This window comes from Ambystoma mexicanum, chromosome 12 (assembly GCF_040938575.1).
Source record: "Ambystoma mexicanum isolate Mex_15411 chromosome 12, UKY_AmexF1_1, whole genome shotgun sequence".
Taxonomy (NCBI): domain Eukaryota; kingdom Metazoa; phylum Chordata; class Amphibia; order Caudata; family Ambystomatidae; genus Ambystoma; species Ambystoma mexicanum.
In genome coordinates, this window is record NC_090936.1 from 1,171,850,277 (window position 1) to 1,172,138,634 (window position 288,358).

The following is a 288,358-nucleotide window of genomic DNA, read 5'->3' on the forward strand; positions in this document are numbered from 1 at the left end:
GGAGCACTCTGAGCATCATCGCACTGCTATCGGAGTGCTCTGAGCATCATCGCCTGCTCTACAGCATCTGTTGCAGCACACTGCTATCGGACCACTCTGAGCATCATCACCTGTGCTACAGCATCTGTTGCAGCACACTACTATCGGACCGCTCCGAGCATCATTACCTGCTCTACAGCATCTGTTGCAGCACACTGCTATCGGACCGCTCTGAGCATCATTACCTGCTCTACAGCATCTGTTGCAGCACTCGCTATAGGACCACTCTGAACATCATTACCTGCTCTACAGCATCTGTTGCAGCACACCGCTATAGGACCACTCTGAGCATCATTACCTGCTCTACAGCATCTATTGCAGCACACTGCTATCGGACCGCTCTGAGCATCATTACCTGCTCTACAGCATCTGTTGCAGCACACCGCTATAGGACCACTCTGAGCATCATTACCTGCTCTACAGCATCTGTTGCAGCACACTGCTATCAGAGTGCTCTGAACATCATTACCTGCTCTACAGCATCTGTTGCAGCACACTGCTATCTACAGCATCTATTGCAGCACACTGCTATCTACAGCATCTATTGCAGCACACTGCTATCTACAGCATCTGTTGCAGCACACCGCTATAGGACCGCTCTGAGCATCATCACCTGCTCTACAGCATCTGTTGCAGCACACTGCTATCTACAGCATCTATTGCAGCACACTGCTATCTACAGCATCTATTGCAGCACACTGCTATCTACAGCATCTGTTGCAGCACACCGCTATAGGACCGCTCTGAGCATCATCACCTGCTCTACAGCATCTGTTGCAGCACACTGCTATCTACAGCATCTATTGCAGCACACTGCTATCGAACCACTGAGGATCATCACCTGCTCACAGTACAGGGTCACTAAGCGGACAGTGGCAGCTGTCCTGCTGCCTTTCGTTCTCTAATCTGCCTGTAACAAAAACAATTAAGAAATGCCTGAACAATCTCTCGCATGGGAAGAGGGTGCTGGCTCAGATACATGGGCAATACTGGTATATGCACTGTACAGTAGTTGTGCTTTTGTAATGTGTAAAGAGGTGCAGGGATGTATGCATTACAGTGTGCATTAAAATGTCAGCATTACCACAGTACTGTTGCCCACCCTGCCAGAGTCTGGCTCCAACACAGAAGCAAGCACGCTGACTACATGTATACATTCTAACTGCACAGCAGCGAGTCCCCATGAGGCGGAGGCCCGCTGTGTGAATTATCCATAAAAGTATGTACAAATAACAGAAAATAAATAAAAAAGGGGTAGAGGTGGGGGCATCGAGTACTGCGATCAATTGACCTGCTTCACCCAATTATGAGGCACTTGCCCAACTGACTGGCAAGCAGCAGCCTCAGATCCTGGCTCGCAAGTGTGTTGCAGGGAGGTAGGCAGCCGCAATCCAGAGCCACCACCATCACGCAGAGCGCCGGGCATCTGAATGGTGATGTGCTGGATGGACAGCTACACCACACTCTCAAACCCCTTGCACCCCCCCCCGCCCCCGGCCAGCACATGAAGACACGGTGGCAATGAGACACCCAGTGGTGAAATGAGGAACAGCATCACAAAAGGCTGTGTACGGCCTGTGTCGCCAAAGCCTCGCCGAAAGAGGCGTCGCGTTTCAGCTGATAAAATCAGTGATGTGTTAAGATTTCCATGACATGTAGCTTAGGTACATGCAAATCAGCCTGCCGCAAATGCTGCGTTTCTCCTCTTTCCAAAGCGCTATGCTATACCAGCACATACCCAAGGAACATCTTTATCAAAGACAGCGGCTAATTAGGATGCAGTCCATATTGTGCATTCAAAATGAATCCCAGCGTGCTTAACAACGCGCGGCCATTGTGCCATGAGTGCTCATCACGCATTCCTGCTCTCGGGGAGGAGCATCCGATTTGCTGACTTTCAAACTCTTGTCCCCCGAGTCTCGTTGAAGGTTATCGCTGACAGGGAGCTCCCAGAAGATGCTTGTATCAGCAAACGGGTGTCAGCTCAGAGGTCGGACGAAGAACGTGCCGGCTCGTGAGGCATTTACACATTAAACCGTGTTCTGCAAGCATCATCTTAACCCTTTGACCTCTGGGAGCTTCAATGCCTCCCTATGGAAACCAATGGGGGAAGGAGAATTAGGCAAATAATGTTATTCAAATGGGCAGGAACATCCTTCAGTCCCTTGAAAAAGCTTAAGACTAATGTCCCAATAGAAATGACGTCCATACATTGCTGTAACAGGAAGTGTTCAACTTAAAATACCTTGCGATCCATGTGCATTCATTGGACAATATCGGTCTCGGCATTGTGACGAATACTCAATAGAACACACAGAAGTATTAATTGGGCAATATTGGTCTCGGCATTGTGACGAACAATCAGCAGAACACGCAGATGAACAATCAGAACACACAGAAGTATTAATTGGGCAATAATGGTCTCTGCATTGTGACGAACAATCAACAGAACACACAGAAGTATTAATTGGGCAATATCGGTCTCTGCATTGTGACGAATACTCAATAGAACACACGGAAGTATTAATTGGGCAATACTGGTCTCTGCATTGTGACGGAGAATCATTAGAACAGACAGAAGTATTCATTGGGCAATATCGGTCTCTGCATTGTGACGAACAATCAGCAGAACACGCAGAAGTATTGGGTAATATTGCTCTCGGCATTGTGACGAACAATCAACAGAACACAAGTATTAATTGGGCAATAATGGTCTCTGCATTGTGACGAACAATCAACAGAACACACAGAAGTATTAATTGGGCAATATCGGTCTCTGCATTGTGACGAATACTCAATAGAACACACGGAAGTATTAATTGGGCAATACTGGTCTCTGCATTGTGACGGAGAATCATTAGAACAGACAGAAGTATTCATTGGGCAATATCGGTCTCTGCATTGTGACGAACAATCAGCAGAACACGCAGAAGTATTGGGTAATATTGCTCTCGGCATTGTGACGAACAATCAACAGAACACAAGTATTAATTGGGCAATAATGGTCTCTGCATTGTGACGAACAATCAACAGAACACACAGAAGTATTAATTGGGCAATATCGGTCTCTGCATTGTGACGAATACTCAATAGAACACACGGAAGTATTAATTGGGCAATACTGGTCTCTGCATTGTGACGGAGAATCATTAGAACAGACAGAAGTATTCATTGGGCAATATCGGTCTCTGCATTGTGACGAACAATCAGCAGAACACGCAGAAGTATTGGGTAATATTGCTCTCGGCATTGTGACGAACAATCAACAGAACACAAGTATTAATTGGGCAATAATGGTCTCTGCATTGTGACGAACAATCAACAGAACACACAGAAGTATTAATTGGGCAATAATGGTCTCCGCATTGTGACGAAGAATCAATACAACACAGAAGTATTAATTGGGCAATATCGGTCTCTGCATTGTGACGAATACTCAATAGAACACACGGAAGTATTAATTGGGCAATACTGGTCTCTGCATTGTGACGGAGAATCATTAGAACAGACAGAAGTATTGGGTAATATTGCTCTCGGCATTGTGACGAACAATCAACAGAACACAAGTATTAATTGGGCAATATTGGTCTCGGCATTGTGACGAACAATCAACAGAACACACAGAAGTATTAATTGGGCAATACTGGTCTCTGCATTGTGACGGAGAATCATTAGAACAGACAGAAGTATTCATTGGGCAATATCGGTCTCTGCATTGTGACGAACAATCAGCAGAACACACAGAAGTATTGGGTAATATTGCTCTCGGCATTGTGACGAACAATCAACAGAACACAAGTTTTAATTGGGCAATACTGGTCTCTGCATTGTGACGGAGAATCATTAGAACAGACAGAAGTATTCATTGGGCAATATCGGTCTCTGCATTGTGACGGAGAATCATTAGAACAGACAGAAGTATTCATTGGGCAATATCGGTCTCGGCATTGTGACGAATACTCAATAGAACACACAGACGTATTAATTGGGCAATACTGGTCTCTGCATTGTGACGAACAATCAGCAGAACACGCAGAAGTATTAATTGGGCAATATTGGTCTCGGCATTGTGACGAACAATCAACAGAACACAGAAGTATTAATTGGGCAATATTGGTCTCGGCATTGTGACGAACAATCAACAGAACACACAGAAGTATTAATTGGGCAATAATGGTCTCCGCATTGTGACAAAGAATCAATACAACACAGAAGTATTAATTGGGCACTATTGGTCTCGGCATTGTGACGAAGAATCAGTACACACACAGGAGTCGGCAGTGAAGTTTAACACATTCTTACAGTAAATTAGCTGGCTAGGCGGAGTATGGCGGTGATTAGTGTTAGTAATGAGTGAGTATGATGGGAGAAGTCTACCTCCTGCCATGGAATGCAGGCATTCCCCATTGCAGTGTTTGGAGCCGAATTGTGGGGGTGCTCGGAAATACATAATCTGGTGTTAGAGGAAAGATATTTAAGCACCTCCTCAATCTACCGAATAACGTTCCTAATCTCCTGGAGTTGGGTTGGTATGGGTTGGAATACCTGATAAAACAGTGCCTAGGGTTTTATTGGTTAAGATTATGGAATATGAACGAACTTGTCCTTTTTAATGAGGGAATGAATGATCTTGTATGCCACGTTACTATGGTGGAGGATGTTAGACACTATTTGTACCTCTCCTTCATATATTTCCTTAGCCGGTCAGATAGCACAGTGAGCTAAGCACTCGCCCCCAATATATCTGCATGCAGCCTGTTGTGGCAGGTTCGAATTCCAGCAGGATCAACTCAGCCTTTCATCCTTCCAAGGTCGATAAATTGAGTACCACTCTGTTGGATAGTAATGTCTTGTGTTATTTCAGCGCTGTGAGACCCATGGATGTGTAGCGCTATGTAAGTAATAAAGCATTATTATTATTATTAAGGAGACGCATCTTAAAACGGTTCTTTATATCAGATCTGCTGAGGCGGCTCATATGTGGGATGGAAATTGTGTATCCGGCTTAATGAGCCATTTAGACTCGGCTTCAGCAGTCCCAGCAAAACTTTTAAAATCTTAGGTATGAATTTGATATTATTTGTATTTTACATGTTTTCATTGATCTTATCATGTATTTTTTATAATTGGTGTTTTATGAATTTGTACATTTATGGCTAAACGCGGAATCAAGTTATTTCAAACACATTGATTCAAGAGGAAGGGGGTGGGTGAGATGATCTCCTGGAGGGTCGCAGCGGTCAAACTGCAAGCAATAAAGGAGACTAGTAAAGTGGTCAGGATGCAGTGACTTAATACGCTGCAAGGGCCCGTCTCCACGAAGGCTGGAGTTCTGTTCCCCGCCTTTCCCTAACCATCACAGCCGCAGGGATTCAGCGCCAGTATGCGTCCCGCCTCATGCGCTTCGTCTCAGGGATTTAGCACAAGATCAGGTCTTGGCTACCCAGTCTCAGGGATATATAGCGCCCAGATCACTCCTCGTCTTCCCCCATCACCAAGCACTTCGCCCTCCCTTGCTATAGGCCAAAGAGATGGCTCGGATATTACCTTTCAGCCACGCGTCCCCCTCCTGGGCTGAAGATGAGGGTGCCTCTTGCCAGACTCCTACTAGCAAGCATAGCTTGCCCCCTTGCTTAGGGGACATATTCTGGAATAGATATTCTCACCCCTCTGGGATGATCATGTTAACACCACTTCCATACTCCTACTAGCAAGCATATCTTGCCCCCTTGCTTAGGGGACATATTCTGGAATATATATTCTCACCCCTCAGCTTTGAGGCACCCCTCTGGGATGATCATGTTAACACCACTTCCATACTCCTGCCAGCAAGCATATCTTGCCCCCTTGCTTAGGGGACATATTCTGGAATAGATATTCTCACCCCTCAGCTTTGAGGCACCCCTCTGGGATGATCATGGTAACACCACTTCCATACTCCTGGCAGCAAGCATATCCTTCCCCCCCCTTGCTTAGGGGACCTATTCTGGAATAGATATTCTCGCCCCTCAGCTTTGAGGCACCCCTCTGGGATGATCATGGTAACACCACTTCCATACTCCTGCCAGCAAGCATATCCTTCCCCCCTTGCTTAGGGGACATATTCTGGAATAGATATTCTCACCCCTCAGCTTTGAGGCACCCCTCTGGGATGATCATGGTAACACCACTTCCATACTCCTGGCAGCAAGCATATCTTGCCCCCTTGCTTAGGGGACATATTCTGGAATAGATATTCTCACCCCTCTGGGATGATCATGGGAACACCACTTACATACTCCTGGCAGGAAGCATATCCTTCCCCCCCTTGCTTAGGGGACATATTCTGGAATAGATATTCTCAACCCTCAGCTTTGAGGCACCCCTCTGGGATGATCATGTTAACACCACTTCCATACTCCTACTAGCAAGCATATCTTGCCCCCTTGCTTAGGGGACATATTCTGGAATAGATATTCTCACCCCTCAGCTTTGAGGCACCCTCCTCGGATAATCATGGGAACACCACTTCCATACTCCTGGCAGCAAGCATATCCTTCCCCCTTGCTTAGGGGACATATTCTGAAATAGATATTCTCACCCTCAGCTTTGAGGCACCCCTCTGGGATGATCATGGGAACACCACTTCCATACTCCTGGCAGCAAGCATATCCTTCCCCCCTTGCTTAGGGGACATATTCTGAAATAGATATTCTCACCCCTCAGCTTTGAGGCACTCCTCTGGGATGATCATGGTAACACCACTTCCATACTCCTGCCAGCAAGCATATCTTGCCCCCTTGCTTAGGGGACATATTCTGAAATAGATATTCTCACCCCTCAGCTTTGAGGCACTCCTCTGGGATGATCATGGTAACACCACTTCCATACTCCTGGCAGCAACTAGTTTGAATCCTTTTCTCCCATGCTTAGAGCACAATATTTGGGATAGCCTCACCATCCAAACCTGCTTCCTGGGCTGAAAATTACAATACCACTTCCAAATGCTTACCAGCAAATATTGCCAAGTATTTCTACTCCTTACGTAGGGTTTTTGTGAGGTTGTGTTTTTGTAACCCACCTGCTATTGGCTCTCCTCTGCACCTGGCCTCTTTCTAGCCTCTAGGAAATAGCCCTCAGCGGGCACTTGTGTTTCTCGCCTTCTTGGCCTCTCGTCTCACCCAGTGGCTGAGACATGGCCCTCAGCAGGCCCTACCCTTTCTTTCTTTCCTTCTCTGCCTCTGGTCTCTTCCGGGTCTGTGATGTAACCCTCAGCAGACCTTATGCTTTCTCTCCTCCGTTTCTGGTATATATAGCCCACCACATGCTTTTCATTCTCTCCTTCCCTGGAGCTAGTCTCTTCAAGGGGTCTGTGATGTAACCCTCAGCAGGCTGGGGGCGTGGCTAGGAAGCCATGTGAAAAGACGCGTCTGTACGGGGGCTCCCGCAGATCCGTACATTATCCGACTGAAAACCGTGCAAGGACCGATGCAACTCGGTTGATATGGAGATGACTGCATACATGAAGCTTGGGTGCACGTGTGGATACATTTTTACACGGGTCCGCACCGCGAATGCGTAATTAGAAGCCAAGTGAGGATTTGGAGGCGAGAGCTCGACGGATGATAAAATGGCCGCCGCCGCTTAACGAAGGGACAAAGGAGTGGCAGATCTGAGCGCCTGACGATCGCAGCGGAGCATGGTGGCAGTGGTTGGGAGTGGTGGGCACGCAGCAGAAGACACGCGAGGTGAAGGCCAGGCTTCAGTGGTAACAGGAGCCTAAGATATGGTGTCGGAGCGCGGGACAGCGGAAGGGCGTAAGGCCTAGAGCGCGGAACGGGACCCCAGTGGTGGGTTACAAAATACACGGGCGCTCTTGGGGCGTTACGAACGGTGTAGCACAACCCGGCCCGCCTTGGGACTGCGGTGGAAGGAAACAGGAGCTAAGACGGTCGGAGTCGTGGTGATAGCCTGAGGACACCCGAAGAGTGCGTTGTGACTCCCGGCCTCGGACCCGAGCGTGGCCAGAAGGACGCTTCTGACGGGAGACATGTCGAATAAGCTCCTGAGAGGGAAGAATAAACAGGCCACGCTCGACGAATACGCCAAGACGCCGCCCGGCCCGGACGAAGCCAGGAGCAAAGAGAAAGCGCAGGCCAAGGAGATGGCCGCCGGGGGTGCGACCCAGGAGGTCCTCGCTGCCATAGCGGACCTAAAACGGACGTGGGAGACCAAGCTCCAGCTCGCTGTGGCTGAACTGAAGACCGCGATGGAACTACAGGTTGGGGCGGTGCAGGAGGACGTGAACCTCTTAAGGCAGGACGTGCGAGCCCTGGCGGAGCGCACGGAGACCTTGGAAAAGGAAATGGGCCCTACCGCGACGGACTGCGCCGCGCACAAGAGTGAACTCCATGCTTTGGTGCAACGTGTAGGCAACTTGGAGAGTAGGGCGGAGGAGGCGGAAGGACGCGCCCGGAGAAACAACGTCCGCATTGTAGGCCTGCCGGAGGGGACTGAAGGCCATAGTCCCACGGAGTTTATTGAAAACTTGTTACTGCAGGAGATCACAGGAGGTGCCCTGTCGCAGGGGTTTGCGGTTGAGAGAGCGCACAGGGCCTTAACTAGGAAGCCACCACCGGGAAACCCGCCCAGGCCTGTGATCGCCAAGATCCTCAATTATCGGGACCGGGAAAGGATCCTTGAATACTTCCGTAAGGGAGGCACTATACGAAGGGGAGAGGCGGCCATAACTGCTTACCCCGATTATACCCTACAGGTACAGCGCAGTCGCATGAACTTTGGATCGGTTAAGAGACGATTGCGGGAAGCTGGGTATAAATACACGTTATTCTACCCGGCCAAACTGAAGGTTTTCTTTAAGAGCAAGATGTTGTTTTTTGATACCCCGGAGGATGCCATGGAATGGCTGGACGCGCAAAACTGCCTTCAGGAGCCAGATGTTCGGACGGCTGATGAAACGGGACGAGATAAGTGAAGCTGCGGGCCTGGCTGGGCTAAGAATATTGGGACTGGAATATAGTCATTGAATGTGTATTAGAATGTGTACGCGTTAATAGTTGAGCAACATGGTCCGTGAGCACGGAAACGGATGCGAGGGAGAGGAGCCTCCAGGGGCCGTTCTTTATACCCCAGTTCGAGTTTAGGTTAGTCACTGTTAGTGGGGTGACACCCCGTCGGGTTCTCTGCTCGGGTTTCCGGAGAGAACCGAACACGGGGATGCCTGAGATCCAGGGATGGAGCTGGGCAGTGGGGGGGGTTAGGGGTGTGGGGTGTGTTAGTTTTTATATGAGCCTGGGGGTGAAACTGGAATTGGGGGTCTGTGAGGTGGGGGGGAGGCGTGTTGCCCTGGGAGGGAGGTGGAAGCTACTGATAGACCATGGGGGACCTTAGGATATTAACATGGAACGTTAGAGGGCTTAACAGTTACCTGAAGCGAAACAAGGTCATGTTGTACATGAAAAGACAAAAGATAGACGTAGCCTTGCTACAGGAGACGCATCTGACACGGGAGAAAATGGAGCTGGTAGGGAGGAAGTGGAAGGGGACAGTAGTAGGATCCACGTATTCTGCCTATGCTAGAGGTGTTCTGGTTTGGGTGGCGCCGCATGTCCCATTCAAGCTAATTGGGGAGGTTGTGGAGGCAGATGGGAGGCTGGTCATGGTAAGGGGGCTTGTGGAGAACAGAGTAGTGTGTATTGTAAACACTTATGCTCCCAACCAGGACACGGCGACATACTTGAGGATGCTGTGCACGAGACTTAGTGTCGGGATGGGGGGTACGGTGATGTAGGGCGGCGACTTCAACTGTGTACTGAACCCCAGGGAGGATAGGTCCGATGACAAGCCCAGCCCGGCGGCCAAAGTACTGCAGACGTTGCTGGCGGACTTCGGTCTGGTAGATGTGTGGAGAGAGAGGCACCCTGGCGTGAGGCAATACTCGCATTATTCGGCCCGCATCAATTGCATACGAGGCTTGATTACTTTTTCGTCACTCCGGACGTCGTCGCGGAGTGCGACCATATAGACTACAGGGCGAGAGTCCTCTCAGACCACTCGCCCCTGGTCTTGCGATGGCAGCTTTACCCCCCACGAGCGCGTATACCAACATGGCGCCTTAGGGCGGAGGCGCTCAGGGACCCAGTCTTCAGAGAGGATATGAGGGAGGAGATAACTGCTTACTTTGAGGTGAATACAGGGAGTGTTAAGTCGGCTGGTACTTTATGGGAGGCCTTTAAGGTTGTAATGCGGGGCATCGCCATTGCGAAGTCCAGGGGATTGATGGGGGGGGTCCTGGCCGATCTGCATAAGGCTGAGACTGAGTTGGAAAGAGAGCTGGAAGAAGGTGGGATCGATACGGAGGCGGTCTCTAACCTGCAACAGAGGTGTGCGGAACACTGGGACAGGCTCTGTAATCTGAACTACAGAAAGTATATAGAGAGACTACATGCGGGGGGGACAAAACGGGTAGGCTTCTGGCTTGGCTGTATAAGAGCGAGACCCCGAGAGCCCCGATCCAATCGGTGATCACTGAAAAGGGCGAGGAGGCGGACACTCAAGAAGGCGTAAATAGGGCATTCGCAGAATATTATATGGAATTATACGAAGACTGAGGGGGGGAGCCGGGAGGAGATAGACGAAGTGCTGGAAGACATGGGCCTGCCCAGGGTCAGTGATGAAGAGCGAGAGGCGTTGGATGCTCCGATCACTCTGGAAGAGTTGAAAGAGATTGTGAGGCAGTTACCCACTTGCAAGGCCCCAGGGGCGGATGGGTTCCCCAGTGAATTTTATAAAGCGTATGGAGAGGAGGTGCTCCCGCCCATGCTGGAGATGCTTAATGAAGCGTTCGAGGTGGGGCGGCTTCCGGAATCACTCAGGGAAGCGATTATAATACCGCTCCCCAAACCCAATCAACCAGGACACGGTTGTGGCTCCTACAGGCCCCTGTCGATGCTGAACCAAGACAGCAAGATCCTAACAGCTGTCCTGGCCGCCAGAATGCGGAGAGTGATCGGCAAGTTGATACATCCTGACCAGACGGGCTATGTCCCGAACAGGAACATCACTCACAATCACAGACGCCTTCACAGGGTGGTGGAATGGGGATGTAGTGACGACAGCGAAATGGCGATAGTAGCATTGGACGCGGTTAAAGCGTTCGACTCTGTTCGGTGGCCGTGGTTGCTGGCGGTTCTGGGACGGTTTGGAATGGGACCAGGCTACATTAGGTGGGCAGAGATGTTATATAGTGCGCCTTTGGCCAGGGTCCGTACGGGTGCAGTGGTGTCAGACAGATGGCAGTTGGGCAGAGGCACTAGGCAGGGGTGTCCTTGGTCCCCAATGTTGTATATATTGGCCCTCGAACCTTTAGCAATTTACCTTCGGCAGCAGTATGACCCGGTGGGTATTGAGGTAGGAGGGGAGTGTCATCTTATATCCCTGTATGCAGATGATATGCTGCTGTATCTGAAGTACCCAGAAGAGAACTTGCAGTATGTCTTGGAGGTAATGGGGAGGTACGCCTGGCTGTCCGGCATAGCAGTAAACCCCCAGAAATCCACACTATTTCCGCTGGGCGGTTATGTGGGGACTCCCGTGGAGAGGTTGCCAGTGCTGCAGATCCCGTGGGCGGCGAGCTCTTTCCGGTACCTGGGAATTGCTGTGTATCACACGACAGAGGAGGAACATAAGCATAATACCGAATTAGCCGTGGGGAAGATTGAGAAATGCATGAGGTTCTGGGAAAGATTGCCTCTAGCGATGATGGGCCGGGGAGCTATGCTCTAGATGGTGGTGCTGCCCAGGCTGTTGCATTATTTTAATAACATCCCTTATATGATACCTAAGAAGTTTTTTGTGAGGTTACATAGTGTATGCAGGGATTTCCTATGGCACGGCACACGTAATAGAGTAGCATTGTGGAAACTGCAGCGAGAAAGGCGGCGTTAAACTGCCAAACTTTGAGGCCTATTATGTGGCTGCGCAATTGCAATATGTGGCCAGGTGGCTCTCGGATGACGAGACCCCTGAGCACAGACTGCTGGGGGGGGATTGCTCCCCTTTTTATTTGCGGGAGGTGATCTGGGTGACCAATGCATGTATGAGAAAACGTCCCAGAATGCTGGCCTTGGGTAGGAACATGTGGCGACGAGCCTGCCAGATGATGGGTGACCCCTCGCCGTGCGTGCCGCAGTTACCACTGGTCGCTTTGGCGAAGGAAGACAGGCAGCTTAGAGCAATCCTTCGGACATACTGGGAATCAGTGGGGTTGGTCACCATGGGAGACATCTGGCATGATGGGACCATAACGGAGTTCGAAGAACTAGAGGCGGTGTCAGGACTGCATAGGGGTCAATATGTAACATATCATAGGGTGGTGCAGGAGATCCGGAGTTGGTGGCCTGAAACTACTTTGGCCGATGAACCAGATGCTACGTTAGAAATAATATACGACGCATCGGAGGGTGGGCATGAGGTCTCCAGGTTGTATGAGATGTTAATGACAAAGTTGGGGAAGGATTTGGGGCACTTGAGACTGGAATGGGAAGCAGAGAGGGGGGCCCAGATGGCGGATGGGGTGTGGGAACGCGCCTTGGGGTACCACAAAAAAGTATCGAGGAATGCCAGGTTTAAGCAGATACAGTTCTACATTACGCACAGGGCATATATGACCCCCCTGAGAATATCTAGATTTCGGGACACAGGGCGCCAGGAGTGCCCCAAGTGTAACGAAGAGAATGCGGATATGATACACATGTTCTGGGCGTGCCCAGTGATCGCAAGCTACTGGGGTGAAGTGGCGCAGAGGCTGGCGGGAAAGGGTATCACGCTTAAAGTGGATTCAGCCTGGGCCTGCTTGCTGGGGGGATATCCCAGAGCGCGTAAGTTCCGACATGTCGAGAAACTTAAAGATCTGGCCTATGTGCTTGCTAAACGTAGGATCGCCATGGGGTGGAAGACATGTCATAAGCCACGAGTGGAGGTCTGGTGGAGAGATCTCCAAAAATGGGCTGATGCCGAGACAGCGGTGTGGCGGGATGCCAATATGGCAGGGGAGGAGGAAGAAACGGGCTCCCTCACGGCATGGAAGTTGTTGATAGCCGAGCTGTTTGGAACAGTATCAGCTTCGGCTGAATCTGAAGGCGATGATGCCCCACCGCACGGAGCGGATACCGATGGTGGAAACCACACAGGCTCATAGGGGGGAGGGATGGGGATTGCAGTGTTGTTTGTTGTTTGATGTGTTTTATTTCTGGTTTGTTGTATTGTTGTTTGGTTTACATAAAATAAAAATATATTTAAAAAAAAAAAAAACCCTCAGCAGGCTCTTCACCTTCCCACCATCTCTGCATAGGAGCATCTCCAGCATCTGAGATACACCCAGCAAGTTTATAGGTTTCTTTTTCCATCTGGCTCTGATCGCTACCAGCTTCTGCGGTCGAGCCCTTAGGTGGCTCTCTGCTTTATCAGCGTCCATGTTACTGCCCTCAGCAGGCTATTCCCTTTCCAGTCAGTCTTGCCCATCGTCTCACTCTGCCCCTTAGTCGCCCTTTCTCATCTCCCCAGTTCCTCAAAGGTGATCCAGTCTGTGGCACCCTCTGCAGGGCCCAGAGCCCTTATACATTTACGTATTTGTATTTTGTATATTTATATAGCGCGCCAGGCCCGAGGGCATCTGGGCACATATCACACGAGGCAAAGTTACGATTACATACATAATCGTGTTTCCTTTCTTGCTGGAATCTCTGTTCCGAATTGGTTATCCCCTTGTATGCGATTTCCTGCCTCCTGCACTTAATGTCGGATGCCAGGCTATGCAGAAGCGACCAAAAATTGAAATGATTGTGCTGCCATTTTGCAGCCCAGGAGCGGCCACCATGACCGGAGCTGGAGTCGAGCAACTGTGTTCGAGTGGCGTGTGGGCTATCCCTTGCGCTAGGCCTGGATGAACATTTACAAAACAAACCCACATTAATTTGGCTGGAGCTCCCATTCATACTCGGGTAGCTTTCAGAGAGGCAGTAGGTTTTTGCCAGAGGCAGGCTTAGGATATTAGGGTAATTGTAGGGAGAAGGGTAATGAGAGGTAGTGAGTGACTGGGACCCAGTCAGAGAGTGAGATGTAGGGTTGGATATGTTTATGCAGCACTGTGACACTGATATTTGGGAGGCTGGTGACACCAGTCAGTGTTCATCTCTTGAAGTAAGTGGACAAGACATGTGCCATTGGGTGACACCTGGAAGGAGGAGTGGGAGGAGTCGGGAATCCCTGTGGGCAGCTTGTGGAAGAGTCACACTTGCCCCATTTTGCACGCAGGAGCAGCAGATATTGAGGGCGAGGGTAACATATAGAAAGAAATGTTTGCATCCAAACAAGCTACAGGCTGAATAGGAGGTCCTTAAGAAAACATGCTCTCGACATCTACGATTATCCTATCCATCATGACTTGGCCTCCTTGCGTCTAACAGAAGCAAGCGGCCCTATGATGGCTATGGCAATCCCAGACAGATACTTCATCAATTGTAAAAACCGCGCTTCGAGCCATGGGAGTGGAGGTGCGGCCATTGTCAAAAATTGATGTCAGTTTTTTGAGAGCCTAAGTGCCTGTGATAATTGTGAGATATTATATCTGAAACTCACTAGACCACCAGTAGCGGTCTCAACCTCATTGTGGTTTACCACCCACCACGTGACATGGTTCATTTTAATGAGGATTTGATTAATTTACTAATAACCACCAATGGCCCGAACTGCTCGACCTTAGTAGTAGGGGATTTTAACAGATGGCTTCATGACCCTACGGATGAGGAAGCAGGTATTTTGGAAGAGGTACTCCTGGCTATCAACTTTAAAGTCGAGAACATTGAACCTACGGCTAAATCAGGCAATATTCTGGACTGGGCAATATCGAGAAACCCAATCGTGTGAATAAAGAACACCTCCCCATGCATTATGGTCCGCCCATTGCGTACTTCATTTCAGAGGACATTCCTAAAAAAAAACACCTAATCCTATCAAAGTGGTGTATAATGGTAATCTTCAGAGCTGCCTCCATGACATTATGTCTATCACGGATAGTTCGGACTCTCCTGAATTTCTTGTGGAGACATAACAATGCTCTGATTAAAATGCGGGGCAAAATCACTCCCATTAAGAATAAATTGGTGAAGGAAAATACCAGTCATAACAAAATGGCTCACTGCTGTCATTACCTCTGAGAAGCAGGACATTAAGCAAGCCCTGAGGAGCCCCACAGTGCTGCCTCAGCCATCTATATAGCATCTCTTGCCCATGCTCACCTGTCCGCAAGGTGAGGGGGCTTATGATCCCCTTTCCACAGGAGGTTAACCACCCCATGTCGCCCTGTGTGGCGATGCTGCTGCGCCAGCCCCTCAGGGGCCAGAGTTCCAGCTGCTGTTTGGGTCCTCCTTGATGTAAACCCATTTCCTCTCTAGCAGACGGTAACTTCCCACTGGTGTCTAGGCCACTACAGCAAACCGGAGAGGTCAGTAGCCGCAAATCCTCACCCTCCCTCCCTAGCAGGGTATAATAAAGTACAGGCGGTAAGGGCGTGTCTCGCCTCATTGCGGGTCCGATGGGGTCACTTCCCAGATCCAGAAACAGCCATGTTACTGCAAGGCTCCTCCATCCAAGCCATCCAACACCATTGCCCCTCACCTTCCACTCGTCATAGGGTGATGCGCTTCATTTTCCCCCATTGCTAATGCTGGAAGGCTGGTAACTGTCGAGTGGCTGTAGGGTGTGTGGGGGGGGGCCGAGATCCAGTCGCTTTGCCAGGTGCGGAGGCATTGGGTCACTAAACGGTGGGAGGAGCGCCATCCTTAGACCAGAAGCAGGGGTCTAAGCCCTAGAATAGGGCCAGCTAGTTCGGTGGGCTCCAGGGGCTCTAACCAATCTTGTCCCAAGGGATGCATGCAGATCCTATCCACCCAAGTTCCAAAGAGAGAATACTTGAGCCACAGAAGGAGAATGAAAATCCAAGGTCTCCATCTCTGCTGCCCCACCCAGTGGGTCAGACAGTAATGATGATGATGATGACATGGGTGATGATGAAGACGAAGAGTATGCTCCATCAGTGTCCAGGCGGGAGCACGCATTGCTGTTAGAAAGCAGTGATAGGGCGGAGGAGAATGACACTGCAGACTCGGAGGCTGTAGTCTTAATAGAAGCATGCCCGCACCTGTATTGAGGCTCTTTGAGAAACAGCCTTCCCGTTGCAGATCACATCTCCACGTGGAATCCAGGACATCACCAGCACCTTCCCCGCCTTCCCGTTGCAGATCACATCGTTACATGGAATCCAGGACATCACCAGCACCTTCACCGCCTTCCCGTTGCAGATCACATCTCCACGTGGAATCCAGGACATCACCAGCACCTTCACCGCCTTCCCGTTGCAGATCACATCACTACATGGAATCCAGGACATCACCAGCACCTTCACCGCCTTCCCGTTGCAGATCACACCTCCACGTGGAATCCAGGACATCACCAGCACCTTCACCGCCTTCCCGTTGCAGATCACATCTCTACATGGAATCCAGGACATCACCAGACCCTTCACCGCCTTCCCGTTGCAGATCACATCTCCACGTGGAATCCAGGACATCACCAGCACCTTCACCGCCTTCCCGTTGCAGATCACATCTCCACATGGAATCCAGGACATCACCAGCATCTTCACCGCCTTCCCGTTGCAGATCACATCTCCACATGGAATCCAGGACATCACCAGCACCTTCACCACCTTCCCGTTGCAGATCACATCTCCACATGGAATCCAGGACATCACCAGCATCTTCACCGCCTTCCCGTTGCAGATCACATCTCCACGTGGAATCCAGGACATCACCAGCACCTCCACCGCCTTCCCGTTGCAGATCACATCTCTACGTGGAATCCAGGACATCACCAGCACCTTCACCGCCTTCCCGTTGCAGATCACATCTCCACATGGAATCCAGGACATCACCACCTTCCCGTTGCAGATCCCATCTCTACGTGGAATCCAGGACATCACCAGCACCTTCACCGCCTTCCCTTAGCAGATCACATCTCCACGTGGAATCCAGGACATCGCCAGCACCTTCACCGCCTTCCCGTTGCAGATCACATCTCCACATGGAATCCAGGACATCACCACCTTCCCGTTGCAGATCACATCTCCACGTGAAATCCAGGACATCACCAGCACCTTCACCACTTTCCCGTTGCAGATCACATCACAACGTGGAATCCAGGACATCACCAGCACCTTCACCGCCTTCCCGTTGCAGATCACATCTCCGCATGGAATCCAGGACATCACCGCCTTCCCGTTGCAGATCACATCTCCACGTGGAATCCAGGACATCACCAGCACCTTCACCGCCTTCCCATTGCAGATCACATCTCCACGTGGAATCCAGGACATCACCAGCATCTTCACCCCCTTCCCGTTGCAGATCACATCACAACGTGGAATCCAGGACATAACCAGCACCTTCACCGCCTTCCCGTTGCAGATCACATCACAACGTGGAATCCAGGACATCACCAGCACCTTCACCGCCTTCCCGTTGCAGATCACATCACAACATGGAATCCAGGACATCACCAGCACATTCACCGCCTTCCCGTTGCAGATCACAGCTCCACATGGAATCCAGGACATCACCAGCACCGCCTTCCCATTGCAGATCACATCACAACATGGAATCCAGGACATCACCAGCACCTCCACCGCCTTCCCGTTGCAGATCACATCTCTACGTGGAATCCAGGACATCACCAGCACCTTCACCGCCTTCCCGTTGCAGATCACATCTCCACATGGAATCCAGGACATCACCACCTTCCCGTTGCAGATCCCATCTCTATGCGGAATCCAGGACATCACCAGCACCGTCACCACCTTCCCGTTGCAGATCACATCACAACGTGGAATCCAGGACATCACCAGCACCTTCACCGCCTTCCCGTTGCAGATCACATCTCCACGTGGAATCCAGGACATCACCAGCACCTCCACCGCCTTCCCGTTGCAGATCACATCTCTACGTGGAATCCAGGACATCACCAGCACCCTCATCGCCTTCCCGTTGCAGATCACATCTCCACATGGAATCCAGGACATCACCAGCACCTTCACCGCCTTCCCGTTGCAGATCACATCTCCACATGGAATCCAGGACATCACCACCTTCCCGTTGCAGATCACATCTCCACGTGGAATCCAGGACATCACCAGCACCTTCCCGTTGCAGATCACATCACAACGTGGAATCCAGGACATCACCAGCACCTTCACCGCCTTCCCGTTGCAGATCACATCTCCACATGGAATCCAGGATATCACCATCTTACCGTTGCAGATCACATCTCCACATGGAATCCAGGACATCGCCAGCACCTTCACCGCCTTCCCGTTGCAGATCACATCTCCACATGGAATCCAGGACATCACCACCTTCCCGTTGCAGATCACATCTCCACGTGGAATCCCCGACATCACCAGCACCTCCACCGCCTTACCGTTGCAGATCACATCTCCACGTGGAATCCAGGACATCACCAGCACCTCCACCGCCTTCCCGTTGCAGATCACATCTCCACGTGGAATCCAGGACATCACCAGCACCTTCACCGCAAGTGAAAAGTGTGCAGTACTTCACAGGGAATAAACAGCAATCAAAAGCGGGCAATTATACACTTTGCCAGAAAACGGTACGCCGGGGGAAGGCAGGAACCAACTTGTGTATCACATCTATGCGATCCCATATGCAGCTTCACTACGCACAGACATGGGAAGAAGTCAATCGATCTGAGGTGCATCACAATAGCGCGAAAAACACTTCCACTGCATCATCGGTCGGGTAGTAGACAAGGTTATGCCCTCTGCATCCCAATGGCATGGATCCCCCATTGCATCAGGGCAGTGTTATGGAAAAGTTTCAGCGTGGCTACAAATATCACAAAGAACATGAAAGTGCTTGCTTGGTGCTAACTTGGCTATGGTGTTGGCAACATCGCTTACTCTACTCCTTCATCGGAAACCCTGGATTTCAGCACCTTATGAGAAAAGACGATCACCAATGGAAGGTTCCTGGCTGACATTTTTTCTCACACAAAGTGGTACTGGAATTTTGCAATTACCTTATGGCTACAGTAGAGTGCGTAGTGCAGCAGCCAGTGGGCACTGTGATAGGGCCTGCTTTCGGGCCCTGCCAAAAGGAGCAGGGAGCCCGCACCACCCCAAAACCCTGCCCAGTGTCTGAGTGAGGGCAGGCACCTCTCAACCTTTCTTACCTGAAGAATGTAGGCGGCATGGCCAGAAGGGACCCCGCTGCAGCTGGATCAGCGCCGAAAAGCAAGGAGATGCCAAAGATCGCGTGGCAGCAGTCTACATCAATACAAGAGGAGCTGCCAAAACTGCAACACCGGCTACTGGAGGACGTAGCAATGTGGTAAGCAGCAACAAATGGTGCCACAACAAGCACACCACCAGCCCGGCTCCAGAAGACCTCTAGGCCACCAGGAAATTTGTATTTATTGAAAAAAGGTCTCCAGAAAGGCCTGCCCCATCACTCACTATGCCAGCACGTTCATATTACTATAAAAAGGCTCACAAAGGCCTGGACCCCATCAGGGTCCATGTTGGCGGCAGGTTCATGGAAGGGTGTATGGCTTATAAGCTCTCATGAAGCCTCCTAAAACCCCTCCCCTGTCGCCCGACAAATAAGGTAAGTCATTGGCTACGGTAAGTGGCCAATCCGGGGAGGGCTATACAAGGAAGTGTGTGAATGTTTGGGTTAGTTGGGTGAGGACAGGAGGTGGAGGAGGATGTCTGAGAGACCAGAGGAGGCTAGAGAAAAAGGCATGCAGAGGCCATTATAAGGAGGGGGGGGTCTGTGGAGTGTTTGTGTTGTTTTATGTTGATTTATACCATGCATCGCTGCCATTTGCATGGTCGCCAGGTCCTCATGTGGCTCTGTAGGAAAAGTGGGTGGAATTGGTTAGCGAGGGAGAGAAACATAGGATAGAATAGAATGTATGCTCACGTGTGATGCATGCAGAACCAGGAGGAAATGGCGCCTGTGCGTGTAAGCTTTCTACGTGTGCTTTGTTATGTGCATTGGGCTTGTTGTGTCCAGAAAATGGCATCCACTGTCTTATTTGGTGTCTGCGAGTATTCCATTTTGTAGCATGATTAGGGAGCGATGTGTCGTTAGCATTTTTTTTTTGGTCAGTTGTTTCACTAGCCCTCTGGGCATGTGTAGTATGTGAGAGGTGTGAGGGTGTGGCAAAAAGGAGGGGCTGGTTAGTTGGTTGGTCTCCGGTGGACTTTGGGTGTGGAGTAGGTTTATTGTCGGTTCTTCATTCTGTATTGTCCCTTGTTCTCTTTGGTCCCGGTTGGTGGTTTTTCTTGGTGAGTTGAATAGCCAGGTTTTTAGTGGTTCCCTGAAGGTTAGATGGTATTCCGTCGTTCTTATTTCCTTGGGTATCGAGTGCTGTAGTCTGGTTATCAGATAGGAAAAGGCAGTTCCTCCTAATTTCCTTTTCTCATAATGTCTTGTTTCTATTTGGAGGTCGCTGCTCGGTCTCAAGTTCCTTCTTGGTTGGTAACGGGTGATTTTAGCTTGGAGGAATTCAACTCCTTGTGTGTTTAAGGATTTGTGTGCGATGCAGAGGTCTTTCAAGTTAATGCGTTTCTTTACAAGTAGCCAGTGCAGACTTCTCAGGGCCAGTGCAATGTGGTCTCTTCTATTTAGTCTCAGGAGTAGTCTCGGTGTGGTATTTTGAATGCATTGTAGGTTTTTTTGTAAGGTGTTTGGGTCTTCCATGGTAGAGACTATCTAATCTTGATAAAACCAAGGAGACTTTCGTGAGGGTTCTGTGTGGAAAATAGAGGTAAGGGAGGATCCCTCTTATTAATCGCAGTAGGTAGAAATATTTTATTGCTATTGTGTGGACTTGTAGGCAGAGGCTGTTGTTCATGAGGGTTCCCAGATTTGTTATCATTGTCGAGGTCTCCAGTTGGGTTCCCATGCTTGGTGTCCAGCTCAGTGTTAGGACTCACCACCGATGCAATGGCTGCTGTGGCAGGAGCGGAAGTCGCTGAAGAACTCTTCCTACAATTGTACCTCTCTGCTGTGAAACACCAACTGACAGAAAGATTCAATAGCTGGAAGACGAGACACACGCACCACGAGGCGCCAACTGGAGAAACAAGAAAAAAAGCTAATCAATACCACTGATGATTAGAGACAACCACACCGCGAGATGAAGAATGAACATCAACCTGAGGTGTTCAATTGGCAGTGTTGATTCAGGTAGGTGGGTATGGATGGTAGCGGTCCCCAAGGAGTCTGAAGACAAGTCACCTAATTAACCAAATACAAGAGGACCTTAATGTCAGGTGGGACAAGATCTAGACGCTAAACAGAGAAAGACAGAAAAAGGGCTTAGCGACAAGAAGTAATGTCAATAGCAGCTGAAGTCCAAGTTCCAACAGTTCAAACTCCTGACCCGACGGCACGCGGCTGCCTGACAGTTCTCTGAAGCACAATCCAAGCATCCAGGAAACCTACCCCGATGGCACGAGGACGCCTATGTAGTTATCAGTAGGCACAGCAAGTATCTCTAGTCGCTTGGTTGTTCCAGTAAGCAGTAGAATGATGAATTCCGCCTTTAGGAGAGGGTGGTAAGTATGGAGTGATTACCAAGCAGTCTGTGTTTCAATGAACTGGCAACATGGAACCACAGCAGTATTCCCAAAGGTGAGGAAAATGAAATCCTGGTGATAGAATTGGATTGAGCGATGTGCAGGCAGCAGCAGTAACACAGTGTTGGGCAAAAGGCAGTCCCTGTGCAGAAATAGGTCAGAGCAACATGCCGGCAGCAGCAATATCAATCACAACATTGGGCAAAAGGCAGTCGGTGTGTTGAAATGGGTGGCAGCAACATGCAGCGATGACAGTCCGAGGACTCAGTAGCGGTGTAACCTACACGGAGCGGGCCAAGGAAAACAGGACAAAGGACTAAGACACTGCAAAGAACCAGGGACGTAGCAGAAGTTTAGACACAAATCCGAAACAGCATAAAAGTATGCGAAGTCCAAGTATTTCAATCGGAAGCACCGGGCTACTCTCTGTGGGCAGGCTTTATGCACCTAACGTTACATGTACTGGTATCACGTGACATCCTGCCGACAGTGTAACGTATTGGTAGCTTCCCTCGTCACCAGAGCAACAGCTAAAGGGCTAGGAACGGTGCTCTCTGCCTTAGCGAAACGTTGAGGCGGTGTAGTGGAACCTGGCTGCAGTTGTGCAACAGGTGGTATGTTTCTGGTAGTAAAGTTGCCCAGAGCCCACATGCGAATAAGGTTCCCGACACTCAGGTGTGCCTGCGTTGCATTGTCTTCTGGTGGGGAGATCATTATTTCTGGTTTTGTCGGGTTTAGATTGAGATTGTTATCGTTTGTCGTCCAGGTGTTTATGTTGGTGAGGCATTTGTTGAGGGTGTTGTCCAGGTCTTGATCTGAAGTTATCGTGAAGATGAGTTCGGTGCAGTCTTCTTAGTGGTAAGCTGTCAGTCCATGGGTCTCAATGAGTTTTATTAGAGAGGACATATGGATGTTGAAAAGAAGCGGGGAGAGGCTTGATCCTTGTGGTACACCACAGGCGTTTTTTAGTGTTCGATGTAAATGGTGGCAGTAGTGTGTGCTTTCAGTTCGGTGGTGGGAAAGATTTCAGCCATTTTAGTAGAGATTCTTATGCTACATTCCTCCAGTCTCTTTGTTGGCATTGTGTTTGATCGTGTAAAAGGGTGCTGTTGTCCAAGTTTATTTTTAGGTTTTCCTATATGGAGAAAAGTGCCGATTCAGTTCCTCTCATGGGTCTGAAGCAGACTTGGGATTGGTGAAGTATTCCATTGCTTTCTACAGATTGCATAGTTGTTTCTAGACGTGGTTCTCGTGGAGAGTATGAAGAGTAGAGGTATTATATGTGCAGCGGAGTGCTAGTGGTAATGGCGGCAAATGTAGTAGTTGTAAGTAGCGATAGTAGCAGAGTAGCGAGTGAAAGAAACAGGGACTTGGGTGGTAGTAGGTAGTAGAGGGTGATAGTACGCTACTACTAGGGAGTAGAAAGATAAGTAGATTGACAGTATTAGGCGGTAAAGGAATCGTGTTAGTAACGGAGTAAGAACAGTAGTAGGGGAAGAGTAGTAGGAGCGAAAGGGAGTGGGAGAATAGGAGTAGCTAGTTATAAGAGTAGAGAGAGAAAATAAAAGAATAGCAAGAGGCAAGGAAATAGAGTGGGAGCAAAGGAACAACAAAGGTAGCGGGAGGGAGCGACAGTAAGAAGTGAGAGTTGGGAACTGAGAGGAGAAGTCAGATCAAAGGGTGGTGGTGGAAAGGCGAGTGAGAGATCGAAGGGACTGTAATACAGTGGGAGAACATCTGTAGAGACTAATATAAGTGAAGGGTCAGGCACAAGTCGGCGTGAGGGAACTGTGACATCGGGTGAACGAAGGCACCATCCATAACTCTCTTACTACTGAACGGGATAAGTCCTAGAAAGCTAGACGATCTCAAGGGGGATATTTAGCCCACCTCTTAGGAAAGTCATCCTCAGCCCCAGAAAGAGCAAAACACAAGTGGCACCAATATGTAGTACCAAAACCAGTTAAGGGAGCCCGAGTTAGGGAGGAGTATAACAGCCAGTGTAGATGAGAAACAGAGGGACGGCCCTAGCGCCAATCCCCAACAAGCCCAGAGAATTACCCAAGAACCCTTGGCCAAATCTATTTGGAAAGTCCCAATAAAGTCCCTTGGACTTTGATTGATTGATTTATAGAGCGCTTTACACCAAGGTGCTGTACAATGGAACAACAGAGTCAGCGTGGTTATTTGTGGAAGGCCTACCCAGTCACAATATGGGGCCTGTGGTCAGTGTGTTGCCTAAATGGCTGTCACAGCACAGCATGAGCATTTCCTTCCTCCAAAAACCAAGAGGGATCCCTGGATGATTCCAGGGGACAGCAGGTGTGTGTAATTCGACACCAAGCAATGGAATGTACACAAGGGTTTCAGGACAGAAGCCACAGGGGAGTTGGCATCTGAAAGAGCGGTGAGAAGGTGAAAGCACAGAGGAGAAGGCCTCATATGGTGCATTTGGAATCTTGTCACAGTAGGCAATTAATCGAATGCCCTTACGAATTGGCAAGACAACGCACATCCCTGGGCAGTACCTCACTGACACGGTTTAAAAGCTTTGCGAGCAGTGCGGGCGCAGCCTGCAGGGCGCGGAATTCTTGCAACATCCTCCTCTGCGATTTTAACATCTTGAATACAGACAGGTCATCAACAGCAACAGACAACAGCCCATTGACCACACAGATGCGTTACTGCCTATCCATTGGGCACTTCAACAATGGGAAAGGATGATCCATCACAGTATTGGTACAAGTGGTCTGTCTAGCCAGCAGCACCCGTCTGAGTTGCATAGGTTTTAGTGCAGCCTGGGTTATTGGCGATAATCAAAAGGAGAAAACTTGCAGTAGCAAAGGTTGAACAATTGACATTTATAAAAATGAACAAGGGCTTCATTGTGGAAGACCATAGAACACCGTCTACCCATAGCCAACTCACCTGGTCAGTCAATCGTGATGACGGTGATTTGTTAACCAGCTCTGGTCAGACAGTGAAAAGTGGAGTGTATGGTTGGGAAATGGATGGCTGTAGTAGTAGTGCCTGTGACTGAGCAGCCATGGCCAGTTGCTATGTTGCACATCCCGTTGCATTGACAATAGAGCAAGTCACGTTTTTGAATCGAGGTCACACACTTGGAAAAGGTTTCATGTTCTTCTACAGGACGCAGCTACCCATTAATGTTCCCAGGCTCTTTCTCAGTGTGTAGCTGCACACTAAGATTCTTGTGCGCTTTCATAGACCCTAGCCCCCTCTTGAGGTTCTCGCGTTTGCCCACAGGTACAGCCATAGCTTAAACATCTGTAAGCCTGTATTTACAGCTGCTTCCCAACATCCTTCTTTTTCTGCGGTTCTCTTTATGTCCAGTGGTGTGGACAGCTTTTGATGCTGCGGGAGGTGGCTCTAGAGGTGGGCACCAGCATTGTAAGTAATTTAAGATCAGTGGCAAGTGAATATTAACAGAGGAGAGGCACGAACATCTCCTGTGAATTTGCCCACAATCTGGTTTTACACCAAAGCACGGGACAGAAACAGCTCTCTTAGACCTTAAGACTCTAAAGGATCTAAAAGACAACGGCAAACTAGTCCTCCTACTCTTACTGGACTTATCCACAGCCTTCGATCTGGTCAATCACCAAATTCTCTGTCAGCATCTGAAATCTGCTGCCTACTTCTCTGACAACGCCACGAATTGGATGAGTCATTCCTAGACAATAGGCATATGAGAGTATTTTCACCTACCTCCTCTGCCGATCCTGCCTCAGTCCCCTGTGGAGTCCCTCAGGGGTCCTGTGTCTCCCCTACACTTTACAATGTATTCACCAAACCTATGTTTGATGTGCTTGACTATCTGGGCGTCACCTACACTAACTATGCGGATGACACCGAGATACTCATTCCCATTACTGGTGACTACAAAGCTCTGAATGACATTTACCAAGTCATCCAAGCTTGGATGGCCCAACACGAGTTGTGTCTTAATGATGATAATACAGAGCTACTCATCTTTGGTACACAACAAAGACTCAACAAACTGAAACCTTTTGTTCAGCTCTTTCAATATTGACAGCAACCCCATCAAAGTATCTAAAGATACCAAAACCTTAGGAATCTACCTCAATTCCACTCTCCCTTGCCCGACAAACCAATGCAGTTGTAGCCGCCTCGGCCTACACCTGCAAGCTGATCACAGCCTGCCAACCTTTCCTCGCCACACAAAATTGCATCACCCAGGCCAGGACACTGGTTATGTCCAAATTGGACTATTGTAATTCTATATACCATGGCACCAATCAACGCAACCTCAACAAACTCCAGATCACCCAAAACAGTGCCATTAACCGGCCCTCAGCATCCCCAGATCAGCCCACATCTCAGAAACTAGGAAGAACTGTCACTGGCTCTCAGTCTCCCAAAGGATTTCCCTGAAAGCATTGGCCCTCACCTACAAATGTGTAAACAACCAGGCCTCTATCTAGCTTCCCGCTTCACCCAGTACATTCCAACGCGGTCTCCAAGATCTGCCCAAACTCAAGGTCTCACGATCCCCAGATTTAAGCTTCAAACAGCCAGAGGTGTTAGCTTCCCAGTCGAGGCGGCTAAACTCTGGAACACCTTGCCACTTACCATCAGAAATCTACCATCTTTTAACTTATTCAAACACAAAGCCAAGCTCTGGTTAGCTACCACACATGAATAAATGTGCACAACTTGACCCTCAGTATGACCGCTGGGACTATTTACTGCCTCGCTCGATACTGCTCCATTGCATATGATGTTTTTGTAACGTTAACTGTAATTCTGCCATGATTGTAACCACTTGGCTGATTATAGGTAATTCTTGTAATTAATGTTGAAGACATGCGCCCGGTTGCCCTCGGGCCTGGCTGCGCTAAACAAATAAAACAAATACAAATGCATGAACGATCAAGTGCAGCGCAGGAGCTCCAAGTAATGTTGGCAGTTTCTCCCTCGAGACCATTTATTAAACATCAGTTCGGAATAGTGCATTTTACGGCGCATTTGTGCCATCAAAGGTTCTACAATTGACAATTAGTTTTCTAGGGAAACACATGGAAAAAAAATCCAATAGATCAGGTTACCATTGTACACGGGAACATTTTACAACATGTTCCTAATGTTGGCATTCACAATATGCACCAGCATTCTTACGGTTAATCATTTTTTCATGTCTCACACAATATATGGAAGCATTTCCATTGTGTACCATTTTATGATGCTGCACCCGTAATATATGCTGGCATTGCCACTGAAAATCACTTGATGTCAACCAAACAATATAGGACGGCATGCCTACTGTATTAGCACAGATGTTTCACCAGTACATGCCAGTATTGACACTGTAAATCACTCTCATGTAGGTACACCCACAATATATGCCAGCATTGTCGCTGTAAATCCTTTTTCATTAAGCTACATCCACAATATATATCAGCATTGTCACATCACTTTTATGATGATGCACCCACAATATATTGCAACTGTATAGAACTTTTATGATGGGGCCCACAATATATGACTGCATTGCTGCTGTAAAACACTTTAAGATGCCATGTAGACAATAGATGTCGGAACGTCACTATAAATAACCTTCATGGTGCCCTCCATTCAAAACACACATGCATGCTTCTGCGCGCACAAACGCACACCAAGATGTTCACATTGGCGCACACACTCGTACAAGAAACTGGTGCAGGTAGGCTTCCTCGTTGCTTGCAGCCTTTGAGGCAAAGTCCAGAATGTGCATACAGCACTTAATACTGGCGTCTAGCCTGCTTCAAAGCACTATGAATTTTGTCAAATAAGTTAACCAAGGCAAAACTGAAGGGTGATGGCTAGAATATTTTGACTCAATCATAACCAATTGAATTGCTCTGGGTAACCCTCTAGACCATTGTTTTATAGCCTGCCATGCTATTATTGAAGCGGGACAACCAGATGCAAATTAGGCTTGATCCCACTCCAGAATTGATAGGCAAGCACAAACTGCTAGGTCTCTAGGGCCAATGGGTTCTGGAACCATGCCACAGTTTTGGTAAAGTCATGGAGAGTGGCATATGGATGCCCATACGTGTGTCGCGACCTGGCTTTGCCTATAGACCCAAGCTCCGCCTCACTGACGGCGCCCAATGAGACCAATACATGTCTAGTCTTGCTTGGAGTTTCTTGTAGAACGGATGTGACCTAACAGTTCAGTCTGGCCTGCCCCTAATGGCAGGGCAAGCTGAACATCAATGGCCTAGAGAGTTGCAAAGAGCTTATGATTTATTTCAACTTTACAGCCATCACCCTTCAGTTTTGCTAAAATACATAAACGGGGCCACAGGGAGTAGTTATATTTGCCCAGCATCACGCCATTTGCGTCAAGTGAGTGAATCCGGATTAGCAGTCATACTTCTTGGGTTAACAGTCGACCAATCAGCCAACAGAGAAAGGACCCATACCATCTTGTGTAGCAAAGTAACATGTTCAGGGCCGAGTTACAGGTCTGGAAGGCCCATGAGGGCCAGGCGCCACCACCTGCTAAATGATGTAGGGCCCAGAAGAGGAAAAGGGCGGGGCCCCAGGCTTGCCAGCCCGCCACCAGGCCAGGGCATGATACATATTTATTTATTTTTAAAGCGCCGGCCCAGCCCACAGGCATCGATGTGCTGTTACAGGATTTTTCTGTTGTTGAATTGCTTTTTTTGTTTTAGTTGCATATTTATAACGTGCTTAAATACGCAGAGGTTTCTAAGCGTGGACACAGGGATAGAACCTGTGTTGCTTCGTGTCGTCCTGCTTCCAAGGCGAGCACGTTGCCGCTGAGCTATCCTCCCGGGACATACCTACATAGGTTTATGAAATCCCAAGACTGGGGAGATATGGACCCCAGTGATGGGGGGAAATCAGTAAAGAGAAATTGCTTATTGACTAAAGAACAGGGAAATAGCCTGTGAGGGAGGGGACCTTTGAAACAACCCCTAGGTTATCCCGTGCCCATGGTCGGGGCCTCATCAACAAACCCCCCCACTGCCAAGTCCCACGGCGGTAGGTTTTTGCTCGTCATTCATCTACCAGCTTAAAGTTCCTATATGCCTGAAGCCTCGTCGTCCACCAGGGACCACAAGGGACACCATGGCCCCAAAAGGCGGGAGTCTGAACCTGCATCTAAAGCACAGAGGCACAATCACTACCGGCAGGGGTGGACTGACCAATAGGGAACTCTGGAGATTTCCCACTAGGCCTCTGCACCATGGGGAGGGGTGGACTGGCCAATAGGGAACTCTGGAGTAGCAAAAGCTGCAGGGTCCCACTGTCCCCCATCAGGGAGTATTAAAACCTGGTTCCATGTTAATTTGCTGAAAGAAATTATTTGGATGTAATTTACTTCAAAGACCTTATTCGAAATTTTACTTCATTTTTTTCATTTGGTTTTATTTGGCGGGGTTCCCCTCCCATGCCTCCTTTCCCCACTCCTACCCCAAACCCCTACCAACCCCATTTTTACCCCTTAACCCATAAGTAAATATACATAATTCGAGGTCATTTTATGCGTTTAGACAAAAGGATACCATTTAAAATGAGACAAAACCAAAGCTCCCTCCCTTCTGTGAGCAGCGGGGCTGGTGGGAGTCCACGTACGGCTCAGGAAGTACGCTGCAGTGGCGGGCTGCTTACCACAGACAGCGAAACCACTGCAGTGGATGCCAGAGAGGAATGGAAAGCAAGATGGCGGATGACCCCTTTGACAGCACTCTCCGCAGATCTGCTATGACCATCATGGAGCGACAGGAGGTAGCGGGGAAAACCAAATACAATTTCAGGTAACCAATCCCTGAACAGGACAGACTTCATGTAGTAGCGGAGGAGAGTTTGGCAGTCGGGCGAGTACAAGAACCTCCTTTAGCAGAAGCCGGGTGTTGTGGAAGGAAGGCGCACTAATGGCAGATTTAAGGTGCAGAGAGCGTGAGATATCAGGGCCTAGGGAGCTGAATAAGCAGAAGGAAGATGGCAAGGGAGCAGCAGCGATGGGGAGAATAAGAGTGGAGGAGTAAGAGATGGGACATATCTGGAGAGGAACGTGAAGACCGAGAGAGGTGGAAAAGCCCAGGACATGGCTGAAAGGTTGACGAGACAAGTAGAGGTGCGGAGTGGTGGACTAGACGTGGAGAGCGGGTAATACAGCCTGGGGAGACCTGCAGAGGGGAGCAAAGTGAACGACGAACAAAAAAAACAGTAGCGAGAACATGTGAAGAGAAAGGAGAGAAAGCGAAGGAGAAGAACCAGGTGGGAGAAGAACCAGTCCTATTCACCCATGGGCAAGGAGAGGCAGAGGGCCTAATCAATACAGTGCATCAACAAAGAGAAAAAGAGTACTATAGACAGTGAGTTAGACCAGGAAAGGGAAAAGGGAGTTGCGGGGGTAGGAGCCTGTGTGCAATCAGGCACCAGTATCCCGGGGGAACACACCAAGTGTTCCCTGGACCAAATGAGATCTGGGTAAGTGCTTCCCTGGTGTGGCAACGCCAGACCCCTCGGAGAGTATCCTCAACATCAAGAGTACTACAACAACAGTGCAAGATTCAACCTCGTCAATAAGGAAGTGCCAACAACACTTGAAACCCCATTGGGTGAGTGACTTTCATTGCCAGGCAGTGCAAGCCAGGGAAATGAGGGATGGACCGATTGACCATGGTCCTCCAGCAAGCTGGAATTGCACCATTTTGATTTCTTTGACAAACCTACATTAATGTATCTGTCCAGCCCAAACTTGGAGCCCATTTACCTCGTGGAAATAGATCTGCATAAACCTCATTTCTTGAGTCCTGAATCATCTGTTGGACCCTCAGCCATGATACTTGCCAGATGAAGAGACCGATCTGGCGAGTCTCTCAACAAACCTGGTCTTCAGTGTTTCAAACACCTAGAGTAGGTTTTCTGTTCTACATAACCAGCAAAGGGCCATTAACAGATTGGCTGCATACCACTTTTGGCCTATATTTCTCTGAATTATTGGGTGCGGATAGTTGGCTCCTCTTCTTGGAGCAGATATAGATTATGGGGCTGGACAGATGCAGAATACAGACAGCTTTGACCCAGAGTGACTAATCTCCCCTCTCAAGATCGGCGCCGCAGCATGGGGGGGGGGTCATTACACGTTTTGCGGTTGATCTGCTAAATTACTGCCAAAATCCTATGCCATTTTCAGCCATGGTATTTCCAATGATTTTGGGGGGTAAATTAAAGGATCCACCTCAGTTGAAGATAGATCCTCCAATTTGCCACCAAATCTCATAGTACGGCAGTGCGGTAATGCAGCATTAAAGGGGCCAGTAACCGGATTGCTACCATTATCCTGCCGCTTTTACCACCCCACTATACTTGCAATGAGGCCCATGGTTGTTTGTTGAATTGCTTACATCTGAAAGGTAAACCACACACTGCTTGAATACCATATACGCTATTAAATAGTTTCTGCCATGAAGCTTGGGGTTAATGGTTGTAGGCATTACAGGACGACACATGGTCCAAATTTTGCCAGAATATTTGAATGACATCACGGGCCTGGCGGGTAAGTTCTTCGCAGATCAAAATCCTAAACAAGTTTAATTGTGCTCTGGTAAGAATGTATAAAAGTGGCATGTGGGAGCCACCTTTTTGGTTGGAGAGGTGTACGTCAGGTTGGCACAGAGGATCGCATGTTGTGGCAATGTAACATAGGTCGTGGAGGCCAGGCAGACTCACAAACAAGGAATGAGGTTTAGAATCTTTATTACGGAACACAAAGGATCAACTCAAACGTCAAACAGCCAAAGGGAAGGTCCAGGAGTAATCGCGTAAAGTCTCTCACCCTGGCGTGCCCAGACCGCTAGTCCTTCGGGTGGTTTCATCTCATTCTTGACTAGTTGTGGGATTTCCTGCATCCCAGACTATCTAGCACAAAATGCTCTGGTCTGCATTGGTTTTCCAGTTGTCCTGCACTGAGGTACATCTGTGTCTGCTTCACCGGCTGGAGATAGAAGTCAAGCTTCTCCATCTGCAGAGATGTATACATGGAACCTCTCTCTACTAGGCTCCTCTATACTCCTGCTCTATTCTCTCTTCCAGCGTCTTGTACCCTCTCCCTCTTTCTTGACCTGCCTTGTCCTCCTCATGTCTTACTGCTCGTAATGGCTTTCACATCACCACCTCCAGTAGTTGCCACCTCTTCCAATACTTTTTGACCTCCTACAGTTGCCACTTACTCCTGAGGTTTACGGCAGTCCCAAACTACCATCTCCTATAGATCTGTACAACCTGCTCCAGGCCTTCTTCACCATCTGCTATTACCCCATGCCAAATCTTCAATTCGTTCCTCTACTACCCTTTCCTCCTCATCTTCTCCTAAAAACTTCTACTGGATCCTCCAACAGCCTCCAGCCCATCAGTCTTTTGTGCTGTACATCCATTTCCTCCAAACAGCGTCTACAGCATTCTCCAACAACTCATATACAGCAACTAGCACTTATACTGTCCTCCCCCCTCCTCCTCCTCCTCAGAGCTTTTTATGGTGAGTCAACACCTGTGAGGGAATTGTGATTGGCGCTTGCTTTTGGTCATGCCTGGGCCAGATTGAGTCTTGGGACTGGACCAAAATGATATGTGTCTAAGGCGCCATTTTGGCATGTCTTTCACTTGCTTCCATGATCCCTGTGGCTGCTCAGACTGGGTTGAAGCCTGGAGAATTATCACCAGCTGAAGCCCAGGCCCAAAGTGTATCCTGCAATAGTTGGACATGTGCTCAGTTAGTAGGGTGTTACCATTGCTGTGAGTTCCCAACTTAGGGAAAGGGGCATCTGTGTGTCCTGGGGAAGCTGTCCTGTGGAATGGGAAGGTCTGATCCCCAGTGGGGGTCTCGCAGACTATGAAACAGCAAAGTCCCGGGGTGTGCGTTGGTTTTGAAAGGAATAGGAGCAGGCGAACGTGAGATAACCTTGGCCCAGAAGAACTGGTTTTAGCTTTCAGCTCATCCATGGCTCCCGCCTGCTTTCTGTTTGTGCGTCTTGTCACTGTTTTTCTGTGCGCTCTGAGGCCTGCGGGCATGTGGCGCGTAATAAAAATTTAAATAAATAACTCATCCGAGAGATTGTGGCATTTACCATGGTGATCTGTATCATTTATATATGCGGCACTTTTGTGTTGGCATGCGACCCTTAACACTCCCGGGCATAGAGTACGGTCACTAGAACTCAAAGAAACCTAAGAGGCCAGGCTGTGGCTTCACAGACAGAGCTGCAAAACTCCTGATTAACTGCTGCAGACTCCACTATTGGGGACTCTGGCCGCTGTGCTGCAGTTAGTGTGACTGACCCCTGCCAAGTGGCTAGGACCAAAGGAATGCATCCAGGGGATCCTACCCATGCTGCCCCAGCCTATCACCCAGTGTCTCAGAGAGGCGCCCAATTCCCCGGCCCACTCTCCTGATGGTCCCTAGTGCCAGGTAGGGGGCGCAGTCACACAAAGCAATTCTCTTTCAGAATAGGATGGTGGAGACTGAACATGGTCCTTAAACAGGAAATCCCAACATCATTGTAAATCTTTCCATTGGCAGATGACATGGTTTGGGATTGTCTATCACTGCCTGAAAAGACCTGGCTATTTAGGGGTGCAACGGCAGTGTAGACAACAATTAGAGAATTCTTCCAAGATTGAGACCTGACTAGTTAGTCTCCTCTGCACTTCCATATTTAAGGGACATGTGGTCTAGATTCCATGCAATGCATTGCTTACCTCTTTCACACTATATAGTTTCAGCTTATGAATCAAACCCAAGTATAGGAATCCTAAAATTGGTTTAAAAATTGTGTAGGTCACCTCTGTCATAGAGAGAAATTGGCAACTCCGTAGGACAGGGGATGATGCCTGCTATGTGAGATGACCCCTGGAAGTGGGATAGAGTGACACACCCAAAGCCCATCCAGTCTCCCATCCCAGCCCCCACAGCCACCCTACCAAGATAATGGACCTGTTGTGACACAGTATAGAATGCGTTATGTGGGCGGCAGGGAGTGTTCCCCCTTCAGCGATACCCAGTCAGGAGGACCAGAAACCCATGCCAATAAAACCACTCAAAGAAGATATGATACTCATGTGGTGGTGCGTGCCTGTTCGAGGTTTGCTGCTCACTATGGATGGAAAGCTGCTCGCTTTTCATCCAAAGAATCAGGAGCAAACCTCTCGCACACATGCAGCACCACGACAATACCAGCGTGGGAATGCAGAAATTCACAGGGCAGGTAGCTGGAGTGCAGGACCACCGGGCGGTCATGTTGAAACTTCCTGGTTCAAAGAGAATGGGTCATGCCTTTGAGTATTTGCACAGAGTCCAGATTACTTACGCAAAAAGCAAATTAACAAATACGAGAAGCAAAACAGGGAGGTTGGTTCACAGAGCTTAAATTGCTCCAGACACCAATTTAGTGGTAGATATTTTTAGCGTAATCTGTAAACTCCACTAGCGCGCGAACAATTAAATGACTGATCTTAACTGACAACCCACTAGTGCAGTAATGGATTCCACACGAGGTAACAAACCATAGATTCCAAATGAGTAACGCTGGTATTCCACACATCTCAGTTGTAGGGTAGGCGAGGATGGAAAAACAATACAAATTAAAAGGAAACCGGTTAGTCATCATCCAAGACAGATATTGGACATTTGAACACCTGTGAGGAAAAGAGGGGGGGCTGTCCGTTATTCTACATAGTGTCTCGGGTAGCTTGGCCTCACAGTGCTCCTCCTGGCACCCCATTTGAGATTTGGCTGAACACTGCTGGTTTTTTGGGGTCGTACACTAGAGCCAACATAAGGACTTCTCTCCTTTGCCTCTGGTTTCTCCATGGGGCTAGCCCTGGTATTATCAGGGGGGTCACACTAAAAGGGCGCATACACTTGTAGACTCTCACAGGGTTCCATACTCTACCGTCCTTGACCTAATCGCCCCCTGTAAAACCTCCAATAACCAGACAGGTTTGGACCATGAATTGCATCATGAGCATTCACATAAGGATGGAGAGAACTCAATCTTTACCCAGTTGCTTATGCACACATCAGGGCTCCTAAAAGAGTGGCGTCGATCATAGGCTACATTATTGCTAGCTTGCCTTGCTTTTGTTCTACCCTCAATAGTTTTATGATTGCATACCACTTTGGTTTCCCTTTTTAGAAATGGGAGCATACATGGGGTTCCATCCTCTTGGGATCACTAACATTAACACCCCCATGGCCGACTAAAGGGGAAAACCTGCTACACATCCTTAACAGCTTGCTTCCAAGTCCTTCCCCCATCAGGATCCCTGCAAACTTTCCTTGATCACTCGATTTTACCTTTCCACCATCCTATTGGTTTGGAGGTGGTATAAAGAACTGGTGTGGTCCTTCACTCCGTTGTCACACAGAAATGTACAGATTTTTGGTCAGAAAATTGTGTGAAAGATAGGCTCCCTTTCTGAAAACCTCTTCTAAAAATGTAAGGACATCTCTGGTACAGATGCGGATTGTGTAATAAACCTCTACCCAACGTCTAAGCAAATCAACAGGTACCCATTCCACTGCCTCAACTGGCTCTATGATGCCATGCATTTCACAATGTTCCAGTTCGGTCTTGGCCTCTTCATGCATTGTTAAGGGAACGTGGAGTACCTTATGTACCACTGGTATTGCCCTTGGCTTTAACTTGTTGGTGCGAAGTGAAAATCCTTTGAGACAGTCTACACCTTCTCTGAAGACATCGCCCTTGGTTTCCAGTCTGTCTTTGCATGCCGGGACTACTTGCTTTGAATTGGGACCAAGCGTCAAGCACAGTTTCTTTTGGTGTTCAGTTGGGTAGGGGTGTCCTGCCTTTGTACGTCACATAATTTGCTGTTTGCAAATCTGTCCTTGAAACCCAGTTCTGTGGGTAACCACCCAACTGACGCAATGCGTTTCCCACTGTATGCTGATGGGTAGATATCAATTTCTCTAAATGTTAGTTTCCAAATGCCTTTCAAAAGCACTGTGTACGTCACCCGTGAATCTACCATCCTTTCTACTTTTCCTTCCACTAAGTTTTTAGCTATGACTTCTCTATCCCCTTCTTCAATGATGAACACCATTTCCTCCAGGTGTTTGCATAATTATTTAACTAGGTTGGTGTTACTGCCCATTTGTTGCCCACTTACCAACACCTACAAATGGGGCCCCTAGGTATATACCTTGTATTGTATGGCGATTTGTAAAGCATGAAACCAAGGCCCTAAGACATCTGGGTGCTCCTACACACCCAAACCACTAGTAAGAAAAGGAGCCCCTAACCAAACCTAAACAAAGAGGAATGTCTTTAAAGCTCTATGAATAGAGAGGTGGTCAGACAGCACGTCGAGGTGAGAAGGAAGAGTGTTCCATAGCTCTGGAGCCAGAACTGAGAAAGAAGGCCCACCCTTGCAGGCCCGGAGAATTCTACAAACAGTAAACAAGATCTAAGAACCACAGTGCAGGGCTCTTGATGGAAAGTATCGAGTGTGTCTGTTCGAGGAAAGGAGGGCCCAAATGCTGAGTTGGTCGGTGGACGATACAACGGATCTTAAACTCCTTGCGCTGCTTGACAAGAAGCCAGTGAAGCTGAAGGAGCAGATTGAGGGCAAGACGAGCTGCAGAGTTCTGCAGTGTCTGGAAGCGATGCAATAAGAACTCTGGCTGTCCTAGGTAGATCCGATTGCAATAATCGAGTGATCCCATAATGGAAGCTGTGACCACTTGAGAGCAAAGAGGTAAGGGGATAAAAGACAGTACTTCTCTTTGGAGATTGACTTTTAGAAAGCCTGCACTACTTATCGAGGCAATCTGTACCTCTCTAGAACCAGACTATTCTAGTTTAATGCCCAGGCTTTTGACTGATGCACAGGCCTTTGGACAATGGGCCAACAAATTAAGCCAAAAGTCTGGGTTCTACAGGTTACTATCAGCCTGGGGCCGACCGTCAAGATCTCAGTCTTTTCTGCATTTAACCTCAGTCAGTTTTTCAACATCCACTCCCCAATATCAGCCAGGCATGATCTTAATTGGCCAGGCGCAATCAGATTCAGGGGCATTTAGGGCAAAAAAAAAAAAAAAACAGTTGGGCGTCATCGTCGTAGGTATAAAACCATAAACCATGAGGCATGATCAAATCCGCAAGAGGTCAGAAATATATGTTAAAGAAAATGGGCGATCGGGAAGATCCCTGGGGAACGTTGCATGTAACCGGTGTGGGTTCCGACTTAAACGGGAACAAGGAACTTGTTTGGGTGCGATCTGACATTTAGGAATGGAACCAGGCAAGAGTAAGTCACAGTAACCTCTTTCTTCCATAAAATGAAACCTGACCTGGCGTGCAGCGTTCTCTTCTATGATCAATGAAATTGTCTGCGACTTGCTACAACATGCTATTGTACATTTACATCTAGTTAAATCTATTTATCCCACCAAATACCTGTGGTACTAGTTGCTTTCCTTACTATAAACAACTGCTGTGCAGTAAACAGAAAAACATGGCATGGAAACTCCAAGCAGGCAATAACACAGGGCGACACGTATTACCCGTCCAATCAAGGTCAGATTACCCATCCAATTACCCAGCTCATCAATGCCACATTTATTACCCATCAAAACCCAAACAAAATGCTTTTCAAACGTGTTTTCTGAAAGTATTTTAGGTTTATTTCCACTGAGAATTGGGATGTTTCATTTACAAGTCGATTGCCATCCTGGTCAACGTGTGCTTTTAGGGTTACACCGCCTCTCAGCGTTACTTGGTAGACGTCTGCGGTGGGACCCATTCGTGTATCTTCTTGCGTGTAGTGGAGTAGGGTACATACTGTCCAGGAGTGGAGCTCAGGTTGAATTTGTGGTTTTCCCAAATAAATTTGCGAGGAACTGGCGGGTGGGTTGTTGGGGGCTCATCAGCAATGCAGTGTATCCAGCGGTGCCTACAGTTAGGAAGAAATGAAAAATATTAGTCAGCAAAATCTTATAGCCACTGGCTTTTAGCCTATGACTAATATTATGGACAGTACTTGCTTCAAAGGAACAGTTTTAAAAAAAAGAAAATGTAAAAAAGATTTCTTCAAAAAACATAACATTGCAAGATTAAAACATATTTTTCCTACAGCCAGGCCCCCCGATAAGGGTCATACCAGGCCTTTATATGCATTAAAATCTTTTAAATACAGCCACTGTATTATTTTCATGCATACATTTACACACAGGTTTAGACCAGATGGCAGTGCAAAAATGCTTCTTTTGCTTTTTATCTACATGGATGTAATTGCAAGCCATGGAGAAAAACTTTGTTTTCTCTGAAGCCTTTCAAAAAAAGAAACTGCACACTGATAGGAATGGTTTCTTTCAGTTCAACTTCTGCTGTTTTAGGTGTAGTTGCTCATGGAGCAAACAGAAACACTGCTAATTAAAAACTAATTGGAGTATGCACTGTCTAGTTTACATCCATTCAATCTTGCAGTCAATGGGGGTACATTTCTCTAAATGGTCAGTGGCAGCAGAGTCTTTGCTCAAAGGTGAGGGCTTGTCAATACACCAATCACAGGTGTTATAGCCTTTCAAATATTCAAGGCTACAACTAAAACCTGACTCTCCAGGAAGTGAAAGCAAGCGCTGTTCAAAAACCAACAAATGAAAGTTACATGTGTAAATGAAATAGAAACTCAGCAAAACCTGTCTGTGATCCAGATAGGTATTTAACTTTATGTAGCGCTTTGTGCATGGTCCGTCCAACATCTAGGCACTGTAATTATTATACCCGAGTCGATACTCGGTTTACTGACCTTTAAAGGATGTTAGCAAAAAGACAGCTCAGCCGGTTGAGTGTTCATGCACAGATCGCAGCAACTATCTGTATCTCAGTAAGGCCAATTCAGCCTTTCATCCATTCGAGGTTGATAAAGGAGTAACAACTTCAGAGTGGTGAAAATGATAAAGATGTTCCATGTACAGCGCTTTGCCAAAAGCGCTATACAAATAACAATTTGACCATGAGAATAGGTATAGAATTTAGCATGGAGTCCTTGCCTCTTTGCACTGTTGTATCATAACATCGGGATACCATTGGGTAGTACTAGTTCCAGGAAATTAGGACTTTCATTAAACATCAAAAGACAATTCTGCATCGAACCTCAAAACACACAATACAATTCAGGTTTGCTGAACTATGTAATTGCTGGGTTTTTTGTCTTTTCAACAAAAAAAATATACACAAGACAGATCAAATGGCCAGACCCTCGAGAAATAGGGTAAGGTGTATTCTGTCACAATGCAGAAAGCTGCCGCATGGTAATGATTTCCATACAGTTTTTGCACACGTTTGCTGAATGTCACATACATGTTACCCTCATGCAGAGAACTAATTTTTACTCTTTTGAAATCACATTTATGCTCAAAGTTCAAAAATATGGCGTAAAATACTCCCACCTCTAAATCTTATCTGGAGCACAGCCTACAGCTGTGGATAGATTTTGAGATTTAATTTGTTACAATATCCATGTGATACATATGTCATCAATAAAAAGCAAAGGCAACTGGGCAATGTTTAATTGCAACAAAGAAACATGGTTAACATTGGATGAGGTCAAGCTGGCATGGTGCTTCTGTTGCCGCCGCCTGATTGGCCATACTAATGTTTTATGTAAGCCAAAAACCTTGTAAGGAAACTTTACCAAGCACAACTTTAAAAATGATTACTAGACCAGGAGGGTAAAGTGCATCAGTGCAGCGCTGTGTCCAGAGCAGAGGGCAAACAAGAAGCAAAGGGCAGGAGTCAAAGGCTTTGCCCATCCGGAGCACACTCATGCAGATACCGATTGGGGAGCGCTGCCGTTGCATGCCTCTTCCCGGCCCTTCTGCCAGAGATCCACCGGGGGTGTCGCCTACCAGAGTATTAAAAACAAAGAGTAGCAAGAGTCAGGGATAATCCAAGGTCAGTCCTGATTGGCCCTTCAATCCTGCACTTGCCCTGTGAGACAACCAATCAAGACTACAACAGGGCTCCAGGCATCCTATATACACGCCACAGCTTAATGTGTAAGCAGAGGCTATACAGTACCTCTTCCTTAGCATCCTATGAACACATGTACTGTGTCAATTGCACTGGAGTTAATGGATGATGTCTCACAAATCAATTAGAGATATAGATGTAATGTATGCCAAAGTAGAATTACTGATTACAAACACAGATCTTATTCTTGTAATGAAAGTTGGCTCACTGAGACGCTTCCCATCTGGTGATGGGGGTTATCGTCATGATCCACAACGTTCCTTCCAGGTAGCACATGTTGATCTTCTAGGGGACAAATTATACTAGACCCTCCAAATTCAGATAAACCATACTGATCACCTGCTATCACCCTCTTGACCCCTCTAAGGTAGTCACGGAGACCGGTCCACTCTTCCAACCAATCTCCTCCAAAGAACCACCAATCCAACAGTGGTATTTCAACTTCTGGCTCTAAGATGGTTGCATCCTCTCACCCCAAACAATCCTTGACCTATGCAAGGGTATCAAGATCGAAGGCATGCCAAGGAAATCCTTGCACAATAAGGGCCACGGACGTAACACCATGCTGCAATCAGATATGGGATGAAGGCCCTCTGGGTGACCTGGTCAGATCCGGTAATGATGCCCTTTCTACATTGATCTCCCGATTTATCCAGCAATGCCTTCCCGAGGCAAACGCCAAGCTATACCCCCAAATAGAACCAGAAAGCTAGCCCGTCATGGCCATTCCAAGTCAAGGTCACACAAGGAACAACTCAAGCCATGCTTGACATTGGAAGGGAGTCAAGGAGAATTCCATCCCACCGAGACATGGAATCTGCATTTCTCACATCCTCTGACAAACTGGTCATCTAGTTTACTAGGGTTCACTTCTGGGCATGACTAACACTTGGCATCGTACACCCGGGCATGCTCCGCGATGGTCTGTAAAAAGGAACCAGCCTTCACTCACTGCTCTACAAAGGATTCCCGATGGTGAGACTGGAGCACTTAATCGCGCCGCCCAGTACAGGATCGTTTGGCAACCCAAAGGGCTCATCCTAACACCTCGCTCAGAAACCAGAGAGGAGCAAGAAGGTCAAAATTCTACTCCACCGCAGACTATGCAGAAATCTACCTGCATCATGGGCTGAAGGATTACTTCTCCACATTGTTTAAAGGCCTGAATGGGGCCACACAGCCTTAAATTTAACAACTTAAATGGCAAAATACTTCAGTCCCAAACACCTCTTGCATAAAACAGGTACGTCATGGTAGACAGTTCATATAAAAAGGAAGGGATACCAGTAGGAGTCCTCTAGGAAGCTGGTTTCACACGGCTATGGTCACTTGGTCTACTTTCCACTTAAGCTCTTTGAAGCAATCCAGTCTTGTGTGCCCACTAAAAGGCATAGCATAATAGAGCCTACCTCCAGAATAGACCATGCCAATGCCCTTTATGCAAGAGGTCCAGTGAACACAAATCGCTAGGCCGCAGAATGGTAAATGTGTATCAGATGTCTGATCTATGGTCGAAAAAAAATATATCCATTTCCAAACCTTCATCTGGTTCCCAATATATGCCACAGTGGCCTTTAAGATACTGAACCTGGCACCCAAGGGCAATCAATGGATCCCCAATAGCTTCCAAACAAGATCCACAGATGCTGCGCCGTTTATGCCCTTTGCTTGGCTGGCGCCAACCTGCTGGCGATTCCAAAAAGCAAATGGAGAAAAAAAAAAGAAAGTATGTCGAGGGTTCTCATTCACCGCCACTCCACTAGAGGGTTCTCATTCACCGCCACTCCACTAGAGGGTTCTCATTCAGCGCCACTCCACTAGAGGGTTCTCATTCACCGCCACTCCACTAGAGGGTTCTCATTCACCGCCACTCCACTAGAGGGTTCTCATTCAGCGCCACTCCACTAGAGGGTTCTCATTCACCGCCACTCCACTAGAGGGTTCTCATTCACCGCCACTCCACTAGAGGGTTCTCATTCACCGGCACTCCACTAGAGGGTTTTCATTCACCGCCACTCAACAACGGAGCAACCTGCAAGTGGAACCATACAACTTTATCAGACTTTTGCTATTAACAACACCTCCCAAAACATACCATCATCATTCTAGTTTATTTCGACGTATGTCATAAAAACATACAAACTACATAAACACCACAATTCATACAAATACAGTGTTACACATGAAATTAAAAAAAACACAATCAAGCCATATTACATACATGTAGTAAACAGTTTAGGAGAGGCACGGCTTAAGTGTGCAAAGTTGCTAATAAATTAGATTATTTATATAGAAACTTCAAATCTGAAATCTATAACTAAAGTGCATAATGCTTAATAACTTGAAATGCAAGTGGCCCTATGCAGCAGAGCTTTGGAACTAAAGTGCAGGCACTAGTTGTTTTGCATGTTGATAATCTATAAATAAGGAGTCAATAGATTCTGGCCTAGCAAGCCAGGCCATAGGAGGACATTTCGCAACTGCAAAGAATGACAATGCATTACTTACCGTAAAAGCATTTCTGATGCATTGTCTTCTGATGTTTGTTAATCTGCTTAGAATCACATGCTGTGCATAGACTAGCGAGCAGTACCCGGAGTTGGAGGTGCGTTGTGAGAAGGAACAGTAGTGAAAAGATGTCTTAGTACTGCCTGACCCACCTGGGAGTTAGATCTCGAGTGTGCATCTCGACAGTAGTGTTTTGTAAAGGTGTGCACAGAACTCCAGGTAGCCGCTTTGCAGATAGACTCAAGGGGAACATTTGCAATGAATGCTATGGACGCCCCCGTGCCTCGAGTAGAGTGTGCTCTTGGCCTAAAGGGCAGTTCTCTCTTAGCAAGAGTATAGCAGAGAGTGATGCATTGAACAATCCATCTAGAAATAGTGGACTTTGAAACTGCATCCCCTTCTCTTCCTGCTGCCACCGAGACGAAGAACTGATTAGTCTTCCTCAGTGGTCTGGTTCTTTCCATGTAGAACATGACAGCTCTGCGCACATCAAGTGTGTGCAGAGTCCTTTCTCCCAAGTTGGAAGGATTTTGAAAGAACGCTGGTAGTTCTATTGACTGGTTTACATGGAATTTTGAGATGAATTTCGGTGCAAACCTTGGGTGAGTGCGTAGAACCACTTTATCTTTGTGAACTGCTACAAAGGGGTCTAGAATAGAAAGAGCCTGTAGTTCACTTACTCTCCTAATGGAGGTGATGGCTATTAGGAAAGCGGCCTTAAGAGTGAGGTCCTTAAAAGTTGCTTTGTGCATGGGTTCAAATGGTGAGCCCATGAGTCTGGTAAGTACCACATTCAGGCCGGGAGCTGGGTTTGCTATCGGAGGGTGTATTCTCTTTACTCCCTCCATGAAGGCTTTGATAACTGGGACTTTCCACCACGACACTTTAAGCTGGGAAGTGGTGTATGCAGAAAGTGCCGCTAGGTGGACTTTAATGGAATTGAACACTAGACCCGAGTCCAGTAAATGGGTCAGGTACAGGACAATATGCGTGGGGGAGCAGTCAACTGGGACGATGCTTCTTCCTCTACACCAGGTGACAAATCTCTTCCATTTGCTAGAATAACAGTGACGAGTGTTAGGCTTTCTAGCCTCCCTGAGGATGTCCATGCATCTCTGTGGGAGTTTTAAGTGTCCAAATTCTATGATCTCAGGAGCCAGGCTGCTAAATTCATGGCCTGAGGGCATGGATGCAGTGTCCTGCCCTTGTCCTGCGACAGCATGTTGTGCGGGCAGGGAAGTTTCACTGGGGGAGATAGAGACATCTCCATCAAGTGAGCGAACCATGGCTGCCGGGCCCACATAGGGGCCACTAGTATCATGGTAACTTGTTCCTGGTGCATCTTGTGCACAATCTTGTTGAGAAGGGGAGTCGGGGGAAAGGCGTAAGCAAATTTCCCCGACCATGGAATCGATAGACCGTTCCCCTTGGATTGGTTCTGGGGGTACCTGGAGGCGTAATCTTGGCATTGTGAGTTCTCCAGAGTTGCGAACAGGTCTATTTCTGGGAATCCCCATTGTGTGAAGACGATGTCTTCGTGCAGCTGCCATTCGTACTCCAAGGGCAGAGGGAAGTCTCTGCTGAGTTCGTCTGCTAGCAGATTGAGTTCCTCTGGTACATGTTGTGACAGTAGGAACATGTTGTGTTTGAGAGCCCACTTCCAGATATTCTGGGACAGCTTGAACCGTCCTGGAGAGTGGGTGCCCCCTTGCTTGTTGAAGTAGTACATGGCTGTGGTGCTGTCCGTAAGGACCATCACTGTCTTCTCTTGTAGGTGTTCCTGGAAGGCTTTTAGAGCCTTGAACACGGCCAGTAGGTTTATGTGCTTGGATGCTACGCTCGGAGTCCACACTCCGTGAGCAGTCTGATGGGATAGGTGAGCCCCCCCCCATCCTGTGAGGGATGCGTCTGTGGTTAGAGTGGCTTCCACTGCGGGTGTGGCAAAGGGTTTCCCTCTTACCAGGTTTTCCTTTGTCCACCACCATAGCGAGAGAACCAAGGCCTGCGAGACCACCACTAGATCGTCCCATTGCCCGCTGGCCTGACACCTCTGGCTGTTGAGCCACTCTTGCATTGGGAGCATGCGCAGGTGCGCGTGAGGTACCAAATAAATACATGACGCCATCATTCCTAGCAAGCGCATCGCTTTGCGCACCGTCACCTCTCGACCTGCCACATATTGGGGGATCTGAAACAGCATGTTTTGGACCCTGTCGTTGGAGCGGAAGACGAGGCCGTCCTTTGTTTGAATTAAAGCCCCTAGGAATTGTTTGACTTGGCTGGGGTCTAAGCTGGACTTCTTCTCGTTGATGGAGAAGCCCAGTTGGAACAAAAGGTCTACAGTCTTTTGGGTGTTTGAGAAGCATGTCTCGTAAGAATCCCCTGTTATGAGCCAGTCATCGAGGTAAGGGTATACTGGGATGGATAACCTGCGCAGGTGGGCCGCTGCCACTGCCAGTACTTTCGTGAATACCCTTGGTGCAGATGCTATACCGAAGGGTAGCACTCTGAACTGGTAGTGTTTGCCCTCTATCATGAACCTGAGGTATTTTCTGTGCGCTGGCAACATTAAAATATGAAAGTATGCATCTTTCATGTCCAGTGTTGTCATGTAATCTCCCTGTGATAGCAGTGGGATCCCTTCCTGTAAGGTCACCATACGAAACTTTTGGGATTTGACAAACTTGTTCGCTGAGCGCAGATCTAATACAGGGCGCATTGAGTGGCCCTTAATATATAGTGGGTCTGATTGAGAGGGTGAGAACAATTTTTCGATTCTTGGATTAACCCCTTTTACTAGTGCAGGGGTGGCCAGTGAAGGGTTGATTCGTCTCTTAACAGAGGCGAGTATTGGAATTGTTTGGCTGGTGGGGGGGGTTTTCTTTGATAATCCTTTCCACGAAGTCAGTGTCTGGGGTGACCTCCCCAGTTTCGACCTCAAAATGTGCTGCTGCCTTCCTTAGCAGCGCATTAAAGGTGGGCTGATCGTCAATAGGCGAAGGGTTCCTGACTGGTGTGGTCTGAGGAGACCTGATGTCTATAATGTCTGGCTCTGTAGACCCTGATGGTGACTGCCAGGGATTTGGGTCACCCTCACCTGGGTCTTCCTCGTACCCTTCCTCACCTATGTTAGAGTCCTCATGGAAGCCTTCTCCCTCTTGTTGGTTTTCATCATTAATGAACTCCTCTCCTTCCTGGAAGTGAGTGTCCTCTTCGGTGAGGTCGTAAGAGTTCATATCCTCCTGAAAGGGGTTATAGAACAGCTCCGGGTATTTAGCCCTTGGACTTTCTAGGAGTACCTCCCTAGGTCTTTTGGGTGTCCTATTTTCTGGAATGGCCATGAATCTGTCTAACTTGTCCTTACAGGACTGGAACTTCTCTAAGGTCCACTGAGGTAGGCCAGAGCGGTCTGGGAGTGAAAAAGGAGTTTCTTCTCCTTGTATTTGCCTAGATCTGTCGCACAGCGTCGAAGATAAGGTGCCTTTGCCTTCTGAGAAGTGTTCTGGCAGGCTAGGGCTTTCCGTCGACGGTGGGAGCTGTCCCAGCCTACTTTCCGGCGCCTTCGGCGTTTCTTTGGCCTTGTGCACGGTTTTCGGCGTGTCACTTGTCGCCCGTCTCTGGCCGTCCCTAGAAGATATACGTGCGAGGCTTTCGGCGATCATTCTCTCTGCCGAGGGATCGCTCGCCGTTGCGCTAGGTAACGTCGAGTCTTTACTGGCAACGTGCACACCCTTACGAGGCGCGTCGCCGCCTGAGGGTTTGGGGGTAGCGCCTTTATTTCTAGAGTGCCCGGTCGCCTGTCGCGGAAGCGGTGGCAGGGAGGGCTGGGCGGAATACACCGGTGGGCCCGGCGCCTCCGTTGGCGCTATGGCTGCCTTCGTCTTCGACGAATGCGTGCCGTGGGGTATGTGCTTATGAGATTTCTTGTGTGCGTCCTTGTCGCTGGGGTGTTCATCCCCATAAACTGGGCGTGAGCCGGGCTTGTCGGAGACGGATGAAGAGGAGCGAGAACGCTCCCTCGAGAGGTCTACAACCTCCGTTACGGGGGCCGTGTAATCACTGTCCTCGTCACATTCGGCGGCGGCAGTGGGCGAGGAATCTGACCTAGACATGGCGTAGGCCGCCCACCTTTTGACCCTGCGGTCCTTTATCGTTTTGGGCTTAAGTAACTTACAGGCCGCACAGCCGTCCTCCTTGTGATCGATGGGCAAGCAACGGTTGCACCGTTTGTGCTTGTCCTTCCAGGTATATTTGCCTTTGCAAACTGGGCAAAACCTAAAGGGCAAAAAGTGTGATTACGACCTCGAAAGAGAGGGAGGGGAAAGAGAAAGGCATTCTCGGCGTGAGAAAGAAAAGATCACACAACCCCACTCTCCCTACTGTGTAAGGCCGGCGAGGCCAGGCCACGTGTTCGGCGACGCCGAAGGATCTCCTCCGCTCGTCCTTCCGTCGAAGATCTTGCTCGGCAGAGAAACAGCTTGCAGCTTCGTCGAGGGAGGGATCTGTGTGTTAGATATTAATAATAATAAACGACCAAGGGTCGAAGAAATGATTTCGCAATGTCTCTCGAGGAGCTCCGCATAGAGCGACCAATAACTGGGCGGAAAAAAACAATCTGAGAGACCTTGACGCGTGAGGGATTGTGGGTACAACGCACGTCACTATAGGGATGGTGTTACAGACACGCCTTGTCGACGTCCCCTTTTCGACTACGAAAAAAAAATGCAATACTCCGCAGTGACCACTGGATGTCGGACTATGCACAGCATGTGATTCTAAGCAGATTAACAAACATCAGAAACATACCTTTCGTTGGAGATTCTTTTTTTAAACTGCTTCTTGGACTCGTCCCACAAAAAACACTCAGCATTGGCTTTAAATAAGCAGATCGCAGATCGGTGTATTTTGGGCATAAAAAAAAGAAAATGTTCAACTGATTCCCTCTCCAAGAAGCACACTGAGCAAAGATCAGTAACGTGTGCTTTCCACACCGGTTCAGTATATGCGAACGGTAGGGTGCTAAACCGCAATTTCTACTATAATATGCACTGACATACAGGAGCCCTCTCACGGTAAACAGTCTCTGAATACGGAATTCAGTTTGCAGCAGAGATGGGGACTGGCGAGAGTAGGATTACTGTAGTGCACAATGTTAGGATATGATAGGTTATTTCTAGCGCGTTTAATACCCAGATGTTTCTAAGCGCAGACCCAGGGATCGAACCTGCACATTGCCCCAGAGCTATCCTCCCGAGACAAACAATGTCGTTTTCATGCAAAAAGAAAGCACAATATGCAGAATTAGGAGTAGCCCTCAATATTATGGGGAGTATGCCACATGTGATTTTTGTCATGCATGCAATGAGACAAATCCCAACCTCATCCTGTCGTCGCATATAGCATCCCTTTACTTTCCTCGGGTAAGCGAGGACCACATTCTTACCCAATATGGCCGAAAGGAAATCCTGTCCCTTATTGGGCTCTGGTCTAAGCCAAGCCGTAAAATAGCATTGGCCACGCTAGGTAGAAGACAGAAGAGCTTTTCTAGCAATATCTTTGCTCTGGTCTCCATTTGTGTACACTTGGTAAAGCCCCAGAGCGCTGAGCTGTAGACTGACACAGCTTTGGCTTTAATGCTGGTGTAATGCCCCATTACAATGCCAATTACACTATTTAAGGATCACATTATTCCTTCCATGAGTGAGGTTTGCCTTCTCTACCTGCTCAGACGGTTTGGTGTTTCCTGTAAAGCGAACGCCAAATTACCTGCTCTATACTACCACCAGCTAAGATCAAGACCTGCGCTGTGGTTTTTGGGGAGGAGGATTAAAGACCACAGTTTTACCCTTGCCCATATTAATAGGTAGGCCACTGCATTTGCATAAATTATCAAAGGCAATTAGTTGTTATTGATACCAATTGGAGTCAAAGATATCAGGATGGCGATGTCCGCAAAAAGTAAAAGCGGGAGAAAAGGGGAGGGGCACAGCTCCACCATGGAAAAGATCTAAAAATCATGTCCTGGGATGTGGCCGGGGGCAAAAGGTGTTTGCCAGACTCTGACTGGGTCAGATTTATTCACCAGCATGACATCTGCTTACAGGAAACCTGGGCAACAGATCATGTTGAACTGCTGGGATACAGTTCGTATTGCCTGAATCCGACTGAAGGCCCTAGGGGAAGACCAAAGGAAGGGCTGGCAAGATTGGTCAGCCCTTCCTTGGACCTCGCCGTAAAAGAAATCCCCACAAGTTCTGTTGATCTTATGCATTTAGAATTGACCAGCGGAAAGGGTGAGACCATTCTGCTATTTAATATGTACAACAGAGTCAGCAGGGATTCACCACCAGGAAGCGGAAGGGTAATGTGTCAATTAATCAAGGTCTTTCAGACATTTAACAGCAAACAACCAATGCTTATGGCAATGGGGGACGTGAACGTCCAATATGAGCCCGTAGAAGCACTGGTTGCACTGCGGGATGATCAAGACATAGAGTTCGGGATTCCCATGTAGGAAACCGAGAACGCATCCTGCAGCCGTAGAGGTTGCAAGATGAACATACGATGTGGGACTACCATTATGCAATGGGAGGGTTCCACAAGATAAACCAGCAGGAGTCGCCTTTGCAGGGCAACAGGGCACCTCGCGGATAGACTAGATCCTAATTAGTATGGTGGATTGGGAAAAAGTCAAAAGCATGGACGTGACCATGCGTAGTTATGGCGACCACTACCCATTGAGCTGTGTTATAAGCCTTGAATGGGGGTGGAGGGAAGGGCGGGATTGGGCTGCTGTTTTCTGGGCATTCCAAAAAGGTGGTAAAATGGACATCAATAGAATTGATCGAGACCAAGCCATGTATTTACGCTAGTATTGGCCTACACATTGCAGATATTTGTATGGGCGATAATGTCTCTGTTAATATTGGCGACCTGTGTGTGGATATGATGCTGACGTTACTTGATTTCTTTGGTAAACATGTGGGGAAAATAATAAACATCGCTTTGGGTAACAAGGTCTGGTTTGATGAAGAATGCCAGCAGGCCAAAAACGATCTTTTAATGTACCTTAAAACACAGCAGTGGTTAACAAAGGCCAACTAAGAAACCTCAGGGCCAAATATAAATTACTGACCGCATCAAAAATAATCCCAGCATTCAGCAGATAGGTGGGGTGAATTGTCGTCATGTAGTGCCATGGGTGATCACATTAAGTTTCAGAAAATTGTGGGTGGCGGTGAGTCTAAGCTAAGGGGGCCTGTCTCAAGTAATATCTCCCAGAGTGTGTGGTACCAACACTGCAGTAAACTCTATATAAACGAGGATGGTGACCAGCAAGATATTACTCAAAAAACAATGGGCAATGTGAGGGGAGACTCATGGGGAAGTGGAAAATGCCATTAAGGGACTTGGTTATGGGAAGGCCCCTGGGCCTGATGGCGTCTCAATTGATTTATTGAAGGATGGGCTTTGTGTTTGGGTTCCTCTGTTGAAACGCAGGTTTCATTTTGTAGCGAGAACAGGGGAGGTGCCACAACCGTGGCGTGATGCAATCATCATCCCACTGTACAAGAACGGGCACAATAAGACCCTGGGCAATTACAGACCCATTTCATGGTTGGACGCAGTGGGTAAGGTATATGCCAAGGTTCTGTTAACACGCTTATCACACTGGGTAGCTGAGAACAACATTAGCCACCTTCAAGCCGGGTTCTCAACCGGCGCAAGTATGGCGGACCAATGTTTCAGGCTAAATGTCATTCTGGCCAAATAGGTATCACTACAGCATGTCAGAGTCTATGATCTGATATGGTATATGTCATTTGTAACGCACCTACACACAAGTGTTTTAAGGCGCGACGAGGCAGGGGGAGGGAACAAGGGAAGACAGACAACGATCCTACTAGGCCAAGTGTCATTCAGATCGCGCAAGTGCAAGGGTAGAGGGGAAGGGGAAAAGTGCAAGGGAAAGGGAGAGGGGAAAGTGCAGTGCAGGGGAAGTAGAACTTGTTGCCCTTCGCACAGCCTTTGACAGTGTTTCACACCGGAAGCTATGGGCAGCGACGAGGGAGTTCCCGGGTCCCTTTTGGCTTTAATTAAATCTCTTTATACGGACAATATGGCGTCCGTGAGATGGGGCTGGACGGGGAAAGAACAGATTCCTTTGCTGTTGAGGGGAGGGGGTTGGTCTGGGGTGTGTGCTGGCCCCCCTCCTCTTTTGTATGTATAGTAACATCATAATAGAGGAACTGTTGGCTTCTGGCCTCGATGTCCCAAAGCTGGGTAAGGACAGGTTGCCAGCACTGTTCTGTGCAGATGATACTGTGCTGCTATCCACTACTCCAAAGGGACTGAGGCACAATTTGAATATACTCATTAAGAAATGCGAAGAAATATCCATAGCACTCAATCTAGGAAAAACTAAAGTGATGGTCTTTAGTAGAAAAGGCTGCAAGAAAACCAAACTTAAGGTCCTAGTGTATAATTACACCCTGGAGCAAGTGAGCCACTACTAATTCGGTTTGAGGGCTATCTTACATGTTCGGCACACATTTGAAAAGCCACAGCGACCCGAGAAGAATATATTGGTAGAGTACAGAGCTTTAACAGTCATGGCAGGGGCGCCATTTCCTCCTCATTACAGCTGTATACAGCGCAGGGCTGGGCTGCCTCATTTTATGGGGGTGAGCTCTGGGTTCACTGTAATATTAGAGACCTAAAGGTGGTGGATAACAATTTCCTGCGATGCTTACTTATGCAGCCTAAGGGGGCCCCAGCGAACAAATTACTCATGTTCTTTTGGAAGAATTATTCTTAATTTTTTGGGAATGTGATCTTAAGCTCATTAGTGAGGTACTAATAAAGAAGCCATTGATTTAGTGGGTCAGGCTGTGGAGTAGCCCAGACCTTGCAAAGTACAGAGACGCTGATCAGTCTGCAGAGACTTCCTGGATACTGCACCCTTAAATGGTCCAGGTTCATTAGTAAAGGTTTTGACGCATTGGGCATGGACAGCATACGGGCTAACCCAGTGGGTTACTGCCTGGTAACAAGATAGTGGTTAAGAGAAAATGCCAGGAAACTACCATCGTAAAGATGAAAGGGAGTGCATTGCAATGCCGACGGGTGTAACTAATATGATGTTCCAGCAGCTGGAGGGCTTGGAGCCATACTTGGACTGCGCGACACCTGCATATGTCCATGCACTATTTTTCCAACTGCGTTCTGGCACCCTCAACCTCGCAGCCTTCACCGCTAGGTGGTCTATTCCTCCGGATGCCCACTGCAAAGCTTGTTTTCTGGATTCCATTTGGTCCTTGCACTTCTGGTTGTTCTGTGGAGGGTATACTAGATTGAGGAGACAGGATTTGTTGCTACTGTTCCATAAGATCAACTGAACCAGCGGTCATATGTTGTAAGAGTACTACCAATGTGAATCCGATTCATTTTATTACGTTTCTTCACAGGGCCTGGCTTCAAAGGGTGAAAAGTATAAAGCAACTGTAAAAAAAAGGTCTTCGTAATGATCAATCGCCAATGAACTATAGTACGCAATGGGATGAACTCGCGTTTTAAATAGGAAAGTAGTGGGTTTTTAATGTGTGTAAATGAGGCTCATGTATTGCTGTTATTAATTTATTTGTTTTTAGATGCAACCGTGCTTTTATACTTGAATAAAGTTACGTGATGTAAAAAAACAAAAAAACGGGATCTTGGCTCCTCCTAATTTTGGGGCGTAAGTTTCTAAGGTTGTAATACAATCAATCAGTTCATTAATATAAACGCAAAACTATGTCGGTGCTAACACGCATCCCTGCCGAGCACCAGTTTCAATATCAAAGTGAGCAGTAATATCACCAGAAGAACTCCAACCTACAGCGGCAGTATTATTAGAGTAGAGCATCCGAAATGCCCCGAGAATGCCAGATGGAAGTCCTGCTCTACTAAGCCAAGCGATGCTTCTTAATCTCACATCCATATATAAAATGTAGAATTATGATAATTACAAGTAGTAGTAAGGGTTTTCACATTTTATGTTCAAGAGAGGTTTGGGAGGGACAACAAACCATTAGATATTCAGGTATTAAGAGTACTGTCACCACGCTCAAAAGATGATGAATATTGTGTCTCCCCTGACCGAGTCCTCACATTTCGATGGCCTTTTCCTCCCAGGTGATCCTCCCGGCTAATACCACCCCCAGGGTCAGGATCAGGTAGCGACTTCCTTCCCCTGGTCACATGGGATTCTGTGAGGAGTCTGCAGGATTCATTGCAGTGAACTCCTGTAAAATAACTGAGGTTGTGGGACACGGGGACTGTGACCAGAACAAAATGGAGCACCACCAGTGTTTTTAAAAATGCAAATTGGAAATTTAAGAGGTTAGATAAAAAAAAAAAAAAAAAAAAAAGTACAATTCAAAACTACAGACAAGAAATAGGCAATTTCCTTACTTAACATCTGATAATCCCACGCTGCTTTTGGAGGCTAATTCCATCATTTAGATGTAGAATTGTGTTTGCTACATTTGTAGAGTCATGACTGAAACACAAAGTGCCATGATTGATTTGGTAATTTCAATATAACCGCTTGTCATCCAAGAAAACCCTTCCACCCCCAAAGTAAGGTTCTTGCAGTAGTTAAGACCGTAAAATATATGACATGTTACTATTGCAGAATTATTCTCATGTAGAGTGCTGTGGCTGAAGCGCTGGGAAGTCTGTTGTGAAGCGCTAGATCTAATCCCAAGTGCAGGGAAAATCGAAATTAACAGAAGAACTAAAGAAAGGTTGAAACAACCACCTCATCTGAAGAGCACAACCCCCTTTATACAAGATTGCGGCAGATCTGCATGAGTGAGACGAGACAGCCAGCGAGAGCTGTGTCGCAGGAAGTTAGAAGCACAGGCCAAGGTGAACATAACCCGACATTTCAGAAAATGTTAGAAATTAAAGGGTTTAATTATGCAGGGCAGTCCGTCGATATCAGACAAGAGTGGACAATAGGATCTTCCCACTTCCAAAAGCAGGAGAAACCTGGAGCCGCTTTAAGGAGGTCACTTGAGCCATCGTCTATAGCAGGGGTCTCGGCCTGTTGCTTACCAGATCTTGGTCTCCCACCATGTATTTTGGGGGATAGGGCCGAGTTAAGGGGTAGCCTCCAAGCATGTGCCTTACTTGTGTCTGAATCAAAGGTTACCATATTCTGGAGGACTCTCCTAGAGGCCCCCTCCACCTAAAGGTCCGTCGGAAGTCTGCCTTGATGAATGATGTGGTAACTGGGCGATGGGCAGGAAGGCGTGGTCCTAAAGAGAGGACTACACTGGCACACAATGAGTGCGAATGGACGTAGGCTACAGATGGACTGAATCCCAGCCACTTAATCCCTAAACACAGGAACCCCTTCCTCCCCCACCCTCCGGCCCCAATAAAAAAAAATATGGTGTAAAAATGCTCCCAACACATAGCCAACAATGGGCCTGCCTCTACGTCACTGAAATTGCCACCCCTTTGAGTAAAAATAATGGAGGACCCCCAAAATGCCCTTACAGCTGAGATTTCCTATTGAAAACAGATCGCCTCCTCCTTTGGCCAACAGCCGCACCCCCTCCTTGGATATGATCCGGGCCCACGGTTTGATCACCACCGCTCTATGTCCTCCCACACAGCTTCACAGGGGAGTTCAGATGAGGGAGGGGGGGCAACTGCAGTGTCCATACAGGATGGAGCTCAAATATCATTGCTGCCTCACTGGAGGAGACCTTGATAGGTGAAAAGAAGTATAGAATAACATCAGTTTTACAGTTGAAATATATTTTTCATAGCCTAAACATAACCCCTTTGGAAATGGGAATTGCTTTTTTTCACCCTGTGAAGGAGCCGGAGGTCTTTAGTCTCCAAGCTCAAGGTGCCTTCACGTGCCCTATCCCCTCGCTAGATCACTCCTACGCACTCTCCATCACACTGCTTCTACCCAGCTTGCCCTGCACACATCCTTTGAAGTGCCTTCCATCATCACAGCCCTAACAGGTGCTGGTCAATAAGTGTCGCACAGATCAAGCTAGAGTAGACGATCCTTTGAAGCCATAAAGGCGAAAGCACTCTCCAGAGCGCCATTTGTGATCATGGAGTAATTAACATGCACATAAAAGCAAGGTGTGCACAATGACATGTTACCAGGTTCCACAAAAGAAGAGAGATCGCCTAAACGGCTTGAAAGCATTTAATAAAGTGAAGAATGGTGTGGAGGGCGCGCGGGTCGTCGCGGGAGTCGCTATAATAGGCTGTGTTACAGCTCAGTGAAGTGGGCAACTCCAAGTCCAGCGAATTGGAGAATTTCATTGTCGCAAGGGCTCCAGGGTTCCTTTTGGAAAAGGCCCACCCAGAATCACATTGCGGTACTGTCACGGGGGCCCCACGCAGTAAGGGCCCCAGAGAACACTACATATAAATGCCAAACAGTGCAGAAGGGGGCGGGGGGGAGGGGCACTCAGAATGCATTGCAGTTTCCTTGGCGACGTATGCTTATGAAATGAGATGTACTCCTTTGTTTTAATTTTTCTGCGCTTCTGAAAGGGGCCTGACTGACCGCGCGGGAAGCGGAAAACTACCGCTTAAACATTCACGTAGAGAGGCTGGAATATTAACATGTTCTCAGTCCTACATACAATGGGTTGTAGCGGACACTTACTCTCTAAAAATTGGCAAATACTCCCACAAAATAAAAATAGGGAGGAAAAAAAATACTCCCAACAAAAATAGGAAAAAGAAAAGTGGAATCTTGCGCCCATGCGGTCACCCGCATAGCTCCAGGGATATGTTTGAACCAGTAGCGTGCGTAGTAACACAGGAAGAAACTACCATTACTACCGCCTGAAAGTAAACATGCATCTTTTAATGTTCATGAATAACTAGGTGCAAAGTAATTTTTTTACTGGTTTATGAAAACCTTTAAAAACATTTACAAACCACATCACACATAACTATTACTAAAACACTCCCGTATTGCAATTAAAACATTTTTACTCACTTGTAAAAATACTCTCATTGGGAATTGAAATTTTACCCCTAAAAAAAATAATTTTACTCTCAACTTATTTAAAAAAAAACGGTAGTAAAATACTGCCACTTCCCAATCTTATCTGGAGCACTGCGTGTACTCCAGCATTTCACGTTTTCCTCAGAATCCACCGCCTCTATCATGGAGTCCGTCCACCAGAGAAGATTCCAATGGACCAGTTACAAAGATTCAACTGGATCCATTTGAGGCATGTACCAAACTCCTACTAACAACCCGGCTGCCTCCAGTTACACCCCCCCACTGGCCACTGGGGTCACATTCGATTGCTTTATTTAACCATTCGTATTTCCCCGCTGTACACATTTAGTACCATGTCCAAAAGCCGCTATGCTGTGAATCAGTGGAAAACCTGCGAGATGCAACTTCCAACAGCTTTGCCAGATGGCTCTGTGTTGATGGAGACGCCATCTTGCCCGAGTCTGGCCTCCCTTGAAGAATCCAGACTACCCTAGCTCTACAGTCCATTGGAAGAAGCCAAAGATGGCACCTCCCAGAATAGAAAGGCAGAGAGTGGAAATCGCATTGCCCAGTAGCATAGAGTCATCTTGTAACCTAATCGTAATGCGTCACCATAGACTCATTACACCTCCAAAGCCTGTCCTCCATCACTGACCAGGCTGCGGAGCGCTTCTTCGGTGCCACCCGTGGCTCTATATCCAAGGTTTGTCCTAAATGGACAGATATATCGACTCCCGTCACCCAGGTGATCATCCTGCTGTGCATCTATAGTTTTGGATAGAAATGTGCTTCCTTCCTCCGTCCCTTCCTTTCCTTCTATCCTCCCTGCCCTTTTTCCTTCATTCCATTTCCTTTCTTCTGTTCCGTCTTCCTTACTTTCCTGCTCACTGCTAGGGGGTTGACATTTGCATTTTCATCTCCCCTCCCCCAACCCCAGTATTCCGCCACATCCTCAGACAAGTTAACCGCTTGAGTGGGCTGCAACCTCGCCCCCACTCTTTCTGGTCTTCCCTGCACTCCGAACCTCTCTACTCCCCTGACCTCAGAATTGCACCACCCTACGCCCTGTCCCACCTCGCCCCCATATGAACCTTCCTCCTTTATCCCCACTCCCCCAACCCACATGGGCTAAAGATTCGAGTCCATGGGCAGAGCCATAGTTATTGGATAAGCGTCTACCCCACAGGTGTAGACAAAGATGCAATCATCATAAATTGGCCAATAGGCTAGGCTGGTCCACCACCTTAATTGGTCGACCGCCTAGCCTATTGGCCAGTTTATGATGAGCAGATTGACCCAACTATCAAGTGGGAGTCGAGAACCGATATCCCGCCGGCAGAGGAAACGTGCACCGTCCGATGGCATCCTCCCTAAATGTCATGTCATTTCGTTGTAGATCGTGAATGTGGGCAGCATGTTTGCCAGCATTGCCCAAGACACAGGAGGTTCAATGGCATAAGAAGACACCCTGCCTTCGCCCGCTGCTGTGCCCTCGCACTCATGGACAGTAGACTCCTGCATCCTAGTGCCATCATTTCACAGCCGAGGGGACAATGTTCGAATCAGGGCAAAAGCCGCAGCATCTCTCTGGGGTTCCACCTCGACAGGGTGCAGCCAGAACTGGCAAGACTATACTGGAGTTTAGGGGGAATAGTCCATTGGTTAGGAGCAGATGAGCAGCTGTGCCCGCAGCTGGTGCCTTAGGAATCACCAATAGCAAGCAGTCGCCCCGCTGCTAGAAGAGAAGCAGGATGAGGATGGCCATGGAGGGCAAGGTGCCACCAGAATGCCCAATGTGATAATAGGCATCTATCTACACTGTGCCCGCCACCACCGCAGTGTCCCCCCGGTGAGGAAGATTGTCATAATGGATAGGCACTATAGTGCCTAGGGATGTAACCGTATACCGGTATTCCATTAAAGATACCGTGAACAGCTTAATTGAACAATAATAACCGTCACATTGTTTATAACGGTATACCGTTTATACCGTTAAGTGAGCTTTTCAATCTGATTTGGAAAGGCTGCATTAAGCAAGTGCTGCACAGCCTTGGTCTTGCACTGTTGGATGTGCCATCTGCCTTGTTTGGCAGACAATAGCATAGGGAAAGTGACGCCGCATTAGTAAATGCAGTTTTGCTGCTGTGACCGCTCTTTCTCTGATCAGTAGAGTCGGGTCAAAGAGCAGCCAACTTTGCGCAAATTGTGTTGAAAGCTGCCCAGTGCCTGAACCTTTGTGTTCCCCATGCAAAGCTGGTAACGATGACCTGACGGACTGACTCTATACGCACACCTGAGACTCCAGTTCATATACTCCACAAGAACTGGATTTCATGGGCAAACTAGAACAAAGTTTTTTTGTTTCAGACATTATTTTAAAGGCATCATACAGATTTTAAACGTTTTCACACAGTCATGCTGCTCCGTGCTACAGGTCAGATCTTCAATGGCGATTGTCCCGATTTTCAATTTGCAATTAGCAAGACCACAGGGACATCACAAGGGTGAGCTGAGGGCCTAAACTGAAAGTGATCATTTTATATTTTATTTTTCCTTTTGTTCGTATATAAACAAATGTAATAAAACGTTCAGTGACTTGCAAAACAGTGGAGCCAGGAGCACTTTGCTTAGCAACCACTCAGCCAGCAGGAGCAGAAATGTATCGATTCAGCCTGGCCCGGAATCATGAGACATTAGTTCAGTAAATTAAGGTCCTACTGCACTGAGCAAACACATATTGGAACAGCTCTTGCTCTGGCTGTGCAAATTGTAAAAAAAAATAAAAAAAAAAAAAAAAGGACGCCCAGTGAAGTCATGCATATCGAATTACTCTCCGCAAGGTTTAGATTCAAGGAACTTTTCTCATGGTCACGGATCGGATAGCCACCCAGTTCTGTTTCAGCTCAGAATTCTGAGATTTGTAGTTTTCCCACCAATTTGAAAGATGTGGAACTACACATCCTAGAATTCAAAGGGGGAATGAACTGGATGCCCTTCTGATGCATGTCCACAAACAACTTTAGCTCTGTAGACCAGGCATGGACTGGCCTTTAGGGCAACAGGCCCATGGCCGAACCAAAAACGTGAAATGCTTGTGTGGGCCAGTTTTTTGGGTCAAAGTGGGGAACGTTTTTGGCCAGAGTGGGCCAGTTTGATGAGTGACTTCACTTTGCGGCTAATAGTTTTGACCAGTGTTGCTGAATAAATATTCTTTTAAAAGTACAATTTGCATCACTTTTTATCAAAAATCTCCCCCTTCCCTACTATTTTATCAAAAATCTCCCCCTTCCCTACTATTCAAACAGTGTTCCAAAAGGAATAAATTCCCATTTGCAACTGTGGGCCACTTTTATGTTGGTGCCAGAGACAATTGTATGCCCCAGTCCGACCCTGCTGTAGACTGTGTGAACACTGGGCCTATCAGTGCTTTCTGCTAGTAAATAAACTGCCCCCCCACCCTCTGTGTAGATTTGCACATTGACACTAGAGTTGTTGCTTTTCTTGATCCTTCACTCGCCTTCTGCATATGGCACCGGACTCAAGCAGGCAGGACAGATTCTACATTCAATTTGAAGTATCCAGAGCAATGGGGGTGACATTTCTTAGGTCTATTCTCAATTTGTGACACCACCCATGAAAGCATTCCTCCCTCTGAACTCACATCACAAGGGTCCTAATGCACTCAGACCTGGGGAAAATGGTAATGATGGGGCTCTGGTGATGTGGTGGTCTAGGCCATATTTGTGCCGATATTTATTTTAAACTTTGTCATTTAAAGTTTTTTTTTTTTTTACCACCATCTTTAAGAAGGTGAATGAACATGTATTGCAAGAATCAAGAAAGAAATCAACAGCGCCAACTGAACGCTTTCCTGTTAGGATTACATGGTCAGTGGTGACTCCAACATCAGACCGTTATAATACACCAGGCAGATGGTAAACAAGCTATAGTGATTAGATCACTATGCAACCTTTCGGTGTGCCGGTGTTGGTGTGTCTGTGTTGGCTATGACATTTTGACAAAAGAAACACAATGACATGGGCTTTCAGATCGCACATAAGTGACTTTTCTCCCTTTAATGGGATAATGAGTTGTCAAAACAAACTTTATCGCAGCGAGGGGTCATGATGCCCATGCCATTTGGTTCCAAAAAAATGCAAGTCGAGGCCAATTTTCAAAGCGATGACCTGTGACTGAGCAGCAAGCTCATTGCTCAAAATGTGCATTATAACACTTCCACTAGTCACTCTTTCATTCAAGGCGATCAGCGAGTGAGCGCCATGAAAGACAAATTCTGCAGCCGCCTTAGATTCCTGGAGGATCAGCTAAATATGTGCAGAGACAAGTTTAAAAAATGCTACCTTGCTACAGCTGGAAACTCCTGCCTGCATATTCGTAAGTTAACTTAAAAGCGTTGATTTTATGGTAAGTTAAAGAACTTCAAATGCAAAAAGGCAATGTAAAAAAAAAAAGTTCTTGGAACAAGTAGTTTGTTAGAGCAGTTTTTAATGCCATTCCGTAAACCACACGTGTCTGACACAAAATCAATATGTTAACAATAGGAAGAATAAATACAGTGCCAAGAAGGAAAAGTATTTACTTTGGGTTGGCGGCTTTGGGGTTTCTATATTTATAATGGATAATGTTTTCTAAACATATGACAATGGGGGATTTCCCTGGTTCTATCATTGAATTTACATATATTAAATCACACTGCAAAATTCACTCATCTCTGCGGGTATTCCCTGCTGCCATACCAAAGGGTAACATGTCCGTGATTACTGAACACCTTTTGGCCCGCAAGTAAACTAAAGGCTGTAATGTAAAGAGAGAGTGTGTGTGTGTGTGTGTGTGTGTGTGTATGCACACAAGCGCATACTACAATCAGCCTCCATTGATCTGTGGAATGCAGATTATCAAGATGGCAACATCTTCATCTTCACCAGTAGCCAGTGGGGGAGCTAAAAGCCTGAATTGCCACTTAAGAAAAGCTATTACGTTTGCTTTGCTAGTCGCAGCAGGGCTCACCCACCTCCTCCTCCTCTTCTTCTTCTTCTTCTCCACACGTGCGTTTGTGTTGTTTGGTGAAGCAAGGGGTGGCATTTCAGTGGAAATATGTTGAAAAGCCCAATTCTGGCCCTGGGTGCCTGTTTTTTTGTGATGATATATCTGACAATTTATGACCTTTTTAATAAAATATTTGTTAAGATTAGTTAACTCCACCTGCTATACCGCGTTAACCATGATATATCGTAATTTGGCAAGAAGGTTATCGTACCGTCATAAAACTAATACCGTGATACCCCTAATAGTGCACAGATCTGGGTTCCCAAAACTTGGTCTGCGATGAGAAGGAGTTGAAGAAGACAGGGGCAGGAACCACAGAGTGGTAGGATCGTAAGGAGGGTCAGTGGTGGTGATGGGTGTTTGTTTAAGGCTGGGCTCTTCACCATCGAAGGAAGTGGTGAAATGAGTGGTGTAGAGTCAAGATGCCGATAACTTTAGAGGAGTAGCGGGTACCGGTTTAGAGCCCTGGTAACTTGCCAACCATTGGCTAGCTACGGAGAGTAGTGTCCAGGCTAGGGGCACGGGGACGGATGCAAATCCTCTAGGGAAGATTAATGCCAGGCTTTACTACTAAGGATCTGGAGTGCCAGATTGACAGTGTATAGGGAAGGTTAATGCCAGGCTTTACTACTAAAGATTTGGAGTGCCAGATTGACAGTGTACAGAGGCCGGCTCCCCATGATACAACCTCCTGCAACCGTCAACTGCCATCTTGGCAGCAAGGACTGGCAGAAGACCCCCACCCCTCCAATTGCAAGACCCGTTTAAATAAACCACAGTCATAATTTCAAGAAATAAGGCTGCAGTGTCATATGACATCACATAGCACTGCTTCTGGCGCTCGGGTTTCTTTTGTCCAAGTTTCTTGGGAGTGTGTTATCATTTGGGGCATGGTCCTCGGCCTGGCGATACCCACCATTCCCCCACGTCAATGCTTTCAACAAAAACAACCATTGTCAAAGCCAACAATTTCGGCCTTTGTGTGGACACAAGATGCACACTTTCCAGGGACTGCCGTTAACGGTCCATAAGATGCAATAGCTGGCAAATGGCGTTAGTCTCTTAGACGATTACGGCAGTGACTGGCAAATGCTTGTGCAAGAGCCAAAACTGCACGGTCCGCCAATGCGTGTTTAACAAGTATTCAGTGCAGGGAAGAGATGCAAGTTTCTTGCAAATCAAGCGATTGAAGGCACACTTGGTTAAGGCACTTTTATAAAATCAGTAGCCGGTTTATAGCTACAGTTAAGCCATTACAAGGTTGATGAGAAAGCGCAGAACTAGACTCTGAGATCAAAGGCGGGGGTGCTTTGGTCAGGGAGGGGCAGGTAGGGGGTGGGAATGGTCATAGGGACTAGCAGGGCCATGGGCAGTCAATGGGGTAGCATCTGCAACGCATAGCATGTCGCCAGAGTGTGCTCAGGATAAGAGCCGGAACACTGCCCGCCAAGTCGATGAACACCCCCATCAGCGATTAAGGCTGCGCGTGCAGTCATCTGTCACACCACAGCAGCGCACAGGGACGCTTTGAGGGTGCATTGTAATCAAAACCTTTCTTCTAAACAGCTGCGATTCAAGTGTAACTAGAGCTGAGCAATGGCAGCAAGTCTACTTCAATTCTGTGCTCTGGAGCCAGCAACAAATGCGCCCAAACCAGAGCCAACAGAGCCTGGGAAGCCACAGCTGCAGAGGTACCCTCTTAAAGAGTTTATGGTCATTGCATTGAATTCCTTGCATCGACATGCATTTGCATCAAATTTTTTCCATCTAAAAAATTTGCAGCAAAGCATTTTTATTTCTTTTTGGGGGGGGGGGTCCCCGGAACCCCTGTTTTTTTACCCTTTATAATGCACCTAAACAAGAATTAACCCTTTACCCCCCCAAAAAATATGCATTCGATTGACATTTTTTAGATGGAAACATTTCGATGGAATGCCATTAGGCGCAATGGAATTAGATGCAATGACCAAATACCCTCTTAAAGAGCCAGTACTTTGACACAGGTCTCAAAGCCGCCCGCACTTAATTCTGGAAGTGTGCTTGGAACTAGAAATAAACGATGGACTGCCTTGTGCCAGTAGTCCTCTTCAATGCTTAGTCCGTAATGTTCTGACTGGACCCGAGATCACGCAGGCCAGTAGGTCCATTGCTGCGGGCACCCAGCACACACATGGACCTGACCAGTTGCGGGCTTGCTCAGAGGCCAGCCCGAGGACTTGCTGGGGGGGCACCCAGATGACAAAGGACAGGGGGCTCCCTGTCCGCCATTGGTAACATGGGCGCCTTAGTGGCCTGGGGCACCCTCGCCATCATGTCCACACAGCCGGTGTTGCCCAGCGGGGCACAGGACCACACACGCAGAGTTGCCCAGCAGGGGCTCTGCTGCCATAGGGTAACATGGAGACAGGGTTGTCCAGCAGGGGTACCGTCCTCGTGCAGGGCCATGCAGGGTAGGTGCCATGCGCTGCGAAGAATGACACAGCAGGTAAGAGCAAGTTGGTCCAACACCGACGAGCAGGAAGCCGCTCATTACTTTTATTAATTCAGTCACATGGTCACTCACAAGTGACATGAGTGAGCCCTGGGAGATACCATGCTCCCAGGAAGGGTGCTACACTACACTCCTTTTCCATAACGCACAAATAGGAAGCACCACTGCACATTAAATCAATTAACAGTCACAAACAGCAATATTTGGACTCACTGGTGCAAACACTAATCAGATACATGTATGCTCTGACAGTTACACACATAAAACATACTTCTAGCATGTACACATATTTGAGGGTGACAGTCAGGGGGGAGGCATTTTGGGGGTTTCACCACAGTATAAAAGGACCCTTTATTGTCCTGGTTAGTGGAACTAAGGCCACTGAAGGACAGCAACGTTAGCTCCTGGCACTATATAAAGCGCGCCGACAATGTGCAGGGGCACATTTGATCTCGGACCACTTGAGCATATACATGACATGCAGGCACCTAGCATTACCAATGCATGCTAAGGAGTGCACTTTAAGCACTTGAGGAGTTGCGGGAGACCAGTTCACGCTTTCACCAGCATCAGTTCAGGACATGTCAGGCACCGATGGGCCCCCATCTTCAGAGGGCCATACACTTGGTTCCTATAGCATAAAGTACTGCGCCGGGACGGAGCCCTCATCTCCTTGAAACGCGGGCAGCCGCGCCGCTTTGCTTCTCCCCAGGCAAACACAGTGATGTGGCGGGGAGGGCAGCGTTGCCATTGGCAGCTCTTCCCCCAGTCAGGAGGCGGACCAACAAATGCGGCAATGGCCACCCTTTCCTTTTCCATTTTTCTTTGAATACAAATTCACCCCTTGCAGGGTCGGAGACTACCCCTTTACTTCAGCTCCGATCGCAGAGCACAGAACACTCACCGCCAGTGGGCCAGGGAACATTCTGGGCCTACCTTCGCAGCGAACTTGATGGCTGGCTGCGCACCCACTTTCAGCCTCGGTCCTGTCTGGAGCGCAACAGCGGGGTCACTCGGGCAGCGCCGCTTGCATAGCCCTCTCTCTACACGTGGCAGAGGCTGCTTGGCGTCTTTTTTTCTTCCTGGCAGTCGACGCTGCGTCCAAACAGTACGGGGCAAAGGGGCACAGGGGCCCATGCCATCCTCGTCGCCATTGTTATGACTGGACCTGCGGTCACACAGGCCACTCGGTCCATCGCCGGGGGCACCCAGCACACATTGACCTGACCAATTTGCAGGCTGGCTCATGGGCCAGCCTGAGGACTTGCTGGGGGGCAGCCAGCTGACATCAAAGGACAGGGGGCTCCCTGACCGTCCATGGTTACACGGGTGCCTCAGTGGCCTGGGGGGCCCAGGTCATCGTGTACTGTAAGCGATATTTAATCAACACTACAGCCAAGTCAATGCCTAGTCTTGGATGCTGAGGAAAACCCTTATTGATGTATTTTTATGCCAGTTCAGTACTCTGGATGACAATACTTGTATAACACCCCCCTCTTAGAATCCCTGGGACCCCACTGAGCCAAGAAGTAGGTTTGTTTTGCAAATTAAAAGGTTTATTTGGACAATTGAACAATATATATCTATCACACTTTTATAATATATTAATATCTGATAGCACACAGGCATATGATGTGGATCCACAATGGGTAATGTTACAGTGGTACACTCGATTACTTAGGAGTAGTATAGAGGATGAGGTAGCTGAAAATGCTTTATGGTTTCAAGGAAATGCAATGAGGAATAAAATGCAGTATAAAAATACTTGATATGATTTTAGCAAAAGATAAGATAATCACTTTTTCTCTGGCAATTCACCCCCCTCCCCTATGCAATGTAAGAAATGGAAGGAGATGGAAAGAGGAGCACACAGTTCTCAGGAATGCAATAAAATACAATACGAAATTCAGTTCCCCCCCCAGCAAGCTTAGAGGAAACAGGTAGGAGTTTGAAACACAGGCCCAAAATGCTTTTTAAATGTGATGGCAATGGATGGGAAAATGTGCCAACTGATTTTAATTCCCTCTATAGATTCAGGGTCAGTGGGAGATGCGTGTTGGTATTAGTTCAGGCTCACTTTAGCAATGCTCTATGAGTTATTACCAAGTTGCAAACGGATTTTAACAAAAGAAAGAATGGAGCTGCTGTTTTGACAAGTGGAGAAATTGAGCCAAAATCGCAAATCGTGGTAAATTTCGCGAGTGCGTAAATCGTGATTGCGGAAAAAGTAGAAGGAGTCGGTTCTAGGTTCGTTGGAAAGCCTAGAATCACAGCTTTAAAATGAAAGTTAAACCACGTTCCTAGCCCAAACGGTTCCAGAGATACGGACGATTTAATAAAGGTAGATTTTCGGATTTAAAGTAAACTCAAAATGACAGATGACAGCTTGCAGCTGCAGAATTGACAGGTGACAGTTGTGCAGCTTTAAAAATGACAGATGACACGATTTCTAGGAGGCTGTTCTACTCAGGTTAAAATAGTTTGGATTAGATTATTTTAACTAAGATTGGTTCTGCACGGTTCTGCTAGGTACTCACAATTTCAATTTGAACTAGGCCTCGTCACGGTCTGGTCAGGTTGGACGGGACTTCCGGCGGGTGGTTCTGAAGTCCCGGCTATCTGGGTCAGCTCTGCTCTTGGTCTGTCAAGCACCGGATCTGCTCACAACGGTCTGGTTTGTGGTTCTCTCTGGTTCCAGATACAGCACTGCTTTCTGGATACTGCTACAGGTTCTTGCAAACATTCTTGGCAAAAATTCAAACAGCTCGCCTGGCTGTTGAATAGTTTGGTTGGTTTGGAGGCCTGCTGAAGAGGATTCAGCTGGTGGATTCAGGCCTCTCTGCTACAAATTCTGGAGTTAATTTCTGCTACAGGTTCTGGAGATTGATGGATTTGAAGTCTGGATCTCTGGATGTGAAGTCGTCGGTCAGCATGCTCCGCAGCAAATGGAATTGAATGCCTCTACCTGTCCCAGCAGTCTCTTTTTATGTGTTTTGAAAATGGGTGTGTGCCTGGGCCTAGCTAAGCCTGCCCCTCTCTACTTGTCATTGGCCCAATTCTCCCCTCTCCCATGATTGGGGGAAGGAAATGGATTGTCATCATGATGAGGTCTGTTTATGGGTCAGAGGATCCTCCCCTAGTCAATTTGCACACAAATCTATTTCTGACCCAAATACATATTTCCCAGGTACACAAGTGGTTGACATTACATACACACATCATATATTACTAAAGATAGTCCCTGTCCCGACTCTGGCGTTTCTAGGAGCTTGCATTCAAAAATGGCAACTTATTTTCGATTTTAGTGGGTTTTGCAATTTTCATCACAAATTATACAAAGGTACATTTCCCTTCCACATATATCCCAGTAACTTTCCATGTCTCTAATTAGCGGGGTTTTGCCCCAGAACATGGTACAAATTGGAGTTTGGACTCAAATCGTGAGGGCATTTTTCAAACTAAGACTCTCAAAGTTGTACATTCCTGTCATTTGGTTACAATAAATTATCACTGTTTCTATAAACTATATATTTGTTGCAATTCAATTCCCCCAAGTGTTTGGGTCCGCCTCCAGGAGTCTGGGTGGGTCAGTGATCACATGTCTCTCCTTGCTGGCAGAGGGCTGTTGACAGGAAACACTCAAAATTAACATACCCCATTCAACAGAAAGAGCCTTTTGTGTGGGCTCCAGCAGGCTGCCTGGAAGTCTCTCCTCAATCAATCAACAGGGTCATGTGATATCCTGCCTCCTAGTGTGGGAATCTCTGAGGTGTTAAGGTTTCCCAGTCTCTTGGCCTCTGGGAACAGCAGGTGGCTAGATTTTCAATTAACCCACAAGCTTTGAAGTCCCTGCCCCTCTTGCAACTCCTAAATACAGTTTCCCTGTCAGAGTTTAGACCGCTAGCGCCACCTTGGGGAGTTTGTCGGTACTGCATCCATTTTTGAGTTGTCTTGAATTACTGCATTTCAATAGAGTGGTCTTTTGCTTGATAGTATAGGACCCTTGCTTAACATTGTTTTGAGGGCATCCTTACAGTAGAGTGGTGATGTGGAACCCCCCACAAGAAGGTTGCATCTTTGGAGTGGCCTCGTGCCAACTGCGCAGTTCTCCTTTTCTGGCGTGAATGTGGGCGGCGATAGCTCATCCCCATATCCACCCAGTCTATTGATTTAGTTTGTTCTGGGATAGAATAATGGGCGGCGACAGCTCATCCCCACATCTACCCAGTCTATTGATTCAACATGGGTCAAAACCCTTGACAGTACACGCGGCCGGGTTTGCCCAGCAGGGGGCACCGGACACAGACGCAGAGTTACCCAGCAGGGGCTCTTCTGCCACTGGGTAACATGGAGACAGCGTTGCCCAGCAGGGGTACCGTCCTCGTGCAGGGCCTTGCAGGGTAGGCCCTCCGCCTGCTACACAGCGCCACGCGCTGCAAAGAACGACACAGCAGGCAGGAGTCAGTTAGTCAAACACTGACGAGTGGAAAATCGCTCCTTCAGTCACATGGTCAGTCACATGTGGCATGAGCACGAGCCCTGTAAGATACCATGCTCCCAGGAGGGGTGCTACACCACACCCAAGTGATTATCAAAGTCCAATATCACATCAGGCATGGTATGGAAACCTATGGTCTTCCCAGAATTCCCACGACAGTCTGTTATCCACTACAATGTGATGGCTTGAAGTTTATAATTGAAACATACCCTCTCGAATTGCTCGGGGCAGCCTTACACACTAATTTCCAGCTGGTGTCCCCGCCCCCTCCGTAAATGACGAGCTAAATAATGATGGCACGGAAGGCTGCCTAGAGGAAGGATAATGGGATCATTTCCCAGCGTTCCACAGGTCTGAAGGCTGGAAATCGTGTGCTCCTTCTGACACCCACACGACGAGTACCATGGACCTGGCACGCGCCCTCCTGTCTGGGAAGGGACAGGCAAGAGCAAACAGAGCTGCTAGCGGGCTTTCCCCTAGCCCCCCAGCAGACGGCGCCCACATGTCCAGGATGACGGGAGAGAGGGAACGGGAAAGCGCTCTGTGAAAGGTAGGAAGCCTTAGGTTCATGCTAGCAGCCCCCATGCCTAAAAGGAGTTTCTTCTCCACCACCACCCCACTTTCATCAAACAGATGGAGAACCAATGCCCCTAGGATGGGGGTCAGAGCTGGCATACTGCTTACACAGTCAAAGCGCAAGAAAGCCTTGCCTCGCCCAGGCCAACCAAACATGCAGTACTTCATGTACTGATTTAGCACAAAATGTGCACTATGCAATTGTTAATTATCAAAAAGAAACTGTGGTTGTTTTTACCACCATTCCAGTTCGATTGTCAGATCACTTTATTCTCCCATTCATAAATCGATGTCACGGTTATTGCCCCCCCTCAGCGTTTTCCAAAAATCTCTTCACAGAAGAGCGACTGGGGCACAGTGAACCCAGGCTCTGTAGCAAATGTCTTGGTAACCAGCACAAACCAGCTAAAGTCCAAGGATAATCAAGACGCCTGTAATGCTCTTCTTAAGGCCATGAGATTTGGCAGATCCATGCGCTTTCTCTCAGAGCGGAGGAAGGCGGGGCGCATGTGAATCTAAGCAGATACAAGCATCAGAAATACAATTACGGTGAGTAATGTATCCCTTCTGAGGCTTGAGGAATCTGCTACGATCACATGCTGTGCATAGATTAGCGAGCAGTGTTAGAAGAAGGTGGTGGGATGTGAGAAGGGTCATGAGCGAACAGATGTCTTAGAACCGCTTGTCCCACTTGAGTATGTGTGTCAATGCAGCAGCGCTGAGTAAAAGTGTGAATAGAGCTCCATGTAGCTGCTTTGCAAATGGTGACAAGGGGTACATTTGCAATGAAAGCCAAAGTGGCCCCAGTGCCTCTTGTAGAGTGGGCTCTTGGTTTAAAAGGCAGTGTTTTTTTCTGAAAGGGAGTAACACAGCTGGATACATTTGACTATCCATTTCGAGATGGCACCTTTAGAGACGCGATCTCCCTCTCTACCTGTAGCTACGGAGATGAACAGTTGGTTTGTCTTTCTTAGCGGTCTGGTCTTGTCTACGTAGTAGAGGACCGCTCTTCGCACATCTAGTGTGTGTAGTTTCACCTCAGAAGAGCTTTTGGGTTCTTGGAAGAAGGCCGGTAGCTCAATGGACTGGTTAATGTGGAATTTTGAAATGAATTTAGGTGAGAACGCTGGCAGATCTTATCCAGGAACATGAGGTGTGGTACTATACATATGCCAAGGACACCCAGTTGCTGTTCTGCTTGGACTCCCCAGAATTTGAATCCCCTCTTAAAATTCGGAACTGCCTGACAGTAGTAGGGGAATGGATGACAGAAAGTGGCTTAAACTCAAGGGTGATAAAACAGTTCATGGTTATCGGTTCCGCAACAGCTAAGGCAGCCTGGACCAAATATTTCTGGCCTGAATCTCTCAGACTTTGCCCCAAACCTAGTAAATCGTTCAAATGTTTGGGGTACACACCTTATACGGCTCCCGAGAGCTTCAAGTTTTGGCGGTTTGTAATTCAGGTTTTCTGACACTAAACATTTTGAAAAAAAACTGCTACCTTTTCTCCCACTGGAATATCAGGCTAAAGTTTTGGCAGCTTCCACACTAGAGTCCATTGATAACTGCAACAGCATTTATTTAGACCAACAAGCCTTTTTAATGCAGAGATTGCAGCTATTGCAAAATTCTGCAGCTAGGCTGGCTGCGGGAGCTAACTGCTTTGCTCATTCTCATGACCTTCTTCGACAGCTTCACTGGCTTCAAGTGAACAGTCGCATCAAGTAAGATTTTGTGCGTCGGGCACCTGGGCACTCGGACCGGGGCAGAGTATCTTCAGGCGAAATTGATCGGTCCCCTATGTGCCAACTAGGGCCTTGTGGTCATCTTCGCAGAAACGTCTGACAGTTGCCAGATTTCATAGAGCAGGCCCAGGGGGACGAGCGTTCTCAACCCGTGCACCCGCTATGTGGCACTCTCTCCCGGGTCAGTTATGAGAGGAGAACGTGCATCTGACCTTCGCAAAGCCTTAAAAACCTTTGTTTTTTAAATATGGTTCTTACTGAGGACAGTGACTATTCTCATTTACTTTCTCAGCGCCTAGATGCCTCTGGGTCGTAGCTTGCGCTCTATAAATTCAAATACATTACATGAATATTATTATTACACAGGCCAAACAGCACATTCTTCTAAACCATGTACGAGAGAGGATTGTGTAGTTCACTCTTCACAGAATCAATTCTAGGTGGATCCCAATTTTGGAAGCCAAAGAAAATAAGATCCATTTAGGGAGTGATTTGCCCAGGATCACAGAATGGTCAAGTGAGGAAGCCCAGCTGTGAGCCAAGGTTTTCTGGTTGCACCCTTTGCAAATGGGTGCACGCCACAATTCACACTTTCAAGTTGCATCTTTGGTTGTTCTGGGTAATGGATCGATGCTTGGCATGACTTTTTATATCACATCATTATATATTCTTGTACAATATTAGTTTTATTTTGCCAGTATATATAAAAAAAAAAACTAAAAAAAAACAAATAAAAGGACGCGCATACCAGAATGCAATCCAATAATAGCCAGGACTCGCAGGGTATCTCACATGGGCCAACCTGAGAAGTCTTAACGTGCATGTGTAACAAAACCATCTACTATTGGTCAGTATTTCAAATAGCAATGAGTCTTATCAAAATGGATGATGTGAATACAAGTTGTGTTCCCACAAAAAACTAAACTTACAGTGTCATCCACTGGTGGTTTTAAAGTTTAAATTTCTCGAAAGAAGTTGGAATGCCAACAAAACAGAAGCCACAATAAAATAAAACCGGGTCTTTGGCAATTTCCTTATTCACTTGGCCGGCTTGAGGTAACCTTGTGTGACAGCAGGCGGGAGCATCCACACGGATATGTTAATGGTCCACATAAAAGAGATGATGGCCCTACTTTGGTCTACTCTCAGCCGATGGGCCAGAGAAATCAAGGACTGGTTAACTTAAGTGTTCCCGGCTGGGGGTCTCTGAAGGGGGCTTACCCTCCACCTCCAGAACTTTCCAGCAAAGAGTAAATGGCTGCAGCACCTGTGCACAGTTGACACCAAAGATCTATGGCAGGTACTAGCCAAGCCCCATAACGGGTTTATAGTCACAATCCATCCAAGTGTGTCTAGAACCAGTTTCCACGGTTACAAATGTCAGCAGAATCCTCAGTGACGAGCTAAACGTACACCCCCAAACTCAAGCAGTGACTCCGAACAGTATTTCAGCGCACGCGGTTAACGCGCATGTTACATCATCTAACATTTCCACAATACATCCCATCAGTCAATGCTTCCATCTAATCTCCTTTAAATGAATGGGACAGCAGCTACTTAGGTTTCCCAAAGACATGCCAGCTTCACTGCCAGCAGAGTATACAAAAGATAGTATCCTTACCTGGCAAAGGAAATTACGTGGGCACCCCTATACCTCAATCCTTGCGTTCCATACACTGGAGAACAGCTACCAAGGAGAGGTTTCTACAGGCCCCGTGTGAGGGATGTGAAATAACCAAATGGCAAGACCGGGACAAATTCTCCAATGGGTAGCTATGGCAGAGCGGTGAGGATCAACTCAAGGGAGGAGGTAAGCTGGCAGTGAAGGACAGCTGGATCCAATAACCCCAGAGACTACTCCACAGGGGTGTACCAACAAATAAACAATTATACTTTCACAAAGTACTTTGTGAAATTGTATAATTAAGTTTTTATCAACAACCATCTTTGGTGGAGTTCAAAAACTTGTAAAGGTTACGTAGAGATTCTTGTTGAAAAGTGGCAATCAATACTCCACTAAATTTCAAACGTGCACTCATGGGAGGAGCACGAGCATTTTCATGGGTGTGTACATGGACCTTTGAGTGAGGAGCACGGACGTAAGAAAAAGTGGTTGGTGCAAGGCTCCCCTCCTCACACAGCCCTTGAAAGGATTGTGTGCACCAAAACATGTACCAGAGATATGAAGGGCCCGACATCATTTTACCACACTGGTGATTAGGAGGTTTTCTATAATATGTGCCTGAAGTACAGGCATAAAAGATTGCATTTCAGCATAGATGGCATGGAGGCCAGAACAAGGCTGACTGTATTTGCTCACAATGGGCAAATTGGTACGGAAAAAGTTAGAAGTGCAGGTACTTTCAGCATGCTTCGTTACACCTTGGCGTTTGCAAAAAGAAAAAACAATAGGTGGCAAAGCAATTATTAAAGTAGATGGAATTTGACTTTGCGAAAGATCTGGTGTTGACTGTGCAGGCCATGCAAACGCACGTACTGGCAACAGAAAATGTTTCCAGTGGCCAGTCTATGCCACAGAACAATGCTAATGTGGTTCATCCTCCAAATGTTTAACTTGTTGAAAAGTTGACTTCAATATTCAAATGAAGTGTTCTGGTCTTTATTTCATCCAAAGCAAGTTTCAATCATTTGTTATATATTTTTTTTAATGTATTGATTAAAAAGAACAAGTTACTTACCCGTGGTAACGTTCTTTCGACTGGATGTTCCTCCCACATATTCCCCATCTTATGATATCTCCATATACAGCTTCAGCTGCTTCGGAAAAGATGTTCAGCAGGGGGTGCTGCGCGTCGATGCCCGTCGACTCGAGGGCCTCTGTCTCGACATCATCGATGGTATATAGCACATCCAACGACCGTTGGCTTCAGTTTCGATTTTTACGTGTATAGGTTTATCCTATACATCTTGAGCCATGTCTCCATAGATTCCGGAAACTCCTCAATAGTTTGCTCTTCGCCTCCTCCTGCTCTCTCCCCCCTCCCCTGCTAAGCACCTCTTTCTGCTCTTTCGTTCCCTCTCCTCTACTTCTGCTCAGTTTCGCTGCCTGGTGTACCTTCAGAGCCTCACAGGTCCCAAGCTTTCCTCGCCAGTCTCCTGCACTTGCCCCCGGGCCTTTCACTTGCCGCAGCATTACTGCACTTCGGTTACGACCCATGAGAGAGGTATTTCTCTGCACTTAACCCATGTTCTCACAGGACTGGGCGCACTTGTACCTATTGCCCACCACGCACTTCCTGGTCTGTTCACCTGCATAATCTGGATGTACCATGCCTAGTAAGATCGTTTGTCTTGTCTTCCCTTTGTCTTCTCCTCCCATGCATGGTTGTGCTTTGAAACACTGGTTTATAAGCACAAAGTAAGTAAACAATCAATCTACGTCCGACAGCTACTCACCCTGAAGGAGCGTAAACTGCAACAACAAGGAAATTCTACTGCGAGGTAGGCTGGGAGGGGCGATGGAATACTTGGGAGGAACATCCAGTCGAAAGAACATTGCCACAGGTAAGTAACTTGTTCTTCGAATGGATTGTGTCCTCGTATTCCTTATCTTATGATAGACTCCCAAAGCAGTGCTTGTATTTCTGGAGGAGGGAGTCAGAATTTTCCAATCTTTAATGATAATTTAGGAGTTCCTTATTGGTCTGTGTGTACAGAATGTAACACTGCCTTCCCAAAAACACCTTTCCAGCCTGAGGAAGAGTGCAGACTATAATGCTTGGTGAACGTGTGGACTGAGGACCGTGCTGCTGCTGCACACATCTTTAATTGGGACTCCCCTCTAAGGCAGAGGAAGTAACCATGCCTATGGTCGAATGTGCTCCGAGACCCCCAGGAGGATATTTTTCCAGCTAATCTCTAACATTCAGAGATCCCTAGGATGATCCACCTAGATAAGGTTTATTTTGAGACCGCCGTACCAAATTTATGGCCTGTGTAACCAACAGAAAGTTCCTCATCTTAGCTTCTACATTTCTAAGATGTCTCAATTAAGACAAGTGCACGTTTTGGGGCAAGCCTGTGTAGCCTCTCCTCTTCCTTTCCAGGAGGAGGTGGAGGATAAAAAGAAGGTAGAATGATTTTTCGAGTTAAATGAAACTCAAACAATGCTTGGTAGAAAGGCAGGTTTAACCTTAAGCACCACTCTATCCTTAAAGAAGACTCTGTAAGGAGACTTGCAGGACAAGGCTTAAAGTTCACTCATCCTACAGCCGGATGTAAGAGTCACTAAAAGGATGTACTTTAAAGTTAACCATCTTAAAAAAACAGGAGGGACTAGGCTTGAATGAAGTACACATTAGGAATTTCAGAACTAGGATGAGATCCCAAACTGGGACGAAAAGTGACCGGAGGAAAAACATTCGTCAATCCTTTCAAAAATTGTTTAACCAGTGGCATCTTGAAGAAAGACACCCCTTCAGAGGAGTGTTTAAAAATGGATAGCGCTGCCAGGAACCCTTTTATTATGCCTACCTGGTGCCCCAGATTAACCAGGTGTAACAAGAATGATAACACTATAGGTGTACGGCAGGTAAAAGGGTCCACATTCTTAGCCCTGCACCAGCTGCAGAACTTGTTCCAATGGCAGCGGTATAAGGATTTCGTTGCTGGCTGAAAGCAAAATCTCCATTACTTCATCCGGGAGGTCCCAATCCTTATATCCCAACCTCTCAGAAACCATGCGTGAAGGATGAGTGTCTTGACCTCAAGATAGATAACCCGACCCTCCTCTCTAGAGAGAAGGCCCTCTCTTTGTGGCAGACGTATTGCAGGGCAGATGGACATGTCCAGAAGGTCCGTGTACCATGTCCTCCTGGCCCAATCTGGATCAATTAGTATCATGGATTTCCCGATCTTGCTCAACCTCCGGATGACTTGAGGAATGACGGGGACTGGAGGAAACGCGTACAAGAGTGGAAACTCTCAGTCCACCACAAACGCGTCTCCTAGGGCTCCTCTTGGGGGAATTCCCTGGAGAAGTACAGTTTGCACTTCCTATTGACACTGGTCACGACCAGATCCGTTTGAGGGTTTCACCAAAGCGTGAAGATCTCTTGAAGGACACCCAGAACTAGTTTCCACTCGTGGGCGACTGTACTCTGCCTGCTCAGAGAGTCTACCGCCGTGTTCTCCTCCTGGCTAGGTGAACTGCTGATAAGGAGATTCCTTCTTGAATCACCCAGGACCAGAGCTGCCTTGCCTCTCTGCACAGTGGTGGTGACTCTACACCTCCTCTCTTGTTCAGGTAGTAGATGGCCACTGTGTTTCCGCAAGTAACTGGATGTTCAGCCACTGTGTTTCTGTCATTAACAGGATGTTTTTTCCCCGTACGGAGGGCAGGAAGGCCTACAGCGCTAGTCCGATTGCCCTCAGCTCCAAAATGTTGATATGTAGTTTGGACTCTGATGGAGACCAATGACTGTCAGATCGTTGGTGTGGACTCCCCACCCCGTGAGTGAGGAGTCTGTCACTAAAATTATCTAGACAGTGGTCGGGGGCCAGTGGTGGCAAGGATCCAGCGGGGCAGAAACAGGTCCAACCTCCAGGGAGCACATAGAAGAGAAGGCAAGGGCCCAATGGTGCAGGCGAAGGCCTAACCCCCAGGTAGAGCAAAGATAATGAGCACGTCCTGCAAATGTGCCAGCAGCAGATCCCCACAGGTGAGGAGCACTGGGACAGGGGGGCCTTTGACGCAGTCATAGGGGGCCCAGGCGTGAGCGGTGTGGCCTTGAGCGGGGCGCCAACATGGCAGGAGAGGGGCCCATATTATAGGTGCCTGGAGTTTGTGCAGCACGACAGCCATGGTGGGCAGGGTGAAGATGTGCCCAGGGACTTTAGGCAAGCAGCAAGGAAAGCGCACAAGGTGAAGGGAGAGCCCTAGTTCTGTCCTTAAAGCAGTTGGTCCGATCTCCGGAAGGGGGATAGCCCACAGGCACTACGCAAAGTGCTGTGGGGGGGGGGGGGTGGGGGATGCATCTGGCCTTCCGATGTCCAAGAACAGCAATAAAGACATGATACCCAACCCGAAAACATCAAGGAAGGCCCAGGAGGGCAACCTACAGCGACAGTGGCGGAAGGATGGGGAGGCCACGGTATACAGCAAGAAGGATACTCCCCTCCCCCTCCCCCCACCCTTCTCGGATGCTGATCAGGGGTCCCCGATAAAAGATCAAGGGGTCACCACAGAGGTCTTCCAGTGTTTCCAGGAATTTAATGTGAAAATTACTGAGACGGACCAGACACAGCGGAGCATGATATGGGCAGCGCTATCTCAATCCTGCAGGAGTTAAAGTGACGTTGCGGCTCTGGAGGAGAGGACAGACGAAGCGGGGATACCAGGAAGATCGATACCCTGGTTGAACAACTAGCGAGGCTCATGCAAAAGGAGGGAGTGGCAGACAAAGACTTAAGGGAGACAAGAGAGACGGGGGCAAGGCCACAGGTTGTGGTTGTGGCGCTGCAGCAATATACGCAGAAGGAGCAGATAACTCGTGGCCTTCCGGAGGGCCCCATTAAGATCAATGGGTCCGAAGTGCAGTTGTTCCAAGACTTGGCGCAGACCACCCTTGTGAAAATAAGATTGATGGGCCCGGTGGTCAGGGAGTTGGTGAAGGCACAGGTGAAATACAAGTGGACTTTCCCCTTTGGCCACCTGTTCTCCTGGGAGGGGAGGTAACACCGGGTAACATGTGTGGAAGGTATGAGGATCCTGCAAATGGAGGATGAGACGGCATTGAATTGTGAGGAGGGACCAGCGAGGGAGCCAGTCAAGCTGTGGGAGTGGACGACAGTCACAGCGAAATGCCACAGGAAGAGGGCCCCAAGTGGCCTCGACAAGCGAGCATGAAAATGGGTTTGCATTGGGGGGGATCCTGCGAGACCTCCAAGGGGTGTTCCGTGAAGCTAGAATGAATGCCGCTTCATTGGTCGGTAGGAGGGGACCGCAGTGGGGGATCTAGAGGGCTCATGGCGGGCAGGTGCGGGAGGTGTTAACGTCTTGGTTTCGTTCCATGGGTCGTACAGGACCCGCACATTTTTCCTCTGGGTTGGCAAGTAGGCTCAATTCCCATGGCCTGTTGCTGGGGGATCGGAGGATGGTTGAGCCGGACCGGAGGGGGCTGGGTCGAGGGCAGCAAAAGGGGGGCAGGAAGGAGGGGAGTGGACATCCCAACTAAAGGGGGACCCAGACTCATTGGGAATATGGGGGATAGATCATCATTCAAAGTGATCACATTGAACGTCAGGGGGCTGAACCCACCGGGCAAAAGAAAGAAGCTGGAGCAGTTTCTGGACAGGGAAAAACCAGATGTGGTGGCACTGCAAGAAACCCACGTTCAAAAAGGGATAAACATAAGCTAAAACTTAAATGGTTCCCACATATATTGCAAGCCAACCGGCAGGGCAAGACTGGTGGAGTTCTCATAGCCCTCAGAGCTGCATATTCTGTCGACGGAGGGGGATGCGGAGGGCCGGTACGTCTTTGCAAACATCCGATGGGAGGGACTTTTCCTTCACCCTTTACACCTCTCTTTAGAATCCACAGTTTGGGCGAGGAAGGGAAAGGGGAGCGTTCATCCGGTGGGAGGAGGAAGGTTGCAGCAAATTAAAAGGTACATGGTGGAGGGCCAGGAGATCAAAATATTTAAACAATGCAAACATTTCGGCTAAGGGCAAGGGGAGTGATTCCGCTACTCGCAGCTGAAACATTGGTTAATGAACCCAGAGGCGGCAGTTAGGGAGTTTACCCGCCTTTAAAAAAGGTATGTGACAACAAACTGCGGGGACAAACATAGGATTGCCGCCCTTTACAAAATCTTTGCGGATTCCCCAGGGCACCGAGATTGGTAATATATGAAACAATGGGAGGTTACCCTATGGGAGAGTTCACCCAAACTAACGAGAGCAATTCAGATGTGGATCAAGGTAATGGTTCAATGGCACCTTACACCTGAAAAGCTACACAAGTGATACCCGGGGGGATCAGACAAATGTTGGAGGGGGTGTGGGGCAGTGGGGACCTGGAAACACGTTTGGAGGGACTGTATGAACATACAAGCCTTCCGGGCCTCGGTTAATGTGGCTATGAAGGGGATCTTTGGCCCACAGATTCATAGGGGCTTCCAAGGCACAAAGAAAGGTGTACACAATACTGAGCGTAGTGGCTTTTCTATTAGTGGCACAGAAACGTAAGAGCAGGGTGGCCCCCACACAGCGGGAGTGGATGAGCAAGATTTGGTCCTTTGTGCCATTGGAGTGGGTGACTTATTCGATTCAGGGAAATATCCAAATGTTTGCGGCGGACTGGAACTTGGTCTTGACGTTCCTCCGAAATGACTTTAGGGCCGGCATGTGCCCACAGACACTACGGGTGCTGGGGTTGGTTTGAAATTGGCAAATACGCTTCTGGAAATCTGTTTAGAGATCCACTCTCTTTCTGTATGTTGGGGGTGTGGGGGCAGGGGAGAGTGGGAGACTTGGTGAGGGGAGTGCTATGTTATTTTTGAAAAGGTCAATAGAAATGCATTTAAAAAAAGAAAAAAGTTCAAGTACTTTGAAGTATCGCTTGCCGAAGCCCGTCTAGAAATACAAATCACTGAAGCTGTGGTAGTAGGCCAAAGTACTGAAGCTGTGGTGGTATATCTGGTTGTCAGTGGATGTAACACTGTAGTAGTCTAAACAAAAAGGAGTGCTGTGAAACAAAGGTGACCATTCTCATAGTGAATGAAGTAGAAGTGAAGTTGTTAAAGTTGACGCAGCAGCACTAAGAAGTCATCCTGACAAATATACCACTGTGTAGCCCAAAAATGTAATCAACAGAATAACTGTTAGACAGGAGCTGTGCATCACTGGTAGTTGTGGATATTGCATTTTCTTTTTTCCTTCTTTGTTTTTTTTTTTTTTTTTTTTTTTTTAAACAGTGGCAAGTCTTCCTGAGGAATGTGACAAACATTGTAGCTGGGATTACCATTGGTGCTATTTGGATAAAGTGGAAGAGAAAAGATTTGTTGTGGGACATTGGTTAACAATCTCCTATGTTGACTTTGAAATATCAAGAACCGCTTTAAGACAATTCTCTCTTTGGTTGAACACTAATAGAACTGTCCTCGATTCCTGGGGAAGGGAGCACGTAATGAGCTGTCGGAAGTGGACGATTTGGAAAAGCGCAAACATTCTGGTCAGTGCAGCTTAAGCGTATTCCTGTGAGGTCCTTTCCTCAAACCTGGAAAGGCAGATCTCTGTGAACTTGGCAAAGCTGTGAGCGAAGCGGTGTGCTGAGAAATGGTCGGTGGCATGGACGGTGGCAGCTCAGCGCGAGGCGAGACGTGGGAGGCTGCTGTGGCCCAGATTGCTCACTGGATATTGACGGACAGGTTTTCCCTGTTTGCTGGAAACCGTCAATATCCAAAATATCTCAGTCTCCCTGCCTTTCTTTGCCCCTGCAATGTACGCTGCACCATGCATCATCCTATGTGTTATACGCTGTGAAGCGGAAGGTGAGGTAGTGGGCTTTTGAGAGAAATTGAGAAAACGCGTTTGTTAGCGATACAGTTTTTTTCTCTTGTTGTGCTCCTGAGACTGTTGGAGGCTTTTACCCCCTTTGATCCTGAGTCACAAACCATTACCTCAAAACACCTCAAGTTGTTTACTCACTTAGGAGTTGCAGTCGAGTTGCCTACAGTCTTGGCAGCCTTGCCAGGCGGGCAGCTGGGGGCCTAATCATGCAGGAACCCAAGGAACCCAAGGAAGAAAGTCGGTTACAGAGCGGCCGCCCGAGGAGAGAGGATTTTGTCAGCAAAACTGTTACCCAGTCACCGTCTGCTGATTGGGAAAAAGCGACAACAATGCTGCAGGATGAGACATGCAAGATGATGGAATTAAACGCACTGCTGTCTCCGTCTCTGCCTTTACCGTCGCAGCTCCATCTGGAAAGCAGTCGTTTGGCAAGGCCTGTAAAGATTTCGCTGGGAAATCCGCCCTACCCCTGGAGCAAGTCTTGCTAAACCCCCGTTCACAAACCCCAGAGACCTTAAGTGGCTTGGCTGAAGACTGTGCGCAACTGTCCAGCATATGCCCCTTGGCCTGCAGACGCAGCAAGACCAGTGGAGAGAGTGGAGGGGGAGCCGGCAGAGGAGGGTGCGGGGGTCTGAGGAAGAATCAGAAATGGGACAAAATCATGCTCAAAGACCTAATGGTGGACAAAATCAAGCCAGCTACTAGCCTCAAGAATTTCGCCACACAGAACTGAGGGCAGCGTGACGGATTCTGATTTTTTTTTTTTTTTTTAACAGTTAGAGTTGGGCCCGAGTCAGCGAAATGAAAAAGCACTTGAGGCCGCCTCACAACACCCAAGGTCAAATGCTAGCCCTCTCCCGGAAACACATGAATGAGGCTAAGCATGACTTGGGTACCCAATGGGAAGTACAACTACAAATTCCGATTGAAATCCTCCATATAACAGAGAGAGAAGACTTGGTAAGCCCTCAGATGTGAGCCCAATCTTCTACAGCCCGATGGAAGAAATTACAAGAATGTGGTCGGGAAAGGGGTGTGATTTCGTTAACCACGCACTTAAAATCACGGACCAGGAACCTACACAGGAAAATCGCCTACGAGATAAAAGCGACTGCAGGGGCAGTAGCCTCAAAAGACCCACTGAGCAATTACTTTCTCCAAGAGAACTTACCCGATGACGAAACTGGGATTTCTGAAGGTTTCCTTATGATACCAACGCAGCAAACTGAAAAGAAACGGATTGCAAAGCAGAGCATCAAACCAAAACCATCTTCAGCAACCAAAGCGCAGAGACTTAACAGTTGGGATATAAGAAAGGCATTTGCAAATCGGAGAAACGCAAAGATGTTTGGATCATTAAAGGCTTCAAAAAGTCCAGGTCCAAGCCTCCTCATGAGCTTTTTTAAGAAAAGACAGGATGACCTAGAGTCAACACAAGAAGAGCGTTGGACGCTGAACTACTGGAAAGTTTGGAGACTTCACAAGAAAATTAACCTTTGAACACGGATGAAAAAGAGAAAGCACTAAAGATACAAGGAAATTGATTGACCACGAGACGGGAAACCCGCAAACACCTATTAGATGGCACTTTGAACAGCTCCCGGTAGTCCCCTTAAAAAAAACAAAGTAGTAGGAGAAACATCTGAACTAGTGAAATACAACACCTGCCCAGTTCAAGTACATTGAAATGATGGGAAACGAGGAACTCTGCCTCCTGAAGAGAGTCAAAACAATAAATAAAATGAATTCCCTAAAAACCTTCTTGAAGAAGAAACTGTTCGGCCAGTCGCAGGTATAAATGAGACCAAGCTAACTGCGAGAACTCCAACTGAAGGGTCTAGAAAGTAGAGTGTTGGCAAAACTGACAATAAAAAGTCCCCTCTTGATTAGAAAAGAGCTGTGAGTTGAAACATCTACGCAACAATACTCCTATATATAGTCAGTGGCCATATGGGGACACCTCCTCCAAATAGGAGGTTAAGCGAAATTACAAACAACGTACCCAAAGAAACACCACAAAAGAAAGTAGACCGGATGACGACCATGTCGACAGTGACCATCTTGCTAGCACCTTTTTCTAAGCTGTATGAGGCCCTAAACGACTCTAAGAACCAGACAACTCAGATTGCCTTAATGCGTACAAAGTTAACCTACCTGGAGGGCTACCTGATGGCTAAAGGAAGTGAATTTCCACGAAGAAGGCCATCAACGGTAGAGAAACCACAAACCGCTAGTGATAACCTGGAACAAAATCAGACTCTTCAAAAGACTCCTAAGAGAGCCACTACTGAGAGCACCCAAACTATGGGCGACCAGGGCATAGACTTTGTGTCGTTAGGGACACAGAGGTCATTAGACAGGGTCTCAAAACAAGATGGCAAGGCTATAACCCAGATCCCAAGTCCGAACGAAATTGAGAAGGATGATCAACGCATTCGTAACAAAGGATCTTCAACGAAGGAGCAAAAAAAAAAGTACAAATACCGAAAAGATAAGACAATAATGGCTGCATAGCTATTAACGCCTCAGAAAAACAGAAGTCTTTGACAACTGAGAAAAAACAACATAATAAGGCAATTGGTACATGTGGAACCTGCCCCGAAAATATAAAATGATACAGAATATTTACTCAAACAAAAGGGCTGTCCACTCGCACCAACCCTCTACAACACCTACATTGCAGATTTTGAAGAGCGTGAAAAGGGAATCCAAGCCTTCCCACCGACAGTAGGTTGTGCAAAGCTTTTGCGTTTGCTCTATGCTGACGATATCATTTTGATGGATCAAACAGAGGTAGGCCTACAAATGCAAATAAACAATTTAGTGAACTACCTGAAGGAAAGCAATCTGGAGTTAAACAAAACAAACAAAAATAATGATCTTTGAAAAAACTGAGACCGCAAAAGGGTACGCCGAGGGAGTATCCCTGGAAAAAGTGAGAGACTTTAAATACCTGGGCATTTCCTTAAGTAACAACTCTGTGGACAAACCGATGCAAATACATCTTAATGCTAAAATGAAATCATTAACATCTCAAGCAAAGGCGCTGGACAAGAAGCACTGTTTCTCCCTGATCCTGATTCTGAACTACTACAGAGTTAAAGTGGTTCCTGCAGTAACATATGGAATAGAGGCCATGCCCAAGATTCCGGGAAAGATATGGCCTAATCTGGAAGGCTTGTTTTGGCGTCAGGTCTTAGGCCTGACCTCTTCTACTCCAGTGACCCTGATTAGTAAAGAACTGTGCCTATCCCCGTTGAAAGAAATAATCGATCGAAACTCGCTACTGTTATATCGGAAAGCCATCCAACAATCGCAACCGAAAATCTTAAAATCATTGCAAAAGAACTCGAGGAAGGCAAAAATACCGTCCTAAAAAGATGGGCTTCTGATACACTGGAGGAAATATGTTCATCGGAAGACGAATTAATAAAAAAATCTGTGTAAGACAATAAAGAAGCTAATAGAATTGGACTGGAGAAAAACTTTGGAAAAGGCGGCGTCTGAAACGCTCTATAAAAGATCTTTACTGACCTAAAGAAGGTCAATGAAGTGAGAGGGTATCTGAAGATCTTAAACAGCTGAGTAGATCATTCATGAGAATGCGTCTAAATTTGCTGAAAACTCAGGAAATATTGGCAATTAGAGATAAATCTACCACCAACTAATGCCAGTTTTGTAAAAACATTAACCAAATAGAGTTTCTGCGACACCTTCTGTAGACCTGCCCTGGCACACGGATTGCTAGGGAGATCTACTTGGGCAAAATCATGAGACCAATAAAAATGTTGGATGAAGAGGAGTGGTAGCCCCTTCTGATGAGCGGCGAAAAAACAGTGGGTAATTGCAGTTACCTTGTTCATGAAAAGCATTGCTTTGGAAACCCTAGATATTTGATTGAACGTTCGACGAGGGGACTTTTTGGGACTCAGCTCGGGGTAACAAAACGGTCATAAAGACAATAAGGAAGGTTATCCAATATGGAGCCTGGTGGATATTGTTTTCAGATTTTCTTTGTAAAAATTGTAATACAATTAACACAAATAGAAAAAAAAATTGGTTATTCATAGACTGTGAATGTTGTTCGTGTTATGTTGAATTGCCATATATTTTCTTTGTGCATTTGTTGCTTAGTTTGAGGGCCAGTTATCCTTTGGTAGAGTATTTCCCCACCCTTAGCTTTGCTAGGCAGGGAAATCCTCAGCAGGGTAGGAATAGGGAGGCATTTTTTAATACATTTTCTTTAACAAATCATCAAACAGTTGTCCGCCTCGCATTACTGACCCCTCACAGTAAGTTTGGCTACACTGTGTGCCAACATCATGAGAAGAGGTAGAACATTTCGGTTTGACATTTCGCTGTCAACTTGAAGGACGGGTGACCTGATTTACTGCTGCGAAGGCACATGAACTTAAGTAGATGGATCAATAGTAAGATTAGCACAAAATGGTGGTTTCCAACCCGTCTGTTTTGCATGTGTACATGTGAGAACATTGATGGTAACTAAAATGCATCGGAAAGAAAATTCTGATCGATCGATTTATGCTCAAAAATACATGCCCTATACATTGGGCCAATATAATTCCTGAGTGAACTTCCCCGTTTAACCAATTAAGGCTTTAGAGATCAAAGATAGCTGGCTAATATTCCGAAGGGGGCCAATGATGTTTGTCAGCCTCGGCTAATATTCTGCATAGTGCCCGATTATGTAGCTTAGGTGCATGTCCAGCAGAATCTAGCTAAAAAGCATCAAATGTATTTATTTAAAAAGGAATATGTTGAGCACAAAAACACATAATTAAGACCCAAGCCAACCAAACATAGCAGGTAAATGCAGCATAACAAACTCAACCAAACAATATGGTCAGACCTTTCCAGAAAATAACAAAAATAATATGAAGAAATGCCATCAAGGCCTAGTACCTACAAATGTAAACAATGCCGTTCTCTTCAGGTAAGACAACAAGGCACAACAACACACAAATGGGGGCGATTAGAGACAGCTAGTAAAGACAGGGAAAAGTGGGAGTGAAGACCTAGAAGTCACTGAAGAGAGTCCATGCATTCTCATCTCGTGTTCCTAAATACCCTTCCACTTGCAGGCAGCAAACAGAGGCTTCCAATGTAATCCTCACAATGTGGCTTCAGGGCTTTGCGGACCCGCGAGGAAGACTGAACCGGGTAGGGAGTCTACCCAGTACGGATACATACAGGTCTCTCAGAACCGCGTGACCCACAACTAAGTCAATGTAATCGTAAACTTCTCAAAAGAAGTCTTTACTAGAGTACAAGACCAAAACCTGTGCAACCCCGTACCTGAAGCCATTCCACGGGCCCAACACACGTCAGACTCAATCAGCGCACTCTGAACTAGCTCCCATGACTTTGCTGGGTCAGTCTCAAGCTCCACTCCACTGTCATGGCCCTTCTACCAGCGCAAGCCCTAGACCAGTATTCGTCATTAGTAGTCCTCTCAATAATCTGCCTCCCCGGTCTAGTCGCGCTCGCTCTAGGTGGATCAAGGCGGCTACAGATAAAGTGATGTGTGGTTTGATCATTCCCTGCTGTCCTTTGACTCTTAACTGCATTCAACGGAGGGACGCAGATTTGATGATCTCAACCGCCTTCTGAACAGAAGGACTAACGTATTGCCCGAGGCATTTCGTGAATCCCTCCCTCCTGGTTTACCCTATCTAGGTCCCCCCCCCTCAGCCTCTATCCTGTATACTTTCCGAGGTAAGGGTTCAGCAGCAGGAAGACAGAGGTTGGATACATTTGTGCTGCATTGTGTGATATGCCCGGCAGAATATCCAGAGGACACCTCTTTTAAAAATATCTGAAAATTCTCAGACCTTTCAAAACATTTAATATTTGTGAAAGATTTTTCCCCAAACTACTAGCTCCCGCAGTGAACCTAGTCATGACAGCCTCTTTCTACCACCTTTAAGCACCCCACTGTCTAAACTGGTGCAATAATGACCCACAAACTGAAAAGTCTTTGTTTTAGGGGACCGATGTGTTGCTTGTGGAATGTAAACTTTTTTGTGGTGCGTAACTAATGGAATATATACATGTCGCACCCCAAATCGCTGAGCTCTGCCAGCGAGTCAACACATATCCTTCCCCTTGGGCATTCCCAGAAAATCACCACAGGTAGGAGGGTGCAGAGAAGCAGGGGGAATCCTTTCTTGGCACCTAGTACCCCAGAAGACACTTCTTAAAAGCCCTATGTTCATGCATTGGATTAGGTCTGCTCGGGACTGTGAGAACATTAATAACTACATACTTAGCTAATTGAGAAACCTACACCCAGGGCAGTTTGTAGTGAACTTGGCGCCCATGGAGAAACACCAAAATGCACCCCCCCTCCTCTCCCCGACACATGCCACTCCCAAACTACACCTCTGTGTCGTGCGACAAAACCCCTCCTCAATATGAATAAATAATTGAAGCTAGTTCCATTACATTGTAATGCAAGTACTTTACAGAAGAATTCTAATGTGAAAACACAGCTGTTGCTGCCCAAGTAAATGGTTTTTATTGTCACCTGCTATTAGAACCTCCCTATGTTCTTTTATCGTCCGACAGAACGAATGCCTTTTAAAACGTGAACAAAATTATGAAAAGGTAATCACATTTTTTTGGGGGCTAGGGGGCTCCCCAACACCCCCACCCCGATCCGCCACCTATTTTTACTATTCAGGAACCACCCCTGTCCCCCGCGGCCACAAAATTTCGATTACCTTTCTCGGAATTTAGTACTCGTTTAAAATCCAGTCGTAAAAATGACAGGCGAAACGACATTATACCCTTAGGGAAGGCATTTTCAAACTGTCCTTACTGACACTGCGGTGCGACCAAGCTACCCTTCACCTCACTTATAATTCGCAAGGTGCAATACTAGACTAACCATATGAATTATTTTCTGATGGAAGGTTATTATTCCAAGATGGACAGTCTGGTACACTCTTATTGTACTCTTTCAAAATACCTCTATGAGAGTGGGAAAGGGGACAATAGCCCCAGTGAGGACTCTGTATAATTTGCATTAAATCACAGAGCATTTCAGGACTATAAACAGTGATCAAAGATCTCTATATTGGATAAACAAGTCTGTGATAAAAGGATTGTATGTGTGAATCTCTAAATTCATAACAGACACATGGCTTGGTGCTCACATCACGATTCACAACACTCACCCTAACATTAAAATGTTTGTAACCGTAAACCATACACACTCATTTGAGAAGCTTAGGTTTTTGGATGAGGGTATAAAATGGCTGCAGCATCAGCCACTGAAATGGGGTACAAGGGCTCTTTTGCTTCTTGTTTCAGAAGAATTTTAGATGAGGAAGGGCTGGGTCTCAGTGTGAGCTTGCCCATCCCGCAATACAGAAACATTGTTTGGGAATTATATCTAAAGACAGGGTACCGTAGACGAGAGACCCAATAAACAATGCACAGAAAGGATTGTAGCTCTTACAAACTTTAGCCTGACCAGTAATAAGCTGATGAAGCGTTTTAAACTAAACCGGCTTCTAATGAATGATAAAGGGTCCACAGTTCCTCAGCCACTACCTCCTCACTTTTACGCAGGTGTCATTTCTGCAAAAACAAGCAGGCCCATGCTTTATCTAACGGAGCTGGCATAAGCATCTCTTAGTGCTGGCCCGCAGCTAGTGAAAATCATGGTGTGGCAGTGTAGAAAAGGCATCTGGGCGAGTGGATGTACATTTTGAGGCAAATTCTTGGATTGCTTTATGTGTTCAAGTGTGGGCACAGTACAGCATGCTCGTCAGAGCCACAAACGGGGGTGCCATATACACGCCATTAACCAACAGGGTGGTGGCTTGCGCAGTGCACAAAACGTTGATGCACACAAATAACTGCATTGATTTGTCATGGACCTCTGTCTGCATGGTGACGCACAATGAACTCCACTTTCCTAATCAAGGTGCTAAGTGACATTGAGGCGCCATCTGGTGTGCTCGCTGGGCAGTGGTTGGCTTGTTTCAAAAATTAAAAGACCTTTGATGCTGAGTGGCCGATTTGGTCCATGTCCCAAAGCAGCCACTAGAATACTTAAGCAAGAAAATGCCAGTTAGCTTCCCAGGGATGCGCCATGTGTAATTAAAAAGTAATCTACAAAAAAAAAAACAAAAAAAAAAATACACGTTTTGGTCAGACAAAGACATGAAAATAAAGAAAATTGTAAAAACTGTGTGTGGCATTTTAATTCTCTTTGAAGAATGCACAGGTTTGGTCAGCTGATACTTGTGCTGGCCTGGTGAATACAAATGCGCCATGCTCAGTTCTTAACACTGAAATGTTAAGCAGATACTGTGTAAAAACAATGGCTAAATTGCCCCACTTGAAAGGCTGTCAACACAAAGAACGAGGAGCAAGGAGCATCTCACACGCCGAGTTTGGAATATGCGTTCCTTTGCTTGCATTTTGCGAATGCATTGCAGTCATCCACAAGTCAGGCAGCCAGCCGAACATCTCAGAGGCACACCCACCGGCACAGCAGGCTGCTTAATCTTTTTTCCGGCACGATCAGGGTCCGCTTTCTGAGTGGGCCCATTACTGCCCCTCCCCTGAGCCAGGGCAGTCAGGAAACGGGGCTGCCTACGCCACACATTGGCCTCCTTTCCTGAACGGCCAAGTCTGGAGTACAAGGTCAAATTAGGACATCCAACCTTCCCCACAAATGCACCGAATGAAAAGCTCCTAAAATAAATCTACAGATGCGTCCTCTACTCCACCGACCAAACAGCTACTCCACAGCTTTGAAAAAACACTGCTTCTGCAAAGGCGGATCACGTTTGCAGGCCCGGGCACTGAACATTGTGGGAGGCCCTCTCTGATGAGTTATACCACTGACGCACCCTCATGTCATTGAATCTTATGTACCCCAATGCTGGTGAGAGAGCCCTAGAGAACTAAAAGCACCCCAGAACACCCTAGGATTGTGCATTTGTACTAATTCAGTCTAGGTCTAAATAAACCACAGCAACTAAACACAAGAGCCATGTGCCACAACCCAAAGACCAAGAGGCTGCAGGCTTCCTGCCACAGGGATGTTCTCCCATCACACTTCCGGGTGTACTCCCATCACACTTCCAATCTGGACAATGGTTAGCACCAAGATGCTACACCTTCACACAACAAGGTCACTTCCTGATGTGCTACGATTGGTGCCCCAGCGGACTGCAACAGCTTCCCAGGGTGTCTAGCATTGTCCTTCCTCCTCCTCCTCCTCATCCTCATCCTCCTCCCCCCTCTCTCCCCCCCCCCCCCGAAACCCCCCATACAGAACCAAATGTGCACCCGGCATCAGTGAGAGACTTTCAGAAAACTTTAAAGACTAACTTCTTTCAATGGCAGCTGAGGGGGTTGTACAGGCCCGGCTCCATCAGCGGGGCCAGGCCCCCTGCCTCCTCCCCACCCCCAAGGCGAGCTCCTGCCCCCCCCCCCTAGAAAGGAGGCCTGGTCAGTGGTGTTAACCCCCACTGGAACCCCAGGGGAACTAGGGAGGTTTCAGGCAGGGGGGTGGAGGGGATTTGGCGATTAGTGTTCCGAGTTTGCTTGCCTTGGACAATAATTTATGCCCCACAGCCATGAAAGCAGAAATGGCCAGGGAGATGGGGGGCCAATTAGTAGCAGGGAAGGCATGGCCGTGTGGAAGCCAGACCAAAGCAATTCAGAGAATTGCATCCATCAGACTGAGGGTCCTTACAAATTACATTCAAAGTGTATATTCTGCTGCATGAACGACTTGAGCACAAGTGAAAAGATGAGGTTGGTAGTAAGACAAAATGTAATTCTGGAGGGGAGAGTGTAAAGTGACTTGGTGTAAGGCTTTGAATTAGGCTATTAGGTGTAAGCCTGAATGATTGCATTGGACCACAGAGAATGTATGTGCTTTTTTCGTAGCCGAAAATTGTGAATCTGAAAATTACAAATTCTAAATGTCTGGCACGCAATTGTGCATCACTGCCAACCGGTATCCTCCCTATCCCTAAAACGTACATTCAGCGGCGCACTTACTCGTTGTCCTCCTCTGCGGCTCTTTCCCTGCGGCACAAGTTCTCCCTCCCCATTGAGAGGTGGACCTTCCGCTGCAGGGTCTGTTATTTTTCATTTTATTTTTACTTTTGGCCCCCGCTTTCCTTTTTATGGAAGCGTGGGGGACACCTGCAACCCCCGACTTCCCATGTCGTCAATAAACACACCTGCGCTCCCCTTATTCAACATTATCGGATTTCAGGGGGATGGGGTTTCACTGCTGAATTCAGTATTTTTGTACATTTTCTTTTCCCTGTATTTTCGGGGGGTACGGACCACAGGACCACAGGACCACAGAAGGGATGAAGACAGGATGTTAGTAGGGCTACACATTCAGTGGACACGTTTGGTTGTTTACCCATCCAGTGCCATGTTAATCCCTATGGTATTCCCACCAACTACCTGCACCCTCCCTGCTGAAACACACCCTCTTGGGTACTCTTTGAGCTAGCTCTGTCACAAAGTAACACGCTTTGTGCTGTATTGGGCCTGCTAGTGTTATATCCAAGCATTCTTTTGCAAGTTTAATGACTTAATTGCCTCCATGAATGAGCTCCTGTTGTAATCCACAACATCTTAACAATGTGCATTTTCAGCAACTAGATTTAAAAGCAATATGGTGTCCTCACATCTGTTCCTTGCACTGGAATCCTAAAACAAGCAATCGCTAAGCCAATCGTTTTGACTTGTGTATATGTATTACACAGTCATTTGCCAGATAATGGAATCTTATTCCTACATACTAGCATCATGTTTCCAGATGTTCCCACCTTATTGCCAGGTGGTACCCTTATAGCAGTGCCTGGCAAATGCCTCTCCCATGTGTACTGAAAAGCCCAAATTGTTGGCTTTGCCAATGCATGTTGGTTTCAGTTTGTCCCCCTAAGTGAACGTACATATGCCCAGATGTGGGTGCCTGGTTTGCTATGCCTAGGAAATGAAACTAGCACACATAGGGGGGTCCCCCAGATGAACCATTTATCAAATAGTTCAATGACCCCGTTTTTGCTACAACTGGGCCCTATTCCATGGGTTATTAAATCACCTCAAAGAACAGTACACACAGTGGGTAGTATTTTTGTTATACTAAAAGTTTCATAATTTATTACGTAGGCCATTGGTCCTACGGTTACAAGCTTAAAAAAGACCAATTGGGTCTATTTATAATTATGTAGAAAAATCAAAACATAAGGGCCAGTAAGATAGTTTTTCTGCCAGTGTTTTCCTCAAAATTCATTACTATACCGTGTCACCTACGTTTTAGTTGATTAATTCACAAAATGTTGACGTATACATGCATGCATTTTCTATATTGACATATGTATTTATGTTTTGATTTTTCTACATAATTATAAATAGACCCAATTGGTCTTTTTTAAGCTTGTAACCGTAGGACCAATGGCCTACGTAATAAATTATGAAACGTTTAGTATAACAAAAATACTACCCACTGTGTGTACTGTTCTTTGAGGTAATTTAATAACCCATGGAATAGGGCCCAGTTGTAGCAAAAACTGGGTCATTGAACTATTTGATAAATGGTTCATCTGGGGGACCCCCCTATGTGTGCTAGTTTTGCTACACATTCGTCCCCTTGATGCCCTTGAGTACTTATCCCTTATGTGGTAGGAAATGAAACTACACATCACCGAGTTGGTCCAACAAGAACCTACATGAATATATCAAGACTAGGCTGGCAAGTAAGGCCCAGCTTCAGATCTTCTCATGCAGAATTACCAGTAGGGCTCCAACCTAAATAGAAAGCATCTTTGTCTGTGTAGAAGCATAGCCAGCCCGGCCAGAACTTTTCATGAAATGAACAGATCAGTACTGACTTGATAACATCATACTGTTGGAGTAACCATTAACAGTGTTTGTATGCAAGCAGAATACATCATATGTAGTGTGGGTCTTGCTTGAAAAGTAGGCTATAACTGCTGGGTGTTTAGGCAGTGCCAGACACAGACGTTATTTACAGTGGGATTCCCCCAGTGACTGGGGGTGAGAGGGAGGGACTGTAGGACGTTCCCTCCTCTCGCCCAATAAACATTTGCCTCTCAGAAGATTGATCATTAAACCTTGAAAATGACACAGCAAAAGTGCATTTCCTATTGTGTTGATGGCAAAGATTAAATAGTTCACATCTGTTAAACCTAAAAAGAGGGGTACTGAAATATTTCCTGCAAAGTGCAATCAGAGGTGGGTCAAGGGACAAATGCCCATGGGGCACCCTTGCTCAGCCTCACTGGGAGGCCTGCACAGGCCCTCCCAGTGAGGCCTTATCATTTTAACATGTCTCGACAGCAAATTATTTAAAACAGGAAGTGATTAGTGATGGGAAAAGGTAACTGGCACCTTTTTCTTTAAATTATATACGATTTTAATAAGCTATTTAAGTGTAATATGGGGTGATTAGAAATGATGGGGTACAGACCAAGCTGTGTGAAACAATGACTTTGTTGTGCACTTAAAACAATCTCATACCGACACAGTGAAATTAAGTTCTCATTTAATTGCATTCTGGAGCATGTAGGCTTCCGTTCGGATGGGGAAAATAAAGCTACACTCAAATCATTTTACCGCCACTTTTTCCACTCTGCAGTACTTGAAATAGAACCAACCACCAATAATTGTAGCTTTATTGGTAAACGTTAATTGTGGGAGAGATTTACACTTTTCTAGACACAGCATAAAAAAAGTGAATCGAAAAGGCGATTTTGCCTATGTTTTTACTAATTACTTTTCCACTACTTTGTGGAAACCATTCATATTGCCTATAGGTGCACTTTTGCAAAGAAGTGCAAACAGTAGTGGTCCCTTCCAGGCAATTTAGGATTCAAAACAAAATTACCCCAATACTATTTTTCATCAACCGGTTTATACAATGATGTACACATTGTCAGGTTGTTTTTATCATTTGACTCGTGCATTTTAAAGTAATCTGTATAAAATTGAGTACTTGTTTTATTTGTTTATGGTTTATTACAAACCTTTACAAAAGAAGTTAGTGAAGTAAAAAAAAAAACAAAGTAAATAGAAAAAGAAAAATCGAATACTGAAACTTACAATAATCAACATTTCCTTTTCAAGGCTTACAATCATTGGTTTAAAAGTATACAATTCATAACGATAACATTATTTCCCTAATAATCATCCCTATCCCTTAAAAGTGCCTTTATATACAGAGTTGCAGCTATGGTAAGCATAGTAGAAGTACCATTTAAATTCTGTACAAAACATGACTTGTGTGCAAAGACTCAGGATTGTATTATTGTAGGTATTTAAAACCAAACTTCAATACATATTTGTACCAACTTGAGCTGGGAATTTGTGTGGTCAAGTCCAGGCTAGGGTCACATTTTGGCTTTACCACTTAACCGAGGGGTGTCATCTTGGGCAAATCATGTACTCTCACAATGCGTTTCCTGCCAACATTAGGTGCCCCTAGAAGTGATTCAGTTTGCAGTATGCGCTATAAAAAAAAATAATACCTCACTCATGGTTTAATAGATGGGCAGGCCCAGGGCTAGGGCCTGCCAAGGAGACATGCCTACATCTTTCTTTGGAAAATAAAAGGCCACATTTATTGAACGAAATTGTGACATTCAATAGCAAAGCAAAGTCAAACATGAAGTCAGCATGGACAATTGCATATTATTAACAGTATGTACCAGACAATGTATTGAGGGTGGCAGGGGAGCTATGGCCCTTTCTCCCTTCCATGTCCAATCAGGGGCGATAACAAGAGGCGTAAACCTCTCAACCTGCACTGTTGTGCCTAGAAAAACTTGTGTACAGGTGCACTATAAACGACATATCTTACCATATATCAGATCTCCTGATCCCACTCTCTCCTTCATGCTAGCACTCCCACACACCCTCAACTCAATGTTGCAACATTGCAACAAAAAAAATACAATTGTGTGCCTTAAAATGTCATTTTGTAAGAAACAAAATGTCCTATTCAATGCTTCAATATTTATTGGGGCGGGGGGTGTGGGGGGGCTGTCGTTCACAACAAGATGGCTGGACCAATAGCACTCCCTCCGTGGCCTGCTGGGAGTAGCCACAGTATTCAGGGAGGTATTGTTGAGCGCACACCATTTTAGATGGAATAAGGACTGAGAGCCTTGTTGCTCGGCCACTCCAGTGGAGGGGGAGGCATCCTCGATTCTCCCCATCCAGGCCAAGCAGACATGGCGGAGGTATGGTGGGATAGGTGGGAGTGGGTGCAAATGGGACTAGTGGTCAGGCGGAGCAGGTGGGTGGTGAAAGGTGAAGGAGGAGTGGATTGAACAGAAAGGGGAGAGCAGGTGGGAAGATGGGTAGATGGATAGATGGCTATTGCCCCCCTATTCTTTCTGCGTCTCTTTCGCTCTGTACTGTTTTTTATAGCTCAGTTATCGCATTATGTTGAAAAAAGGTACAACACATTTGTTTTAGGTCATGATTGATTGGGATTAATCTCTCAGATTATTGTTAAGGATTCTGCCGTATAAAGCTTTCTTTTATGCTTTGGCAATAGATTTCCTCATGAAGATGCGGGAAGCGTATGGAAGATGAAGTGAGTAGCGAATGGAAGGTCAAAGTAGTGAGGGAGCTATGGAAGGAAATAAAGGAGCAAGTGGAAGGTGGGAGCAGAAGCCTTTGGAAGGGGTAATGCAGAGCCTGGGATTTTGCAAGGGATGAGCCGGTCGAAGGCGGGAGACGATTTCCCATTTGAACAAACTGAGTGGATCTGGGCAAATCACTGAGCAAACCCGGTTTCCAGCCATGCCCCAAACACACAATAATAGACAAAGACAACTTCAAAAACATGTAACATTGGTTGCACTTGTGACAGCCATTAACTACTCCCGCCATAAGCTCCACACATACACAGGGCCACCTGTCAACCTTGCCCAAGAATCCCTGTGCCTTAAATCTGCCAGGGAGGGCAATCCTACCAAGCATCTTTATCAAACTTTCAAGTAGCCTTGCGGGTAAAAGTGGCATTCCTGGTCCTAACAACCTGGGTTTGAATCCCGGCTTCTGCACCTTAAAAACGCAGTATAACCGACTAAACCAATTTAAGGAGGCAAATGGATTCCTGCAGGTCCAAGAAGACATTTTTTGCTGGATCACGGATCTGAGAAATCTGGCTCAACAGAAGAACTTTTTTTGGGTACTTCTACAGAAGTTGCGCCCCCCTGGTCACAAACATGGGCCACCTAGATACAAATTCCTGGAGCTGGGCCTGAGGTTGTACCTAGTCTCCATTAGAAACCAAAACCTCCCTAACACACCACTAAAACATCAATTAAAAGGCCCTAAAGCTTTTGATAAATCACAGGTTTTTCTGAATTAACATTAAAATAACTACTTTTCCCAGAGCAAGCCAATGTTGCTCCACTACAAACGTACAACGCAGCCCTTCAGTTTTGGTTTGTTTCCAATGCCTGCCAAAATTTCAGTGAAAAAATAAAGTTGAAGGGTTTCTGGGTACTCCAAAAAGTAAGGATTGATCACCAGGACAACAAGATATAAAGTTTTAGTACAAATGTTAAGCGGTTTGTTAAAAGCGGTGAACTGGTTTAAATTAATTATACTGCATCTAGTTACCAGAAGGCATTTTTTGGCCATTTTCTGACATGCTACGGATAATAAATAGTCCAGTGGGTTGCAGTTTTGAACATCGCATACTGGTGTCCAGTGGTGCTCGCTGGCTTGACTTGGTAAGTATACCCAACCAGTAGAATGTCAGTTGAGTGGCACTCACACACACACACACACACACCACCCCCCCTCCTCTTCGGCCATCTAGAGATGCAGTCCTTAAGAAGAGGGAACAGCGGGGTAAATCCGTATGAAACGAGTGGAAACATTGCTTCCACGGTTTACATTCCTTTGTGCCGGTAAACTGCAACAACCGTAGAGCAGACAGCTTCTCCTGCTTCCCCCCCCCTGCTGCCTCGGGGTAGGAACTGCCCTGGGGTGCATGAGGATGAGCAGCTGCCCCTCAGGCAAAACCGGAGATCCAGTTGGGTTGGACTATTGAGGATACACTTGGAAATTCCTGAAAAGAGGGTGGGGGTGCTAAGGGTTTTGGCAGGGGATAGAGTAAGAAGGTACCATACTATTGATACATGGGGAAAGATGGACAATTTAGGCTAGGCATGGAACATCCTGAGACAAAAAAAAGGGGATACAGAGAGTTACAGGCAGGAGATGGCGTAAGAGGAATACAGTTAGAAGGGTACAGTATTAAGGGTACACTTGCAAGTTCCTGAAGAGAGGATGATAGAGGGTTACAGGCAGGGGATACCATAATATGATGCAGTTCGAAGGGTACAGTATCAAGGTTACACTTGGAAATTCCTGGAGAAAGGGTAGTAAGGGGGGTTAAAAGCAGGGGATACCATAATATGGTTGCAGTTAGAAGGGTAGACTAACAAGGTTACACTTGGGAGACCACAGATAAAGGGTCACCATGGATTACAGTTTGGTGCATTGGTCAATCAGTGGCACAGACGAAGCGAGAAGAATCATTGCCCCTAATCAAAGGTTTGTACCAATACAGATTACAACTGCAGGGTACTCTGCCATAAAATTGTGCCTACGATCTAGTTGCCTTGCCAAAGGCTCTCCCTTGTCACACTCAGCTGCCCGTTAATTGGTAGAGGTGGGCAGGAGATGGTCTTTCTGACGAGTCTTGAAGAGGGAAAAAGTGGAGAGAGAGATCTAAAAGAACGGTAGGGTGTTCCAGTGTCGTAAGTAAACATGAGTGAAAACCGGAAGGTGCAGAGGGAGTGGGGGGTGAGGGACTAAAAAAAAAAAAAAAAAAGTACTGAGATTGCGACTGATGTGCGCGAGAGGGAGAATAGAAAAATGCAAGAGCAGAGCGGTAAGGAGGAACCAAGCCATGTGAAGATGTCAATACAGCGCAAGTTAAATGAAAACTTAGACGGCCTTGAACGCAAGCCAGTGAATTTAGAAGAGGGCAGACAAGATAGAATGACGAGGAGACAGGCCGAGGCGAAGAGTTGTAGATGCAACGTAGGGGGGCGAGTTGGTAGGCAGGAAGACCCAGGAACAAAGAAGAACAGTAATATAATCTGGAAAAAAAAAACAGGGACTTAAGCCGGAGTTCAGCTGAATAGAAGGAGAGGAAGGGGCGTACTTTCCTGATGTTAAATAGCTGGTTGCCCAGTGCGATACCGTGGCCCTGAAGAAAGTGGTCTCTATACACACACCACTAAAAACAGTCGGCCTAGTTTGTGTTTCCTGTGGTTGCCCCGGCATTAAGGAGACCACACTATAGGAACAGTAATCTACAGCACATGATGTACACAGCTCTTTTAACTACGGAGTCTTGTCTTTAGTAACTACTTTATTTAAATTATTTTGAGGTCGTACAACAGTATAATTAAACGCAATCATATCCGAGGCACAGTGCATAGCGCCTTCAAAGTGTTTTTTTTTTATCTTGGCCATCTAGCAATGTCCTCATCGCTCAAAACAGCTGGGCCAAGCCTCTTTTTCTGTCCCCTAACCCTAGATAAGCGGCACACCACCGCAACCTCGGGTTCAGCCACCACATGAGGGCGTATGGTTGGAGGGCAACGCATGTTGTACTTACTGACAAAACTGATTATTGTTAATCACATTTCAGACCGTTTTGCTTCTTTGTGTGAATATATATAGCTGGATGCAACACGTGCGACACGTCTGGACAGCAACAGAAATGCGAGCTGAAAAAGAAAGAATGCAAACATTTCTAGAAGATGAAGATAGAGGAGAAGGGTAAAGGGTACTAGCAGGTGCCCGCTCCCTAATCCCAGCTTGGAGGTCAGCTGGCTGAATCGCAGCCGCAGGGCAGCATTTACACTTGTCATGACCTTCATTCTCCCCGGGTTCTTTTGTCTTTTATGCTGCGACCCCCTTCCTTCATCCGCTGCTACAAAAGCACCTGGAACACATGACAGAGGTGGTGTGGCACGCTGATGCATTCCAAAAGACCAACTCAATCAACCAGGGCCTTCAGGAGGACCATGCCCAAGCAAGATCCTCATTTGTATTATTAGGGTATTTCTTAAGCGCAGACATAACTTCTGGAGTTAACCGAGCGCTCACGGTGAAGGGAGTAGAGAAACAATGGAGTGGGAATCTAACAACAGGCGAGAGGGGCAATAGTAATCAGAGGAGGAAAAAAAGAGGGGTTCAGATCACCCAGGCAAGGCAGGGAGTGAACAGTGTATGGACCTAGGTGTTCGGGAGGAGCCATTCCTTGAAGAGGAGGGTCTTGGGAACATCGACTCTCTGTTAAGGGTGTGGGAGGACAGAAGGAAGTGTTATGAATAATGCGTTCGCTGACACAAGGTGTTATCATTTCTCTAGTATTTATTTGTAAGAGAAAGTCCCCAGGTGGGAGCAGCTCCCTTCATGTTCATCTCATCGCTGGTATGATTCTGGAATCCACAGATTCCAGAACTATACATCATATGTATCACGACACACAGCTGTAAACCCATTATAACCTCTCCCCCTCCACCTATTCCTACAAAAAATAAAAGAAAGTTTTACATGAAGAGTATAAAAGGCAAAACAAAAAATATGTGCCTACAGGAATTATGAAAAAAGGAACAGGAAGAAAAACATAGCTAAAACATATGGTGCGGAAACACCAAACAACAACAACATAAGTTGTGTAACTTAATCAACTCCCATCTATAAATCACATGTAAAGGATATGGTTTTGAAACACTGTCACCTCCTTGCATCACAAGGTGACCAAAACAGAATTGCTGTAATCCAAAAATAGTTTCAATAATAAATAAAATCCTTCTTGAAATTTCGTATTATTCTCCTATTCTTCGATGACATATCACTCTTCCTACAGGGGTCTCTGGAATTCTCCACCATTAACTTCTCTGATGAAACCCCTTCCTCCGATGGTATAGTGTCATCACACGACCATTTCCTGCCGTCTTCTAGGATCATAGACTTCCTTGAACACTTCACCACTCTTTGAGGAGCTCTGAATTTAGACTCTCCTTTCAACATCTTTGGCTCCTTGACATGAATCCAGTCTCCCTCTTTAATCTCATTTTCCACCAAATGTTTATTGTCATCATAATACTTCTTATATCATGCTCGTCTTTTCTTCACTTTTCTCACTATCTCCTCCATGTTAATCTCTCTATTCCTTTTTGCCACAGGCCAAGCAGGTCTAAGTCTATTAGAGGCCGTTCTCCCTCTCATCAGTATGAAAGGTTCTTCTTCTGTCGTTGAGTGTGGGGTCACTCTATATGCGTTCAATGCCTCCTTTAGTGTTCCTTTCCATGATAGGTTGTTGGCAATCGCTAGCTGAATTTTGCCCTTTATGAATCCATTCATCCTTTCGACTAAACCATTGGCCATTGGATGATATAATGCTGTTCTGTGTTTAATGGCTCTCTCGCTCTCATGCTATTTTGCAACTCTACCGACATGAATTGAACCCCATTGTCTGATATTATTTCTTGTGGGTCTCCTTCTCGGTAAAAAATCTCTTCCAAAAATGTTACAATTTTTATGGCAGTAACTGTCCCTTCCGCAACACCACACTCCACCCATTTGGATGTATAGTCTATTAGCACAATGATATAAACTTTTTGAGGTCCCAGCGTTTCATATGGTCCTGTTATATCAATAGCTAATTTGGTCCATACAGACTTCGGAACTTCCACCGGTTGTAAAGGCGTTGGTTGAACTCTCTTCCCTTTATCGCTAACAGCATAGCCCTTTCAATTATCCATCTGCTTCAAGGTGGCAGTATCGCTAGCACGGCACCATTGACCTCCTATTAACACGGTAAGACCGGGGCTTCTGCGTGCACACTTATCTGGCCATCTAGTTGGCTGCACTGCCAAGACTTATCAACTAAATCCGTATCATCGCGCGACACTGCTAATGCTATCCTCTGCACCTACGCTTCCTAAACCATTGTCAGGGCTGCACACTCTGCCTCTTTGAACATTGCCCGTGGTACTAGGGCATAACTTATTCTCTGTAGCTTTCGTGCCATTGCAAACTTTGCACATTGTGCCTTTGTACTTCAACTTTTGCATGGTCTCTTTATGTAGAGGCACACTAATGATTATACTGTGCCTTATGGTCGCCTACCAACCACACAGACTATTCTGTTGTGCCTTATGGTCGCCTATTGACCACACTGACTATTGTGTTGTGCCTTATGATCGCCTACCAACCACACTGACTATTGTGTTGTGCCTTATGGTCGCCTATTGACCACACTGACTATTGTGTTGTGCCTTATGGTCGCCTATTGACCACATTGACTATTGTGTTGTGCCTTATGGTCGCCTACCAACCACACTGACTACTGTGCTGTGCCTTATGGTGGCCTACCGACCACATTGACTATTGTGTTGTGCCTTATGGTCGCCTATTGACCACATTGACTATTGTGTTGTACCCTGTGGTCGCCTACCAACCACACTGACTATTGTGTTGTGCCTTACGGTCGCCTATTGACCACACTGACTATTGTGTTGTGCCTTATGGTCGCCTATTGACCACATTGACTATTGTGTTGTGCCTTATGGGCGCCTACCAACCACACTGACTAATGTGTTGTGCCTTATGGTGGCCTACCGACCACATTGACTATTGTGTTGTGCCTTATGGTCGCCTATTGACCACATTGACTATTGTGTTGTACCCTGTGGTCGCCTACCAACCACACTGACTATTGTGTTGTGCCTTACGGTCGCCTATTGACCACACTGACTATTGTGTTGTGCCTTATGGTCGCCTATTGACCACATTGACTATTGTGTTGTGCCTTATGGTCGCCTATTGACCACATTGACTATTGTGTTGTGCCTTATGGGCGCCTACCAACCACACTGACTAATGTGTTGTGCCTTATGGTGGCCTACCGACCACATTGACTATTGTGTTGTGCCTTATGGTCGCCTATTGACCACATTGACTATTGTGTTGTACCCTGTGGTCGCCTACCAACCACACTGACTATTGTGTTGTGCCTTACGGTCGCCTATTGACCACACTGACTATTGTGTTGTGCCTTATGGTCGCCTATTGACCACATTGACTATTGTGTTGTGCCTTATGGTGGTCTACCGACCACATTGACTATTGTGTTGTGCCTTATGGTCGCCTATTGACCACATTGACTACTGTGTTGTGCCTTATGGTGGCCACCAACCACAGTATGTGGACAGTGGGCAAAGTGTACGAAACATGTGAACTAATAATGTATGCATCTGATAGATAATGTTGTTTATGACCTTGTTAAACGTAACGTATATGAACACTCAGTCACCAGTCTCTATAGCTCAGCAATCAACTCTATCTAATTACTGTGTCCTACTAGCCTGAAGCTATTACGTATGTGCTCTACAGCTTGTTGCCTCAGATTACTGCCCTTATCACCTCTGCCTTGTAATCGCCTAGCTTCCAGCCCTACTGCACCTCACTAAGCCACCCGATAGACTGAAGCTTTGCTCCTCTCACCTAGCTTACTTTGTGCTCGCCACCCAGTCCTGAATACTGAAACTGTGCTTCCAGGTCGATTGCACATACTCGTAATCGTACAACATGTACCTACCACCACTCTACACAACACTCCTAAGAGCCCTCCTTTACATAATCACGCTACAAGACCTCACCATGCCTCAACATACCCTACCACTGGCTCCTGTACATTACTCGGCCAAGCAGCTCACCAGACCATGCACTCTAATACAAAGGAATCTTAAACTACGTGCAAGACTCCCAAGATTGCATGACTACTTACCTAAAACAGTATCTAACACCACTACTGGCCCTAGTAAATCCAATCGACATCACCTGCAACTCAACAGCAGACTCTTCAGAGAGACTGTTACACCCCCCAAGGCCATTCCCAAGGCACTGACCCCACCAGCTCAACCAACGATAAAAGGGGCGTACATAAATGCACGCTCTATGGTCGCCCACGCAACGGAGATTGCAGACATACTACATAATGGAAACTTGGATTTTCTAGCCATCACAGAATCCTGGCTCCACCCCGCAGCCGGCCCAGCAATTATGTTAGCCATCCCAGATGACTACACCCTCCTCAGACTAGACCGTACCACATCGCGAGGTGGAGGTCTTGCCATCATACATAAAACGAATCTCACACTGAAACTCGATCCACCTCTTAGTACAAACTCTTGTGAAGTCCTCACAGCCAAGCTATCCATAACTAACTCACATTTTGTAACTATCCACCTTATCTACCGCCCACCAGGCCCTATAGGACTCTTCGAAGAAGATCTCAATAATATCCTATCTAATAATCTGAAAAGTACCTCCCAGAAACTCGTACTAGGAGATTTCAACCTAGGACTCTATGACCCCCGAGACTCTAATGCCACACTAATCAATAACTCCCTAGAGGAACTAGGTTTCACCCAAAAGATTACATGCCCTACTCATACTAAAGGCAGAACCCTTGATTGGATTGCTGTGCACAATTGCCCCATCTCGGTACTATCCACACTACCTCAGCTTTGGTCAGACCACTATCTGATCACATTCGCCTTAGAGGCCCCACCTGCGCTACTCATTGATAATGTAGCCCCAGCAGTCCCCACTAGAAATAAAAGAAACATCACGCCAGAAAACCTCATCCCGCTGATCATACCCACCCTCAATTCTATACCAGACAACACTGACCCATTTACCATGGTAGACGTGTACAATAAAGTGATGCTATCATCCCTTGATGCCATAGCTCCCTTAAAGATTAGAAAAAGCAAACAACGTAAACATGTGAACTCCTGGTTCTCCCCACAACTAAAAAAAACTCAGACGTGAGAAACGTCGTTGTGAGAAAATATGGAGACTTGATCCTTCAGAGCCCAATAAGCGCAACCTAAGTAGGCAATCAGCCCTCTACAAAAAAGAAATAATTTCCGCCAAACAAACTTCCTACAACCTCTGAATCACCCAAGCTAAGTCCAATACTAAAGAGCTCTTTACAATTCTGAAGGAGTTAGAATCTCCTATCCAAACCCCAGACTCCTGCACTAAGGATAAAAACTGGTGTACAAACATTCAAAATGCCCGGTCTAATAAAATCACCACCTTGCAAACGAAGATCCACCATAAAAAGGCTACCCTTCTCGCCATTACGAAATCCAATATTAACGATGTGACAGTGACACCTTCCATCCTGACCCCCTCACTTGATACCACCCCCCACTTCAACTTCCGCAAAGTATCCATCAAAGAGGTTGAGAATGTCATCCTCACTCTTAAACCATCGAACTGCCACGGGGACTTATGCCCTGCACAACTTATAAAAGATGCAGCTCGTGAATTATCACCTTTCATCACTAAACTAATAAATGCATCCTTCAACTCAGGCATAATACCCAATAACTTGAAACAATCATGGGTCCTCCCACTCCTCAAAAAACAAAACTTAGACCCCGCCATACCCACGAACTATCGTCCTATCACCACAATACCATTCTTGCTTAAAATCATCGACAAATTGGCATATTTACAAATCCAACAATACCTAGAATATAACCACCTTCTAGGAATCCGACAATCTGGTTTCAGACCCCAACACGGAACCGAAACCGCTTTGGTTGACCTTAAGATACAAATTGACGAGCTGAGAGACCAGGGCAAAACCGCACTGTTGCTGCTCCTTGACCTCTCAGCAGCTTTCGATTTAGTCGACCACGAGATTCTGTGCAAACATCTCGAGTCGGCCGCACACTTCTCCCATGAGGCTATAGGCTGGATTCAGTCCTTCCTCAGTGATAGAACAATGCGCGTCTTCTCCCCATTAGCGGCTGCTGACCCCACGCCCATCGCCTGTGGCGTGCCTCAGGGCTCCTGCGTCTCACCTACATTGTACAACATCTTTACAAAGCCCCTTTTCGATGATCTCGACGGTCTGGGTATCACCTACACAAACTATGCAGATGATACTCAGATCCTCATCCCGTTGTCGGGGGATTATGACAAGGATTTGGCCTTTGTAAACAGAGTGTACCTCATCATTCAGGCATGGATGGCCTCACACGGACTATGCCTGAATGATGACAAAACAGAACTCCTCATTCTTGGTACCTCAGCCAATATCAACAAACTCGGCCAAATTTACTCATCATTCGTAATTGATAACAACACCATCACTGTGGCCAAGGAGGTAAAAACTTTGGGTTTTTACCTAGACTCCTCAATATCATTTAACAAACAGGTAAACGCACTGGCCTCCGCCACTGCTTATACTTGTAAACTCATCCGAGCTTCCAAACCACTCAACACCTAATAACTGCACTACCTTGGCCAGAGCATTGATCCTATCTAAGCTGGATTACTGTAATGCCCTTTACGTAGGCAGTAACAAACATATCATAAACAAGATCCAAATCCTTCAAAATAATGCTCTAAGAGCAGCTCTAAGTATTCCCAAGAAAGCCCACATCTCAGATACCAGAAGATCTGTTAACTGGCTTTCCACGAAAGACAAAATTTTCCTTAAGTCTGTCTCACTGACACACAAATGCCTTCATGACATGGCCCCGAAATATCTGATAACAAGATTCTCTAGACAGGTTTCATACCGCCCCTCCAGAAGTGCCAACGCCAATCTACTACTAGTCCCAAGATTCAAACGGTCCCTGACTGGAGGGAACAGCTTCCCTGTTAAAGCAGCTACTCACTGGAACTCACTACCGCCACCTCTAAGGAAAGACATCCCTTACTTTCAGTTCAGGACATACATTATACAATGGATGAAGGACCATGACAAATAATACTCCCTGGTGGCTCCTCATGCCATTATCAGTGCCATTACCAATTGTATTATTGTTCAGTGTACCCCCGCCACCTCCTGCTACTATATAAATTGCACTAGATAAAATGTCTTTGATACCAGTTTACCCATGTTACCATTGTATCCCTATTGTAACTCCATGGGACGTTATTTAATTTGCTGTATGTAACTAAGCTATACAACCCTCTTACTATGTTCGCGCCTTGTTATCCTTGTGGTTATGTGCGCATTATAAATAATAAAACAAACAAACAAACAAGCACATGCTGTGCACTCCTTGACTAATAATTCCATCTGATTCCACATATTCGGCCACCAATATACCCCTCACCCCCCTTTTGGTGAGGCTTCTCCCCACATGGCCTTCATGTGCAATCTCCATTATTCTCTCCCTCAATGACACTGGTTGAATGGTTCGGTCTCCTCTGTATACACATGTGTCGTCACTCGAAATCTCATCTTTTATCTTATCCAACATCTTGATGCCTTGATCAACATCCCTCCATTCACTTCTAATGGCCCTTCTCAAATGATCCCGTTCAACGTCTTTGTTGACTGCTCTGGCCCATTCCTTCTTGGAGATACTCAGATGTATGTGTGCTACTATACACTCTGTGCTCTGTTCCTCTGTGAATTCATCATCTCTCTCATTGTTACCACCACAGTCCCAAGGTAACCTTGAAAAACAGTCCACCACAATATTAGACTTGCCTGGAGTGTATTTTACTATAACATTATATTGCATGATGTCCAAGATCCACCTTCTAATCCATGGTGATGCCAAATGTGGACTTTTAGAATTGAGTACATAAATTAATGGTTTGTGGTCAGTTCTCAGTTGAATAGGCACACCCCAAATGAGACCTCTAAAGTGTTCCAATATCCACTTCACTCCCAACGCTTCTCTCTCTCTCTCTCTCTCTCTCTCTCTCTCTCTCTCAATGGTGGAATATGTTTTTTCTGCTCCTTTTAGAATTCTGGATGCAAAAGCAATTGCCACTACGGTGCCCCCTTACACTTGTTCGAGAACACCTCCCAAACCAATATTACTGGCATCCACTGAAATTATATTCTTAGCATTTTGAGCATTGGAGCTTTGTTGATGAGGCTCTTTGATTGTTCAAATTCTTCTCTGCATCAATCAGACCACATTAATTTTACACCTTTACTCATTAGTTCTCTCATATGTCTCGTCTTATCTGAATAATGATGTATGAATTTCGAATAGTATTCAGTCAATCCCAAAAAACTACGGAACTGATCTTTATTTGTGGGTTCCGGAATATCCAAAATTGTATCTACTAGGGTTTTCTTTGGTTTTATTCCTTCAGCATTTATGCAATGACTCAAGTACGTTACCTCAAATGTTTTTGAATTTTGCACCTGTCTATCCTCATCGGAGACCCCTATCCTTTATTACTTGTAAAACCCCCAACAGTGTTGCATTGTGTTCCTCTTACATCACTGATGAAATAAGTATATCGTCTTGAAAATAATTAACTCCTTGGAGACCATCAAACAACTGATGCATCAACCTCTGAAAAACAGCTGCTGCCGAAGCTAATCCAAAAGGCATCCTCTTGTATCTGAACGCCCCTAATGGAGTGATGAATGATGTGAGATGTGATTCCTCATCAAGCACCACCTGATGATAGGCGGAGGACAAGTCCAGGGTTGTAAAAATCTTTGCCGGCTTCATTGTAGTTAGCATCTCACCTATATTCGTCAAAGGATGTCTATCTACCCAAATGTTTGCATTCAGATCTCTCAAGTCCACACACATCCTGATTGACCCATCCAGATTGCGCACAATGACAATTGGGGAAAGCCATTCCGAGCTCTCTATTGGTCCGATAATGTCTTGTGACGCACAGTCTCGTAAGCTCTTTCTGTAGAGCTTCTCTCGTGCCAAAGGGAATATTTCTTACTTTATGCACCATTGGCTTGGCACCTCTTTTCAACACAATCCAGTGTTTAAAACCCTTTAATGTTCCAATGGTCTCATTGAACACTCTCGGGAAACTCTTTGCTAAGTTTTCACTTGTTTTACAGCTGTCTTCAGTGATGCTCAAAATGGGGATATTTTCTCCTGGGTGTATTCTAATTTGCAATGACGCCTGTTCCCATCATCCTACAATGGAAAAACCATTTTCTGCAACATACAATTTGCAGTATGTTTTCTTTTCCTTGAAACTTAGATGTACCCATGTTCAAATATGTTTTCACGTCCACCATGGTGTATGGTGAACCAGTCTGAACCATTACCTGTAGTGGTACATCATTTACTAACAGATAACCAAGGACCCACACCTCCTTAGACTGGTGCGAGCGTCAGAATCTGTCCTTCCTCCATCCCATCAGTAACCGACAGACTGCTCAGGCCAACAATTTCCTCCAACGCTTTTATGCTCGTCATGTTCCTTCCAAAGCTACTTTGTCTCTTTGCATTCCTCCCATAGGGTGTGATTGAGTTCTACCTCTCCCTCTGATATTCCGGCATACTTTGTCAAAATGACCTACATAACCGCATCTGTAACACTGCAGAATACGCTGGGCATTCCTTCTCTATGTTGGTGTGTCTATACTTGCCACATTTGTAACATCTGTCTTGCATTCTATTAAACATATCCTCTTTCCTTGAATTGTTGTTGGGGTTGTTTGTCATTCTTTTCACCAATGCAATTAACATCTCCTCATAGTTTTCATCCTCACTCATTGTTCCCCATTTTATTCTGCATCTCTCTCATGCATTTCTCCCATAATTCCATTGATCTAGCTATCAATTGCCTGTTCCAAGGTTGGGTCTTTCGCTTGCCACAATCGTTGTTGGATACGAGGGTCTGCAATTTGCAAAACTACTTGATCCCTCAATTATCCACCAGGAACACCCGTAAACCTGCATGCTGATATAAGACCTCTTAGTGCAGCTACATACGTGTTAACACTCTCTCCTTTGTTTTGTCATCTGGAGAAAAATAATGATATTGTTCCAGTACAATATTGGTTTTGTTTCCAAAATGTCTAGTTAACTTCACTATGGCACTCTCATATTTCCTGTTGCTACCAGAAGCCGTGGCTGAGTCTCCTGAACCAACATCACGATCAGCCTGATGCGGTAGTGTTCTGAATATCCTTAGGGCTTCCGCACCTACACAGTTCAGTAATGTGGCTTCTTTCAGATCATCATTGAATTTGGCCCCTCCTATGGCCCTCAAGTATACCTGGAAACCATCTAACCATTGCTCCAAAAGCGCATATTGGATTTCCTGGATGTGCCAGAAATTGAATTGGGGCAGCAATATTCTGCATATTTGTTGTTGTACTAGACAAGTTCTGTTGTGATAGAAACACACACTGTTGTGGAGCGGTCTTGTTTTATTTCATTCACTCTTATCAATTATTCCAATAATCCTTGTAACATCCCTCTTATTTACGTGCGGATTGCAAATATTTCTTTAATAAAGTTTCACCATTAAATTGTCTCACCAACTCCAGTTGTTTATTCAGTATTAATTTTATTGTTTCTCCATCTGTTCTGTTTGTGTGCTTTGTGCCTTTTTTTTTTTTAACTGACTGTAGGTTGGCAATCGTGAAAGGACTGGGTTTGTTTTGCATGCGTGATCGTTGCACCTCCCTGCCGCTGTATTCCGTGTGTTTCGGTTTGCTCCGTACGATAGTTTATACGGTTGCTATGGTAACACTCGTCTGCTTGCAAAATGGCTGCACATGCTTGACGTTTCTTGAGGACCTTTTCTCCAACTTGCCGTTTGGAGGCTAGCGTATCTTTTCATATAATGCTCCTCAACTACTTCCTCTACGCCAGACACGTAAGCAAAATATAGTCAATAAACGTATACTCCGTGTCTATTTTTCGCGACACTCACTGTAAGGTTCTTGCCACGCTACGGAATCCGTTCACGAGCCAGTGATGATCTGTTCCTTCGCATGTCTTCCATCCATTATTTCACTGCCGGGGACTTTCTCTCATCAACAAACGCTCCTTGTCGCCAATCTGCTATGAATAATGCGTTCGCTGACACAAGGTGTTATAATGTTCTCTAGTATTTATTTGTAAGAGAAAGTCCCCAGGTGGGAGCAGCTCCCTTCATGTTCATCTCATCGCTGGTATGGTTCTGGAATCCTCAGATTCCAGAACCATACTACACCATATGCCTCACGTCACACAGCTGTATACCCATTATAACAGGAAGGAAATAAAGACCAGTAGAGATGGATCGATCGCATAGTCCTGAAGAGAAGATGCGTCACCGAAATGTCTGAATGAGAATAGGCAGGATTCCCATTGATCATAATAGCAGGTATTTGATGTAGCGCCCATTGCAGGATAGGATTGACACTCGATTTATCAATCTCTGAGAGGATGATGAGCCGTGTATCGCATCATAAACCCATCATGGCGGGGTGCTCAGCACTTTGATGCCTCCACGCGATCAGCAGCCCCGGAAAGGGCACATTGTGCGACAGTGACGCTCTATGCCGCACAGGGCACATCACCAGCGACTGTTAAAGGGCTGCGGTCTGCTACCCCAGAATGATGGATGGTGCTCCGATAACGACATCGCAAAAACTCCAGGAAGGCCGCTCAAAACCGCTGGCAGCCACTATTGCCACACTTAATACACCAAGGCCACACGCTGGCTTTGCACTAAGCAAAGACATTCTGTAAAATAAATCCCTTTACGTGGCTTGATCTCTGCACTGGAGCCTACAAACTAAGCCCAGCTCTCTCTGGAAGAAGGTCTTCAGATCCACCGTCCTGAGGGGCTGCTGGGAGTACAACACCGGCTAGATTCCCACGTGACTAACAACTGAACCCCTCACTCCCACTCGCCTCTGTACCCATCACTCCCGCTCCCCTCTGTACCCATCACTCCCGCTCCCTGCTCCATGCTTCCCTCCTGCTCCCCTCTGTACCCCTCTCTCCTGCTGTGCACAGAAGAGAATTACCTTTGCGTCCTTCCACAGCCCACACAGAACCGCAGCCACACTAACTGGCTAAGCTCCGCGAAGAGCTGGGGTTTGCATGCAGCCTTACTGCTGGAGATGAAATTGCTCCTTTTCACGGCTGAGGAAATTAAACTCCTACAGAAGCCCCCAGACGCAAACATGTTTCCAATTACAAGAGAAGACTTAGAAGGCACTTAAGCGATACCCCGATTAGAATTGAAGTAGTCATTAAAGTAGGCCCGTCAGGGGACCACAGGACGCTGCTTTATGTGCAATGAAAACTAAATTGAAAAGGAGAGTCGAACATATCAGAGGCCGAAGAGAGAGAACATGGGCCTGGGTTTCATTAAGAACAAAACGGCTGTAAATTGCTCAGTTCCATCAGTAACAGAATAAGGACTTGGTAATCGAAGAGCAAAATACACAAGCTACATTAGAATCACAAAGCAAAAAGCTCAGGGGAAGGAAAGCAAAAATAGTCATGGTCTGCTCCACACCCCGTGAGTCACGGACACACGTAGATTAACGGCATGTGACATCAAGTCTTTAAATGCATTCACAAGGATTTCCTCGAAACCATGTCACCAAAAGTTGAAAATAAATACGAGAACATATTTTCTCTAGTGTTGAAAGAAAATACCTTTGTGGGAGGAGGGCACAAAGGAGAGAGGGCTCATGTGCACCCGCCTCAGACAGGCTACTTACGGTCTCTGCCCAGTCTGCAAAGTAGCAGCCCCTAACACCATGGGTGCTTGCCCCCTTCCCGCAGGATCCTGCCCCAATCGTGCATGCCTCCTTTTCGAATGGGCTCGAATACCCCTTCCCTCATGTCCCCGGTGTGAGGACCCCATCTGCCTTACCTGCACTTTTCGCCACCATGTTTTGAACCTGCCTGCCCATGCCCAGCCGGGATTCTTGCTTCTTCCTAACTCCTAGCCCAGGCCTTGCCAGCAAGATACCAGAGCCCCTTCTCATTGAACAGTGTATGGTATTAGACCGGGCACAACAGACACCTTTATAAATGTTAAAAGGTACTGGGGTGCGAACGCCTGACCCTTTGTAACACAGAAAACAGCCAAAGGTTGCCCCCACATATGCGTTATGAGAGCACGGAGCAAGTGGGGGTGTGGGGAACACATGCTGCCCAGAGGCAAGGTCGCCATCTTGGGGAGGTATTGTGGTTTGCACAAAAACACAGGGACCTCCTGCATCTGCTGATTACAAGAAACGGTCTATATTATATTAAACACTTTGCATATAGGGAATGGGATAAAGTACCCCCCCCTAGCGTACGGTTTAAGGGTATTGCAAGTCACCATTAGGAATCAGCAGATGGGCCAGCTGCTTTATAAGGTCACAGAAATCAGAGGGTACTTTAATTTCCTTTTACTCACGGTAGGTGATGCCAAAGGGCATCAGGTAATGTTCCCATACATAATGTCGCCGGGAAAAGCCATTGGCGACATTATGTTTGGTGCCATTATGTATGGGGATGGGTTACAGGGATGTCCCCTGCTCCCATTGTAAAATATAATAATTTTTGGGGTTGCGGGGAGTCCCCCACATGTTCAATGTAATAATGTCTCTGCAAAAACAGCGACTTTGTCAGAAGATAATTTTGCAGGGACATGGAACCCGCCAAAGACTGTGGCATAGAGTTTCTCCCCCTTTCATAACCAGCAACTTCCTTAATCTAATATAAGAGGAGATCTGCAAGTTGTTGACACATATAATCACGGTAGAATCTCTCGATTTAACACACCATTAGACAGCTTGTAGTGGGTTTCAGAAAAATACTTTAAGCAGTTCAATAAAATGCATTAAAGACAGTTTTGTGGTTTAAAATAGATGACCTTCCACCCACCCCCTCGTTTGCTTTGCACAGAGTGGGGCGGGTATGCCTGGCTGTGGGTCCTGTGCCTGCGGGTTCCAGTGGAGTGGGACCAGCCCCGATTTACATATGGTCTTTCCCCTTCCGTAATGACTTGGCAGGCAGGCAGAAGGATTGCCTGGAGGGTTGCCCAGTGCAATGCCAGAGGTAAAGATTAATTCTAAACCTTGCAGCCATCACCCCTTGTTTTGCTTTGGGCCAGAGACCCAAGCTACATCTCACTGATGGTGTCCAATGAGGCAGGCATGTTTGGGGATGCTTGGGGTCTCGTGCAGAAGAGATGGGACTAATCAGATCGGCTGAACCGCCCCCTTTGGGGTGGAACCAAGCCTGATTTGCATACGTTTTTCCCCTTCTGTAGTGGCTTCTCAGGAGAAGAAGGAAGGCATGGAGGGTTGCCCAGAGCAATGCCAGGGGGTTAGGATGAATTCTAAACCTTCCAGCCATCACGTTTTGCTTAAAAGAGAAATATACTGCAATTAGGAGTGGCTGTAAAGCGTCCCAGAAACCTATTTTAGAAAAAAGGAATCTGAAAACATAGTCATGGTATTAATTACGTGCTACATAACCGGGAAAGGGTGCCCAGGCAACCAGGTGGCTAGAAGTGCAGGCGAGAACACACAGTGGACCCGTCCCTGGGCATCTCCATATTGATTGTGGGAAGGCAACAGGGAGTGACCTCCCTGTTGCCTCCCCCATACCGCTACCCTCTCCCTCACAACAGAGCACTAGTGATGTCATAACTAGCCTGCAATAAAAACACTTACAGGCTTTTATACAGATATGGCAGGCTACCATGTATTATAAGGACATTATTTACAGACTGTTATACAGATATGGCAGGCTGCCATGTATTAGAAGGACATTATTTACAGGCTGTTATACAGATATGGCAGGCTGCCAAGTATTATAAGAACATTATTTACAGGCTTTTATACAGATATGGCAGGCTGCCATGTAGTATAAGAACATTATTTACAGGCTTTTATACAGATATGGCAGGCTGCCATGTAGTATAAGAACATTATTTACAGGCTGTTATACAGATATGGCAGGCTACCATGTATTATAAGGACATTATTTACAGACTGTTATACAGATATGGCAGGCTGCCATGTATTAGAAGGACATTATTTACAGGCTTTTATACAGATATGGCAGGCTGCCATGTAGTATAAGAACATTATTTACAGGCTGTTATACAGATATGGCAGGCTACCATGTATTATAAGGAAATTATCTATAAGTTTTTATAGATATGTTGCAGGCTGCCAAGTATTACAAGAACATTACAGGATTTTATACAGATGTTGCAACATGACATTTATTATACGAACATTATTTACAGGCTTGAATACAGATGTTGCAGGCTGCACTGTATTATAAATTCAGCAACATATAGATTTGATGTCATTGCTGTTGCCAAGTGTTTTTATTGTGAATGTATGACCTTGTATCTGGATTGCAACTTTTGATATTTGCAGATTTATTCAAGCAGACATCACCCCACCCCTGCCATGGGCAGGGAACAGAGTATTTAAGTGAAGATGTACTAACTCGGGAAGCTCCTCATCGTCCACAAAGAACTGTAAACAATCTGTGGTCTCGTGAGCAGAAGGCAAGGGAAGTGAGGAAAGAATACAGAGTCCCTGTAAGTGTCCTGGAATCCTTGTTGGATCTCAAGCGAGGTGGGACAAAATAATTTAGGAGGCTGGAAACTGCTCTGATAAAACCCTGTACTTCGTGCACTGCTCAGTGTGTTGTTTCCGAGTAGGGGATTATTTGTGTGCGCCTTCCTTGCTTTGGGGTATTCCCTACTGTGATGAATTCTATGGAGTCATCACTAATCCCCAGCCTAAAGTCTCCTCCCATGTGCCCAGGGTAAGGCAGCCGCTACCTGATCCTAAACCTGGGGGCAGTATTAGGAGGGAGGATCACATGTAACGAGATGGCTACCAGGGAGATGTGGGGGACAACATTGGGAGATACGTGGTACCCTTCCCTTTTATGTGAAGAAGACCTTACAATTCCAGAGTTCCCAATGGCATATTGTCACTATACAGCTCCCTGTAATTATAAAGCCTTGACAACCCTTTTGTTAATCACCCTAAGCAGGATATCATTCACACCCCAAATGTACATGAAACACATTTAACAACTATTTCCAATGGTCTTAACTTCATCTTGCATGAAGCCTCAAGTACTGAGACGAAAAAGATGGAGTTAATGAGGAATGAAAAAGAAAAGTTGATCCAAACGTGCAGACTATTTGTCATGAGAGAACTCAGATGCGCGGGACAATTAAACCTGCAGGTGAGGAGAGGAGAGGAGAGGAGAAGCTAGCTGCAGGGCGAATGGAGCGGGAAGCGGCACAGGCCGCAGAAGCAGACGGGAAGAGGTGAACTGTGCAGGACACAGAAGATGTTTACCAGCCTCTGCTTGGGAGGCCACATACCACAGAGATGCGAAACCGGGAGAGATGCCGCAGACACAGAGGGACCGCTGGGAATGCAATAGCAATGGCAAGGCTGGTGTAAGCGCCGTCCGGTGAAAGCCTTTCACTTACACCAACACACGAATGCGGAGCAGACACTGGAACCGAATGCGAGTCAGCAAAGCTGGGAAAGCTCTCCAGGAGTTGGCACTTCACCACAGCAGAGTGCCACAGTCCAAAGACACCAATCTACACTGGTGAGTCTGCCCAAAAGTGCTGGGGGCCCGGGTCGTGTGGACAGGCCTATGGACAAATAAATTAATCTTTTGAATACCGAGCAAGTACATTGAAGAGACAGAACTTATACAAATCCCCATGTGAAAGAGAGCCATATGGGGACAGCTGGAGTAAATGTTATCTGCAGCAGATGAACATTAGGAGGACGTTGAAAGGCAACGTTCAAACAAGTCCCCTTCTATGAGAGGTCACTTTTGGGGAAATTGGAACAAGCATTGCCACAAGCTAAAATGGGGAAGCTTCCAGGGGAAGCCAAGGGAGGCAGCAGACACAAACAAAACTGAGTGTGGCATGGGTGGGGTGTAGAGCAATTACTCTACTCCAGAAAGCCCCCGTCACTCTACCTTACCTTCCATAGCGTAGACTGCCATAGACTTTAATAATACATACTTAGGAAGACTTGTGACCACTGTAAATGGATTGTGAATGTTGCCTTGTGATGCATATCCACACTTAGAATTCTGAACCCTAGCTTGCGTCGCATCTAGATAGAAATGTGAATGTCAGCATGTACCGCATCTAGATGGAATCCCATAATTGCAAGGACAGCAATGCCAACTAACCAACCAACAACTCCATCCCTCTGCATACACCTCACAAACTCTAACCAAACAACCACAAGGCTTAAACGCAGCAATCCGCACAAACTTCACAACAATGCAACAACAAAACAAACCGCACAGAGACCTGCACAACAGCACACGACGACTATGGAACGTTAAACGCCCCAAGCCCAGCCAACGGACCCACCGGGCTGAGGCTGCCAACAGCACATCACTGCTCTCTTGCACTTTTCCAGCTTACTCCCACTAACCCACTCCCTCTCCTCCCCTTTTTCAGAGCCGCCAGAGCGCCAGGGGACCACTTCGGTGGTGATAGTGCACGGTACAAATGTCCATTAACATTGAAGAAGTTGTAGGTCGGAATATGTACAAGTCTTCTTATATGAGAGGCCAGTTTAGAGAAGATTGGAACAAGCATTGCCACAAGCTACCGAGATGTAAGAGGAAAGTGAACATTGTAGAAAGTCCTGGTGAAAGGAACCATCAGGCAAACAATCCTTTTGGGAAGAGATACCTGGCAGGAGAGTGCAGCAGGGGATCTACAGGACCCAGAAGGGAAAGAAAACCTGGTGAACACTGTATGAAGTCCTGGTACAAAGTACCATCATGCAGTCCGTCCTTTTGGGGGAAAAGATAGATCCCTGGCAGGAGAGTATAGCAGGAGAGCTGCAAGGCCCAGAACGAGAATTACACTTTAACAGGATAATTCACCAAGAGAGACATTTCATCTACTCTTACAAAGCACATTGAAATATATTTTTTGCCATTGTGAAAAAAGATTAATTAAGAAGGACATTTCGTCTATTCTTAAAGGCTCATTGACAGAGACACTATCGCTATCCCACCTGAAAAAATCCAGGGCAAGGGAACCAGAGCCTGGATGCACAGACCATTTGTTGGATTTTCATATTCTGATTTTTATACACTTTTTATTCAATCAAAAGAAACTCACCACACACCTTTCATTCATTTATAGTGCGAGGGTCAGATACCTTTTGGACACAAGGACGATTAGTATGATTTGGACAACAAGAGCCATACTGACGTTTAGTTTTCGTTTCCTAGGGAGGGAAACTTTTTTGGACAGGGAAAGAAAGGCCTCCATCCAACCCCTATTATAATAATAAATAGTTCTGAATTTGAAAACATTACAACTTTGTGTCCGCCTTTCATTTCCGACTCCCTCGCCCTACCTAAAGGAATAACTAAGGCGCTCCTCAGTCTACTTTTCTAATGTCCAAAAAGAATCCGTCCACCGTCCAAAAACAAACACTTTCTGACCCCATCACTATGCCAAACAAAATAAAGGGGCAGAAGAATAACTCCCTTCTCCTGCTCGGTGCTTCCAGCTCTTGTCTACTCAATATGTGCTCTTGCAGTAGTTCTTGGTAACTCTTTATCAGTTCTTTTAATGCTTTCTTCGCGTTACTATAGGTCTTTACTTTAGATCTGCTTTCACTTGATTCAGATTGCCTTACCCTAAAGACCACTTTGGTCTTAAGCTTTCAAGCTTTCTTTTAATACCCTCTTTCTTTCTTTCTTATGTCCCACTCTTCTGCTTAGGACACAGGTTTTATCTTTCTTTCCAGGACAAAGTTATTCAATGCATTATTCCCTTTTTCGGGTATCTCTCTCTTTCTGTCTTTTATTTAAAACACTTAATTTCATTAAGGGTGACATTCAGCTTTTCTCGCTCTCCTTCACCTCCCTTTTCGGGATAGTTATTATTCCCTTTCTTGTATTTACACAGTTCGGTTTTAACAAGGATATCACATTTCCATTCTCTAGTTGGCTTTCTCAGACCGTCACAGTTCACACAAATTCTCAAGCCCCATTCGGTTCGTCCCTTCTCAGACTCACGGTTATGCTGGCTTTTTGGTGTTCTCTCTGCTTCTTCCTGGCAGATTTGGATTTCGTGGGCTCGTCATCCTCCTGCGGCTCTGCCACTTCCCAGGCTCACGTTAGCAGAGGACCGCCCCTGCTTGGAGACTCCTTCCGCTCTCATTTCTAGTCTCCCTTTTCACCTGGTACTTGACGTGTGCGCCTCTTTCAATCCACTTGTCTCAGTGTTTCTCTTTCTTCTGTAAAATGGCATTGGTTAGCTTCTTCTTCGGCCCAGTTCCGATAGTGGACAGGGTTTGACAGACCCATATATGCCATCATGTTTACTGGTGATGCAGGTTCCTCTCAGGAACGAGAGTCCTTGTCCCGTAGGGGAGTCTCTCCCAATGAGGTCCCACTTGCCTCTACCCCTAGGAAGTGTGTTGCAGAGAGGGCTCACCTCTCTAGCCTCACAAAGGCGACACCCCTTTTGGGAGAAGGGACAAATTCCCTCGATTCATCACAGCCCCAAGTCCCAGATGACTTGGGCCATTAGAAAACTAAGAGCGGAGCATGGGCGGCCTCTACTTGTGAACCCCAAGAACGAAATCATGCATAGTAGCCACTTTTTCATGTTTTTGCTCCCCAGAATGCTAGTTTGGGGAAATCTGTTCCACCAGTCTGCCGATAGAGCAGCACTTCACACTCAGAGCACCTTTTTTCGGGGGGCTCGCACAAACTCAAATCTGCATTGCCTTCTCCACCTTTTTCGGAATCCCTGCACTCAGCAGTCTCCTCTTGCCTCCTCCCTGTCCAATCAAGGATTCACAATCACTCCCTTCATCTATACACTTGCAACAATGACGTTGTCTTCTCTTCATCCCCCATCCCTTCACCTCTACCGCTTCACTGTATCTCATTCCCTCCCTTTCGCTAACTTCTACTGAATGCAATCCGGGTGTTATCCTGGTCTCCACTCTTTCCTTCACTCCTCATATCTCTTCTATAGCTTGCACCTGCAGATTTCGGCTCTACAATACCCGTAAGGCCCGTCTGTACCTGAAATTCCATGCCATAAAGCTTCTAATCGAGTGGTCTACAACCTTTGGCTCTCCAGATGTTTTGGACCACAACTCCCATCAATCCTAGTCACAATAGTCATTGGTGAGGGATCATGGGTGTTGTTGTCCAAAGCACCTGGCGAGCAGCAGGTTACAGGCCCCCTTGATCTCCATTTCCCTCACCTGGACTAATATTGCTCGCATCAGATGGGTCTTTACTTCCTATCATCTTGCCCCCAATGTGGCCATCTACACCCTCTGTCTCCTCTCACCTTGTTCCACCGTTTCCCAATCCCTTCATTCCAGACTCTCGGCCTGCACTCTCCAAAATATCCGCCCGAGCTGCCTCCACAGTTCCCTGCCCTGTGTGGCCATCCCTTGCCTTACAGTGATCGCTGGCGCGCCAGTTTCTAACCCACCTGTGCAGTTCTTTCCATGCTGCCCTGGCCCCGCTGTAATGCTGTGCCCGTCCAGCACACCCAATCTTCCTGCATGTCCATTTTAAGTGTACGATCACCCCACTTGTAATTGTTATTTGTTATTTCTAAAGCGCTTATACACAAGTGAAGTGCTTCAAAGCACTTGCCCACAGTCGGACCATCGAAAACTTTCTGTAACCCCCTACTTGGGAACCTGCGTTCCTCCTCAAAAGCCACATTATTATAATTGGTAGTTTGCCTCTGGATCTGTTTTTTTTCTACCATCCCATTAGATTATGGGGACAGGGAGGGGCAGGTGGGTGTTGGCGGGTCAACGTGTCCTTCTTCCCTCTACCAGTTAAGTCCTCTGATGCACTCACTTGTATTGCGTCCTTGCTTGTCTCTTGATCTCTGTAGAGATCCTGTTAACAGCCTGCCCCTTTTCTTCCCTTGTTTGGTCTACCCTGGCAGTGGAATTCTATGGTGCAGTGTTCATCCAGGCAGTCCTGGGGACCAGAGAGGGGTTGGCGTCTGAGTGTAGGGAAATTGTATTGCAAACGAGACCCTGGGATGCAGAGAGCATATCCATCGCCGGCAAGGTGGGTAGTGAATGTTACTAACTTTGATACTGCATTTTCTTTTGGTTTCTCTGAGGCTCATCTGATGCAGCGAGACTGGCCTACAGTTGAACACCGTGCCAAGCAAGGTCGCAGAGCTGTGGAATGCGTTATGCCTCAGGCTGCCCGGGCTGGCTCAGGAGCCCCTCCTGAGAAACACCGCTGACGACACTGCTGGATCGGATATCCAAGGCCCAGAGCCTCACAGATATGACAGAGAAAGCATTTCACAACTGCAGCTATACTCCTTCCCCCTTTTCTCTGAAATTGACGTTTTTGGTATTATACGTGCTGCATCATGGGTGGAGAATGGGTTTAGTTGCTCCAATTGTACATAAGGATAAGCAGACAGTATGATTTGTGTCTGATGGGTCGTGGGGAGCAGGACGAGCCTGTAACAGTGAACGCCTGCAGAAGACAGCTTTACACAATAGATTTGCCTTTCAAATTGTAGGCTCTTCAACACAACGTGAGGATGTTTGCTATTCTTGAGAAGGAGACCGTTCGTGCCAGGAAGAAAGTTTCTAGACAATGCCATGGTCTGCTTTGCAGCTCACATGGTTTTTTTTCCCTGTATGGTAAATAACACGTTGTCATCTGTGTTTCCTTTTACAGTTTACATTTTATATGTTTGCTGTTTTGTACCTCACCACTTGCGGAAACAATTTGCTCGTAATCAAATAATTACAAATCAATTATCTGTAGTGCGGTCCTTTGCTTCACAAAAGCAAAACGCCTTTTCATTCTGACCGATTTACTGAATTACAGCATTCTCGACAGTAACCGCTAGATGGCAGTACGTCAATGCAAAAATAGTCGTCTGTCCCACAAACTTCACTTTAAAAAGTAAGATTTCTGGCAAAAAAATAAAACAATCACAAATGATGTAAAGTCACAAAACGTATCAGCTTGTGCCAGGCAGCTCTACCACACGCGAGAGAGTCTCAGAAATGCGGGCATTGTTCTTTTGGCAACAGCACTAAAAGCTTTCCAGGTCAAAAGGACCTTCCCTGGCAGGCCACTCAATAGCCAGTTACCATAGGAGGGGTTACATTGTGGGGTCAATGGAAATGAGATTGAAAGTCCTACTGTTCGGTACTTACCTGTTGCTCCTACTTCTGGGTACTTACCTGTTGCTGTGACTGTACATAAGTGGCATTTATCCGTTTTTTGGGATCGCTAGGTCGGCAAATCGTGGCTCGCCAGATGTTTTAGACCACGACTCCCATGATCGCTCACCATGGCCTATACCGGCTAGCAATGATGGGAGTTGTAGTCCAAAACATCTGGTAAGCCAAAGGGTTGCCTTTTACAGTTATGTCTCAGCTTTACGAGAGTAGGATACTACAGGCAGGAGTGCATATATTACAGAGGTTTACCGAGCACCAACCATGTCTTCGTACAACCCTTTAGTGGTCGCTCCCTTGCACTACTGCGTGGCATGAACGCGGCTGTAAAATGAAACAGCATTTGACCTGTCCCCGATGCCAGCCCAGGCTTGTGCTAGGTCAACAACATTTGACCTGTCCCTGATGCCAGCCCAGGTGATGCCAGCCCAGGCGGGTGCTAGGTGAACAACATTTGACCTGTCCCTGATGCCAGCCCAGGTGATGCCAGCCCAGGTGATGCCAGCCCAGGCGATGCCAGGTGAACAACATTGGACTGGTCCCTGATGCCAGCCAAGGTGATGCCAGCCCAGGTGATGCTAGGTGAACAGCATTTGACCTGTCCTCGATGCCAGCCCAGGCGGGAGCTAGGGGACAGCACTTGACCTGACCCTGACGCCAACCCCTGGTGGGGTGCTAGATAAACATAAATCAGACTTCTCCAGAGACCAGCCCTGGTACTGCTAGGTAAACATCACCCAGGCTGTTCAAGGTACCAACTGGCAGTGCTAGGTAAACAGTGTTTGCAATGTCCCCGATACCAGCATTGGGAGTGCTAGATAAACAACATTGGGGCTGTCCCGAACACTAGGCCTGGTCGATGTGCTGGGTGAACTGTATTCGGATTGTCTCCAATTCGAGCCGTTGGAGCGCTATGTAAGCAGCATGTGGACTTTCTCGCACTCCAGCCCCGTGGTGCTAGGTGAACAGCATTTGAACCGTCCCTGATACCAGCTCTGGGGTGCGGGGTAAACCGCATTCAGACTGTCCCAGACACAAGCAATTGGAGTGGTAGGTAACCAGCATTCAGACGGGGCCGGACACTAAGTCTGGGGGGATGTGCTAGGTGAACCGCATTTGGACTTTCTCCAGTTCCACTGTGGGGTTTCTAGGTAGCGAGGGGTCAGAAATGAGAGACGACAACAAGGTTTTACTTTTCTCGACATTTGCCATGTTTATTAAAAATAAAAAGGGAGTTTGTGGCGCTCGAGAGCCCAAAGAAAATGGCTGCTTCTCTGTGTACCTCCGGCCCTGGAGGGGAAGCAGCCTGCTTCATGACCGTCTCCGCTTGATGGTGGAGGTGGCTGACCGGCTTGGGGACCATTGAAGGCTCCCGCACAGACGTGGACCAACTTTGGGCGCAGCCCGACTTCTGAGGGCTGCGATGTCAGTGCCTTGGCTCTAGTGCCTGGCGGGTGCACGCTCGATGCGTGCCCGTGGTACCCGGGCCCGTTGTGGAGGGGAATAGGACCATCGTGAGGCCCAGATCGGTGCAAGCGGCTGGGCCGCTTTTGTGAAGGGACGGTGCTCTTGCAGCGGTGGAGCTTCAGAGCGGTTTGAACGGCAGACATGCAACGGCGTGTCACCCAGATTGAGGAGTGACTGGAAATTGTTGATGCGAGAAGGCACCCCTGCACGAGGAATACCATCGGGTCACGGTGGAGCGGCACCCACTAAAAACGTTTTTGTGGCAGTGGGGTCTGTGAGGCAAAAGTTAGAGGGCCTGCAGGATAGTTCCCCCGGGTCTGCAGTGATGGCATCCGGCAGGTCCTGTAAGAAGGCTAAGCCGGAGGAGGCAGACTTGTTTCCACTGAGGGGCAAGCAACTGAGCCAAGAAAAACAGGCGACCCGGGACCCCGGGATAGCACTTTCCAAAGCCACAATGTTTCAAATGTTGGTTGCACTTATGATGTTATGTGAATATGACGTGCAGTGATATTGGGTTCAGGCCTTTTACCCATGACAGAATCACTATAATCAGGAGACGTCACTGACTCATGGATTCCTAATGTGTAAGATTTATTCGGTTTGGATGGTCTTTCATCGAATGTTTTATGGGTTTTAACCTGGGAGGGACTTGAGTAGTGACAGCATGCCATTAGGTATTTGGGAATGATAGGATCTGCACCCTCATAAAAAGAAGAATACTGCGTCCATCCCATCCCAAGCGAATCAGCACTTCTCCCCGACTGCCATCTCCTCCCATGTGAGCCTCTCTCATAATACCAGCCCCAGAGTCAGGATCAGGTAGCAGCTGCCGTCCCCTGGCCACATGGGCGGAGCCTTTAGGCTGGGGATCAGGGATGGCTCAGCTGGATTCATCAACATAAGCAGCATGCGAATTGTTCCGGATACCAACTCTGCTGGTTGTGCCAGGCAAACAACTTTTCAGACCGTCCGAGAGACCAGGTAAACTGCATCCGCACTGTTCCCAACCCCAGCCTCGGAGGGTTCCATGTGTTAATATCCCCGCAAGAATATCGCCATACAAAAATATAGACCTATTTTTGCGGCGATATTAAGGCATGGAACCTGCAGGGGACATTCCCGCATTATTTTAAAAGGAGCGGGGGCCCCCTCTGCTCCCAAAAAACCCTAATATTACCCCCAATAAAAATATCGCCTATGGCCGTTCCCAACGACCATATATACACAGCAATATTTATGGTGGGGATAATATTACCCGATACCCCTTGGGGGTGCTGGTAATCAGTATTTGCACTGATCCGGATAGCAGCGCTCGTGGTGGTGCCAGGCAAACAACTTTCAGACTGTCCCAGATACCAGGGAACTGCATTCACATTGACTCACATTCCAGCCTTCACAGCGCTAGATAAACAGCTGGATGCTAGGCCCGGTGGAGGCTCTAGGTGGACTGCATTTGGACTGTCCTGGATGCTAGGCCCGGTGGAGGCTCTAGGTGGACTGCATTTGGACGGTCCTGGATGCTAGGCCCGGTGGAGGCTCTAGGTGGACTGCATTTGGACTGTCCTGGATGCTAGGCCTGGTGGAGGCTCTAGGTGGACTGCATTTGGACTGTCCTGGATGCTAGGCCTGGTGGAGGCTCTAGGTGGACTGCATTTGGACTGTCCTGGATGCTAGGCCTGGTGGAGGCTCTAGGTGGACTGCATTTGGACGGTCCTGGATGCTAGGCCTGGTGGAGGCTCTAGGTGGACTGCATTTGGACTGTCCTGGATGCTAGGCCTGGTGGAGGCTCTAGGTGGACTGCATTTGGACTGTCCTGGATGCTAGGCCTGGTGGAGGCTCTAGGTGGACTGCATTTGGACGGTCCTGGATGCTAGGCCTGGTGGAGGCTCTAGGTGGACTGCATTTGGACTGTCTCCAATTCAAGCCTAGGAGGTGTGAGGCAAGCAGTATGTGGATGTCCCGGATACCAGCCCTGCAGATTGTGCTAGGTAAATAACATTTGGGCGGTCCAAGATACCTGGCCTGGCAGTGGTGCTAGGTGAACTGCATTCAGGCCACCCCAATTCCAGCTTTGGGGGTGCTGGTAAGCAGCATTTGAACTGTTCCCGATACCAGCCCTTGCAGCATTCAGGTTGCTCAAGATTCAAAACTCAGAAGTGCCAGGTAAACTGCACTCAACTAACTCGGATACCACCTGCAGAGTGCTAGATAAACCGAATTCAGGCTGAAGCAGAACAAACATACAAACAGCACCCCTGCAGTACCAGGAACTACAACTTTGCAGTGCTACGCCCCACCCTTGGGATTTACAAACGGACACCCATCATTGCTCTTGTAAGAATTCCTGTGCTTTTCTGACTAAACTTTCTACGCTCTGAATGTTTGGCAACACCCTTCATAGAGGAGGCTACTGTTCACTGTGCCAGAGCTACACCAGGTTCGAATCCCGGATCCGCGCTTAGAAACCTAACTCGGGTATTAAGTGCGTTATTAAAAAAAAAAAACAATATGCACCCATTAAACAGTTCAGGGCAGGTGTACGAAATGTAGGAAGAAGGGGGAGACACCTTGGTCAGGCTATGGATAGAAGATGGCTGCCACCTTGTCCTGCCCTATTGCCTTTTGGTCGATATGACCCATCAGGTGAATCCTTGATCCTCTGTCGTGACATTTAGATGTACCAACGGCAACTCGTCCCAGAAGCACTGTTCAGGAGCTCCCACCAGTTTCCCCCCGTCCCTCCAGAGCCTTCCTTCTTACAGCAAAACGAAATAGATCAAATTAGACACCACATGATATTCATGGATGACGTGTGCCAGGCAAGTGTTGGAACATGCGAAAGAATGACTTGCCGTGAGGGGGCAGTGTGTCACAGCTGCTGGTGGGAGGCAGGAGGTGGAGGTGGTGTTTGGCAGGAGGTGTAGAGGATGTGAAAAGTAACAGAAGCCAAGAACACTGGAAGATTGTCTAGAGTGTGAGGTTAATAGGGGACGACTGTGCTTAGTGCACGCATGCGTGCAGAAAAGTCTAAATGGGTCCATTTTCTTTTTCTAATGTTCTAATGTCTATTTCTTCTAAAGAAATAGACATTAGAATAATAATTGGCTTATTAACGAAATAGTTGGACAGCTGCTGCCACCTCTATGCTGATCACTGCACCTTGGATGAGCTCCAGCAAGAGGGGTGGCCTACAGAAGGCACCAGGCCAGCACGACGCCACACAGCTCTGCAAATGCATTTCCTCTCGGAGCTCAAATTAGCAGTAATTGAGAACAAGGTATACAACCTGCACGGGAATGGAACATGTTATTATTACACAAAAGGCCATCTGATCTAGGTTTAATTATTTATTTTAAATATGTACATAAAAGCGCAGAAAGCCCGCAGGCATTGGGGCGCATCACATAAAAGTGGGTTACTACAAAAAGACATCCACCCTATACTGAAAGTGATCCCCACTACTCATGCTGACCCTCGCTTACTTGAAGGTGCGTGTTTTTAGGCTCCTTCTGAAGGCCATGTGATTGGGCTCAAGTCTAAGGGCAAGAGGGAGCTTATGCCATTCCCCTTGCTGCCAGCAGGGGCAAGGCCCTGCCCAACCCCGTTGCTCATCTATGTGGTGACATCGTGATCCTGCCCAATGCCTCTGATCTCAAGGCCCGATTAGGGTGATATTGTGTGATTTGTTTCTTTAGATATTCTGGTGCTGTGCCATAAAGACACTTGGGTACCAGAGTCATAGATTTGAAGGGAATCCAGTCTTCGATCTGTAGCCAGTGCAGTGCTATCCTGTCCTTTGAGATGTGTTCGCTCTTGGATTTTCCTTTTATTATTCTAATAGCATTGTTCTCTATGGCATTTTTCCAGGCAGTTCTTACTAGCCCCGAGCAGAAGTGCATTGCCGTAATCCAAGCGGGTCAGAATGGTAGCTCTTGCAATAGTTGCAGTGTTCTTCTTGCTCAAGAAAGGGCGGATGGCTCAGCAGAAACGATAGGAGCTGCTTTTATGCAAATACTGCACCTGGGCATCAGCACCCAGCGATGCTTTCAGGACGAGTCCAAGAGTTTTTACCTGCCCCGACACCTGTATGTGGGTGTCCTCGATGACAAAAGACTCATATTTGGGCCCCAATTTAGCTCATGCTTGATGGGTGCCAAAAAACATGAGCTCCGTCTTCTTGCTGTTAAGGCACATCCAGTTGCTCATCACCCATTTCTCCAGGATGTTAGAGAGCATTGAAATGTTAGTGCTGTCCTTCAGATAGTCACCGTCTAGCGCAACCACTAACTGGATATCATCGGCGTAGTTTGTAACATACGCTACAAATCCTTCCAGTACCTCACACAGACGTCTCATATACAGATTGAAAAGGAGTGGGGATAGACTCGCCCCCTGCGGGACTCCAGACTTTATGAGGGCTGACATGGAGATTTCCCCCCCCCTCCCCACAAGTGAATTTTGGCTTCTCCATCAGCCAGGAAGGATGCCAGCCATGCAGAGGCTTCCTTCGAGCAGTTTTCTACTTTTTCTAGGACTGTTGGAGCAATTGGTGATCTACCAAATCAAACGCCACACTCAGATCCAGTAGCATGAGCATCCCCATCTTGCCTTTATCCACCACACCAAGCAAGTTTTCGTACTATGTGCAGTATTGTTGGTCCCGCAGGTGGCGATTCTCTTCCACATGCTTCTGTAGTTGAATGGTCGCAATTTTATCCAGGACTTTCAACAGGAAATTGCAGTTCATAATAGGTCGCAAATTCCACGGATACTTCGGATCTAGGCCTGGCTTTTTTTTTTATGAGCGGCGTGATGGTGACTGTTTTGATGCTTTCGGGCACAGAGCCTTCTCTAAAGGTGGCGTTTGCTATTTTAGTTAGTACTGGTGTGAAGATTTCCTTGTTCTCAAGTATTATTCGGGGGGATTGTGTTCTCTGCACATGAGGTTGGCTTCATTGCTGCTAATACCTTTGTCATCTCGTCCTCGGAGATGGGTCGGAACTGAAAGTTCTCGCTTTCCAACGAATGATGTTCCCCTGCCAAATTGGTAATCTCTCTGTTGGAGGTGTCCCTGGCTGTTATGGCATCTCTGGCCTTCTGAATTTTCGGAGCGAAGGCCTTTTGCACCCTCACATTGTTCCTGGGTAGGGACGAAAAGGGGTGACGAGACCTATGACTTCTCGAAAGGTTTTAAGATGTCCAATAATTTACTAGTGGAGTTGGATGCTGAGGTGAAGTTTTTCTTAGCTTCCCGGATTTCGTCTTTATAGCGTTTATCAGTGTCCTTCCACTGATCTTTATTTGCCTATGTGGGGTGTTCAAGCCACCTACTCTCCATCCCTCTGGTCTCTTTCTTAAGTTTAGCTAGCTCACTATGGAACCATTTCTGGTGGCTACTGTTCTTTCTCACCATCTTCGATTTGAAAGGAGCCTGCTGTTCCACTAAATCTTGTGCCGCGATGGAATATTTCAGTAGCAGGGCTTCACAGGTGTCACCCTCTTGGAAGCGCTGTAGTAACATATTCATGCACTCCTGCAATTGTGCAGGCCTTGTTCCTACTTTGGACTTTTTCGAGGCTGTTAGATGCTTTCTTGCAGGGATGGCTCATTTCTACATCAAACGTGACCATGAAGTGGTCGGACCAGATGCATGGGGAAGTGTTCCCCACCTGGACCTCTAAATTCTGTGCTGTGACCCAGTCTAACTGATTACCCTCGGCTGTCGTGGGTTCCCGATTAATGACTCTGAAGTCAATATAAAAGGTTTTCTAGGTAGAGGGCATCCTTGCCTGTCGGGTTCCCTCGTCATCTGTTAAAGTCACCCACAAGCAGTCTTGCAGCCCGGAAGCTTTGTTCTGGATTATTGGTAACTGGTGACCTAGGTTTTATAGGAGGCTCTAGCAATCGTAGATGCAGGAGAAGGCCAAAGCCCTCGCCACCTCGAACCTCCGCGACGTGCTGAAGAAAGGGAGGCTATGCTCCAACACCTGGAGATGGGAATTAGATTCGTGTTGATGTGTGTATTACCTGTGTGCCACAAAGCCAGGACATCAGGGATAAAAATGTCCAGTTGTTATTATGGGCCATTTATATTATGCTTAACGCAGGACCGAGGATTAAACCAGTGTTGCATGGCAGGGTCTTGTTTCTAAGGCAAGCAGGTTGCCCCCTGAGCTATTGTCCTGGTCAGTTGGAAGCTACTAGCCAGGCAGAAAACGTGACTTGCCCGTCGATTCTCCACATATACACAGCACACTATTTCGTCCTTGCCAAGAGGAAATTATCCCTCCCCATTAGCTAGCAACGAGTGCAAATGTTGAGGCCAGACCGACTATTTTACAGCAGGGACAAGGGATGAAGCAGAAGGCCAAGTGAATGGGTGTACAGGATGGATTGGCTGAGGTGGATTATTTCATTTTTGAGATACAGGCAGAAGCAGCGGTCCAGTCATTGATGCTAGGCAGTGCCAATTCAGTTCCCCTACAGGGCTGGCACCCATATTGGTGATCATGTGGTAGGTCATTAGATACTGTGATGAATCAGAGATGATCATCCCAAAGACCGTGGCCTGGGACCCTTCTCCTGTGGCCAGGGAAAGGCAGCCGCTACCGGATCCTGACCCTAGAGGTGTTCTGCGGGAGGATCACATGGGAGGGGACTTGGGTCAGGAGAATTGGGAGAACCATCTAGCCAACTTCCCTAATGATCCCATGGCTTAATGGCCTATTGTAGAATTGAACACTGAGGTTAAAATGAATCAGAAAATTAGTGACTTCAAGTCCCATAATTCTCTAGGCATCGAGACGACGAAGAGGGGCTCAGAGCAACATAACTGTAGGGTGCAGTCTAGTGGTTCTAATGACCTGAGCAGGACTTTTAAATATTTAAGGCCCTTTCAGGTGCAGGCCATTAGACAGCAGCAGTGGAAGCAGAAGGAAGACGACACCAGAGACCCTGCTGTGTTTCCAGCGGGTGGCAGTGCCGAGAGAGTTGTAGGGATCATGAAATGAAGAGATTGCACCGCGGGAAGCGGTACTGAGACTAGCTGTCCCGTAGGAGAGAGAAGCTCTCCTAATTCTGTGTCCTACTCCAGTGGTTGGCATTCACCAGAGTATGTGGGGAGCAAAGCAGGCTCCCTTTACAGAAAGCAACAGGAGTGCGACTGGAGCGGTCAGACGCCCAGGTCCTCATGAGAGAATTTGAAGCAGCAGCAGGTCTAACGGATGCACAGGGAAAGACCGGCGAGTTGGCCTTCGCTACGTTACCCCGGGGCGCTCCGCAATAGATTGGTCTTCTAAAAGGATGGTTTGAGTCAGCAAACTAATGAATTACAGCATTTTTGGCATAACGCTTATATTGAGAAAGACAGACTGGAGACACATTATAACCACCATTGCCAAAGTAAAGAGGGACACAATTTGAACAAAACAAATGTTACCTACACAATGGGAGATTACTAAAAGGGAAAAGGATACCAGGCATTGCCTAAGCCAATGAAAGGCAATTGTAAATAAAGGGACTACAGCTTTCCCAATAAGGGAAACTTCAAAAAGAAACATTACCAAGAGCTAACTGGTATTGTAGAAGGAACCCAAAAGGTGGCAGGGGGGAAACCCTCCTTGTAGAAATCATCAAGGGGCAAGAGGAAAATAACCTGCATTGCATCAGTTGAACAAACAGTGTCAATGTGCATTATTCCCTTATGGAAGAAGTTGTGAACTGCAATGTTGTTGTTGAAAGTCAGACTTTTCTAAGAGGCAGTTTTCTTTGATTAACCTTTTACATCAACGTTAGAAGTGTGGAAAGTCTGAAGCCAATCTCACCACAGAGTAATTGTAGTAGTGTTAGGAGCTTTATCCTGGCACGCAAGTACACCAGGACTGCGTTAAGTCAGGGATCTACAAATGTTAAACACTTATGCAAACATATTATGGGGATGCATGATGTGGTTATGAAGACACACTTCCTTCTGCTTTATGACTTAATAGTAGCCTCTTCCAAGCCTTAACCAATTAAACTCATCTTCCTGTAAGAGGGTCTTGTGCTACAGTAGTTCAATTGTCCATTTCTCTCCTTTCAAGAGATCCTAATCAGTGTCAGACCAGTTGTTCACTTTCTGAGGTTTTGGTGGGTTCCAGGAGGTCAAGGGATCTGGTGATCTAATTTTCTGTAACAGAGCGGTCCTCCTCTGGGTGGGCCAGAGGAAATTGCATCACTGTTAATGGTTCAAGCAAAACGTGTGGTGGTAACATTTTATGGTTCTAGCTGGAACCTGGAGATGGGTAAGTGCTGCTCCCAGTCTGGTGAGCTTCGTGGAGAGAGGGCAGTGATCTGACAAAGATAGAGGGGTGGCCGTGACAAACAGTGGCGCACATCCCCACGTTTAGCTAGCATTCATGCTATGGCCCTCTGATTGGGATGCAGAAGAGGGCAAGAAAAAAAAAGGTATGTATCAAGGGAATCACAGACATTAATGGTAATGGCAGGTCAATCTAACCAGGTATAAAAAAAAATCTCCCATAATGAGGAATTTGTTGGAAATGATCTTTAAGTGGACGATGAGGTCCGAACAAATAGGCATCCCTGGAGGCCTAAAGATGGTGACTATAGTGAGGGGGGCATTGGGGCCAAGTGACATTTGGGGGCCAATCACTCAAAAGGATTTTGGTAGTAGAGTAGTTATTAAGTAGGGGAGACGCATGTCGGGGTGATGACAGCAACTGGCCCTCCAGTTTTATTAAAAGTCTGTTCTGCACATGGATTTTAAAGCCACCAGGGTTGTGTGGTTATCAATGAACCAAGTTTCTATGCCCCCATGAAGTTTAATTTTTCAATCTTCTAGGAGTTGTTGATGTCAGCTGCATGTCTGTTTGCTGACAGGGCAATTGGGGTGCAAATATTGAAGGAGGGCCGGGTGGGGGGATTGGGGGAAAGGTTCAATGTAAAAAGTTGTGACAGGTAGGAAGGGGGTTGTTGGCAATCAAAATGGTTCTGACAGAGGTGAACCCCCGATGTTTGTGGGCATGCGAAAGAAAACAAACATGTGCCACAAACGTCATCACTGGTACTGCTCTTTATCACCCAATGCCTCCCAGTACAATTTCTGGCCACAGTTCTCACCTTTTTCTGTTGCAGGACTCCAACTTCCAAAGTGCACCTGGGAGCAACTACAAGCCCAGACCAGAGGAGAACTGAATTTTCCTGATGAACAGAAATGAGACACCCCAGAACCCAAGTGAATGGTGCGGGCAGCAAAACAGAACTGGGAGTGAGCAGTGACTGCAGGAGGACAGGAGAAACACAAACCCTCCCCAAAATGAATTGGCAAAATAACTCACCAGCAACCAAGGGAAGCCACATGGAGACCAAGCAGCCTAAGCCCCTGGCTCATACCACACCAGAGACTGTTTCCAAAAATGTGATGCAAAAGGGGGAGCACAGTAATTGGGGTTTTGAAAAGCCTTTCCTATGTGCAACCCAGCCCTTGGGGAAACGACCGGCAGACATGGTTTCCAAGAGTCCGATAAGCGCTGCAGCCAATGGAGAACGAACCAGCAGGGCCACAGTATACAAATGAATGAGTAAGTGTGGGGTGCAGGGGTGAGATCAGGATCTGTGACGGTGGACCGAGAGACCGATAGCGGAATGCTGGGGAGTTGGGTGCCAGAATCATGGGTGTAGTGGGGGGGGGGGGGGAAGATGTCCAAAAGGTGATTAAGAGAGAAAGAGAGTAAGTATAGCAGGAATACAAGAGAGAGTGAAAGTAAGTGAGAGGTGATAAGGGGGTGAAGTGGGGGGTGTGGAGAGGAGTGTAGTGAGGTAATTCAAATACATGTTGCAGGTGCTCTAGGTGCAACAGTTCAGGTGTACAGGGCACAATCATAATCTGCAGTTATAGATGGTCTGAGCTCTGGGGGCATTACAATATTGATAAACTGATTATAGGTGAGAACACCTATTGGAACCCTTAGTACAGCAGTGAGGAAGGAGCTAGGCCAATTTGGCACAGAGTATTAAAAACAAATTAAACTGGTTCTCTGGGCTTCAAAGGGCTTAGCGGATTATAGAGGTATAATGCAAAACCATGGGCCTAGTTTATACATGTTAAGAACGTATTAAGTAAAATTGGGTTAGGTGCCTTCTAGGACGATCCCAGAATCGTGACCAAGTTGGGCTAAAACAGATAAAGGAATTGTATTGGAATCCAGTATAGACTGATTCTTTGGGCGACAGTAAGATCAATTTCAAGTAATACATTCAAATAGAATGAGGATTTGATCCATACTGGTTTGGGATTAGTGTGCCAGAAGAAAGACACGTATACATAGAATTTTAACGTGGTACCCAGGCTGTGAATCTTTCAAGTAGAAATTGGCCCATCCATGTCTCCCAGAGGTGGCCAATGTGTAAAGCAATGAAAGACAATGAATTGTCAGGTATTAACAGATATGAGACGTACATGGCTGATCCCCATGTTGAAACCCAATCCTACCACCATGACTGAAGGTCTAGACCTCTGCAAGAGACCAAAACGTGCTTCTAGGGTTTTTGCAGTTTCAAGTTTTTTTAACCGGGGCCAAAAACAAAGAAAATTCCTTAAGATTTTTTTTAATGGATGCGTTAACTAGGTTTCTTGGATTATATGATGGCGGTGTATGAAAATGTTTTAACATTTCTGTATATCGTGCTTTTATGTTTTTTTAACTGAACTAAAGCAATCAAACAGTGCAAGGTGAAGAGAAGATTTTGGTGAGAGGGGATGGGAAGGGTGGAGAGAGCATAGAAGAGTATAGAGAGAGGTGAGAAGGTGATGGAAGGAGAGCGAGAGAAAGGGTGTAGCAAAGGTTGTATACAAATTTTTCGTTTCATAATTATGCTAATTACAATTGACCTTTTCACAATTGACCGAATTGTGAAGGTCAATTGTAACATATATGTGGGGGGAAACCCCCCGCTACCCTCCAACCAACGCAACCCCCCCAAAAACTATATATATAATTGTGAAAAGGTCAATTTTGACCCTTTAAAAAAAAGGTCAATTGTTCATTCAATCAATTGTAAATGAACAATTTGGGTAATACCGTAGTAATACCGCAGGGAGTAGGAAGGGAGACGAGTCGACGGGAGAAGGGAAAGGAATGCGGGTGTATGAACAGGGAGAGCAGAGAAAATGGAGCAATTGAGGGGGGAGACTGAACCAAAGCCTGTGAGGTTGGAACTTGATACATCGGGTACCACAATGAAACACATTGTGCATAGGCGCTATACAAATAAACTATCATATGGACACCACTGGTATACGATATAGACCGCAAAGTCTCAAACAATGCATGACATTCATATTGCTGCCTTCCCTCCTATTCTTTCAGACCCAACGTGAGCACTCCTTTGGTCTCAGCTACTGAAATGTAAAGTTTGGGATTTGTTTCGGCTCTGAAATGTTTTGGTCCCCAAAGAAATTATTCCATCAGCCCCAAAGTTGTAAATACTTCATTCTGATGCTCTTCAAAAACATAAGACATCGGAACTAGGCATGTATATTGATGCCAAGCTTGAGTAGGCCAATGCTCTGCCAGAATACCAACTGCCCACATTAATAACAATTGAAAGAGGCCAAAATCAGAGAGTTTGTGCCCATATAAACAGAACTTCTCATAGGCCAGAAAATCCCAACATCGGCTGCCCATCATGAACCGAATTCTGCCTCCCCGAGCGTCAAGTACAATTGGAGGTATAACCCTTGCACACTGTTCTGTTGAACCAATACAGTATCATCCCACATGCATTGCTGAACCAATACAGTATCATCCCACATGCATTGCTGAACCAATACAGCATCATCCCACATCCCAAAGAACAAAAAAGAAATCGGAACTTTGGTGTGCGGCTCAGCACGGGGCAGTGCCGTTTTCTGTGAAGTCAGTTTTCCATGCTGATGATGTCACAGTCATCAACATGGAAAAAGGACCAGCCAGCAGTACTGTCCGAGCCGCACCCCAAAGGTAAGTTTCTTTTTTTTTATTTCAACACACCATTAGCACCCATGTAGGAAGCTACATGTGTGCTAAAGGCGATATGAAACTCAGCGGCTGAGCGACCAGCGGTAACAGCACCACCGCCCTCATTAAGGGACCCTTGCTTAGCTTAAGCCCTCAACTTGGGTGGCGGGCCATCAGCGACAGGGTCAGTAAGTCTCAGTTAATATCGCCTCATTGTGCAGCAGAGCGAGTGAGCAAGGTCTGATCACAGAGAGAGGAGTCAGCAGTGATAAGAATGTAGCAGAAAAGATGAAAGACTAAATGAGAGAGTGATCAGCAGTATTGACAAACTGTCAAAAAACGAATGAAAAGGAAACAAAAAGGGAAAGAAATTTAAATTAACTGTAACAAAACGTTGAATTGGTAGATAATAGGTTTTGGCGGGATAGCCACTGCAAAATGTTAGTCTGTGGTGTGCAGTGAAAACATCTTTTCAATTCCATCTAGCAACAATTTAATCACCAAAATGGCAAAGATTAACATTTTGATCTAGTTACAATTTGAACTCCTAAATCATGTCAGCTAAACATTTTAATCCAAAACAAGGAGGTGGGATGAGGCGGCGAAGGGATAGAGGCTAACAGATGGGGGGGAAGGAAAATGCAATGTTCATTTGATGAACAGAAGATGGTGCCATCGGCTCATGTGGTTGCATACAGGATCACACCAGAGTTCCAGCAGCCAGAGATGAAGGGGTTGGGGGGGTGTGGGGGGGATGGGGGAATGGTAGGGGCAAGAGAAGACACCAGGTGACCAGGAGAGGTTGCAAGTATTCCTCCCACTTAAGGTTAGGCGTGGGGAAGGTCTAAATCACAAGACAGCGGACGTTCGACTTTAATCTTAGATGAATGAACCTTCAAAAGGAAATTGATTTTTAGAGGACAAACACAGAAATGCATACCTGCCGTTGCACTGAAGATGAAATTGTGGAGATAATGATCACAATGATCATGAGATCATGAGAGGAAGATTAATATGGATCAGTAACGGACACATAGGGCTACTGAAAGGAGAAAAGGACTCAAAGATAGATCATTGCAGGACTTCAAACTCTGTACAAAAAGGGGAAATCCACGCAATGAACAGGAAAAAAAAAGGACTTTGCACAGGAATTGAAAGAAAGATAAGGAAGAGTTACAAACCTTTGCAACAAGGAAATTGAGCTTCTAAATAATACTAAACTCACCAGCAAAACACGCAGAGTTAAAGCCAGGTAGGGCCTTAATTAAGAGGTGTGTGGTTAACAAGCTGGTGCCCAGTTTGATTCCCAGTAGGGATAAGAAAAACTATTTCAGAACCAAGAGACATTGTAGGTAGTAGTTTTCATCACGTGATTGCACGTTATCAACATAGACATTACATGCAGGAAGTGCACTACATGCTTAGACAACTTGTGCGTTCTACTGTTCGTCTTGGCATGATGACTGCAAAACATGCCCAAGACCTAGTGGCTACTTTCACATATCACATGACTCATCCTTCCATACAGATGTAGAATAATAGCACCTATTGCTGAAGTCTGGGACTGATTAGACCTGAATAGATGCATACACACATTTAATTACCAGAGAGATTAAAGTCCAGAACATCAAGTTCCCCAAAAACCTGAAGCACAGTGGAAGAGATGTGCTGGAGGGGCGAATGTGTATAGAAAAAAGCCCACTTGAATATCGTACACTAGTAGGATCTTGTGATCAGGAACACATATTTTAAACAGATTTCTCTTATTATCAACAGTTACGACTGTCCACAATATTCAGGCGATGTCAGTCTTAATCACACTCAAAATACGCCCTGTATTCATTTCCAACAGTGTATTGCATTGAAGGGAGCAGAGAGGTGCGACTGCATATAGAGACCATATATGAACCCCTGCACCCTTCTTGCAACCTCCTGGGTGTGTCCCCCATTACTTCAGTTCACTGTGCACAGCAACATCCAAACTTAAGGATGCGCAGGCAGTATAAATACTCATCTTTACTTTAGGAAGCCCAGTGAGTGCAGCAAAATAGGTCTCAAACGTAGTTCTCTTTGGCTCGGGAAGTTGGTCACTAAAGAAATCCAACAGACATTAATGAGATGCGAGGAGGGTTGGCTATTTACCCAACGATTACCTGCCCATGGGCATGCTAATCTCCATGGCCATTCCCACCAACATGATTATATATATATTTATACTGCATACCAACGGCCCAAAGGAATACAGCTCCATAGTGCCGACAAGCATCAGGGCACAATAGATGGTCAGACACAAAAACAACTAGTAAGACGGAAGCTGGTGGGCCAACAGGCACCGCCCATTCCAGAACACATGCGATTATCTAAACAAGAATGTTTAATTTTTTTTTTTTTATATATATAATTGCTATAGTTGACAATAAACTTTTCAATTAAAAAGGAAAGTATAAAAGAAGGCATATTTACATCAACAGATAAAACAAATATTTTTTCCATACATTAACCTCAGTTTCGACCAAAATAAATCAAGAAAATGACAAATTGATTCACTAACAACAATTTCAAAAAGATAATTTCCGAAAAATAAAAATGACATAATTTTAATAGTTATTACAGCAATCAACAATTGGCCAATATATCACCATTGCTAGCATTACGGAGCCGCTATGGACAGTCCTCTATTCCAAGCTGCACAATGAATTTGGCTATGGCTATTTGAACCATGGTTATTTGGGAATGATATAGTCTGTTCCACAAATCATGAGTTGTTAAAACTATGTGTTGATCAAATTTGGGTTTAAATAACAGAATTCGATGGACAGTAAACTAGGGCAATCAACTTTTAAGCGCTGTAATGTCTACATTCGCACATTGGCATGGAGCCGAAATGGCAGCCGTTCTCGTCTCCTTTTATTTGATGACGTTGTTCTTATTTTAACAAGATTTAGTAAAAATCTTAGGTAAATTTGACGATATCTGGGGGGGGGGACAGGGAATCTGAGCAAATAACGTTCTGTTTGTGGTTTCTTCTCTGTATGTATATTGCTTGCATTGATCAAGGGTCGAAATCCAATCTATACGCCAGTTTATTTTTGGCTTTCCCTAGATTAGAAGGGAGTGTCTCTGCGGTTATTCCCGCCTCATCCATTACATTAGTTGCAAGGAGACGCCACTTAGTAGGAAAGGTATGGTCAGATGTAAGCATATCTATAGTAAGATGATCAATTAGGAGATTAGATTGCAGAGCAATAATTAGCTTTCTATAACAACTCAAAACCTTCCAGCACTACATTGCATATAATGAGGAGATACCTAATTAATATCTCACTAGAGACATTGGGGTAGTCTATGGGATGGCTAGTATCTTTCTACAAAATTTGCCCTCAAGTCTGGTCCAGAATTGACGTGTCTTAAGCAGTTTAGTATATGACCCATATAAGATTATTGCAGTTGTTTTTTGTAAGTAAAAAGACATGATTGATGAATACGAAAATCTAAGGATCATTGCTTGTGATACAGCCGTTTGCATTTGTGTTTCTAGATCCTGCAGATATGAGGAATCCGTATGCCGATTGCTTACATAAAGTCCTAAGTACCTATATTGCTGAATAACATCTAATTCATTTCCTTTGAGTCTCCATGTGTAGCTACATATCCGAGCCTGTTTGGCAGATGTATTTATTAAAATCTTAGTTTTTAGACATCGATTTCCAGGTAATTATCATTTGCATAATTCTCAAGCGCGGTTAATAATCTTTGAAGGCCATTAGGTGTTTTTGATAATAAAAGCAAATCGGCATTAAAGAGCCAGGCCACTGTATGGTTGCCCAAGCGTGGAGGATCAGATGTTATAGAAGATAAAAGCTTGCCCATATAAGCGATAAAGAAATTAAATATAATCGATGCAAGGACACATCCTTGTTTCAAACCACGCTCCGTATCTATTGATGCCGAATGTTTGCCATCTGCCGTATGAAGTTCAATAATCAAATTTAGTATGTTATTTGGACAACCAGCTGAGAATAACTTCTGGAATAAAAGATGCTTACTAATCGAATCAAAAGCCGACTTAAAGTAGACATATGCCATAAATATTGATTGTTTAGATTTAGCGATCTGTTGTTGGATAGCTGTTATGGTCAAGATGGATGTACCCATGCCCGGGATAAAACCTGTCTGATGCGAGTTGAAGCGTTTATTTTGGTTGATCCAGAGTGATAATCTATCAGTATTAACCTGGAAAATAATTTACCTGGGGCATCCAATAATGCGATCAGTCAATAGCTGCTGGGATGCAAACTATTCCCTTTTTTAAAAATGGGAACAATTAATGATTTTCGCCAGCTTTCGGGGATACGTTGGGTAGTCATGACCCATCAAAAGAAAGTATTTCCGCCCATTGATTCGGGTTAGCATTGAAATATCTATTGGACAGGCCACCACGGCCTGGGGCCCTTGAGCGACTCAATCTGGCAATATAGATTTTTATGTCATCAATGTCAAAGAAGAGCAAGGTAAGCATCGGTACAGTAACTTCGATATAGTGAGCATTCTGATCTCCACTTGAATAAAGATGCGTGAAGTGGTCTATCAATTTTTCCTCAGATACAGCACTAATCTGAAGTGACGCTTGAGAGGTTAGTGAGGTAGTGTTAAGCAGCTGCCATATCGCTCCAGAATCTTTTGTGGCAAGAGTGCGGAGCATAATTTCACCATCTTGCTGATACAAGTATGCTCTTCTAGAGGCAGCCCAATTTTTATATTTAGATTTAAGAGCCTTTATTACACAAATTCTATAATCATCATCTGCCCAGGAAACTTCTTGTATGTTTTTTTTTTTGTTCAAGTTCAAAAGTGCTTGACCGATGGTTTGCTCTTTCAATGTATAATCCTCATCGAGATGCAAATGATCTTTGATGTTATCAATGTTAGATTGTAATAGTTTAGATAAATCTTGTAATCACCCTCGATTCCAAAATAGTCGATTACGACCACTGCTCACTTCCACCCGACCACTGAGAGATTGTATCCTATTATACATTGCTCACACAGGCCATGTCCACGTGACAAGTTGATCGTGGTTGCTTTGATTTTGATTCATAACAGAAAAGTCACAGATCGTGAAAACAAATTGTGATCTGTATAAATGTAATCAATTATGGCTTGTTGGTTACCCCTGTGCCATGTTGGTTCAGCTGGCAAGTCGCCCTCAACTGTGTTATTTAACATCACCATCTGTCTATTCTTCATTAGATTAGACAACCCAATTGCTCTATTCATATGTTGTTGCTTGGTGTTAAATAGACTATGTAAGTTTAAATCATCTCCAATGATGATAGTTGAAACAGCTTTATTAGTTGCAATTAAATCCAACATAAATTCCATACCATGCAGAAAATCATCTTTGTTGATAAAGGGTTCCAATACAGAACGATTAGTGCTACACAATATTGGTGTAGGACTATTCTCACAATCTGTATATGATTATTAGGGTGCGGCCATTCATGCAACGTTAAACCCTTTTTCGTGGCGACAAGAAGGCCAGCCATGGGTCTTCCTTTCAACTGGGATATAGCCGGTATAGTTATGGTGTGGTCATCCCAGACAGGAGTCAGGGTAAGTCACGTTTCATGTAATATTATGATATAAAAATTACTGAGGTTATTGCATTGTTGATTAAAAAGATGTACATGACGAGTATTCCAAGATACAAGCTTTAAGGTTAAATTCTCAGGTGATGATAATGGTTATAAAAATTGGAAAAACATCATGGTTGTGGTAAACTGAGACTTTAATCTGTATCCAGATTGTTAAAGAAATGCGTAGACCTTTCTGTAAGAGTAGAATTTGAGAGCACTTGAGTGAATGTTGTAAGTTCAAATCCCCATCATGAGAGGAATAGTATTGTACTGCTCAAATGACTCCTAGTTAAGAGCAAAGCCAAGATCAAAAATTAAAGGTCTAGCACACCAGATTAAGTTCAAGATGGCACTCGATCGTATACATAATCTGGCACTAGTTAAATCCGTGTCATGAAGGAATTCCACTAAACCTATATCAGAAGTTGATAAATCCTCTAAGGACGGAACTTCTGCAACTATATTAATACTGAGAATCGGTTCAGGTCATATTATTCCAATTGATCTGATCAACATTGTATTATTACAGTATGAAATTGATTGACATTTGATCGATTTGTACATGGAACAGTTTGTTTCAATGGCTCTCGTTTAGATTTCAAGTCCAGTTGTTGCTGAAGTGAAAGTGTTTGGTCTTTGTTGAGACTTGTTTGATTTGAGAAGGAACAACAATGGGCTGTATGGGGAGAAAACGATGGCTTAGTTTCTCTATCAACCTCTGATTCAGTATTGTAGAATTTTCTACCTTCAGTTGTTGGTTTGGAGCAGTAGATTTTTCTTGATCCTCTTTTGAGATACATCCATCACTGGTTTGTGTTCGTTTATGATGATCAAGTGCATCTTTTATGTCATCAAAAGGCTCATGCGATGGTAGTTGCGTAGTAACAGATTGCCCTTGTTCCTGTAACGCGTTAATTTTTCTCGTCATTTTCCTATATTTATTGGTTATCGCTTTGCTAATATCCAATTTTTGTTTGTTCAAATTCTTTAGGAATTGTTTAGAAGAAGTTCTCGAAGTTGTAGGTACTAATTTGATATTTTTAGTTTTCTTCGGCAAAGGCAGAGTTTTTGCTTTTGTTGGTGGAGCGGATACCGGTTTAGAAAATATATCAAAATCCATTCTGGCCTCCGAGGAAGTTAGAATTGGTATTTCAGCCCTCTTGGAATTAGTTGCATTTTTATCTATGGGTCCTGCAATTTCGGTTGAGTTTTGGGATTTAATCATCTTGGAGTTAGTCACTTTCTTGTCCGTGATTTCAACAATTTCCACAGGTAATAAAGATTCATTGCTGGAGGATTGACTATCAATCATTTCTATTGGGTTCTCACTGTAAACGTCTCCTGGAGATGCTATAGTCCGTGTTCCTGTATGATGTGATATGATAGGTCATTTATAACACGCTTAATACCCAGAGGTTTCTAAGCGCGGACCCGGGGATCGAATCTATGTGACTCTGTCGTCTTGCTTCCAAGGCAAGCACGTTGCCGCTGAGCTATCCTCCCAAGACATGCCCGCAACATGCCTTGATTCGGCTGTCTCGATTGAGGTCGATTGTTTTGTGTTCGAGATTAGTGTCATGATGAATCTCCAATTGAAGTAAAACACGATTGGTTTCTGTCTGCTGCACTAGGATTTAAGTTCCGTACGAGTATTTTGTCTTCTGTCCACAGTTTCATAAAGTTTGATCATGGTTGTTAAAGCCAAATTCATTTATGTCAACGTAGTTTGAAGTAAAAGGAACGATGTCAGTGAGCCCAAATGAGATCTATTAATAGCAGAGTCCTTACGAAGCGAATGCTGTGTGAAAACAATTGAAAGACGAGGAATCGGAATTTGCTGTAGGAAACATAATTGGTGATTGCGATAATGAAATGTGATTAGATCATTCTTGGGCGTTCGATGCGTTTTCCTCAGATATATGAAAAGATTCACGTGGTTGCATCACTTGAGCAGTCGATAGTTCACTCACTTTAGTTATCAAATGCATTACAATGGGCAAATTATGCTGCAGCTCAGGATGGGAAGACGACTCTACCGCTGGTAGTTCAGGAAAGTTGAAAGCATTTGAATTCAAATGTATACATTTAATAAATCGTTATTAACGGAAGGCCGTGATTTCGGTAGAGCTAGCACAAAAGCATCAACCGCTTTAGATGGTCCATATGAAGGAGTTCTGTAATATTCGCTCTCTACTACAAAAGCAAGCGATCTTCCATTATTAATTAAAGTTGAAGAGCGTGTCATTGTGCGATCACTCACGTTGTTGCTGAGATTATTGCTATATAAGCTCTCTGAACCTTCAGAAACGAGTGTGGGTTGGTTTATAATCTCAATCGGTTGTTTTTATTAGGCCCATGTGTGTAAAAAGAGCGTACATCGGCAGATGCCGAGTACGCTCCGTTTCTTGGTTTGAGTGTTAATTCCTTGTGAGAATGCAGTGGTTCTTGGTCTTTACAAGGAGTACGCTTAAGCCGTTCAATTAAACGAAGTGCATCTATTTTAGAAGGCATGCTAGTTTTTAGTGTGTAAAGAGGGGCATAAGATGCTTTCCGCATGTGTAAGGAAATGAACTGCTATTTCTGTCAAATAAATAAATGAGCATACACAAGAAAGGATAAGCCAAAGCTGGAATAACATATAAATGAAAAACAACAAAGTGAAGTGAGTACAATACGCCAATCGCTCACCTGCCCCCCCCTGACCAACACTGAACACACAGGGCTTACACACAGGCACGCGCAAGCACTGCTGTAAAAAACAATTGTGGGCGGGTCCAATGGGAGATCGAAAAAAAAAAGATATTTCTTTCAGATAAAGATACCGTAGTAGGTCTGTGTAATTTTCTCAGAACAACAGCTCTTACGCACAGGCAAAGATTTTTTATTTTTAAACATGTCCAGCGATTTCGTTTCTCTCAGCTCAAGGGGCTAGCCTTCTGTGCTCTGGGAGCAGCCGCAAAGAAAGCACTTTTAAGGACTTGAGCCAGTTCAGATCTTGGCACCACCAGCAGGTAGAGGTCATTGGATCCAAGTGCTCTCAGCACAGGTTTCCTTTTTAATGTTTTCACTAGGTACTGTGGATTGGATCCAGCCAAACGTGTGTGTTTTCAGCAGCAAGCAGCACTCTATCCTGGCTTCAATGGGGAGCCAATGTTGGTTTTTTCCTTGCCTCCGATATATGCGCTCTTCTTCCAAGGCCGGCTATTGCCCTCACTACGCTGTTTTGAATTACTTGTAGTCTAGCACAGTCCCCTTTACATACCCAGACCAGGAGACTACAATAATCAATCTTGTTACCGACAATGGCACTAGCTACAGTCTTGCAGCTTTTTTCAATAAGGTAAGGTTGTATCTGTGAGAGTAACCTTATACAGTATGCCAATGTAGATACCAGGCTGTTAACTTGGGCTTGAATGTTTATGTTTTGATCAAGGTACATCCCGAATGTTTTAACTTTCTGTTAAGTAGCGATTTTACAGCCTGCTACCTGAAAGTGTAAGTATTCTGGGCCAAGCTTTTGTACTCAGATTCCTGTACCCACCACCATCAATTCTGCCTTTTTATTATTTAGGCTAATCCACTTAACACCCAAGCTTGCATCAACCCATATACTTTATTAATGGTGCTTGTATCCTCTTCGTGGGTACCCGATAGGGGAATAAGGCATTGCATATCATCTTCAAACTTACCAAACCATATCCCCCATCCTCAAGTAGCTGAAAGCGTGGAACAGTACAAATATTAGGCAAGCACCCTGAGGAACTCCATATTGTGAGTAGATTGGTATCTGCAATGTTAATATATACTCTTATTAGTCTATTTCCAGGAAAGACGTCACCTGTGCTGCGTCACGGTCAGAAAAATCCACCACCTCTTAATCTGTCAATCAATAGTGAGCGATCTACCAAGTCCAGCAGCATGAGGCGTACCATTTGTCCTTTGTCAATTATTTTCAGCATGCTGGATTTAAGATCTAATAAAGCAGTTTCTGTGCCCGACTGCCACCGGTTAAGGATGTTATGCTTCGTCAGTTGTTCAAGAAACTGTTTATAGGCCACCGCTCGAGTATTTTAAGCACAAAGGGGGTATTAGGCCATCATGCCAGATTCTAGAAATCCGTCTTAGCAACAGGCACTGCTGTCAAATGCCCGGGTAGTCACACCATTTTTCAGCTGTTGCCATCTTATGGTTATGCCTGGCAAATGCCTATCCAGTGCCTACACAATAGCTAAAACTGTGGGCTTTGCCAATGCATGTTCTTTGTATCCTTATCCTCTTTTCTCTTGCTCAGGGCTTCAGTGCGATTGGATCCGCGAGTAGCACTGGGGTGCTGACGCTCTAATCTACCTACAGGTTTCTGTTTCTTTACAAGCATGTATCCACTTTGCTAGAAAGGTAAAGGGAAAAGATGGCATTTACAGATAAGCCGAATGAAGACGGGTGTTGTAGAGTGGCGCATGGGGAGGTCATGCACAGACACGCAATGTCTTCTTCGCCCTAATCAAATTCTTTGTCGCCAAATGTGAGGGGCGAGTGTACATTGTGAGGCCTGCAACTATGAAGTTCATTCAAATCAGCAAAGATATAATGCATACCTGGAATTGCGGCTTGACAGGTCTTATCAATATAAATTCTTCGGCACTGCTTTGGTAACCTTAGCGCCTCCTCCTGCTGTTGTGTCCATATAGAAACGCTTACCAAGCATACATACATGCATTCCACCTCGAAACTGCTTTGTTTTCTTGGAGGGGAATAATGTAAAGAACAAGTCGCAGCCTGCCTTTGGTTGAATGCTCTGCAGCACATCCTGGTAATGGTCCGCTTAACTTGCCCCTTCAAATCAACCATCAACTTTTAAGGTTCCATGTTATTTTTTGACAGGAATTCTGCCGAAGTACTTTAAAAAATTTTATTGGCGGGGACTTCCCCCAAATCCACTTTTCCCTACAATAATCGCACTACCCAAGACCCCTACCCACCCGTTTTAATCCCTTACTCCCTAGCCCGCCATAAAATTAAATTATTTTTCAGCAGAATTCTGTTTAAGTAAATTACTTGAATTCCTATCAAGAAAATGACTGGATACCACTTTGACAACACAACTAGACACATGCCTGCAAATTGGCGGAAACCTGGGCAGAAGACTTCTAAGAAATTCCTTCCCCACAGGACCTGCAAACAAGGATTCAAAACCAGGTATTTTCCTGTACTTTGTAACTTCAGAAGCATGCCTCCTTATGGACGTTTTCTGAAAACCTGATTTTCCCAGAACCAGCAAATATGGAAACATGTTTTGCAGATGGCAATGGATCAGCTGTAACTGACACAGCAAACCAATTAGTGAACCTTTGCCTCTTCGTGGCAAAAGTAGCCTTTGCTGATACAAATGTTGCCTCTGCTCGGATATCCATGCAATCTTGGACTATGCCCAAGTGTTTGAAATCTAGGCCCTCAGGAAACAGGCCGCCATACTCGCGACACTGTGTCATAATGCAGTACTTTGCTTTGTTGTCAGGACAACAAATCGTGACGATGAAGCAATGGGACATGAGACACCAGAATAAGCTGCTAAGGCTCTGACCTGCCTCCAGTTGGCAAGCACTCATCACAGGCACCAACATTGAATATCACTCCTGATCATGCTAATCCCTCTCAGAATTGGGGAATTGTTGGAAAAGCAGAGAAATCGACCTGAGCAGCTCATCGAATGAGCTGGGACCACAAGCCTCGTAGATGGCGTCCCCAAACAAAGGTCTGTCACAGAAGTCTAGATCATCTTTCTTCATGTGCCATGAGGAAAGGCATGGACACTGCTCTACTGAACACCCATGATGACCTGCTGTCCAATCTCGATTCCAACACTCGCTCCGTTCTCATCCTTCTGGATCTGCCCTCTCCCTTTGACACAGTCAATCATGCTACCCTAAAAAAAGCGGCTCTGCAACACCCTTGGCATCATGGGCAATTGAACTGGACCGGTTGACATTCTCTGACTGACCACGGCAGGTTCAACTTTGCCCTTTTCCATCTCCTATCTCAAACTCCACCTGCGGCATGCCTCAAGGATCTATCCTCTTGCCTTGGCTCTTATCTACCTTGCCCTTTGAGCCCACCTGATCTCCTCCTCACTTTCAGTGCTTTGCTGAGGACAAGCAGCTCTCATTCAAGCGTCCCTCTACTGCCTCTGCTTCCTCTCATCCCTGACCATCTTACTGCTATTTAGGCATGGTGTGCTTCAAATGATCTCTGCCTTAATTCCAGTAAGAGCGAGATCCTTCTCATTGGCACCCCAACTCCCTCCATTCCTCCTACACTTGGCCGCCCTCTATAGATCCCCCTCCCCTCACCCTCTTGTGAGGCAAAAAGCCTTGTCGTCATTTTAGTCATTTTAGTCTTCTCCCTCTCCTTCTCTCCTCACATTGCGCACCTTAACAAGGCATTCACCCCTTCCTCACCTTCCCCCCAGAAACTCAATTTCTCCAGAGCTCTGGTGCTCTCTAGGCTGGACTACTGCAACAGCCTCTTCTGCAATCTCCCTTATCTCCCTTCGCCCCCTTCAACTAATCAAGAATAGGGCTGCAAGACTTATCCTTGGCCTCAAGCCCAGGGACCACATCTCTCCAGCCCTAAAATATCTCTACTGGCTTCCGATTGCTGCAATGATCAAGTGATCAAGTTCAAGACCGAGAAGGGATGGGAACAACTAGACAATGGAACAGCGTGGGAAGCCACTCCTGCTTGCGCTTGCGTGTTCTGATAGCGTGTGCACAGCGGCCAGTTGTGCCAGATTGCTGCCCTCCTTATACATAGAACAACCTCCTGGAATTGCTAGAATATTTAATTACTGTTCGCATTTGAATCTGATGTTATTTTTTCATAGAGCTTGGAATATTCTTTATAGTCGGTGGCTTCAAACTTTGCTCCCTCCATTTCTCCTTTTTTTTCAACATCTACCTCCGTCCTGTAGCCGTTCTTATTCACTAATTCATACTCACTTTCTCTTGTGACACTTATGTCACCAAGATCTTGGCTGGGATGGACTAAGATTTTGACTCCATTAATGCCTGACAGCTTTCCATGGCTGGTTGCACATCTACTGGCAAACATTAAACAGTGGTAACAGAAGTCATAACCACCAACTACAGCCTCCATTACTGGCTTACAGTGATAGATCCAATCATAACAGGCTACTCCTTTTTCCATCCCCAGTCATAAAGTGAGGCTTTTAACTGGGCATTGGCTTTTCTTTGGTTCCACAGCTAAACTCTGTAGTCAACGCCTATTTTTTTTACTAAATCCGAACCCTTAAAAAGCATCCTTCCATACGGACCATCTCTTCCTGTTATGAATGATCGTCATTCAGACAGGCTAAAGCAATAGTATCTATCTGGGCCAGACATCCTTTCTCATCTGTTTGCTTCAAAAAGTCCACTGCATTGCAGCCCACCTCCTTCTGGGACTAAGGAAACAGGAGCTGTATAGGCCGGCCCCTCATCCATCGCTCCTCTGCACATTTAGCTCCATTCTCTCCAAATGGCCCAACAGGTCATCTACAGTCAGGCCCCACCTTCATTAACCTCCAAGTGTCACCACTATACTCAGGCAGAAACATGTGCTACTCATGCAGACAAGCTATTCTTCATCCCTCAGACAGACGAGGCTACGGAAACAATTTTCACATGGCTCACGCTCCAGGTCTGGAAGCGCCTCCATCTACGGATCAGGACCCTTTCTGACCACTTTGCCTTCTCTGGGGCTAGCAATAAAAACCTCTACAAAGCTCCATCTCAACTTCGGACAACGTGCCAAGAGAACACAGTGGTAAACGCTGTGCTCGACAATTCCTCATCATCTGGATACGTTGCGTGAATAGGTATCAACTTGCTCCAACCATCACGGATTACATTTTAGAAAAATGCATGTAATAGGTTATCAAAAGCATAGTGAACATGTCGATTGAAAGAGTAAAAAGGCTTTGTTTAAATGAACACCTTAATAATAAGAAGAATTTGTTTGAAAACGCATTTTGATTATCGATGTAAAATCTCAATAAGGCAATATTGTTTCCACTTCACGTCCATGAAACAAACCATGAAGACAGAGTCACACTCTTAAATGATAATTAAAGTGAGCTCATTTACCATTCTGGGGGCACCATGCTTCCATCCACCTCCCAATAAGTGTTCTTTCCATTCATCTCTTTCGTGTATTCAACCCATCGATGGCGACCTGAGGGATCAAACAAGAGCACTTGATGAGATAGGAAGGAGTAGGGCCAAACATGGCAACATGGAAGAAAGACTTGGAAAAGAAATGTAGAACTGCGGACTACAACTTTGAAAACTTTATGCATTTTCCTTTGTTATTACGGTATTTATTGAGCTTGGAACTGGTATCAGGAAGCAACGGAGCACTTTACAATTATAGGGGGAAGACCATGGTGAGGGGCGAAGAGAAACAAGGGAGTGAGGATCTAACAGATGAGAGGGGGGGGGGGGGGGGGAAAGGAGCAATTTGTCAGCAAGGGCTCAATAAAAACCAGTGAAAAACATAGTGGGGAGCAGATCACCCAATCTCAGGCAAAGTAATTGTAAATGGAATACGGTCCCTGGTATATGTGCCCAACAATGTTTAAATAGACAAAATGTGTTTTAATAACAGAAAAATAGCTCTAAAGCGCATGTTTGTGTGCTGCAGTAGAACACCATGGTGCCCAATGTGAGAAACCTGAAGGTGTCTCCCCCGCTCGTCCCCAGCGATCCGTCATCCAAGTGGACTGGACACGGCCATCGCTTTTGGATCCAGTTCCTGGGGGTGGACCAGTGCGGGAGGATCACCTGGATGAGGGTTCTTCATGGAGTGGGACACTGGATGGTAAGATGCTCTATACCCTTCCTTCCCCCAACCCCATCCTCCCATGTAGGATACCTAGGAACTCAAACCCCCCCCCACCCCTCCCTGTTTCAGACACTTTCTCACGGACAGTTCACCATGAGCGACAATGGACTAACACCAGAGTCGTATACCGGACATGTCCCAATACAATGGTCAGGCAATTACTGATCATTACACATACACCTGACTTCCATCACACTTCCCCACATGGATAAAAGGCGGAGCACAAAAGCACACACTGAGCGAGGAAAAGCACATGAGGAAATAGCAGTTCCGAGATGGCCGTTTAATACAAGGAGAAAGACGGCGAGACCAGAGAGGATTGCAAGGAGGGAAGTGCCCTTGACCTTTAAAGACAGTTAATTTCGCGAAACATGGAAAGTAAGAAGCCCAAGACTGGGTACTAAAGCTGAACAAACCTACGCTGTGCATCGAAGGTACCCGGGGCTCTGCTGTGTCAATAACCAAGGCAGGGAGGAGTGATTGCCGCTGTGGCACTGTCCTTGTTGCCTACATCAAAGCAGCACCAGTAAAGAAAGCACAGCCGGTGAGTCGGAGAGACTGATACCAAACCAGCTTGAGTTTGAACCATGGTTGCACGTGGCAACATTGTATGAAGAAATACAAAAAACAGTGTGAAATGCATGTGATGAGCAGCACGGATATAATTGGAAACCAAAAGGAGTGAATTAACTTTGGGAGGCCAAGTAAGATACTATATACAGAGTGGTGAGGTGTCACATGGGTGCTCATTCAAAGGTCTCTCTTAGGTATCCAACTGAATGGCAATTGTATTGTAAAACAGAAGTTTGTATCGAAGTGGTCCTGCAACAGGTCAAGCTAAATCCTGTGCCCATTTTTTATTTAACTTTTGCGCAAAGCGAGAGGGTCCGAGTTCGACTGAGGGCCTTAACAGGTTTCACGTGTAAATGATTTTGGAGGGAGGCCTGACCTTGCCTGGCCTCATTATCGGGACAAAATGGTGACTGCCCATAGGAATCGCTGGTGCATTGGAGCCTGTGGGTAATCTTCATAGCTACCTTTTCCTCCTCTTCTTAGTATTATTAAAAAATAGGGAGGGGGGCGGGGGTGGGGGCTGTGTAATGGCACTGCACAGATTTCCTAAAGGCAAAGTGGGCGTGATGGTAACTGAGCGCCTGACCCTGCTTGGTCTTAGTGGGACAGGGCTGTTGGATTTCATTATAGGCAATCTTCCTAGTCTTGGTCTTTGGGTTTTTATAGTGGGTGAAGGGATTGTGGGAGTTGTAGTTTTTCTTAGGGATCATGGAAAAACCATGTGGGTTGTCAGGGTGAAGGGGGCAGATGTAGTGTTGTGGGTGAAGGGTTTTGGGCTATATCCCAGGATTGAGGGGATGTTGGGTAGGAATGTATTGGAACAGGGGGATACCAGGTCTGGCCCGAGGGTGTTCCTCCCACAGTCTCCAATGGTCCCTTTCCCAGGTGATCCTCCCTCACTTGTCCGCCCTCATAGTTGGGATCCAAGAGCGATGGCCCTCCCCTGGCCACCACAGTCGGGGATGCCCGGGAATAGCATGGGAGAATCGCCTCAGGTTTCTCACACAACCAACTCTCACTTTTAAACACTTGTTCAACTTTTCAAGACGGAATCATTTACTTATCCAGTTCTTCCATATTCTATTGATTGAGCTCACTCAGTGGCAGAAGCAGGACCCTCGTGGTCTAGGAGCTAGCTCTAGGTACCGGGATATTGGGTTCTGTTGCAGGCAAGAGTCACAGTTCCTGTGGAAGACTACTCAACAAGTTAGTAGTTCACTTTAAAATTACTTAAGGTTCAGGGACTTCAGAGAAGACACCCCAGGAGGATTCCAGCAGTGGGCCAGGGTGAACTGGATGAGAGGACTCCCAATCACAAGAACACCCCAAAGCTTTACATAAATCGCAAAGGCTCAAGGTTAAGTAAATACCGTAGCCACCACAGTACCTCAAACACGAAGAGTTGCCGCAGGAAGGCTTCAGGGTCTGCAGCCAAAAACCTAGTCGAGGGATTCCTTGGTCATGAAGGATTTTGCAGCAGGGATCAACTGAGAAGGATCCAGGCAAGAGTTCTTCACAGCTGGATGTGGCTCTGGGTTTTTGGCACCCTTTTTAGGAGCCAGAAGACTGAATATCGTTGGTCAGATTCTCGTCACTTGCAAGGTCCAGCACTCTGAGGAGGGGACTTTTTCGGACTTGATTCACATCTCTGGAGATGCTACCAAAGTTTTAGCTCGATTCGGATGACCAGGCACTGCACAATGGCTCGAGGTGCCAGGGTATTGGGGTATTGCAGCCCCGCAAGGTTACAGCATGAGATGGATCAAAATGCAGATCGTCTCGAGTCTCGTTGGTCTCATCAGGCTCTGGGTCGGGGGGGGGGGAGGGGTCATCGTTTTCAGAGTCCATGGAACGCTTGGATGGGAGGGTAACAGCAGGCAACGGTTACACGGCAGGCTCTCCGGTCGCTGGAAATCATCTTAGACGCGTTTTCTTCATCTTACATTTCGGATTCAGGTCCAGTGGTCGACTACCTCTTCAGCTTCCAGTATCAGTCTTTTATGCAGGAACCCAGCCAATCAAACAGACCTGCAACATTCAAACCTGGGAGTTGGCAGTCATTTCAAGACAGCCAGCATCCCCGTTTGAACTGAATTCTCGCAACGAGGCTGGAAGACAAAGGGCTGCAGGGGTTTGGACTACTCCCTTGCTTCCTGCCTTCACAGACAAACTGGAGCCAGAGCGGGCTTGACCAAGGTCTGCCGCCGAAGATAAAATTGAGACAAACGATTTGCCTGCCCTGGAGGTCAGGGAAAGGAACAAGAAAAGAAACACTAAGATGGTGAAATAAGAAGGGGGCTAGTTTGGTAAAATTAGCACCCATAGGTGCCTTTACCAGGGCTGTGGAAACAGCCCACGGTAAAGGTGCACCAAATCAGTAAAAAAAGGTTCACTGCCACAAGCCAGGTAAGCTTGTACCTGTAACAGAAATGTTATAGTAAAAATGAGAAAGGGGATACATTGCATCTCCCCAGCACTCCGGAACGGGGGTGCTGGTCTCACCTAATAAAATGTAAAAGGGATCCAAAGATCCTTTCTACACTTGGGAGCTGTAGTTCTCTGAAGGTTAGCCAGAGAAAATTAAAAGGGGAACCCCCAAGGGCAACCCAGCAACAATAGGCACTATGTGCCAAAAGTTGTCAAAGAGGATTAAATAAATACATTTTAAAAAACTATGGAGATTCTTAAAAATGACACCCATAAAAAGAGTAAAAGTATCTGAGTGTGAAAAAAGGATCCCACTCACTGAGATATAGGGAAAGATAATCCACCACTAAAGCAATAAGGTCTGGGGTTGACACAGGGCAGCAAGATTCAGCATTGCTATGAAAATCTTACTCGACACGCCTCTCGCCCAACTGATCGCCTCCGTCTCCACTCTTTTCCAGTGTTATGCGGATGACACGCAGCTCTCCTTCAAGCTTCCCTCCACGTCCTCCTCTTCTTTCTCTCTCATTCCCGACGGACTGCTATTCAGGCAGAGCGTGCTGTGAACGATCTCAGCCTTAATGCCAGCAAGACTGAGATCCCTCTCATTGGGACCTCTGCTCCTTCCATCTTACTCTCTGGCTGCCCTCCATGGGCCCCCTCCCCTCGCCCTCTTCTGAGGCAAAAAACCTTGACGTCATCTTTAACTCCTCTCTCTCCTCACATCACAGACCTTGCCAAGAAGGCCCACTTTCAGCTGCACCTCCTCAGAGGCATTTTCCCTTTCCTCACCTTCCCTCAGAAACTCATCTCCAGGGCTCGGGTCTTCTCTAGGCTGGACTATTGCAGCAGCCGCTTCCTTCTTAAATCTGCCTAAATCCCCCCTTCATCCCCCCCTTCAACTAATCCACAATAGAACTGCGAGACGTATCCTTGGCATCAGGCCCCGGGTCTGCATCTCTCCAGCCCTAAACTCTATCCACTGGCTCCCAGTGGGATTCGATGATCAAGTTCAATGCGCAATGCATCATCCACAAGGCTTTCTGGGGCCTGGGACCCGGCTACCTCCAACTCTCTCACCAAGACTCTCGCCGAGACTCCAATGTGTCTATGAGGACAGGATACAGCTTGTGCACCCATAGTTAATAGGGTCCTTGGAAAGGACCCCCACCCCCCCCAGCCTACTCCTATTCCCATAGAGAAAAAGTGCAGCTTTTGAACAGCCTTAGCATGGAAACCGCTTCGGAGATTTGGACCAAATAAACAATTTGGGCATAAAGCGTGGACTTAATTTCCTTGACTAGTTTGGGGTTCTCCATCCAGTAGTTTTATTATTCGACAGAGAATGGGATGCCCCATGCTCCTTAAAACCTTTATATCAGTCTTGGTGCTTTGCAGCAGAGAGGTGGAGAGAGGCTAGTAACATTTCTGGGATGGGTCTGGGCTTATCCCATCCAGTAGTTAAAATATGTTATGCAGTGTGTTACTGCTACAATGCTGCAGGAGAGACAGATTCTTTTTTTCTGTGGAAGTCTGTCTACAGTTGCTGCTCAAGAGTCTGCACGGAGGAATCTACCCTTTAAAAACTCATTGCAATGCGGAGCGCGCAGTGTATGCAGTGTGTTACTTTGTTGCCGTTTTGTAAAACTGCAAAGCAGAGCTTTGGGTGTGAGCTTGCAGCACGAGTCCCGTGTGAGCTTGTGGATTGTAGCAACCGTTTATTCCTCATGGATTTTCTAGTTTGCCGGTGCAGTGTAAAGGTGAGACCGATTCCATCTTTAAACCGTTATCTTTGTGCTGACCGAAGGGATGTATGCGCTCCGGACACAGTTGGCATTTGATCCTAATAACTTCCCAGACGCTCATCTGGGGTGGCCTTGGCACAGGCTCTTGATATACAGATTATTGCCAGATCCTGAGGCCGCGTTTGTTCAGGTGGCTGCTTCTGCACCCTTAGGTCTACAAAATAAAGGAGCGGAGGCAGGTGTGGAGAGTCCACTTCCATCAAAAGGAGAGATAATTTTGTGCACATATTGTTACAGACTCTGACATGTTGGCAACTGAAACCAGTTTGCATGCTAAAGGGTTCCACCCCTAACTGGGATTTAAATGCGAGTCGGATCATTGAAGTTCCGGCCATGAAGAGGATTTCGGAAATGTGGTGGAACCATTAGATGCAGCCGCAGTGTCTCCTGCCTTTGGGCCTTCATCCCGGCTGTCGCACTCCCAGTCTTTATACGCCTCCAATTCATCAAAAAGAGGGTCCCTCTGCATTTGCTCACCTGACTTTAAACAATGGGTATGAAGCAAGACTTCGCTCCTACGACTCCAACTGGGTGCTAGACTCAGTGCCGCCAACTGTGCTTTTTGATTTGAACTATACATTAACAAACTTGGTAAAGTCATGAGTATTTACATGAGGATTTAAAAAAAAACAAATACGAACATGGGGACTATACTATCCAAATTAAGGTACCAGGAAGGTTTTATACTCTGCTCATTGAAGAATGGTCCTGCTCCTCGGCTCAATGATACTCACATGTGTAACTGTTTGACACCTTCAATGCCTTGGGCAGACATTCCAGTTCTAATTGATGATGTGTCTATTATGTGCGATCTGCCATTGGTTGAACCAGCTGGGCTTATTGCAGTTAGCACTTTATACATCTGACCCAGGGGCAATGGATCAGGGTAGCCTTCTGGCGTCTGACCCAACTTATTATAGATTGCCTTACGAGGTCTGTAATGGAAGCCAGGGGTCAGTGGGGAGATCACAATCTGCTGGAAGGGGCGGCACCTTCACAGGTTGCCTCCCAGGCCCTCTGTACTATATATATATATATTCATAAAAGTATCGTCCAAACAGGTGCTTCCCCTGCCCCTCCAGAACCATGAAGGACCACATAGTCACCCATGCTCCATTCTCATGTCTGCATTCACTCTTTTGCCACTGGAACCTTCCTCTCCCCCCCCCCCTCTCCTCTCCTCAAGCACTCCCTTGTGCACCCTCTCCTTCATTGAAAAGCCTTCTGCTAATCCTACCTGTCCAGCAAACGATCACCCGATCACTCCTTTCCTGGGCAAACTCTTGGAAAAGCTTGTCATCACCCAGCTTACTCTCCACACAGAATCTGTTGGTTGTCTCCATGACCATCAGTCTGGCTTCAGAGCAGGTAGAGGCACAGAAACTGCTCTCCTGAACAATTGTGAAGATCTGCTCACCAATCTCGACTCAAACCTTCCTTCTATCCTCATCCTTCACCTTCACGTTCACGTTCCGTTCCGTTCCTTTTGACACCATCCGGATCAATCAACTCTGTGCACCACGGATCAAGCCCTGGAGGGATTGTCCTCCTTCCTCCTGGACCGACCCTCCCAGGTCCAACTTGGGTCCTTTATCTTCACCACCTCTCTATCCACTGAACTGTCACCCTGGCTCTTCAATGTCTACTTGGCCCCTTTGGCCCACTTTAGCTCTACATTCTTAGTGTTAAACGGTTGATAATCATCTCTTTAAGGCTCCCCTCAGCCTCTTCTCCCCTCTCTAGCTCATTCCTGACTGTCTATCAGTGATACAGGATTGATGCACCTCCAACAATCTCCGCCTTAATGCCAGTAAGACTGAGATCCTTCTCATTGGGACCTCTGCTCCAGCTTTCCCTCTCTCTCCATGGCTGCCCTCGTTGGGCCCCCTTCCTTCACCTTCCTGGGAGGCAAAAAACCTGGGTGTCCTCTTCGACTCCACTCTCACCTTCTCTCCTCACATCACAGACCTTGCCAAGAAGGCACACTACCAGCTGAACCACCTCAGAGGGATTCTTTCTTTTCTCACTTTCCCCCAGACGCTCACTCTCTCCAGAGCCCTGGTTCTCTCTACGCTGGACTACTGCAACAGCATCTTTATCAATCTGCCTTCCTCTACACTCCACCCTTTGCTACTAATGCAGAACAGGACTGTGAGATGTGTCCTTGGGCTCACGCCCATGGACCGTATCTCTCCAGCCCTAAAATCGCTCTCCTGGCTCCCGGTAGCTGCAAGGACCAAGTTTAAGATCCTCTGCATGGTCCACAAGACATTCCGGTATCGGGGTCTGCACTACACTCTCTTCCAAAACACATTCCTTCTGGAGCCCTTTACTTAGCCACCTCAGACGCTTCTCCAGGCAGAGTGGGGGTGGAGGGGCGGGGAGATCTCCCTCCTCTGCAGGTGGCTCCCTTTGGAATGGACTCCCCACCCCCCTCTCAAACTTAAGCCGGACCACCTGAAGTTCTGGAAGCAGCTCAAGACAAATATATGTAATCACTGCGCCGCCTGTGATTCCGCCAACGGAAATATGTCACTCCCACTCTCACTCTCTCCAGTCCCCTGCCTCCTTGCACTTACCCAGAGCTGCACTGCCCTGGCTGCACTTCCACCCCCAGCCCCCTGCACTTGCATGACCTGAATGACACAAGGCCTACTAAGATAGTTTGTTTTGTCCTCCCCTGGTCTTGTTGCACCTAGAAACACTTGTGTACAGGCGATCATATCATGTATAGTTCAGCATACATGAATAACTTTACAACCCTGGGGTTTTTTCATCACTCCCCTTTTGTCTTCGGTAATGTCTATTGGACTTGTATTGCTCAGGGTGTAAACCTTCCTGGCTTGGGTAATAGTTGTAGGCATTAGCTTTCAATAAGGTTGGTCGACTTGCCATAAACTCACATGCCCAATTTTACAGTCACTTGGTTTTTCCAGTAGGCCATTTTCACTTCTTTGTAAGAATTTGGTATCCAAACTTAATTGCCTCTTCGGTTCACACGTGGGTGTACTTGTCTGCCTACACCACACAAGTGGGACTGGAGCGTCCCTGAGTCACTTTCCCACTGTGGACTAACCGGACAGGTTGCCCGCCTCCGAACCTCTCCTGCTGTGGCTTCCATCGACTTGGCAAACAACTTTTACGGTTCCGCCTTCGCCCACGCCACTTGTTGCTGGAGCCCTCCTGGCTCCTAAGAGTTCCTGGTGCACACCAGCCACCAGCGACCTCTCCAAAAGGGAACACTTTGTTTGCTGCTTTCGTCTTCCGCTGCGCAGTCTCTGCAGAACGAGCCTTCACAGGGATAGAGTTACCTCAAAACGTTTCCCGCTGCACAACCACTGCACCTGGGACCTCTGGAGACACAGACACTCTCCGGACCAGCCACAATCTCTGCGATCTCAGCATCTTCCTTCTCCCGTCCCGACCTCGGCTGCATCCACGCTCTGCAAAGCTTCTTCTGAACACACTGCTCTCCTCCTGCTTTCTCCTTCCAGCCCATTACCTGCGTCTGAGGGGGCCTTTTAAGCCTCCTTGGTCATTTACATCAAATGACCACTCCTGTATGGTTCCTCTTCAACCCTCTTTTTCGTCCCAGTACTTATGGAATTACGGGACTTGAAATCCCCAGGAACAAAGTTAGTTTTTCTGTTTACAAAATTCTTTAAAGGAGTGTCATAAGGTTTAGTCATGGGGCTGGACTGATAGGAGGAATAGTTCTTTATAATTCAGACAGGTATTTTTTTTAATATACTTCTTTCTACTATACTTGGGATTTTCTCATCCCAGGTGATCCTCCCGCAAAACACCACTCCCAATGTAAAGAAGCGTCTGTCTTTCCCTGGCCACCTGGGAGGAGACTTTAGGCAGCGGTTTAGTGATGAATCCTTATGGATCCCTCACACACCCTAGTGGGTCAAAAAGCAAGATATAGGGGGGGGGGGGGGGACATGTACAGTGGACACAGCACCTAGTGGGAAACATGTCAAAGTGTGCCCAAAAGAAACGTAGCGGTGTGGCCACAAACGAAGGCCATGGCTAGTGGAACCATTTAGGAAACCTATTGGAGCAATATGCAGAGGGAGCACAAAAAAAAAAAAAAATGGGGACTGCGCACACACTCTTCTGTAATGTATTCTGTTAAACCAAATTAGATATATTCAAAAGCGCTTAAGAGGTGCTGGTAAGGTGGCTCCAACCCCTTCACAAAACCAAATCTTCTCATATGTGTATCCTGACCTGTCCTAGTCCGGAACTCAACCCACAAACTCCTTCCTGTTGTGGACACAAGGTCCTACTAGTATTCATCTTACATTAATTCTGAAGAAATCTACATAAATCAACAACATTCATCAAAATACCCTTTTACCTCCCAGTATACATAATTAGACCTCAGCTTACTATGCCCCATCTCCTGGTTAGCTTCAAAACAATGGGCCTCATTACGAGGCTGCCGCTGGTATAAAAAAAATTCTGGTGCCCAGAAATGGGCAATTACCAGGTCATTTCAGCTTTGCCGGACCCGGTATTGGCCCATTCCCGAGCGCTGGGAATAATTCTTCCCCATAGGGCTCAATGGGAATGGGGAACAGTGCCAGTGTATCCTGCATGCTGTGCTTGCGGGTGCACTCTGCCCGCCAGGTCCAACCTGGTGGGCAGAAAGGCACCCGCGAGCACAACTCGTAGTTTGCCCATCCGGGAACTACGGTACTGGCAAGTTTACTGGTACCGTAGTTCCCAGACCAGCAAAGGATTTCACAGCAGCAGTCGAGTGGAAAGGCTCTCAGCAAAGGATTAGTCGTAGCTTCTCATGGCTCTGTGGCTTTGGCGCCCTTTTAAGGAAACCAGATGAAGAATGGTTATCACTGGTTGATTCAGGATGCTCTCTTAGTCCAGCACTTCCAGGAGAGGACTTCAGTGAGCAGAATCCTGCCTCTGGAGGTCTGGAAGGAGTCCACCAACTTTTTGGGAGGATTCGATCTTCACAAGATGCTGGTCCCAGGTTATTGGTGATTTACCTACCAGGAAGTTCGCAGCTAGTCATGGGATGGCACGGAATGCAGGTCGTCTCAAGGCTGATTGGCCACACAAGTACAAGGAAAGGAGCCGTCCTCTTCGGAGCTCCTCTGTCGCATGGAAGAAAGTGACAGCACAGCAGCAGTCACTCAGCTGGCTTCTCCGGTCACTGAAAGTAGCTTCAGAGGTTTCCTCCTTTTCTTTCTGTTTTGATTTAAACCCAGTGGTCGACTGTTTGTGCTCCAGGAACCCAGCCAATTAGCATTCATGCTACATTCAAACTCTGAGGGATGGCGGTCCTTTTAGGTCAGGCCTGGTTCCAGGCAGGCATGCAAGAAAACCAGCAGAGTTTCATGAACCTCCCTTGCTTCCGCCGATGCCTTGTCAAGCTTTTCTAAGGATTCCCACTGGAGACAAAAGTATGAGAAGGGCCGCCCTCACCCTGCAAGGCAGAAGAGGGACCAAGAAAGGGCAGGCAAAGAGAAATGGTGAAAAAAGAAAACCTGTCACCATTGTGGGTCAATGGTGACCCTTACTTGTATTACTGTGGTTGTGGGCACAGCCTGCGTTTAGAAAGGGGCTCACCAGAAACACTGCCCAAAAAGTGCATTGTGCTACATAAGTCAATTACAGATGCCTATAATGTTGGAGGAAAGCATGGCTCCAAAAATAAAGTATGGGGAGACACAAACATTACTCCTGTAGCCAGAGTAAAAGATTGGGCGAGTTTCCAACTCAACTAGGAACACAGACACAAAAGTCACTAGTCCAGCTAAAAGCGCAGGGGGGTCTCGTAGGTGAAAGATTTGGCAAAAAGGATGAGAAATCTACCCAACAGCCGAAGGCTGTGCTCACTGGTCAGTGTGCCCTAAAGACATGTATATTGGCCATGGCCAAACCCGTGGCCACCTAGTGGGTCCAAAAGAAAGATACTGGCAGCCATGGCTTATGGCCCGTATAAGAACGATGGTATAAACAAAACCCTTGAAATCCCCTGAAAAATCTTTAAAGTGTAGTTAAGTTGAGCAGACTTAGCGCAATGCAACCCTTGAAATACAGTAATGTGGGAAGTTATGACCAGCTTAACTCAGCATGTTCCTGTTGATGTCCCCATTAATGTTTTGCAACGGAAACACGCAGAGTTAAGGTCATGACTTCCCACATCTACTGAATTTCAAGGGTTTTGTTGCGTTTAATCTGCTCAACTGAACTACACTTAGTTTTTTTCAGTAAATATATATCATCATTTGGGATGGTAATTAAAACATCTAGCGTTTCTTACAAAGAAGAAAATAAGGAGATTGGAAAGGAAAGGTTGTAAACTACCTTATGCATCGCGCCTTGAAACACTTGCCTATAGGCAGGTTATAAATGACATCATAAATTTCAACAAAAACCATCTATACCCCAGCCTCATTTTTGGATGGGTGGAAAACTAAAAAGGTGGGGAGTGTGGGGGGGAGGGGGGTGGGGGACGAGGGGGATCTTTGCCAACATCTGTGAAAACATTTGGTCAATAGACTACACTTCCTTGGAGCCTAAACCAATAATAATTGTAACACTCCATAGGACGCCGATTACCGCCAATTAAAATTTATAGAGTAAATGGCGTATCAGAGTGGGGCATCTGCTAGTCAATCTATATTATCTGCTGTTAATGGGAAACAACGCGCATCGTATAATATGTCCCAAAGTCAGGGGTGGTCTTGGTCTCGCCTGGTAATGGTCCTGAACAGAAAGTCTCCTAAACCCAAATGGACTACAAGGAAGACCTATGGGCTTGATGGTCGCTGCAAGCGAGTCTTTCACGCTGGAAGGACCTGTCCAAGTTATAGCAACATTCTTGGTGGAATCAAAAGCGTCGTATTAATAACAAAGCTTAGATCTTAAGAAATCCACAGAGATGGAAGATTTAGAGAACGACACCCAGGCTGTCTGAAACATAGCAAATGTATATTTTTAATATTATTAATGATTTTTCAAATCATAGTCTGTACAGACAGCACAATACTGGCTTTTAAACAAGAAAATGATTTAACAAATTAACAAGCTGCAATGGAAATAACATTGTTGCACATTTTTCATGACAACACACTGTATCCTTCTCTTTACGTTAATTGAAGCATTTGTAAACTCAAAACAGTCCTTAGGACCAGCGTTATAGTCTGGAAAGCAACAGAATATCAATGGATTGACCTTATATTTAATTTAGTATCAGATGAATATTGGAGTACACAAACATACAGGTGGGATGTACGTTACAAAATGGCTGTCGAGTTCACATATACAGATGTGTCATGTTATAATAAGCAGATCTTCACCCATTTGTACACCAATCGAACGGGTGTGCACATGGGGTCTAGTTTGTGATGAGCAGTTGAGTCCTCGAGAAAACGTAGGACTGTTTAAGTGCTCGGAAGGAGCGGCTTGAAATTACCCACAGAAAACAGACAGGTGCAGGCTGTGAGGAGAAAGGAGCTACCTTCTGTGTATATAACGTGGTCCTGGAGGTTGAGTATCATACAATGGCGCAACATTTATTTTAAGCTAACACGTAGTTTACACACATCAGAAAACAAGGCTTCACTTATCATATCTGCAACCCCACGCATGACAAAGGACGTGCACTGACTGGCTAGCAGACCTCAACTGCCAAACCAATATACTAGCCAACAACCAATGCCCGTGGTCAGACCACAACATAACATTATTGTCCATCAGCGAAGCAGTCCATTCGAAAATCTTGACTAAACTCACCACAGCAGCACTCAAGAAACCTTCAGAACATTACCCCAGACAATATGCTCCCCACGCTACTACAGCTAACTACGCACCCCAATACAATCTCCGATCCCTGAATCACCAGCTCCATCTCCCGACCACTATATCAAAGATCTACCTTGGTGTCTCCAAAAGAAAATCAACGCCAAGAAATTCAAACTCACCCCAGTTGTTACCATCGCCAAAACTACCAAAATGATCAAAGGCCTAAAGCCCTCAAGATGTGAAGGAGAGATCTGAGCAGCCTCATTCATCAAAGACTGCACCGTTGAGCTTTCCCCATTTATCACAAGTTTGATCAACAACTCTTTCTCCTCCAGCAATGTTCCAGAAGACCGGAAAGAAGCCTGGGTACTCCCACTGCTAAAAAAAATAAAAATAATAAATTTAAAAAAATGTAAAAAAATAAAAATAAAAAACACACTGGACACGAATGTGCCTACCAACTACCGCCCAATCACTATGATACTTTCCTCCTGACAATACTCGATAGAGCCGCCTGTACAAATTCAAAAGTATCTAGAAACCCACAACCACCTTGGCCTCTACCAAACAGGCTTCAACCCTGGTCACGGAACAGAAACCGCCCTCCTGGACCTTAAAATCCGGATTGAAGTCAAGGGTAATCTGGCCTCCTACTTGACCTCTCTGCAGCCTTCAACATGGTAAACCATAATTGTCAATTTTTTGTTTTAATAGGTTTAACATAGACAAGCTATAACATGACAAGTTAAATTAACCATTTACATTCAATTCTAATTTTCCATATGCTTCCTGGATAAAACCATTTCAACTAAAAAGTTAATGAAACTAAAATGAGTCCAAAAGAGAAGGATCGGATCCTAAGGAAGACCATAAAACGGGTACAACAAGAAGACAAAGAAAAAAGTCAAAAGATACCATTCCAAGTATCGGTCCTTGTTTCACAGAGGCGATTCAATTTTAGCCTTTACTAAAATGGCTTCAATGAACTTAAGGACTTCAAGACAGACAGAGGCTCGCACCCATAATAATCCACCCCCACTAATTTTGATCAAGTTCAAAATGGGCAATCATTTGTGTCTTCTTTAAATGGGTGGTGCGCAGGTCTGCCAGTGTGGGAGAAGTGGTGACCCAATGCACAAATGTTTCAACAATTCCCTCTGAACCACAGAATCTGCAGTTGGCATCACTCCATCACTCTGGGATATTCATTTCCACTCGAGGGCAATCTCTTTAACATCTATTATATTTAATCTCAGTCTTAATAGGAGATCTCAATACCTTGACGAGGGGAATTTTTTCAAATATGGTGGCAATTTGTTTAATCCCCCCCCCCCTTTTCTAGAGCAGGTCTACAAGAGTCGATTCCGCAGCTTTGTTTCAATCCAGTCTTGCTGTACTAACTTTTTTGATTTTCATTGGATTCAAAAAGTTCTTCTTCGTATAGATCTTGGTCTTTCATTATACTCACGGTCTTAAGCCACCATTTCCGGAGCATAAAATCTTGGGTTTCATCTTTATGCAGGAACATTTTCAATAGAGAATTTAACTTTGCTAGTTTTGTTTTCTGATAGAATGTAATACTTTTCAATAATACCAGGCTCTCCAGGGATTGTAGTCTTAATTCATGGCAGATGACTGCCACACGGAGGGCGTTGGGCAGGCGTAAGAATGTCCGCCGGAATAGTCCCTTTTATGTTGTCCAGATTTTCCATGGTAGGGATAGCATTCCTTCTGAGCCATATGTTAGTATGGCAGCGACTTTTTGTCGGTAAAAGTGGTATAAGGGAGTATCTTCCATATTATTGCAGAATTCTTGTGCAGCTAGACGTTTAGTTTTTATTCTGAGAGTGTGATAGTAAGCACTTTCATCGCTGTTCCTGTTAATCAAGACTCCAAGGTATTGGATGGTATCTACGACCTCCAATTTCTCGTTATTTATCCACGAATTTTGCTTCGATGTTCGAGCTGAAGTCATCTGCAGAATTTTTGATTCATGGACATTGATGTTCATGTCATTATTTTTCAGATATTGTTGGAAGCAGAACAGTCTTCTTTGTAATCTCACTGAAGTTAAATCCAGAAAAAGAATATTGTCTGCATAAAGTATCCAATGTATTAGATTACCATTTATTTTAGGTGGAAAGGCTTGTACTTTTTCTTGTGAAACACCAAGATCTGCTATATATAGACTGAAAAGAAACGCTGCTAATGCACATCCTTGTTTCAGGCCTCTATATGTTGGTATTTTCTCGGAGAGCACACCTGATTTTGATAGTCTGACCTGTATCGTATTTGTATGAAGTGCATGGATTGCTTCAATCAGATCGTTAGGGCAGTTCCATTTCTTTAGTTTAGCCCAAAGGTTAGCTCGGTTCAAACAGTCAAATGCTTTTTCCAAATATAAGAAAGCCATATACATTATTTATCTGGTCTCCAATACTCTATTTTAAAATTCCTAATATAAAGATGTTTAGCGATGTTCCAACACCTTTTATAAATCCTGTTTGATGATCTAGGATTTTAGAGTTTGTTGCCCAGGTTGTCAAGTCTCGGAGTAGTATTGAGGCAAACAGTTTTCCCCATCGAATCGAGCAGCGCTATGGGCCGATAATTATGGTGCTCCCCTCTTGACCACTTTTTATAGATCGGAACTACTATGGTATCACACCATGAGGAGATCGGGACCTGTCTTGTAGTCAGAACTTGTCTGTAGATTTGAGTGAGGACCTTGTTCCTCTTTTAATAATAGGTAATTCGATATCCCGTAGGGGCCCGCTGCCCATGATAAACTTAAATTCTTAATTCGGGCTTCAATATCAGCTCCAACTAGGTCAATGGACCACACTTGTTGTGAGTTAATAGTTTCTTGTGGTAGGTTATCGCCCGGATTGGCAAATAATGTCGTATAATGGTCACGCCATTTCGCTTCACTGATTTGTGAGAGCATTTTATCTGCCCTAAATGATCCTCCGTCATTTAACAGGTCCCAAAGGTCTATGGTATTATTTTTTTGGGAGAAATAGCCTTTAGCATGTGTTCAGCTTCAGTTTGTACTCTTTGGAATTTCGTTGCAATCAACCAATTTTAAACTTTGTTTATTCGCGAACCATTTCTATCTAATCTGGAGCCCGATTCCTCATTTCAGAATGAAGTTGTCTTTTCACGCTTTGTACCCTTGGGTCATAGTGGTTCTTTGGGGGCATCTTGTGAGATATACATGGTTTGGAGAAGTCTCAGGATCCACATATAGTCGGCATTATTCTTATTGATCTCCAGAGCTTGTTTAAACGAGTGGCCGATCCTCACAATCTCCTTCTTACCTACTTTTAATCTATTTTTAGCCCATGTTAGTTCCACTGGGCCCATAAGCTTGCACATTTTTTGCAATTCAGATACTTCCAGAGCCATTGCAATTAGATCATGTTCACTCGTGGTCTGTGGCTTGACTTCTAGACTGTTTCGTGGAATTTACACAAAATAAAACAAAGAAGTTATCTAAGCATACTCTTTGTTCCCAGGCCCCATGTGCTGGTTCCTGGTAGATCACCAGGGGTTTGTCCATTGAGCATGTGCAAGTTTCTCAGGTTCAATTGAAGGTATCAGTTTCATAATTTCCTAAGAGATCTTTTTCCTTTTTTGGGGAATCCTTTTTCATCTAATAGATGGATGTTGAAGTCACCACAGATTATCAGCGGAACTTCATTCCATCCTGTTATAACTCGATCTATCTCTTTACAGAGAGCTTGGATGAAACTGGTTTCTTTTGTTGAGTTGACACACCAATAAACATTGATTAAAATCATGGTTTCCCGTTTGGTCTTGTTTCACTTTTGTAAATGGACGATCTGCATATATGGGCTTGGTGTAATCTGCTTGACTACTTGATATTCCGAGTCACTTTCTAAGAGTGTCGGTAATCCTGAATAGGGACGCCCCATGAGGCCCTTGCATGATGGGTTTAGAAAGGAATCCCATCCACCACATAATGGGACGTTCCTCAACCAGGTTTCCTGCATGCATATGACCTCGTATTTTATTAGGTCCTTCCTCTCCTCTGTAAACAATGTTTTAAATCCTCTGGTATTCCAGCTGGCAAACCATGTACATGCTGGAATTTCAATAAGTTAATTCTATGATTTCTGTATCTCTGCTAGTGCTTCAGCTAGCCATTTCCAAGATCCCTTCTCATCTACAACATCACTTGTCTCTTCTATTTGATAGGTCAAGCTCTAGGAGTTTCTCGTTATAGTGTCTCTCTTTACGCGGTTTCCTTTACTCATTTTTATATTTTCGGTTTGGTCTCTCTTTCTTTTCTCCAGGGTACTATGCCAACACCTGGCCTTAGCTGGCCACTTCTCGACCATGGATTGAATCCTTCCTATCCAAGCAAACCATGAGCGTATTCTCCTCTGTGGCTGATCCCCCCACAACCCCTCCCGGCCCCAGACACTTGTGGAGTTCACTGAACAAAATCTAACTTACCATTCAAGCCTGAAAGGTGCAACATGAGCTTTGTCTTAATAACGAGAAAACGGAACTACTCATCATTGGCAGTCTATCTAGGCAATCCTACAAATCATGCACCATGGACAGCAACATCAAGGTAGCAAAAGAGGTAAACACACTAGGAGCTTACCTTCCCTAATCAGGCAAGTCAATGCCATTGCGACGGAGGCAGCCTACAATGCTAAACTGATCAAGGCCAGCAGACCTTTCCTGACGACCGACAATTGTATCACCCTCGCCAGAGCCCTTGTTCGGTCAAGGATTGATTACTGCAATTCCCTCTTTGCGGGCTCCAATGCCCAAAACATCAACAAACTACAAATAGTCAAGAACAATGCAGTAAGGGCTGCACTTAACATCCCAAAAAATGAACATCTCATCAGCCAGATGTAACATCCACTGGCTGCCAGTCCGTGATCACATCACTTTCAAAACCATATCACTAACTCACAAACGCCTGTCCAACAGCGCCCAAGCTATCTTGCCAGACAAACCTCCAAAGTTCAGTCGAATAGACCGATCCGATCAGCCTACTCTTTCCAACTGGCCATCCCAAGATTTAGAAGGCAAAAAGCTGGGGGATGCAGCTTCTCTGTGATTGTGGCAAAACAATGGAACTTGCCCCTGGCTCCGCGATCAGACCTCTTCCTTTGTTCCTTTCGCAAAGTCCTCAAAACCTAGCCCTTCTCGCAAGACACCTATATATACCTCAACTACATAATTAACTCCATCAGGTAAATACCTCAGACCTTGACCTCCCGCAAACTGTTTAACAATTATGCCCTAACCTGGCTGTTAAATTGTAACCTAATGTAATGTGCAACTACTGTAACCTAATAAGTCTGTAACTTAGCACCTATGTAAGCAACACATGTAACCAACCTTCTTATGCTGAAGCGCCCAGATGCCTCTGGGCTTGGTGAGCTATACAAATGGCAAAATAAATAAACCTGTATGGAGTGATTGGAGAGGTTTGTTGACTAAGGGTTTCGTCTGGAAAGAGGTACTGTAGTCTCCACATATTAGGTTTATTTTGAGATTTCAATGAGAATTGGGCACAGACTATTCTGTGAATGAGATAAGGGCAATTTGTTGCACAACACAATCAGTTGTAGCATTCATTTTCACAAATTAACTCTAGATCGAGTTGTGAATATAAATACATTCGCCAAAAATGAACCACGAAAGGTTCAAAATGTGTCAGTTCAAAAATAATGATTTTGTTTGAATGAAGGATTATCACAAGTTGTTCAAATGCATCAATGCGTGAACTGAAAACATCAGATGTCAAGACATCTGTTCTTTTTTAGCTACCGGAGGACAATCTGTTGGATCAAAAGATATGCATGTAATGGCCGATATCATTTTAATGCTACTTCAGTTGCTGCATTTAAAATAATATAAAGACAAATACGTTGGAAATCACAGAAGAATAATGATTTAATGATTTGGAAAATTAAAGTGGTCATACACCAACAAATGAATTTGTCTCACTGCACAGCGAGTTGATATTACGGTTTTACCAATGCTATATGCGATCCTTGACCAGGACAAACGTGTTGAGGCACACAGGTGCGTGAGGTTTATCTAAATTAATAACTTACACCCCTCACCCTTCTCCCCCCACCCCCAATACTCAGATTTTCCCAGCAACCACGTGAGAGGTTCTGGAAACCATTGGAGCTGCATAGGTGGGTGCTTGGTCCAGTTAAGGGAGGTTACGGGGTGCGGGTGATCAGGTCAGTTTCAGCGCCGGGATTTAGTTTCGGTACATCGCGGTACCTGTATTACAGTTCCAGAGACCGGACAGCTGATCAACCTTTGCATGGAAGGAAGAAGACATCTGCAGAGCAGGCAACCTCCAGGTAGTGAAGAAGACAAGTTGCAACACGAGTAACCACAGTGAGGCGGTGACAGGTGATTTCCGGTTAGTGGACAAAGGAGCAGGCCCATAACAGCTTCCTTTGAGACTAGAAGGCTGAATATGCAGGAGCGGGCATCTCGTAGTAAAAATTGAAGATCCTCTAAGTTCCAAGGATGTACTGCGAATGGCGACAACTGCAGCGAGGAGAGAGATGGTTAGTCCACTGGGTGCGTTTTTCTCAAACGGCAAAAACCATGTTCTAATGGATCAAATTACACTCTTTACCACATGGATAAACCTAATAGTATATATAACAAAAAAAGAGTGTAAACACCGTACAATATACCCCAGAGGTGACAAACGCCAGGAATCGTATATTCCCGAATATACTTGTTCATACATTAATTTATTAATTATAACTCTCTTAAAATGATCACATTACATAAAATTCATAGTTAAACACATAATATATAAAACATCAAAAGACTGTACTTCACAAAACACATAGAAATCCCGAATATGGGTTGATTCTGCTGGTCTGTAAATTGACTCCGTGTGGAACTCCACACTGGAGAAATTTCTCTTTTAACTAGGTTTTATTGGTCTTTGCTCAGTAACCCAACTTGTACAAGTTTCTGTCCTAGAAACACAGGTTAATGTGGGACATTCATCAGGGGTAAAGTGATATGTGTTTTTTTTCTCTCAAAGGTGGTGATGATGATTCCTTCTACCACTTTCTTGCAGCCATAGAATTTCTAAAATTGACTCCCTGTGGAATAAAACAAAATCTATTACTAATTTTGTACGGCTGTTTGTATCTTATAATATAGAGTACAAACATCAGCACCCTGATCCAAAAAAAGGGTGTAAGAGTATATATTTATTTACATACCTTATCAATTGTGGTAATAACTTCCACGACAACGCCAAATTTATGGTATTGATAAAAGCGACTTCCAAATGGTTTAGAGAAGGTCGCTCCAAAAACTTCATCTCAAGTTCTACAAAGACACATAGGCAAAAAATATTTTTATGGAGAAAAATATTGTTTTATAGGTAAGAATTCAAGGATTGGCTTCAAAATGATATAGGAACTTAGCATGGTCCTCTATATTTCTTTATAAAATACCCAAATCTTACTTACTGATCCTTTAATTAGATCGGTGCTCTAGGATAAGAATTAGCCTCCATCTTGAAGGATGTTGATTAAATGAACGGAAGAAACTTCCTGTAGAATGAAAACACAGGAGAAAAGGTTTGGGTCTAGGAGTCTATAGGTACAAAGTTTTTCTACATAATGTCCATAAATACTATTTCTGAAATTTTTATTTCAAAGTCTAGATTTCAAAAAGAGAGTTTTTTGCCTGTCCCAATGTGTATACTTTATGCATTAGGGAAAAAGATTTCAAACTACACCCAGGTTCTAAGGGTCGAGATAGATAATCTGCCTGCTGTTGATTTTCTAATGGCAGTTTCTCATCATATAAAGAGTGTCAAGTCCTCCTTACCTTAACAGGAAAAAGAAAGGAGAAAGAAATTCCAGCCACAGAACAGGTTCCAGTTACATCTGTGCCGTTTTTGAGAGGAAAAAGGGCTGCCTTTTAAATCCCTAATCTGTGGCGTCTCACGTGACGCGATGACATCACCCGCACCAAGGAACGCGCAATGGCGTCATCACGCCACGTGCAGTGACGCCATAACGTTCCGCGCCATAATGGCGTCCGCCAAAATAATTAGGGCAAAAAAACAGCAATAAATTGGGAAAGAAACAGGGTAAGGTACAACCTCACTCCCTAGATTTACTGGGAAATATAGAGAGGAGCGGAGCCTAGTCGTGGAAGGGAAAGAAAGGGAAAAGAAAAACCAGAGGCTGGACACAACCAGCTTCATAGTTGCCCTTGAAGCCAAATAATGAAGGTAAAAATACCATAGCAGAGTTTATTAAACTCACCCCAAAAGCTGTTTATAAAAGATACATCTTATTTGGGAAATTTTTAGAAGGTCACTGTTCACTATACCCCCACAGGCGGAAGGGGGGGTTTTGGACAACAGCATAGTCAACCAAGGGCTCAGTAAGGTTGTAAAATGAAAAACATACAGATATAGGAACACATAGTCGCCTCTTGATATTCCAAAAAACTAAGTATCAAGAATGACTGTAGAAAAAAGGAGAAACGTTAAGCATTATGCCACTCTACATTTTCATTCAAACCACAAATATGACTTTTTGTTTGGAAAATTAGTTTTTGTTCCAGACTCAAGAGTTTCTTGTTGATCAAATTTTGTGTTTTACCTCTCATATGTTTTAGAATTGTCCAATTAAAGTCTGTACATTTATGATTTTTTTCTAAAAAGTGTTTGACGAGTGGTGCTTGTTCTACCTTGTTCCTAATGCAACTTTTATGCTCAGTCATTCTTATTTTACACTTGCGATTAGTTTTTCCAATGTAGATGTATTGACACGGGCATTTGATGACATATATCACATTCTCTGTATTGCAGTTAGTATGCTCAGTAATGTTCCATTCTTTTTTAAGACCCAAGTCTACTTTAACAGTTTTTCTGGTCTGTGCACACATGCTACATTTGCCACATGGGTGGTGTCCTACTACTGGAGGTAAATTCCACAATCTTGTCTGCTGTACACCTTTATTTTCATTGTTTCCAATGTCATTCCTCATCACCAAGTTGCGTATGGTGGTACTTTTCTTGAATGCTACTAGTGGTTTCATTTTCTCCTTTGGCATCACCTTTTGCCAATTTTTATTGATGATGCCTTTGATCTTATAGGATAAATTGCTATAAGTGTTCACGAACACTAAAGGGCTCTCCTTACGTGTCCTGTTCTGGTGTAATTGTTGATCAAGGAGGGCTTCTCTGTTATTGTTGAACGCCCTCCTTGCAGCATCTTTAACTAAACGTTTCGGGTATCCTCGATTTGTAAGTTTAGTAATCAATTTATTGGCACCTTCCTCGTATGACTCTCTAGTACTACTGGTTTTCTTAATACGAAGAAATTGACCAAAAGGCAAATTATTTTTGACATGTTGGGCATGATGACTAGTGAAACGAAGAAGAGCATTTCTATCTGTCTCTTTGTTATAAGGTTTAACCAAAAGGGTGCCTTGGTGATGATATATCGAGATGTCTAGAAAGTTCACCATGTCATTACTCATGTTCATTGAAAATTTGAGGTACCTGTTTTGTTCATTCAACCATGTGTTGAATTCATTGGCCTCGTTACCCTTCCAAATGACAAAAATGTCTATATAGCGTAGCCAACATATTATGTTGTCTTGAAAAGGGTTGAGACTACGATATATGACTGTTTCCTCAAACATGTTGACGTATAAATTGGCTAAATTCGGTGCCATGGCGGCACCCATAGCGGTCCCTTCAATTTGTACATAAAATTGGCCCATGAATTGAAAAAAATTGTTTGTCAAGGCCATCTCCGTACACCATTTTATAAAAGAATTGGAGACAGGATGATCGTCTTCTCTTTTGAGGAGGGTTTCTTCTACAACTTCGAGGGTAGCTCGTTGGGGTATGTTGGTATATAGAGCTTGTATATCCAGACATAATAGTAGATTAATATCTGGGTTGAACTGACTGCCCTCAATTCTAGTTATGGCATCAGTAGTGTCTTTCACGTAGCTCTTCATGCTGGGTATAAACGGGCGAAGATAGCAATCCACATACTTGGATAAAGGTTCCAATAATGAATTAATCCCAGAGACTATGGGTCTCCCGGGAGGATTCCTTAAGTTTTTATGGATTTTGGGGAGTATATAGAAGATTGGAATTCTGCCATTCTCTCTAACAAGATATTCTGCTTCTTGTTTACTAATAAGTTTTAGATCCACTGCTTTGGTCACTTTATCTCTGATGATCGTAAGTAGTTCATTGCTAGGATCACTGTCTATTTTCTTATAGTGGTTAGTATTGGACAGTAAATTCAAGCATTCTTCCACATATTGAGTTCTATCCAGAACTACTATCGCGCCCCCTTTGTCGGCTTGTCGGATGATAATATTGGGATTCGACCCTAGAGATTTTAAGGTACTTAGTTCATTTTTACTTAGGTTAGAATGGCTAGGGATGCCCCTCGATTCCAGAGCACTTAAATCTTCCAATACTTTCCTTTCAAACACAATGGATTCAGGAGAGTAAGAGGAAGGAGGGGCACAAAAAGTTGAAGGATTTCTTAGGCCACTACAATTTTCTGAACCATTAAAGGTATTCTTTTCAAAAAATTCTTTCAGGTGGACTTTTCTCATAAATTGTTGGAATTCCACTCTAAACTCAAAGGGATTATGGTATTTAGATATAACATAGTTCAAACCTTTGTTCAGCACGAATTTTTCATGTTCAGTTAAAGTGGTAGCAGACAGATTAACTACCAACCCCTGTGACTCCGGGTCTGCATCCGGTCTGTGGTCCATTGTCTTTGTCCATTGCCTCTTTCTAAAAAAGGCTGCCTTTGGCCATTTCTACCCCGATTTCTACCCCGATTGATCAACAATTACACCAGAACAGGACACGTAAGGAGAGCCCTTTAGTGTTCGTGAACACTTATAGCAATTTATCCTATAAGATCAAAGGCATCATCAATAAAAATTGGCAAAAGGTGATGCCAAAGGAGAAAATGAAACCACTAGTAGCATTCAAGAAAAGTACCACCATACGCAACTTGGTGATGAGGAATGACATTGGAAACAATGAAAATAAAGGTGTACAGCAGACAAGATTGTGGAATTTACCTCCAGTAGTAGGACACCACCCATGTGGCAAATGTAGCATGTGTGCACAGACCAGAAAAACTGTTAAAGTAGACTTGGGTCTTAAAAAAGAATGGAACATTACTGAGCATACTAACTGCAATACAGAGAATGTGATATATGTCATCAAATGCCCGTGTCAATACATCTACATTGGAAAAACTAATCGCAAGTGTAAAATAAGAATGACTGAGCATAAAAGTTGCATTAGGAACAAGGTAGAACAAGCACCACTCGTCAAACACTTTTTAGAAAAAAATCATAAATGTACAGACTTTAATTGGACAATTCTAAAACATATGAGAGGTAAAACACAAAATTTGATCAACAAGAAACTCTTGAGTCTGGAACAAAAACTAATTTTCCAAACAAAAAGTCATATTTGTGGTTTGAATGAAAATGTAGAGTGGCATAATGCTTAACGTTTCTCCTTTTTTCTACAGTCATTCTTGTTACTTAGTTTTTTGGAATATCAAGAGGCGACTATGTTCCTATATCTGTATGTTTTTCATTTTACAACCTTACTTAGCCCTTGGTTGACTATGCTGTTGTCCAAAACCCCCCCTTCCGCCTGTGGGGGTATAGTGAACAGTGACCTTCTAAAAATTTCCCAAATAAGATGCATCTTTTATAAACAGCTTTTGGGGTGAGTTTAATAAACTCTGCTATGGTATTTTTACCTTCATTATTTGGCTTCAAGGGCAACTATGAAGCTGGTTGTGTCCAGCCTCTGGTTTTTCTTTTCCCTTTCTTTCCCTTCCACGACTAGGCTCCGCTCCTCTCTATATTTCCCAGTAAATCTAGGGAGTGAGGATGTACCTTACCCTGTTTCTTTCCCAATTTATTGCTGTTTTTTTGCCCTAATTATTTTGGCGGACGCCATTATGGCGCGGAACGTTATGGCGTCACTGCACGTGGCGTGATGATGCCATCGCGCGTTCCTTGGTGCGGGTGATGTCATCGCGTCACGTGAGACACCACAGATTAGGGATTTAAAAGGCGGCCCTTTTTCCTCTCAAAAACGGCACAGATGTAACTGGAACCTGTTCTGTGGCTGGAATTTCTTTCTCCTTTCTTTTTCCTGTTAAGGTAAGGAGGACTTGACACTCTTTATATGATGAGAAACTGCCATTAGAAAATCAACAGCAGGCAGATTATCTATCTCAACCCTTAGAACCTGGGTGTAGTTTGAAATCTTTTTCCCTAATGCATAAAGTATACACATTGGGACAGGCAAAAAACTCTCTTTTTGAAATCTAGACTTTGAAATAAAAATTTCAGAAATAGTATTTATGGACATTATGTAGAAAAACTTTGTACCTATAGACTCCTAGACCCAAACCTTTTCTCCTGTGTTTTCATTCTACAGGAAGTTTCTTCCGTTCATTTAATCAACATCCTTCAAGATGGAGGCTAATTCTTATTCTAAAGCACTGATCTAATTAAAGGATCGGTAAGTAAGATTTGGGTATTTTATAAAGAAATATAGAGGACCATGCTAAGTTCCTATATCACTTTGAAGCCAATCCTTGAATTCTTACCTATAAAAAAATATTTTTCTCCATAAAAATATTTTTTCCCTATGTGTCTTTGTAGAACTTGAGATGAAGTTTTTGGAGCGACCTTCTCTAAACCATTTGGAAGTCGCTTTTATCAATACCATAAATTTGGCGTTGTCGTGGAAGTTATTACCACAATTGATAAGGTATGTAAATAAATATATACTCTTACACCCTTTTTTTGGATCAGGGTGCTGATGTTTGTACTCTATATTATAAGATACAAACAGCCGTACAAAAGTAGTAATAGATTTTGTTTTATTCCACAGGGAGTCAATTTTAGAAATTCTATGGCTGCAAGAAAGTGGTAGAAGGAATCATCATCACCTTTGAGAGAAAAAAAAAACACATATCACTTTACCCCTGATGAATGTCCCACATTAACCTGTGTTTCTAGGACAGAAACTTGTACAAGTTGGGTTACTGAGCAAGGACCAATAAAACCTAGTTAAAAGAGAAATTTCTCCAGTGTGGAGTTCCACACGGAGTCAATTTACAGACCAGCAGAATCAACCCATATTCGGGATTTGTATGTGTTTTGTGAAGTACAGTCTTTTGATGTTTTATATATTATGTGTTAAACTATGAATTTTATGTAATGTGATCATTTTAAGAGAGTTATAATTAATAAATTAATGTATGAACAAGCATATTCGGGAATATACGATTCCTGGCGGTAGTCCACTGGGTGTTCCAGGGACACTTTCTAAGACTCAGCAGCCACAGATCCTAAGTCAGGGGGTCAGACTAGTAATTCCCACTAGTCCAGGGGTCAAACCACCTACAAGGGCCTTCTTGAGATCAGGACAGAGGAGCAGGGCTTCAGCAGGACTTGGCTGGACAAAGTGCTGGTCAGTTACAATGGTAAGCCTTAGGTCTTCAGCAGGCTGCACTTCATCAAAGTGATCCTGGGCACCAATGATGATCTGTTAAATGGCTGCAGGAGTTCTCTTTTTATCCAGGATTCAGACTGAAATTACCACCAATGGTAAGGATCTGTGCCATTCAAATTGGTAGTGGCTATACAATCGTAGATTACAATCTGCCCAGAAACATGTTTCACCAAAAGAATGAGCACAAAGCAAAGAAAGTAAAGCATAAGATTTTTCTAACCTCCAAAAAGCCAGGCCAACAATCTACACAAAGCAATAAGAAGAGTCGCCATAGATGTCTGGAAGGCAGTAAAAAAAAAAAAAAAAAAAAAATCCTAACATTTATGATGTCGACACCTGGATGATTCCAACTCACAGAATCACTTATTTCAAGCAGTCCTTCTCTTGGTTGTAAATTGTGGGAATGTGACACCGAAACCTGGAACATGGAAAGTCCGACATTCCACCACCTTGCTCTAGTTACCGACTCCATGGCTTGTCTGGGGTTTCTTTCCCTGCAGACCTGCAGCGGGATGCTTCCCTTCCGTTTTGCACGGCTTTCCTTCCCAGCTCTGTATTTCTTCACTCAAATGCCATGGATTCACAGCAAGGCACATTTTCCCCCATTTACTGCACGACTTGCTCAAGATGCAAACACTAGCAGCGGGTTTCACTCCTTGACGTTTCTCCACAAGGCCACAGGTCTTATTCGCTGCATCCTTCAGGATCACGTGCCTACGCTTACATCCAGGTACTAGTTCCTCTTTATTTTCTGCAAAGTAGCTCAACTTCAGTGATCGAGGAAAGGGAAATAGACTTCCCTCTTGGTAGTCTGACTTCTATTTCTTTCTCTGCCCATTTGTCACACAACTTAGGCAACTCAAAGTTTAGCATAGTAAGATGTGTGGATACCAGTTTGGTATCTCATAGAACTCCAAACCTACGGTTATGTCCCTTAATGCACTGGTCTAATATAAAACTGACTGTCTCCAAGCTTAAGCATTCCCAACTCAAACAGTGCCAATTTGTTTGAAAGTGAGAAAAAAAGTCTACTCATGCAGACTGAGTTTTTGTCTATGGACCGTTACTATCAGAATATCTTTCATAATATCTAGATTCCAAATAACAATTTTGTATTCATTTTCTATCTGTGAAGAGCCAGGAATGAGACGCGGACACAGTGAGCTCGTAGTTTTGGCTATAAACATGTATTTAAAATAAAAGGAGGTTGGAAAAGGCCTTGCTATCCCTACTCTAGGATTTCCCTACCTCAACCAAACCTAAAGGACTGTCCAGTGTCAAAGTGGCCAACACAAAGTGTCCCGAGTCTGAAATCCTATCCTTGCCCTCACATTCTATAAAAGAGTGACGGGTAATGTCTTTGGCCTTGTAAGTGCCCAAACGTTCAAGTTCAAATTAAACGTATAAATCCAACAGAAAGGTTCTCAATGGATAAAGTTCACAGTACCAGGGGACAACGCCTTTCCCAAGGTTTCTCTTCAGGACACTTAATATTCCCAAGGGCATGAACCTTCCTTGGGGCTCTTTGTTCAACAAAATAGTACACACAAACCAACTTGGATGCAAGTCCCAACTTCGTAGGATACCTGGTGTACTCCTCTTCTAGGTCCTTTTCCACTTTGTTTAACTTCGCTTTCAATCTTGGTTTTTCCTGGTGTATTCTCCTGCCAGGACTTCGCACACTTGAACTGGACTTGGCCTGGTGTACTTTCTTGCCAGAGCTTTTCATATGTTTTTACTTCATACAATTGCAAACTTGCTTTTGCCAGGTTTACTCTCCTGCCAAGTTTTTTCATCCAATTCAGGTTATATAATTGAAAACCTGCTTTTGCCTGGTTTACTCTCCTGTGCTGGCTTTTCATCGGATTTACTTTGCAAAGTTGCTTTACTCTCACATTCATCAGATTGACCTTATATGATTGCAAACTAGCTTTTAAGTCACATTCTGATTTGCTTTAACCAATTGTAAACTTGTTTTTCTGTCGCAGACATCCGATTGACTTTGTACAACTGCAAACCTTTTCTCCCTCGCACATTTATTGGATAAATCCTTTTCGGGTAATATTGGGATTCATAGTCCTTCTCAATTACTGCATACACGTTTGTTCTTTGGCAGCACAGGACTCACTGGTGTTTTGTGGCATCCTTTGGTTCCTTCGCGGTAGACAGGAGGCCGCAGTGCGGTGTCCTGCCTCCACCTTGCGGCCTCCCTGGCTTTACCGTACAGCTTCCAAAACCTTTCCAGCTTCTGGTCTCCTTTGGGCTCTCGCACTGTTTGGATGGCTGTGAGGGTGCGTCCGGGTTCCTGTGGCCGCTAAAAAGTTTCTTCTTTCTTCCCCCTTGTGTTCACCGAACAGCAAACCAGCCTCTGCAGTCATTTTGTCTCTTACCTTCCTCCCGAGCCTGCCGGCTCCATGGTCGTCTTGGCGTCCTCACAGTCCCTCGGTCGGTTAACACCGAGAGGGCTTGGCTTCCACAGGCAGAGTTCTCGCACTCAATTCTGGGTAAAGTTTTAAATGTCCTGGCACCCATCAAACGCTCACAATCACTAGAACATCTGTGGTGCTTCTCGTCCCTGGTGATCTGCATTACTCCATTCAGCCTCCTCGTCCCAGTATTGTTAGATGTTTGGGAGTTGTAGGCATTTCTTGGCGTTTTATGTGTACAGTATTGGAAGGTGCTACAAGTACGTCTTGTGGATGGTTGAAGGGAATCCGTACAATATGCCATTAAGCAATGGGAAATGAAAGGGGTATGCCTAGGGATACCATGTCTCATCCGATGATGTATCAGCCCTCTGAGGGTCACCTCCTCCCGCCACCCACCATGTGATCCTCACTCATATAGCCGCCCCCAGGGTCAGGATCCAATAGCGGCTGCCACCTGGAATGTTCCCTTTCCTCACTCACTTTCTCAATCCCATCACCTCTCCACTCTATCGAGGTTCGTACATGTGGTGCCTCAGATATATTAGAACTACACATTAACTGACTGATATCACAATTGACCTATAAAATATTCTCACATTACACTTAAAAGTATTGCCAAAAATTGAACAAGGTTATTGGGTTCCTATTATACATTTTCTTTTTAATTCATTCTTACTTCTTGATCCGGTATTTTCAAAGTGTTGCTTTTTGAGGTTTTTCTTGACGCATAGTGCTAAAACGGTCACACTATAAAATGCTCTTTGTATGTTCAATGGTGTTCATTTGTAGCTGAGCAATGCCTTGTGTGATTTATACAAAAGTGATAAAACCAAAAAGAAGCTAAGATGCGACAAAGGAAAACTAGGTCACATGGTTTACATGTCACAATGTAACCACTACAGCACATATGCTGCTCAGCAGCTATTATAAGAACTTTCTTTAAAAGAACGTTTTGAAACAAGGCACAATGAAGGCAGGCTGTACTCTATTTGGGTGGTGTATACTGAAAAGGGGGTTTGTCCTGGCTGTAGTAGTCTAAGCAAATTGCAACTTATTTACATGCAAATTAAATCTACTGTGTATTAACTGTCCATTGATGGCGCTATTTTTTGCCTATTCATGGATAGATGTACATCAAAAAAAAAAAAAAAAAAAAAAAAAAAAAAAAAAAAAACACACACTTTTTTTAGTGAGGTAGGGTACAGCTTTTAATATATTGCTGACCCAATTAACTCTTTTCTACATATTCATGGAGAAACACTATTTCAGTCTGTGCAGAAGTGCAATTATTCTGCACACCGACAATCCTGAACAATGACTACAAAAATTATATTACAAGCATTGGCCAAGTTAAACAGATTGAAAATAGAAAATAGGAACAGAGAGACACATAGATAAAAATTCTTCTAGTACTAGTACATGTTGGTGTCCTAATTGTACATCATGTTTTTTTTTTTTTTTTTTAAACAAGTTTTACCAAACAGATAGAGCTTAACATTTTTGTTATTACTCTAGGTGGAAGATATTGAGTAGGTCCGTCATAGCCAGGCTAAAGGGTGACCAAATAGTGGGCTATTTGGGTGGTAACAGATGCATTTTGAATTGCCAGATCAATTGTATGGGAGCGAGGGGCCCCCAGACCCCCCTCGCACCGTACACTCAGTACGGGACTTGGACCACGTGCCTCCAGTAGTGGGGTTGCCCCTTGCCCTTATGTAAAGTTAACCACGGTTGACCGCTACATAGATGGGACTACTGAGCAGGACACGGGGCATCCATCTTTTGTGCCCCCTTTCGACTCCATCTTGGGTAAACAGGCCTCACTGCAATAGTACAGCAAGGCTCAGCTCCCCTTCCACCGCAACAGCCAAGGACAGACAGACAGACAGACAGACAGACAGACAGACAGACACACACACACACACACACACACACACACAGCGCGCAGGCAGCTGGCTGGCCCCCACCCTTGCACTCCCCCTGCGAAGGAAAGCTCTGCGCTCCCATTCTCACGCTGAAGCTGGAGAAAGTTGCAACAACCAATAGGATACAGCTTTCTTCCTCTGAGATCACTGCTAGCATGAGAACCAGCATGTGAACCAGGATGAGCTAAGCACTTTTTGCTCGTTCGTCCCCATAAACGTGCAAGCCACCCACCCCCATTTAGAGTAATTTATTGCCATCCTGACCCTACGCTCCCTGTAAGGTATTTCTTTCAAGTGCCAGACACTCGCCTGCGCTGCGAAACCCACCCAACACACCCACTACTAACCTTAAGCACCTTGCCACAATATATGTTTTTACTTATACTAATAGGTCTAAAGCTTAGGAGATGTGAAATACAGCTTGACTCTTTTACATGCACAATAAAGGTCAAGGCCTCGAATTAAAGCTACGAATGACCTAATTGTACTGACAATAAATACTATGTGTGATTTGTGTAGAAATATGAAAAGAAGTATAAAATGTTTAGATAATTTGTTATTTAGTGTTTTACAAATGCAACATATTAGTTTAGGTAGTGACCGGACCCTGACCTGCGTGGAGCACAAGATATTTGACGTCCATCATCTCGTCAGCCACTCAGCCAATCAGAAGGAAGAGATGCCACCCACACCTACAGCACCACACCGCCTGGCCAATCGGGTCCATTTAGTATTTTTTGTTAGAGTTACTTTAATTGATATATATATATATATATATATATATATATATGTGATGATGTAAATGAGAGTGGGCATTTTTTTGTGTTATTTCCTAGCTGGAGAAATAAACCATCCTTTGAACTCTTGCAGCCGGTTCTCAGTGCCTCCTTCCCCGACAGGGGTTGGGTTGGTAATTTTATTTTCTCTTACACGTAGTAAGCCGGGGAAAGGAACCTACATTTTTGGTGACCCCTGCGACGTGATTTAGAGAGGTGTCTCGAGACCTGCACCGCCCGGCAGCGAGATCCAGGACGCCCCCGGCAAGACCATCTCCTCCGTGGTTGACCAGAATGTGCACATCAAGAAGAAAGGGTCATGGGTTCCCGGTTGACGAATACCCGATCGAAAAGGCTGCTCGCCAAGGCAGGCCACGGCTTGGTTGGGGGACGGACCTGAGCGAGGTCCAGCCGTGAGCGGTGACCCTCGGAGTACCTGACTGAACATGTGGAGTCCCGGTTGCAAAGACCCCAAAGGAAGGTAAGGGGAAATACGGGAAGAAGGGAATTAGCAAACAAAGGGAAGGTAGTTAAGAATAGGGTCTGTGTGAGTGACGGCAAGGCTTTTCTGATCTATCCTTTATATGGCCAACAGGTGTTGTAAGAAGTGAGAAGAGGAGAAGTGGTATCCTAGCCCGTACGGGGTAGAAGGCGAAGCCTCGTAGCATTTGTCCCGACCAAGTGCAGAACAGAGATAAAGAGAAAATAGTAGGGGTCTCGTATATTGAGTAGACTCGGAGTAGTTTTAGAATATTCTTTTTCCATGGAGGTAAGAAATCTTGAGACATAATAAAGGTGAAAGAGGTGGGGAGTGAATGCGAAATAGGTAGAATAGGGAAGAAGAAAAACTGGGGACAGTAACGGGACTAGGGAAAGAACAAACGCGCGCAGGCAGTGCATGTGTATGTTGCATGATTATATGTTTGTTGGTCTGCTTTGTGTATATGTCCTGTTGAACACGCCAAAGTATTTCAGTACAAGTAACTTGTTGATTAATGAATAATAAGCAAAGAAATAAATTGAGAGGTGACCAGGTAACACCTCTCAAGAAGAACACCTAATGTGACATACCATAATTGCGAGCATTGATAAAGAACGTATTTTCACATATTGTAACTGACATACCAAGTGAGAGGTGGGAAGGGACTCAAGGGTACCAGAACACACAAGAAAGGAAAAGAAGCATTGCCATGGGGGGAGTAACGCCACTGGCACATATTTGCCAGCACCTTCCACTATATAGCGGCAGGATACAGAAGTATCACGATCAGTGGATCACTGAGATAAAAGGTGATGGGGTTATACCAATTTGGCCAGAAGGAGGGTCATAGTGTTGGACCTAGTATCAACACATTTGCTAGCACGATACAAAGGGAAACAGTTACAGAACCAGAGAGAAGTGTTAGATTTATGGCGAATGTTCGAGGAAGTTACCCCCACGGCAGAGGTAGGTACAAGCTGAATGATAGAAAAGCAGAAAATACCTGACGAAGTAAACAGGACACCAAAAGGGGAGTGCTCAACAACTACAACCGAGAACGAACTAACAAAAATCTATCCCTTATTGACCAGGCCAGCAGTAGGGTTCAGTGAGCCCATGTATATACCACACCCCCCCCCACTGCTCCGTGCGGGGCAACAGCCCCTGAACCCCCACCATATGACAAAGGAGGCCTGTACGGCCCCACGAGTGTGCCTCCTGTGAATTTAGCACGTTTAACAGGCAATTTAAATCACACGCACAAATGGAAATAACACGGTTAAGAGCTCTATGCGACAAAGGGCAAATGCTGCCAGGGGGAGGGGAGGTACCCCCGCTGTCACTGGCAGATCTCACACCCCCGACAGGGGCAGTAAGCAATGCAACCCCAGCAGTCTCAGTATCCGGGCAATCTATAGCATCACAAGGGACGTCATCACAGCAAAGACAAGAACAACAGTGGCAGTCAGAGCAGTTCCTGTTCCAATTGAATAACAAGCCAGTGAGAATTATACGCCCAGATACACCAGAGAGTCAACCAAGTGGAGATCAGGATGAAAGACAAGGAAGTGATTTAGATGAATACGAAGAGGCAGCTGCCGCAGAGGGTTTCCCACTGCAAACTGCCGTTACCCAGACACACTATCACCACCATTATGGCAGGGTAGATTAAGACAACGAACAGGGAACATACTGGTAAGTAAAACGATAAAAGGGAGAACGAGCAAAACAGGAAAGAAACAGTGGCATTTGTAGTTTCTAATACATAAAGGAGCAGGTAGGCCAAACTATATCCCGTGGGCCCAAATGGACAAAACAACCTGTTAAAACTCCTCCCCCCACTGACGGAAGGAGCAGGTAAGTGGCTACATGTATTCGAGAAGAACAAAGCAGGCGTGCCGTTAGCTACAGGTGATGTGAAAAGCTTATTAGTATCAGCAATCGGGGACCAAGCAGACACAATCTGGGAAAGGGCAGGGTTCCCGGGAGTAACAATGAGCTGTGATCGCCACGATGGATCACCATTTAACAATGTTCGAGCACAAGTGTGGGATGCATTGCGGCGTGCATTTCCAGACGTTCCAGACTTGCATGCAGTGATGCAGTGCACGATGGAGGAGAGCGAGGATCCTGCGCAATTCATTTTGCGAGTGCAAGATTTATGGAGAAGTGAAACTGGTACGGCATGGAATCAATCAACAGCCTTATTTTATTTTATCATTAAAAAGGGGTTGCCGAAAGAGATGCAGAAGGCCTTGGACAAAATAGCTGGGATCGAAGCCAAAGGGTGGCCTGAAATGCAGAGCATAATTGTACACCATTGGGTAAGGATCAAAGAGAAGGAAAAGGAGGTCACACAAAAGAGGCTGGCCGACGAAGCAAAACTAGTGCAGACAAAATTAGTGAAGGTCGCCGGCATTACTGCCAGTATAACCGCAGACAGAGAAAATGAAGGAGAGGAAAACGCAGGAGGAAGGCCCGTTGGGATAGCAGCGCAGTGGGTTGGAGAGGACCAAGGACAGTGGAACGGAGAGGAACAGCCATGCCAAGGATCACAGTGGCAGAACAGGACAGCCCAAGGAAGAGGTGGGTACCGTGGGCAGAGGGGAGGATACGGAGGAATGGGAAACAGAGGGTATGGTGGGCAAGGACCAAGAGGAGGACAAAAGGGGTCATGTTGGAATTGTGGAAGGTGGGGACATTATTCACGAGATTGTAGAATGCAACCATCAGGGTATTTTCAGCAGCCCATGAACAATGAACAGGGGTGGGGCTGCCCACACCCAGGTAGCCCTTGTGGAGCTCCAATGGGGGGGGGGGGGCAACAAGATCAGTACTGCTATGACCCCCAAATGCAACAAAGACAGCCAGCCCCACAACAGCAGCAGCCACAACAGCAAAACGCACTACAGCCCATGGCAAGACAAAACTCAGTAGGGAACATAAACAATAACCCTTTTGCAGCGGCTGCAAACGGTGCCCTTGCACCATTCCGTGGCGTAACGGTCGTAGGTGACAACGTTTTTTCAGTGCCAGGTCAGCAAAGATACCAAGACTGCAGGGAGCACTTACGTGTCCAGTCCTATCCACCACACAAAGTGCAAATGAGGAACCACTAGTGGCGGCAGAGATAGGAAACAAGCAGTTTATCTTTATGGTAGACTCTGGAGCAGAAAGATCATGTCTCACAGAAGGGCGGTTTCAGCTCTCAGGAAGAAATTTGGAAACGCAGGAGTTGTGGGGCAAAAGAGGGTGTAAACAATCAGCCACAGATCTCATTTGGAGACAGGAAACGACAGGCAAGGTAGTGATGCCTGTAGAATTATTAGAAGTAGCGTTCCAACAAATGCACTTCCGAGCTCACGTTGCAAAACACCACATCGCCTCAGACATTTAGGAGGATTGGTTTGTTCTCAATCTGCACGAATACTTGTCTAAATTTGTGATTGAATGTACTACATGCCAAACTTACAATTCAGGAATGACATTACGAAATCTGCGTGGCACTTTGCCACGCCCTACAGGTCCATTCAGAGAACTACATATCGACTACGCCGATATGGGAGAAAGATGTAATGGAGCAAGATACTTGATTGTGGTGGTATGCCCTTTTTCACGGTGGGTGGAAGCGGGCCCCCGCCCCCGCCCCCATCCTGATGCAAAATGTGCTGCCAAGTTCCTTGTGTGAGAAGTATTCTCGCAGTGGGGAATCTGTGACGTGATCCGTCCAGACGACGGCACGCACTTTGTGAATGATCTTTTCAAAGAAGTAAGCTCCCTTCTGGGGGTGAAACAAACTATGTTTGATTTATCATCCAATGGCCAATGGAGTTGTGGAAAGGATCAACGGGGTGCTCAAAAGCAATTGATCAAAATTATGCAGCATGTTGAAAAAAAATTGGATATATTGCCTGCCCCTAGCACTGTTCCAACTCAGAAATCAACCATGCAAGGATCACCATTTGAGCCCCCACGAAATCGTGACGGGGAGAAGAATACACACGCCGCCCTCTCCTGTTAGGAGGGCGTCGGATGCACACAGGGCTGCCACAGTGCTGGGGGAAGAGTTTAGGGAATACTTAGCACAGCTAACGCGCGCAGTACGCAGCATAGCAAAACAAAATTGCTCTGCCATTTACTGAAGATGTAGCAACAGACACCTCCATGCCTGCAGCAGATAGCCCGGAGGGGCCATTAATGCCAGGGGAACACATCTATGTTAGAAGCTTTGCAAGAAGGTGGAATTCACCAAGATGTCATGGTCCATACACAGTGGTGTACAGCACACCAACTGCAGATAAGGTGAAGGGACTGAAATACTGGGTGCACCTCTCGGACCCGAGAAGGGGGCGCAGTGTCGCACTCCCCCAAAATGAAACAGACTGTGTGGATGGCATTGCTAACACAGTCTGACATGATGAAAACTGCAACTAAGAGAGGAAAAGTATAGCAGAAAAGCAAAATGTTTTTTTCTTTTTTTTTTATATTCTCTTTTTTCTCTCTTACTCTCATATGAAGTGTGTTATTTCTCCTATTTTTCCTCATTGTTTTATGATAAATGGAAAGAAATTGTTAAATGCCCAACAAAGCAAAAAAATGAAAAAGAATGAACAATTGCAAATATGTTGCTTTTCATGATGACTTAACGAATTTGTCTCGCCCACATAGGTTCAACATGAGCCAATGCGATGAAACGGCTGAGCAGGCTGAAATGTTAGAAATAGGGATGCCACTAGGGCCAGTAGATTGAGCAATGTGGAATGCGTTATAAAATATGCTGCCATACTATTTGCAATAATGATGTTTTATTTTATTTGGTATAACGTCGTTTTATTTGTGGCAAATGAAACGAACAAAGGGGGGAGCGGGGCTAACATGATAAAACCAGGGTCTAAACTAATATGGACTGGAGTAACAACCATTTGGAAGGACACTTATAACATTGAACCGAATAGTATAAATGCAACGCCACCCTATAACCAATTGCATGTAAACAAAACTGCTATCCCATTGTTGAGTAATACTATGGCCAAGGAAATAGAGCCTGGATGGGATGTAAATGACGGTTACTATTGGTTGACTAACTACAGAAATACAAGCATGCACACAGACACGGCACCAGAAACCACTACTGAATACACACGTCACGATGAACAACATTGATGATGCATGGTCCAGAATATTCCTGCTGCAATATCAACGAGTTGGTACCCAATTAAAAAACAAAATAGAGAGGAGAAAAGGGGGCAGGGGGTTGGGAAAAAACAGATATGATATTTATCATAACCTGGGGTTAGATGAAATAGAGGACCCCCGACACCCTGACCAATAATCAAATAAATGGTATTCAGACATGAGCACCGCAGCAAAGTAAGCAAGTAATGAAAGTTGCTATGTGTGCTCACTTATTCCTCATGCAACTGGAACCCCAAAAATGTTAATTTCACAAAAAGTATCCTTGTCTGAGGCCCAATGTTTGATTCATCTGATGCTGTGTAGAATAAAAGAGACATTTCAGGCACACATGGAAAAATTGGAAAACGAACAAACATGCACCAGCAGACGACAAGGAGTAATTTGTCTCCAAGAGCCATTTTTCATCATAAAAGGGACAAGGTATGCAGACAACAAGTGGCATGATGAAACGATTGAATGCAAAGCTGAGGGGCTTCGAGGGCTGCCAGACGAAACATACGAGTGGGCAAAAGAAACGTGCATCCCCATCTGGTCACAGCATATCACCAAGCTGACATGGGTCACACCACTGGAGAGACCCATAAAGATTCAAAAGGAAATACCGCACAAACTTTGCTTCCATGGAGAAGGGAAGGTGAATATGGGAAACGCACAGCAGTGCAATAAGACTTTAATAATACCAGATATGAAAAAAAGGCACTGCCGCATTAATGGACATATACTGGATCTGTGGCAAACAAGCTTACCTGCATCTCCCAGCATCCTGGAGAGGAACTTGTGCCCTAGCCACACTTCACTCAGCACTAATGGGGATACCAGAGAGCCACGTTCAGTTTACAGCAAGGCCTTCGGCTGACGGTTCGACAGCAGGGCAATCGGCTGAACCATCGACAGCGCCCGATGAGACAATCACGGAGCCCCCAACATACGAACTATTGTCAGAAGAAACATTGAGAACCAAGTTGTCACGCAGCAAAAGATCCAATTATATTTCGTCCAAATCGTCAGAACTCCTTGCTGAAATCCCACAGCAGTACAAGCTTTTCTCATCTGCAGAGACATTTTTTGCATCATTTCTAGCACCAGGCGTTGAAGCCAGCACAAACGCAAAATGGCTGCAGATAACATGCTGGGAGCTCATCCAGCTGGCTAACGACACTGAAGAAGGATTCAACATCATAAAAATAGAGCTCCGTGCACTGTGCCTGATGACAATGCAAAACAGATATGTCTTAGATCTTATCACGGCGATGGACGGCGGTGTTTGCAAAAACAAAAATGGGGAGGCGTGCTGCACGTTCGTACCAACTTCAGATGCTGATAACGGGACACTGTCACACGTGATAACAGCAGTGCATAATTTAGGAGAAAGAACGAGAACGGAAGATGGAGCGGACAACAGCACATGGTTCGACAATCTGTTCAGCTGGATACCATCATGGGTGAACATAGCAGCGAAGATACTCATTCCCATTATTGTCTTTCTTCTCCTAATATTCTGTGTGTGCCAACTGGGACTAAGAGGCTGTGAAAATAATATGCCTAATTCAGCGATGATGATGGTAACAGTGGGCCGACAGACAACGGTGGCTACCATGATAGATGCCCAAGTACAAACTGGAGAACACACCACACCGCAGTATAGAATGACTGCCATCTATAGGCAGTATGGGGACGTGGTCAATAATCTACATCACACTACCATTAAAGAACCAAAAGGACTTGCTGTGGTATAATGAGGTTTGGATAGATTTGGATGGGGATGGTTGGATATACTTAATGGTCACCCCAGAAGAATACGCAAGAAGGGGTAACAGCTTAAGAAGTGTGTGCAAAGCATGGATGCCCATAAAGGGAACACCTGCTTGGGATGAGGCTGTGGCCGAAGCCGAGCGCTACCGAAGGGAGAACGAGATAAGTAGTTTGTTACTTTAGATGTAACGAAAGGGGGGAATGTATGGGAGCGAGGGGCCCCCAGCCCCCTCGCGCCGTACACTCCTCAGTACGGGACTTGGACCACGTGCCTCCAGTAGTGGGGTTGCCCCTTGCCCTTATGTAAAGTTAACCATGGTTGACCGCTACATAGATGGGACTACTGAGCAGGACACGGGGCATCCATCTTTTGTGCCCCCTTTCGACTCCATCTTGGGTAAACAGGCCTCACTGCGATAGTACAGCAAGGCTCAGCTCCCCTTTCACCGCAACAGCCAAGGACAGAGACACACAAGGCGCGCAGGCAGCTGGCTGGCCCCCACCCTTGGACTCCCCCTGCGAAGGAAAGCTCTGCGCTCACATTCTCACGCTGAAGCTGGAGAAAGTTGCAACAACCAATATGATACAGTTTTCTTCCTCTGAGATCACTGCTAACATGAGAACCAGGATGAGCTAAGCACTTTTTGCTCGTTCGTCCCCATAAACGTGCAAGCCACCCACCCCCATTTAGAGTAATTTATTGCCATCCTGACCCTGCGCTCCCTGTAAGGTATTAGTGCCAGACCCTCGCCTGCGCTGCAAAACCCACCCAACACACCCACTACTAACCTTAAGCACCTTGCCACAATATATGTTTTTACTTATACTAATAGGTCTAAAGCTTAGGAGATATGTGAAATACAGCTCGACTCTTTTTACATGCACAATAAAGGTCAAGGCCTCCAATTAAAGCTACAAATGACCCCATTGTACTGATAATAAATACTATGTGTGATTTGTGAAGAAATATGAAAAGTAGTATAAAATGTTTAGATAATTTGTTATTTAGTGTTTTACGAATGCAACATATTAGTTTAGGTAGTGACCAGACCCTGACCTGCGTGGAGCACAAGATATTTGATGTCCATTATCTCCTCAGCCAATCAGAAGGAAGAGATGCCACGCACACCTACAGCACCACACCGCCTGGCCAATCGGGTCCATTTAGTATTTTTTGTTAGAGTTACTTTAATTGATATATATATATATATATATATATATATATATATATATATATATATATATGTGATGATGTAAATGAGAGTGGGCATTTTTTTGGGTTATTTCCTAACTGGAGAAATAAACCATCCTTTGAACTCTTGCAGCTGGTTCTCAGTGCCTCCTTCCCCGACAGGGGTGGTGTTGGTTATTTTATTTTCTCTTACACGTAGTAAGCCGGGGAAAGGCACCTACACAATCCATGCCACCAGGATACCACTTTCCCAGTCCTGTGCTTCCATTTAATAACAGAAGGCCTTCTGAACGAGTAATGGTTAACTTCACTTGAACAAATTCACTCAATGCCAACGATTTGTGAAAGGAAGGGCCCACGATTATTCAGCCCGTTAATGAGATCATCCCTTAATAAGATAATCCCTTTAACTGCAACCATTTATATTTTGCGAATAACACAGACATAAATCACATTTAGCGTTAGACCATGCTCAGTGAAAACACCAGGGAGAATGGGCAAGCCATAAAATCCAGCAATTTCATGCCAAGAGTGAGGGCGTCACCATCAACACTAACGCCAATGGTGTTCGGAGGTGGCCTACAGCTAAGAGCTGAAAAGAGAATAAGAGGGGTTGCTGATAGCTACTTTGGAGGCGTGATAATTGAGGTGGGGGGGGGGACGTGAAACTGGAGGGTTAGAGGTGTAGGGAAGAGACTCCTTCAAAACGCCAGTCTCACAAAGACCTGCCGGTGTTATCATTTCAGCCGTGCAGATGGAAGCAGAAAACTACAAAAAAATAAAAAAATAAAAATTTAAAAAACGAGACAGACAGACATGAAGACACAACAGTGCAGCCAGGGTTGTTACACCGGAACTATGACGTAGATCCTCTTTCATACCAAAGAAATGTCTTTTGTCTTCAAAGTATTTGTTTCCATACTTGTCGACTCCTACCAGTGACCCAGTCTTCAGATCATTCATCCTGCAAGAAAAGCTCACATTAGAAAGGTCATCCAACTTGCACCTAGTCATGTTTCTTTCACGCAAATGTGATATATCCAAGAGTCAACATTTTTTAAACAAGGACATTTGCAGGAACAGCTACAGTTCTACTATTTATTGCCCCACCTCTCGCACACGGATGACAGTTGTTTTGAACACAGTATATGAAATGGTTGAATTACAGCACACACCAAGCTTCCAGCCGCTTTCACAGAGCAATTAGCAATGTGGATATCCTTGGGGTGTCCAGCAATTCAGCTTTCAGTTGTCTGTGCTGAGATGACAGATCAAGCTCCAAAACTACAGATGAAAGATATGCTTTGTCTTGGTCATTGGCAATTAATTCAGTGGACCTGTTCTCCTTTTACATTATAAGTCTTGCCAGGTCTGTGGCTCAGTGGCCAATATTCACAGGTTCAAGTCCCAGCAGGTCCCCTCAGGCTGCCATCCTATCATGGGCCATTCAACTAGTAGCACTCGGTTGAGTAAAAGGAAACGCCAGCTATCCACATGAGTGTGAAAACGTGCATGAAAAAACACTTATTTGTTAACGCTTTAAATCAGTTTTGGAAAAGCCGCTGGTTCTGTAGGCTAGGAATCAAATATATAAACCAAGCAAGTACAATGTTGTATGTAACCAATAAACACGAATGGAAGAAAAAGTAGGGTTTATGAAGAATGGTTCAATGTGTCAGTGCTTTCAAACTGCTCTTGCACCTAAAAAACAGAAATCACAAAAATGGGACCGAGCGCAGCCTACTATTTTAGATTACAACCAGGGATGCCCAACTCCAGGCCTCGAGGGCAGGAATCCTGACAGGTTTTCAAGATATCTCTCATTAATATGCATACGCAAATATTTGCATACATTTAGGATCATTGTATGCAAATTTATCTCATGAATATTACTGAGCAATATATCCTGAAAACCCACTTGGAGTCCAGCCCTACTTCACTTGAAATATGTTAGAAACTGGGTCTTCACGTCAGTCTGGTTATGCACAGTTTGGGCTAGTCTTCTGATATCACTTTATAAGCAAAATATTCATGTATACATTTTGAAAGGCTCAAAATGTTTGTCTTGCCTACCAGGGAAAGCAGATGTCTGGGCATGGATTGAAGGATAATATAAAGAAAGACAAATGGCAAACTGAAGAATGGGGCAGTGAAGCTTTCATGTTAGATGGCCATTTGTCCATTTGCCATTAGGCATGGTGTTCTGATATATTAACAACAGGTCTATATTTATTTGTCTGCATAAATTGGATCACGACCTCTGATGAACCAATTAAATGTCATGTTAACAGCTCTTCAATCGTGCAGCTTTTGCCATTTGAAGACTTCTTGGTGCTTCAGGATCTGCAAGAGATAGAGTAGGCTATGGTTGGTTGGGGTGAAAAGTTAGCAAGAGTAGAGGGAAACAATAGGTGGTTGTGCCGCTTGTGGCACACAAACATTGTGTTTCAGCAGATCTTGGTGTCCAAGAAGTCAGCAGAAACGGTGAAGATTGATTTCAGAGGGGATCTAAATTCTACAGCTAAAATGAACCAAAAGGCTACATTGGTAACAGCTTGAAAGGTTCCACAAGAGTGGGATTTTAGCCAGATTGACCTAAAGCTAATACAGCCAGTGTAGTCATAGTAAAATGCTCATTTCCAGCAAAAGGAGCTCCATTGAGATTGGTCAATAGTGAGGCAGAAACCCAAGAAAAGACAAACAAGCACTTTATGTTTTAACAAGCAAAATGTGCACACATGGCGAACTTCAATACGCGCTTTAATGAGTGGGACTCACTCCAGTGAGTAAGATGCATACCCACTGATATACTTGGCCAGGTGTAAGAAGCCCATCCAATTACAGACCATTCTCCAATAGGTGAAATTCACACATATTGGACTGTGCTCCAATACTGAGCCCAGAGTAAATCACAGTGCTGGATTTCACTCTAGGCACACTGGATACGTCCCCCAAGGACCCAAGGCTAAGGCAAAAGCAAGGTGCACATTATTTTGAGAGTTTTGTTCTCCAAGTCTTGTGCGTACTGAAAGTGGTTATTAAAAAAAAAAAAAAATCACTAAATTGGGCCGTTGACATGCGTTTGGACATTGTTTTGGCATCAGTCAATAACGACGGACACATTCGGAATCTATAATTTTTTAATTTCATCTGCTCCTACGTAGGTACTGCTGCCCATTGCTGATGTAGCCCAGAAAGCCGCAAGAGCGAACACATCTGGAATACTCATTTTGAAACGAATGTGGGCCACTGGTATAGTGTGAATAAGGAGTTAGGTATTAGAGATTATAGTCCTGCCTTCTTCATGAATGCATGCTGGACTTCAAGTACCAGCATGCAAACCAGGATAGGATACAGGAGGTCTAATGACATGGAGTCAGTTGAGAACTTTAATTTGGGAAAATCAAAAAGGTCTGATGCTTAGTAACCTTCATATGTTCTCTTGCACACTGGACAGCATTGTGTTAATGTGCCTTTGTAGTGGATGAAAAGCAGACTCCACTCCCAAAGGCATGTCACTACTGTGCTTGATCCCAATCTTGCAAATGAGGATGGTTAGGGTGTCGAAGAAAGGAGGCCGTCATAGGTGGCATGATACTATAGAAAAGAGATTCTCGCTATCCCCAACTTCAAAGAGGGGTTTCCCTGCCTCAAAACTAATACTAAAAGATGCCCATGAAAGTATAAACCAGTGTCTGGTGTCCAAAACCTACTCCTATCCCTCACACTCGAAAACTAAAGAGTAAACTAACACAGTTCCTCTTTTACGGATTATTGCTCCTTTCTCCTGCTTCTGGATTGTTGCTTAACGAAAATGTTCACAAAACAGGGGGGAGGGTTTAGGGGGTGCGTCCACTGATTTGCAGGTTTCAAAAGTCTTCATACAATGTTCACTTCACGAGAATGGCTTCCCTTTTCCTAGTGTGATTCTGTACAAATTCTAATAGAACCAGGGAGAACGACTCCCTTCCCTGGTTATGCCTTAATACAATGCACAAGGCTGGGGGGGGGGGGTGCGGGGCAATGACTCCCTTCCCCTGGGTCACCAACTTCTATTTGAGGCCCAAGAGAATGCTTCCCTTCTCTTGGTCTGCTCCTGACAAAGCCAGGGGGGATTGATTCCCTTCCCATGAAGTCTTTCTACTTCTGCTTTGTAACCAGGAGAATGCCGCTCTTCTTCCGGCATTTACTTCATATTCAGTGCTTTCAGATTGATACTTGCGTTGCCTTGGTAACCTGCTTTTAACAATGTCCCAAATCTTCTTAGTATTCCAGATCCTTCTTTTGTCACTAGTGGACTTCTCGGCCACTACGATTCTGCTTCAATGTCTCTTTGTTGGGGGTCAAAGACCATATCACCAGTGGTTTCCTCTTCACCACTGTTTGAGATGGACAGGGTACCCAGACCCTTATCTACTGGCCAGTGGGCGCTTCTGCCCCACTGCAAATGTGGACAGGGTCCCAGACCTTTCCCTGGTGGCCAGTGGACTTCTCTGCCACTGTTCCGAGGGCAACTCCCTCTGGTATTTGCTTCGGGTCCAAGACCCTTATCTTGCTTGGTTTCCAAACCCTTTCTTTCCACCCCTTTTCGCTAAGCCCACTTGGTTCACTGTCCTGTCAAGTACTGCCACAAGGAAGATTACTTGCATCAAGTTCAGTTAACTCACATTCAGTATTTCCAATCAACTTGTAGTTACTCTCAAGCTTTATGCCCCTACCGGTTCCCGCGTTACACCAGTTACCACTGGCTTCGGAAGCTCTGCTGGTTCTTCTTTGGGTCTTGCTTCGCTTGGGAGCGCTGCGCAGGCCCTCCTTCTCTCTGCGGCTCCTGCCGCACGTTCTTCGTTCCGGCTTGCCTAGCCGGCAGTGTAGGTGCTGTTGCAGGACCGCACTGTCCACTTCAAGGTCGTGCCACCGCTTCTCAGCCTCCATCGACGTTCCTGACCAGCTCCACACCACCGGGCAAAGGATTCTCGCTGCCTACCTCTTGTCTCCAGCAGATAACTGCTTTTGGCTTCCTCAGAATGTTCTACACTCTGCCTGTGATTTTCCTGGGCTGGACTGTCTCCCGTGCTGCTTTCCTTCTCTGCTGGCACGCATCCAAGACGGTTCTCTTGGTCAGCGAAATGAAGAGGCAAAGCAGGCTCGGAGGGTTCTTTTACCGGTTTTATTTAAGACAGAATTACCAACAGCAATCCTGGCATCGGTCAACTCTTATCTCCAAGATAAACATTCCATTCCATTCCCCAGATATTCTAGAACCCTTAGCATCTGAAGACAAGAGACGCTCAAAATACACAAGGATAACAATACAACCTATCTCCTTTCCTTAACTATGGACAAATGGATTTTTTTTTGTTTGTGAATTTTCATTTGTGTCATTCACTTGTGTTTGATCAGCACAACTCTGGCCATATTCTAAACCTGCCCAGCACACACTCTCACTGCCCCTCGCAACACTTCCATCAATCACCTGCACAGGGTCGGACTACAACTCCCCTTCTTCCTCACCACACCTTTCTTAATTCGCACCAATCACCCCCCCAACACACGTTTCTTCCAACCACTCTCCTCATTCACCTTCCTCACCCATGCTTTTTCTTCCTCTCCAATCTCCTCCTCACTTCTTCCACAACGTAATCCATCTCCCGAGCCAGGGAGGGCAAAATCTTGGTATTTCCCTTCCTCCCACACATTAGCTCCAAAAGGACTTCCCTCGGTGGCGGAACAGGGAGACATACGCAAGGCATACAGCCTATCCCTCATGGCAACCTTTTTATCGACACACTTCCGCCATCCTCATTACCTCCATTACACACCTATTCACACTCTCCATGCCACCGTTCCCTTCGGGATAAGAAAGTGCTGTCCTCTTATGCTTCACTCCACAGCGCTTCAGATATTCCTCAGAACACCCTCCCACAAATTGCCTGCCATTATCGGTCAACATACCCAGATATTCTAGAACCCCTAGCATACAAAGACAAGGGATGCTCAAAATACACAACACACACTCAGTCCTTCATCAGGGTTTACGCTGTTTTGGTGACCACTTCCTGCAGAGCACAAACATTTTCTTTCGTTCCATGACTCACTCTTCATTGCTCCTTGGGGGCCACCTCTTCTCAGTACTTGCATCTGGGTTAACCTTTGCTTTACAGACGATCTCAGTTGATGAAACTGACAGGAGGTTACATTTTACTTCATCTCAGTTGGTGAATCTGACCCGATATTACAATAGCACATAATTGTGTCAGTCAGAGTGGGGGGGGGGGGGGGGGGGGGGGTTAGGCGATGGTAAAAGGGTGCTAGAGGTTTTTGATACGTTTGGGTTTGAGTGTTGTACCGTCCCTCCCCATGAGGTCCTCCCGCATTAAACCACCCGTAGGGGAGCTGTTGGGTAGCGGCCTCACCTCCCTAGCCTCATGAGAAGGGGCTCCCTCCTGGGGAGAAGTGACAACAATAGTGAATCATCACAAAATGGGAGAAGTGACGACCCTAGTATAGGTAAAAAGCAGCGAACAATGACTCAGAACGTGAAATTTGCACTCGCTACCAGCCATTGGCCAGGAACAATCGACTCTTAGCTAGTAAGAAAAGCTGTGAGGTTGGTATGTTTAGAATGGAGGTGGCGGTTTTATGGCTGACTACCTTGATCTTTTCACAACAGTTAAATCCAGACACCATAATGGGGAACACTGGGCCTTTCTTACTCCGTGGGATCTAAATCATGTATCAATATGCAAAGGAAAGACCACAAACCTAATAACAAATCTAACACTGTCTCCTCTTGTACGTATCATGAAGTCCTGAAAAAATGCACATATCCTACTTATTACATAAAAGTAGGAATTTTCAGGGCGGATATGCAATGTGTGCACACACAACCAAGACTATCAGTGGTTTGACAAGGTTGTTTAGATGATTACCTACCCCTGTGATCGTCATTATATAGGCAAAACTAACATAAAATGTAAAACACGACCCATCGAACATCATAACTGCATTCAAAACAAAAGTGGACAAGCACAGTTGGTCAAACACTACATCAATGGTCCCTATACCTCTTGGACATGCAATGGGCAATTTTCAAACAAATCAGAGGAAATAAAGAAATGGTTACATTTTGAACAAAGATTAATCTTTTGAACAAGCAGCCATGTCATTAGCTTGAATGACAGTGTTGACAATTGTGACCTAAAGATACAACCTTGTTAATCAGAACTTTTCCCACCCCCTCCCCCTCGATGAGTGATGTTTAAATTGCCTGTTCTAAATCCGCTTAATCAAAATGGAGATCTGTAACCTTTGTTTAGATGTACTAAATGAGCATGTCCTTCTCAAGACTAAGTGGTTCCCTCTTATTTCCCAGATATAGGTATTCACTATTGTGATGTCTGTACATTAACAGTTATTAATCCATGAATGATTAATGCACAAGTGACCACTTTAAATAAAGATTGTTAATCAGGTTCTTCCATTTGTTTTTCCACCCAGGAGTAAATCAGGCTAGGGCCTTAAACTCAGTTATATCACCGGCCAACCTCATCTTCGATACGCATCGACATCATCGCGGCTTGCTTCACACAATGACATCACGGCACGCTTCACCATATAATGGTGGCCAATTTAGCTTGCTGTGTTGATTTTTCCATTATTTCCAGGCTTAAGCACACCATTTTTCACATCTTCGATTTAAAATAGATATTTTATCATCTATGAAATTTAGAGTCTCTACTACCTCGTATTGGAATGAGGTAACTTTGCCAACAAGATGCTACACATATCAAGGCATCTTTTAATTCTTCAACAGGTACATCTGGCGTGATGTTAACATACCAGAATTATGAAGGGTTAAAGAAAGAAGGCTCCTTCCAACAGTTAGATACAGTGGAAGACTGGCTTACCTTTTACATCATATTTCGGTAAAATAGGGATTTATTACAATAACGGGGTGATGATGGTATGTAAATAAGGATGTACAACTTTATAGGCTACCTCCTGTCCATCTTTTTTGCATATGACCCAGTATGGGCTCTCTGGAACAGGAGTCACATTTCATGTGGCCATAATAATAATAATAATAATAATCAGAAATCGAGAGTAACCATGGTCAAATTATCAAGGTACTCGGAATTTTCTATGTGAATTATGGGGACTTCTATTAACTAAGCTTAAAAATGTAATATGATTACCAATAAGATATAGAAAAAGGACACATTCTGACTTGGATAGGGGTGTAGGATGGTATACATGAAAAATGCAACCAATGATGTAATTGATTTGAAGTTGATCGAACGTGACATAATTGAATCATACTACTCTGTCAGAATCTTGGTTTTCACACACAAATGTTAATTACCGGCCCCTAACGAATGTCCACCATTTGTATGCATAGACAGGACAGAAACATGTAGGGCAATTAATTATCAACAGTGGTGTATATGTACATAACTGTATCATCCAGGAACACATAAAAGTTTGTTTTGCGGTCTTGCATGGCATAAAATAAGCAGCGTCACGTAGCAATTTGCTATGCAATTCTGTAGGTTTGCTAGTCAAATGGACACTTGTGTAGCAAAGTTAGCTATTTAAGTTGCCCTCTTAATGAAAGCACAGCTCACCCTGCATTCCTCTCTTGCCCTTGGTGCTCTCTTCACCCTCTTTCTCTGTTCACTTCCAGTGCTAATGTAAAGTGCAGCAGTAATCAACTCCTCCACTCTTAATTGGCAAAGGCATGTGTGGGAGGGCTACGCAAGAATTTCTTTTTCTTTCAAATAATTGCAAAACAGACGTAATCGGGACAATACTTGTATTAATCTTTCTATGTCCTATCTGGCAAAGAGCAGTAGGTGTCAACAATATTTTTTTTAAAAGACAGTCATGCAATTCCATTCTTAAAATGCAAGTTGTTATATGATTACAGTATTGACACTGTAAAACACTGCATCATCTCCATGCTTTACAGTAAAGTTTAGGTTTGAGTCAATTATATTTCATTGGGGGGGAGGGAGGGGGAGATGCACCATATTGATGAGGGAACACTTTTGAAAAAGTACATGATCAAATGCTTTTGATGGCAAACCTAGTTCTGCAATCTGCAGGTTGCATACATCTTGCAACTGGTGCTCAACCCATGAGCGAACCCATACTCCTGGACATGCTATATTATCACCCTGTTGCTTTATACAAGGTACCCTGGAAGTGAGATGCCCACAAACTACAATATTCCACTTAGTTTGCCCAGTTCTCTGCCTGCTACGCAATCCATCCCGAGTAGTCTTTCTTTCCTCTTACATAATGAATACACAAAGCAGACTAGATGCTTAAGCAAAGTAGTTACCCTCCAGAGCTCACTTTGCTTTATGATTGCATTATATATTACCACCCGCAGTAGATAGCTAGCCAAACTATTTTCAGAGCGTTTTTATCATAGCTATTTATTTGTGTCCATTCATGCAGCTAACGTTTTACATTTAACAGACGCTCATCTATGGCTCACAAAGTCTTTACGCCCACTCGCATAAACAAGTAGATTTTATGAAGGGCGAGTAGCATTTGCAAGAGATGTTTGCAACTTGTATTTAACATTTACTTTGTTTGCAGTAAAAGTCAAATAAAAGTTTCACTGTGCATGGATGGCCTCTGTGCGGCAACAGTGTGCCAAACAAAGTGGATTTTTAGTGAAATGCACCATTTTACAGAAATCAAATTTTAAATTGTGTGTCCTCCGTTGCTAGGGGTTGAGTGCATTTCTCTGAGGTTGGATAGGTAAATTAAGTTACCCGACCTGCATCTCTAGCTGAAGTTTAAAGAATATGCAAGCCCCGTTTCCTCTCACCAATCTCTTGTTTCAGCTGTACGCAAAACTTCTGTATTGTTGCTCATTTCATGTCTTGGGTCCAAATAAAGTCTGGTGACATTAATAATATTAGTACAAAATTGCTAATGAAATGGATATGTTTTCTAATCAAAAAAATGTTAATTAGCAAACACTGCTAATCAATTTTTGAAAACTAATGTACACCTCATCTTGGTATAATGGTTGTAGTGTGAAATAACTTGTAACATTGCTTTCAAAGTGAAATTATGTACAACAACCGCTTTGTTAAATAATTTTCAAGGTGATTCTACACAATTGTATTATTTGTGTGTGATCAAAATTATTTTTTTTATCAAATTTCTAAATTTTTATGTATTAAATAGGATTGGTCAATTTGTTTTCCAGTTTTCAGAACTTCAAAGAGGACACAGTGTTAGATTTCAATCATTAGGTTTGTGGTCTTTACTTTGCATACTGATACAGGACTATTACCTTGCAACTTGAAAAGTCCCGCCCGTACCACCCCCGATGACTGCTGCCCCATGGCTCATGCTGAACCATTGCATGGGTGAATAGTGTTGCGTGTGAACCAATATAGCAAGGTAAATTAGGGGTCAATGGATAAGGACATTGCAGCCATGGAAAGAATGGAGAGTGCGAGAAAGGATTCCAACTCTAGAGCCTGGGTTGTTATGAATTTAGAATGTGGTGATTTGAATGAGGAAAAGGGTTGAGAATTAAGGAGAAGAGGGAGGGCTGAAGGATAGGGCTGCTGCTAATGCTTTAATGAAAACAAAGAATCTTGAACTTCTTGGTATGCCGCCCGTGTCCCCTCCGGGTCTTCCATACCACCCTTTACCTTGTTGGTGTTTTCGGCACCTTGCTACGGCTTGCTGTGATGGCGTTCTCAGCTGCTTCGTCGTTCCTTCCTCCTCTCGACACTTCTATGCACCAGTCTGCTTCTGCAGACCTCCCAATCATCAGACGTGGCGGACTGCCAGAGTCCTTGGAGTTTTCTCCCTCCGGATCTGCAACGCAGGTTTGAATCTCCCATGTTCAGTGCGCAGCCCACCAGTCTTCTTACGCAGCTAGCCGAGACAAATACAATGTTGCCTGCAGTGACTGGGCCGATTGGATAAGTCAACCTTCTCTTTTACAGTTTTCATCTTCATTACTCCGCTGGGCCAACTTGTCCCAGTACTTGGATTACCTAGGTTTCTGTTCTTCATCTCAGTATTTTCCAAAACCTTGAGGTACTCTGCCATATAAAAGTACATAGGTCTACTGTCTACGAAGAGTTTACCAGAGGTCAGAGCATGCGGGAGTGTGATGTTCTCATAAGGGCTGCACCTTAGATGGATGTCCTTATCCCTGGAGGAGGAGTCTCTATCCATAAGATCCTCCCGCATTATACCACCCCCAGGGAGACTATCCGGTAGCGGCCTCACCGCAGGACACCGGCAACATCTAATGACTCGTCACAGCACACAGTGAGAAAAGCACCCAAACCAGCGGCTAAGAAGAAAACTGAACACACGCCAAGGCAAGAAGGTAGACAGAGCTTTAGCAGGAAGTGTTATCGCTGTGGAAGCACTGAGCACCTGTCCAGTGTTAAGGAATGCTTTGTCTTTCATGTGGGGGTATCAAGATTGTGGGAAGAAAGGGTACATTGTTAAATGTTATAGGCACTAGTCAAGTGGATCCTGTTCGGTTCATGAGATCGCCTAGTCGTCGAGTGGGCTGGCAGCAATTTCAAGAGACGAAGAAGAAGAGGTGAATGGGGTTAATGCAGCTGACACAGCCAATGTCCACTAAGCCACATTTATTGATTAGTGTAATTGGTGTCAGAATTAATATTATAAGCTCATGAATGAAGACAAATGGAAGGTGTGACTAATTGAGGGAATTTGACCCTGTGATTAATCAGTAATGATTCCCCCCCCCTCCCCAAAACCTCGACCTGGGAGCTTCCTCATGTGGCCTGAGGAAGGCAGGCGATTCCTGATCCGGACACTGGGGGTAGTGTTCTGTGGGCGGATCATATGGGGTAGGAAACAGGTCAGGAGTAAGAGGACACTCGCCTTTGCCCGTTTGCTTGTTGCAAAGTAGAACTTCGTCCCAAAATTCCCTCAGTACCGGGACGAGGGAGAGGGATGGAGAGGAACACTACTGTGGGAGTGATTTCCTAATTAGTGTAAATAGGCTACACCTTAAGAAAAGGGACTGAGATGCTTAAAAAGCCCCCTCAGGTGCAGGCAGAAGCAGAACAGTGGAAGAATAAGAAGCAGCGCGGGCCGAGGTTGCAGAGGAGAAAAGACGCCGGGACTACAGAAACGCCAGAAGCCGTGGATGGTCCTGAGAGAGGCTTTGCCTAGGACTCTTGCTGTTGAAGAGGTTGCGCAGCGGGAAATGTGAGAAAGAGACGCTTGCCCAACCAAATTTCGTTGTGCAGAGTTTGCGCAGCAGGAAGCAGCAGTAGTGAGGGAAGTGTTCCCTCTTTGGAGGTTTCAGGTGGCAGGATTGTACCTGGCCTTCTCAGGAGCAGAAGAGGCTCCAAACCTCAGTGGTGTGAGCAGAGGAGGACCAGAGGAAGCTGTCCGACTGTAAAGAGCCACAAGACCTGACCTGCAAACACCGAGCGGAGCATAATCAAGCAACTTACCTGGTGAGTTCACAGCTTGCAAGTGACTCCGGAGCACTCCAACACTGTCCGCATGTTCACGGTCGGCTGCTGCACTCGCGAGTGAAAGCAACAGTAGCAGTAATTCTGAATACCAAACTATACGAAGCCAACAAATGTGGCGCTTGTTGAAATTAAATGACCGTATAAATAAGTGCTTGAGAGTGTGGAAAACTAAAGAACCCCACGGGAAAACTGGAACCAGTCCAAAAGCTTACAAGCAAAACCCAAGCCAAGGGTATTACCAACCAGCATTACCCGTATTAAAAAACGGTACTCAAGGGAAGAGGGGAGGATTGAGAGGCTTAATGATTGTCAGACTTACTGCTCATGTGTTATGAAATACAAATCTTCAGGCAATACAAACCTACATTGCCAAAGCCAAGATAGAGTAAACGGAAACGTGAGACTACCTATTGGTCACCATGTGGTTGCTGATACAGAGGGGAAAGAAAGGTGGCAAACAGGCTGCCCTTCTGGAGTAGGTTATCCAAAGGGAGATGGTGCATAGTTGCCAAGAAGTATGTGGTTCCTTGTTTTTCCCACAACTTGTTTAAATTATAATGAAGTTGTTGTTTTCTAAAGTTGAAGTTACCACTGAAGTACTTTTCTGTTCTTGAAGAAGTAGACCGGCAGGAGAGTATACATTTAGGGCAAGAAGTTATTGCCTCAAAGCGATGCAAGTGCTGAACTGTGGCTCCAAGAACAACTCATGTTAACTTGTAATATTTGAAGAATTGTGAAAGCTTGTTGAAGAAAAATCCATATTTTCAATACTAACGTTTCAGAAAATCATAATTCTATTAAAGACACGGGGGCGCAGGTTTATGCTTTTCTCGAGCAGCAAAACATTACAGCAACAATCAATATAACAAAGTACAAACTACAACCTTCAACCTCCAACTCAGTTTGAGTTCATATTATTGGTTCTTTCAGAAACACGTGACTTTTCTGTCCAATCAGTCCATATTCAAAACCAGAAACACTGACGACCATCTTGACCCATCCTCTTTCTTTGCTATTCAGGCAGGGAGTTAAGTCCAATTTTTATTGTTACTTCATTGTGGTTTATTTTATAGTTGGTTTATGATTAATTTTTTCCACGCTCGTGCAAGGTGTGCAGTGGCAGTGGGAGCGCAGCAGACGTTCAGGGCAAGGCAAAGCATGTCTGTAGGTAGTACAGTCACAACGGAGCTAGAACTCTGGTGGCCGTACCTTCACAGGCAGGCCGACAGGGGCATATCGATCTCCACATTTGCTGCACTTGGATCACACTTCTATGACCATTCTAAGTGCGGTCGAATCCGATCATCAGAGCAGACACATTCCTAGTGGCGCACACGTGCTTATCGGGAGGAGGACCCAGATTCAAAACCATAAACACTGACAAATATCTTGACCTATCCTCTTTCTTTTGCTGATCTTCCTTCCAAGCTTTGTGCATCCCAACCCGTAAACACGAACTGAATTTTTAACCTCCAAACCGCTTTTCATGTCCCGGTTGGCTTGCGGTCTGTGTTGAAGTCATATTTCAGAAATCTCATTTATCTGTGTGGGTAATCCTGACACAGCATCATCTACATAACAAAAAACATCATAAACATCATTATTCACGATTGTTAGGGTGGGATAATCCTCCAAGTCTTTAATAGAATGACTTTCTGTAACATTGAAAATCTGAATTCTATGTCAGGACCCAGAGCCTCTCAATTGGTTTGAAATAAAATGTCTTAAAAGTCGACCAGTCTGACGCTTTCATAATATTGTCCAATCGAGCATCTACGTTGCATGCTTTGGAGGCCATCGCCCCTCTCACAGAATGTGCGCCATAGCGTTCAATATCGATGCCTGCACACCTCATCACCCATCTCGCCAAGGTAGCCGGGGTTTCCGCCCCATAGGGTTTTTGCAACGCTATGAGCAATTGCGTCACTCCTGCGTGGTGCATGTTTCTCGTCATGTTTTTGTATGTAGTAAAGCATTGGACTGTACATAGCTTAGGTTGATCGTGAACGAGTCATAAGATACTATCCTCAAACCTGCCTTTATTCTCTCTGTGATATAGAACATCACTCCCATTGTAGATACCGATTTCCTGGTAACTTCCAACGCTCTCACATCAGATACTCTCTTGCACGATATGAGCCATAAAAATCATTGTCACTTTGGCGATCAGCACCTTTCTGGATAAATCTAGGTTGTCCAGCCATTCTGAAAACAACCTCCATACCGTATCAACATTGCACATTTGGGAGTACATCGCCATAGGTGGCTCGAGCATCTTTATACCTCACATCTGCATATCAAAGGGTGTTCCCACAGCCAGCCCCTCGACATGCGGGAGGCCCGCTGAGATTGCCGTATTAATGGTACTGTACGCCGCTGTCATGATGCCTACCCCCGGGGACCCAGACCAAGTCCAGCAACCCCAGAAGCAGGCATCAAGTTATACTAATCAAACCCAACAACCCCTGCTAGGGGCTATTTGGGTGCAGTCCTGGCGCCTATGGCGCCAGGCTCATATGGAGAGTCAGTCCTGGCGCCATAGGCGCCAGGCTCATAGATTAAAACTTACCTGATGCAGACCATGATGCAAGAGCTCCAAGCCAAAGGAGGCTTGGAAGGGACTACTTTACTAAAGGGACTATTTTTTTTTTTTTTTACTCGGGTGGGGCTGGGGAGAAATACTTACCTGGGACTACTTGGGAGGCTATTTAAACCACGCCCGAAGAGCAGCACACGCTTTGCGTTATTCTCCATCCAGCAGCGTAACTCTCACCGTGCCTGCAAGTCTGCATCCATTATTCTGCCACGCCCGCCTAGAGTTCGGAGCTCCTAGAAAAAGGGGAGAGAAGGAGAAAAGGTTAGAACAAGAGCAATACCTTTGATCCTTACCTAAATTCCCGATCCATAGCGCCTTCGAGCTGGAAGAAAGAAGTTGTTTTATGCGCGTCGCCTCGCCTGCAGCAGCGCCGCGCTGAACTCACCGGCCTTCGCAGCATCTTGACATTCCACCGCATCTTTCTGCATGCTCCCGCCGCACTCCGGCACCTAAGGGGACGACAAGAACAGCAAGGTGAGCCAAGGGAATACACAGAGGCAATATTAGTTACCCCCCTCCATAGACTTACCTGATTTTACCTCTGGGGTACTATTCCCCTTCACAGGTCGGCGCAGCTTCCACTGCATCCTCGCCAGCCCCCGGCCCCTAAGGGGAAACAAAAGGACAGCAAGGTGAAACAAAGGGACAAACAAGGGGAAACCTCCTCGCCACAATAGACTTACCTGATTTTACCGCCGGAGGCATTATTCCCCGAGACTTCATATTTTCTCTCAGCGGCTGAATAAGGGAGAAAGCAACAGGTTACATATTGACATTTTATCGAACTTTGTTGGATAATACAAATCCTTACCTGAATATTACCGGTTGCCATGAGGCACTCTTCGCTAGGGTCAAGCTGCAACCTGCAAGGAATCGGACAAGAGTGAAAGTCAGACATTTGAACTCTTATGAACTACATACTTACAGCGTCTTGCCGAGAATCTCAGAGTCAATATTGTTCTGGAACTCACCAATTCCTTCGAGCCAGTGAAGCAACTAGTTATCAACGCGCCCCTGCGCTCAATGCAGGATGGAGAGCTCATCTTTCCAAACCATCAGGTGAGACTATAAAGGGGGACATCAGAGGTGATCAGTGGGGAGAACAGCGGGAGTGAGGGAGGGTTAACGCTCAACTCCACGGGTGGTTAATTCCCTTTCTCCATTTGCAGAGGAATATTCCTACAGGCCAAGCAAATGAAGCTAGGTAGGCCAGTCCAGTCCGTCATCTCGGCACTACGCGTCAAATTGGTGGAGGCCGCAGTGGTCCAGTTCAGATCGACGCCCTGTGGGAGCCAGGTGAGTGTAACAGCCCTCCCCTGTGCCGCAATTTTTGCTACATAATTTGTTACATGTATTACATTTGTTATAGAGGAATGTACATTCCTCTCCATATACCAGCTATGCCATTAGACTATTCGATAATGCGTTTAGCCTCGCCCAACAATCCCAGCCTAGCCCAGGATACCCTGAAACTGCCCATGCAATCAGGTTGAGGGGCCGGGCCCCACCCCCCTGCTCGATCCAGTGGGTGGCCACCCTACCGAGGAGCGAGTTAATCGTGCGATCGGGTTGTCTTGAGCCAGCTCCAAGAGGCTGGGGAACCAAGCTTGTCCCTTCTAATCTGGAGTGATTCGCATCAGCAAGGCCCTCTGTCTCCTCAAATGGACCATTGTCCTCACTATCATTGAAAATGGTGGGAAATTGCTTTCCGGTTCCGGCTTCCAGCCGAAAAAGCGAGGTAACTGTTCAACCTCGAGGTGAAGAGGTTGGTCCGACACAGACCCCAGTGTGTCAACAGGGTGCGGAATACTTCGACATCCTGCTTCCAAATGCTGGCGTCCCTGAGGAACCTGCAGTTCCAATCTGCCACTTCGTTCTGTTGACCCAGCAGATTAATCTGCTTTCACCAACACATTTCTTTGTAGGCAAAAAGGCAAAAGGCATTTGCCATCTTTGCCAGCATTCGGGATCTCGCGACTGTTGTCCATCTTGATGAGTATGCAACATTGTACCCTCTCCTGGATCCAGCATCATACAATCCAGCTACCAATTCTAGGCGGTTGATGTGCAATTTCAGTTCTTGCTCCGACCATCTGCCTCCTGTCAACAGCTCTCTGCATTGGGCACCCCAGCCCCATCTGCTGTTATCATACTCTATTACCAGGTCTTGGGACGAGCCAAATATTGCTCTGCCATTCCAGGCGTGCATGTGCTGTAGTTCTGTCATCGCTCCCTGCAATATCAGGACTGTTTGTTCGCAGGACAGGCCGCTCCTGAGGTGCTGAAACTTCAGTCTGTAATGGAGCGGTCCCGGAAATATCACCTGAATTGATGACGCCAAGGGCCCCACCAGTCTGGCTATCTTCCGTAATTCCATCATCGCCCTTCTACTTGATGAGGTTCACTTTGCTCAGAAGCAAACTTAGGGTGCCTTGGTTGGTGTCCACTACGAATCCCAGAAACTCTATGTCTGCTCCGGCTGCAACTGGGATTTCTCCAAATTCACTAAAAAGCCTGGTTGTTGCAGTAGATCTATTGTGACTTTCACCTGATCTCTGACCAAATTCCTGTCCGGACACATTGCATAAGTCATCCAAGTATATGATTAAGTGGATATCTTGCTCTCTCAGTTTGCTCACCACAGGTTTCATCAACTTGGTAAACCACCCTGGGACCCGATGCTAGCCCGAACAACAGACATGTGAACTCCCATGTCCGGTCCCTCCATCGGAACCTCAGAAATCTCTGGTGTTCTGACGCAGTGGGAACGGTTAGGTAGGCATCTATTCTGGTCACCCAGTCCCCTTGTTGTAAAATGTCTGTCAAGGTGAATACTCTCCATTTTAAAGTGTCTGTATACTATGAAGCCAGTCAACTCTTAGATTAATAACAGGCCTCAGCTTGCGTTTCTCCTTTTACCAGAAACAGATTGCTTATGAAAGCTGTCTGCGGTGTCTACTTGCACAATGGCTACTTTCGGCTCCAGCTGCCTTATCTCTGTGTCTAGCTGTTAGGAAAGATTTCATATTTGAATGTAAATTTTCCCTCCATGTGTCAAACCCCAAACTTTTTGCTGCTTTTTTACACCCTGATCTAACCTTTGCCAGAGAAGCGCAGCCCTCAGCCGCACTCCTCTGGGCTTTCGCTCACTTCTGATGGGGAAACTGACATGCCCTTAAGACAGTCAGTACTGGAAGACTTTGTTTCCCTTAGTCCTTTCCTCATGTTGCAGCTTTTGTGCGACATGTAACAAGAGTGCAATGTAACTTACTTTACCGCCCCCTTGGGTCTCTAGTCATTCCAAAGGCCCTAGAAACTCTTGCTGGACTTATTATGAACTGTGCAGGTGTGTCACGGACTGGACTGGACTGGTGGCAGCTATCGTTTTTTCTCATGGTTTGAACCCTTTTTTGCCATATTATCCGCGCTTACCGCTTTTCGCACGAATAGGTGGCCTGGCTCCAAAATGGCCTTGCCACGAGGTTCTTTGTCCTGTCCTTTTGGCCATCTTGCCCCCTCACCTTCCCCAGGTCGAGCCGACCCGGGTCAGTCCTTATTTGGTCATGCACTTTCCCGCGAAACCCAAAGCTTTTGCGGGCTTCTGCATGCCTCCAGGATGTGGGCTGGGATGTCTGTTCCCAATACACATCCTGGGTGCCAGAGAGTCTGGAGTGTCCTGAATGCCTGGGACCACTGTGGTCCGTGATTGGTTCACGTATGGAGTGAGTGTTTGTGAGCAGATCTCCCATTGGGTCCTCTCCATTTTGGCGTGAAGGGAACTTGGACAAGAGGCCGAAAACACCACTACCATGTCGATCTCCTGAGTTCACACGAACAAAGGATAAGGAGCCAAGTATCCTGCAACAAGAAGCCGAGTCGAGGAACCGCTGGTGACCCGCTGGAAGGTTTGTGTCATGATGCCTACGCCCGGAGCACCAGGCCAGGCCCAGCGGCCCTTTATAGGGGCTCTTTGGACTCTGTCCTGGCGCCGTTGGCGCCAGGCTCATGTTGGGCATCAGTCCTGGCGCCAAGCTCATAAGGGGAAGTGTTTGGTGCACTTACCTGAAGCAGACCATGCGGCACACTCACCTGATGCAGACCATGCTGCATGAAGAACCAAGCCAAATGAGGCTTAGGAGGGACTATTTTTCTGAAGGAACTATTTTGTTACTTGGGTGGGGCTGTGGAAGAATATTCACCTGGAACTTCTTCCAAAGCTATTTAAGCCACGCCCGGACAGCCACACGTGTTTCGCGTTGTTCTGCATCCCAGCAGCTGAACGCTCACCGTGTCTGCTCCTGCACCTGGACTCCAGCCACGCCCACCTCGAACCTGGAACACCTGTAAGGGAATAAGCGAAGAGAAAGGTGAAAACCAAGAACTTATTCAACCTTCTTACCTGCATCCGGAATCTTCACGCCAGCATTCCTGAAGGAAGACTTCCATTTAAAAGCACCGCGTTGCTCGCTGCAGCACTGCGCTTCACTCACCTGTTCCCGAGACGCCGCCCGGCTCCATCGCGGCTCTCAGCACCGGTCGCCACATCTCTGCACCTAGGGGAGAGAAGAAGAGACAAAAGGTGAGCAAGGGAACACAAGAGGAAAGCCGAATTTTCAGCCATATTACTTACCGGCTTTTCTTGGTGAACCATTCCACATCTCGGGTCGGCGCCGCATCTTTGGTAGGTACCGCACCCCGGCCCCTATGGGGAAAGGACAAAAGACATTACTGGGGAATTATAAAGACATTTAGAGGGGTCGCCGTCATCACTAACTCACCTGATTTTACCACCAGCAATTTAACCCCTCAACGCATCGCCTTTGTTCTGCACCTAAAATAAAGGACAGAAAAAACAACATAAAGGAGGCTCACACTTGAACTTTTGCATCTTCATACTTACGGCGTATCGCTCAGAAAAGTCAAGTGGATGTGCCAGCGCCATTCTGAAAACCAGTGAAGTAACTGGACGAACGCGCGCCCCTGCACCAGAAGCAGGATGGAGAGTTCACCCTTCCAAACCATAAGATGAGCTTAAACCGGGGGTTTTGGAGGAATCAGAGAAGAACGAAGGGGGAAGGGGGGGGGAGCAAGCACACTATTCAGCAGACAGTTAATCCCCTTTTTCATCTGCAGAAGGATATTCCTACGGGCCAGACAAGCAAGATTTGGGGGTCCTGTTCAATCGGTGGTCCGAATTCTGCGCATCACGCTTGAAGAGGCCACAGCAACCCAGACCAACGCCTCCGTGGGAGCCAGGTGAGCGTTTCAGTTTAGCACCCTGAGCCCGCTGTCGTCCTGCGAGACCCCTCTGCATCGGATCGTCCTAGAAGGTCTGCGAAGGCGCTTCGACCCATTGGACTAGTGGGACCAACTATTCTCGGCACCTTCATCACACCCTGCACGTAAGCCTCTTCGGAAGTGTCCCTGGGCCAACCAGCTTACACAGGACGTTTGCTCTGTCACGGCCACGGTTTCGAGGAAGCCCTCGAAACTTGGTATACTGCTTGCTCTGTGTCCACGGCACCCTCACACCGAATTTCGTACACTTGGCATTCCCAGGTCTGAAGTGAGACGAGCGTGCCCGGACCGGAGTAAACGCGGTTACCGTGTTGCCCAGCTGTGGCACCGACCTGTGCAAGTTCGCTGCATGCGTGACCCTCTTGACCCTGCTACCGCGGAACCTACACGGTGTCGAGACATCCCGATTGTCGCATTCGAACCTGCCAGCGAAGTGGACTGAACTGGCGAAGTCTGGGTCTGCCTGCGTCGGGGACCAGTGAGTAGTCCATACCCTGACCGGTGGCCCCTAGCACAGGAGCCCATTTCTTTTCCACCGCTGTTGCGAAATAGCAACTATCCCGCACTCTCAACCTGCCTCTGCCCGCAAGTGGAGGTCCTGATTGAATAGTGGGGACTTGTTCTCCATCAACCTTATCCGCCTTCCTGAGCTGCTAGTGACCCTTGAAGAGACCCCATTTTGTCCAATGGGACAAGCGTGTGCATGTACTATTGAGAATAAGGCTCCTCTCTTCGTAGGGCTTGGACTGGCTCTTAGTTAGGTGTATTCTTGATGTGGAACTGGGTCTAAAGATTATTTGCACTGCCCGTTTTCCTCCCCATCTAGGTGGTCTACATATTTTGTGCTTTCTAATCCGTTAGACCCCTCTGGTCATATATATATATATATATATATATATATATATATATATATATATATATATCTCGTGTTGATTGTTATGTGTTGGTTTACTTCAGTATTATTGTGATTCTTTGCTATAGTCTATATTACAAAGGCCTTGTAATAAATGTGTCTATATTTTTAATATAACACCTGTCTGGAGTAATTTGGAAGTGTCCTTGCTTTGTGTGCTCATTGAGGCCTTTCAGTCACCCTCACCCCTCTTGAGACTTAGTCTTGACTGCCTGCAATAGCTACCCTGATTGGTCTGGCTTGTCCAGAGGTTGCCCTATTCCAAGAAACTAGGTTGGCCTTCTGAACCTCTGCCCCTCCAGATCAGAGTTCAGAAATCCATCTTGACACTAGCCACTGCTGGTCTTCTTCGCTCTTTACTAAAGATCTCGGTAACCTCGCTTTCACTTGTAGATTATAGAAACTATGGTGAAAACCCTATTACAGTGTCTAGAACCCATGCATCTCTAGATATGAGATTCCAGTTAGCATTGCGCTAGCCTCACGCCCACTGCGGGTATGCCTAGGCTCATTATTTGCGCTTGCTGCTTTGTCGCTCAGCATGCCGACAGCACCATCCTCTACCTCTTCCCTCTGAGGGGAACAAAGGCTCCGGCTTACAGTCATCATGCTCCTTCCGGTGGCGCCTGTCGCTGTAGGACCTACAATATGCGTAGCGGCTGTCAGAGCGGCCCCTGCCTTTGCCAGCCCGCCCAAAAATCTGTTTGCCAAAGACCCTCTACGCTTGTGCATTATCTAATGCAGCGTATGTATTGGCGAACTTGGTTAGTTCCTTAATGAACAAGTCCCTGTTTGACTTTGGCCACAGCTGCCGCCGCTGCTGCAGCCGCCGCCGCTGCTGAAGTGGCCAGTTCGCTTAGCTTCGGTTCAAACTTAACTAAGAGATATGCGCCTTTCAGCAGTGATCGCATTCCCCAACAGGCAGACGGCTCTCTGAGCACACCCAGTCAACGCCACAGGGTCAATGCTTTCGTTCTTCTCCCTCACTTCTTCTGCAGGATATTTCGTAATTGGATCCACGTCAAGCATTTCATCCTGGCATGATCACCAGGCTTTATCCAGATCCTTCTTTACATCTTTCACATATCTGCCCATGAAAGTGACTATCTGGTCATCTATCTCAGGGGTCTCAGCAATTCCCTCTGGCAGATGTCTGGGACACTCTGCCCTAAGCTAGTTCTAGCTGCCTTTGCTAGAGGTGTCCTGAGCCGCTTCTTCATGTAAGCCGCAGTTTTTGCGGGAGCCTTCCACTCAGATGAACGTGGATGCATGAGGGAATCTGGATCGAAGTCCTCCCCTTCCTCATTCTTTGTGGCTTTCCTTTTCTTGGAAGCTTAACAGTTTGGCATTCAAAAGTAAGGGGTGACTCACTTTCGTTCACACGCAAGTGCTGCTTCTGCTTCTTTATACTAATTCTGCTTCTACGCAAGTAGTGCTCGCTCGCCAGGTGCCCGTTTTCTGTACGCGAGTAGGGACAAAGCACTCAGAGGACCTGTAAACGCGTGCCTCTGTTCCCCTCACAGGAGTTCTGCTGTTGTGGCTTCTCACAACCCAGCAAACTGCTTCGGTAGGTCTGCCTTAACCCACGCCACATCCAATTGGAGTTCCTCCTGCTCCTGAGGCTGTCTGGTGCACACCAGCCACCTGAGACAGCCTCCTGCACAATTCCTGCTGCGCAGCCTCTGCAGACCCAGTCACACGGGGGGGGGGGAATTTTCCTCCTGCACGCTTCCTACTCCTCGACCTCTGCACTTCAGAGTTCCGGGGGCACAGACCGTCTTAGGACTGGATATCTGTCCAGCAGCATTCCCTGCTTCTTCTCTCTCCTCCAGCTTCTGCCTGGGCTGGCAGCACAAACCACGTCTGACTTCTACTCTCTCCCAACAACTCTGTAGCCTGCACCTGTGGGGGCCTTTTAAGCCTCTCAGTCTCCCTCAGGTATGGGTCATCTGAACTGACCACTCCTGCAACTTTGTGCCCCTTGACCCCTCTTCTTCGTCCCAACACTAGGGAATTATGTGACTTGAAATCCCCAATAATAAATCAGGTTCACTCATGTCCATTTTATTTTGAAACCCCATTATGTTCCTTATAACATTCTTTAAATTAACATCATAAGAGTTAGCTTTGATTATACAGAGGAAGGCAATTCTATATGCAAATGGAATTTCCAAATTTCCATTCACTGGCCCTTTGGGCGTTTGTGGGAGACCTGTAAAGCTGAACACCTGTCTAACTTTAAAAGGGTTTTGATGTCTCCTAGTCCTAGGAGTGTATGATTGAGTTCACCCCTATCAATATGTGTAGCTTGTGAACAGTAAGATGGTTATTACAACAAGCCATTACATATTTTGGCATTGTGGAGCCATCCTCCCTAGAGGAAGACAAATACAGTGGCTCATCCCATGGATTCCTCTCCCTCCCCTGGGCCCTTTCTCCTGCCAGGTGATCCTCCCGCAGTATAATGCCCCCGAGGTCGGGATCAGGAAGCATCTGCCTTTCCCTGGCCACCTGGGAGGAGAAAGGTCCGGATTCATCACATTGGACACTTGTTTAAATAACCATTGGATGTTAAATGTGTTATGTATAGGTTAAAGGATATTTGTATGGCGCACTATCACCGCCTAGGTGGTCGCCTGGCGCTCTGAAAAAAAGGGGTGGTGGGGGTGAATTAGTGGGAATAAGTTGGAATAAGTTGGAAAAGTCCAAGAGAGCAGTGGTGTGCTGTTGGCGGCCTCAACCCGGAATTCCGTTGGCTGGGCTTGGGGTGTCTTCCGGTTGGTAGCCATTGTGTGCTGTTGTGCAAGTCTATTTGTGGTTTGCTTTGTTGTTGCAGTGTAGTGAAGTTTGTGCGGATTGTTGCGTTATAGGCTTGTGGTTGTGTTTGGGAGGTATATACAGAGAGGTGAAATTGTTAGTCGATTTATTAATTGGGCATATGCTAACAATCACAATTCTAAAGTGTGGTGCATGCTGACATTTTTTAAACCTATCCTAGATGCAACACTGGCTAATGTTCATGATTACGTCTAGGTGCGGCACATGTGAACATTCTCACTTCCATCTAAGTGTGGCACATGCTGACCTTCATAATTCCTTCTAGATGTGACGCCGGCTAATGTTCAAGGCTAGTGTTAGCATGTGGCACACGCTAACACTCACAATCCTATCTAGGTGTGATGCAGGCTAAAGTTAAGAATTCTATCCAAGTTTGGTGTATGCTAATATATGACAAGTTTATAGAGTTCTGTTTGAAATGTTTGACAGAAGTAGTTTCAGGTCTTTATAATTAAAGGGTTTTGAGCAATGACAATATGCCATTAGGAATTCTGGAATCAGGGACGAATGCTGTGCCTCTCATGCTGGAGTCAGCACTTCCCCCGACAGTCATCTCCTCCTATGTGATCCCGCCCCTGGGTCAGGACCAGGTAGCTGTTGCCTTCTCCTGGCCACATGGGAGGAGACTTGAGGCTGGGGATCGATGATGACTTTACAGGATTCATCATACCTCCATTGACCGCTGACATAGTAATCTGCTCCATTAAAGCAGGCAATTAAAATTATTCTTTCGTTTCACAGAATATCTGTCTCATCAGATGGATTAATATGAACATCAAATTCAAGCTGGATTGTACAGTAAAAAGGTACAGAAAGAAATGCATTTCAAAGTGACAAATGTGAAATCTTATAATGGCTCTAGTTTTGGAATGGTTTGTCCACTTTGAAAAATAAAAAAAACAGCAGGGTGCAAATTCTGCACTCACCACTAGCCTTTGGCTAGTAATATTTGACTCTTGGAAAGTAAGAAATAGTGTGCTGTGTGTATGTATAGAATGGAGGTGGCAAGTGACTTTTTATGACTGGCTAGTAGCTTGCATTTTTTCCCCCCTGAAAATAGATTTTGATTGGGGTGACAATGAGAACAACATGCATTTAAAAAATATATATTTAAATGTATTCCTTTTTAATAAATGTGCATATTGTAAAGAACACTAGTATGCATGCAGTCGGACAAACAAAGGATATCGCCAAATTCAGAATATGTTTGCAAATCTGAAAGTATAATTCTTATTAGCACAGGTCCATACTGGGAATTATAAAGCAAAATAAATATGTCAGTTACATTTTAATTTCAAATTCTTGAGCGTAGGGCTACCTCATAGCTCCCCTAGTGACAAATCATTCCATAGGCCATAGGTGAATCTAGCCGTCTAATCCAAACTTGCAATGTCAAAAGATGCTGCGCGTGTCTGCTGCCTATTTAAACTCAAATACATAGGGAGAAAGGTGAGTTTTTAGGAAAGCAGCAAAGAAACAGAGCCTGGATGACAGGAAAAAAAAAAGATGACTGATTAGCCGATGGAAATTCTCCATAAGAAGGCATTTTCCAGACAGGACCGAATACAAAAGCCTTTACCAAGAGAGGACAAGATTGCCTGAGATTTTGGGAGCAAGTCGCAGACTTAAACAGCTTGCCTGGCAGAGTTGCCTAGAGCTGGTTGAGATGCCTACGTGTCCTGGGCTTTGAAAAACAAATCGGAAGTAAGTACAATAATGCCAGAGAAATTAAACAAATGTCTCAAGAATGTATTGAAACCCATATAGTAATTAAAAGCATTTTGGGAGAACCCGGTTAGTACGCTAGGTCACTGATGGGAGGGGCGTCGGGAGAGAATATAGTACATGTGCTTTATGATGGATAATTCAAATTGCAAACTTGGCTGGTTTATCCTTTTCTCTGGGAATTTGGGATCTATGGAGGCCTTAGACATCCCAAATTAAAAAGTGGAATGGGAAGGCTTTGTGAGCAGTATCTGCCCTAATCAATAGAGGAATCTGTTCCTTAATGAACTGGGATGTTGAGAGTGTGGGTCTTATTCCTAGAAAATAGTGAGAGAGGTAAGCATTACTGTACCAGCACTCACTCTGAAAATCAATATTTCCTGAACCCAAGTCTTCAGAATAATTGCAACCAAGTCAAAATATTTGTGCATCCATGCCCACTCTAGAAAACAATAGAATGCCATAGATAGTGTCAACATTTTAGAGTAGAATAAGTCAGAGAATAAGAAAAACATATGTTAAGCCAACATTTTTCTTGGCTGTCTTCAGAGACAACTGGGTGAATTGTTTTGGTTCATAGTTTATTCTAGAAATAGTTTTGTCTCACATAGTCAATGCATATGTTTATATTGAATATGATTACTTTTTTGCCTTGAATAGTCATTCACATTTGCTTTGATAGGTATGGAAGTTTGTGTATATGATGAATGTAAACATATGCGAGACAACAGCAGGAATGTTGCGGGGGTTTTTCTGTAGCCAAGCGGTCTATATTCAAGTGGAATATTGTGGGTGACCTCCCAAGCAATGAAGGTTAGGAGGACACCTTTAATTTCTTGCTTTAATATTTTGAAGAAAAAAAAAACAGAATATTCTGATTATTAACAGCTCGTTTCTTGCCCCAGATTGTGACAGTAGGATTGTTAGGGTGGAAGGTATTAGATCAGGGATATTTCTCCTGACGATGAATCAAAGTTTAGAATGTATGTATATTCCCTAGATAGAAGTCTCTACAGCACGCATGTTCCTGTTTGGCACCTTGGATATACCAATCAAAATATTTTTAGATCCCAAGTCTGATAAGTTAAGTGTGTGTGCGTTCCTTGACGTCACAGATGCTTCTTCTTTGCATTCCCTTCCCCTCCCTTTTCAGGAGATGTTGTTTTTCCTGAAAAACTAAAACCTTCCAATGTCCAAGTAAAATATCCTTAAGATCTTAATTTGGCGCTCGTTCGATGCCAAATGTTGGCACTTTGCAACTATAAAATCACACTAACAGAAATTGTGACCCAAGCAATGCTCTCAAGGGCATTCAAGCTCAAATCCAGTACCGAGTACCACAAGGAAGTTTGTGTCAAGGGCAGCAGAGAAAAGATCAGATCTGCCCAGATAGGTTTGTGATTCCAAACCAGTATCCACATTCTGGGTGAAAGCCTAGGAAAGTTTATGTGTGGCAGCCCCCAGTGATTGGGTGGTCGTGAAAAAACTGAATGGCTGTACCCTTGTCAATGAAAGCCAAAATATCCTATTTAACCTGCAAGACAGCATCTTTCCCTTGTCTGACCCTGGGACGAGTCCGAAGCACAAAAAAAAGACAGCGCCCACCCAAACAAAACCATGGAGAAGCTCTGTTGCTGCATCTTGCCAAGACGAGTCTTATGGGAAAGCTGTGCCAGTGACTGCAGACAGCGTACTTCTCATGAGAGCAGAGAGCCCCAGCAACTCGGTGCTCATAACCCCTAACTCTTCAGGCACAGCTGTGTTGCATGCATCAAGAAGCCACTGTTTCGAGAAAACACCTTGCTGCCCATTCCTGTGCAGGTTTGCATGAAGTTGTGGGAGCCCTGAGCACCATGAATTCTGAACACCAGCAGCAGACAGCATTGCACTACATAAACCAAGAACTTTAAAAGTATTGTTTAGACACACAGTTCAAGACTAACCTGAAATGTTACCCCTGTGGCACAGTCTGCATCCCCACCAGTACTGAAGCGGGTGACAAAGATCAACTATGCCGTACCATAGTCTCATCAGTTCGTCATATGTTCCAAAGCAGCACCATCTCCAGTGGGTTTAAAGTTCTCCAGCGAGCCTTTGACACAGGAATAGTCACTACCCAACCGAAGAACATGACCGAAATTCGTGTCCTTCAACTTTGCAAAGGTCTTAAGTTTGCCCAACGCACTGTTGAACCAACAGGCTCGCCTGATGGATTGGGACTATATTTAATACTAAGCCAATTAATGAGGCCCCAAAATGTGCACCCACCATTAGCAAGTGATAATACTTTTGTCTAATAAGAAAAAACATGATGTGTGCATGAGGAGAACTGACATTCACAACAATGTCGATGACAGTTTAAGACTGGATAGTAACTTATACCTTGAAACGTTGCACCCTCCTATACTTAATACTAGAGCATATCACAGCATAAGGACCGCAGCCCACTCAGCCAATCAGGAGCTGGTCCATCTCTCCCATTCATTCCTATGAAAAACATACACTGGGTAAAGCTCTGAATACACCTCTATGGAACTAATAACCAAATCCAGTACTCCCCAACTATGAACATTGTAGGTGACAATTACAGGTAGGGTCACAAAGTTCGAACATTGCAGATACTTCATAAAGTGTACTTACACGAATCGAGAGAATTCGTCCATTCTCCCCAAATGGAGCTCCCCCTCCCTGCGAGGCTAGGGAGGTGAGCCCGCTCCCAACACCCTCCCTAGGGGTGGAGGCAAGCGGAGGACCTCACTGGGAGAGACTCCCCCTTACGGGACAAGGATCCTTGTTCCTGTGAGGAACTCTCTAAAGCTGTACATACCATGGCCTTCATGGGATGCTCTAAAATACCAAAGTATTTTAAACAACAAGACTCAGACAAAGAAACACTCAATAGTTCACAGATAGGAAAAGAACATGTCCCTTTAAATCAAAGTATTCAATCCACTGGACTACGTTCAATAGGGTGTACTAAACGAGCAACAGGGAGAAAGAGAAATGCATACGCTGGCAAGGGAAGGCCCCAAGCTGCGTAACACCTGGAGAACGCAGAGTAGGTGTGAGCCAGGAAGCCTGTAAGTTTACAAGATAATGAACAGGTAGATGCCACAGCCACTGTGAATCCCCATTGTGTGAAGTCGAAAGGGTAGGATCCCAGAGGAAGTTGGTGGCAAAACCATGAAGGATCTGTGGTGGACAGCCGGTTCACAAACCATCTCCGATACCACGGTAAGCATCCAGCAGCAGGGTGTCCGGTCACTCAACGGAGCACTGAGACACTTCAGAGGAGAAAACCCAAAGAAGCAAATGCAACTGCTGATAAACAGATAGTGGTACAGGACAAGAGAAAAGCTTCCAGAGGAACAAGGTTCCCGAAGAAGTTCTCCTTACAGGAGAAAGTAACAGGGAGAATGGGATTAAGAGGAGGCCCATTGGGAATCATCATACCGTGCAAGCGACTTGTCCCAGTAGCAGTCATGAAACAAAGTTAAAGCTGAAAATAATTAACTTAAAGTGTGTGATACAGGAGAACGAATTACTGAAAATCTGAATACCTAGAGAAAAGAACACTGGATGAGAATACCCTGCGAAAAAGGGGAAAGAAGTGCGATATATTCTGTGCAAAAAGAACTACTATAATTGTACAGTAGGGAAAAGCTACCAGAGAAAGTATTTTGTCAGGATATGCCGAAACCAGCTACCAGGAATACAGATCTTATATAAAAAAAAAAAAATAAAAAAAAAAAGAAGATCCCCAAAAACACTTCATAAAGGAGAGGAAAGCCAGTAATTCATTTGAAGAGTTACAGAAACTGATACAAAAAACATGAGACTATTTGAGGATCAGCTATTAATAAAGAAGCCTACAGACTGGTAGCAGAAGTACCCTCAGAAGAATGAGGAATTCTCCTGACCAAAGTTAGTTTTCATAGTGGCAAGGTCAGGTAGGTTAGTGTTGGACAGCTGGCCTATTCCTTTGGACATTCATGAATGACCGATGTACACCATAGTAACAGACAGGGACCATCCATAGTGATAGGGAGAGTTTGGCCTTATAGATTCACTTTAATAAAATCTTGTGAAACATATCTTCAGTGTCTACGTCCTTCTCCTGACCCGCCACAGTACTTCTCTGTAACCAGCATAACATTTTAATTACCATTACCTTCTCAGAAGAAAAGGTACCATTTACATAAATTGTGTGGACGTTGGGCCTCATTAAGAATCCGGTGGTAACCCTGACGTTGATACCGGCGGGTTGCTGCCGGATTCGTAAAAGTTTACCAGCACCTGGGAGATTCCAAATCCGGCGGCCCAGGAAGTAAAACACTGGTAAAATATAAGTCCCCATTCCCATAGGACTCTATGGGAGTGAGGACTCGGAAGCGCTGGAACCGTTGTTAATGGTGCAGGCGCTTCTGTAAACAGTCAGCCTACCGTGGCTGCTGTGCCTGGCAGGGTCAGACCTGTCGGGAACAGCGGCCACGGCAGGCAGACACATAGTTTGCCGATCCAGAAACAAGGGTGCCGGTGAGCGTACTGGTGAGTCTGTAATATTCAGGCAGTGCAAGATGTGGCCAACGGTTCTCAACACTCATTGAACTCTTGGGAGAACTTGCTTATTAAGAAATGTCTTATCATTAGAACTACTCTGCCCCAACAGAAAAGACGTGAGGGATGAGAGTAATTTTCTGTTTGAGCAGAGAGATTTAGAGCATTGTATCTGCTGGTGTTGGGGGTGGAAGGTTGAGGAGCGAGAGATATAGTAATATCTATAGAGCCTTGCATCCTGTAGTGGCGTCAGATAAGTGGATATGGACTGAGAGTTGTGGAATGGAGTAAATGCCCAATAGGCAAATGCCTTCCTAGAGCTTACAGTTTGGGCAGATTCAGTCCCAGGTCAGGCTTTCATATGGGTGGTTACACCTTCAGGAACTCTATCGACCTCTCTGTGAGAGTCCTTTCCCTTGCTTGGCCTATGGGGGGGTGGCAGGGAGAAATAGTCAGCAGATGGAGTCTACTCTCACATGCGTCACTGTCTGGTTTCCAGCATGCGCGATGTACTGTTGACTTGTGTCCTGCGCGAGCGCGCTGAAGCCATGTATACATTTAATTTTGAGCTACAAGGAACGTTCGAAACTCTGATTCAACCTAAGCCATCTTGCTACTCAAAAGAGTATGTTATTTGCAAAGTTATTCGCAAATTGCAATATTGATTTTATTCATTGCAACTTGCATTTGTGAAGCCTGACCCTTTGAGTGCCAATGGGTTTGCATATGCAGATTTAGTGCCTGCTTTTTTGTTAATCTGTTATTGTCTGCACTGTTTTCCTTCAATATAGATGCTATGTTGATTAAAATAAATAAAACGTGGGAACACATTCAAAAAAACATTTTTTTTAAAGTGAAATCAAGTTTGTCACAAGATTAAATAAAACAACTATTCAGCTTCATAATCGGCTTTAATTGAACACTTAACATACAATTTGGTCGAAAACTAAATGTGCTGTTCCGTACACCCTAGTCACTCAAATGTCAAACTTTTCCGAGAAGGCTTACACAGTAAGAGAAAGGCAAAAGTTGTAAATGACAGCAGAACTAGTAATGAGTGAGACTCAGAACCAATGAGAGGGACTGTCCTCCGAAAGAATGATAGTCATGCCCAATTATTGAGGACTTTCTGAATAGGACAAACCAGTATTGTGCTAATATTTATGGAAGTATTAAAGTACACTAGACTTGAAAGGTAGATGGGTCCAGAAGCAGGGAAATCGAAAACTAGCAGACATGTCTGCCCTCTAAAGATACTAAGGTTAGCAGAGCTCACAAAGTCAGAATACATTGCAGAGATGAATCAAGCACAGCAAACCAAACCACTCAGGAGTTAAAATACATTGGAACAGTGGCTGCCCTCTTGGAATATCGTTCCCAGGGAAATGCTAACTGGCAGGGAGAAGGAACGTGTAACTTGGGCACTTTTTTTTATTATCCAATACCTGACGACATGCCACATTTACAATAAAATATGAAATTGCTCAAAAAGGCTATACTTTTGCAATAACTCCTCCTACGACTTATAAAAACGGTTGTTACGCGTCGGCAATTTATAGATTATCAACGCCTGTAGTCCGTAGCTTGAAACAACGTAAAGTTGTAACAAATATTGAAATAAAATACTTTCCTTAGTAGCTCTGATTGCACAGTATTGAGTCTAACATCATTCCAAGATGGCTGCCGGAGTTTACAAATCCAGGCCTTCTTCTATTTCGATTACCATTCCCATGCAAGGTGACACTAATGACAGAGGTACTGTGTATGCATAGCCCCGGAGACACACTCTGTGAACTGGGGTTGCGATGTACGGGCTCTCCCCGTTACCTGAGTAACTGCCACAAGGAGCCGCGGATCCCTCCATGGCCCCGGATCTGGGCCAGGCCCCGTCGCAAAACCTGCAAGTATTCAGCCATCTTCGCCAATGAAAACGGCTGAGAGTACGTGTGCAGCTGCAATACTTGTCCCCCCCTCAAGCTGCGCTTAAATAGTTCCGGCCTCGCTGTGGTGCCCTAGTGGCCGCCCTGGGGAAATCATGGCGGGTACCGGGTATTTTGCGCAATTTCCAAAACTAGACGCAATCTAATTACAGTGCATACAGTAAAGACACCATTTAACAGAATTACCTATATTTTTGAGCATGTGCATTTATTTACATACATTAGAAACTTGGTGACACGCTTTTTTTTTTAAATCAGAAACATATTTTAGCAACATGTTAACATTTTGCCACAGCTGCCTACATTTGAAAATCAAAAACCCTGAGATTTCTGTAACAACAGGTGTACGCAGGTCTCACAGCACCTATAGGTACCATAATCTGTAGCTCGCCACACACTAGATAAAAAGGGGGTGTATATATATATATATATATATCATACATGCCAACATTCTGAGGCACCTAAGAGTGAGATTTCACGAGAGAATTTGGGAGACATTAATTTCCCCATAGGCTTCTAGAATTTTTTTAGGCGGGAGAACGTGAAAATAGCAATATTTTGCACTATTTTTCAGTTCAAAATCGGGAGTCTCCCGCCTAAATCGGGAGAGTTGGCATGTCTGATATATATACCGGTCTGAACCAACCACTGCAGCTAGGAAAATACTCCATTGGCTACCCGTGGCAGCCCGTGTTCAATTTAAGCTGCTAACGATTTGCCATAAATGTATCTTTGGGAACGCTCCGGCGTACCTGAAAACTCGAGTAAGTACATATCACCCCCAAAGAAACTTGAGATCTGCTGAGAGCTTTTTCCTGAAACAGCACCAGATTAAACGTGCTAGGGGCCTGGGGTGGGCCTTTCATGTTCAGGGGTCAAGAGCCTGGAATGCTCTACCACCACGTGTAAGAAAAACTGAAAATATTCTTGAATTTAGAAAGCAGTTAAAAACAGTGCTCTTCAATCAGTATGACTGATTCTTATTAGCGCCTCATACTCCTGTCTCTCGGCACCTGGATGCCTACGGGCTTTGGCGCGATACAAACAAAGTAACATTATATATATATATATATATATATATTGAGAAGAAAAGAGAGGAGAGAGGGGAGACCGCACTCTCCGCGGATCAGATGGCAAGATCCAAACAAAAAATAAGGCGCAGCTCACACGAGGAAGGTCATAAGAAAATGTAATGAAACAAACACAAAAGTGTGTAAATACACGGCTAGGAAGGCAGCAGAAACAGAGGCAGGACACCCGTGGGCACGACCTGCAAACAACGCGTTTCACGCTCAACTGAGCGCTTGGTCACGTAGTCTGCTATATAGCCTTCTGGAGGTTTTATTGTGTCAGAACGTCCTTTTTGGAAAAAAAAAACAGCAATTCCCGAAAACGCCCATACTGATAGCACAGAGCCGCACCCCGCTCCACCCCTGTGCAGGGCGACTGGGTGTGGTTGGTCAAATGTCACTATCGCCAGTACACTCCAGACTGGAACGCTGACCATGTGTCCTAACTTCCTATTATTGGAAAAGTCACATCTGCAAACTCCCGAAATCGTCTGTACTGATACTGCAGGGCCGGCCCCGTCCCTTGCAGGACGAATGGCTGGGGTTGGTTAGGTTGGTTAGATTTCACTATCGCCAGTACACCCCAGACTGCTATGCCGAACATGGGCCAACATCATTTTAGCCCTCCAACTGTTATGGGGCTGGAGCCAACCCCAAACATATATAAAGAAATAAGCAACAATAGTAACTTAACATAAGCATCTCTGTTATAGCTTTCTACTCCTGCCCCTGAATGTGGGAATATAAATTCCAGAATGCAAAGTAATGGAAGCTAAACAAATTACCTTTTACATTTTGCAAATGTGCTCCATAACAAAGGATGCTGTGATACGTTTGCCTGCTTTGTTAACACAGGCAACCTGTTTCGGTAGTGCGAAGAAAATGTTAAATTCGCATAAATACAAACCCTCCTTTGTGTGTTTCAAAATAAAAACACATAACGGAATTGGGAAATAAATGTTTTTGTTTTGAAACATGGTACAGACTTGGATATTTATCAGGCGTTTTTTGTCCTTTAGGATGCAAAATAGCTGACATCACCCCAAGTTCGTATCTCTGTCGATTAACAAAGAGATGTTAAATGTTTTTTAAAAAAGGTCCCAGTGGGAGTCTTGTGGACTTTGCTGCCTGAGCAGCGCCAGACATCCTCTAATCACCGTCAAAGGAAGACAGCAACGCATTTTATTGCAGCCTTGAAAAACCTTGAGCATTATTGGGAGAAGAGCATGAAAACCCAGAGGCTCCAGGACAAACTCAGAGGTTAGGCAGGTCTGCATGGGAGGCAGATTTTGTAACAGAAATCAGGAGGAGTACATTTTTCCCATTGGGTTGAATTGGGGTTCAAAATATTTTAGGCGTGAAAAAAATCGTTTGTGTCCCGCCCAAATCAGGAGGGTTGGCATGTATGTTTTAGCTTGAATGGCACCTAACCCGCAGAGGTGTTGCTAGGGGGGGGCCTGAGGGGGCTATAGCCCCGGGTCTTTTGGTTGTAGCCCCAGATAGAAGTTCAGGGGCTACAACCAAAAGGCTAGCTAGCCCGGAGTCTCACCAGTCACAACATTAGCTTAGCCCTTGACCGTTTCCAGACCTAGCAACACCCCTGCTTACCCGTATTTGTAATTAAAAAAAAAAAAATTTTTGCATCCGTTACCATCATAGTGTTCACCAGGCGCCGATTGTTATGCAACTAGGATTAGCGCACCACTGGCATTTGCATGGTCTCCAGGCGCTCTGGCCAATAGTGATATAGCCAGAATTTCATGACAGGTTGAGCCTGCACAGTGCATATGTGAGTCTAAGCGGTTCTATAAACAAAGCACAGTATCATACCTCCCAACTCGCACGCTTCTGGTGAATTTCAGCCACCACAGAGTTGGCTCACTCATCCACCAAGCCCCTTTCCTGTCCATAGACCTAAATGGAAACTGATCCACCAACAGCAAAATCCTCTATTTTCACCCACGCTGCTGATAAAAAAAATGGCGATAGATATGCAACATTTTTATTTAATTGGGGTGTTTTCTTTTGTACGCTGCCATAACCAGGACAGCCTTTGATGTTTCATAGGCTATCTTCATTGCATTGCAAATAACACGTTACCATTACCCACCTAAATGATATTCATTTTATCAACTGTATAAAAAGGAAAGATATGAAGGACCCTGCTATAATTCAAACATATGCATGCATCTTCCACACAAATCCCTAGGCGGTGGTGGAAATTGAAACAATTTACTGTGGGAACCCTCTCATCCTTGGTTCTTAGTATATGTGCACCATTGGCTGAACCTTCTTAAACACACACACACACCCCCCTGCTTCCCCCTCCCCCACCATGGGATGAACCCTCTATATTGGTGTTCTCAGTTTCAGCAGTTTGGAAGGGCCTGGTACTATGTGAGGGTCGGTTTCTAGTGGTCAGCAAGCCGTATCTGAGTGGATATTGTGTAGTCTGGCCACACCCATGTTACGATATCACAACCTCATCTTAAGTTGTTAAGATGACATGTTTGTAACTTTTTCCAAAACTGTTGTTAATAGAATGCTTTGACAAAGCATATGAAGTGTTTAAGGTAACTTGGTGTTTAAACACATGCTGCAGACATCTAGATTTAACCTGCAGTATGCAGTTTCAAATTCAACTTTCAGAGATAAAGTGATCAGATGACTGGGTACTGTGAGAAACCCAAGGGTGTTCTCCCAAGTAGATCCCGGGAACCCCTTATTCAGGTGGCCACAAAAGGACTGGCCCTCTCTTATCCCAACCCTGAAGGCAAATGAGCAGGGAAACCCAGGGTTATGCTCAGGAGAATGCCCAAAAGGAGACACAGTATGTTACAGAGGAAGGAGAAGAGGAGGGTGAAATCTCTGAGACCTTTATGGGCTGTGCCAAATCTACCCCCTTCCTCCCATTAAATCTCTCCTACCTAAACTCAATAACCACTCCGTACAGGACCAATCCCCTAGGATCTGAAACCCCATCACTTTCAGAAACCATTTTTACAAAAACCCTGTTTTCCTATCCGAATACTCCCAATCATTCTTCTTCCCGTCCCTCTGATTATTATTTTCCGCACTCCCAACCTGCTCAGGTAAAATACTACAGTTCCCACAATCTCCCTTGTTTATTTCATGATCCCGGCTATTCCCGTTTACCCCACAAACCCAACAAATCTCGTCCCTCTGATTGTCACTTTCTCAACTTCCAGTCGAAAGTGACCAACAATTATTCCACCATCCCCTGTGTTCTGTTCACAATCCCAGTCATTCTCATCCATTTCAGAAACCTTACCCATTTCGTCCATCTCAATCTACCAATCCACCTATAGCCCTATTTCCCCATCCTATCCCGTAGGACATTCTGACACTCCAACCCGTCCCCTTTTCGTCACGAACATTGGTTTACAACATATAATAAACAATAAAATCAGGATGACGAGATCCAGACCAAGTTCTGTGTGTGTGTGTTTATTCGCATCAACACAGAAAGTTTTTCAAGTAATCAAAACAATTTATTTTACAGATCTTTCGATAAGCACGAAAGGTACAATGTGAACGGACAAGGTTTAGTGATGAGAAGTGATAACACGTATGTGTGTAGACCTCGAAACTGCAGAGGCCAAAACTACACTCAAAAACAGATTTCCCACAGTTGGAAAGGGTAACAACCCTAGTAGGCAGGGAAAGGTGTGCTCTTAGACTTGCGTCAGTCCAAGGCATGATTAACACATGGTGCACACAACACAATTTACATGAGACGTACACAAGGGGGGTGGAGTTGTGACACAGGGATCGACACGGGGTGTGTTTCGGCCAAAAAAGAGGCTAGAATTGCGCCTGTCTTTGCGCTGGCCTTCGTCAGGAGATGCACCTATGGCGGTGCTGTCCGTTGTGTCTGTGAATAAAAACATATTGGTGAGGATCTCGGGAGTCAATTTACTAAGTACTAATTGGTATTTAATACGGGCAAAGTGGTGCCAGAGAGGTACACCATGCGGTGTCTCTTGAGAACAGCGTACCTGCTGTTGTGGTAGCCGGAGGCTGTTATGAGGGTCATCCATGAAAAATGCAGGATTGACGGTGCACGAATGGCATTTGTTCTGTCGGCTGTCTCGGTGGACGGGCCGATTCGTCTCAGGGTCCCGTGCAACTGATGTAGGCCGGGATAGGTCCTGAATCTGAGAAAGGACATAAAACGCGGGTAATGAAAACCCGGCTGCGTGTAAAGGATAAAAACCCATTGGGTGAAGGTGGTCCGAAAAAGGGCTCTGACCCCACTGGTGTGGTGGTGGTGCGGTGCTCGAGGCTGCATTAGCAAGACACCTGGGTTCTGTGCTCCTGGGTGTGCCGAGGTGAGTGATGGTCGGCTAGGCAACATGACTAAGGTAGCCCTGGGATGACAGAGGTGTTTATTGTGAATATACATCTGTCCAGGTGAAAGCTATGCCGGGCACGGGATTATTGGTCGTGGGCTGCGTGTCGTGCCTGGAATGGAAATAATCAGGGAAGAGGAGACTCGCTGTCGCAGGGGTGCGGTGAAGAGCTGGAGTGGGTGGCTTACCGCAGTGAGCTCGCAGGTGCTGCGCTACGTAGTACCAGGACCTCTGGACGCCGTAGTTGTTGTGAGGAAGACAGAGTAGTGGTGCCTTATTGGCTAAACTGGGCCTGACAGGGACCAATCCAAACTGGCGGAGGGCCTGGACGCGGGGGCCAATCGCGAGGGGCTGGTCGAGTGGGTCACGATCGCGTGGTGTAGTGGGAAATGTAGTTCCCTAATGCCACCAGAATGGCGGCATAGCGTGGAGTGATGTAGTGACAGGGACGGGTCATGTTCTGTAGATGGAAGAAAGGTGTTGGGTTAGAAATGTTTCCATTCGACAGTTATGTTCAGGCCGTTTCGTACTGTGTCCAATTTGTGTACCCATTTTTGTTCGAGTCTAGTGAGAGCCAAATTGATATCGCCACCCCGGCGTTGTGGCTGGAGTTGTTGGACCACCGTCCAGAACAACTGATCGTGGGTGTGTTTTGCCTTGGCGAAATGTTCAACTAGTGGCTTATCTTCGACTTGGTTTTTGATACAGGACCTGTGTTCGTTAATCCTTTGTTTGATTGGTCTGATGGTTTTGCCAATGTAGACCAATTGACAGGGGCACTTGATGGCGTAGATAATGAACCTACTTTCGCAGTTCGTGTGGCTGTTCAATTTCCAAGTGAGATTATTGTGGACAAAAGTTTTGCTGTTTTTGGTGAAGCGACATGCGACACATTGTCCACAGCTGAAGTGTCCCACCACGGGTGGGAGATTCCACAAGGTGGAGGTAGGTCTGTTTGGTTCCAAGTAGGTGTGTACCAGTGTGTCTCTGAGGTTTTTGTTTTTCTTGAAAGCGAATAACGGTTTTTTGGCTAGGCTCCCATCGTTTTTGATCAGATGCCAATGTTTATTGATGGTGTTCTTTATGAGATTGCTGATTGGGCTGTATGTGGTGACACAGACAACCCTGTTGATGGGATCTTTTTCTCTCGTGGTGAGGCAGACCGAGCGATCCGTGTTGGCTGCTCTTTTTTTGGCGCTCCTGATGGATTTTCTAGGGTAGCCCCTTTCTCCGAGACGTTTTTGTAGTTGTTGCGCATGGTATTTGAATTTTTCTGTGTCGGAGCAGTTCCTGCGGATGCGAAGGAATTGGCTGTACGGGAGATTATACTTTAATCCTTGAGGGTGGTAGCTCGAGAAGTGGAGCAGAGTGTTTCTGTCCGTGGGTTTTCTAAAGAGTTCCGTTTTCAATTTCTCTCCGGATCTATAGATGTGAAGATCTAAAAAGTTGATGGATTGGTAGTCCCACTCGATGGTGAACTTAATGTGGTTGTTGCGTGTGTTGATCCATTGGTGGAAGGCTAAAAGTGTGTCTTTGCTTCCTTCCCAGACTAGTAGTACGTCGTCAATGTAGCGGCGCCAGATCTTGATGTGTGTTCTGTATGGGTTGTCGTTGTGATAGATATGATCCTCTTCATACTGAGCCATGTATAGGTTGGCGACGTCCGGAGCAAAAGTGGCCCCCATGCTTACGCCTTTGATTTGTTGGTATAATTGTTGGCCAAAAAGGAAGAAGTTTTCGCCCATCGCAATGCGGATGCATTCGAGCAGGAAGTTAGTAGGTACGGAGGAGACGTCTGTCCTTTTTTCGAGGCAGATGGCCAGGGCTTGTAATCCTTCCAGCTGTGGGATCGAGGTGTATAGTGCCTCGACATCCATGGTGACCAGTATGGAGTCTGTCGAGAGCTGTATGGTATCTAGGACCTTGATGGTTTCCGTGCTATCTCTGAGGTAGGATGCCATTTTTCTGATGAAGGGTTTCATAAAGAAGTCTGTGTACAGGGATAAAGGTTCCAGTAGTGAGTCACATGCGGAGACTATGGGTCTCCCTGGTGGTTTCGTAGCATGTTTGTGTATTTTCGGTAAGATGTAGAACGCCAGAGTCCTTGGATTGGTTTTGTTGAGGAACGCCCGTTCTTCTTGGCAGATCCAGCCCTCGTCTTCGGCGTGTTTTGTGAGGTTGAGGATCTCTTCCTGAAGGCGTTCTGTGGGGTCTCTGTTCAACATTTTGTATGAAGTTTGGTCGTTGAGGAGTCCTTGGCACTCTTGGTTATAATCTGTGGTATTCATGATAACGATGCCCCCTCCCTTATCTGCTGGCTTTATAGTGATAGTGGTGTCTTGGTGAAGGTCCTTCAGGGACTTTCTCTCCACTCGTTTCAGGTTGTCCTGATAGAAGTTGTTCTTTCTAATGCCGATATTCACGGTGTTCATGACCATTTTTTCAAATGTTTCGAATTCACTCGGGATCGTATGAGGTGGAGGCATGAAGGTGGATTTAGGTTTAAAACCTGTCGTATTCTACTTGTCTCTCTCAGGTGCTGGAGTGCCGTTGTATGCTCTGTCCTGTTTGTTGGGTAAATGTACCTCGAAGAAGTATTTTAATCTCAAAGTTCGAAAGAAACGTCTGAGTTCTGCTTCTGTGGAGAACGGGTCTGCTTTGGTGGCTGGAACAAAGGATAGACCTTTTTCCAGAAGGGTCTGTTCTGTATGGGCCAGTGGTCTAGTGGATAAATTAAAGATGGGGATGGGTGCTAAGGCTGGTTCGAGTACCACTGGCGGGTCCTCATATATTGCCCCGTTTGTGGGCGTCTCTTCGGTCGGCCCCGTTGGCCCCCTCGTTGAAAAAACGGGTGTTGTTGGGGTGGGCCTGGGTCTCTTGTGCCTCCGGGTGAGCCAGGTGTGCTGCCGCTTGAGGATCCTGAGCTGCCTGAGAAATTCACCATGCGGTTGCGTTTGTTGTGGTTGAATTTTTGTTGTTGTTGGAGATCGCTGTAGTACGCTTTTTTGAGATAGGGATATGTTTTGTCTTCAGCGTAATTATTAAGGTCCTTTCTGAATTTTTGTACTTTTCGTTCGACCGTGAGTTGGTGGAATTTCGCCACCTCTTCTTCTAGTTTCTCCAATTTTTGTTTTGCGTCGTTGACGGTGTTGTCTTCCACAAATTTCTTCTCCAGGGTTGCCAGCTCTTCTCCCTGTTTTTTGCATTCTTCCTGGGCTGTGTCGATTATTAGGATGATCCAATCTCGGCTGCATTTGTTTCCCACGCCGCTGAAGTTTACTTTGAACTTGGGATTGTCTGTGAATACCCTGGGGATGTTTTTGATTTGTAATCCTTCTGGGATGATGCCCGCTTTTAAGTATTCTAGCATGAAAGTTCCATGCATTTCTGTTCGTATCAGTTTTTTCTTTTTTTGAAGAATGGTGTCTAGTTCGTCTTTATTGGCACCTTGTGCGATGGGTCCGCCTTCTAATCCAAGGGTGGTGGGGGTGCCCATTAGTTTGCGGAAGTATTCATCCGTGTAGGACACGATGTTGACTTTGTCCATGTTGCTGGTGAGTAGTAGGACACAATGAAGGAATCTGTTCCTATGGAATTGTAATAGCCCTTCAACCGTGGGTTGTGCTAAATAGAATATAAATGGTAGGGCACCTGGCGGGATCCTGATTTACCCAGGTAGGTAAACATATAATAAACAAAAAAATCAGGATGACGAGATCCAGACCAAGTTCTGTGTGTGTGTGTGTTTATTCGCATCAACACAGAAAGTTTTTCAAGTAATCAAAACAATTTATTTTACAGATCTTTCGATAAGCACGAAAGGTACAATGTGAACGGACAAGGTTTAGTGATGAGAAGTGATAACACGTATGTGTGTAGACCTCGAAACTGCAGAGGCCAAAACTACACTCAAAAACAGATTTCCCACAGTTGGAAAGGGTAACAACCCTAGTAGGCAGGGAAAGGTGTGCTCTTAGACTTGCGTCAGTCCAAGGCATGATTAACACATGGTGCACACAACACAATTTACATGAGACGTACACAAGGGGGGTGGAGTTGTGACACAGGGATCGACACGGGGTGTGTTTCGGCCAAAAAAGAGGCTAGAATTGCGCCTGTCTTTGCGCTGGCCTTCGTCAGGAGATGCACCTATGGCGGTGCTGTCCGTTGTGTCTGTGAATAAAAACATATTGGTGAGGATCTCGGGAGTCAATTTACTTAGTACTAAGGCACCACTACTCTGTCTTCCTCACAACAACTACGGCGTCCAGAGGTCCTGGTACTACGTAGCGCAGCACCTGCGAGCTCACTGCGGTAAGCCACCCACTCCAGCTCTTCACCGCACCCCTGCGACAGCGAGTCTCCTCTTCCCTGATTATTTCCATTCCAGGCACCGACACGCAGCCCACGACCAATAATCCCGTGCCCGGCATAGCTTTCACCTGGACAGATGTATATTCACAATAAACACCTCTGTCATCCCAGGGCTACCTTAGTCATGTTGCCTAGCCGACCATCACTCACCTCGGCACACCCAGGAGCACAGAACCCAGGTGTCTTGCTAATGCAGCCTCGAGCACCGCACCACCACCACACCAGTGGGGTCAGAGCCCTTTTTCGGACCACCTTCACCCAATGGGTTTTTATCCTTTACACGCAGCCGGGTTTTCATTACCCGCGTTTTATGTCCTTTCTCAGATTCAGGACCTATCCCGGCCTACATCAGTTGCACGGGACCCTGAGACGAATCGTCCCGTCCACCGAGACAGCCGACAGAACAAATGCCATTCGTGCACCGTCAATCCTGCATTTTTCATGGATGACCCTCATAACAGCCTCCGGCTACCACAACAGCAGGTACGCTGTTCTCAAGAGACACCGCATGGTGTACCTCTCTGGCACCACTTTGCCCGTATTAAATACCAATTAGTACTTAGTAAATTGACTCCCGAGATCCTCACCAATATGTTTTTATTCACAGACACAACGGACAGCACCGCCATAGGTGCATCTCCTGACGAAGGCCAGCGCAAAGACAGGCGCAATTCTAGCCTCTTTTTTGGCCGAAACACACCCCGTGTCGATCCCTGTGTCACAACTCCACCCCCCTTGTGTACGTCTCATGTAAATTGTGTTGTGTGCACCATGTGTTAATCATGCCTTGGACTGACGCAAGTCTAAGAGCACACCTTTCCCTGCCTACTAGGGTTGTTACCCTTTCCAACTGTGGGAAATCTGTTTTTGAGTGTAGTTTTGGCCTCTGCAGTTTCGAGGTCTACACACATACGTGTTATCACTTCTCATCACTAAACCTTGTCCGTTCACATTGTACCTTTCGTGCTTATCGAAAGATCTGTAAAATAAATTGTTTTGATTACTTGAAAAACTTTCTGTGTTGATGCGAATAAACACACACACACAGAACTTGGTCTGGATCTCGTCATCCTGATTTTTTTGTTTATTATATGTTTACCTACCTGGGTAAATCAGGATCCCGCCAGGTGCCCTACCATTTATATTCTAATTGGTTTACAACAGACTTGTCATGAAACTGTTTACCTGACATGTCCCGAGACAAAGGTCATGCAAGGTCAGGCAATTGACTTAAATTACACACTCCTGATGGCCTTTCCTTTTCCCCACAGGGATAAAAGGTGGAGCAAGAAAGCACAGGGCGAGCAAGGCGAGCACGGCAGACAGCCTGTCAAGACGGCTAAACAGGCGCGGCAGTTCAAGAGAAGGAGAAGGGTGGCGAGGAGATAAGTGACCTTGCCCTTTTCATCTCAGGCCCACAGAACCTTCATGGAGGAGAGCCTAAAACCACGAACAATAGCACAACTGTCTTGCAGCAGATGTCAACGCTACATGAGGCAGGCCTACGCCCGTAACATGGAGCGAGGGAAGCTCCCGCGCCCGTGGTACCGGCCTTGACTCCAGAGAGAAAAAAGCCAAGCGGTTCATCACAGCCGGTGAGTCGAGGGGAGAGCCAATAAGAACTGGGCTGTGTTGATTGAGAATCTCAAAAGTGGCAAGTTGGAACCATGTTCAATGAACTGTGAAAGAACTGTAAAAAGTGTTAAAGGGAGACCAGCTGCAGAGGGAAACCGGCACCACGTGGATGCTAACTCCAGCGGTCGATCCCCATCTGAGAAGCGAAACTACAGATACCAGAAGGCCATAGGAGAGCCACTGAAATAGGTCAAAGTGGTCATACTGAGGGTCAAGCAAAATCCCTGTACTTTGATCTACAAACTGTGTGAAAGAAAGGGAAGTGAATCCCACCAACATTGAACTGTGTTAAAGAGATGGCAAGAGTGAACACGAACAAGGGATGGCAGTAAGTAAAAGAGGCAGCAAGAGTGAACCTGACCGAGGGATGCCAGACAAGAGAGGCAGAGTCTAAAGTCCCAAGAAACAGTGTGTTGGCAAAAGTGAACCCGGCAGCGGGGATGTCCACTAGAACGGTTTAAAAAGACATTAAGATTTGTGAAGAAGGAAAAGCCATAGTGAACCCGACCAAGGGAGGCTATGATTCAAGAGGGGTCCGTGCCCTAACAATGGAGATCCAGGGGTGATGCCATCAACCCAAGGACTGTCAGTCAAGAGGGGTCAGAGCCAGAACAAGGGAGATCCAGGGGTGAAGCTATCATCCAAAGTTCATTGAGAAAAGAACTGATATATAAATTGTGAAATACGATACATGAGGGGTCGGCGCCCAGAACAGGGGGCACTAGGGGTGAAGCCATCACCCTATGAGAACTCTGGCTAAAAATTGAGAAGGGTCAGCGCCCAGAGGAGAGGGACCCAGGGGTGAATCATTATCACCCTAACAAACATCTATTTGGTCAAAGGAACTTTTGTTTTATTATTTTTAAGACAGCAGGTCCTCGAAGGCAAGAGACTTTCAAGTGAAACAAGACTTGCCTATTGACGGTCCTGATAGCTGAAAGCTGAACTGTCATCTCGTGCCGGGAAACCTCGAGAGTGTGCTGTGCTCCATGATCCCACCTTACCCTGTGGTCAAAACGTGGGGAAGGGAGACCCAGGCTACAGCATCCTGACATATTATTTGAGAACACTCCTTTGTAAAGAGTTTTCAATTTTAGCCATTTTATTAAATAAACACGCCTCCCTATCCCTACCCTGATGAGGATTTCCCTGCCTAAAATAAGCAAAAGGAAACACTAACAAAAGAATATCTGACCCTCACATGTGTACAACAAATAAAGCAAAAAGGAACTATATGGCAATTCAATTCAATAGCAATGTATAAAATCTGATTCACAATCAGATCAATGACTCTTCTCACAACCTGGGTGAGCTTCACTTCCCCAGATTGGAACAAGAGTTTTTCTCAACAGTTCAAAGAAAACAAGGAAATCCAGTTTAGTACAACGTTCCAATGCAGTTCTTAAAGTTTGATACTCAATCCTACAATGTTCTGCTGCTTTGTTAACATATCTCAAGAAATCACAAGTTTCCACTCCTCCTGCAATAGGAACTGTATCACATTTGTCTTCTGCAAGCAAGCAACAACACGTGTGTTTATCAGGATAACTGTCACAAAGTTCGGGCTTCCGAAAGAAACAAAATATTCCCACTCTCCCTGGAGTAAGAACAGGTTTCACCATTTTAAGAACAACAAATGTCTTTGTCAGGGTGCTTTACTGCACTTTTTGTTTCACAAGAAATAATTGTAGTTTTTCTTCAACATGCTTTAACAATCCTCCTTCAAATGTTATAAGTGAACATTTGTTGTTGTTAGAATCTCAATTCAGCACTTGCATCACCTGCCACCTGGATCCTTCCTTTGCCAGGCTCTTCTGGGCAATAACTTCTTGCCCTACGGGTATTCTTGCCTGACCGTCTGCTTCTTCAGCATCAAGAACAGAAACGTGCTTCCGTGGCAATTTCCAACTTTAGAAAACAACAACTTCTTTATGCTTCTCCAACATCAAACTCTAGACCAGTTGCGGGGAAACCAAGGAACCACATTTATTTATTTATTTATTTTTATTAGATATTTATAAGGCGATTATACAGTAAGACAGTGTCTCAAAGCGCCACAAGGCAAAAGGGAAGGAAACAAGTGAGCAAATAAACATTGAAAATTGAGAATGAATAAAATAGAAACAAAAAGCGGTCCTACTAGACGTTCAGAGTGTGCAAGTGCAGCGAAAAGAAATAAATGGAGTGGGGTAAGTGCTATTAGGGTCCTCTGGTGGTGAAGGAAGTGCCAGGGCTACCTCTAGGTGAGGCAGGTAAGTGCATGGAGAGACGTTCCAGCGAAGGGGGGAGGTCTACCACTCAACAGGTAAGTGCACGGCAGAGGAAAACCACCCAACAGGTGGGTGTGGGTCCAGAGGGCAATGCAAGGGGGGATGCTGGTGACGATTGGGCAAGGCCGCATCCTATTTGACTCTTGAGGGACCAGGCCACCAATTTCCGTGACAGAGGGGATGGTTAGCACAGGAGTGGAAGACGGAAGGAGGAGGAGAAGAGAAGAGAAAGGACCTGAGTTGTTTGTGAAAATGGAGGTGGTCCGGTTCAAGACGGAGAGAGACTGTTCCATAGGAGGGAGCCAGCTGAGGAGAGATATCTGCCCTCAGCTCTCTGCTTGGAGAAGCATTTGACCAGCAGAGAGTTGGAGCGAGAGGATCAAAGGGATCTGGAAGGAGAGTATTTAGTAAGAGAGAGCTGCAGGTAGTGTGGTCCCAGTCACCAGACAGCATTGTGGATGATGCAATGATCTTGAATTTGATCCTTTTAGCAACCAGAAGTCAGTGGAGAGATTTTGGAGCTGGAGAGATACGGCCCCTGCACTTGAGGCCAAGGATAAGTCTTGCAGCCCTATTCTGGATTATTTGAAGAGAACGGCATGAAAAAAGAGACATGTTGAGGAGAGGACCAGAGCTCTAGAGACATTGAGCTTCTGGGGGAAGGTGAGGAAAGGGAGAATGCCTCCAACGAGGTAAAGTTGAAAGTGGGCCTTCTTGGCAAGGTCCAAAATGTGAGGAGTAAAGGAGAGAGAGGAGTCGAAGTTGACCCAAGGTTTCTGGCATCAGTGGAAGGAGAGGGAAGTGAGCCCATAGAGGGTGGCCAGAGTGCAGGAGGGAAATGGGGAACAGGTGTCCCAATAGGAAGAATCTCTGTCTAACTGGCACTCAGACAGAGATCATTGGAGGCACACCAATACCGAATAGCAGACGGGCAGTCAGGGAAGATAGAGGAGGAAGGAGAGGAGAAAGAGGGGAGCTTGAAGAAGAGTTGTGTGCCATCTGTGTAACACTTGAAATGAGGAGAGAAGGCAGAGATCAGTTGTGCAAGAGGTGGAAGGTTAATGTTGAAAAGCTAAGGTGAGAGGGTGGAGGCCTGGGGAACACCACATGTAGTGAGAGTGGTGGAGAAGAAGCCCAAGAGTAGCTGGGAAGGGCTATCAGTGAGGAAGGAGGTCAACAAGTCCAGTGCCAGTTCAGATACCGAGGGTATCAGGGTATCATGGAGCCACTTTGTGAGAATAGAATGGTTGGACGTGTCAAAGATGGAAGAGAAGTCAAGGAGAATGAGGACAGCAGGATAGTTAGAGTCAAGGTTTACGAGCAGTTCTTCATGGGTGTTCAGGAGATATACATTAGTGCTCTTTTAAGACTTATTGGCAACTATGCTCAACTCCCTCTGGATACCCTTCTCTAGAAGGGCAGCCTGTTTGCCACCTTTCTTCCACTCTGTACCAACAACCAAATAATGATCAACAGACATATCACATAGGCAGTAAGTCTCGCAATCATTAAGCCTCTCAATCTTCCCCCTTGCCTCGAGTAATATTTGTTATACTGGTATTGCTGGTTGGTGATATACTCTTGGCTTGGGTAATGCCTGTCAGCTTTCCAACTGTTTATGGCTTTCCACACTCTCATGCATTTATTTATACAGTCATTTTGTTTTAACAAGTACCACTTTTGTTGGTTTCAAACAGTTCGGTATTTAACATTACTGCTACTGTTTATTTCACTCGCGAGTGAAGCAGCCTGCCGTGAACACGCGGACAGTGTTCAAGCTCTATGGAGTCATTTACTAGCTGTGGACTCACCGGGTAAGTCGCTCCATTACGCTCTGCTCAGTGTTCGCAGGTCTTCGTTACTTGTGGCTTCTCACGGTTGGGTGGACAGCTTCCTATGGTCCTCCTCCGCTCACGCCACTGGGGATTGGAGTCTTCTCTGCTCCTGAGAGGGCTGTAAGGATGGCATGGTATCAATAGTAAGATGGACACAAGTGACCACAGTTCAAGATTGTTTATTGAACTTGCACAAGGTTGTGATAAACGCCTATCTAAACCTAAATCTACAGATGGGAGCAAGCTATGACCATCAAATAATAATAATGCACTCCTAGTGGAGTCTTGTCAAAATAAAAGGGCCTATACATAAAATAAACCTATTGCCAATCCTTACCACCAATTTACAAATAATGTGGGGTAATGTTCATGAAAAAGAAAGAAGTGTTCACAAAATAATATGGCAGGATGCTCGAGCCGTTGACCATCCTTCCCCATGTTTTCAGCACGGGGCAAAGCAAGTCACTTGAGCAAAGCAAACACTCTAGCTTCTGCAGCACAAGGATACAGTTCCATTTTCCCAGTTCAGGACCTTCTGTGTCCAAGTCTCTTCACTTCTCACAAGTCTCTTGATGCAGAGGGCCTCCTGCACCAGAAACAACACGCAAATGTTCTCTTCAGTATTCAATTCGGGTCTTCACTCTGGATCCCCCTCAGCCAGGCTCAGATCTTTTTCACAAACAAAAAGTTAAATGTTGGATCCCCCTCTTCTGGGCTCAGATCCCTTTCAAAACAAGGTTCAGAGAATTAATTTTCGGGTGACTCTCGGTTCACTCTAGATCCCCCTCTGCGGGGCTCAGATCCTTTTCTTTTGTTCAATTAGACTCTCTCAGCCAGGCTCAGGTGTTACACCTTACCGGCGATGGTCATGGTGGCAAAACCGGAGATTAGGAAGAACGGAACAGAATATCGTACTGCAGGCTCCCATAGCGACGGTACGTTGTAAGGATGACCGCGGTCTAGTTGATTCACGCACTTCTGACGTTTTTGCGTCTGTTCAAGTGACTCCTGATAAGGAAGGAAGCGCAACCAGTGTACACGTCGCTACTGTCTTTACCAACGCTCCGTAAGTTCGCCTCTAGGAATTTCCTATTCTGACATTCTAAAACTTGCATTCTCCTTTGAATTCTAACCCCCGTCTTTCATTCTGCTTCTCAAACCCACAGGCTCACTCTCAGGCCATCTCCCAACTCTTCCGTCACTTTCGAGACAGAAGTTCCACCTTTGTTAGTAAGTCCATTCAATCTCAGCTCCCCCGGCTTTATCCTAATTCCTGCTATATCTCAAACATTCATCCCTCTGTCTTTCATTCCGCTAAGTTCCACAGATCTAGGTCAGGTACCCGACTCCTCAGTCTTCCGGATGTACCCGTGAACCTCTTCACCCCGTAGCGAATCAGATTCTGATAAACAGGTACGTGCCTCCTCTAATCCGTGCCTTCATTTTCTCTACCCTTCTTACCTGGCACTTACCTGTTTTTATCTTGTGTTCCCGGACAGGAATCCAATCCTCGTCACACTACAGCTCGACTAGAGGGGACCGTCCAGGCTGCTGCCTTCCGATCTGAAGAACCACAGCGGCTCAGGCTTTTATTCCCCAGGAGGGTTTCCCTGGGGGTCCTGCCTCCCTCCCTCCTCGCTGTTTTCCAATTCAGGGAGAGAGGGAGAGCAGGACGTCCACTGGGGATTCCCCAATCTCTGCCAAGTTGCCTCCGGTGCGGACCACGGTCTGTCCAGGTTAGTGATATTAAACTTAAAAACAGCTGACAGATAACATCAGGCCAATTGTGTTGTACATTAAACTATTGTAACGCTCACCTTGTGTCTCCACGGGGGCGCCTCTCGATAACCGGGAAGTTCTTCGGAACCTTCGCCTGCCCCTGGAATCGGTAGAGGTAACACTGGAAGACAAGAGGGGTGATTTAGAAACTACTCCTTCTTCAAGACCCTCCACCCGGGATCCCCCTGTAGTTTCCCCCAGTGACGGCTCTCACCTTGTATAATGTAAAGATGCGCTCTCCATCCTGCCACGCTGGGCAGGGGCGTGTTGATGTGGCACCGTATCGCTGAGTTACTTCACTGGCGAGGGCCGGAGTTCAGGCTGGCTGCAACTCCTATCCAGGTAAGTATTCAGGTGAGTTTTGATTGGTGGAACAATGTCTTTGAGTGGGGTTTTGCCGTGATTAATTCGCCGGTAGTAACCTTCTTACTATTGCTGCAGGTGATGATGCTGCGAAGTAGCCAAAGGCGAGTCCGAACAGGTAAGTGAACGCCAAGCGGTGCGGAAGCGTCCATGCAAATGGCTAACCTGTGATTTGCTTTATCTTGCAGGCCAGGGCGGCCCGGAGGTGAATTGTCCTCGTAATTCCGGGAGGAGAGGGTACTGTGCAGGGAAGGATGAAGACGAGACTGGTCTTGGAAGTTGACGAAGCCGGAGGACACCGTCTAGCCGACTGATGCAGAGATGCAGGTAAGGATGGAGAAGATTCGGGCGTTGGATGTTGACAAAGCCGGAGGTATGCTGGACAGGACCAGATGAGCGTCACGCTGCTAAAGCAGATTAACGCGAAGCGCGTGCCTCAAGACGGGCGTAGTTTAAATAGCAAGGCGGTCTCGCAGGTGTCTTTGGGGCGGGCCCACCGTGGAAGCTAGACCGCAGGATGCAGTTCTCCTGTATTCCACCTAGGGGCGGCCATGCTGGTCCAATGCTCATTGAAACCCCGTTCCTGCAAGCGTCTCCTATGCCAGCAATGCCAAGACTGGCTACAGGGCATCCGAGGTGAGCCAAATGAGGTCCTTAAGGGCCCGTGACCCCTAGAAGGGGATAAGGTCATGACAACTATCGAAGACTTTCAAATGTGCTTGACCCGTTTCATGACCACTTACACTCAGCATCAGTTGGATACCCAACAGAGACCTTCGAATGAGCACCCATGTGGCGCCGGACCACTCTGTGTATGGTATCTTTTCTTGGCCTCCCAAAGTTCAATTACAAAGTTCAACTATTTCCTTTGGCTTCCAATTGTATTTGTGTCACTCATCGCAAATGAGTCACATACTGTTCTATTTATACAATGTTGCTGCTTGCAACCTTGGTTCAAAAGATAAGCTGGTTTGGTATCAGTCTGTAGGACCTACTGGCTGTGCTGTCTTTTCTGACGCTGCTTTGTTGTAGGAGCCAAGGACAGTACCACAGCGGCAATCACTCCTCCCCGCCTTGGTTATCGACGCAGGTGAGCCCCAGGTACCTCTGACACACTCTGCAGGTTTCATCAGCCTTACTTCGTGATCTTCGGTTTCTTACTTTCCAAGGTTCACAAAAGTAACTGTCTTACAGGTCAGGGGTGCTTCCTTCCTTGCAACCCTCTCTGGTCTCGCTGTCTTTCTCCTTGTGTTAAACTGCCATCTTGGAACTGCTGTTTCCTCATGTATTTTGCCTCAATCAGGGTGTGCTTTCGTGCTCTACCTTTTATCCATGTGGGGAAGTGTGATGGAATTCAGGTGTGTCTAATGATCCGTAATTGCCTGACCTTTCCAGACTATGGTGTTGGGACATGTCAGGGATACGGCTCTGGTGTTAGTCCGTTGTCGCTCACAGTAAACTGTCAGTGAGAAAAGATGCGTGGGGGGTTGAGTTCCAAGATATCCTACGTGGTAGAATGGGGAAAAGGTGTTAAAAGGAAGGGGATACCTCGTCTCACCCTCCGGTGTCCCACTTCCTCTCCCCGAAGATCTCTCATACAGGTAATCCTCCTGCACTGGTCCAACCACAGGAACTGGATCCAAAAGCGATGGCTGCGTCCTGGCCACCTGGATGACAGATCCCTGGGGACTAGCGGGCGAGTCACCTTACTGTTTCTCACAGGGCTAGGTGCAAACCTGCCACCTGGAAACTCCAAAGAGGGAACGCTTCCCTCGTTACTGCTGCTTCCCGCTATGCACACTCTGCACAACAAAATTTGGGTAAGCGTCTCCTCTTCATGCTTCAAGCTGTGCGACCTTTGCATATTGTAACTGCTTGCTTAGTTTGTGAATAAATACTCTGAGCCAATAAGTAGATGTATGGATTTCAAGGAGAATCCACTTCTTTTATTAATAACTCTCTTTCATTTCTTTTCAAGCTTAATTCAAAGGATACGTCTTCTTTAGGACTCGGCAACCTCTGGATTCATGCTGGTAAGTATTGTCTCTGATGGATTTGTATGTCTTTTCTTTTCTTTGACAATCTTTCTAATGTGCGAGAAGTTAATTTCTGCTTTTGGCTTCCTTACTCTTGTCACCGAGTTCTCAATTCTTGGAATGGTAATGTCTCTTTCTCCCTTCTTCTCTCTTGTTTCCTTGTGGGGTCTGTCTCTCAGAGATCTTGTCTTCCCCCAACAGAAGGAGTGACATATAATAGTCAATCAGGTCTTCTATTAACAGACGTTTCTGTTAAACTTATTATAACTTTTTGCCCAGTCTATATATATATATTTTCAGTATGCAGTAACTCTCGACCTCTCAGAGCAGCAGTTATCCCTCACTGTAATAGTATCCCCGACTCACTCTGCCGCACGTTGCTTCTAATCAATTAGCAGGTGTTGCCTTCACTGTTGTACACGGAGGCTTCAATGCTACTCCCGAACCCACGGTGAAATGATTACAACCCGTAACTTCCCGTCTTCCTTCTCGTCGGCAAGCTTTTTCGTCTGATTATGACCGGAGTTCCTTCTCTCGTAATTAACTACGGCACGTCTAGTGACACGTCGCTGACCTCTTCTTACGTTATAAATTGGGCAGGTTCGCTGTCACTATCCCCGTTGCGGCTCCTCTCCTGCGTCGCGGCCCATTCAGCTTCTCAGTGCTCTCTTGGGACGACAACCCCTTCGTCAATTTCAAGCCTCCTGATACGGCGCAGCCGACAGCCACAGCGCCCGCTCCTCAGCGCTGGCTTTTGATGAGCGATATCGTTCGCTTGTAAAACACTCAACTGGAAACTCTTAATAAGGCGCAACGGCACCAACACACAACTATTTCAACTGCGGATTTCGCTTTTTTCACACTTCACAGCGTCTCGCTTCAATACGCCCAGCTGTAACTGTCGTTTTTTTCCTCCCCTTCCAAGACGCTTGTTCCCTAGGTAACCAAAGCAGAGAGTCACCATTAGAGGAAAGGCTATAAATCAACACTTTCCTATGTTTACTTCCTGTATTTGGGATCAAGAGCTTGTGAACAGATAGTCTCCACATTGTCACACTGTCACACCCCCTCTACTAAGCCCTTACGCTCGGGAAGGGTTTTCAGCCCTGGATAAGAAATCAGCTTGTGTCAGTAGTTTCCCAGGTTTATGAACAGTTTTAAAAGAGAAGGGCTGGAGGGAAAGGAACCACCTGAGTACCCTCTGGTTTGAGTCTTTATTACGGGCAAGCCAGACTAAGGGGGCATGGTCTGTTATTAAAGTAAATTCTCTTCCCAATAGGTAATACCGAAGGGCATCAATGGCCCACTTGACTGCCAAGCACTCTTTTTCTATTGTAGGGTAACTCAACTCATGCGGTAAGAGTTTCCGACTAACGAACAGTATTGGCCTTTCTTCCTCTCCTTGATTTTGGAACAACACTGCCCCAATGCCTGTACCTGACGCATCAGTCTGAAGGAAGAACGGGGCCTCAAAATTTGGACAGTGTAAAACAGGCTTAGTAGTCAGGGCCTCTTTTAGTTCATTGAAAGCTTGCAGAGTCTCCTTGGTTTGCCAATTCTTTTCCGTGAGAGAGGTTTTCTTTAACAAATTTGTTAGAGGAGCGGCTAGTGTAGAAAAATGTGGGATAAACCTCCTATAATAACCCACAAATCCCAAGAAGGCTCTAACTTGCTTTGGAGTTCCCGGGAATTTTAACTGCTTAATAGCCCTTATCTTCTCCTCCTGGGGCTTGATTATACCTTGACCTACATAATATCCTAGGTATTTAGTGTGATATGTAGCCATATGGGTTTTCTTGGGATTTATGTGTAGACCAGCTTGTTTTAGGGTTTTAAATATACTCTCCAAATGTCGTAGATGATCTGACCAGGTGTTACTATAAATTATAATGTCATCTAGATAAGCTCCGACATATTGTTCATGACCTCTTGTGAGGTAGTTCATTAATCGCTGAAACGTTGCTGGTGCTCCATGTAAACCGAAGGGTAACACTGTGAATTGGTACAACCCTGTAGGAGTGGCAAATGCTGTCTTCTCCTTATCTGAAGGTGATAATGGGATCTGCCAATAACCTTTGGTTAAGTCAATGGTAGTCAGGAACTTGGCTTTTCCTAGATTGTTTAATAAATCTTCGATCCTTGGCATGGGGTAAGCGTCGATTTTAGATATTTCATTTAGTTTCCGAAAGTCCATGCAAAATCTTACACTGCCATCTGGTTTCGGAGCTAGAACTACAGGGGAGCTCCATTCACTATGGGATGGCTCAATGATTCCTAACTCTAGCATTTCCTGTACTTCTTGGTTGAAGGCCTTTATTTTTTTTTCCGGAATTCGATATGGTCTGAGTCTTATTATGGTAACGATCTGGTGGTGAGTTAACATAGTCTTTCCGGGTAGTGAGGAGAATATCTCCGAAAAGCCTTGTAATAAATGGGATAATTCCTTGTTCTGGGTATTTGTTAGCTCCGGATTAATATTCAGGCCTTCTAGACCTATTTTCTCTTTGAATTTTGGAAAATGTTCTTCTGGGGCCACATCTAGTGTTATCATGGCGACGGTTTGGGTGGGAGGTATCCATCTTTTAAGTAAGTTCACATGATACGTCTGACAGGGTATCCTTCTCCCTGGTTGTCTCACTTTATACGTCAAAGGGCCTAGGACCTCTTGTATTTCATACGGCCCTTTCCAAGCCGCTAACATCTTGTTCTCTGACGTAGGCAATAGTACTAATACTTGTTCCCCCACGTTGAAGGTTCTTAATTGTGATTTCTGATTATAATGTCTTTCCTGATTTAATTGAGCTTGAAGTAGATTGTCTCTAGCTATAGCCTGTAATTTCTCAATTCTTTCCTGTAGCTGAGACGCATATTCTGTTAGGGTTATCTCCTGTTCTGACTGTTCCTCCCAATTCTCTTTTAGAATGTCCAGCAGAGTCCGGACCGGTCTTCCGAATAACAGCTCAAACGGTGAAAATCCTGTTGAGGATTGAGGAGTGTTCCTTAAAGTCATCAGTATCCATGGTAAGATTCTATCCCAATCTTTATTTCCAGGAACAGTTGTCTTCTTTAACATTTGTTTGATGGTCTGGTTATAGCGTTCAACTAAACCATCTGTTTGGGGGTGGTAAACCGCTGTTTTTAATGTGTTCAATTTTTTGCGTCGCACATACTTGTTCAAGGACATTGGACATGAAATTGGAACCACGATCGGTGATGATCTCTCGGGGAATTCCAACTCGTCCGATAAAGGGAATAAGCACATCACATATCTGTTGTGTATTCGTGGCTTTTAATGGTAATGCCTCCGGATATCTGGTTGCATAGTCTACTACGACCAGAATATACTTATGGCCCCTCTTTGTTGGTTCTAAAGGCCCAATAACATCGACTCCTATCCGACTAAAGGGCTCTACAACGAGAGCCATCGGTTGTAGTGGTGCTTTTTTTACATTGGCCCTATTCTTCTTTTGGCACTCCTCACATGATTGACAAAATTTAACCACTTGATTGTACACTCCTGGCCAATAAAATCTGTCAAGAATCTTCTTAGTAGTCTTTTCCGTTCCTAGATGACCTTCTCCAACTTGTATGTGGGCGACTTCTAGGACAGTCTTGTAGAATTTCTTGGGTATCACCAGTTGCTTTAGATCCTCGCCGTTCCTGGATTTGGTTACTCTGTACAACAACCCATTCTCTTTCATAAAGTGTGGACCTTGCCCTGGTGGGTCCTCTAATGCCCTCTCTCTGGCGTATTGCAACAATGGATCTAAGCTCTGGGCTGACCTAAAGCTATCTCCATCCTCATCTAGCCTCCAGTCAACTGCGACCGGACAAATATTTTTTTCCTTCCATTCCTGTTTTAACGCCCTTTTTATCTTCCTACTTTTCTGGGTCTTAATCATTGGCGTAAGTATTTCTTCTTTATGGAACGGGGCCCTTTCCAACCAGCTCTTCTCTATTTCGTGGACTAATTTAGAAAATGTTGGTATATCCGTTCCAATTAATAAAGGTTTGGGTAAAACAGGTAACACCGCAGCTCTCACGTTCATAGTTTCCCCGGCCATCTTTATCTGAACCTTCTTTGAAGGATAGGCCTTTATGTCCCCGTGGACACATCGAATAGGTATCTCCCCAGATGAACAATAATTTTCACCTACCAGATCAGTTGTTATGTCGGTCTGTAGACTTCCTGAATCGACCAAGGCTGTGGTGTGTTTCCCTTCCACTTCCGCATCACAAGTATACAGATATTGTGACTGCCTTCCCGGTGTTTGTTCATAGGCGTCAGCCTCCTTAATGGACTCAAGAACACCTACATCCATTGGTTCCGTTTTTGGTTTCTTCGGGCAGAACCTGGCAAGGTGGCCCCACTCCCCACAATCGAAACACTGTGGTCCTCGGACAGCTGTTGGTGACTGACGATAGTTGCTAGGACCTTCACTGTTGGGTCTGGAGCGTATAATTTCCCCTTCGGGTTTCCTCAGCATCGAATGTGGCCACTTTGGTTGTGTCATAACTTTATTCGCAAACGTATGAGGTCTAGTATTTGTTGGATAGGACCATGCTTTACCCTGTCCAGCCTTCTGATAAGCGGAGGCTACCTCCACAGCTTCAGATAGTGTTAGACGATGGTGTTGTCTAACCCACCTTTGTACTGGACCAGGAAGTGCTTCAACGAACTGTTCCAAAATCACTTTTTCAGTTATTTCTGTCGGGGAAGACATATTAGGCTGTAACCACTTTTCGGCTAATTCTTTTACTCTGTAAAACATCTGCCTCTGCGTTTCTTCTCCAAGTAATTTAACATCTCGGAATTTTATTCGATATGTCTCCTCATCATGACCCATTCGTTCCAACACCACTTTCTTCATATCTCCATAACCGGTATCACCCGCGGGATTCGCCGCTTGGTATGCACACTGCATTTCGCCGGTCATTAATGGTGCGATGTAATGGCACCATCTCTCGGCTGGCCACTGTGCATTACGAGCTACTCTTTCGAAATTTACAAAAAAATGAGCCGGGTCTTCACCAGTCGAGTATTTTTGTAACACTGAGGTGGGAACTTGAGTGTTGTTTCTGGCACTAGTAACTTCCAAAAGTTGGGCCTGCTGCATTTGTAACGCTTGTTGGAAGGCGAGTCCGTCAGCTTGAGCTTGTTGGGTTTGCATTTGTAGGGCCTGTTGTAATAGATGTTGGCCCTCAGTTAGGGTTTTAATAAGGTCCTCCATGGCGCTCTCACTATCCCACCGCTGCCACCAAATGTAACTGCTTGCTTAGTTTGTGAATAAATACTCTGAGCCAATAAGTAGATGTATGGATTTCAAGGAGAATCCACTTCTTTTATTAATAACTCTCTTTCATTTCTTTTCAAGCTTAATTCAAAGGATACGTCTTCTTTAGGACTCGGCAACCTCTGGATTCATGCTGGTAAGTGTTGTGAAGCTTTTGTTGCAAGTGTGTTTTGTAAAGGGGAAGATGTGTTGTGATGTGCTTGGTTAGTCTGGTGTGGTTTGTTATGTGATTTATGATGTCACCAGAGTGCCTGTGGAATGTTGATGTCATCACTATCGAAATAGGCACAGTGAGTAAAGGTCCTGCAGCTCTGACTCCTGGGCTAACGGTCACTCTCACCGTAGTTCTGACGTACGCACACCATCGCTCTGACTACTGGGCTAACTGTCACTTTCACCATAGTTCTGATGTGCGCACATCATCATGAGCCCTTTAACCTTTTAGGGAACAGTTCTTTTCCCTCTCCATCTTCCGCAATTGATTACAATGCGCATACGGCCACGACAGTCATTTTACACACAATTTTGAGGCTGCAGCTGCATACACACCACAAAAGTGCAGTTTTTATTTTCTATATATATCTATAGGGGGACCGTTGTCTCATGGGCCCCTTCCTGCTTCTTTTCCAAAGCGCAACACTCCCGGGGCGAAAGCCTAGGCTGCTGCAATTATCCTTGAGGGAAACTTGTGACCCCTTCCTCCCGTGGCCACCCTGGGTGATGGGTACTCTTACTTGTTCTTTGGGGGCGGTGTCCTCTCCTTTCTTCAGGTCCTGATTCATCCTGCACCCCCCCGCAGCAGGAGTATTGAATCATTTACTTCTTCACTTCTTAATGTCTTGGTTAGTTTCTCTTCATCCCATCCTCGTCGCCATTGTTATAAAGCTCAGTCCAGGCAGCTTTAGGTTAATATATAAGTTTACTTCAGTTCTTATGATCCAGTTACAGTTACAGGATTAAGACTTAAGACAGAGACACAGAGAGAAGAAACACCGGCACCCATCACCCAGGGAGGGAGGGCTCAACTGACACAACATGGAACTCTCATCACAGCATTCTCCCACTCAGCATTCATCAACATTCCACAGGCACTCTGGTGACATCATAAATCACATAACAAACCACACCAGACTAACCAAGCACATCACAACACATCTTCCCCTTTACAAAACACACTTGCAACAAAAGCTTCACAACACATCTCCCTCCTATCAGACATTTTCACAAAGACAACGCACGTCTCATCCAACCCACGAGCAATGGAGGTTTCACTTGAAAAACCCACAACTATGCAATTTCAGAACTCCGCCTATCATTCTTAAACACCATCAATACAGCACTGATCACCTCCCATCCACCCCTGCCACGAGTAGACTCTAGTCTCCCACACTAGACACAAACCAGCCCAGATCCAAGGCTATACCTAACCCACAATATCATTATCCATCGCAAAATAACTTTGGTCCTTCTGCTCGCCCCCGCCACAAGCGAGCCTTCAGGCTGCCACCCTGAAGCACCTACTTGCCACCCCGACGCAATACTAGTCATCGGGATGACAACGAAATCACCATAGACAGATAAGAGGTTCAGTAAAATTCTACAGCGCACTCACACACAACCAGCAACAGGCATGCCTCAGAAATACACAAACATATGCATACATATATATATATATATATAGGCGGACCAAGCCAATCAAGCAAACCTGACCATACCATGGTGTAAAGCTCCTCAAACAGCTTGGAGATGCTGGCCAGTCAACTCCAAGACCATCTCAAAAACATGTGGTTCTCTCAAACACACTTCTCAATGGCAGTACAATCCAGTCCCATAATAAACCCTGACCAGGAAAAAAATGGCCAGGATCAACACACAACGCACAAATATAATCAAATCACTCAGAGATTCTCCACTTAGAACAGCATCTTCAACTTTATATAGTATTTACTAGAGGGCGTCCCCTACCAGCAATTCTCTTCACCTGTCTTCTGCTTACTGTCCTTTAAGATAAGAATCATCTCTTCAAGGAGTGCACTACTTCCAAACAAAATATTAGACTAGACTACTTCACCTTTGTGCAACTCTCACTAACCACCATTTTAAAATTCCTGACGAGGCGCTACCCTCAGGATTCTTCTTATTTCACAACTACAACTTACTGAGGCGCTACCTCTCTTTAGTTGCATCTCAAAGCGCAATCTCCATGACCTAAACCTCGTCAACTAAAACACTGATGGAGTGCACTTCTAAGTGGCGCTACCACCTAATCAATTCACCTAAACAGTGAAACTTCCTACCGTTAATACCAAGGGACGCGCTACATCCCTAGTACATAAAACTTCTGGTACAAAAAATGTTGTTGCTCCCACTCATCTTCTTTTATACATCCATACGCTTTCTAGATTTTATGCTAGTGACATGCCTTCACTTCCATACCTCAAGCGCACGGATATACATGACAATTTTTTTTTTTTTCATTGTCATTTACATTTTCTTCTTAAACTCCAACATTTTATATTTAGCTTATGCAGTTTCCCTTCACTTAGATTTGACTGTCACGTATGCCTAATAGTCCATGTTGTTGTGCAACAACTTACTCCTGAAAATCCTCAAAAAATTAAATAAGTCAGTTCACTTAGGCTTCAACTGGGCTTCAACTCCAACTCACATCATCATATTGCATTGCCTTAAGCTATGCACAATATAACAAATCAGAAGACCACCTTCCTGCAAATCCTTGAAAAATGTTAGGTCCCTAACATTCTACATCACTGCTCACCAATCATACTAATCGCCCAACCATGACACTCTGCATTTTCCCTAGCTTCCCATACCCATACATGTTGTTGGTTTAAACAAAACAAAGCAAATAACAAACCCAACATCAACTCATATCGGCCTAAGAGTCCATAGCCATTTGGCTCTAAAACCTAAGAGTCCACAGCCCTTGAAGGGCTCTAATGGAAATCCATGTGCCAGGACGCTTGGCACACCAACCTGCAATTTCCTCAATTGTGGTTAAGTCTACCATCAAGCATAGCCAAGCTCATACACTCTGCATTTCCAGCCACTACAAACCTGTAAATCCTCAAGGGGTTATTCTAAGCACCACATATTATGCAATGCACGATCACATAAATAGCATTGCATCCATACCCATACCTGTATACTAGGTACTTAAATAACGCACTATTACTAAATCCAAAACTACGTGTTACTACACAGAAAATCATTAACACCAAAAATTTCGACTTTTTTTTTCTTTCATACTCCAATTAAAGGAAACTGTGCGCTATAAAAGTCACCTCATATGTTGGCCGCTTACAAAACGCCTCCGTATTTTAAGCGGAGCAGCATCGCCATATACTACATCCTCGAAATGTCGACACCTGCGTTGGTACGCCTTCAGCCTTTGGCCGCTTGCAAAACGCCTCACTACTTGAAGCGGAGCGGCATCGCCATACACAACATCCTCGAAATGTCGCCATCTGCGTTGGTACGCCCTCAGCTGTTGGCCGCTTGCAAAGCGGCATCGCCCATGCAACATCCTTGGAAAGTCACCTTTCGCATTGATCGCTTCCAAGTACCTCGCCAACCGCGGAAACCGCGCTTCCTCTTTACGGCAAACATGGATAGGCTTTGAATGAAAACACGTGACGTAATTACGTTGCGTGCATATCAATTGGTCCTTTACTCAATGCACCCTTCCCCTCGCACTTCCTGCTTCCACGTCAGGCGATTCTATGAACACTGTGGAGTCAAAGTTCCACAGCCTCGCCAACACCCTCAGATGGCGAGGTGACGTCATCATTGTTACAGAAACAAGAGAGCACTTCGAAGCTCCTGCTTACCAACGGCCGATCGCGTTACATGCAATCGCCGTCTTCCACGGCAAGCCTTTTCCTGCCTTAAGGGCTAGAATACGCTCTTGCTTGTCATAAGTTTCTAGTCCTCTACAAAGAAGGCACACTTTTTCAGTTTGTGTGCTGATCTCTTTAGCATGGAGCCCAATTCATGTTGCTCATAGACAAGTGAATCCACCATTATGACTACTATGGGCAACCATCCTGTTACCAGTCCACCCCATTGGGATCTTTGATTTCCTATGGAACCCTTTAAGTTTATGCCAATGGATCCATGGGGAAAACATCATGGCTTTTATTGACAACCTCCTGGGTCCCAAACTACAATGGGGCTTTCTCCCTGCAGCTCCTCTTGCGCTATGGGGATCATGTCATAGCTTCTTACTGACTTATCCCGCGGGACCCTGGGTGATGGGACTTACGATTTCTGGGGGCGGTGTCCTCTGTTTTCTTCAGGTCCTGATTCAATCTGCACCCCCCGCAGCAGGCGTCTTGAATCATTTACTTCTTCACTTCTTAATGTCTTTACTTAGTTTCTCTTCATCTTCCTTTGCCATGGGTTCTTGATGTTGAGGGAATCCTCGTCGCCATTGTTATAAAGCTCAGTCCAGGCAGCTTTAGGTTAATATATAAGTTTACTTCAGTTCTTATGATCCAGTTACAGTTACAGGATTAAGACTTAAGACAGAGACACAGAGAGAAGAAACACCGGCACCCATCACCCAGGGAGGGAGGGCTCAACTGACACAACATGGAACTCTCATCACAGCATTCTCCCACTCAGCATTCATCAACATTCCACAGGCACTCTGGTGACATCATAAATCACATAACAAACCACACCAGACTAACCAAGCACATCACAACACAAAGTATTGTCTCTGATGGATTTGTATGTCTTTTCTTTTCTTTGACAATCTTTCTAATGTGCAAGAAGTTAATTTCTGCTTTTGGCTTCCTTACTCTTGTCACCGAGTTCTCAATTCTTGGAATGGTAATGTCTCTTTCTCCCTTCTTCTCTCTTGTTTCCTTGTGGGGTCTGTCTCTCAGAGATCTTGTCTTCCCCCAACAGAAGGAGTGACATATAATAGTCAATCAGCTCTTCTATTAACAGACGTTTCTGTTAAACTTATTATAACTTTTTGCCCAGTCTATATATATATATATTTTCAGTATGCAGTAACTCTCGACCTCTCAGAGCAGCAGTTATCCCTCACTGTAATAGTATCCCCGACTCACTCTGCCGCACGTTGCTTCTAATCAATTAGCAGGTGTTGCCTTCACTGTTGTACACGGAGGCTTCAATGCTACTCCCGAACCCACAGTGAAATGATTACAACCCGTAACTTCCCGTCTTCCTTCTCGTCGGCAAGCTTTTTCGTTCTGATTATGACCGGAGTTCCTTCTCTCGTAATTAACTACGGCACGTTTAGTGACACGTCGCCGACCTCTTCTTACGTTATAAATTGGGCAGGTTCGCTGTCACTATCCCCGTTGCGGCTCCTCTCCTGCGTCGCAGCCCATTCAGCTTCTCAGTGCTCTCTTGGGACGACAACCCCTTCGTCAATTTCAAGCCTCCTGATACGGCGCAGCCGACGGCCACAGCGCCCACTCCTCAGCGCTGGCTTTTGATGAGCGATATCGTTCGCTTGTAAAACACTCAACTGGAAACTCTTAATAAGGCGCAACGGCACCAACACACAACTATTTCAACTGCGGATTTTGCTTTTTTCACACTTCACAGCGTCTCGCTTCAATACGCCCAGCTGTAACTGTCGTTTTTTTCCTCCCCTTCCAAGACGCTTGTTCCCTAGGTAACCAAAGCAGAGAGTCACCATTAGAGGAAAGGCCATACATCAACACTTTCCTATGTTTACTTCCTGTATTTGGGATCAAGAGCTTGTGAACAGATAGTCTCCACATTGTCACACTGTCACAGAACGCTTCCCTCATTACTGCTGCTTCCCGCTATGCACACTCTGCACAACAAAATTTGGGTAAGCGTCTCCTCTTCATGCTTCACGCTGTGCGACCTTTGCATATTGTAAGGAACTCATGGTGGCAACAGTAAGACAGCACACACAAGTGATCACAGTTCAAGGGTGTTTATTAACTTAAAATGGGTGAGATAAATGCCTATTCTAAACCTAAATCTAAGATTGGAGCAAGCTACGACCATCAAATAATAATAAGACTGTCCCAGTGGCGTCTTGTCAAATAAAAGGGCCTATACTAAAAAAAGAAAACTATTGCCAATCCTTAAAATTAAATACAAAAAAAGTGGGGGATGGTGTTCAAAAGAAAGAAAGATGTGTTCACAAATGATAAGCCAGTATGTTGTAGCCAAGGGTCTCCCTTCCCCACGTTTTGAGCTTGCACATAGCAGAACTCCTGAGCGTAGCACATGCTTGAGCTTTCCTAGCAAGAGACTACAGTTCCGTTCTCAGTTATCAGGATCGTCGGTGGTTAAGTCTCTTTTCTACAAAAAGTCTCTTGCCTCCGAGGATCTCATGGGTTCAAAATAATAAAACAAAACGTTCCTTTCTGCATGTACCGTGGGTGATGGCTTTTCACCCCTGGATCCCTCTCTTCCGTTCTCAGATCCCTCTCGAATAGCAGCCTCCCTCTGTCGGGTTTACTATGGCTTTTATTCACAATGTTCATTGCGGCATCATGCTTTGCCCTGTTCTACCGGCATCCCTCCATCGGGTTCATGTTTGCCAGCCTTTCCGTGTTTTCTACTTTCTTACTATGCAGGATTCACTTGTCTTGGTTTTCCAATGGTTTGTCTATCAAAGACCTTAGACTGTACAGAGGATTTTACTAGACCCCTGTATGATCACTTTTCTTGCGGCTTTCCCCAGGCCTTCTGGTATCGGTAGTTTCAACAATGGGGGAATTAACCAATTAACCAGTCTCTCTTGAATGAGCACCAACGTAGTGCTGGTCCCCTCTGTAGCTGGTTTTTCCTCTGCGGTTTAGCAGTTCTTTATGTACAGTTCAAGGGATGTCTTTTTACACTTTTGCTGGTCGCAACCCTCTTTTGACACAGACCTGTTTCAAACAGTTTCCTCCGACTCAACGGCTATATTGAAGGCTTTTCTTGCGTTTTTTTCTTCTCCACTGGATCTGCCACTTCTGGGCTTGGACCCTTCTTAAAGTTCCTCAAGGCTCTCCCTCACCCGTGCTCGAGTCTTCTCTTTTGCAGCACAGTCACTATTACTCAAGGGTCTCCCTCTTCCGGGCTTGGATCCCTTTTTAAAAGTTCACTCTGCAAGAGTAACATCGTTGGTTTCCAGGATCCTGTGTTTGGCCCCTTGGTGTTTTCTGCAGAGGTGCTTCCTTCTCCACACAGAGGCACCCCAAGATGATATCGGGTACAGAGTAGGTGGGATTAGAAGAAAGAGGAGGTTTGGTGGTAGTAAAGGACCCTATCAGTGGATTTTTAGAGACCGGAGAGTCATGTCCCGAGTCCCGGGAGGTTGACATTCCCTTTTCTCTTTCCTCGGCTTCACATTCCTCTTATTCTTTATTTATGGGGCATGCCTCTAGGGTGTGATTCCAGTCTCCACAGAAATAACACCATTTTAGAGGGAGAGATTATACTTCTCCTAAGGAATTAATGGAAGATACTTGTTTTAGGTGATTAAAAACATTTCTGAGATGTTGTTACTCTCAGTATGGGACTTCCCCGGTATCTCCTCTTCTAGAATTTCCTTCCTGTCAACCCCTAAATGTTGGTTCACCACTCATGTATTTAACCACTATTTTTGGCAAGTCCCTGAGGGATGTCTCTAGGGAAAGAGGTTGGCATTCTCTTGGCCTGGGGGAATGGGGGTTCATCGGCACGTCTAGCTCCTACCATGATGATTCCAGGACATTAGAAGAAGGGAGAGGAGGTTTGGTTGGTGTCCCTTCTTCTGCTTTCTTTGACCCATCAGGATAATCCTGCAAGGGATGGTCAGGGACAACCAGAGTTCCCGGGGTTCCTTTAGGCAGGGGATCCCAAGTATTTTCGTGCACGAGATTTCCCAACCACTCACCTCTCGTTATACTTATAGGAGCAGAAGAGAAATTAAGGCTAACAAATCTCAACTCGTTCCCACAGGAAAGGAATCTTCAGGTCTTTCTTTTTGGGAGGCATGACATAGAGGGTGGAGCTACTGGGACAATCTATCTGTACCTCTAGAGGGATCAGGATCTTATCCCTCCCTGGGATTAGATGGTTCTGGGGACACAGGAGATGGTATATGTTGCCTTCCACCACCCAACGTTCAGGAAGGATTGCATGAGGGCTTAGAGGGTGAAAGATAACCCCCATTTTGTAGGCAGAGTGTCGGGAGGAGTCTGCCCAGGAGGTTCCCATAGACTTTCTCCCACTGTTGAAGAACGAGTTTGAGGTATTTGGCCTTTTCCTAGAGAAAAGGAAGGTGGGACTATCCTTGTAAGAATTACGTTCATGGGGTTGTTGTCTTGACCCTTTTGGCAGTGTATAAAGTCCTAAAAGGTATTGGTCCTCACTCTGATGAATACCACAACTTGTTTCAGTTGGCCCGAATACCTCTGACACCACACTTAATGAACTCAAGGTGGCAACAGTAAGACAACAGACACAAGTGATCAGCGTTCAAGGGTGTTTATTGACTTAAAATGGTTGAGATAAATGCCCAATTTAAATCTAAGATGGGAGCAAGCTATGACCATCAAATAATAATAAGGCAGTCCCAGTGACGTCTTGTCAAATAAAAGGGCCTGTACTAAAAAAAAGAAAACAAATGCCAATCCTTCCAACTAAATACAAAAAGAGTGTGGGATAGTGTTCACAAGAAAGAAAGAAGTGTTCACAAATGATAAGTCAGGATGTTGTAGCCAGGGATCTCCCTTCCCAGTGTTTTGAGCATGGGACAAGGCAGAACTCCTGAGCGTAGCACACTCTCAAGCTTTCCCAGCACAAGACTACAGTTTCATTCTCAGGCATCAGGATCTTTGGGGTTAAGTCTCTTTTCTACAAAAAGTCTCTTGCCTCTGAGGATCTGATGGGCTTAAAATAATAAAACAAAATGTTCCTTTCTGCATGTACAGTGCGTGATGGCTTTTCACCCCTCGATCCACTTACACTGAGGCAAGGTAGTCGGTTATATTTTTTAGTCACTAACGGAGGCCTGAAGGCCAAGGACTGGGGCCTCGGTTCACCTCGACCAGAGAGTAGTCCAGGATGACAGAGGCAGTTTCTTCTCTCTCTTATTTGTACACAAACACCTTATGGGAGCAATGCCTCCTGGGTGAGAAAGCAGCTATTTACTACGGTCCTTCATCCGTTAGGAGTGTGGGTGGTATGGGAGGCTGTACAGCGTGCATGGTCTTCTGAGAACTCAGGTGTTTGATGAGATCTCGCGAGAGCATGATCGACAGAACTCCAGGATGCACCTGAGGAGAAGGCAGAGAAGTATGGAGCACAGAGAGAGAGAGCTGCCGCTTGGCTCGTGTCTCCAGGACAAATAATAATGGCCAAGAAAAATATGACATGTTGTATTGCACATTAAACAACAGTACAATGCAAACTATTGAGTGACAGCAGCCACAACTTAATTGGCAATGAGGCAGGACCCTCCATCCATGAATACTGGAACGGTGATCAACAAAATGCAAGAATTGAATTGATATTTTATTTATATCACGCTCGTTCACAAGGGTTTCAGAGCGCGAAAAGAGGAGAAATACCCCACCTCAGTTTCTACCAACACCAGGTAGTCTAGTGATTCTATGGCCTCAATGGGAGCCACTGTTCACTGCGTTCATGGAGGAATTGGGTGGAGCAGTACTCCCAAAGGAGAAAGCAGGCTTTGCTGCTCTATGCCATGGGTGTTGAGGGACAAAGAGTATTTGCAGGACTCGATCCAGAACGCGTTGCGAGTGCAGATGACGATGATGATGTGTATAAACAAATGATAAGAAGAAGAATAAAAAAATGTTCCAACAAGGAAAACATATTGTTGCACAGAATACCATTTTATACGAGAAAACAAGATAATGCAGAGCACGTAGACTACATAACCAGACTATGTCACTCTCAGGCTTTCAGATTACAGCAGTGCATCTGAACCCCTCATCGGGCCTCATTACGAGTTTGGAGGCAGCCATGCCCTTAATAAGGGCATGGGTGCCTCCAAACTTGGGTCCGGGTCCGTGGTCCCTGAATGGAGAAATAATGGGCCATTCCGACTTTGGAGGTAGTGTACACACTTCAGATTCAAAGAAATAGAGAAGGCACAAGAGTGACCGGCAACTACAGAGACCATGGAGAAAGAAGAGAACCAGTAACATACCAGATGTGGAAGCTCGAGACATCTGGCCAATGATGGCCAATGCACCAACTGTGGAAGAATTGGCCATTTTGCCATGTAGAATGAGCTGCAACAAAATAGCGGCAGTACAAATACAAGAAGTTGGGACAGATAAAGACTCCTCGCAGGAAGACCAACCCACTGTTCTAATGTTGACCATGGGAAGACAGAGAAAAGCAAAGCCAGGTTGCATAATAAAGATAGACGGCAGAGAGACAAGAGTAATGACCGACTCTGGGTCAGACCTGACTATTCTGCCAATGCACACATTTTTGGATTACCAGGTGGGGTTCAGCGGGCACAGCTGCATTTAAACAAGAATTATTCAAGTGTTTCTTGTGCTGTGTTATAGGGTATTTGGTCAGGTTGCCAGATGACGCTCCATGTGCAGAATGGAGTGAAGTGTAAACTTGACTGAATGTTTGTCTGCGTATAGTAACCCAGGCGGCTGGAAGGACCTGCGTGGATGACCAGTTTATGTTCTTTATATCTCTTATATTCTCTTCTTTGAAAAAAATGATACTGTAATTCGAAATGGTTCAAACGTTTGTAAAGTGTTTTATTCCAAGAAAGGTGAAGAAAAGGCCTGTGACATGTATGTCCAATACATTTCGGTCGTTATGACCATCTTCAGGGACAACTTCTAAACAAAAAAGCATATGTACAAAACATTATATTAAATATAAACATTTTTCAAAAATGATGTTGTTGGTTTAAACTTCAAAAGATATTGTATACCCATTCGTAGTTATGCACTCATATTTACCAGGTTTGTGTTTCTTAACTTGCCAATGACCAGATCATTACTTTCTCTGATCTAGCGCCCTTGGATGTGTCTGTTATTCATTGGGATTTCACTTAATCTTATACATTTCTAAGATTGCTCAATGCAGATATTATACATTGCATAGAAGGTTAGGTATATCTCATACCTTAATAGCTTCTTGGCTGTATTACCCAAGAGTTCCTGCTCTGGTGCTGTGCATATGAAAGTATCACTAATTAGACTGCTTCCTAGAAATTACATGATTTTTTATTGGTAAGTGGGAATTCCAACATTTTTCATTTTCAGAAAACGAACAAAACATTTTCTGGAATAAATTCTATTAATTTTGTTGGTCTCTTCAAAGGGATTTCATAAGGTATAATTCCTGCTTCTCTCTTGAGAAACCTAGAAAACGTGGAACATACCCATGTCTAAATTGCTCCAACTGCAATATGGTACAAAAAGGAGATATTAATATTTCTTCCGAATTCAAGCAAATAAATATACCTGAAAAAATATGCATCATACAACATCCCCAATGTCATTTACAGCATCAAATGCCCCTGTGTTAAATATTATGTTGGACAGACCATTAGAAAAGCCAAAATCTGCTGGTATGTTCCACGTTTTCTAACTTTCTATACAGCCAGGATGCCTGCCGATCGATGCGCTGAGGAGCTGTGGAGCCCAAGGCCGGGTTCAGCTGTGGGGCTACCACAGATGTGGAGGCTCACAATTGGGAAGCATGTTGCTAATCCTGCCAGCAAGCAGGAAGGAAGAAGTGACGCCGTCCATATCCATATCGGGGAAGCGTAGGCCCCGGCGTGTGCAGCCGAACACAGAGTGCCAGCGGGGCTCGCTGGAGGCAGCAGACCCAAGGCAGGAGGAGCCGCCGGAGCGGATACCAAAAACCAGTGTGTGTTGGGGAGGTCACATGAAGCCGGGGTGCCTCGGGAAGGCTGCACACAGATGATGAACTGCCTTACAATGTTTACTGAATACCGAATGGAATGAAAATATGAAACAAAGCTGTAATATACATGTTGAATACTGAACTGAATGAAAACTCGAACCAAAGATAAAATATGCATTTTAAACACCTAGGTAAATGAAAACTTGTTCCAACACTGAACTATATATATATTGAATACTGAACTGAATGAAAACCTGATCCTGCACATGCATACCTGATGAACACACCCTGTTCGATCGAAGAGATTTGTAGGGTCATCCGAGATCTCCCTAGCGGTAAAGCCCCCAGCCAAGACGGTACAGCTGCCGAATTCTATAAGGAATATGCCATCATCCTTGCCCCACACCTCAGCCGTATGTACAAAGCCTCTAAGCCATAGGGCCTTCTCCCTGAATCCACCAGGACGGCAGTGGTTACACTCCTGCTCAAACCCGATAAAGATCCTACCAATTGCGTTTTCTATACCCTGTCACTTATAAATACTGACAATAAAATTCTGGCAAAATGACTAGCTGATAGACTACTCCACACATGGGTGCCCTACTCCTCCCTGACCAGGCATGGTTTATCCCAGGCAGGTCCACACAAAATAACCTGAGGCGTTTGTTCACGCTAATGCACAACATCAATGACAACGTGCCCATAGTGGATGCTGCCCTGTACGCAGAAAAGGCCTTTGCCTCAGTCAAATGGCCTTTTCTTTCTGAAATCCTTCGTTGAACTGATCTGGGTCTTCAGTATATACAATGGATTCGACTGCTTTATTCGGCCCCTCAGGCTGCAATGTTTATTCGGCCCCTCTGGCCGCGATATTATCTAATCAGTTGATTTCAGATAGCATTTTTCCAACTAGAGGTACAAGACAGGGTTGCCCGTTCTCTCCCTTCCTTTTTGCACTGACGGTCGAACCCCTTACATGCACCATTAGGGAGTACCAATAACAAAGAGGGGTGCAGATCTTCTCACATACTTAAACCATTTCCCTCTAAGCAGATGACATCCTGCTGTATATCAAAAAGTCAAAACAAAATTTTGAACCCCTGGTGCAGGAAATAGCATTATTTGGCGTATTCTCAGGGTTACGAATCAACTGGTTCAAATCAGACATTCTACCCATAACATCAACAGCACTCCCGATAGACATTGGTACGGATTTTTTGCCCTGGGGGAATGAGATACTTAGGCATATTAGGCATAAGGGTCTCCATCTCCAAATCCAAACTCTTTGAAGACAACTATCTCCCGGCCCTCAAGCATTTGGAGCGCAGGGTCGCTATTTGGATCCCCCTATCGCAGGCCGCACGACTAGCGTTGGCCAAGATGATTGTGGTTCCCAAGATGCTATACATTTCTAATAACATTCCACTGGTTCCACCTGCCATGTACTGAAAACACATTTGGCCATTGCTATCTAGTTTAGTATGGGCGGGTGGACAGGCGCGGGTCGCACTCAATACACTAACTCTTTCGTATGCTGCTGGAGGTCTGGACTACGCGGACCTCTTTGATTACAATTTTGCCTCCCAGATTCAATACGGTATATGGTGGTGGCACCCTATGGTAGACCTGCCACATATTAAACTTGAGGGGGCTATTGCCTGACGAGACAACTTGAAGGCTATGCTGTGGGTAACCCCTAGACACATCCCAAGGGGTGAGATCCATCCTATTGATGTGACCCGCTTTACATGGGATCAGGCCATCTCTGGTACCAACATGGGAGGACCCTTTCATGCTGTTTATTCTCTGTATGCGGTCCATGGGTTTCCACTCATTCAGGAGAAGATCTTTAGGACACAGTTTGAGAAACTGGGGGTCCACTCGCTGGGTGATTTAGTACTGGACGGAGAGTTTATTCATTGGGAGGAACTGAAGAGGCAATGTCCCTGGAAACCTGTGGCCATGCTCTTATACTTTAGATTACGAGAAACCCTTTGAGGCATTTGGGCCGAGTTCCCACGGGCACCTCCTCCTTCACCGCTGGCCCAGTTTGTGATCATCCTCCCTGCATTGACGGGTGTGGTTTTAGCATTATATAAGCTTCTCAAATCCTTGAGGTCAGCCCCACCAGGACTGTTCAGAGCATGACAGGAAAAGGCTCTGGATATGCCCCCATCGGAGGCCCAATGGTAGGTGATCTGTGGGATGATCCGGAAGATATCTTTAAATTCACGGTTCCGCATGACACATTTTAAATGTATACATCAGTCTTATTATTCTCTACTCCACTTCACAAATACTATCCCGAGAGAGCGTCTACTTGCCGTGGATGGCATCTTGACCAGGCTGACTACATAAACATATTGTGGGAATGTCGTCATATGCAATCCTTTTTGGAGGGAGTGTATGGTGCCGTGGGTACAATGAGCCCGGACAGCCCCCACGATTCCCTGATGGCTTGGTTACTGCCTTCTTTGAAGTTCCTGAGAAGGCAGAGAGGAAACCCCTTGCTATGACCTCTTTAGTTTCAAGGGCATTGATAGCTAAAACATGGAAAAGGACAAAACCACCTTCGGTATGTGAGTGGGCCCATATGTTAAAAATCTGTAAAAAGCTGAGAATCAACATATAGGAATTCTCTCCCTCCCGGGAACTAGATTTTTTGACTAGTGGGCCCCATTTCAGACATATCTCCACAACGAGGCTGATACCTCATCACCCGGTCCCAGCTAGGGGGCACTTGCATGAAGGGACAATTATAAAGTGAAGTGGTGTGATCTGCACCACTCATGGAAGAACGGCTCAGCTGGAGGATCCATCTCAATGTCGTTCAGTCTGTACAAGCTCCTACTGGCAGAGCTGCATATGTCACGCCTTTTCAATACCCATATTTTGCATGAATCTGTGTAACTACTGAGGTTGTATAGGCACCTGTTTGGGGAGTTCCGGGGGGGGTTTTATGGGAAAGTGAAGCTGTTATTGTAATTTAATGTTATGGAAAACTTGAATAAAAAGTGATTTACAAAAAAATCATGGATGTTGTGTGACATTATATACTATTAAGAGAACGTACGTACTATAGGTTGTTTCAATAGCTTTTCTATTTGTATCTACATCTGCTTTTCCGCTCCTGAAGAAGGGATGGTCCCCCTGAAATGTGTTGAGCATTTCATTACATAAAGAATTCATCAATTAGCATCTCCAAGTCTGCGTGTGAAAACTATTTTGTTGTTTGAATTATTTGACCCCTAGTTATAAAATTGACATTGTATTTTACATTGTTGCCTGTCGTTACAGCATATAAGTGTGTAGGGGGCGGGAGTCCTAATTGTTGGGACACCATTGCTATTGTGTTTATGTACTATCTCGTGCCAGGGTTGTTTATGTACTATCTCGTGCACTTAAGTTGTCGACCACTCATCTTTGAACATATCTTACATTTCGAAGAGGAGGTGTGCATTCTTCACACTCACAGAGTGAAACTGGTACTATGTCCCCGTACCCAGCAGTGAAGAAGCTACAGAGTGAAACTGGTACTATGTTCCCGTACCCAGCAGTGAACAAGCTACTGAGTGAAACGGATACTATGTCCCCGTACCCAGCAGTGAAGAAGCTACTGAGTGAAACTGGTACTATGTCCCCGTACCCAGCAGTGAACAAGCTACTGAGTGAAACGGGTACTATGTCCCCGTACCCAGCAGTGAAGAAGCTACTGAGTGAAACTGGTACTATGTCCCCGTACCCAGCAGTGAACAAGCTACTGAGTGAAACGGGTACTATGTCCCCGTACCCAGCAGTGAAGAAGCTACTGAGTGAAATAGGTACTATGTCCCCGAACCGAGCAGTGAAGAAGCTAGAGACTGAAATAGGTACTATGTCCCCGTACCCAGCAGTGAAGAAGCTACAGACTGAAATAGGCACTATATCTGAGTACCCAGCACGGAAGACGCTGGATAGGAGATGGGCTTTATGTCTCAGTAGCCACCACTGAACAAGCAACAGAGTGAGATCGGCACTATATCCCATTTACCAGCATGGAAGATGTTGCATAGGGAGATGGGCATTATATCCCAGTACCCAGCACTGAAGAAGCTACAGAGTGAGATCGGCACTATGCCCTAGTACTAAAGAAGTATGTCCCTGTAACCAGCAGCAGAGGTGTTGCTAGGGAGGGCTGAGGGGGCTATAGCCCCAGGTCTTTTGGTTGTAGCCCCGGATAGAAACTCAGGGGCTGCAACCAAAAGGCTAGCTAGCCCCCAGTGCCGACAGTCCCAACATTAGCATAGCCCTGGGTCTTTTCCAGGCCTAACAAAACCCCTGCCCAGCAGTGAAGAAGCTACAGAATGAGATGGATACTATGACAGTATTAGGGAGAATTAGGGAGAATTCCCTTCACCTTAGAGACCCCCAGCAACTTTGCTGGATTTTGAGGACTTGATTTTTTTATCTGGAAAGAGTGTGAGCCTTTTTTTCCCACTCTTTCATGTATTTTGATGTGTGTTTTATATTTGTGTTCTGTGATTATGGAGTTTTAGATAACTCCATAGGCATCATCTTTTCATGTGTGTTACACAAGCACCATCAGTGCAGTGACACAGGGATGTATTTTAGACTTCCCACAGGTTTAAATACCTTCTCTGGGATAAACTTCTGTTTCCCAGAAAATTTAAAGTGAAATTGACTTTACTAGTCTTTCCAAATTCATAGACCCAGCACACACCATCTTATAATGGAGTGCCGCAGGGGTCTAAATACTCATGTAGCAGTCAAATGCTACTCTTTCCTATTGAAAAGGCTGGTGGCAGTGGTTTTACAACGAACTAGCATGATTTTTCCCGACCGCAAACACCGGAAGCTAAAAATCAAGAGAGGCATGTTTTTCAAGATGGCGCCTTTAGCCCTTGTTTAAACAGGTCCCGGTCTTCTTTTTCCGCCGTTTCTTTTTGGAAAGGTCCTTCTAGTGTTTGTCTCTGCGCGCCAAACCAGGTTTGGTCCCTTTGTTCGTGTGCCTTTGACGGGCTTCAGGATAGAAGACCACCTCTGGCATCTGAGTGTCTGGGGTGGGCAGGAAGTGAGGGAGGTACCCGAAACTCCCTGTGCTTAGTCTCCTAGGAGACCCAAATGCATTCTGGTGTGATTGGCTGGCTGACTGTCCGGCAAGGCCAGCCACTCTGCTGGGTGAGTGACAGCTAGGCTAGAATGAAAGGGAGAAAACTGTTTAAAAGGCGAGTCTCTTGGACTGGAATGCAGAGTCGACCACTGGAACGAAAGAACCGAAGACGAGCTGGAAAAGGGTGGCTGCTGCAACTCCTGGACCCTTGGTTTGCCCGGTTAAGCCCTGCTGCAGGTCCGAATTGCCAAACTCCATTCGACAGAGAAGCTCCTTCCAGGACGGCTTCTTCCTTTGAGTTGGTGGGACCAATCAACTCATAAGACACCTGGATACCATTCTCAAGGCTGGTTAGGATTAACCAGGGAGAGGGACACCAGTGTGGGTTCTTGAATCTACAGCTACTGGAACTGAAGTGACTCCATTTTGTTTGCTTTCTTCAAGGATCCGGTGCAGTGCAGGAGTCCCCCGACGTCCTCCCTCTTGTCCCCACGACTGAGGGTCAGGAACAGCGAGATCTGCAGGACTTGCCAGGACTACGACTTCAGCAACATTTGTTTCTTCATACAAAGGTACTGTGCCACCCCGATTGAGAGAACGCCACTCTCGCGGTGAAAGTTTTTGAAACTTTCCCAACTAGCAGGCCTAATCAGCTTGGGACCCGACAAATGATCCTTTTTCGTCTTAACTACTTCTGAGAACTTTTGCAAAGACTTTACCATTTGATACCAGAACTGCTCTTTCCTATCAAGAACACTAGCCCATTGACTTTGGCCTGGCGTATTGACTTGAATTGAACTCTTCTGGTGAACTGAAACTATTTGCACTGTCTAGAAAGTATATGTGATCTATTCTACTTACTTTTGTCCTTTTTGCTCACTGCTATGTAACTGAACTGCCATTTGGCTCCTATTTAAGGGGAGCTCAAACTGTCTCAAAAGTGTACAGTTTTGTATTGAAGTGTATTGGTATATAATATTAAGTTGCCAGCTACTTTAGAAATGTTTTCTAAATGATTGTGTTATAAATTACAAAGTGCTTTTACCAAGAAACCTTGAGTATAAGTGTCTACTTGAACCACTGTGATTGAAAGTACTCTGTGTAACTACTTGTACTGCTCACATTCACTCCTGAGATAAGCCTGGCTGCTTAGCTCGCTACCAAAATCTGTGTGGTACAGACTAATACCGAAGGTTGGTTTGGCTAACACCTGTAGTCCTAATTGTGTGTGGTGGTCCCAGAGGGTACTGTCTGCAATTCTGCCTAACACCCAGTTCCCAGCACGGAAGATGCTGCATAGGGAGATGGCCATTATATCCAAGTACAGAAGACGCTGTACAGGGAGATGAGCATTATATCCAAGTAAGGAAGATGCTTCATAGGGAGATGGGCATTATATCCAAGTACGGAAGATGCTGCATAGAGAGATGGCCATTATATCCAAGTAAGGAAGATGCTGCATAGGGAGATGGTCATTATATCCAAGTACAGAAGACGCTGTACAGGGAGATGAGCATTATATCCAAGTAAGGAAGATGCTTCATAGGGAGATGGGCATTATATCCAAGTACGGAAGATGCTGCATAGAGAGATGGCCATTATATCCAAGTAAGGAAGATGCTGCATAGGGAGATGGTCATTATATCCAAGTACAGAAGACGCTGTACAGGGAGATGAGCATTATATCCAAGTAAGGAAGATGCTTCATAGGGAGATGGGCATTATATCCAAGTACGGAAGCTGCTGCATAGGGAGATGGCCATTATATCCAAGTAACGAAGATGCTGCATAGGGAGATGGTCATTATATCCAAGTACAGAAGACGCTGTATAGGGAGATGAGCATTATATCCAAGTAAGGACGATACTGCATAGGGAGATGGTCATTATATCCAAGTACGGAAGACGCTGCATAGGGAGATGAGCATTATATCCAAGTAAGGAAGATGCTTCATAGGGAGATGGGCATTATATCCAAGTACGGAAGACGCTACATAGGGAGATGAGCATTATATCCAAGTAAGGACGATGCTGCATAGGGAGATGGTCATTATATCCAAGTACGGAAGACGCTGCATAGGGAGATGAGCATTATATCCAAGTAAGGAAGACACTTCATAGGGAGAGGGGTATTATATCCAAGTACGGAAGACGCTGCATAGGGAGATGAGCATTACACCCAAGTAAGGAAGATGCTTCATAGGGAGAAGGGCATTATATCCAAGTACAGAAGATGCTGCATAGGGAGATGAGCATTATATCCAAGTAAGGAAGATGCTTCATAGGGAGATGGGCATTATATCCAAGTACGGAAGACGCTACATAGGGAGATGAGCATTATATCCAAGTAAGGAAGATGCTTCATAGGGAGATGGGCATTATATCCAAGTATGGAAGACGCTGCATAGGGAGATGAGCATTATATCCCAGTATCCACAGAAGACCATGCTGAGAACAAAGACCATTGCTAAGAAAAAAAGGAAAGGAAACTAGCAGACTTCTACTATCCTGGAATGCATAGGGAAGGGCCCTTATGCTAGTAAATGGACTTTAATTTGACAAGAATTGTTTGAACTTTTCTGTTGTAGCATCGGGTCAGGCAAGGGGCTGAATGACTGATAAATTTAAGTTTGAAGACATTTGTTGCCACCATTTGGCACTACATCCCAGAGATTGTGTTTTACTTGACAAGAAGCGAGCTGCGCGCTATAACCTTGTGATTGTGAGACAGAAGCCAGATGGGAAAGTAGAGCGGGACCATTATCCCTGTCCCCCTGATGCACTGTAGTTTATAGGTTTCATGCTTCTGTTTAAGTTGTTCTGAGACGAGAACAACAATTTTCTTCATGGAGGAACCACTACGACCTATAGCAGTTTATTCCATGACCTGATAAGAATTAAGCCTTTTTTAAACCTATTTTATATCTTATGTTCTTTTTTTGAAAATCGTATTTTATTGGCATTTTTCGGTTATCACAACATACATCAAATGTCAACAGTATTCATCTTCATATATTTTAACAATAACCCTTGTCCCCCCCCCCCTAACCCGCAGCCATAAATCGAAAACTGGTATCAAGTTTGTCCAATGAGTCCATGGGAAACTCATCAAGGCTGTTTACTCCTTGTGGTTAAATGTCTTGGGCTCGGCTTTTAACTGCCTTTATGGGGTAGTTATGGGTATGGTGTCCCATGTATATAGGGCACTGACACTGGGAGTCCCTTGGTGGTCTGGATCAGGCCCCGGGTGTACTATTGTCACTTCATGCCAGGCGTTCGTACTTCTCAAAAAAGGGGAGCCAGAGTTCTTCAATGTTGGACCTAGACTCATCCATGAGATGTGTCAAGAACTCCATATCGTAAATGGCCTGAACCTTATTGACCCAGTCTTTTTCTCCAGGCATGTGCGGGCTCTTCCATTTTTGGTCCAGGCAGCACCTGGCCGCCACCAGCATAACCTGTAGCATGTGACCCTGGGTGTCCTCAGGAGCATCTCCTATGTCGATCTCAAAAAGGAGAAGCCGGGGGCACATAGACCTAACCACGCCATCAACCCTTATAATCCATAATAGCACTTCTCCCCAATAAGTTTGTACTATGGGGCATTTCCAACACATGTGTATGTAGTCACCTTTTTCTTTCCGGCATTTACAGCAGTGTGGATCATATACCGCCCTCATCCTAGCGATCCTCTGGGGAGGGTAGTGCCACCTATGCAATATCTTCAGGGCCTGGTGTCGGTATTGGAGTGAGGTCGCTGAGCGACTTGCTCGAATGCACATTTTGGACCATTTCTTGTCATCTATTGCCCCGCCCAGGTCTCTTTCCCACTGCGTCCGGGCTGGCGGGGGTTCTCCGGGGGCCGACTACAAGAGGTGTTTGTAGAGACGAGATATAACATCTCTGGAGCCTCGGGTAGAGATCAGCATTTTCTCGAATTCCGTCAGGTCCCTCCTGAGGGTGTCTCCCCATGAGGGTTCAGTGAGGACTCCCTTGAGCTGAAGGTAGTGGAACGGGGACATTTTTCCCACCCCCAGTGCCTCCTCCAGGTCTAGCAGGGGCAGGAAGGATCCTCCCACCCAGAGGTGTCCTGTTCTAGTGAGACCCGCCTCAAACCATTGCTGAAAGGCTGATGGTTCCGCTATTTTGTCTATAAACGAGGGAGCCCAGATGCAACTCAGCGGAGAGGGCCATATAGTAAGCCATCTGTAATAGCCACCTTCCCTCCAGACCGACCACAGGACCCCCAGGACCGGGTGGCGTAGGCCCGTTTTTGGAATACACGATTTTGGGACCCACAACCATTCTTCCACCGTGACCGGGGCTAGTACCTTGTTGTCCATTGCCACCCACTGCTTTTCAGTCTCGGGGTTAAAGTGTTCCGTAAGGACCGTCAACTGTGCTGCTTTGTAATATGTTTCAAGGTCCGGGAACCCCACCCCTCCGTCTTCCTTGGGCTTCGTTAGGACCTCGTATGATATTCTGTGCTTTTTACCCACCCAGAGGAATCTCAGAAGGGTTCTTTTTATTTTTGTTATGAAGGTCTTAGGGACCTGGATGGGGAGCATCTGGAATAGAAATAGGAATTTGGGGAGGACCACCATTTTAATCAGGTTGAGGCGTGCCATCCACAAGAGCCCCGAGCTTGCCCATAGTTCCACCTCCCTCTTAGCTTCTATCCAAAGTGGGGTGAAGTTGTTAGGGAAGAGGCCTGTAGGGTCCCCCGTGACTTGGACTCCCAGATAGCGGAACCTGTCCCTCTGGAGTCGAAAGGGGAGTTCACCCTCATACTTTGTCTCTGTCTCTGACATATTTCCCCCTATGAAGGCCACCGACTTCCCCAGATTAACCTTGAATCCTGAGAGTTCTCCGTATCGCGTCAAGCCCTGCAGTACGTGAGGAACCGTCTGGGATGGTTTGGTAATGTAGAGGAGCGCATCATCTGCGAATAGACTAATTTTGCAGTGGGAATCTCCTATCGATACGCCATTGATTGCCTCATCCCTCCAAATTGAGACCGCCCATGTCTCCATGACTAGTGCGTATATTAGGGGGGATAATGGGCATCCCTGTCTCATTCCTCTCTCTAGGGGGAAGGCCCCTGATTCTGTCCTGTTAACGACCACCTTGGCCGAGGTGGTGCAGTATAACGCCGCCATCCAGCCCATCCATCCATCTAGGCCCCATTCCCACCACAGAGAAAATCTCCCCCATGAATCCCCAACTGACCCTGCCGAAGGCCTTCTCTCCATTGAGAGCGAGGGGGAGAGCCCCTTTGTCCCGGACCGATTTTGAATTTAGTACATGGAGGGTTTTGCACATACTGTCGGAGCCTTGTCTATTGAGGATGAATCGTGCCTGATTGGGATGAACCAGACGGGGGAGGCACCTCTCCAGTCTGGTGGCTAGAATTCTGGTAAAGATCTTGGCATCCAGGTTTAGGAGGGAGATAAGCCTATATGATCCGCAATCTGCCAGATCTCTGCCTGGTTTGTGTATCACAGTGATAAGGGCCTGTAGGAAGGTGGGTGGGATTGTGTCTCTGTTCTGGATCTGATTGAACAATTTGGCCATGGGCTCTGCTAGGATGGCTTGACATTGTTTGTAAAAATCTGCCGTATACCCATCCCCCCCTGGTGCCTTTCCCACTTTTAGCCTCTTAATGGCACCCTTCACCTCCTCGACCGATATTTCCCCCTCCAGCTCCTGTATTTCCAACTCAGTCAGTCGGGGCAGAGGGTGTCTGCTAGGTATGCCCGGATCGCTTCCACCGCTTCCCCCCCTTGTTTCGTGTACAGTTCCTTGTAAAAGTCAGCGAAACATTCCGCTATTTGCTCCTTCTTGTTGCACTCGTTGCCTCCCTTACCTCTGGCGGGTCCCACCCTCCTCTCTATTCTACATCCCCTGGCTCTGCGTGCTAGGAGAGTTCCCACTCTATCCCCATTTTCGTAGTATCTTTGACGTGTGTATCTTAGCTTCTTAAGTACTTCCCCTATAAGGACTGTGTGGAGTGCCTGTCTCTTCCCTTGCATCTCCATCAGGAGGGCCTCCCTGTCCTCCCTGTCTAGACCGAGCCTTGCAGAGAGCGTCTTTAGTTCTTCTCGGAGTTTGCTTTCAATGAGCCCTCGTTCTCGCTTGCGCCTGGAGCCCTCGGCTATAAGGAGACCCCGGAAGGTAGCCTTTGCAGCTTCCCACACCATCACCATGTCGGATTCCCCATTATCGTTTGTCTCGAAGTAGGCTACCATCTCGTTTCTTAAGAAGTCTTTAAAGACTGGGTCCCCGAGGAGTGTTCCATTGCAGCGACATCGGGTGGACCTCGGGGACAGGGGCAGAGACCAGTTAGCTACCAGTAATTCGTGGTCGGACCATGTTATTGCCTCAACGCTGGGATGTGAGGACACCACCTTCCTCCGAGATTAAAAACAGGTCTATTCTCGTATAGGTGTAGTGTGGGGGAGAGAAGAAAGGGTATCCCCCCGGCCTGGCCAAGCTTTGCGCCACACGTCAGCCCAATAGTGATCCCTTAAAAGAGATTGTAGGGCTAAATTGTCTTTGGTGACTCCCCTTGGCCCTGTTCCTCTCGCCGTCCACCAGTCCAATTTAGGGTCCATTATAAGGTTGAAATCCCCTCTCAGTATATGGCCCCCTCTGCCCATTCATCCATTAGCCTGAACATCTGGGTTAGGAACCGTATCTGGCCAGAGTTGGGTGCGTATAGGGTGGCCAGCGTAACACGCTCGCCCTCGCAAGTACCCTTGTTCCCCAGGAATCGCCCCCCAAAACCCCTCTTGGTTTCCATGTTTGTGAGGTAGAGAGACTTGTTCAGAAGAATACCCACCCCTTCCTTCTTTGAGCTTCTATGGGAGGCCCAGAAATTGATCCCTATTTGTTTTCCTTTAATCAGAGATTATTTCCCTTGTTTGTAGTGAGTTTCCTGTAGGAAGAGGACCATCAGCTGTTGTTTGCGGAACATGTTACTGGTCAGTGAACCTTTATTTTGTGAGTTTAAGCCCTTGACATTAAGCGTACCTAACCTGCCTTCAACCATTATCGTCCTTGATCGTATCTTCTTTGTGCTCCAATATTTGTTTCCAATGTGGATCCCATTGTAAAATTGAGAGCTCAGCTCGATCTGGCTGATCCCCGTCCCCCCAAACCTTACGGGTTTGTCTCCCCCCTGGTCCCTCCCCGTCCCTGCTTCCCTCCCCCTTTCCCAGTTGTTGAGGTGTTCGTCTTCATCCCGTGATGTTCATCGGGAGTGGTCAACAAACCACCAGGGCTTCTTTCCCAGCCCCGGGAGTCATAGTTTATCTGGATTACCCAGCCATAACTACTTAACAGTGCCGTTGCCCTTTTAGGAGTGTCAGCGGGCCCCGGGCTCGGGCCCTCTGGGGGCAGCCCTCTGCCTGTCACCTATCTTGTTAGTTTATCATTGGCAGGGCGACGGGGCCCGCTGCGTCCCAACTCCTGGCGGCAAGCCACAAACTGGATCCTCTAACTCAGGAGGTAACTTGGTGCCAATGTGGCATGTGAACTACAAGTCTGACCGTCGAGGGTCTTGTTTACTCTGGTGGATCGGTGTGTGGTCAACGAGCCAACGACATTCTGGACTGAGAGCTATGTTGCGCGATCCGATTAATTTCAGGTGTCCCTCGGATGCCGAAGATGGGTGTCTGGTTTTCTGAAACTTGCGGGCCCCTTTCACTTTTGTCTTGCCTCTAAAATTGTCTGTTCCGCTAGGGCCACGGCTCTGATCCCGTGTGCCTCCCTCGCGGTCGGCTGAGGGGCCGGCCTGGTCGTTCAGTAATTCTTCCGTGACCCTCTGAATATCTTCTTCAGATACAAGGTGATGTTTTTCTCCTTTCCATTCAAACGCTAAGTAGAAGGGGTGGCCCCACTGGTATCTAACCCCCCTCTCCTGGAGCCATCTCGTAAGGTTGCTGCATTTCTTCCGCATCAACAAGGTGAGGGCCGAGAGGTCCTGGTAGTCGGCCACCTTAGAGTCTCCGTATTGTATGGTCCCAAGTGTCCTGGCCTTCTCCAAGATCCTCGCCTTATCTCTATAGTAATGTAACCTCGCTAGGACCGAGCCAGGGCCCTTGCCTCCTCATCCAGCACAGTGCACTCTGTCCATTTTGATGTCTTCAGCGGCTTCTGTGCCCAGGATGACCCGTATGATGTCATGTACCTTGCCCTACAGGCCAAGCGGGCTCTCTCCCTCAGATTCCACCAGGCCGAAAATGCAGAGATTGTTTCTCCTTTCCCTGTTTTCCATGTCGTCGACCTTGAATCTCAGTTCCTCTTCTCGCTGCTGGATCTCCCTATCTCCCTATATCTCCGTTCTCGTCGGCTCGGAATTGAAATTTGGAGAGAGCTTCCTTCCAGCTCATGTAGATCGCACTAGGGACGGGCGCGCAGGTGGCCCTGTGGAACTTGTATGATGGATGCTGTCCCTTCCGCCCACCCCAACGTGTCTCCTGTTTGATGTTTCAGAGGCTTGAGCGGTCGAGCTGTACTACCCGCAGGGGATGGATCTGCAGGCGGGTTGGGTCATGAGGGGGTCGGCGGTAGGTCACCTGGCCCCTGTTTCAGGGTCCGTTGCCGGGGAACTATTGGTCCCTCTGGGCCCAGAGCAGGACGGCCCGGGCTCTGAGGAGCGGTGGGGCCCGGTGTAAGGGTCTTGTCCGTGATGGGAGCCGGACCTATGTAGGGCAAGCTTGGACCCGGGGGCTTTTGTGGGGTAGACGGTGCTCCTTTATGTGGCTCGGCTTGTTGAAGTGGCCACTGGAATGGTGGTCAGGCGCCGGGTCCCCTCCTGTATTTTCCCCCCCAGTCGTGCAGACGGGCACGCTCCCGTGTCGGCACAGGCTGGAAGGGGTCCCGTGAGGGTCGGTGAGCTCTCTCCTGGTGGCGTTGGGTCACTGCGACTGGCTCTATGGTGGGCAGTGCTGTGGAGCCGGCAGCTGGGGGACCGTGGCCAGGTGTGTGGGCGTGCAGGAATCAGAGCTTGGTTAGTTCCCTTTACTTGGGTGGTGGGGATCGATGCAACCAGTTTAGTGCCCCCTCCACTTTGCCTCCTTACCTCGTTGCTCTCGTCCTTGCAGTGTTGGGGGCCCCACCAGCCAATGTTCAGACGCGCTCCTGTGTCGGCCCAGGCTGGGGGTCTCATGGGCGTTTAAATGCTTGTCGGTTTTATGGACACTTGGGGTTCTCTGGTCGTGTGCCCCGTGTCCCTCACAGCAGCCTCCTCGTTATGATGCTGTAGGCCCCCCGCACGGGCCGCGGATGTGTCCGACGTTCGCTGAGAGCCTTCCCCCTACGGCTTTCCTCTCACCACCATCTGGGTCTCAGCCTCAGGCCGCTCCCCTGTGAGTCTTGGGGCGGGCGTTTGTCCACGCCGGCCCCGGAGACAGATTGCTGGCAGTGGAGTTGGGTGGGGGCGGCCTCCAGGGCTGACGGCCGTAGCACTGCCTCCTACAGCTCAGCCCCTGCCTCTCCCTCGTGGCTCCTCTCAACGCCCGCCCTGCCGCTGGCGCGCGGGGGCAAGCACACCTCGCCAAACGCTGTGCTCCTGGTGATGGTGAAATACGTCTGCGGGGAGGGTGCCGTCCAGACCCAAGAGGGGCGCACCTGACGGGGCTCCGACGGCCAAACTGGTGCTGCTCCCCGCGAGCCGCTCCGCGGCACGGCACAGGGTCCCGAAGGGGGAGGGGCACCTGCCCCGGACTTCCAATGTTGTGATGGGCTTCAATTCCTATGTCTTTTTCTCTGTCCCATGCGTGGGCTAGGGCATTCCTTCATCTCTGTCTCCTCTAAGTTCCCGGGGCTTGGACGGGAACTCTGGTCTCAGGCAGCCATCTTGCCTGCACCCCCTGGTGGCCTCTCACATCTTATGTTCTGTCACACAACCTACAACAAGGGTCTGTAACCTTTGGCTCTCCAGCTGTATTGGACTACAACTCCCTTAAGCCCTAATCATCATAGTCAATGGTGAGGGTTCATGGAAGATGTAGTCCAACACATCTGGAGAGCCACAGGATGCAGACCACAGGCTTACAATATGGAAGAATTAGGACGATGACTTTCACCAATAATGTTCTTCTAACATAATTAGAGTTATAGACCACTTCACTAAGGTCTGTAGGGACTCCCTGCCCCACAGAACATTTTTAGAAATGAGTGCATTTGAAGGCGCACTGAGCCTCTAACAGTGGCCAAACCATTATAGTTTTAAAGACCTTATATGGAGTAAAGGTGGAGCTTCCCAAAATAAATATACCCTGTCAATGGTGGGCAGAATTGTGCTTTTTAAGGCAGTCTGGTAGGAAGATTGGGGAGTAATGAGAGTTCTCCCACCACGCAAAGACATTTTTGGGAAAAAGAGTGGCAATTGGTTGCTCTTCAAATTTCACCCACAAGTGGGTATTGCCAGTTTCGACTGTAGCGGGTGAGGGATCCACAGAGGATCTAAAACAGATATAAACATCCAGTTTTCTTTCAAAAAAGGACAGATTTAGATTGATTGAATCCCTCTTTCCTGGCGCAAGGTTGGAAAGGATCCCTAACCTCTTTTAGGACCATGATCCTCAATCTTTCTATCCCTCCCGTTACTTCAAGGCCATCTCCTGAATGGTCCAAATAGTCATTCGGAGGTTCTGAAGTTTTATAATTCACAAGCACTTCTTTCTTGGTTGATGCAAGCTTGTCTGGAGCTCCTGGACTCCACTACAAGGCATCACTAACACCAGGTGCCCTTAGGTTGTCCAACGGAGGTCTGACATCAGATGAACCAAAGGGTACTTCACCCCTCCCCTCCTGCATGGCCTTACAACAGTGCTTTCCAGATTAGGCTATTGTATAGGCCGCCCTCCTTGGACCTTCCTCCAGCAACTAGCACATCTAGCCAAGTTCTTGAGAAGATCGCCTCCCTTCCTCCTGGATCGCTCTCCCATGCACTCCTCCTTGGGGTTCTCTTCTCCCACCTCAATTGGGTGGTTCGCCTCCTCCTCTCTATGCCTCCCTTCACCAATCGCTTTTGGCCCTATCCTCTCTCGTCCTTTTGATGGTCCTTCTCCTCCTCCTTCCCTTCCTCTATCGCTGATGCTCCTCCTCCACCTCCCTCTCCCCACACATTTCTACTCCTTTCCTTCCTCTCATTCTCCACTTCTCCATCTATCCCACCACTTACTCTCTTGCTCTCTCCAAACTTCCACAAGTTCTTTCTGATCCACTCCCCTTGTGTACCCTAACATGGCATATTAGGGTAGCACCCAGTTTAAGATATGGTTGGCAACTAAACTAGCCTTGTGTCTGCTATTTTTAGTATTTTATTAATCTTCCCTTTGTATTTTTTTTCCAGTGATGTCAGAGTCAAAGGTCACACGGTTTCATCTCCTGGGGGTCAAAGTGCATGTGATGTCACTTCTGCACCCCTGGAAGTTTCTGGTATTGTCATCATAGTATATGGGTCGTTCAACACTTTGCATGATCATTTTACTTGAACCAGTCAATTAATTCAGCTCCATGTCTATGTGAAACTGCTTTATGTCTTAATCACTCTTTATTTTCTTGTCTCCTCGTCAGAGGTCGTTGGAGCTTTGCAGCTATTCCTTGTCCTACTCCTGGAAGTCCCAAAAAATGCTTATTCTCATTCATGTATTTTTCTTATCACTTGTTTTTTTCCTAGCCTTTACCTATACATTTAAACACATTTGCTCTAATCATTTACTTTACTCTATTTCTCTTTACCTTCTCTTCCTTCATAGTTGCCAACATGATCCATTCCATTCTGTAGGTACTTATCCAATCCTGCTTTTTTCCTTTGCATTCTGGGAGTGTAGATCCGCTTTTCTGATTATAAAACTCAGACTACAAGTTCCAGAATGCAAAGAAAAAAACAGGACTGGAGAAGCACCTACAGATTGGAATGGATTGTGTTGGCAACTATGTTCCTTCCTATGGATATGTCAGGAATCTGTGGAAAGGCCGAGGACGGCGCTTGGTGCTTGGCAGGAGGAGATAAACTACATTTCCCATTAGGCTTTAGGAAGAGTGTAGTTCTCCTCTATCGCGCGCGGCACCAGCTGCTCATTAGCAGCAACTGCTAAAACCCGCCGCCGCCCGTGCCTCGGTGCAGGTAATTACTGATTATCAGCATGGGCGGCAGCAGTGTTGGAGCAGGCATGTGGGAGCATATCCGACGCCGAAGGACTTATTGAGCTTCCCTTCTCCCCGGGCCTCGACGGTAACGCTGAAGAACACAAGAAAGTCTGTCGCGGGCTGCGGCGGTGAAGCGGTTCTTACCACCCGGTGTTGGGCATCGCTCTTCAGGGTCCGGATGTCCTCGTGAGGCATCCGGGCCATCAGTTAAGTGTTTTTGGACCTCGGTGCTTACATACTGGGGTTATAATACGTTGATGTTTACGTATTGATTCATTATCCATTATGCAGTGAGTGTGTGAGGTAACACGCTCTAGGATACACGTCCCGCTTGATACACGCCATGTGAGAGGAAACATCTTATAAGGACTCAGGACTGATAGAACAGTGCCCTAGGGGCAGATTATCCTAATGTGTATGTAATTGGAATGAGTCTTTGGAGTCCACTTATCACAAGGGCCTGTTATGTGTTATGTTTGGTCCCAAGACTCTGTTTGTGGTTTCATTGTGCCCAACGGGCCATGTGTCTTGTATCTTCATGAAAGGGACAACCCTTGTTTGTGCCATTTGCGTCTAAACCATCTTATGTGTTTTCATACATTACTGTCCCCAGTAACATGTTACGTTCAAGGTCTGTGTTCTAGGTTATGTTTGTGATATGCAAAGTGAAGACTTGTAAAGCCACCATGGTTATAATTTAGCAGGTTACTTCAGGAATAAGAGATTAGGCTAGGTGATTTAGAATTACGGTTTCAGGTACAGGAGGATTTGCTGTTATATGTATTGGTTTGTTATGTTCCCCTCCTTTCCTTTGTCACTCCATCCCCTTTCCCTAACTCCATCTTCCCCCCATTGGCTGCCACGTGGCTCCATGTGATATACGTTCAGGCGCCCGTGCCAACCACGGTGGGAGGGGTCAATCTATTTGGGTTCTGTGGTTCGGAGGAGGGGATCGAGATCCCTACTCCCTATAAGTTTGACAGGATATTTTCTCAAACTTATTTATGTACCACTTCTTGTGCCCCTTTCCTTTTGTATTTCCCTTATGTTCTAAAGGTTTTTAAATTACTTAAATTACTTATTTTATGTTGTAAGTTTCCATATACAAAATGTCACTTGTCATCTGAATGTTATAAGTAATGCAAGGCTGTGTCCACTGCCTTTTTCATTTTTAGGTTTATTTGTTCTTTCTTTATATATATACACCGGTATACCGGAATACCTACTGAAGAAGCTACAAAGGATCCAAAACACAGCAGCCAGACTACTCCTCAAACTATCCAGAAGAGACCACATCACCCCGGCCCTAAAAACACTACACTGGCTCCCAGTAAAACAGCGCATCATCTTCAAAACAATGTGCATAACGCACAGGGCAATCAGCGGACAAGGAGCAGAATTCCTACAAAAGAAAATAACAATCTACAAGCCAACGAGACCGCTCAGGTCAACCAATGAAATCCGACTGGAACAAAAACCTTACATCAAGAAGAAACTCGGAGGAACCGCTTTCTACCACCTAGCCGCGAAAACCTGGAACAGCATCCCAAAAATAATAAGAAACACCAAAGATCACCTCAAATTCAGAAAATTACTAAAAACCTGGCTCTTCAAAACCAGAGACTAAAACCGAAACAACAATAAGACAAATGACTCAACAAAAAGGACCTTGACACAGGGGTCCACCTGCGAGACCCAGGGAGACGGAGGCAACGACTCCAGCCAACCCTCACCATCCCCCATCACCCGTACAGCCACAACTAGGTACCACGAGCTGTGGAACGGACAAGACACAACTAATCACCACACAAACGGAAGTATGGACACTAGCAGCTGCGCTAGTCATGTGGGGGGGTGAGGAGCATGCAAAGTTATTAAGGGAGCGGGCGGAGGGGACAGCTAAATCCTCAAACGGCCTCGAATGGAGAAAAAAAAAAAAAACGAGCACGTACCTCCTGAGGCGCAGGGTGTACAAGCATCCCGTCGTGTAAGATTACACGAGCCCAACCGGCTCAATCCAGGATAGAGATGCCAACTAACCAATACCACTAACAACTTCCTTCTCTGCATACACCTCTCAAACTCCAAACCAAACACAACCATAAACCTCCAGCACAGCAAACCGCACGAACTTCACTACACTGCAACAACAAAACAAAAACACACAGACTCGCACATCAGCACACGACGACTACCGTCCGCATACACCCCAGGCCCAGCCGACGGAACCACCGGGCTGAGGCTGCCAACAGCACATCACTGCAATCTTGCACTTTTCCAGCCTCCACCCACTAACCCACCCCTCCCTCCCTCTTTCAGAGCCGCCAGAGCGCCAGGGGACCACTCCGGTGGTGATAGTGCGCGGTACAAATGACCTTTAACATTAACATTAACATTTTCACATATTTAGTGTTACAATTTTATTCTGGAATATTTAAGGCCTTAATCACCTTATTATGCAGCAAAAAGTCTTGCCCCACGTGTTTAAATCCGAATGGATATTGCATGTGTCCAAGAAACCCGTTTACAATCGGAAAAAGAAAAGATATTCAAAAAACGATTGGTTGGTCATATATTTTTCTCACCCTCTTTTTTTTTTAAAGGTGTCGCTGTTAATCTCTTTACCAGGAAGGTCCATTTTCAGCTATTTAAGGAGGAGAAAAGGCTGTTGGATTATTATTGATGCTAACTTTAACAATTTACCTACTACTAGTGTAACATCTATGGACCTACTGCTTCGGACACAGAACTTTGAAACAAAATGAAACAAAGGTTATTGAAAAACAACCATGAAGGTCTTATTATTTGTGGAGATGGTAACCAAATATGTGATTTGCTCTAGTTTGTAAATCAAATGTCAAATTTGTTAACTCTGAGTCCCATAAGAGTTTTATAAACTTCAAAGATTTCAAATGCATTTCACTCGTGGCGATTCTGCCATCCGGATTCAAAGGAATTCACGTTTTTCTCGTCCCCACATAAATCTTTCTCTAGATTAGATTACATCTTTGTCAATACACAATTAGTTTCTATGTTAAAAACATTTATAAAGCGCAAACTTTCACCCCGAGGGGCATCATGGCGCTAAGGCAAACCATGTAGGGAAGAGAACCACATAACTAACCAGGATTAGGCTACAAACAGCCAGGTTAAAACTGAGGTGGTCCTCAGTGAGGCGGAGAGGCAGGGGAAGAGAGTTCCATATCCGAGCTGCCGAGACTGGAAAAAAGTGACCCCCATGCAATCACACCTAATACGCGGAACTGCAATACAGGCTGTGTTTGCCGACCTCAAAGGGCGAGCTGGAACATAGCGACACAATTTCTCCTGTAAGAACTGCGGAACAGTATTATAAAAGGTACGGTGCACAATGCACAGTGTCTTGAATTGAATCCAGCTGGCCACAGTGAGCCAGTGAAGAGATTTGAGAATGCCAGAGGCAGATGTATGACGAGAAACCCCCGTGGCCAGCCGAGTTCTGCAGGAGCTGCAGACGGCGTAAAAGTTAATCCCGCTCGGCCAAATAAAGTGAGTTGCAGTAGTCCAGCGAACCGGCAACTATTGATGAAACCACCATTGGACAAAGCCTAAAAGGAGAAAAGGAAGAACTTTTTGCAGAGTGAAAAGTTTAAAATAGACCCCTTGACCAACAGTGCTTATTTAAGGAAGCAGAACTCGAAAATCGGCCCTGTTACTATATCTGATCATTCTCCTATCCTTACCTCGCTTATTTGGGAACCTCATTAGAATGTTCTATACAGAGGGAGATTTAAAACCTTTCTGAAATATCCTACCTTTATTCAAAAAACAAACAACTTTATAACAGAGTTCATGAATAATTATGTAGAAGATACATCTATTCAGAATAATTGGGACACCCTTAAAAGCAACCCTCAGAGGCTTGATCATTCAATTTGCAGCTCATAAAAAGAAACAAGCTGAAAAAGCTTCCAATGACGTACTCCAAGCTATCAAACTTCTTGAATCAACTTATTATAATCACCCCTCTGAAAATACTGTAAAAGAATGAATGACTAAACGTATTGAATTTAATAGAAATTTGCACCGAAAAGGCATCTAATTCTCTACTCCGAATTAAAGAAAAATACCCTGGTGGCTCATATTTAAAACCTAGAAAAGAAAAATCCATTATTTTGTCTATTATTGATTCATCGGTTAGAAGAATTACAAAAAGAGAGGAGATGACCAAAGCATTTTTTGATTTTTACTCAAATTTATACTCTGCTAATAATACAATACATTCTTCCCACATTAATCAATTCCTATCTAAACATACTAAAATTCTTTGTCAACCAGTAGGTCTATCCCCTTTAGATAAGCCAATTCATCTACAAGATATTAAAAAGCAATTACCTCCCTTAAAATTGGGACAGCCCTTGGTCCTGATTTTCTTTCTATCGATTTCTTTTCAAATCCTTCTCAGAATCAATTTCCCCTAAGCTCCTTCAATTATATGATCATTTTATTTACTCCAAATAAAAGTCTTGGTACTTTTCGAGAAGCTACCCTAATTCTTTACCCCAAACTGGACAAAACCCATTCACTCATCACAAATTATCACCCAATTTCGTTTATCTATTCCGAATCAAACATCTTTGCTAAAATTATAGCCAGCAGATTGGAACAATTGTTACCTAATCTTATTCATGCGGATCAAACTGGGTTAATTAAAGGACACAGTTCTGCTGCTAACACTAGAACACACTATTTTTTCCCATGTCCAAAAATAACTTGGTCCTATGATCCTTCTCACCTTAGATGTTGAAAAAGCCTTTGACCACCTTTCTTGGTCTCTTATGTTTGATTCTCTCAATTGACATGGTTTCAGTCCCTTTTTGAGATTCATTAAAATAATTTATTCCACACCTAGTACACGCCTTTGTACTAATAATTCGTTGTCATAATCTTTTTCCATATTGAGAGGAACCTGGCAAGGATGTCCTTTGTCTCCCATGCTGCTCATTTCAGCCCTTGAACCGCTTTTGCAAAGCATTTGAACTAATGAAATCGTCTCAGGTATCTCTATTGGTAATTACTCCGTCAAATTATCACCATATGCTGAAATCTTACTTTATTGATCAAATCCCACCCAATCTATTCCTAATAAATTAATAATGATTAAAGCCTTTTTTTTGTTTCTGGTTATAGACTAAATTATGACAAATCTTTCCATTGACTATGGATGTTCCCTTACTAATATACCTTTATATGGGACGACATGGCGCACTACATTTATTAAGTACCTTGGCATCCATGTATCTAAAGATATGACCACAACTATTTTATCTAGCATTTCCTTAGTTGTGTATTTGGTCAGTGATATTATTACTAGTTGTTCGCCATTGTTTTTAACTTTTTGGGGCCACCTTGGCTCTATTAAAATGACCCCTAGTCCCAGGGGCATAGACAGGGTAGTGCCTGAGCGGCCAAAGGCCACCTAAAATCTGTAAAAGGCTACTTCTCTGCACTGTGTGGGCATTAACAGATAATAATGTTACTGCGGTGGGCCCAAATACATTAGCTTCAGCCCCCACTTGCAAGACACTTAGGCCTCTGCTTAGTCCAATAATTTTATATAATTATAATTTTACATTTATTATCTATGATTCCAGTTGCATTTCCCTTGTCTTTTCTTTAACACAATTGACTCTTTACCTTCAAAATTTCTTTGGAATAACAAAACTCCCAGAATTGCAGTAAACAAACAAACCTTTTAACAATATGGTAGGTGTAAATTTCTGGACTTTCAAACCTATCATAGAGCTTTTAGTCTTAGACAAATGGTATTTTTCTGCACAATGAAAAACAACTGATTAACACTCTTACTTGGGCTAAAAATTGAAACTCATTTGAAACTCCTTTCTCCTTAGTTTACTTCCTCCAACCCACATCTTGCACAAATATTAAATCATTTCCTTTATTACACCTTTTTAAAATAACATGCAACCCATTTTTAGAATTATCCTATGACATGATTGATAATAATAATATTGATATCTGGTTTAATAAACATTTCTATCAAATCACTTATACCCATCATTCATGGATGGTATTTTAAGGGCATCTCCTTTCCACAACCGTGTATTAGATATCATCTAATTCCGGTATCTAAAGCTTTACCAAATATTTCACAGAAACTTCCTTCCAAATTTGTAATGCATTCAATTAAAACATGTTCTTCCAAAGCTGCTAAATTGTATATAATTATAAATGAGTCATGTGATAGAAACCTCTTAAATATTAAAATAATCAGAGATTGGGAAGAATATTGGAATCTACATATCTCGCAGGATATTTGGGAAAACATCTGGAGACAATGTCACATTACTTCTGTTGCCAACCTTCCTCCAACCAACGTCATCCTACACAGTGCTTATCTAACTTCGAGTAGAATTTCCAAGATTTCACTTAACATTCCCACTCGTCGTTGTTCATTCAATATTCCTAATACTGATTTGTTTGCACTTTATTTATAACTGCAACTGATTTTGCCTTTTGGGATAAAGTGTGGAAATGCTTGCAAACTATTTTTAATTTTCGAGAACCATTAACCCTATACAATCATATGATTGGTACCCTTATTAATCCTTATCACCATTATTCCATCTCCAAATGTATTTAATCTCTTTACTTCTATTTCCTTTCACGTCATATCCTCTAATTGAAAAAATGCAGATACATCAACTTTTATGATGGATTTTTGTCTGTTCCATTGCTAGAATTGGAAAATGCCATGCTTATTTCTGCAAAAATATTTCTGGTTTTATTAAAAATAGGACATTTTCAGTGATTTCCTTAATAAAAGCTAATGAAATTATTGTTAATCATTTAATTTTTCTTATTAATATTGCCTTCCCTAATGTCCGTTTGTCTTGTTAGTATTCCTTGTTTGTGTTATTCTTAAAACTTGATTCAATATAATTATTACCTCTTAATTGATTAATCATTTATATTAAATTGTTCCCAATTATACTGTGTTCAATCTGTTGAATTGTATATACCTTTATAATAGCTTAAAACTTAATACAATTGTTAAGCTTAAAAATAGGGTATTTTATGAATTTTCTTTAAATCACCTTTTAACTGAGAATTTTGAGACAGTTAAGTGCCCCAGGAAAGATCATGTATGCCATTTTAAAGTGTTGGTAGCAACTTCAAAACCTGTCACCAGTAGTGGTATTTGCTTTGAAATTTTAAAGGCGATTATTGGTAAAGTGAAATGTTGGGATTATGTACAAAATATATAAGCCATCGAAAAACAAAAAAATTCTCAGGATCTAATAACTTCTACACACGGCTTTGAGAAGCAACAATAATATCTCACGACATTTCCTTCATATGAACACAGGTGTGTATGTGTTATTAAGCTTCAATCTCCTTCCATGCTTAGCCGTTCTTGGACCGAGATGTGATATACCGAGAGCTAAACGTATATAACTATTACCTGGTGTGCTAGAAACTAGCTATCTTTTAAAGTATGGTGACAAACAAGTAGACCTTTCTTGTATATTATATAGCAATTTGGTAACAAATGATTAGCTATCTCTACTTTTGGGTGCGTTGTTTGAAAGGAAATGGTTTGGCCTTTGAATGCTGTGATTAAATTATGGATGCTTATCGAAGCCAAATATTTTAAAGATGCTAACACGGGGACCAGTTTGTGTAACAAGCAGAGTCAGGTATTTATTTTTATATGAACTTTGTGTATATATATATATTTGTGCCATTATGATTGTTATTGAATAGCGTGAATACTTTTTACTGTATGTATTTAATGTAGTGTGTTGAGCTTGCAGTTAACTATGTCACACTAAATATAATTAAAAGAACACCAGAATCAAACTCCAGGTTCTCTGCATCAAGAAATTTACACAAATTCCATAAGACAATATAGGCAGGTCCTTGAACATAAATGATACCACATTATTATTTCACTTGTCAATGTATCTTTTATTACACTGCCAAGTTATTAGTCTTCTTCTACTCCCCTTCATTATTCCATTGCATCTCAGCCAGAACCTCTTGCGGACTGAGACTCCTGAGAAGCCCCCATCAGGTTCAAGCGCTTCTTAAGGTCCTCACCACCGGTTAGGTTCAAGCGCTTCTTAAGGTTCTCAACACCGGTTAGGTTCAAGCACTTCTTAAGGTTCTCACCAATGGTTAGGTTCAAGTGCTTCTCAGAACCTCTTCGGGCTCTCTGAATAATTTAGGTTCAAGCACTTTTCAAGGTTGTCAGCTCTTTGGCTCAAGTGCTTCATATCACCCATTCAGTTGGTGATTTTCAGGGGTCTCAGCACTTCCTAGGTTCAAGTTTTCTTTATTCTAGCGCCTCTCCGGTTCGAGGGCGTGCAGCACTTCTTTGGCTTGCATATGCTTGTTGAAGCAAACAAACTCCACTGCGGAACTTGGCTTTTGCAACAGTCTCAGTTTATTTTCATTACAATGCAGGAAACTATCCCAGGTATCCCAGGTGTTTGTAATGAACACCCAATCATGTAAATAAGTCCCATTTTATATCTATTAGTTCCTTTGAAGTAGGACAGTTAATTACACAAGACATGTTCTCATGACCTTGCACATCTTTCTCCTAAACAGGGAGAGAAACATCTCCTATTTTCATTTGGTCGAGTGCCATCACATAATCCCTTCATGTGGTCATATGCCATAAATCCCTCTATACCTCGTTTTCTCGCAGTGCCTTTTGGGCCATGCAGCCTCTAGTAGCAATGCCTTGTGGGCTTTGTGGCTTCTCATATTTCATGTAGTATATTTTTTAACGTTTATGAAGTTGGTCTTCTGTCCCTGACCAATTCGAGGCGGACTGACTTTTATTTGTATCACCCTGCCTACACATAGTTAAGCTAATACAAATACTAATGTATATATCTGTTTATAATTTTATTTAATCTTAAATACATGTGTAGTTCTCTTTCTTACAATGGAATTTTCACATATTCAAGCTACCTTGTATTGGTATGGTGTTTGCACCTGTAAAGCACAAACATGAAACAATTAATAAAATAATACACAGTCAATGTTGTGGCCGACCAGTGGCTTTTGCTGCAGTATATCACTTGGCGATTTAACAAGGGGGGGGTCCTGGGAGTCTCTCTGCCAGACATTAGTCCTGGTTACGAGAGACTTACCCAGAGTCTTTAGCTCACTATCTTTTCACAGAGAAGAAATATCCCAAACATATCAGTCTTTGTCCTGCCCTGGGGCAGTCCAGCACCGAAATGCGAGGCAATTCTCCTCTGAACAAGAGTACCAACAGAAACCCCAGACACGTGTTTCGGTCTGGTTGGACCTCATCAGTAGGGTGGATCTGTGCCTCTCTAAGAATAGTGAGCAAGGGGTCCACGTCTGGATTCCCCTAGTAACACTTGGCGTACATCGGTTGGCAGGTTTCTGCCTGGAAAATACATTTCTCTGCGTCATATACAGTCTGCAACATGTGCCCATCTTACTAGGTCTGAAATATTATGTATTTGTGGTAAGAGTTCAAATTTTGGAAACACCAGGGAAATTCAATTAAATGGGATATCATAGCTTATACATCTTTGTTAGCTGACCAATAAATGGGACATACTCTCAATCAGGTGTTTAGTGTGAAATGAACATCATCCATAGTGATATAATTTACCGATTTCATGCGCACTACATTTCTTTCCATATAGGGAGAAGGAATACATTACTTACCTGTAACTCCTGTTCTCCACCATTGGTATCTTGCATAGATTCAAATGTTGTTTGAATGTTCCCCGTCACAAGGTTGGGAATCCTCAGTAACATTAAAGCAGTTTCATTTAAAATTAAGAACTGCAATTCGTTGAGTGTTCTCTCTATGTTGTTTTGCGCCATTTACCCTCTGGCAATAGACCTCCCCTCCAATAGCTTCTCCCCTTGAGGTCATCTTCAGATTCACATAACACATGTGAGTGCCAAAACAAGGTAAAATGAGCCACATGCAACGTAGGCGGGCGGGCCATACGTGAATCTATGAAAGATAGCATCAATGCCAATTCATGAGCAGGGGAAAAAAGGCTCACCTCCTGGACAAGCCTCACTTTAGGTCAGCGGTATTCAAACTGTGTGGCGCACCCCTCTCGTGGGCCACAGCCTCATGCCCAGGTGGGTGCGCATCCACAGCCTGAAAAGAGAAAATTACAGGCAGCCTTGTGTCTTGAACCGGGCGACCTGTGGCGCGGAGCTAAATAGCTCAGGAGGTGGGCACAGTAAGTGGCCCACACAGAAAGCTGCCGGACAACAGATTAAGCAACGTGCTGTGCCATTGAGCCAGCTGCTGCGCGATGTGCGTCTGGCTGATATCTGTTGACTTGTAGATGACTGCGATGCATCCGGAATATGCAAACAAAAGAATTCAGATTCCAAACGCAGCATTTAAGATGCTCTGGAGTCACACAACCTGCCCCCCTCGTTCTTTGTGTTGACAGCCTTTCAAGTGGGGCAATTTATAAGTGATGGCTCATTTAACAAGCCATTGTTTTTATACAGTATATGCTTAATATTTCAGTGTTAAGAACTGAACATGGGTCATTTTTATTCACCAGGCCAGCACAACTATCAGTTAGCTGATCAAACCTATGCAAAAGAGAATTAGGGTGCCACACAGAAACGTTTCAAACTATTTTCTTTATTCTTGTGTCTCTTTATTTGACACACCAAAACCTTTTTTTTTAAATTACTTTTTAGTTGCATATGGCGCATCCCTGGAAAGGTTAACTCTAGTTTTCTAGCTTACGTATTTTAGTGGCTGCTTTGGGACATGGACTAAATGCATCCTCTCAGCATCAAAGGTCTTTTAATTGTCTAAACAAGCCAGCCACTGCCTAGCGAGCACACCAGATGGCAACTCAATGTCACTTGGCACATTTATTTAGGAAAGGGAAGTTCATTGTGTTTCACCATGCAGACAGTAGTCCATGGCAAATCAATGTAGTGATGTGTGCAGCAATGATTTGTGCGCTACACATGTCGCCACTCTGTTGGTTAATGGTGTCTATGTGGTGCTCCCTTATGTAACAGAACATATACCTGTTTTTGTCAGATGTACCCAATATCCATACAAGAGCACACTGGACTGTTTTGTGTATGTTACTCTGACGATCATGCCATACTGTGCCCACACTTAAACACATAAAGCAATCAAAGAAGTTGCCTCAAATTGTAAACCCACGAGGCCAAACACCCTTTCTACGCAGCCACACCATGATATTCACTAGCTGCAGGCCAGCACTAATAAGAGATGCCAATGCCAGCTCTGCTAGATAAAGCATGGGCTTGCTCTTTTTTGCCGAAATAACACCTGAGGCCTGCGCAATGGTGAGGAGGTAGTGGCCGAGCAACTGTGGGCACTATACCACACATCAGAAGCCGGTTTTGTTTAAAACACTTCATCAGCTTATTACTGGTCAGGCTAAAGTTTGAAAGAGGTACAATCGTTTCAGTGCAGCATTTCTGTGCATTGCTAATTCGGTCTCTCTTGTGCGGTATCCTGCCCTGTCTGTAGATATAATTCCCTAAAGATGTTTCTGTATTGGGGTTGGGCATGCCCACACTGAGACCCATCCTTTCATCCTCTAACATTCTTCAGAAACAAGAATCAAAAGAGCCCTTGTACCCCATTTGAGTGGCTGATGTTGCTGCCATTTTATACTCGCATCCAGAAACGCAAGCTGTCCAAATGAGCATGTATGGTTCATGGTTACAAACATTTTAATGTTAGGGTGAGTATTGTGAACCGCGAGGTGCGCACCAAGCCATGCATCAGTTATGCATTTAGAGATTCACACATACAATCCTTTTATCACAGACTTGTTTATCAAATGTAGAGATCTCTGATCACTGTTATAGTCCTGAAATGATCTGTGATTTAATGCAAAGTATGCAGGAAGCCTCATTGGTGCTATTTGTCCCAGCAATTCCTTTTGGAGGTGGACACTGGCAAAGTTAACCATTTGTGTGATCCCCGCTGGCTTGTGCTCTTGGTGTACCTTGCTGATATTTTCGATAAGCTAAATACCCTCAATATGTCTTTGCAAGGAGCCAATGCCAATTTATTTACAATGAATACAAAAGTATTTGCCTTCAAGAGGAAGCTAGACCTCTGTAAAAGAACAATTGGAGCTGGGGTAGCAGTTCAGTTCCCATTGCTTGCAGAAGCAATTGAGGGGAAAAGAGTACAACTTGCTTCATGTCCTAGAACCAATCACAAGTCACGTAACAACATTAAGGTCCAGCTTTGATAAATGCTTCCCTGAAGTAAATGCTGCCATTCATGACTGGGTGATGCAGACTTTTCTGGCAGAGGAGGTGGTGCATCATCCATTTGATGCCCAAGAGGAGCTGATTGAGGTTCAGTCAGACACTACTCTGCAATCTGAATTTAGGAACATCGCAGTGGGTGACTTTTAGCTGAAGGTAATGCTGGAGTATCCTACATTGGCAAGGTCTGCTATACAGTCTCTTACCCTTTGGGTCTTCCTACTTGTGCGAAATAGGCTGTTCAGCATTGGCTGTACTGAAAACAAAATGCTGAACAAGACTGGAAGTGGAGGACAACCTCAGAGTGGCGAAAACGAAATACTGCACAAGGCTGGAAGTGGAGAACAACCTCAGAGTGGGGTCTCAAAAATAATGCCACACATTGACTCACTTTCAGCAGAGAGACAGACCCACCCCTCCCATTGGTACTTGCTCTGTAAAATAAAATTGCCTTCCACTGAATATACTAATACAAATGTATTTTGAGAAAATAAAAGCCCTACTGGAGAATTGTGTGTTTACTTGCACGGTTTCTATGTTTGGATTATAAGGGATTGTCCTACTGTCTTGGAATGTCTCCCCAACAATATATCCCTTCAGAATTATGACACCACGCATTCTGCAGCCATCTCTATAAAAAAGAAATAACAGGATATTTAGCGAATCCTCTTTAATAAAAGGTTCTTATTAATTGAATTAATCTTTGAACAGCATTGCCTACTGATAAAGCAACCTAAATGCCCTACATGTTTCGTTCTTTTAACAATGTTAGACAAGTGACAGAACTTCTTCAAGGGAAATTCGACAACCAGGTTTTCTTGGTCTTCTCAAACTTTGTGTGATAATGTTCCTCTATGTCCCTATGGGGGACAGCATAAAAAACAGCTGTAAGTTATGTTGTTACTTAATCACATGTAATATCACCATTAGAGTGCCCAATCTCCTATGGTTGAGTTACCGAGGTGGCTTCAATAAATTATGCAGTCCACGGTATCGTAGACGCGTTCCCAAAGTAAAACGACCCACCGTTGCAGTCAACACCACGTACACTGATGCCACCGTCTTTATGCAGCTCTGGAAAAACAAACAACCCTAAGTGCCAAATACTAAACTCCAAGCCTCACACACTGCTTTTAATTCACTACCAAGATATTGTATAGTACCCATTTTACATTTGGCACTTTTGTGGAAATGGCAATGAAAACCATTTTTAATATGATTCCTCAGTAGGAGGCTGACGCCCAATCTAATGCCCAATTAAACATGGGGAGAGATACACAACAGAGACAATACTACTGCTGCCCTTCCGCATTGTTCCATGGCGCATGTCTCCCTTTAGTGTAACTCTTTCCAACACTCAGAGTATTTTTCAAGCTGTGCACCCAGCCCACCGATAGCACAACAAAAATGTATGCACTATGGTGCAAAGGACATGGGACATTTTAAAGAAAACACTTACATCAGAGGAAGAAGATCCAGTCGTGAAGGCAGTTGACTGGTTTCACTTGATCCTGTAAGCGGGACCGCCCATTGTGTTGAACCGTCCGATTGACATTCGGACGGGAAGCCCCTCAATTAGCTTTTCGGAAATGGCTGCAAAGAAAAATGCACCGTTACGTTCCGCGTGTGTCAAAATGAAAAGTGAGGACTACACATCCACTGCCTAAAAGCACACTAATATCACTAAGGTGCTGCACCTTGCACTGTTTGTGAAAGTGATAACATTAGGAAAACCAAACAATAGCGTTTCCCAAGGAATTTCATTGGTACTTACTTTCCGTTGTTTGGCGTCCTCCGTAACATCCACCACGCTCACGTACGTGCTGCCTCGAACACCTGATGCTGGGCAGAGCACTTCCCAGTCCTCTCTTAAATACGGCATTATAAATGCACGAGTGCCTTCAATTAACCTTAACTGGTTTGCAAGGAAGGCAGTGCCGAGGGCGTGGGGCTGTGAGTATTGCGGTAACAACACCGCTTTATAATTAGCCAGCCTAAAAAGGTGTTCTGAATACAAGTGTTGAATTCCCCTTGCATTGTCAAAGGACTGCATATAATAGGAAAAGGACCGGCATACATCTAGGTGAGTATGGAAAACATTACACAAAATACTAATATTCTGTATAGATGTTGCGCCGGTGTTTTCTTAAAGGCACTATACCAACGCCTGGAAACTGACT

General features: G+C 45.6%; 1 protein-coding gene across 1 annotated transcript; it reads right to left on the reverse strand.

The window, feature by feature from the left end:
• Window positions 1-37,443: 37,443 nt before the first annotated feature.
• NDUFA12 (NADH:ubiquinone oxidoreductase subunit A12) lies at window positions 37,444-219,730 on the reverse strand. Its single transcript, XM_069629808.1, has 4 exons — window positions 219,574-219,730; window positions 188,192-188,274; window positions 146,616-146,703; window positions 37,444-37,735 (listed from the first exon to the last, which is right to left on the reverse strand). The coding sequence occupies exons 1-4, from the start codon at window positions 219,660-219,662 to the stop codon at window positions 37,555-37,557; spliced, it is 441 nt and encodes a 146-aa protein (XP_069485909.1). The 5' UTR covers window positions 219,663-219,730; the 3' UTR covers window positions 37,444-37,554.
• Between the last annotated feature and the right edge of the window lie 68,628 nt (window positions 219,731-288,358).

Excerpts from the sequence above, each read along its gene's own strand:
- NDUFA12 (XM_069629808.1), bottom strand. The coding sequence starts at position 219,662 with ATGGCTGAATACTTGCAGGTTTTGCGACGGGGCCTGGCCCAGATCCGG. Across the intron at positions 146,704-188,191 it reads AGACAAAAGACATTTCTTTG|GTCGCCATCGATGGGTTGAA; the intron begins GTATGAAAGAGG and ends TTGATCCCTCAG. Across the intron at positions 37,736-146,615 it reads AGCATGGTGCCCCCAGAATG|GCACCGCTGGATACACTGCA; the intron begins GTAAATGAGCTC and ends TCCTAACTGTAG.